We start from the raw sequence: 288358 nt of genomic DNA, 5'->3' as shown, positions 1-288358 counted from the left end.
CTGAAAAAAATAATACCTCTTCAAAAACAGAAAATGATAAAACTTCATAGATTATAAAGTAAGATTTCAATAACATCCTACTCTTTTTGTACTAACTATTGAGCCCAGGGCCTTGTTTCTGATGGGCAGGAATTGTACCACTGAGCTACAGCTCTCCAGTAGCATAATTCCATGTTCTCTTCATCTGGACTATTTTACTGTTAAAATCTCTAGTCTTTCTAACCCCTCTGAACTCATCTGTCACCTCTGCACCTACCATAAACTCCCCCATGTTTTTACTTGTTCTATGTTTGTGATCTACAAAAATATACCTCTGTATATCTTTTTGTATTTAAAAGGTTGATTTTTCAATGTTTTCAAGTTTCAAAAACTCAATAAATGCCTGATACACATGCAAGAACTCTTCCTGCTTCTGCAATCGACCTGCACGATGGGTTTCATTGAGTGTCTGAATAAAGTAGGAAACATGTCACCTTCTCACCACTGAGCTTAAGTGCTTACTCTTCATCCATTGCTCATGCACCTTCGCTAAAGGAATACATGCGCTCATTCCTTTGGGACATGCTAATTCAGAGACAGTTCTGTCACTACATAGAACAGCTACTTTATACCATTTTTTTCCCCCAGGATGTATGGTGCTTTGTGAACTGCAGCAATGTCTTTGCTAAACAAAAATCTTTGCTTCATGTGACACAGAATGTATTGATTTTAAAAAGTTGTCATTGAAACCTAAGTCTTCTCTTGGAACAATTAGAAACGGTTCACAAAGTAGTTTTCAAGTTGCAGCTAAATAAACATCACCAGAAGAGAATGTGCTCTCAGATCATTGCTGTGTGGTATAAAAGTCTCAGTGGATCCGGGAAACTGTAATTGGTCGAAGCAAAAAAAGATGGATGGTGTTGGCTACTCCTAGACCGGAGAGTTGAAGGAGAATTAATTTTCAACTCAGCAGAAGGCAAAGAAGTACCATTCAAATTAAATAAGGTGGTTATTTACATGTATATTTAGGGTAGGGTACCCTAAGTATACATTTATGCCCACATGGGTTACGGTCTAGACGAAGGTAGAGAAGCAGTTATAAGCAGGTTAGTACAGTAGTTACACACTGTAGACACGCAAGCCAGACGAGGTGGGCCACGCCTGTAAAGCCCTTGGGACTGTGACTTCTAAATCAGTGTGGGCCGCATGGTGACGTGTCATCTCAATAGAGGACGGAGAGCAAACCAAAGCAAGTTTAGTTTTTGCTTTCAGAGTGAAGCAGGCATTAACAAATAAGCAGCACATACCTTTGCTAATTAATCGCACGTAAATTGCAAAGAAGATGCTCTGCAACAGGATACTGGGGTAAGTAGTATTCATTCTCCAGATCATGTGAAGACTGCCTTCGACATACATAGGGAGACGTGCGGGTCCGCTTCAGGACATTTGTTTTCATTAGTAACCTAATGTAGGCCCTGATGAACCAAGATGTGACGCAGGAAGACCGGACTACTGACAGAACGGCAACGGAAAATAGGATGTCTGCATACAAATTACAGGAGTTCACAGAGGCCTTCAGGAAATTCACCAATCAGCTTTGCAACTGGACTGTCTCTGTTGTATTATTTCCTACTTTATTGGACTTAGGAAGTTTTTGTTGAGCATTTTTTTCTTTCCCTTCTCTTGAATGCAGTATGAAACAATGGAGAAATACAAACTGTAGTCCCCATCCTCATTGTGCCTGTGGGTAAACTGTGAAGACAAACCCGTATAGCAAACACACAAAACCACATTAAAAGAAAAGCTACACAAGCTAATGGTGACAGGAAGCAGATGAATGGGAAGGGCAGACGGAAGCAGCTGGTACAGTGGGGTCTGCAGGCAGACTGCAGCAACAGGAGGGGGGACTTCATTGGTGTCATCACTGAGAGCTTTTGCCGTGTGTTTACATTTTTGTATGCAAAATGGTTAAGAGGATGAATATGGTGATTTGAATGAGAATAGCTCCATGGGCTCATATGTTTGAAAGCTTTGTCCCCAGCTGGTGGAACTGTTTGGGAAGGATTAGGCATTGTTATCTTTTTTGGATGAGGTGTGTCGCTGGAGATGGGCTTTGGGGTTTCAAAAGCCCACACCAAGCCCAGGCTCAGTGGGCCTCTCTGTCTCTTTGTCTCTCTGTTCCTATCTTTCTGTCTCTCTTCCTCCTCTCCTGCCTGCAGATCAGAATGTAACGCCCTCAGGTCCTGCTCCTGTGTCATGCCTGTCTGCTTTCCACAATGGTGATCATGGACTAACCGTCTAAAACCATAAGCCTCCAAATGCTTTCCTTTGTAGACTTGCTTTGCTCATGATGTCTCTTCACGACAATAGAAAAGTAACCGAGACAAGCGCCACTACTCCAAAAGGTGAAATTACAGACAAGAAAGGAATTTGCCTAGAATATACGGATGCAGAATTTCACTAAGGGTTCTAGGAGTTTATCATTTCATTTAGAGTTGCACTGTTCTGACAGCTTCCGAGCCACCAATACCAACAACGTGGCCAAGCTAGCGAACTGTCTGCCCAGAGCGTGGACAGGTAATCATGTAGAACATTTCCTCCTGCTCACCACAGATCAAAGAATGGCACAGGTTTGCAAAAGGTGTATCAAATCTCCAGAGAGGAGAGGATTCCATGATGGTGGCACTGATCTCACACTGTGTCTGATGAACAGGAGAGCAGAGACTGCACAGAGACCAACAGTTCAAACTATAGGCCCTAAAACACTAGCATTTGTATTTCCCAGGTGAAAGGAGACCCCCCCCCCCCATGGTAAGAGAAACAAGTGGGTCCATCCTCAGGTCACCCAGCTAATCTCCAGAAAAGTTCCTGGGTACCTGCTGATGCGTGGTCTCGGCGTATAGCCACACACCTACTCACTGCTCTCCAGCCAGTGAATACCTTCTGAACAGACCAGGTATGCAGCTCTAACCTCAGGGCTCCCAACACCCAGCCATGGAAACAGCCCCAGTCACTGCTCCAAAGCTCAATCTGTCTCCCTAGGGAGAAGGAACAAACCTCTAGGCTACTCGATGGCTCTCCAAGTTGGCTGTACCCAGCAAGCACAGTGTTAGGGCAGCTGAAGCTCGTTAACCTTAGAGCAAGAAAGCCAGTAGTGGAGCAGCTGTCTCTGGGACTTCCACTGGTAAGAGGAGAGCCCCCAGGGCTCCTAAGGAGTACAGTTACTCCACAGACATACATCTGAGGAGGGCCTCGGTCAATCCCCTGAGAACTACCCACCAGTCTGAGACCATAACCAACAGTCTGAGGAGGGCTCCTTTGGGAACATCTAGTTCCCTGCCCAGGGCTCTTCTTAGACCCCACACCCCCAGATCTTCAACAGACACCAGAAACTGCCAACTAATGCCAACGACAACCAGATTGCTAAAGCCCAATATAAAACACCATCAACAAAAGCCAAAGCAATATGGCAACTCTGGAACACAGTCTCCCAAGGAAATCAGCCCTGGACACAATAACACAACTGAAACACAAGAAAATAACCATAAATCTATGCTTATGAAGATTATAACAAAGGAAACAAATAAAATCCATAAAGAAATAAAGGAAGATACAGTCAAAAGCAAGAGGTTTTATTGCTATCGCGATAAGGTTGCCCCTCCAAAGACAGGAGACAACCCCAAACATGCAAAGCACAGGGTTTTTATACCTGAAAATCAGATCACTTTGCTCTATAGTTTACAGCTGGTTGTAGATAGTTTACAGCTGCTTGTTTCTCAGAACAGTTCACCCCACCCTTCAAGAGCTCTCTGCACTTGGTTTCAATTCAAATAATCACAGTTGTTTTTTCTCATTCCCAGGTAGTCCCTCATGGTAAAATTTTATGCTAAGACCATCTGGCCCTAGGGTTTTTTTTGTTTGTTTGTTTTGGTTTGGTTTGGTTGAGAGACTTGTGATTATTCCTTCTCTTTCCTTTCCTTAGGGGAATATAGGAATTTGTTTAATTTGTTAATCTGATCTTGATTAAACTTTGGTAAGTGGAATCTATCAAGAAAATTGTCCATTTCATTTAGATTTTCAAATTTTGCGGGGTACAGGCTTTTGAGGTAAAACCTAATGATTCTTTGGATTTCCTCAGTGTCTGTTGTTATGTTTCCCTTTTCAATTCTGATTTTGTTGACTTGGATAGTGTCTCTTTGCCTTTTAGTTTGGCTAAGTGTTTGTCTATCTTGTTGATTTTCTCAAAGAACCAGGTCTTGGTTTCATTGATTCTTTGAATTGTTCTCTTTGTTTCTAATTTATTGATTTCAGCCCTGAGTTTGATTTTTTTCCACACACCTATGGATACTTGATTTTTGAAAAAGAAGCCAAAGCCATACAATAGAAAAAGATAGCATCTTCAACAAATAGTGCTGGTCTAACTGGATGTCTTCATGTAGAAAAATGCAAATAGACCCATATTTATCACTCTGCACTAAACTAAAGTAAAGTGGATCAAAGACCTCAACATAAAACTAGATACACTAAATCTGTTAGAAGGAAAAGTTAGAAGATCCTTGAGCTCACTTCCTTAGGAAACAACTTCCTGAACAGAACACCAACAGCTCAGTCTCTAAGATCAACAATCAATAAATGGGACCTCATGAAAATGAAAAGCTTCTGTAAAGCAATGACACAGTCAACAGAACAAAACAACAGCCTTCAGACTGGGAAAAGAACTTCACCAACCCTGCATCTGACAGAGGGCTAATATCCAAACTATATAAAGAACTCAAGACATTAAACACCAACAAACCAAATAATCCAATAAGAAATGGGGTACAGATCCAATCAAAGAATTCTCAACAGAGGAATAGTGAATGGCAGAGAAACATTTAAAGAAATGCTCAACGTTTTCAGTCTTCAGGGAGATGCAAACCAAATGACGCTAAGATTCCATCTTACACCCATCAGAATGGCTAAGATTGAAAACTCAAGTGACAGCACTTGCTGGTTGCGGATGGGGAGAAAGGAGGACCCTCCTCCATTGCTAGTGGGAATGCAAACTTGTACAACCACTTTGAAAATCAATCTGGCGCTTTCTCAGACAATTAGGAATAGAGTTACCTCAAGATCCAGCTATACCACTCCTGGGCATATATCTGAAAGATGCTCCATGATACAAGGACATTTGCTCAACTATGTTCATAGCAGCTTTATTCATAACAGGCAGAAAGTGGAAACAACCCAGATGTCCCTCAGTTGAGGAACAGATACAGAAACTGTGGTACATTTACACAACGGAATACTACTTAGCTATTAAAAACAAAGAAATTGTGAAATTTGCAAGTAAATGGATGAAACTAGAAAAGATCATCCTGAGTCAGGTAACCCAGAACCAGAAAAACACACACAGTATATACTCCTTAGCAGCTATTAGCCACATAATACAGGAAAACCATACTACAATCCACAGACCTAAAGAAGCTTAATAAGAAAGAGGACCCTCAGGAAGGTGCTTAATTCTCATTCAGAAGGGCAAATAGAATAGCTGCCGGAAGCAGTTGAAGAGAGGAGGCAGGGCTGGAGACTACCATAGATGTCCTCTGAAAGGCTCCACCCAGTAGGGGATTAAAGCAGATGCTGACTCACAAACTTTGGGCAAAGTACAGGGAGTCTTATGGAAGAGTCGGAGGACAGAAGGACCCGGAGGGGACCAAGTAGACCAACAAAACCAACAAATCTGGACCCATGGGTCCTGCAGAGACTGATGAAACCAACCAAGGACTATGCATGGAGAGGACTTAGACCCTCTGCTCAGATATAGCCAATAGGCATCTCAGTCTTCCTGTAGGTATCCTAGTAAGGGAAACAGGGGCTGTCTCTGACATGGACTCTGATGCTTGCTCTTTGATCACTTCCTCCTGGTGCAGCAGCCTTGCCAGGCCACGGAGGAAGAGGATGCAGGCAGTCCTGACGAGATTTGATAAGCTGGGGTCATATGGTAGGGGAGGAGAGCTTCCCCTTTATGACGACTAGGGGAGCAGGACACGGGGAAAAGGGAGGGAGGGTGGAACCGGAAGGAGAGGAAGGAGGGGGCTACAATCGGTACGTAAAGTGAATAAATTATAAAAATAAAAATAAAAAATTTCCAAATAAGTAAAATGCTGCCATCTAGTGGCTGATGTGCAAAACTGCTGCAAACACCACCTAAGAGCCTGCTATCCAAAAGCCACCAAAGGGGAGGGAAGCAGCTAAATCATGTTTCTACTATCTGCAAGTTGAGCACAGTTACATGATGCAAGCAAATATTTCAAGACTTGTTGTAGTTAATAAAAATGGGCTACATAATGTTATTTATTATTTACCCTATAATTATTGTGGCAGTATTCTTTAACCCCCTATCACAAATAATAAGACACAGACACCGGTTAGATTTGTAATTGCCTTATTACCTTGGGGCGGGCAGATATTTCTACCTGCTGACTCAATAAACCTCACCATCCAACTCCCAGCCCCTATCCAATGCCATCTGCCTTAACCATCCTTATCTGAGCTACTATTAATCCATAATCTTATGAATACTTGCTTTTATTCCTCATCTGGTCCTTTCCGAGCTATTATTGAAGTCCTTCTCCTGGCCCATGTGGTTCCTTCTCCACACTAATCCGTCTTGGTGTCCTCCTTCCTCCTCTCTTTCTGTCCTGTCCCATGACTCTCCTGCCCTCCAAATCTGGGGAATCTTAGCCACACCTACCACAGTCTTCCCTGTCCAGGTGGAGGCCATTTAATCAACCAATCAGGTATGTCTTAGGCAGGTTTATACAACAAGGACAGTATCCAGATCTTGAGGGCCAGCATCAGAACAACCCCCAACAAAGACTTCAAGTTCTAAATCACGCTAGATTGAGAGGTTTCTGTTGTTGGTTGATTTTTGAGATAGGGTTCTTTGTGTAGTCCTGGTTATCGTTTGCTATCTCTGATCAGCTAGGGCCAGCGAAGGTCTTGGGAATGCTCCTTCCCCCATGTATTTTAGATCTATTTCTCCAACCAACAGAACCGACAGAGCCGCAGGAGGAGACACACAGTCATGACAACCAGCAATGGCCATCACACAGACTAAAACAAGGGGAGCAGAAACCATCCTGCAGGAATCTCTGACTAGAGTTAGGGCCACATCCAGCCTTTCCAAAGCATTCTGTGCTGAAGTTTATGCACCACAAACTAACACACCTCTAGAAAGAACAGATCCAGCTGATTTTCTACAATTTCTCATTTAGGATGGAGGCTTTGGCAGCCTCTTATTTGTCTACAAGACAGAGGCAGAAGTTCCTGGGGCCCTGGAATATCTCAGGGCTCGCACTCTTTAGGAGCTAAAGTTTCTTAGTGCTGTTATCACAGAGGGGATCTGAGCCAGCCCCACCCTACCAACCCTCCCAGCCCTGTCCCCATTCCAGGATCCATGAATCTCATTCACTCAAATACCGCTGGTGCCTCCAAAACATTGCAAGGTGAGTCCACCACAGAACACACAGACACTCTTAAAGCAGAATCAAAAGTCTGCATTGCCAGCCAGGGGCGGCAGAGGCAACTTGACCAAATCGTGCAGCCCAGGGGGATTGTGGAGACTGAAACACTAACCAAAGACCATGAACCAGCTGGACTTAGGCCTCATACACAGATATACATGATGGACAGCTTGGTCTTCATGTGTCATGTGTGTTCCCTAGTAAGGGAAGTGGGGGCTGATTCTGACATGGACTCTCTTACATGCCTTTCAGTCACTTGCCCCTAGTGGGGCTGTGTTGCTAGGGCCACCATGGTAGAGCATGAGCTCAGTCCTGATTTGACTTGATGTGCTGGGATGGGTACGATGGCTCCCCTTTCTGTGGAAGAGGGAAGAAGGGTGGGATCAGGAGAGGAGAGAGGGGCTATGACTGGGATGTGAAGGGAATTAAATAGATAGGTAGATAGATAGATAGATAGATAGATAGATACATACATACATACATACATAGGTACATAGATACTAAAAAAAAAGACTTGATTCTACACTTGTGCTTGATTCTACGTCCATATAGATCTTTCTTTTTGCAAATAATCTATTTAATCCTTTCCATCGCTGTAAGAAGGGCATGGTACACAGACCAAGCTTAGTCCATGTGTGAATGTATGAATAAATGAGGGGAAATGAAACAAAAGAAATGGGTGGATATAGAAAGAAAGTGCCCCCCCCTTTTGAGTATCTGACCCAAGAACAGTGCCAGGCACAGAAACAGAAGTGAGGTACTCCAAAAATGCTGGGTGTGATCTAATGATCCTGTTGTTATTTGTGATATAACGATGTTGTTGTTGTTATTTTGTGTGTATGGATATTTTGTCTGTATGTATGGCTTTGCACCACCTCTGTTCTGCCTGCCTGATGTTCAGAGAGACCAGAAGAGGACATTAGCTCTTCTGGAACTGAAAATCCAGACAGCTCTGAGCCACAGTGTGGGTGCTGGGAGCCAGATCTGAGTTCTCTGGACTAACAGCCATTGCTCTCGATCTCTAAGATGTCTCTTTATCCCCGTAATGACAGTGTCTGATAGATGCCTGCTTCAGACATGACTCTGGTTTGCCGCTGCAGCACCCGGCTGGGACTGTCCTTCAGCAGCAGATATTTATGGCTCTAAGCTTTTTCCAGATAAGCTTACATTTGTTTCCCTCTTCTGCTGGTTGATTGGAGCTTCTGCTCCTCAGCCCCATTCCGACAAGTTCCGCATCTAGAAGGTTATTTTCTGAACAGCCCTTTTATGAGTGACTTGATTTCATCATAGTATGACAGACTGCGGGAGAATTCTCATGCATCTACCTCTCACTGTCAGCATTATGCTATAAATAAAAAGAGACTCCTGCTGTCTGCTTGGGCACAATGACAACTGGGGGACAAAGACTGTCTTTCAGCTAGAATTCCAATTCTCTGAAGATCGGTAGGTATGGGAAGAAGTAGGACACGGGAGGAAAAAGTACAGACTGGCATACACACACACACACACACACACACACACACACACACACACACACTGTTCTAATTTCCAAACTTCTCTAAAGGAAGAAGAAATGTTTGAACCCAGTCCCCTAATGCTGTCCTTTTCCTGCATCAGAATGCTCATTTCTGCATTTTACAATGTTCTTGTCATCTTTCTGCTGACTATCTTTTTTTTTTTATATATATTTTTACTGTTGGCCTTTTTATACATCTGACATTTCCGGTCTCTTCCATTGCCCACTTCTAAAACAATAACTTTTCTCCCCAAAGCTAAACACTGGTTGTTAAGGAGCCAGGAAATGTCTACTTTGGGCAGAGTGTATGGGTTCCATTAAACAACAGCTCATATTGGTAAAAGTATCTCTTGCCAAGAAAACTATCTTGTAATGTTAAAATATCTATTGTTTTCCTGTGAGCTTTATGAAATGGAGGGCTTGCACAATCGGTGCTCAAACCAGACACTATGGCTGGCTGTGCTCCCTTGCCACCTGCTATCTGCATTTGCCAATATCTTGTGCTGCAAGATGCAGTCTGTAGACTTAGCATCTCCACTTCTTTCCCCTTCGTCTATTGCTCTTGCTATCTACACCCAGTTTCAATTGTATACTGTCAACTACACAACTGATGACGAAAAGTTTAACTCTCATCTCTGATTATCAGTTTTCTGCTTTCGGCTATCCAACTGATTTCTGAAATTTTTGCTTTTGTTTTGTTTTGTTTGTTTTTCTCTTTCATTAGCTACAGAATATGCAAGCTCGAGCTTGTCATTTACAGACAAAGTACCTAACTCCCCCTCTGGGTACCTTACTTTGGAAGAACCTATGGAGTACATTTTAGGGATCTTAAAACTAGAAAGTTAAGTATTACCTTTGTTGTGAATAATTTTACCCTCTCTCTTCTCAGTCATTATTTCCTTTTTTTTTTTTTTTGTCTGTTTGTTTTTTCAAGGCAGGCTTGTGTGTGTGTGTGTGTGTGTGTGTGTGTGTGTATCTATGTGTGAAATTATCAAGTGTTCTCTAAAATTAACTACAGAAATGTTTTTATTCTGTAGAATGCAAACTCCAAAGAATGTGTCCTAGATGATTCTATCCTAAATCAAATCTTACAAATAGTTTGTAAGTTAAGGAGATCAGCAATATCTTTTGGAAGATCACTTTTATGGTTTAAGCATCTAATAACCTTTTCCTGAAGGGCTTCAAAATGAAGAAAAGGAGGAGGAAAATAAGCACATTAGTGTAACAGGCCCCCAGACCTTGGCACATCTGGAATTCATGATGGAAATACCTTTCAGGCCTTGAAACCCAGCACATAGGCCTCCCCAACGGCCAAAATGAGAGCAAAGACCTAATCCATCAAAGTCCATGGTTATGGAAATTTCCCCAAATACACTAATCTTGTTCATTGGTTTCTGTAATTCTGCTTCTGGCAAACTGTTCTTGCCAACCGAGGCATGTCAACCCACGATGTGGTGTGTGTGTGTGTGTGTGTGTGTGTGTGTGTGTGTGTGTGTGCTTAAAAAAAAGCTCACCCTTGGGTCTGTATTGGAATCCAGAACACCCAGTATAGTCACCAGCAGGCTAACAAAGATTTTCTATTGGCTGAAACCCATGCCCAAGTGGTCTTTTCCGGTGGATACCTCACAATATAAGGGCATTATTCTAATGCCAGAACTCAGAAGGCAAGAGAATCATGAGTGAGTGCTAGGCCAGCCTGAATACGTAAGACTCTGTCTCAAAAAAAATGAAATAAAATAAAATAAACAAATCAATAAAAGAAAGGCATAGTCAACTATATAAATGTCATGCCAAAGTTTCCTCATCATGAAAAGAGAAAAATTATAGAATAATTCATTTTAAAAAAGAAACAGCCAAACAGCCAAAGGGTCACTGAAGAGGCGTGGCCTGCTTCTGAGACTGGCTTTCCCCAAAGTGAACTCCGAGACAGAAAATAAAAAATGCACAGCCGTCACATCTTCCAACTGTTCCCTGGGGAAACGGGCCTGGAAAAGCCAGCCAGGCTAAGGTTCATTTGGGGAGACCGCAGAGCACCGCCTCAGTCCCCAGGGCCGATGGAGGGTGAGCTGTTGCTGGGGAACGACGGTTTCAGCCAATGGCATACTTCCTGTAGTCTGTGAGTCCAGCGCGCACAGCAGGCTCTGGCAGATGACATAATTCCCCGGTAGCGTGGAGCAGACCTGTGCTCCCCGAGGAGGGATAATCTCCACAAACGGAACACAAGGCTGCGTGTTTGATTGCATTAAGGACAGGAGAAGGGCAGCACTGAAGAAAGGGATTGGCAGGACAATGGAAATATTTAGATGAGCCGGACACTAAGTTAAACGTTGTCACGCTTACCTTTGGAATGTTGCAGTTTTGCTCATTCGGAGCATGTTCCTGTGCCTTATAAAATACTGATTAAAGAATTTAACCTTCAATTAAAATGTGATGTGTGATGAAATCTAAACTTTCTCACAATTTAGTCACGAAGATAATATTAGTGTACATGTGGTCTCATAAACACATACATGTCAGCTTGTAAACATATATGCCCATGGGATATGATTTTGTACATGTATATGTGTGTATAGAGAGAAAGAGAGGGAACTGCAGAGAAATGTAAACAAGTGATGACATTAAGTAGAAAGGTAATTGTGTATTCATCACACTATTTTTACTCCCATCCTGCACTTTAGAAATGTTTGTGTTGAGGAGGGGGTTGTCTCATGTAGCCGAGGATGACTTTGAACTCCAGATTCTCAACTAGCATTATTGGCATATCTGCCCAATTTCGAAGTTTTACAAAATCAAAACGTGGGGTTTAAAAAATGATATTTAAGGTAACTGTTTTCAAACAACAACAACAAAATTTCTAGTGTTATCACATTGCTGAAGTGACTTTTGGGGGGGGCAGGGGAGAGGGAACTAGTAAGATTTTGAAAGAAAGTAAAACAAGACAGTGAAAAGAGAGGTCTTTATTACCGATATTAAGAAAGAGCAGTGTGGCAGGAGGTATTCATTGCTTTCTGCCTTCCTGACAGGGAGCCCCCTGCTCCTCCAGGTACTTACTGCTTGTTCATCGGTCCTCATCCCTTTTAATCAACTCCTTCTTTACCTTTGTGATTCTCAGCCCTTCCACTTCCAATAACACAGAATGCTCTAAAGAAGTAAAGACAACCAATAAGAATTTTTTTTTTTAAATAAAGTATATCACTACATAATCCTGGCTGTCCTGGAGCTAACTATGTAGACCAGGCTGGCCTCAGCTCAAAGAGATATGCCTGCCACTGGCTTCCTAGAACTGGGATTAAAGGCATGCAGCACTATGTCTGGAAGAAAAAAAGACATTTTTAACTGATCAGAAATCACACTTCAAGTAAATTGACCATTTTCTCATGTGCTCAGAGTTGTTTGTACTCTATGGAATAGAAATATTAATAGTATTTAAAATGAAGTATTATCTTTTGATTCTAGCTTCCCTTTTGGTTACTCTGGTATTGTGGATACCATGAATATTATCTCAGGAGGACCTTCTCCCTTACTGTCTGACCCTAGTCTATCAGGTTCCATCAGGGCTGTCTGGATCCTCTTCCTCTGTGGGCTGGCTAGGCTGTCCCACCAAGAGAAAGTGATCAAGGAGCAGGCAACTGAGTTCACATCAGAGGAGACTGTCTCTTCTCTTACTAGGGAACCTACATGGAGACTGAGCTGTCTATGGACTACATCTGAGCAGGGAGTCTAGGTCCTCTCTATTCATGGTCTTTGGTTGATGTAACAGTCTGTGCAGTTCCCCCTGGACCCAGCATTTTTTTTTTTTTTGTCTTTGTTGATCTCCTTGTGGTTATAACTATTGTGTGTGTAAATGATGTATGGGTAGGTGAGTGAATGCTTTGGTGCACATGTGTGGATCAGAGGATTTTTGTTTCCTCCTACTTTTCAAAAAAGACTATTTTTTAATGTGTATGAGTGCTTTGCTTGCATGTATGTTTTCGTACCACGTGTGTGCTTGATGCCATCAAAAGACAGAAGAGGGCATTGGATTGCCCAGAACTAAAGGCGGGATGATTGTGAGCCATGACATGGTGTTGGAGTTGGTCTGGTGCTGTGTATTCAAATGCTGATTTCAGTGCCTTGAGATCTGGTTACCCCTCTACCATGGCCATTATTATTAATGTTGAACTATCTCCTAAACCCGGGTGATAAGAGGCCATGTTCCCCAATTATCCCTGTGGGCTGATTAAAAGGCCTACACTTGGGCAGGGTAGAAGGTGGTAGGTATGACTAAGGTTCAAGGGCTTTGGGGACAGAAGGACCTTGAGAAGGGAGCAAGTAGAGAAGGAGGAATGAGGAAGAAGCATGCCATAATGGGTTAACTCAGGGAGAAGCGTGTGGCCGATTGGCATAAGTGAAAGAAACTGGCCCAAATGAAGAACATTAGCAAGTGCTTTGGGATTATGAAAGCAAGGTAGTCCAGATACAAATGATAAAAGCAGATGTCCTGGATTGGGGGCTTAGCAATGATAAGGATAGTTTAGAGGGTTAAGATCTGCCCTGCCCCAGGTAAGATCAGGCTATTCTAAAATCTATCATGTGTCTGTGTCTTTTATTGATTATAATAGTGAGTTAGATAATACTGCTGTAATAATTATAGAGCTAATAAGAAACATTATTAGCCCGATACCTTTTATTTTATGCAACAATGTGGCCTCTGGGATGGAACTCAGTCCTCTGTTTGAGCTGTAGATGCTCTTAATTGCTGAGCCATTCAACCAGACCCTCTTCTCCTAATTTTATGTGGGTTTAGGGGATTGAGTTCAGGTTCTTAGGCTTGGGTAGTAAGCCCTTGACCTGCTGAGCCATCGATCAGCCCAGAATAATCCTTTTTAATAGAGTTTTTTCCAGTATTATGATGGTAGATATTTGTCAAGTGAAGGTTTTACCCAATAAGAAACATAAGCTTAGCACTGGGAAAAATATGATTGCCAAGGATTAGTGGCTTTTTCACCCATCTTCTCTTCTTTTGTGAATCTTCTCTTTTTGTGCCTGTTACACTTGGGGCTGTGGTCCTGAGACTGAGAACCAGATCTCCAATAAAGCTGAGAGAGGGATTTCCATCGATATGAAGGAGAGATAGAAACTTGATTGGAAACTGCCACACAATCTGACCATGAAGACCGTATTTAGAAGATTCAGGAGCAGAGGCTGAAAGAGATGATAATTATGTCCAACCAAATGTTAATGTAGCACTACTAAAAAAAAAGGTCATTCAGTAATGTGCCCACCACGGGGATGATCCTCCTCCTCCTCCTGGGGAAGATGAGAACAAAGAGATGCTATTCCTGCTTGGGACCAAGAGCTAACCTGAAAGTTAAGCTTAAAAAACAAACAAACAAAAAAAGAAACAAACAAACAAACAAACAAAAACCTTTCTGAGGTTCTGGCTGCAAACTACTTGGACATCAAAGGTTTGCTTGATACCATATGCAATTTTCTTGCCACTGTGACCAAGAAGGAAAGCTCTGAAGAGATTTCAAATCTTTTAATGTCAAAAACGACTTTACCAAAGAGGAGGAAGCCCCGGTACCACAGATCCAGTGGTGTGAAGAAAAGTGCAATGGGAGCCATTATTATTCAAAAGCACCAGATTACACTCCCTATTCCCCACAGGCTTATGCCCACACCACACTGCAAAATGTATTTATTACTACTTCACAAGTCCCTGCTTTTTCTATCGCAGCAATGCTGTTTTAAAGTCTAAAGTCCAAATTCTCTCTGAGACTCAAAGCAACCTCTTACTTCCAACCCTCTATAAAATTTAAAAAAAAAAAGCAGATTACATACTTCCATCTGAGAGGATGACATAAACTCCATTTTGTCTCCATTTTAGGAGCAGACCAGGCCAGAGGTTACCAATTCCAGGAATAAGACCATAATATCCCCCACCCAAGAAACAGCCTGGAAATAACCACAAGAATGGGAAGGTATCATATCTCAGACTGCAGCATCTATGCTGGGCAGCCTACCAACCTTGGAGTAAAGCATTGTCAAAATTTAATTTTATTTATATATTTATTTATTACAATTTATTCACTTTGTATTCCTGCTGCAGTCCCTCCCTCATCTCCTCCCAGTCCCACCCACCCTCCCTCTTCTCCCACTATGCCCTTTCCCTAGTCCCCTGATAGGCGAGGACCTCCTCCCCTTCTATCTGACCCTAGCCTATCAGGTCTCATCAAGGCTGGCTGCAACATCTTCCTCGGTAGCCCAGCAAGGCTGCACCCCCTGCCCAGGGGGAGGTGATCAAAGAGCCAGACACTGAGTTCATGTCCGAGACAGCCCTTGTCCCCTTTACTAGGGAACCCACTTGGAGACTGATGGTATTCCTTTGAAGAGGGGGTCTAGGTCCTCTCTATGCATCTCAATTATAGAACTTTAGTTTCACCCATGCCATCTTTCTTTAAATCTTAATTTTGTCAAATTTTTACAATATACGTTAACCTTCATCTATCTATCTCCATTTTTAGCAATACCTTTAGGATAAAATCTCATTTATCATTAAAAAAAATATTTTCTCATCTAAAATCATGAAAAAAATTACATCTCTTTTTCTTACTTTTTTTTAAAGGCATAATCAAAAAACTTATTTCTCCCCAACTATATCAGAAACGTTTAAACTCAGAAACTAAGTACACAGTACAGTTGAAGCTCTATAAACAATTTAAATTTTGGCACAGTACTTTTAAAACAGTAATACAAAAGAGGAAAAATTCTAACCATCATGTTGATAAAGGTCATTATTTTTTTATTTTGTTTTGTTTTTTTAATAATTAATTCAATTTACATATAAGTCATAGGTCCCTCCCTCCTCTCTTCCCAATACTACCCTCCCTCCCACATTCCCCCTCTCCTATTTCTCAGAATAGGGCAGTCCCCCTACCCACACACCATAGCTCATCTATTCACATGAGGACTGAGTTCATCTTCTTCCCCTGTGTAAGGAAGTCCCATCAGGAGGAAGTAATCAGAAAGCAGGCAACACAGTCTATGTCAGAGATATCCCCCACTCCCCTATTTAGCGGGCCAACATGAAGCCTAAGATGCCCGTCAGACTTTTCTTCTTGGGGTCTGTGCATTGTTGTATCTCTTTCCTGTATTATGACTAAAATCCGCTTATAAGTGAGTACATATCATGTGTGTCTTTCTGGGTCTGTGTTACCTCACTCAGGATGGTCTTTTCTAGTTCCATCCATTTGCCTATAAATTTCATGATTTCCTTGTTTTTAATGGCTGAGTAGTATTCCACTGTGTAAATGTACCACAGTTTCTGTATCCATTCTTCTTTAGGTTGTTTCCAGTTTCTGGCTATTACAAATAAGCTGCTCTGAACATGGTTGAGCAAATGACCTTGTTGTATAGTGGAGCATCTTTCGGGTGTATGCCCAGGAGTGGTATAGGTAGATCTTGAAGTAGTGCTATTCCCAATTTTCTAAGAATCTTTTTTTTTAATTGATGGTTCCTTTTTTTTTTCTTTGTAAATTTTAGAAAATGCTTCTTTCTTTATAAAGTATCTCTGTCCTAAATGAAAATCCAGAAAATTCTCTGAGACACTAAGCATGAAGAGAAGCTTAAATATCTAACAGTTACAGCAAAATGTGCTGCAGGCGTCTCTGTTTTATTAACAAAATTTAAATAGACCATTTGCTAATATTCACGTTCTTCGACAGCAGGCATTTGATGCTTTTTCTAAGGACCACCCTCTTGTTTCGGTGACAATGCTACTAAAAAGCCAGGCCAAAGATTGGCATTTCTGCCTTTGTTTTTATCTCTTTTACTTTTTGTTCATCTGTTTACTTATGTAGTAAGGATGTGAATCATTTACCTAGAATGTCCCTAAATTGTTTCGTACCATTTTAAAGCTAACAGCACAGATACACTGCAAAGGAGAGTGGAGCATAGATGACAGGAAATAATGAAATACGCTTGGATGATTCACTCATATAAACAAACTTTGAGATGCTTCTACAAAGCACTAATCAGACAGCAACAGTTTGGCTTTTGAAATGAGCATTTTCCTTCTCTAGTCCCAGTTTTGTTTTGTTTTGTTTTTTTGTTTTGTTTTTGTTTTTTTTTCAGATTTCTTTTATACCAGAGTTTGGCCAAGGCAAGGACCAATATGTTGAAAAATATGTTTTTGTAAAAAAAAAAAAAAAATTAAAGCAGCAATAGAGGAATAGACGAAGAGAGCACAGGTAGACAGGAGATAGCTTCTATATCAAACATTGTGATTATAAGTTTAAAAGACATAGTACAGCCTGGCAGTGGTGACACACAAAACTTTAATCCCAGTACTCAGGAGGCAGAGGCAGATGGATCTCTGTAAATTCTAGGCCAGACTGGTCTACAAAGTGAGTTCCAGGACAGCCAGAGCTATAACAGAAAAACCCTGTATTGAAATACAAGAGAAAGAGAGAGAGTGAGAGAGATCATATTAGAAACTGAATCACACACACACACCTACCTTAAATTGGGTTTACTCCTGCATGTGACATGGAAGAAAGGCCCATTGAAAGCAAACGGACCACAAGGTGAAGCTTGGCCTGTAGGCCATGGATGAGATCTCTCTCTGTTTAAATGTGAGCCAGCCGAGGAAGACACCTGCACTTTGTTTCTCCATCAGAGAGGCTGGACCACTGATCTCAGCCTTTTTTGTGTCCTGTGTCCATCATTTCTTCATCCTCTCACTGCCCCACTCAGGTTAATCCCAGGAGTAGCACAAGGATGCAGCCAAGAGGTCCCAGGCAGTGGGTTAGGCGTTTGCACTGAACAAGTAGGAAAAGCTCCTGGGAGAAGCACACAAATAAAAGTTCATGAGGGGCCTGGAGAGATGGCTCAGAGGTTAAGAGCAGTGGCTGTTATTCCAAGGGTCCTGAGTTCAAATCCCAGCAACCACTTGGTGGCTCACAACCATCTATAAATGCAATCCTGTGCCCTCTTCTGGCATGCAGACACACATGCAGGCAGAATAATGTAAAATTTTTAAATAATAAATCTTAAAAAGAAAGTTAAATAATCAGTAAAGCTAAAGGAAGGGAGGGAAATTCTAAGTACCAGGTGAAACTTATGGACAAGCAGAATCTTGTCCATGGGACAGTTACATGTTACTGCTTAGGAGAGATTTGGGAAAACCACAAATGTGTGATTGAGGCCTTGCTTCCTGAGTTCTTGGGCTGTGTTCTGGAGGCATGCCCTTGATTTTTCAGGGAGGGAGTGAATTCGTTGTGAACTATGCAAAAAACCGAAAATAGTAAATAAATCAAGGGGTGAGGAATCCTAACATGCTTGCAGCTTTACTTTCGACTTAATTGCTTTCATGTTAAATATGACTGAAAACAAGGGGTGCCTCGGAGATGATGGTGGAGCTGGGCAGGTGGCACGCCTGCCTAACAGGCCAGCTTTGTGGCCTCCTGGAGAGTTCGCTTTGTCCAGCAGTCTGCACTGGTAGCCGGCCCCACCAGGGCTTGCACTGTTCTCAGCATCACTGTGGCTGTCCCTGGGTGCCTCCAGCAGCCAGCGGAGAGAAAGTGGCCAATAGCAGCTGAAGTGGGATCTATCTGATAGAGGAGAGATGTAGCCAAAGGGGGAAAAAAAGCCTCTTACCTGCATTAAATACAGGTTGTTTTTAACAACCTGAATGAAATAACCCAGAGGCTACATTTCTGGCACGTCTGGTAATTGTATTCATACAGATAAGCCCTGTCAGGGAGGATGCCTCGTGAGTGGGCCTGTGATTTTCATCCAGCAGCTTGGCCACATCCTCCCATACATGTTTGTACTAATGACTCCCTCTGTTTTGGGGGTTCTGCTCGAACTACCTGGAGTCCCAGTGAGCCCCATTCAACTCTTTGGGATGGGCTACAGCCCTGCAATTCAGACAGGATTGATATGTCCCAAGGACAAGCACCACATTTGTGAGACAGCAGCTCCTTACAATGTCAGATATATTTGAGAAGAATCAGAGCTGCCTTCTGTGGGCTTGGACCCACAATTCCTAATGACATGGATATGGCCCGATTACTTTGGCTTACCCTTGAAATTCGAAAGGTTTGCAATCAGATTGGTCTCCTGCCAATGCAACGGAAACAATCCTTGCTGCACTGTGAGGTTTCAACTGCTTAAACCTGCTAAACATTGCCTCTGTCTCTGTTTGGCACAGCGGCTGCAAGGACCTTCCCTCTTATCCTTACAGTTCCCAGCATTGAAGAGAGCCACCCCCGGTCTAAGCGTGAGAATTCACCCTGAACATCTAAGAAATGAGAAAGGTGGAGATGTAGGGAGCCGGTGAAGTCCTGAGTGAATGCATCATTTTGATATGATATAGGTGTAGCCATGCCAAAGACTCTAATGCCACGGCCCTGTGGGAGATCGGCAAAGCCTTCTAACACAGGGTGAGGCTCAGAGAGACGGCAACGCTTTCCTCTGATCTGAGTGCAAGTGTTGACAGCTCATGAAGAAAATGTGGATCATTGCTCCCTTTCTCCTAATATATACCACTTGCAGGCTGCTCCCCCACAAAAGCTGCTCCTGCTGAGATTAGCTAAACTTGTCTTCTTGATGCAGCCATGTATCATAAATCCTTGATCGGTTGTATGTGATAAGCACACTGAGCTTCTAGGGTACCAAGGTTTCCCCAGTCATAGAGCCCAAATTACCTCATCCCAGCATTTCTGTGCAGCCATGTGTCTGACCTGTCTTCATTCTCTCATGACCCGAAATAATGGTTCTGGGACCCAAAGCATAAAAGGGTATGACACCCCTATAAATGGAAGTGTCTAATGATCTATGCAGTCCCTTCTCCCTAAGCTGTTTCCCTAAAGCAGACCATAATAATTGGTGTATAATTGTGTTGTGCCCAGAAACAAAACGAACAAAAGTGGGAAGGCCAGGGATGAATAGGTGAGAGGAAGAGTTAGATTCCTCAGGTTCGATTTTTTCATTCTGACAAAAATCTATGAAATTTTATTTACTTCCTATTCATTAACATCTGTTTCAAGTATAGCCCAGTTCTAAAACTCAGTATTTAAATCAGTAATTCCATCATTTCTTTTCTTTAGATGCTTGTAAATCCAACTTAAAGTTGGGCCCTACACATTATTGCCAATCCCAATGCCTAGAATTTTCAGTTAACACACAGAAAAGAATGCTCCCCCAATGACAGAGTATGTGCCAAGTTATCTTGAGTTAGATTTTCCCATCCATGTCCCAAATATTTGTTGAATTAGCATAATTACCAGAAATAAAAACTGCCAGAATTCCAAACTGTGATTTATTTCCAAATATGTCCTCCTTCCTTAAATCTGTTTCCCAGTTTTCTCCTAAAACTTGGACGATTCTTCACACTAGCCATAGGGATATAGGAGTATTGGACCACATTGGAATGTTGCTTCTGGAAGCAGCTCCCATAGCTCTCATCCTGAGGTTGGTTCCTCCCACTGGGTCTTTGGCTTGGCCTGAACATTGACAAGAGCGTGAGCATGCTCAAGACACTGGGTGATCAACTGTTTTGTCTGTGTGTGCCAATAACATTCCTTCAAACTCAGGAGTACAGTATGGGGGATGGGGATGGTCTATAAAGTGATTATCCAGTGTGGGATATTCTCCTTGAAACCTCAGCCCTTTTGGGGTAAAAGGGAAAGACCCCTCATTTTCAGTATTTTTATTGTATTAGGGCACTCAAACTTAAGGTGCCAAGGTTGCAGAAAGCAGGAGAGGTCTCAGAAAAATGCAGAAGTAGGTACTGGAGGGGTATCAGGATAAAAAGCTGAGTGTTAGAAATAAATGATCTCTGAAAAAAAAAAAACAATCAAACAAAAAAAGGTTTCGGATGCTCTGAAGCCAAAGGCTCAGGGTTGTACTCTGCTTAAACTCTATAGTCCTTCTTTTAGATCTTAAACTATAGCCCCTTTGAAACCTGCTTTAGTTCTTAGCATAAGTATCATTTCTCTGTTAACACCTGCTGTACCCTTTTGCATATCAGAAGCCATTTTGCCTCCAACTCTCCATTTTGATTACAGCTCTATTTCATTTCTCAAACTTTGTATACTTTGTTACCTGGATACTGTGCAACTGCAGAACAATCAAATTAAAGGTCAGTTAGAAATGCTTTGTCTAGCTAGTCAAAATAATGTAATGTTGCTTCCTACATCTGGATACCTGGTTGCATTTTTGTTACCTGGTTGTTACCTAATTGAGGCTTGTTTCCTACACCTGAATACAGTTTTTTTACCTAGTTGTCACCTGGTTATGGTTTTTTGTATTTAAAAAAAACTTGCCTTAGGAACAGACCAACATTATAGTCTGGCCCTCACTGGTCAGTTTCTGTTTAGCATTCAATAAGCCTCTGTTGAGTTGAGTCTGGTGTCTGAGTGGTTAGTGAGTGGCTATTCCTGAATGTCAGAATACAAACAAAATGAGATAAATAACCAAAATAATAATATCAAAATAGTAGGCTCAGTGTGAAACAATGGACTGCAGAGCAAACCAGTCTTCAGAAAGAATTCACCAACATCCAGCGAAGATGCAGGTACCAGAAACTGAGGACAAGGGGCCAGTGCCTGGACCTAGCACCCATCTGGATGACTCCTCTGGTCACTGTGGTTTGCCACAGGAGCCCCACAATGGGCAGCCAAAACTGCCACCATCAAAGCACAGCACTCATCTCAAGGAGAATAGAGTTTCTTCTGGAGCCAAAGATCAGTGGCCATGGATCAGGTAACCTCAAAGACCATGTTTGAGTGTGGTAACAGTTTTCACAGTTTTCAAGTCAACGATGTTTTCATAGTTACAAGATAAAAGAAAATCATACATCGAGGTACTTTTCAAATCTATTGGTAGAAACATCGGGGTTACAACAAAGTAGGGAGGCGTCTGCCACCAGCTTCAGAGGCTGTGGGTGCTATCTGATAACATCATCAGTCTGAGGATTGGTGGGAACTAATGGCTTAGTAATATGCTACAAAAGGATTTGAGAGTCACAAGGCTGTTAGAACAAACACATAGGTGGACAATGAATGGCTACTAAGGCGCTAATGATAGCACAAGCTGCCACTCACAGATATGTCTTATATACAAGCATTTATATACAAGCAAAAACATTAAAGTATCATCAATAATAATTATATGTAAGTACAAGGTCATTGACTCAAGTCAAATACATTTTTTTTTCAAATACAGTTTTTTTTAACCTCAAATATATTTTAACAGCCTAACCTGAGCTACTCAAAATGGGACAAATACTTGAAAACTGTTTAAATCTTTTGGAAAACACAGGAGAACTAAAAATCTACCCTGCTTGTTGAATTTGAGAAGTTACATAAAAATCTAATCGTTAAGTTTTTGTTCATCGTTCAAATATTAACATCTCTTGAGACATACAGGAAAGAAATGCATGCTATTGGGAGGAGTGTGAATTTCAGAATGGCCCAGTGCTGAGCTTAAGTGGGCCTGTACTATCATACCAGTATTAAAACTAAAGGGCTTCACCTTCAGCGCTTAATGGTAAGCTTTGCAGGACCATAGTGAAGCGTAAATGAGGCCATTCAATAACTCACAGTGTGAACTGTGTCCGTCATGAACAGCGCATGACAGACACTGCACTGTAGACACACTGTCAGGCATAGCACCAACCAGCTATCAAGTTTCCAGTGGGTTAATCCTCACTTCCCGCTTCCCTCCATCGTGCTGCTCATAAAGGAGAAAAAACACGAACATTTTCAGACATTTTCTTCAACTAATATAAAACAGTCTCTTTGGCCACGCCCATCCATCTTTCTCAATAATAGTTTGTTCCTCGGCTATTTTGGGGACTGGGATACCACATTTAGGCATTACTTTTATCTCTTAATTTCAAGACCGTGGTCAAGAACTATGATTAAACTACCAAAATACGCTATTTGGAGGAATAATGAACATGGAGTACAAACTAAAGTGATTTTCACATGTTCTACCCAGTGATTGAAGAGGCCAGGGCTTGTCACACACACTGTAATTCAAAGAAAAACAGCTTACACATGGGAGAGTCCAAACTTTCAAGTACATCGCTGATGCAATGTACTCCATTACCCTGTTAGAAATGCATAATGATTGAAACATGCATGCAGGTTTAAAAGGACAATTGCTTTCTTTTTTACCCCATCTAAATAAGAATGGGAAAAGGTGTTTATGTTTTGTTTTATTTTTGTTTATTAAGAAGTTAATGAAAATCACCAGATGGAAGAATGTTTACAGACGTTTCCCATTTCTAACATCTGAACCACAATATAATGCCTGGTTCCTGTATTTCTTTGTCTAAAGAGAATTTTTGCTGCAAGGAAATCCTTACTGAACTCTGAAAATTTAGGAACCAGGGGCCTTCAAAAAAGTGTGTTTCACTAGCTCCTTGACTCAACTTTTTACATGGCGCAGATGCGTTGGTCCGGCCTATGGCGTGTTGCAGCCGATCAATAGGTGACACAGCTCATTTGAGTCACAGCTAAATGCAATAACAGGACTCAGAGCTGATTCGACTTGTACTTTTTAAAAAGGCAACTCACCTCTGAATTGGTTAACCTCTTGCTGATTATCAAATAATACTAACGTAAGCAGCAAAATATGATACCCAATCTGTAGTTCTTCTGAAGTGAGTAAGATTCACTTGTCAATCAGATATCAAGAGACTGCAATATGTTTTCATGAAGTGAAGTAAATTTTAGAGAATGGGTTAGATTGTTGTCACAGGCCTAAGTTTGTTCTGCTGAACTGGAAGGGATAATTGAGTCAAAATGTAATCAAATAAAACACAAATTCAATAAAATGACATCAAGAAATCAATGTTTTAAATTTACCTTGAGTTAAGCAGGAGAATTCAATTGAAAAGGAGGATGTGTGCTTTCTCATCATGTCCCACCACCTACCTATATTCCCTTGGGCAAATTGCCTAACGTGTATTTGTTAGGCAGAAGAGAGAACACACACTGTTCTCTTAAATTCCGAAAATTGTCTTTAATCCTGCCCTTGGATTACTTGCTCTGTACCTTTTAAGTTCCAGAGAATAAGTTAACCCTAACTCTATAAACTAACCACACCTTCTGTGTTTAATTTAGATCAGTCTAACAAGTATTTGTTGAGAGTCTTCTGTATGCTGGGTACTGTGTCTAAAAGATACCTTTCTAACAGTGGACGTAAAATCAAAATTCCACATCACAGTATATCCCTTAGATTTCCTGATATTTTACATCTGTTAACAACCAATACTGGGAAGTTCATACAGTAGATAGGACCCCTTGTAAGTTGGGAAAATCGTGTAGTGCTTTATGGGGCTAAACATGCATCTATTCTGTTACTCAGTGGCACCGTTAGGAGAAAATTGTCTACATTAGGACTGAAACATAAATATTCACAGAGGCTTTTTACATTGTGACTGAAAAGTGGAAGCAGCTCAAGCATATGAGTGTATTAATAAGTAATTAAGACATATTAATTATGGTATATTACTTAACACTTGAGATAAATAATAAAAATTCAGGGATATGAGTGAATTGTAAAATAATTGGTGAAGCAAAACATGAATGATCGTTGACCAACGGATTTCATCAACATGAAAGTTTATAGCAGGACAAACTGATCTCCAGTGGCAGGTGGCTGATTAGTGGTAGCTCAGAGGTGGAGGAAGACTGCCAGGCGCTAGCAGTAGGAAAGTCTTGCTCTGGTGAGCCAGAGGATGACAAGCAGGTGTACCATTTCCAGAAGCAAAATCAAAGATACAGGAAGATGTGCACTAGCACATTTCCAGGCTCTTCTAAGAGATTGCCCATCCTTGGTAAAATGAGAGGAATTTGACTTTCTTACCTAGGTCAGTGTCTATACTCTCTTCTGTGAAGTGTGTGTGTGTGTGTGTGTGTGTGTGATAGAGGCACATGTTAACATTTTAAATAGTGTCATAAACATACCATGTCAGAAAGAGAGATGGACAAATTGGTGTCTTTTAACAACATATTTTATTCAATGACAACCAACCCATAAGCTATGTTGTCTTTTTTCTGGCTGGAAGTTTCCAAGAAATCCTGACTTGACAGTGGAATACAAGCTGTTTCATTCTACTCTCAACTACCAATAATAACTTTCACGCAAAACTTTTCACAGAAAGAGAATAACACAGAGAAAAAGAAAAACATCCGCCTACATATGCTTATCTAGGTTACAGAGTAGCTGCAAAGGGCTTAAAAGGCCAAAGCAGAGCTCCAGACCATCCAAAGAGACCTGACTGATAATTGTGTAAAGGAGATGTTATGGGAATTAGATAGTGCAGCCTGTTAGGGGCCTGCTTGAGACAGCGGCACAGTCCAGTTGCAGATTCAGAATTGACCATAGCCTCAGAGTGTCAAGATACAGAAGTGGAGCACGGAGGCCATGGAGACAGCGAGCCACACTTGGTTCAGCTAGAAAAACGGGCAAGTGGACAAATAGCAGGTCCCAACAGACAAATGTATACATAGAGGGAAAGGTCACAGGTCCAGATAGGCATCTGGGTGGGCCACACCAACAATGGGGACCAAGCTAAAATGAAGCTTCTAGGGCAATTGGTACTTCTCTGCCCATGGGTCCCTTCATGCACACACTGTGTGTTCTTATGGCAGGTTTTGGGGGACTGCTGCCACCCCAGTGTCCGTGTCTGCTTCTCTATGGGATCCAAATGAAAGTTCTGCGTGCTTTCACTGTCAGGATTGTTCAGTATGTTCTAGGGCCTAGTGTTCTTATATGGTTTTAAATATGCTAACATTTTCATACGGTCTAATCCCGATTTACTTTGATAAATTGATAGGGTGGCACAAATTTTACTTTTAGAATTAAGTGGTCAGCCTATGGGTCCTGGATTGTACTGAACAGATGGTGCCATTTGTGTGTCCGACAATGGACAGAATCCTCTAGTCTCAGTGTTGGCATTACAAATGTGGACAAATGTTGCTCATAGCACAGCTCTCGGGTCAAGGACAGCCTGGACAAATAACTGTTTTGCACAGTATTAAATAGCTCAGAGCAAGGTGCAACCTGAAAAAGTCTTAAGAAGGGCAATTAAAATCCGCGTGTGTGTGTGTGTGTGTGTGTGTGTGTGTGTGTGTGTGGTGTGTCTGAGTGTTGCCTGAAGAAACAGTTAACGGACTGTGTGGTGCCACTCAGTAGGGAGAAGAAGGTGGGTCTCTGTGAGTTCTACGCCATCCTGGACTCTAACCAGGGATACAAAGTGAGACCCTGTTCTCATAAAATAAAAGGAATTAAAAAGAAAAAAAGAAGAGGCAGCCTGTTCTTCCACACAACAGTGAGAATTCTCCCGAGAGAAAAGGAATTAGATACTGCCCCACCCAAAATGAGCATTAGGCATCTGGGAAGAAAAAGAAATAAGGACAAGGTTAAGAAAATTAGTGAGGGGAAGGGTATAAAAGGAGAAGTAGAATTCTTAGGTTCCTGTCTAAGATAAGCAGTATTGGGCTGGCTGAGAATAAAGCAAAACAAAAGAACAAAAAAAAAAAAAAAAACAACCAAATCCCACTGTCCAGGGATGCTGTGTAGTCAATGGCCTAGGCATGGGGTTTAATTCCATCACAAAACTGGTCCCAGGGTCTGGACTTGCCAGTGTTTGGGTGACCAGATCATGAGTAGTTGAAAATGTGTTAGGAACTTCACCATTAAAAGAGACCAGATTCCTGACTCTGCAAGTTTATTACTACAAACTCCCTGAAGGACATAAGTTGCTTTGCTTAAATTTTGCCAGGTGACATGTTAGACAAAAGTTACCTGTCTTAGTTCATTAGAAAAGTGAACACAGACAAAGTAGACTTCTCATGGATGGATGGTGGGGAAACAATTTCAGAGCTCGTTGTGAAATAGAAAATTCATTGCAGAAGAAATGTCTAAGAGCGAATTCCTTCTTCTAAGCAGGGAACATCAGAAAGGGCAAATGTGAAAACCATGTAATTGTTTGTCCTTCTGACTGGGCCAATGGGGAGTTAAATATCTAATAGCCACTGGCGAACTACATTAAAAGGGGAACAGAAACCTAATTTGTTTTCATTGCCTACGGAAACGTGCTATGTGAGAGGGGAGGCATAAAGGCATTGACTTTATCAGATACCTCTTATGTTACTCCAAAAGCTATCCAAAAATAAAATACATACACTCTTTAGTATAACACCCTTTGTGCCCCCAAATTCACAGAACTTCATACTTACACTTTAAAACGTCTATTTTCTTGGGTTTGGTTTTGTTTTCCTTTTAGTATTCCACGTGTCCAATCCTTAGGTTCATAACATCTCTGAAAATTTGCATCTTATTTCAATAGGCTTTATATAGTTCATGATAATAAAAGGTAGCATTTTCTTCCTTTGTAGTAGGGATGTTTAAAGCCAGGCCAGCATCAAGCATGAAGAGATTTTTTTTCCCCACTCTGTACTTCCCACCACATCTGGACAGGCCCCTGGGAAGAGAGGTCATGGGAACGCAGCTGAAGTCTGGAATGTTCCTTCTCTAGCCTGTAGGGAATTGCAAATCCTTTTAATGGAGTCAAGTGCTGCTTATGCAACAAGATGGGGATTAAAGAAGGTAGCAGTGTTTATTACAAACCTTAGTGGAGTCCTGCCCTGGTCATATGATTTTGGTTTTTTTTGGTGTTACTTCCTCAGATCAGGCTTAGCACCTGGCTGCCTGTGTGGCAAGTGACAGCTGTGATGCTGTCTTAGAACCATCTTGGAGTTTTTGGCTAGCAGGAAATAGTTTGTAGCAACTGTGAGACAAGAACCAGATAAGGGGAAACAATAAGATAAAATGGAAAATCAATGCCGAAAAGAAACAATTTCACGAAGAAAAAAAAAAAAAAAAGAATGATTTTTTTCCCCTAGGTTTCACTCTTTTTTCTTGTTCCTTCATTTACATTTATTTGTGGGGTGTGTGTATTCACAATCTTGCCACAATATATATGTGGAGGTCAGAGGACGACTTGCTGGAAACTGTTCTCCCCTTCTACCATGTGGGGAGCAAACTTAGGTCTTTAGGCTTAGCAGTAAGTGCCTTTACTCTCTGAATCATCTCATTGGCCCTTTTCCTGTATGGCTCTCCGTGCGGAGGAATTAGTCCCAAATAACTACGAAGCCACTTAGTATAGCATGTTAATGTTACCTCACCAAATCAGTGTTTCACATTTTCAAAGGTTCTATTTTTGCAAATTGGGAACCCACACTATTGTTTTTCTCTAGACACATGCCCATTGGACCACATCAGTTAGTAAAAGCATATGGCAAAAAGCAATATTGCAAAGTGAAAATAATAGCAATAATTAAAACTGACTAGGACCCACATTTATATGGCTCTCGCTGCCTCATCCTGTTCATTGCTTTGCTTGCTGCAACAATGCATAGATTTGCCTTATCCTCAGGAATGGCCAACAATATTTCCCACTCTTGCTCTTAGTCATTCCATGCCTATCCTAATCCTCGCCTAGAACTGGGGAGTTACAAGATGCAGAGGAAATTTCAAGCTGTCCAGAATATCTATTGACTGCTCATGATACAGCCCTGATCCCTCCCACTACTAGTAAAGAGGTTCTCCTCTTCCGCTCTTCCCCCCTAATCAGACAGCAGCCTCGGAAGCTTCATTAACCCAGTGTTCCAGTCAGCCATCTCTTGCATGATGCTGAGCTCAAGCAGTGATCCCCCTTGACTACTTCATGAATCCCTCTCCTTTTCTTCTAGCCTAGCTCTCCAATAGACCAAAACGTAGGAGGGGAAGGAGGTAGAGTGAAGCTGGCAGCTGCCACTGAAATCCCAAAGGAGCAGGAGGCCAAGGAACTGGTAATTGCCTTGCTTTAGAAAAATCCTGAGGCTTTTGGTACTTTCATGATATCTGCTTCTTAAAGGACCTTATCTGCTTCAGACTCCACTACATCCAGCAAGCCATGGAAAGGAGCTGCCCTCCACAGCACTGAGAGTTCCTCCTGCAACTGCCCAGTTCACCAGGCCTTGAATCAACAGCTACCCATTGACTTAGGATAGCCCAGAGCTATGAATCAAGGGGGATAAGAGCAAAAGCAAGACTTGGCTGTTGGGACTGCACAGGTGTGAATCCCAACAAGTGGCTGGTTTCCTTCCTTTCTTGTGTCTTTTGGGATTCCCAACAGCATTTTCAGACATGGGCCCTGGTGGCAGTACAAGCCAGGACTCTACCACGGTCCTAGATGGCATCACCAGGTACTCACATCAGGCAGTTCCTTGCTACCCTTGACTCTACAGTTCTGCCTTTCTTCATTGTGCCCACATCATTCTGTTTCTCTTTCATTGCCATTTCTCCACCACCCACTTGCTCCTCTTAGTGGTGTCTTAGTGGGGTTGACTCAGGAGTGGCCTCAGGAGTGCTATGTCCTGCTTGTGCATTGTGGTGCCTAGCAGGGGTCATTTTGAAGATGGTCTGCCCCTCTCCTGCACCCAAGACCTGTATAGCGCAAGAAAGGTGGTCATCACAGGCTAGCTCCCTGGCTGGGCCCCTGGTGCTGGACTGGTTGTAGTTGCAGGCTCACCTGCAATGTTTCACTACTAATCATAGGTTGTTCATAGGTCAGAGCATAGACATAGCCTCTCCTCTGTACCACCTACTGATGCAAGTGTGCCACAGCTTGCTTCTAGGGGCAGAGTGAAAAGCAGAACTTGTTTGCCTACCTGCCTGCCTGCCCTGTTCCTTCCTGCTGAGAGCATCCATTGCAGGGTATTTGATCCCATTGTGATCCCCCAAATAGTGAACTGTAAATCCCTGTTTATTTGGCCTGGTTGATCTCTATCACACACCTTTAATCTGTTAACTTTGTTTATTGTAAATAGGTAATTAATGGGGTACTTCATCTAGCCCTAGGACACATCTTTAATACAAGAGCTCTCCATACATGGGACATAATAAAGTTAACCCTAGGTCAAGAGGTGGAGCTAGAAACCAGTCTACAGAGATTAAAGAGTAGGAGGGACTTTGAGTTGAGGGGTATTTAAGACAACATGGAGAAGAATAAGAAAGGGCTATTAGCTTAAGCTCTGGCTTTAGCTTAGGCTTCAGTTCCTCAGCTCCTTGGCTTTGGGGGCTTTGAGCTAGCAAGCCTTTGACCTGTGGTTTTTTTGTTTTGTTTTGTTTTTTGTTGTTGCTATGTTGGTTTTTGTTTTGTTTTATTTTGGGGGGGTTGTTTGTTTGTTTTTTGGCCTTTTGCTTCTGGGCTGTCAGCTGAGCTAGTGTGCCTTTGGTGTTTTTTTTGTTTTGTTTTGTTTTATTCCATCCAGACCTGAACTGAAAAGGGAGATTAGCTGGTTAATTTCTCTGCCTCTCTGAGCTAGCAGGTTTTCACCCCAGCATCTGGCTCCTGAGTCAGATTAGAAATTCGAACGGTTGGGATTTTCTTTCATTAAAAGAATAGGCATTAGCTTTGTGCAGTGGCAGTATCGTAGTCAATGAGATTTATCCAAGGCATGATTATTGCTGGTTGAAAACAACAAGCATCAGTGCTGCTGCGACTTTCCTTTACTGTCATCAGAACCCAGTTTCTTCAGCCTTTCAGCATGGGCTGAAGACAGCCAGCTCTTCAGAAATCCCTTGGACCTTCTGCACCGTGTCGGGATTACTGCGGATCCTAGCATGGTAGACTGAGCAGCTCTTGCATATGCAACTCTACAACACGCAGACTGCCATTGCTGTACCACTCAGCCCATATCATCTAAGATATTCATATCCCTCTCTTGGTTATGTTCCTCTACTGAACTCCCAGTGATTCAACTGTTAGCTAACAATCATTTTTTTTTTTTTAGTGATTTGTATACTTTTTTCTTTTGTTTATTATTATTTTTTTTATCAGTTACATTTTATTAACCGTGTCCCAATCCCTCATTCCCTCCCAGTCCCTCCCTCCCTCCCTCATCTCCACCGTGCCCCTTTCCAAGTCCACTGATAGGGGGGACCTCCTCCCCATTCATCTGATCCTGTTTTATCAGGTATCTTCAGGACTGGCTGCAAAGCCCTCCTCTGTGGCCTAACAGGACTGCTCCTCCCTTCGGGGGTGGGAGACCAAAGAGCCAGTCATTGAGTTCCTGTTAGAAATAGTCCTTGTTCCCCTCACTTTGGGAAACCAATTGGTTACTGAGCTACCACAGGCTACATCTGAGTGGAGGTTCTAGGTTATATCCATACATGGTCCTTGGTTGAATGTCAGTCTCAGAAAAGACCCTGTACCCAGATATGTTTGGTCCTTGTGGAGCTCCTATCCTTTCCCCATCATACTAACCCCCTTCTTTCTTATGATTCCCTGTACTCTGCCAAAGGTTTGGTCATGAGTCTTTGCTTTGGAAACACTGCTAGTTAGAGTCTTTCAGATGCGCTCAGTAGACTCCTGTCATACGTTCAATGCACATCCCATCTGTCTTTCTAAATGAGGATTGATCATCTTACCCCATGTCCTCTCAATTGATTATCTTTTTTAGGTGTATAGATTTCATTATGTTTATCATATCTTATAGGTCTATATAAGTGAGTATATCCCATGTTTGTCTTTCTCCTTCTGGGATATTTCACTCAGAATGATCTTTTCTAGATCCCACCATTTGCCTGCAAATTTCATGATTTCCTCCTTTTTGATTGCTGAGTAGTATTCCATTGTGTAAAAATACCACAATTTCTGTACCCATTCCTCCGTTGATGGACATCTGGGTTGTTTCCAGGTTCTGGCTATTACAAATAGAGCTGCTATAAACATGGTTGAGCAAGTGTCCCTTTTGTGTACTTGAACGAACTTTGGGTATATACCTAGCAGTGGTATAGCTGGGTCTTGAGGAAGCACTATTCCTAATTGTCTTAGAAAGCGCCAGATAGCTTTCCAGAGTGGTTGTACCAGTTTACATTCCCACCAGCAGTGGAGGAGGGTTCCCCTTTCTCCACAACCTCTCCAGCATGTGTTATCGCTTGAGTTTTTCATCTTGACCATTCTGATGGGTGTAAGGTGATATCTCAGGGTCGTTTTGATTTGCATTTCCCTGATGGCTAATGAGGATGAGCATTTCTTTAAGTGTTTTTCTGCCATTAGATATTCCTCTGTCGAGAATTCTCTGTTTAGCTCTGTTCCCCATTTCTTAATTGGATTACTTGGTTTGCTGCTTTTCAGCTTCTTTAGTTCTTTGTATATACTGGATATTAGTCCTCTGTCAGATAAAGGGTTAGTGAAGATTCTTTCCCAATCTGTAGGCAGTCGTTTTGTTTTAATGACGGTATCCTTTGCTTTACAGAAACTTTTCAGTTTCATGAGGTCCCATTTATTGATTGTTGCTCTTAGAGCCTGTGCTGTTGGTGTTTTGTTCAGGAAGTTGTCTCCTGTGCCAATGAGTTCTAGGCTGTTCCCCACTTTTTTTTCCAATGCTAACAATCATTTTTAAACCATCAATTTTAAACTCATTTAGGGAATCTTATGGTGTTTCCTTGTCAATATTTTTTATTTTTCTAAACCTGTGACTACAGTGGGCTGATCAAGAGGAACTACTACATTTTTCTACCTCTTTATCCAGAAAACAAGTGGAAAAGCCCATGGACTTGTGGACAGATGGTGTATAACTTCAGTTCTAAGTCTTTTGGCATCATTAGTTCTTTTAAAGTACGTTTCTACTAAGCAGAACTTTAAGATAGATGTAATGGGAAACACAGAAGGTTGAAGACCATTGACTTCAGCCTTCAATGCTTGAAAAGTTTATATGTACAGCTACATGGATTAAAATTAAAATATGTATTCATAGGTGCCTCTAAACCCATGCCCCATCATAACTCACTCCATTCTCTTGCATTTGACCATATCCTGTAGAGAACAAGTGAAGTCCAAAGTCCTAGTGAATGTATATTTCTTGATAGCAACATGGGCACATCAAAGAGCAAAACCTCAGGCCCATGACAATGACAAAGCCTTCTTCAAGTGAGGCTCAGAGGGATGGCAAGGACTTCCTTGGTCCAACTGGGAGTTTTGATAGTATACACAGGAAATGTCCACCATAGTTTTCTCCTTTTGTCTGAAGACTGCTCTCCTACAGGCTGCTCCTACCAAGGTGAGTTAAACATGCCTTTGTGTTCGGATGTATATAATAAACCTACTTTCATGCTCAACTGTATATAATAAATGCACTTTGTTTCTGGCATGCTCTCCATCAGAGAGCACAGTCTACCCAATCCTTACTTTTCTGTGTCCATGTGTTCAAATAGCTCATTTCCTCATTTCCTGGACACCCCAGTTAGGTCCATCTCCAGAGATGTGGAGATGCAGCAATATCTTCCATCTCAGTAACAATGATATTCTGTTATTTTTGAGGGTCAAGAGAAAAAAACATTAACCAATTAAATGGAAACATTTTAAATTTTATGATTTTGTTGCCCACTCCCTTTTTAAGTGTTTTGAGACAAAGACTCTCTCCATAGCTATGGTGATTTGAATAAAAATCCCTCTCCCATAGTATCATATATTTGAATGCTTAGTCACCAGGAAGTAGAACTGTTTGAGATGATTAGAAGGATTAGGAAGTGTGGCCTTGTTGGAAGAAGTATGTCAGTAGGGATGGGCTTTGTTTCAAAGTCCGAGCCATGCCCTATCTCCCTGTGTATCCTCTGTTCTCTCTCTCTTCCCCCCATCTCTCTGCCTGAAGATCGAGAATGTAAAGCTTTCAGATACTTCTCTGTTATCGTGTGTGCCACCACTCACCCCACTGTGATACTGGATTAACATCTGAATTATGAGCAGGCCCTCAATTAAATGCTCTTGTTATTGTTGTTCTTACTGTTGTTGCTTTAATAAGAGTTGCCTTGGTCATGGTGTCTTCTCACAGCAAAAGAACAGTGACTAAGAGAGTAGCATAGGCTCACCTCAAATTCAGCAATCATCCTACCCGAGTCTCCCAAGTGCTGGGATTAAAGACATACTGTGCATGGCCCTGGGTTATTTGTTTCTAAAACTTATCTTTTGCCAGATATGGTGGCACATACCTTTTATCACAGTACCTATGAGGCGGAGGTAAGCAGATTTCATAAATTCTAGATGGCTCTGGTATACACAGGGAGTTCCAAGCCAGTGAAGGCTATATAGTAAGTCCCTGTTCATCACCACCCCAACAGAGAGAGAGAGAGAGAGAGAGAGAGAGAGAGAGAGAGAGAGAGAGAACATAAACAGAAATAACAGTTATCTTTTACTACTTTGGCTGTATCAATAAACAGAAATAAAATGTGTATTTCTCAGCCCCTCAGAGAACCTAGAGGCATATGAATGTCCCAATTCTGCAACTTAGATGTTCTCCTGGTGCTCGTTATTGCTGTCTACACTAAAATTACTGCCACTTACTGCCCAAGGTTTTCTCCTAGACAATTCCTCTAAGAACATTCCTTCTATTTGATACATTTTTTAAAAGTCAGCTTTTAAATTTTATTGTTCCTAAAAGGAAATGCACAAATCCAACTAAGTCTGAGCAAGAAAGTTTACTACAAATAAAATTGCATTACTTTTAGGTGGAGCATAATGGCACATGCCCTTTTTAAAAATAATTTTTATTTTTTGAGATTATGCTATAATTATGTCATTTCTCCCTTTCCTTTTCTCTCATGTACCCTCTTGTTCTCTTCAAATTCATGGTCTCTATTCTTTAATTGTTACTATTCATATAAATATATATGTCATGTTTACATGACATATATCTCACAGCTTGCTCAGCCTGTGTAACACTATGGGTATGTATATTTTCAGAGATAACTATTTGGTATTGAATAACCGATTGGTGTGCTCTTTCTTGGAAAAGGCTATTTCTTCCACTCTCAGTATTCCTTACTTTCTTACAGTTATATGTGTAGTATTGAGGCCTCATGGTCTTTTTCCAGTTCACATTGACATGTCTATTTTTGTCCACGTTTGGTTCATTTTAAGCAATCATGTTGATGAGACTTTATGAGCATTCCTTTCCTGATTTCAAGGAGACAAAATCTCATTGCAAGCTCTGCGTTCCTCCGGCTTTTAGAGTCTTTCTGGTAGCCCTTCAATAATGCTCTCTGAGCCTTATGTGCTCAGAATTTGTCTTGTAGATGTATCAATTGGGACCGGGCTCCACAGCTTTGCATTTTAATCAGTTGTAGTTTTTCCGTAACGATCTCCATCTGTTGCAGGGAGAAGCTTCCTTAATTACTGGTGAAAACTGCACCTTTCTGTGGTTATAATAATAAATATTTAGACTATAGTCAGAGATTGTGCTGGTTTAGTAAAGTAGCAGCTGAAGGTTCTCTTCCAAGATCCATGACCACACTAGCCCTAGGTTGGCTAGTTTTCCAGTACCAGGCATGGTGTCCTCTTGTTGAAAGCACCTAATTCCAATCACATGCCACTACTGCATTCTTCTGGTGGTCATGCCGTGCTTGTCCTTGTGGGTTTATAGGTATCCTAGCTGCATAGGACTCTTGGTTGCTTCCTTGTTTTGGAAGCTTAAATGGCACCTTCTGGTTCCCTGAAAGGTAGCCTCAGTGAGTAGGTTTTTAGTTCAGATAGAACTTGGGTCTTCTGTGTCTGAAGTGCATGGCATCTTCAGCACTACGGACTTACCTTCTACCTCTAAAAGGCAACATGGCAACAGCAATTGTCTATAATATTTTGGGCAGTTTTAGATAGATAGTTAATAGTATGCTTCCTTACGACTTTTCCAGATATCCTTTCTGTTAGTTGTTCCTCCTTTATCCTTCTGTATTAATCACCCTCTCCCCTCCAAAATTAGAACCCTCCTGTTTTACCCATTTCCTTCAGATTTTTAGCACACTGCTATTCCTTCTCTTGGCTCTTTTCAACCTGTTGCCCTGCATTGAGCATCAGTCCCTTTTATTTTTCTGTTTCTTTAGTTAGTTTATATTATACATTCATATCTAAAGATTTGGAGCTAGGAAATTTAGATGAAAGTAACATTTATCATTCTGGATCTGGTTTACTCACTTAACATCATCTTTTCTAGTTATATCCATTTACTTAAAATTTCATGATTTCGCTTTTCTTTATAGCTGAAAAGTGTTTCCATTTGGTACATTTTTAATGAGAAAAAAACAATGATACAAATCACCACTGCATGGATTGATGAAAACAATTATAATCTACATTATAAATGTGATTCTTGCCTCAAAAGAATTACTATTCCCACAGACATGAACACACATACCTTTAGCATGAAGTAAAAAAAAAAATATAGTTCAGGAGTAAACAAAATTAGTCAAATTCAGAATAAAAGGAGATTGTTTTGAATTTTGTTCCTGTGATAAAACACAGGCCAAAAGTAACTTGAAGTTTAAAGGACTCAGTTCATTTTATACCTCCAGATAACAATCCATGGCTGAAAAAATCCAAGCAGGAACTCCAGTCAGGAACTTGGGGGCAAGAACTAAGGCAGAAGCCGTGATGGAGCTGTGCCTACCAGCTTGCTCCTCGTGGCTTGCTCAGCTGCCTTCCCGATGAAAGCCAGTACCACCTGTCCAAGGGTGGCAACATCCACAGTGGTCTGGGCACTCCCACATCAATCACTAATCAATAAACTGATCCACAGGCATGCCCACAGGCCAACCTGATGGAGGCAATTCCCCAGTTGAGCAATTCCTCCCAGGTTCTGTCAAGTTGTCGAGTTACCTAAAACTAACCAGTACAGGGATGTAAATAGGATTTGGAGATACAAAGATAGCTTGCCCCATATGTCTACCTTAGGGAATACTTGGGATTATAGTCACAAGGTTCCTTGGCCTCTTTACTTACATCCTATTTTTAGCCCCACTTGCCATTCTTTATGACAAATGTGTTCTGGCAATCATCCTGTATGAGAACACAATGCTCTACAGGGAAGAGGGAGCCACAGGTGCCTCTAACCTTCTATTGCCAGGGTGCTGTGCTGTTCTCTACTTCCCTTTTAATACTTTGGGTCATATCATCACGACTACTCTCTTGTAAATCCTAGTATCTTTACCAGCCCACCCTAGAGGTAATAACACCCTTTCTTCTAGCCTCATATGACTAACATAAGACTAAAATGTGGTGAATTAAACTTTATTAAATCAGAAGGAAAAGTGAGGTTATAAGGTAAATATATGAGCTCTTAATTATTCCAGTTTAACATTTATAGAGCTATTTAACTAAGAGACGTTCAAGGGCACCCAGCATCTAGCTTCATCTCTTCAATCCCGTCACTTTGTGAATATGTTGAAAAAAGTATCGAGGAAGAATAAAAGTTAAAAATTCATTATTTTTATTATTTAAAAATAATGTTATTTTCCATTGTATCAAAGAACATCAAAGAACAGGTGGTCACCTCAACTTCTATAGCCTAAGAAATGTTTCATCACTTTTTGAAGAAGAAAAAATTACAAACTACAGCAAGGATTAAATTATTCCAGATCCACAGTAGAAATACTCTCCATAAAGCTTTCAAACAGTAAGCTTCATCTCTACAACAACACAGCAATGGACACTGAGAACCCACTTGTCAAATCAGAGTGAAGTTTCTCCAACTCAGACCTCATATCTACTATTGAGTAGGATTTCTCAGCACATCCCAACTGGCAAGACCTGGCCAGTCACACCAACCACATACCCACGTTTCTCATAAAACGCACATAATGACCTGCAGAGGGGGAATCCATGTAGACCCTGCAGAGAGAATTCTCCTGCTTTGCAGGCCAGGAATTTTACCAGTTTGCTGGAAAAGCAAAGCTACACATCCCAGAACTCCATGGTGTATAGTTTACTACCGATGCATGTTCCAGCAAGCCATTTGTCTTTTTTATTAATGTAGACTTTAATAAAAACAAAATAACCTCTCCTGTGACTTCCAAAATTTCTTTTTATTAATGAACCTTTCCTGGTACTACCATGTAGAAACATCTAAATTGGATGCATCCTATTTGACTGTTAAAATTATAGTATAAATATCCCATGAAGGTATATTGATAAATTAATATATGAAAATGATGGAAGACCTCAAGTTAACTCTGGTTAAGACAATATTAAATTTATGTCTTCCAAATATCACATATCTACTGACTATCCAGATATTTATCTTGTTATTTTATTATCTGCTTCAGAATAACATGCCCACTTTCGACATCAGTCATGTCTCTGAACTTCAGTTAAAATAAGCAAAGGAGAGGGACAGGTGTGAGCCTCCTTCCCTTTTGGGAATGTCCTTCCACCTGCGTCTTCCCATGCCCATAGACAAATTCAGGTGAAGATAGAAATTTTGAATTTCCTAAATAATGTTTGATAGCATCTCAGAGGCTCTCTCATGGTGGAAGATGAGGAATCCGATTAGGCTGACAGTTTGTAGTCAACTTGATACAAACATAGACTTGTCTAGGTAGAAAAACTCTTAACTGAGAAAATACCTCCATAAGCTTGGTAGGAAAGTCTTTAGGGTATTTTCTTGATTGAGAATTGATATGGAAGGGCCCCACTCACTATGTCATTGCTAGACAGATGGTCTTAGATGGTACCAGACTAAGAAACCAGGCTACGGAAGTCATGAGAGAAAGGCAGAAAACAACTTTCCTCCTTGGCTTCTGATTCAGTTCTTGTGTCCAGTTCTCATCTTGAATCCCTGCCCTGGCTTCCTCCAGTTTGTTACCTGGAAGTATAGGATGAAATAAATCTTTTCTTCCCCAAGTTTCTGTTGAACATGATGTTTTATCACAACAATAGAAGCCCTAAGTTAAGATATAGATGCTTAGAGCTAAAAAGCAGTTGGAAATTTTTGACCAAGAACGTGGCCTATTGTTGTTGTTTAGATACCACAGCTGTAAACATTTATGGAGACTTTATTACAGACCATTTCACAATTCTTTAGTTTCATCCCAACTCAATTGTCAGATAAGGGTCAGATTTAACCATTAGGAAGGGCTTTCTATATTCAGATGTTTACCTGGATGGACCTTTGTCGGTTAATTGTCAGAAAGCCGGGTGTTTTAGGAAGTTAGCTAGCCTGGATTATAAAGAGACAAATGAGAAAAAACAATATCCTACATGAGCAAAGTATATGCTTTAGAAAATTGTGTGTTTCTATAAAAAGCTCAAATTAAGGCTCTCTCTATTCCTGAAAGTCTGGTTTTCCAGCCTCAGTCTGGTGCTGTAACAGACAGATTGAATGATATCTGTGGTTGCTTTTTCTTTTGCCTGTGAATATGCACTTATCCTATCAAGACAGCACTATCTAACCTGCCTAAACTGAAGGGTTCCTGCATATTCGTGCTGTTTACCTCTACAGGGGAGGACTGCCAGTTATTCTATGTTGGCTTTTCTTTCTTCAGATTTTCTCACTGAAAATATAGTGCTTTTGAAGTTAAATAACAATAATTTTAAAATCATGGAAAGGTCCAGTCAAGAAATATCATCAAAATATGTATAGAGAGACCATTCAATAATTATTTATACATATATAAACCCATCCAATACATACATACACACATAGATGCATGAATACATACATACATCCTATTGAAGTTAATCTATTTCTATGTAACAGACTACTATAAAATTAGTGGCCAGCCTAGAAAACCAAAAACACTTGTTATCTGACATTTCCCATATATCAGGAATTTAGGAGCAATTTGGTTGGACAGCCTGGGTCTCTCATGTAGTTACAGTTAGGTTGCTCTGAGGAGCTGCAGCTAAAGACTGAGGCTGAAGGACCTGTATGTCTCAGTCACCTGACATTGTAGAGATTGCTTACCTCATGAGCCTCTCCATACACAATTAGAATTCCTAACATGACCAGAGTAACAGCAATTCAGTGTCCACCAACACATCTCTGACTTGGTATCTGAAATAATGCACATCACTTTTATCAAAACCTAGTCATTAGTGGGGGACTACTGTCCTGCTCCCTCCTGCCCCCTCTTGCTATTTTCCTCTTAGTAATGCCCATTTAAAGTAAAATTTTACAATTTTTTTCAGTTTACAGTCTCAAATATTTGTGGTGCATATGGTAAAACTAATTGTAAGCTAAATTTAGAATTGACAATCTTAGTACATCTAGCCTTTCTGTTAATGAGTACAAGATATCTGTCCACTTATGCCTTATTTAATGCCCCTTGAGTGTCATGATTTTCTCTGAAGAGATTGTATTTTTGCTGCATTTATTACTAAGAATTCGTATACTTATTATTATACTATATTACTACTCACTGACAGTATGATATCCTTTCAAATTATATCAGGTTGTTTATTACCATGGTACAGAAATTAGGACATACTTAAGCTAATCTATATTTTGTCATCTCTATATTCTTTAATTCAACCAAATATTTTCTCTTATTCTGTAAATCTTGAAAAGAGATTACAGTGTTGAATGTGGCTTACAACACTATAGACCATTCATGATGCACACACACATACAAACATACACATATCACTTATGGTTACAATTAAATACTTATGAATGACAGATGGAAAAAGTATCGGTAACTTCATGAGTTGGGTGACGCTAAAGCTGTGAGGAAGAAGGAATGGGAAGTCAATGGGGTTTTTGCTGTAACACTAAGTGTTCACTTTTACAAAATACAAAGCTAGGACAAATGTTAAAAACTTCTTCAATCCATGGCAGAGGGTAGTGGAGAACTTTTATAGATCTTTGGTTTTTCAAAACCCTTATCTTTCTTTTGCACATTGTGTTGCTGTGTGTGGATGTCTGTCTATGCAAGTATGGAGGCCCAGAACTGAGATGGCGTTTTCCTCCATTAGTCTCCATTTCATTCACTGTGGGAGCATCTCTCAGTTCAGCCCAAAGTCTGCCCACCAGCGAGCTTGCTCTGGGAATCCTGTCTCCACCACACTTGCTTGGCAGCCAAGAGGTTCTGAGAAGCCAAACAATGGTTTCCATGCTTTCATGCCAGCTTGCCACGAAGCTGCCTCCCCAGGCCCCAGCTAAAGTACATTAATTTTTTTTTCATAATTTTAAATGTTCATGAGTTAAAAAAAAATCGTCTCTGTTTGTTTAGGAGCTATGTATTGGTGTTCGTATTACCCAAGAGGACGTTCTCCATCCGTGTAGCGAAATACCCTTCCAGGCTCCTTCATTCTGTTTAACACAGAAAGATAAATAGAAGTTCATTTAAGGTTTTTCCTGGTCCAGATATTCTAGGTTCCTTCCCTTTTTGTTACCTGTCTGTCCCTTTCCCCTTTTTTAAGATACATTACCTGGATCCAGTATCAATCTGTCTTGCCTTTCTCTTTATGTGTCTTTTCCCAAAGCTATCAGGGTACCTTTGACTGATGCACGCACAGCAAACAAGCTTGCTAAGATCCCAGGAAGAGTGTTCTAGGTTGTGTTTTGCTTTCTGTTTATTTCTTTGTGAAGCTTCAACTTTCCACTTAATATAAAAGTCATAAAATTTCAGTCCAAGAAGAGGTGTAGGGGATGGAGCCCCCGGTAGAAAGCCACTCTTGTGGGGAAGGGTACTTGCTGGGTTGCTGATTTCTTAGCTGCCTTCAGACTCCAGGATAGGAACCAACAGCTGAGCTAGGAACAAACAGAAGCAAGCGAAAACGTTGGGGGAGGAACAGGTGTTTCGCAGTTTGAGGGAGAGACATCAGTGAGTGAGGTGGAGATGGGCTGCTGGTAGGAAACATCCCACAGCACCCCAGCAGCAGCAGACAGCAGGAAGAACCCGCCCACTGAAGGCGGAGACATCTGAGCTGCCGTCTGGCTCCTAGGGTACCCAGGGACCCGCGGAACCGGCTCCCTCCGTTTCTCTGGAGACCTTGACTGAAGGCAAAAAAAAAAGAAAAAAAAAAAAAAAAAAAAAAAAAAAACAAAAAACGGCAGGAGAGCTTAGCCAGGTGGGAGCAGGCTTCCCAGCCCCAGAACCTTTCCTTGTGCAGACATGAGCTACCAGCAGCCAGAGCTGAGGGAGCAGCTGCAGGTAACACTGGCAACAGGGGTAGGAGCTGAAGAGTTCCTGTAAAGTTTCAGGCTGGGGTCTTGGTTTAGCAAAAAGGGATAGATGTGACTTTATCTGACCTACACCTACTTGCCAGACAGTTTTCAGTAACTTCAACCACCTATTTGATTTCATGAAATCATGACAAACTCTGGAGTTGGGTCAAAGCAATGGAGACGAAGGATAGACTTTAAGTTCTTTGGGATTACTAGCCATTTCTGTTTTCCTCTTCATTGTCACATTATTAACATTATAGGCATTGTTTGATGTCACTACTGTGTTTGGATCCTGCATTGCTCACCGGTCTGACATTTTTTTTTTCCATTTTCAAACTAGTAAATATTTTTTATCATTATTTTATCTATTAAAATAGAGAGAGACAGACCCGAGTGACAGAGAAAGCCTGGTCTCTAGACGTGAACACCAAGGGACATCGACTCAGTATGCAGCTGTTTTCAACATAGTCAATTCTGTTATAGGATCCGGAATAATAGGTAAGCCACCTGTGTCTCCTTGGTTCTTGTTTGTGAAGTTAAAAAAGACAAGCCCCTCAAACCGTTCTTATTAGGCTAGCATTCGCTGGTTATTGTTAAAGAAAAAAAAAAACACTTATATGAGGAAATTGCTGGTTTTCTTTCATAAAAGTCTTTCTTTTTTATCTTCTCCAGTATGGTAATGTTCGGTCCTCTTTATACTGAAGATACACTGTCTCCCGCCACAGCAGACAGCATCCTCTCGTGGGGGAGGGGGACTGAGTAGGGTGCCAGGAAAATGGGCTTTTTCACAGACTGCCTGCTCAATTGATGATTTCATCTAACTCTTCCCTTCTGAAGCAGAATTACTTAAATCCTCCTAGTATCACTGCGAAACTACCAGATTCTTGCATACATTATGTGTAAAAAAAAGTTTAAATGTGAGACTTTTAACAATCCTATGAAAATTAAGCTAGACAAAATTTCCTTACCTGCCTATATGATGTTAAAATTGAAATTTGAACTTTTGAAATCTTAGGTTCGCATATGTAGTCATTAATATAGTTCCTTTACAACAGTTCTTACGATTGATGAGAATACTCCACCTTATTCCAATAAATGAGAGGTAACGACGGAAAGCTTCTAAAAAAGTCAACACTTTAAAACAGTATTGCATTACATTAATAGATACATTCCAGCATTTATTATTCTTTTTTTGTACCTGAAAAATTTCCATTTGTTTTTAGCAGAAAACGCAGGGGAAAGAAAAACCTGCCTACTGCAATGTCGGCCAAATATGTAACTTTTCAACTATAAAATTTTTTGTATTTTAATTTACTTAAAAACATAAGGTTATCAAATGGGTTGTTTTTCTAAATTTATATTTATTTATTATTTTATTTTATGTGCATGTATAAGTGTTTTGCCTGTATGTATGTATACCACATGTATGTCTGGTACCCAAAGAGGTCAGAAGAGGGTATCAGATCCCCTGGAATTAGAGTTCAGGATGGTTGTGAGCCACCATGTGGGTGCTAGGAAATGGGTGTTTGTCAAGAGCAAAAAGTGCTCTTAACTGCTGAGCCATTTCTCTAGCCCCTGTGGTAATTTTCTTATTTCTTTCACAAGTTGATGCAAATTCTGGCTTTATGTTAATCTATATATACATTTTTTGGATGAACAATAAGTTGGAGGTTCCTGAGGTGAGGCAGAGGTGAGCAGAAACACAGGCTTATTTAAAAGTCTGTCTCTGTGTATCATGGAGTGTGGACAGTTCAATCCGACAGAATCCTAGAACTTATTCCTGGCGTGAAGCCTTGTCCAAGTTAACCCAGCGATGTGAAAATGTCCCACTTCACTGCACTCAGGAGTGTTGTTTTTAAAAGAAACATTTTCCAAAAAAAGAAATAGCCTGGATGAAAACGCTTGAATTATTTTATTTTGAATATTTTATAGTCTATAATCTAAAATTATCCATATCCGCAAAGCAGTAAAAAATAATTTTATGAACCTCATTGTAGGATGTTTTTGCACTTTTATGTCTTTTTAATGTGAGGGTTGGGCATTTTATGATTTTCCAGGGTTGCCTTACTCAATGAAGCAAGCCGGATTTCCCCTGGGCATACTTCTTTTATTCTGGGTCTCATACATTACAGGTAAATAGCATATAACTGCGTGTCCCTACAATTTAAATTGTGCAATGACTTCTTTGCTTACACAAATGTACCCTGCAATTGGATTTCCTAGTTAATTAAGAAGTGCATCAAAGCGTCCTAAAGAATTTAAGCACCACTTCTGAGGAGATTTGCTTTTCTTCCTAATCCTTTAACCAGATTAGGAAAAGCGGCATGTTATATCATCAAACCTAAAAGCTGGTCATGTGCTTTTTTTCACTCCGAGCAGAAAGGGGTAGATGAGAAAGTCGTTTCCAAGGTTCCACAGTGCACGCGGATGCGCGGCCATTGTCAGTATTTGTGTATTGTGGTACAGGCCCTGACTCTTCTCTCCAGCACTGCCTCTGTGTGCTCTGTCCGCCGCTGCCTTCCTGTGCAACAGAAAGCTGCTTCTATATCGCTTTCTCCGCGCCTGCCCACTCACAAAATATCCACTCACACCCACGCGTTGCCACCCGTCATGCAAATACAGGCCCAGCCTCCAGGACCACCTCTCCTTGCTAATTCAGGTAGCGCCAACTCCTACCAGCTCACTTCCTGCAACAGCCCCTTTCCTCTGACTTGGGATCACCGTGAAAGGGGCATCAACTGTTAACCGAAGATTGGTTTTATTTGAGTTTTTATTTTTATTTTGCTGTGGTGACAACTATGAGTGGTTCTACAGGCAGATGTCCCGTACCAATGAGTACCCAATACCTCAGCCCCATACCAACCAGCACACATCCCCTCAGCTGTCCTGAGGGATACAGGCGATTAACCTGGATAAGCCAAAAACCACTCCATCTCTTTGCCGCCAAGGGAAGAGGTAGGGCAAGGTGAGGTACCTTTGGGGTGTACCACAGACACACCACCAAGCCCTAGGGTGTTAGTGGTCTCCACGCAAGAGCTGTTTCCTCTGCCTTCTCCATTCATTCCTGGAAGTGTAAGTGTGTGTGTGTGTGTGTGTGTGTGTGTGTGTGTGTATGTGTGTGTCCCACTGAGTTTAACTACAGTTACTTGTGTGAGAAGAGGCAGGGATTATTAATAGAACATATGCAATTTATCAGTGTCCCAGTGTCTGTACTCCTGGAGAAAATGATACCTCCCTCACCCAGCCACCACTAACTGTCCCTAGCTCTACGAGGTAGCGTGAGGTCTCATGAGCCTCTCCCCAGTAGGCACGATGATATGCGTACGAATACAGTACCTTTAGAAGCCTTGTCATCTTTTAATTTCCTGCTTTCCAGTTAGTGCTGACAAATATTTAATTTCCACCCAGGTGTATTACTGAAGCTTTAGTGCATTGTAAGCACATAATTATAAATCAGCAGACAGAGAAAATGAAACCTCTCGCCTGTGAATTGGGATTGGAAGAAATCATTTAGTGAGCCCACATCATATTACATGTAAATAAGTCAGACTGGAAATAGGGTGTTCAGTTTCTGGTGTACCTGTGACATACAATGTCACCAAAGCCATGCACTACAAGCTTACTACCAGTAGGAATGATTGGCCCACGTATGTGCCAACAACATCATAATCACTGAACAATTTTCATAAATAAAAGATTCCCCTCACAAAAGCCAAACAATGTGTATCTCAAGATACATTTTTTCTTAATTTTTAAATTCATTTCCTTTCTTTTGTCTTAAGAGCAAAATATACAAATACAGTGTATTAATTTTTTTCCTTAAATTAACACTAAAATTATTATTTTTAATGGAATCAGTCTTTGTTTTAATTTTTACAAGTGCTACAGCTCTATGGTACAAGTAATTAAAACCTTAAGTTCTGGAGCGAGGCTGGAATTTAAATCCTGTGTCCTTAACCCGGTGGTCCTTATTAGCCATTTGACCCTATGCAAATTACTCAGTAACAGAACAATTAAATGGCGACTTATCTCTAGATTTCTTTGAGACAAAAAAAAAAAAAAAAAAAAAAACCAAAAAACAAAAAACAACACTTTATTTCCAGGCAGGCATACACACTTGCTGTGGGATAGCAGATAACCTTGACCTTCCTGTTGCCTCCACCTCCTGGGTGCTGAGATTATAGGCCTCTATAGTTCTTTTGTTTTTTGTTTTTTTTCTTTTTTTTGCCTGTGTGTGGATTACTGGGTCTCACTGCATAGTTCTGGCTGGCACAGAACTTGCTATGTAGACCAGACTGGCGACTGGCCTCAAACTCACAGAGGAATACCTGCTTCTGCCTTGCAAGTGCTAGTGCTAAAGGCATACGCTATCACACCCAGCCTCCTTTGCCTTCTTAGATTCTCTGATGAAGAGGTAGTAAATGTCGTTTTACTGCAAGCAGGTTGGTGACTCCCAAACTCACTCCTATCTGCTACACCCAGGAGGGGCGTGAAAGCAAATTCTAATAGTAATTTTGTGTTTTTGAAGAAACTGAGGTCAAGAGACCTTTGTCTTGTTTTCTTGGAGTTTTCTCACCGACACTCAGAAGTCTCCTCCCACAACTCTATTCTAGGACCATGTTCCAACACCCCAGCATGATGACACTTGCCTATAATCTCAGCACTCAGGAGGTTGAGGCAGGGAGATCAGAAGTTCAAAGTCATCCTTGGGTACACAGCAAATTTGAGGTTAACCTTGGTTACATGAAACTTATTTACATGTAATATGATGTGGGCTCACTAAACTATTTCTTCCAATCCCAATTCACAGGTGAGAGGTTTCATTTTCTCTCTCTGCTGATTTATAATTATGTGCTTACAATGCACTAAAGCTACGGTAATACACCTGGGTGGAAATTAAATATTTGTCAGCACTAACTGGAACATGAAACATGCTTCAAAAACAACTCATTTTTTTCCTAAACACATTTCAGTTGAAGCATGCAAATCCTTTGTATCAAATGCTTTCTGAAATGATTTGTGTTTTGTTTTGTTTTGTTTTACTACAGACTTTTCCTTAGTTTTACTGATAAAAGGAGCAGCCCTCTCTGGAACAGACTCCTACCAGTCTTTAGTTAACAAGACCTTCGGCTTTCCGGGGTACCTGCTGCTCTCTGTCCTTCAGTTTCTGTACCCTTTCATAGGTAAGATGGTTGTGAAGAGAGATGTGACAATAGTTGGTACCAACATGGTTCCTTTCTGAATAATAGCAGTCTTAGTAGGCATTTGAGAGTTATCACAGACAATTAGTAGTTGAAGTGTTTTCCAAATTGTGTTTGCATCTTAGCTACTTTCTTTTTTATTATTTGGTACTTTTGACCTATTCTGTAAGCATTTTTCTAAAATAAATTGGTTAATGTTTCAGCTTTCCTTACCTGTCCTGTTCTCTCTCTCTCTCCCTCCCTCTTTCTGATCAGTGTATATATATATATATACACACACTGATATGATATATAACATATATACACAAATATCACACACATATATATACATACACATGCACACATACACACACATATATACACATATACATGCACAAATACACAGATACACACACAGTGAGTTGGGATTTAAAGTGAGTGAGCTAACTAATAATTCTCTCTGAGGGCGGCTCAATACAGTTGAATTTGTTTTGTTTTGGAGACAAAGATTTGGGGGAGCTGTGTACCAATATTTGTACTACATGGTGAAAGTGTTGTCCACTTTTTATTTATTTTAATTAATTAGCTTACTTTACATCCTGATTGTAGCCCCTCCCTCCTCTCTTCCTGGTCCCACCCTCCTTTTCTTTTCCCACCTCCCCTCCTGTACTCCTCAGAGAAGGGAGCTGCCTAGCCCTGATAAAAGGAAGTGATCAAAATAAAAAAAAAATGCAGGCAATAGAGTCCATGTGAGAGACACCCCTTGCTCCCCTTACTAGGGAACACACGTGAAGCCCAACCTGTCCATTGGCTACATTTGTGTAGGAGGCCTGGATCCAGTCTATGCATGGTCCTTGGTTGGTGTTTCAGGCTTTTGTTATTTCTGTTGTTGTTGAAACCCAGATTTAATCCATGGTGATCTGATAAAGTACAATGGGTTAAATCAATTTTCTTGTATTGGTTGAGGTTTGCTTTGTGGCCAACTATACAGTCAATTTTTGAGAAGGTTTCATGTGGAGCCGAGAAGACAGTACATTCTTTTGTGTTTTGGTGAAAAGTTCTGTAAATATCAATTAGGCCCATTTGATTTGTGACATCTGTTAGTTTTCATTTTTCTCTGTTTAGTTTCTGTCTCCATGATCTGCCCTTTGGTAAGAATGGAGTTGTTGAAGGCTTTCATTATTAGTGTGTGTGTGGGTGTGGACTGAGGGTTGTTTAAGATTTAATAATGTTCCTTTTACAAATGTGAGTGCCTTGTATTTGGGGCATAGATGTTCAGGATTGAGATGACCTCTTGATGGATTTTTTGTTGTTGTTGAGTCTGAAATGTCCTTCCCCATCTCTTTTGATTAATTTTGGCTAAAAGTCTATTTTATTAGATATTAGGATGGCTACTCCAGCTTGCTTCTTGGGTCTCTTTGCTTGGAAAAACCTTTTCCAGCCCTTTACTCTCAGGTAATGTCTATCTTTGTGGCTGAGGTGTGTTTCTTGTATGCAGCAGAATATTAAGTATGTTTATGCATCCTTTCTGTTAGCCTATGACTTTTTACTGGAGAGTTGAGTCCATTGATGTTGAGAGATATTAATGACCAATGATTGTGAGTTCCTTTTATGATGATGTTATTGGTGGTAATATGTTTGTGTGCTTGTCTTCTTTTGGTTTTTCTGTAGTGAAACTATTTATATCCTGTGTTTTTTTGGGTGTAGTTAACTTCCTTGGGTTGGAGTTTTCCTTCTTCTATCTTCTGTAGACTGGGTTTGTGCATAGATATTGTTTAAATTTTTTTTTGTCATGTAATATCTTGTTTTCTCCATCTATGATGACTGAAAGGTTTGCTGGGTATAGTAGTCTGGGTGATGTCTGTGATCTCTTAGGGTCTGCAACACATCTGCTCAGGCCCTTCTGGCTTTTAGTGTCTCTGTTGAGGAGTCAGATGTGATTCTGATAGGTCTGCCTTTATATATTACTTGGTCTTTTTCCCTTGCAGTTTTAAATATTTTTTCTTCTGTACATTTAGTGTTTTGATTATTATGTGGTGGGAGGCATTTCTTTTCTGGGCTAATCTATTTGGTGTTCTGTAAGCCTTTTGTATGTTTAAAGACATCTCTTTCTTTAGGTTAGGGAAATTATTTTCTATGATTTTCTTGAAAATATTTTCTGGTTTTTGGAGCTGGGAATTTTATCTTTCTTCTACTCCTATTATTCTTAGGTTTCATCTTTTCATGTGTCCTTGATTTCTTGGATGTTTTGTGTCAGGGTTTTTTTTTTTTATTTAATATTTTCTTTGACAGATGTATCGATTTCTTCAACTGTATCTTCTCACCTGAGATTCTTTCCTCCAAGTCTTGTATTCTGTTGCTGATGCTTACCTCTGTGGTTCCTGTTCTCTTCCCTAAGTTTTCCAGTTCCAGGATTTCCTCAGTTTGTATTTTCTTTACAGATTCTATTTACATTTTTAGGTCTGGAACCATTGTATTCATTTCCTTCACCTGTTTGATTGTATTTTCCTGTATTTCTTTAAGTGGCTTATTTTTTTCCTCTTTAAAGGCCTCTATCAACTTTATAAGCATCATTTAAGGTCCTGTGTTTCAGCTGTGTTAGGATATCCAGAGCTTATTGTATTAGGATAGTTGGGTCTTTTGTTGCCATATTGCCCTGGTTGTTGTTGATAGTGTTCTTATGCTGGCCTTACTTAGCCATCTGGCTATCCATGACGTTGCTTGGTTATTCCTGGAGCCCACTGGGCTTCTCAGGCATGAAGGAGCCCAAGATTGTGGGCTTGGTGTTGGATCTTCTCTGGTATCCTACAGCTGTCCTCTGCTGGTTGTGCCCCAGTTGGACCTACGGTCCTGCATGTCTCCTCAAGACAGGTAGTAGAGCCATGCATCCTAGGCAGTATCTGCACATCTCTGGAATCCCAAGTAGTCCTCAGGATAACAAGAATATCCAGGAGTTCTGAGGGTGGTACCATGCGTATCTGGTAGTAAGGTTCCTCTCTTCTCTCTGGGGAAATATGGACACCGGCATTTTGGAGTAAGGAGCACGATGGCTTGCTTATCCCACAGACACTGCGCTCCTGGTATTCAGACTCCACTGGGCAAAGCCATCTTGGATCAGGATCCTGTATGCTCCTATTGTCCAGCCCATCTCCACTGGGAGAGGAATAGAACCATGGACTGGAGGCCAGGACCTGTGTCCCTGGTGTCCAGGAGTTGTCCTCAGGGAGGCAGAAGGAGTTGGGGGTATGGATGCTGAATTGTACATTTTTGGAACTTGAGAGTCATGTTTAGGTAAACAGAAGGTTGCTGCGTGTCAAAGCTCGCATGATGATCTATGTCATCCCCAAAGTCTTCTATCAAGAAATTATTGTCATTAGGAGGGACATATAACTCTTCTGGAGGAGCTGATGGTTTAACCTCATTTTGTCTTGAAGCCTCCCATCTTTCTTTCCTCTTTCTCTCTAACCCCAAAAGTTTCACTTTCTCAGTCCTGTGCTGCATATACAGACTATTTCTAATCAAATTCCATACAAAAAAACATGAGGCTACTGCCTTGTCCCATTTCTACTCTCGAATTTTACTCACCACGCCCTTTTCTCTTAACTTTATGGTCCGAGCTCACCAACACCCATGGTGTCCTTCACTGCTTCCCTGTATCTTAAGTCCCTGTTCTGGTGCCAAACTGCTGGAGCCCGCCTACAGAGTTGAACAGGTTTTGAGTGGGGGGTGAGGGCTGAAAGAAAAATTAATAAACCAGCACACTACACCTCTGTTCAAGAGGGCAGCCAGTACAACTGTCACACACCAGTTTATTCTAATAATCCCTTTTTATAGAGCAAAGCACCTTGATACAATGAAGGGTGAGTTCATGCAGAAGTCAAACTTGTTTACCTCAACCACCTGTCTGTGTGATCCTCACACAAACAAAAGGAAATGAACTTGGCAACAAACATCCTGTCTATCTCTGTCTCCAGGAGAAGGCCATGAAAGCATATTTTTAAGCAGCATGACAAACAAGTGGCTCTTAGGACTATGTGTGTTTCTTAGACCCAAGAGCTGTCTGAAGGGGCCTGGAACTGAGCGTCCTTAGATCTAAGGATGCCTCCTTTCATCCAGGAAACACAGATATTAGCATTTTGGAGTCAGCATCCAGACACTCACTTGTTCTACAGTATCTAATCTTCTGCTACTCAAATACCCTGTGCACTGGGAACCACCATCTTGGAGTCCCCACACTTTTTCTTAAATAGATAAAAGTATTCACACGAATGAATGACCAAATACGCTTCATTTATAAAACATCCTACTAATTCTTTGAAAATTTCAAACAATGTTGACTTTATATCTTATATTAAAAAGAAGCTAAAGTTGAAGTTAAGTTCATACTTATCCACAAAAATATACAAATATACTTCCTTCAAAAGCCTTGCCTTTTCAACTGAGGGTATCTTGGGGGGGGTGTCTTAAATTTTTCGTATGGTTATTTTTTTTTTCACTTTAAGCAGCACACATGTATGTGTTCCTGAAAAAGTATTTGGAAACTAACCCTCAACAACAAAATAAATCATATTTTAAATGAGTGTCAAAACTCAATATTGAGAGCATTCTGGGATAAACCAATTTGTAAGTTGAAAATCTTCCTGAAGCTCAAGTTCACTCTCTAGCATAAATCTATCATGTTATCGTTAATCTGTACATAGTAGAAATTATATGTAATACACATTAAAAATTATGTAGGTATTTAGCTAGTAACAACTGCTAGTGTTTGGAACATGCAAGATAAAATATGTGCAGGCTTAATAATGGCTATTCTTTCATTGTGTTTTCAGCTATGATAAGTTATAACATAATAACTGGAGATACTTTGAGCAAAGTTTTTCAAAGGATCCCAGGAGGTAGGTGAAAATGAGAAATGTGATGAATAAGTTTTTTTTGCATAGCTATCACGTAATTCAAACATTTATAAATAAAATATTTAAATGTGGGGTTGAACCACCTCATAGACTTTGCAGTTCCCATGATCTGTGTGCATCTTAGACTACAGATCTAAATTAACTTTTAACTAATTTTTAAAAGTTGCTATTTTTTAGCTGGGTGTAGTCACAAGGACTATAATCCCTGTACTTCTGGAAGCAGAGGCAGGCAAATCCCTGTGAGCTTGAGGCTAGCCTAGTATACAAAGCAGACAGCCAAGGCTTTACAAAGAAATGCTGTCTCAAAAAAAAAAAAAGTTTCTCATTTTTCTCCGGACATGGTGGTGCATGCATGGCTTTATTAATTCCAACACTCCAGAAGCAGAGGCCAATGGATCTCTAAGTTTCAGGCTAGAATATGTCCCAGGACAGTCATGGCAACACAGAGAAACCCTGACTCAAAAAAAAAATACTAGATTTCATAAACTTCCATCAGATTTCTTCACAGTTTTTGCTTTTTTTCAGATTACCATGTAAATGCCACCAAAAAGCACATAGTTTTCTAAGTCTGGATTCTCAAGCTCAGCAGATTGTAGATAGCTGAGACATGTCACTTCCTGTGGCTTTATCAGGAGTCTGTTTATATTTCCACTGTTAGTATTTCATACTGTGGAAATACAAAAATCCAGTGTGTCGTGCATCTGAGGAACATTTATATCTTTTTCCATTGTGGGTCAATCATACATGTATTGAAAACCCATTTCCTATTTGGCATATCACCTCATGGCTATGAGAGTAATTCAGAAAGTATGAGCAAGGCTGCTTGTGGTATAGGAGCAGAGAAACTGACTTCAAGGCTGTTGGGGCTGAAGAGATGGTTCCCTGGTTAAGAGAATTGGCTGATCTTGCAGAGGACTAGAGTTCAACTCCTAGCAGCTACAGAGTGGCTCACAACCATCTGTAACTCCAGTTCCAGGGGATTCCACACCATCTTCTGACCTCCAGGGGCCCTACTCATGCACATGACACACAGACATACATGCAACAAAACATGTATGCACATTTGAATAAATAATTATTAAAGAGGCTAGTCATAGGAATGTAAAAGTCTGTGACATCATATGAAGTATAGGGTCATTCTTGGATTATTCTTTATTTACATTTCTGTGGTGTATTTCTATTTTAACATGATTCTTTTGGTTGTTAACCTCAAACCATCGTTATATAGGATTTATGATTTTTTTAACTCATTGTTCATAAAGATATGTTTAGGTAGTTAATATGTTACCAATGTGTCATTTATACCTGTAAACTAAAGAATATTTACTATATTTTAGTTGATCCTGGAAGTTTCTTTATTAGTCGACACTTCATTATTGTGGCTTCAACAGTTACATTTACTCTGCCTTTGTCATTGTACCGAGATATAGCAAGGCTTGGAAAGGTAATTTTTACATTTTAACGGTTTATTTATTTATGTGTTTATGTAAATGAGTATTTTGCTTGCATGTATGTATGTGCACCATCGGCTTTCAGGAGCTAGAAAAGAGCAAGAGATCCCCTGGAATTGGGGTGTTTACAGAGACTTGTGAGCTGTCATATGGGTGCTGGGAATTCACCCCAGGTTCTCTATAGGAGCAGCCAGTACTCTTAACCACTGAACCATCTCTCCAGTCCTGCTTTTACATTTTAAGTAGCCTTAACTTTGAGAACTGACCGTCTGTACAGCTATTGTTACAAGTATGCTTGAGCAAACTGTGATCAGCTCGTTTCAGGAAACTGGTGGTTAAATGTGAACAAAATATGTTCTTTCTTTTTCTTCTCTAAAGAAAACAACATATCAGACAATGGATTTAAAATTTACAAAATACAAAAAGCTATATCTAAAGCAAGTCTACTTTATTAGGAAGTATATAACTTAAACTTTTTGTTGGTAATTTAAACAGTTAACCTAAGCTTGACAAAGAAATGATAAGTGTTTGGAGAGATAAAAGTTTAATCTTATTTAAGCATTATAATATATATATGTAACAAAATTTGTGTGATACTCCTAATCTATATTGTTATGCTTTGTGTATCAGCTAAAGGCAAATCAAATTATATGTAAGGATTAATTACTTAAAAGATCTACACTCTTTTCATTTATAAATTACAACGTCTATTATGTACATTTTCCACTCAGTGGATTTAAATAACAATTTGTTGATTGATCAGTTGTTGAAAATTTGGCCAGTGACACTAAATTCTTTCTAATAAAATTAACTAAATAATTATTTGACATATCACACAAACTTATTTATATAGACTACCCTTTATTTCCCTGCATTTTATTCTCTTACTGCCAAGTTTTGTTCCTATTTCACTCAGAGTATAATTGGTACTATATCTACATAGCCAAGCATTCATATAATAAGTTATTTTAAAGGGTTAATCACATGATCCTTTTAAGGTCTGTATTGAAAATTACAGCTATCAATCACATTTCACTCCTGCCTTTATGTTTGACTTAGTGTGTCCAATGTTGAGGTTCCTTCTTCCAGGCAAAGTCGCACACAGAGCCAGCATTTCAGAGTGTTCTCACCACCTGGCCTTCCATCTCTAACATCCATCCAGAGACGCGCAAGGATGGACTGAAAGGGACACCAGACATGGTGGTGCATACTTGTAAGCCCAGCATTTAGGAGCTGGAGGGAGAGGCAGGAAAATACCTATGACTTTGAAGCCAACCTTACATATACATAATTCTAGGCCAGCCAGGACTACATAGTGAAACCTTGTCTCAAAGAATTAATAATAATAATGTATTAAAAGAAAAACTTTTATATGTCCATTATCTGGTTATCTGGATGATTTAGCAATTTTTTTTTTCACTTCACAAGTTCAATATAGATACATAAATGTTATTTTCTTAGCAAAGAAAGCTAAACCTTCATGGGAAATGGTAATATTTAACATATTAATTCCCTACATGTCCCTTGAAGGTATCATACTGAAACCCCAGTGAACGAAGCACAGTACAGGCGTTCTCTGGAGTATGAGCTTGCATTTGAATCCCACCCCTGTTACCTTCTAACGACATGGGCTTCAATTTGATATTTTCTCTCTCTCTTCTCACAAGACCAGGAACTCATCACAGACATTTATCTCAAAATATAGATTAAAAACTTAAAACCCAATGTTAATGATAATCACATGAAATTAAAGCAATCTGAGACTTCTTTTTCTAACTTGTCGTAGAAGCTGTCTCAAATGTGCTTATCCATTTTAAGTGAAGAATTGAAACACAAACCTAATGTAGTAAGTACCCAGAGCACAAGCATGTGCACAGCAGCTTATGTTTTAGCCAGATGAAACAAACTCATCACTGAGAGGAAGACAGAGGACAGATTCAGAAATACAAGGCAAAGGGCAAACTGCATCAGAAAAATAGACTAACAGAGCTAGAGAGCAGAGAGGGAAAAGGCAGACATTAACAAAAGAATGTCATCCAAGATGAGTACATGCATGTTATGTTGAAAGAAGATGGGGGAGATATAAATAGAAGAAGCAATTATAGATAGAAAGAAGCTTAATTCAATACTAAAATGGAGCCTGAAGGGAGAAAGAGATAATTTCACTTTTACTTTCATAAATTAAAAGTCCTCACTCTGTATCTTGTGCAGGAAGTAAATAAAAGCCCTTAAAGTTTTCTTCCAAAATCACAGTGAACAATTGATCTTCTGCTCATCGCTCAGGGACAATGATTATGATCTGATAAGTAGTTACATACCCATAAGTATGTAGACTGACCTAAAAGTTTATAAACCACTCAGGGAACTGGATAAAACAATCCATGGCTAAATTCATGTAAGTTTTAAGAATAATTCACTATTTTGAATAAATTATCTGCATCTTGTCCTGACAATGTCTTCACATTTCCTTTTGCAGATCTCTTTCATTTCTACAATTTTAACAACTCTAATTCTTGGAATAGTAATGACAAGAGCAGTTTCCTTGGGGCCAATCATGTAAGTGTTGTTGTATCTTTGACTTTCTATCAATATTAGCTGAAATATAACATACTCAGAAACATAAGAAAAATGCAGAAATGAAACAATATAGCCAGATGTGGTTTCTCATGCCTATATGCCCAGGAGGAGGAGGAGGCAGCCAGATCAAGAGTTCAAAGTCATTTTCAGCTAGGTAGCAAGGTCAAGGCCAAACTGAAATACTGGGGACTCAGTCTCAAAATAGAAAATAAGAAAGAAGGAAGAGGTTATATACATATAGCAATAAGAAACCCCATGCAGTTAGTACCTGGAAGAAACAGAAAACGGCTTACAGTAAGTAAATACAATAAGGGGCCTGAAATGTACTAAACAATATAAAAATTAGTCTAAGCCATGTCTTAGGGAATGTAAAAAATACTGTGCTTTCTATGAAAGGTCTCCAAGAAAAGAAGGGGGAGGGGAGACACGGGGACTAGATGTGATTGCAAGTGAAGTGCATAGATAATTTGTTTCCCTCCTAATTAATTGCTGCTCTGGAAAGTTGGCTCCTAGTGCCTATGCTTATGAAAAGCTTCGTAGCTTGCCAGGAAAAAAAAATGACAAAATACATGACTCAAGTAGACAGAAAATCTGAGACCAGGGTGCCAACATGATTTGATTCAGTAGAGTCTCTTGTCCCCTTGCCACAGGTCATCATATTGCAACCAGCTTTACTGTTGTTGCCCTCCTGACCTCATCTGGGCCTTGTTACCTCCGGAAGTTCTTTTTGTCCAACACCATCACACTGAAAGATCAGGGCTTTACCATAAGAACTGGCACAGATAGCTGGGGAAGTTCAGCTCCTTGGAAGAGTGCTTGAGTAGAATGTAAGATATCCCTAAAGTCAATTCTCAAGAGTAACAAGAATAAAAGAAGGAAAGCGAGAGGAAAGAAAGAAAGAGAGAGAGAGAGAGAGAGAGAGAAAGAAAGAAAGAAAGAAAGAAAGAAAGAAAGAAAGAAAGAAAGGGAAGGAGGAAAGAGGGAAGGAAGGGAGGGAGGGAGGGAGGAAAGGAAGGAAGGAGGGAGGGAGGGGAGGGAGGGAAGGAGGAAAAAGGGAGTCATTAATCCAGCCCTTACACACCCTCAGCAGCTTTGAAATTTATTTGATTTGGCCTCCCAGTTTATCGGGGAAAATGACTAGATAACTATCAGGGTAAAGAGGAAGTGATATTCACTTCCTGTCAGGTTAAATGAGCTTATTTTGTGCTGAAAGAGCTTAAAGAGCTATTTGTTTCATTTCTAAAAAAAAAAAATGTAGCCTTAATTTCCTCCACCGCCAATGTAATATTTTATCTGGGACTGAATATTTACAATGATGGGGATTATTTATTTAACTCTTCCAATATTTAGATGTCTAAGAAGTATGTTTTTTCATATGCTGCCACATTTTATTTCTGTTTGAATAGTTCTGCAAACAACTTCTGCTTGCCCTGTTTACACTCAGGCTAATCTGTGTAGGGGTTGGCACAGTAGCTAGTCAAGCAGGCTTCTTTCTGAAAATAAGACAGGCACGGGTGCCCATCATCCATAAAACATGAGAAACCCAATACACCATGTGTGCTTTTCTTCATTTTCAGTTCAGACGAATGATCAGAAAAGCTGTGGATTTCTCTCCCTCCAGGTCTTCTAAAATGGTATTGAAAAAAGATCTTTAAACCCACTATCAGAAGAGAGGCAGGCCTGTAACGGCTGCTGATATTGACCTTGTTACCATGGAAACACCTTTTTAGTGGTTGTGTTTTAAAAATAAAACACAATTCAATTTCCTTTTCCATAACTCATAGGGCCATAAATTCTGCTTTCTGAAATGACTTCATATAGCCACAGTTCTTCTTGGAAATTATGTTCAGTTTTATTATATTTTCTAGGTCTTTGCTTTATAAAAATTGGGGTAGCAAGGCAACTTAAGTGCTTTTCAGAAAGTGCACAAGTATAAAAATGCAGTTACATTTGTTTTTTTTTTCCTATTTTTTTTAACTTAAATAAGAGTCACTTTTTAAAAAAAAATCTTTATTTTGGATGTCATTAATATATGTATCTTATAATCAATGCGGAAATAACAATCAAATTTAAAACTATTTTCTTTATATGACATTTTTAGCATTTTAATAATAGCAGTATTTAAAACATACCTTAGTAAGTAAATCTGTACTTTTTACAGTTATTTAGATACACAAAGTGTACCCTAGGACCCAGCAAGCATTAATTTCCTTACTCTGTCCATTCTAGAACTAAAATTTTACAATTTAATAAACTAGATTGGATTCAAGATAAGATCAGGAAAAAATGGGTAAAAATATGGAAAAAGTACATATTAGGGGAAGAGAAGGATAAGTTTTGACAAACGTCAATCACTGAACTTTTATGATGTATGAATTGTTGCTGTTTCTGTTGTAAATGACAATCTGACAATCACCAAACTCTAATCCTGAAGCAAAAAAACAATCTACTAAGGTAACTTTAAGGTTCAGGGTCACATGTTGGGTATGGTTGTATCCCGGAACTCAATTAATGAGGTCACACATGGCTTCTCTTTTCATCCATCTCTTTTTTTCTGCTTCTTGTTTGAACTCTAGTTTCTGAAATGCCTTCTCACTGTCATAAGAGCAGGTAGTCTCAGCTTCTATCTATTCGTTCCTAAGTCCCCAGAAAGAGAGAAAAAAAAAAGTTTTCTCTTTCAGTTGCTTCCAGTCCACTGCAAGGATTATTTCCAATTGGCTCCGTTGAGGATCTGTAAGGATTTCTATTCCTGGATCTGTGCTCGTGATCTTGTCACAGGTGCCTACCCTTGGAGCTAAGAAAGCTAAGAATAGGGTCATACCTAGTCTGAATAGACTGAATAGGAAAATGAGTGTCCCCAAAAGATATCAAAACAGTAGTGATTAGAAATGTGGAGGAGCCACTGTGCCCTGAAAATTACAGTACCCGTTTTGTTTCAATTAAATGGCATGGGTAGAACACACTTTAACATGTAAGTTAAAGTGACCAAAAAAAAAAAAATGCCAATATCCTCGCGGGGAAAAAATTCCCCTGATAATTCTAACAAATTATTTTATGCCGTCGGTGTATTTACAAACCATACGATATAACAATGTTCCATAAGTTACTTCAGTGGCATCTAGAATACCCCCTTTCCTTATTGTTGGGCATGTAAACATCAGATAGCCACAGAACACTCATAATTCTAACAAATATTCATAACATTGGAGAATTATTAGGCTGGAGAGATGGCTCAGCCATAATGTGCATATAGCACAAGGATGTGGATCTGAATTCGAATCTCTAGCACACACACACACACACACACACACACACGGCTTAAAAAGCTGAATCATTGGTGGATGCCTGTGATCTCAGAACTGGGAAGGTAGAAACAAGAAGGTGGACACAGGTAGGTCTCTGAGTTTGCTGGCCAGCCAGTCTGAACCAAACAATGAGCTCCAGGTCCATTGAAAGAACTCCCTCTCCATCCTCCCAACCCCCAAAAGAAATAGGTAGTAACAGCCTAAACAGGAAGCCTTTGCAGAGAACCCTTAAGAACTGATAGAATGCTTCCAGCGGGAGGGGAAGGGCTTAGCCCTATTTAAGGGGCAGGCCACTGAGAGTTTGACCAAGCTCCAGCGAGTTTATTGATACCAAAATCTTGGACTTCCATTTTTGCTGGCGGGCTGGTGTATGACTCAAGGTGGGGGGTGGCCAGGATAGGACTGGAAAGCGAATGTGATAGGGGTGTATGATGTGAAATCCTCAAAGAATCAATAAAAATCTTATGTTGGGGGAAAAATAAGATGGAGAAGTGACTGAGGTTGAGATGAGTGTTGACCTCTGACCTTTGCATGCACACGTTCTCACACACCCCCATAATTTATGTTCCTTAGCAATTGCATATGCAAAAACATATAGTAATAACCATAATAATTAATAATGATGATAATAATTTTTTGAAGTAAATTCTACTCTACCCTCTCTTGCCTGCTTGATTGTGCCAAATCAGCCAAGCAACAACCCTTTGTGAAGAGTCTGCAAGGGAATCAAAGAATAGATGGTATTAAGAATCAAAGGAAGTTGATGTCTCAAGTGACAAAACATGTTCATGATTACAATTTTTCACATGGATCATTTTTGCAAGAAGCAAACCTAAATTTTGACCAAAAATAAATAAATAAATAAAAATCAGCATTTAGTCAGTAATCACAAGGAACGGTTTTTCCGGGCAGCTCATGGTAAACACAGATCTCTATCACGGAGTCAGGCGCAAACGAGCTAGGAGGAAGCAGAAGCTGAGGAGCCAGCTGATGCTGAGCTGGGGGAAGTGGTCATTTAAAGCTTGTGGTGTGACGGAAAACACTGTGCCTAGGCATAGCCAGAGCATTTAACGCTCAGCCGTGTCTTATTTCAGCAGTTAACTTACATCACTCTCGATAGAAATCAGGCTCTGCCCACAATATGGAGTATTTGGGAGCCTCCTCTGCTCAGCTTAAGGATTTGAGTGTGTGCTACCAGAAGGCACAGGTGCTCTCAAGCCTCCTGTTGCAGTCCTCCTGCAGTGTCCTTCCACCCAGTAGCAATACCTTGAAGCTCAGCTGTTGTTTTGTTGTTATATGTTTGAAACAAGGACTTTAACATAACCCAGGCTAGCCTGAAATTTGCTATGTAGATCAGGCCAATTCCAAGCATAGAGACATCCACTTGCCTCTTCTTCCTGAGTGCTGAGATTTAGGTTTCCAATAAAGAAAAGATGTGTGAATCCAAGAATCCAAACCCTCACCCACATCTGGCAGCTCACAGCCAGCTGTAACTCCAGCTCCAGAGGATCTGATGTCTTCTTCAGGCCTCTACAGGCATGCCCACACAGGGCATATACTCCTATTGACATACGTATAAATAAAAATGCTTTAAAAGAAATCTTTTCTTAAAAAGCATATAGGACTATGTTTAGCTTTGTTATTAGCTTGCAGGAAACCCTCACTTTGATCCCCAGCACCTCCCCCCCATCAAAAAGAGTAAACAAAAATGATATAATTAACATCTGTGCAGATTTTTTTTTTTTTTTTTTTTTTTTTGCATGTAAAGAAAGCTATCATTCATTTTGAAGTGCTGGCCATGCTTAAGGCTGCAGACCCTAAATACCAGGCCCTAAATGATCTTTTCTCTCTTCACACATTGTAATTCATAGACACTAAAGCTCTTAAAGTTAAGTAATTTCCCCTTTTTACACTTCCTTCCAACCCCTTCTAAGGTTATTGTCTCTCAAATGCTCAGAGAGTAAAGATGATGGATCAACCTGCCAGGCAGGGCATCCTTTCCTGCTGTGCCTTCTAGAAGGATCAGCCTCTTAGTTCGTTCCTGCACCACCACCCAGCACCCCAGGATTCTCCATCACCTCTTCCCTGTTTCAGACAGTCTCTCAAGTGCCTACTTTTATTTGCTTTTCCCTTTTACTGGCACACATTCAGTAGCTCACTGGTATCCGAGCCACACTCCCAGATGGCACGAGGCAAGCCACCCTGGCCCTCCATACAGTTCTCCACAGTTGTGACATAAATACCCACTTTCCTTCTCACAAAGCATTGTCTCCACTGATGTCTTCCATCCTGTCCCTCGGGAACCATTTACATTCCTTTAGTGATATTTTAGTGGGATCTTAGGACAGAAGAAAAGTCCGTGTGGTCTATCTACTCTTGTTTAATTGGATAGTGTGTGTGTGTGTTCGTGCACATACCTGGGGAGGTCAGAAGAGGTCCAATATGGGTACTGGGAAGAAAACTACAATCCTCTGGAAGAGCTAGAAGTACTTTCAACTCCCAAACCATCCTTCCAGGCCCAGGTTAAAATGTTTCATTGATTTCCATGGAAGTCTCAGAGCAAATTTAATCATTTATTTAAAAGACATTTTATGCCTTAAAAAAACTGTTTCTTTTTATGTGTAGTCTATACTCTTTTGTGATCTAATGGATAAGGATGGTATTTTAGTCAGAGTTCTCTAAAGAAGCAATATATATATATGATGTATTAGAATGACATACAGGCTGTGGCCCATCTAATCAAACAATGGCTGCCTATGAGCAGGAGCTCCAAGAATCCAGTTAGTTTCTTACTCTATGAGGACACATGTCCCAGCTGGTCTTCAGTATATGCTGGGATCCCAAAGAGTTGGGTTCTAATGCCAATGAAAGAATGGACTTGCTAGCAAGATGAAAGCAAACAGGTAAAAAGCAAAAACTTCCTTCTTCTATGCCCTTCTATAGGCTTCCAGCAGAAAGCATGGCCCAGATTACAGGGAGGTCTTCTCACCTCAAAAGATCTGGATTAAAGCTATGTCTTCCCACCTCAAACATCCAGATTAGATCTTCCCACAAATCAAGAAGAAAAAAAAATCTCCCACAGGTGTACCCCATGTTGGGGTTAGTCAAGTTGACATCCAAGAACAGCCATCACAGATAGGTAATTCTTTCTCAGAAATTATCCAATTACTTATGACAACATTATTTACAATAATGAAGATATAGAAACAACCTAAGTGTCTACCCACTGATCAACAAAGAAAATACAACACACAACACATACAACTTAATACTATTACACCATAAAAAATAAAATCATGTAATTTCTGGAAATCATTACATAAAATAAGTCACAAACAGAAAGACAAATATCCTATGATCTCACTCACTTGTGAAATATTTTAAAAGTTCATCTCAGGCAGGGCTTGATGATGCATTTCTTTACTCCCAGCACTTGGGAGGTAGAAATAAGCAGATCTTTAAGAATCCCAGGCCAGCCAGGGCTATCTAATGTTCTGGAATATTAAATATTAGACTTAGAGGGCTTCTCCACCCCAGTCAGTTCCCAAACATTGGAGACATGGAGCCTTTAGATTAATACAAGCTTTCAGGCACCCTAACCGGGCAGATATCAATCCTCTAAGCTATTTTGCTATTTCCTAGCTCCACACCCCAAATTACCTGCCATAATTGTTCCTGTGTGGGTTGTTTCTGTTCCGTCAGGCCAGCCCTCATGGCCATGTGCTCATGGTCCATATATCCCCGTGGCCACTTCCTTCTCTCTGGCTTCCTCTTCTCCTTCTGCTTTCTCTCTTCTCACAAGCATGGGAACCTTAGCTTTGCTTACTTCTCTTCTGCCCGGCTATAGGCCGTCAGAGAGTATTAGTGGGCAAAGATTACACAGCGTCACTTGGTGTACATGAGGCTGTACACAGCAACCAGATCTTGGAGGTCAGTATTTAGCACTAGAATACATGGCACCAGACCAAACCCCAAGGATATAGTGAGACCCTATCCCTGAACAGCAAATAAAAAAAAAAGTTGCTCTCCCCGAAGTTAAAGAGTTGAATGGTTGTCACTAGAGGCTGGGGAGGAGATGTAGAAGGACACAGTTAAGTAACACCCCTTAAAATATTCCTCCACATAAACTTCAAATTGGGTATTAAGTGCCTGTTTAAACACCCAACAAAAATTTGATTCAATAAAATCATGGAGAACTAACAGCTTGCTTCAAATGTTTATGAAAATAAATACTGAATCATATACTTTTGTGTATGTGGTAAAATCCACATGCTTTCCCTCACTAATCTGTTAATATGGTAAATGTATTAACAGATATTTCTGTGATATTGCCCTGGCATTAGGCAGGCCATTTTTGGTGATGGATTAATCATAAACATTGCTTAGATATATTGCTAGTATTTTTGTATATGACATTCATAGTCTTAAGGCAGAAAAACCATAACTTCATTTGTTTCATTTGTTTTCAGCCAGGTTCGATATCAAAGAGGTAGCCATTCTTTCTTCCCCCATCCCCCAACTCTCTCTTTTCTTCCCTTTTCTTTCCTTCCCTTCCTCTTTCCTTCCTTTCCTCCTTCCCTACCTCTCTGTGGAACTGTTTCTGAACTGAGTCCTAGGCTGCTACAAATCATTGAAAACTCACATGCCATTACATCTTTCCTTTTCCTAGATTTGGAGCACATTACTCGGTCAGAGCATATCAGAAAGTTAGACAGTCTTCCGTTAGTACTGCCCCGTATGGACCATTTTGTAAGTATGTTAAATAAGTGTGCACATTGCACATTAAGTAAGGCTAGAGTTTGCCAGGCTGACTAGAGAGCAGTTGAGGCAGCAGGTGGCGGTAGTTCCCGCTCAAAGAGCAAAGATTCCCAGCAGGAGAAAACAGTGGGAGGCCTCCATCTCAGGCTAGCTTTTCTATAAGGTTTTTTTGTTGTTGTTTTTTTACGCCTGAGAGCTGTTCCTTTCATTTATACTGCACAAATTCCACAAACTTTGACAAAACAAATAGAATTTATTTGTGTCCCCTTTATACAGACGATGAATAACAAACATGAAAGTCGAGTTTTCATCTTGAGAATTCCTCTTTTTATTTAACCCTCAATGCCTGCATGCTATTCAGTGGGCATATCCCTGTCTATCTCCACACACTCTTTTGGGTCTCATTCCTGTCTATAAAAGTGTGTCATTCCCGTGGACCCTATCTACCTTTGAATACTTAAAGGATACTAATCAAGTATTAATAAATAGTACTGATAAAACTGACTATACATTGACCATATACTGTCTTACAGTCTTCTTTTAGAAGATTTACATGTCTTACCTCGTTTAATCTGGAAATGAGATACTATGGTTACTCCCACTTTATAGATGCAGAAATTGAAACATAGATCAACTTGGTTAAAGGAACACCTTAGCCAATAAATAGAGGAGCCAGAACAGAATCAAAACCAGTAATATTCATTATTACTGGAGGTAGAGGGAAGAATATTTGTTTGATAGGCCAATCCAAGCTGCTTCTAGATATTTTAATTCCATTAGAATATATGCTGCTTGAGAATTTAAAGTGACTAAGTAGACATTAAGCCCAGAACTATAAAGGTGGGGAGAGGCGGTGACACAAGTGTGAGGCCAGCCTAGCCTAGATAGTGAGACTCTGTCTCAAAACAAATAGCTGCATAAAAATAATTATGGAAACATAAATGTTTAAAACTCCTCTTGGGAAGTACACCAACAGGTGGAAAGTTGAGGCTAATGCAGGGAAAGATTTTGAACATTACACACCAGAAAACAAAGCAAACTAGATCATGATGCAAACTACCTTAATGTTAAGCAAAAACGATTCTTTTGGTTTAGGTTTGGGCTTGGGTGTATCACTGTGTGGCCTTAGCTGGCCTGGAACTCAGTTTGTAAACCAGGCTGGCCTTGAGTTTGTAGAGATCCACCTGCCTCTGCCTCCTGGGTGCTAAGTTTGAAGGTGTGCACCACTATGCCTGGCCTAAAGGATGCCAATTGTTGAATGAGATAACAAGGTTATATCTCCCCCAGAAATAGACAGTATACCCTCAGTTGGCATCAATTCACATGTAAATTTCTTAATGAACTACAGTGCCCATTATATTTCTCTCAGGTCGATCAAGCCTGAAAAACTAAAGTGAATAAAGAGTAGTTAGAGGATACTGGTAATTTTATATCTCACCTAGGATCTTGTGTGATGACTCCATAAAAGCTTTTTGTGTTAAATTGACTGAGCAAATCAGTTCCCCAAATCACATAGTCACTGACTATTTTACATGTGTAAACACAGAAGCTATCCAAATATTCAACAGGCGTTTTAGAGTACTGGGTTTGAGGAAATGCTGGCTCCCTCAGGAAATATGTTTTTGAGATGAATAGAAGCTCCTTACTAATTGTTTTATCGTTCTTTTTGGTAACTTATTTATTTTATATGTATGCGTATTTTGTCCACATGTTCTCTCTCCTCTTTCTTTCTCTCTTTCTCTCTCTCAATGTCTCTTTTTCTGTGTGACTATGTGTGTATGTGTGTGTCATAGATATCTGGTGCCCAAGGAGTTCATAAGAAGGCATTTGATCCTCTAAAATTGGAGTTTCAGGTGGCTGTGAGCCCCCATGTGGGTACTAGGCATCATATCTGGGCCCTCTACAAGAGCAACAAGTGCTTTTAAACTCTGAGCTGTCTCTCCAGACCCCTTTATTAAGTTCTTTCTGAAAGAGTCTCAATTTTTATGTATGACACTATTTCTTATTCTTCAATAAGCTTATTACTATACTCGCTTAATAATGTATCTAATTGACTGATTTTCTTCTAGACCAAAGACAGATGATGCCTGGATATTTGCAAAGCCCAATGCCATCCAGGCTATTGGGGTGATGTCTTTTGGTGAGTACCTGGCTTCAAAATCCTTCTTCAATGTGACTCTATCTGCTCCTTGAGGAGGTACTGTCTATGGCAGGTCTTCTAATTTTAGATTCCTCTTTAGCACCAATACAATCTAGTTTGTGTTAATATAAAATTAGATGCAAGCTGTTCTTGTCCATTCCTAACTTTTCCTATTCATTACTAAAATCTGCTTCTAATTGGAGAGCAGTGTTGTTTCCACGCTGGGCTTTGATTATGGTTAGCGTTTCCTAACTTGGAAGTCCAGCAAACATCACGAACTTCTTCAACGTCTTTGCAGAAAGGATCACGATTTGGCCAGATATGTATAATTCCCTTATATCCTGAGGTCAAGGAAGTTCAGGTACAAATTTTCCTTAAGATAAGAAGGTCCATTAGGAAGATGAGAAAACAGGAGGGAAGTTGGACAGGCCTGGCTTATGATGAGAGCAACACAAGGCTACTAGGCAAGCCTTCTGGGAAGTTTCTTGTTTGTAGGCCTATTAGAAAACTTACTTTCTGGCTTATTTGGTGTCATAAATATTTATTATACTTTCTTTCCCGTTAGATACTTGAAATTCAAAGGCAGTACGCGTGTCTCTAGTTTTGAGAGCAGAAAGCACAGCCCTGCTGTTTCCTGAGTAATGACTTTTTCCTTTGTGTTGCAGCATTCATTTGCCACCATAACTGCTTTCTGGTCTATGGTTCTCTGGAAGAGCCCACAGTAGCTACGTGGTGCCGGATCATTCACACGTCCATCTTAGTTTCCGTATTTATCTGTGTGGTCTTCGCTACGTGCGGGTACCTGACTTTCACCGACTTCACTCAAGGTAAAAAACGAGAGACTAAACCATGTCCTGTTGGGGCACATGTGGACAGAAACCAGCATATCAGTGCGCTGCTCACTCTGGAACATCCCACGGCTCTAGCCCATGCCATCTCCCTTCCACCTGCCCTGTGCTCTGTTTTCCTGCCTGTCTACCGGCTGCTCCACAACTTCTCTCTTCTTAACCTCTGAGACTTAGCTCTGTGATCTAAACTCTCTGCTTCCAGGCGTGTTTGTTTGCTTGTTTCCAGACATGAACTCTGGCTTCCCTCTCCACTGCCACTCTGTACTTTTCCTTTCCTGGGTACTAACAGCCTCCCAGTGCCAAAGCTGATAACCTTTCTGGTTCTGGCCTTTTTGAACCTTTCTGAGGCAGTTAGCTGTACTACTGAACCGCCTTCCATTTCAGGAAAGAATAACTGTACTACAATGGCTTCCCTTTTTCTGTACTAATAATATATATATTTTAGGTTTTCATATATATATATATATATATATATATTTCTTCCTCAGGCCTTCCTAATCCTCTACCCCACCCAGATATTTGGGTCTTACATTTCTGTTGATAAATACTCTGGGTGATTTCCCTACTGTCCTCCTAGCTCAAGCATTCATTTGCATCTCCAGTCAGTAGGATATTTCTGCTTAATTGTCTCATTCTGGACTAAATCACAAATATCATTTTTTCCTATAAAATGAACTCTTTCCTGGTGTTCAAAGTGACACCTCTTTTCTTCTGTCTCTCAGGCCCAATAACTAAATGGTCTTCTTTTTACTGCTTTTGACCCTTTCATCCAATCACTAAGGGTTTAATACTCCGGGTAGGTCGACAGCAGACCAAATGGCATGATTCATATATTCCGCAGCTTTTGCTGGCCTAGTATCTCACTTGACCTTACCACAACCCTTTGAAGGTAAGTGGAATAACTAGTTCTGCTTCCTGCTTACAGAGAAAGAGAAGTAACTTGCCCCAGCTGGCTGGTAACAACCAGAAGGCATGCCTTCTGATGCTCAAGTTCAGATATTTTCCCCTGTTCTCTGTCTGCCTCCCAAGTTTTGATCAGCACAAAGCCTCCAACAAGTCTCTCAGTGTCTAGGTCCTCTTGACTTAGTTTTCTGTGACACTTTGGTACTCTTGGGATGCCTTGATCTGAATAGATATCATAGGTCACTGTCATTTTATATATATATATATATATATATATATATATATATATATCAGAAAATAAAGTTTTTTAAATGGAAAAATTAATGAGATACTAAAGCAATAATCTATACTATATATACACACACATATATACATATATATGTGTTTATACATACGTATATGTATGTGTATTTGTATATAGAAAATATATATATATATATATATTCTACCTGCACCAGGATGGTGCGGTTAAAACCAACCTTGAAAGTGTCGAGAAGAAATGTTTCAAACCTTGCCACGAGGCTAAGGCAGGGGATGACTAGCCTGTGCTATATAGAAATCCTCTGTCTCTAAAACAGAAGTGTGACAGAGGCTCTTTAAGCTGAGTGTGGCCACATGTGCCTGTGCCTGTTCTGGGACATGAGGAAGACACAGAAAGATCACTTGGGCTTCCTGGCTGCCAGCCTAGCTTCAGTGAGAAATTCTACCTCAAAAATAATATGGCGGAATGTAATAGAGCCTCCTACACACATGTTCTAATACCTACACACATATGTGCATACACTACATACATTCACACACAAAAACATACACACACACACACACAGAGATTTTTGTCTCTTACACATACCTTCACATAACAAAGCCGACAGGTATTTGATGTCATTGTTCTTGGTTTGGGTATTGGTTTGCTTTTCCTTAGCTATAATTCCCTGAAACACACTTAGATTTCACCTGGAATCAGCTGGCATTGCTTCTTTAGCTCATTTCTCTTTGGGTCAATCTGGTCTTGTTTGCACAAACTACATGCTCCTGTGTTCATCAGGTAAATTTATGCCAGTAAGGCAGTTGGGAGTCTGGAGTCTTGTTGCTATCCTCTGTGACATCAGAGAAGATGCAGGGCCCAGTTATTAGTGGAGGTCAGCAATAGGAACCTCCTGCCTTGATTTTCTCATAGCGCCGACCACGCAATCAGTGTTGAAGCTGTTCTGTGCTTCGTGCTGTCATCTTCTTTGCCCAGAAGGGGCATCAGAAAAGTAGCACACATATTGTCCTTAGTGCAGGGAAAGGACATGGTCACTTACTGTGTCGTGGAAAGTGACAGCGCAAGTAGATCACCTCCTCACTCTTTAATAAAGAAACAAGCTCGTCTGAAGCCGAGTCTTACTATATGTGACTTTCATCTAATGTTCTAATTGGCTTAATTGAAAACAGGCAGCTGCAGTGTGCACGTGTTACCATGTTATGTTCAGGAAATAAAGAGGCTCATGGGTTCAGCAAGTATGTGCTAAAATGTGTTATGTGAGCTGGTCAGAGCCCTGCATTTCTGCCCAGACTTCTGAAAACACACAGAGTCTCAGAAAGAACTAGCCTAAGATAGATGTGGCTTATTATTTGCTTTGGAAATAATTAAAGTTAATGGCCTTTTCTGGATCCGCCCCTATTTTCAGTTTTGAACCAGAGGAATATGCATTCACTTTTGGGTACATCAAATGTTGTGAGACAGTATCTCTCTGGAGTTCTTTGCTGTGGTCCTGGCTTTGTGATCAGGACCTGTATACTTCAGGAGCAGGAAACCCAGCTCCCAACATGCCCTCCTCCTACTCTTCCTTGTGGGATTGTCCTCCATTTAAAAATAGCATTTCAAAGAGAAATCTGTTTATTTTAATAGACATTTGTTAAAAATAATATAATCGCTAGAAACAAAGACCAGAAGCCATTTATAAAGGCAACGCATAAGAATTTAGGGAGTTGATTCTGTTATTAAAAGAAAAAAAAACAATGGACAAATTTTTTTTTTTCAAAAATTGGCACAACTTTAAGGGAAGCCTATCAAAAACAATTGAGAACTCTGCCAGTGATGAGTTTACTTTCAAGAGGAACATGCACTACTTTTAACATCAGTGAATACACCCAGGGCTACAAAAGGCAGTATATTATATTTAGACCTGGTCACCTATGTTTTTAAGTATATGAAATGAAGTATACAGACTATCACTCTTATGCAAAAGAATATCTCATTTGTTAGTTATGCCCAACACCTTGCAAATAAATATATTTTCTCTTGTTCTCCAGGAGACTTATTTGAAAATTACTGCAGAGGTGATGACCTGGTGACCTTTGGAAGGTTCTGTTATGGCATCACTGTCATTTTGACATACCCGATTGAATGCTTTGTGACCAGAGAGGTAAGCATTGGTATCACTACATTTATTTAGGAAGACAGATAATTCAATGCCCACATGCCAAACACATGACGACAGGTGACACATTCATACAACTTCTCTTTAGGCTATAAAGTATCAGAGTCTACAGGTGACTAATGTTATGTCCCAAAGAAACCTGGGACAAATGACTGTGGCTATTAACATATCAAAGCAGACACTGGCTGCCAGGCTAGCTCAGTAGTTCAAACAGCACTTCCTACCCCAAGCCCCTACCCGAAAGCTCTCTAGCCCCTGAGCTTCCCTCCCTGCAGCTTTTGATTCCTATGTAGTCCTGCCATTCTTATTTTCATTCTAATAAATATTCAAATATTTACAAAATACTTTTTTAAATGTTGTGCCTGTAAATTATGCCCCAGAGTTAAGTCTGTATTATCATAAACACAAATATGCCACTTCTTTCCCAAGGGAATAGCAGCCTTTAGAACAGCCAAATCAAAGCGAATGCTTTTACTTTTAAAGGAATGTTAAAAAATAAATTAAGGGTGAAAGTTTAAAGAAACCATTTCCAAAATTATGCTTTGCTGCTTCATAAGTCAGTGTTTATTTCCCAGAGGCCAGATTAATTGGTTATATTTTTTAAATAATATGTTATAGTCCATGAGCAATCAAACATCAAGTTAAACCTGTAGGTCTACAGATATATTTGGATGTATATAGTTACATAAATGTTTTACATAAATTTTCTGCAGCTACAAATACAGGTAGTTACGTAGATGGAAGAGAATCTACTCTTGTGTAAAACAGGGTAACATGGCTTGTCAGGGATCTCTTAAGTCGTTGGCTTGATATCCACTGTGCTGACTAGCTGCAGCTACCATCGTGCCTCACAGAGCTTCTTTCAGAGTCACTGTGAAAAGGGCTTAGTCAGGATCCATCCCTACAAGCTGTTTACACAATGCCCTGTGTGAATGTGTGTTATGTGTGAAGTAAACCACCGACAGAGCCTTAAATCTCCTGTGTAATTCGCAGGCTTCCCAAGGCTGCTAGTTTCTCACTGTAGGCCACCTCTGGCAATAAGAAGCAGTGCTCGGTCAGGGAGGGACATGTTCGGTACTGTGCATTCTTTCCAGTAACGCTCAGGTTCACGAGCAGCATGACCCAAGGCTATGCTCTTTCCTCACAGAAGAGAGGAGTGAGCTAAGGGTTGCTTTCTGCAGGTTTTGAAACTCCAGGAATTTTGCAAAGCTTTGCCAGCTATTGTCAGCATCTACCGGGTACTCCAGGTTCTGATCGAATCAACAGGAGCAGACGGTGCAGGCTTAGAGGCCTGTTGGTCAAGGGTATGCAGATGGCTTGAGACACTTCATCTGCAGCTTCTGTCTTTCCTACATGGAAATGAGTTTCTATTCTAGCTGCTATGCAGGCCAAAACCAAGATCTTCGCCCTGGTAACATATACATGCAGACAGATGCTGTATGGAGCTCGCTAGCTGCTGGTGCTTATCTGCAAACATATACACACAAACAGAACCAACACAATCATTTCTCTTCGTAGATAAAATAGCCAGGCGCATATAAAGAGGGAACAGAGACTGTTTGCTCTGATAGATACCTTTCTCTATGCTTCCTAAGTGGCTATTTCATCCTCATAAGGCCATCTTATAGATGTATGGAAGTGTTGTATTTAAAAAAGATAAATTTGGGCAAAGGTCAAATTTATAACATCTAAAGTTGTTAGGATCACCCTTAGGTCTCTGGCAGTGCTGCAGCAGCAGATCTGTGTGGACAACATCTGTCTAGCTCACTTTTCAACAGTTTTCATCTTCGCAGGACCTGGCATCTGGCCGTCCCCCTCCATTGACAATTCTTGTTTCCCTGGTATTCTATACATGGTTACCACTCTGTTCAGATTCTTCTTTCTGTCCTCCATTTTTTCTTTCCTCTGCTCTTCTGTACATTGCAGCCTCAGCTTGTACTTCTGCTCTAAATTTATCCCAACCCCAAGCTCAGACAGGCCACTCACATTTCAGAAACGGCAAGAAGAAGATTTCTGCAAGGGACAGTGCTGTGTTCTGGGTGCCATGCTCCTAAAAACCTGACCGGCATGATATGGGACTAAAGAAGCACAGACACTCATGGAGACAGGCTGGGGTGAGGCAGGGAATGCTTACTCTGTTGGAGGGCACCTATGCTGAAAGCCTGGAAACTCACGTGTTTATTATATACAGGGTAAGGAGACGGGGTTAGCTAGTCGTGGAAGGTCTTAGGCTGTCAACATCTGGGAGGAGGAACTTGAGGCAGAGTATACTTTCTGTCAACAATTGCCCATGGGCCCTGGGGAAGGGTCTGCCAATCACATTATTCTGAGGCCCTAGGGTCCTTGACATGGCTGTGCTTGTGTCCACATTACACATTCACTTGGGTCTTCATCTGTTTCTTACACATTAATTTAGGACCTTCTCTACTCCCCACGGTAAAGCATTCTAGACAACTGAAGAGCCCTCTAAACTCTGTTTGGTCTTTTTCATCTGGCCACAAACCATTCCCTATTTTGTTTCTTCATAGGAGTTGTAGGTCTTCTTTTGGGATGTTAATTCTTGAGAATGGAATCATCCCTTAGGCATCTTACTATAAATTTATCAGAGCAGGGCACGTCTACTAGGTGGCTATAGATTAGCTTCCCGACCTGTGTATTCATGAAAGATAGTGATGAACCCATCTTAATTTGCCTTTCCTCTTTGTGGATTTCATTTTTATAGCATTTATTTTTCAAAATCTTTCTTATCCTTAAAAAAATGTGTGTATTATAACACTGGTGTGCCATGCTCTGGGTCTACAGCATACGACACTGAGTGACAAAGACCACAGCAAAGAATACTCATGATTGCTATGCGTGTGAATGTGTCAATACTTTGAAAAGATAGAAACGTTCCTAGTGACCTAAGATTTGATGGCTTGCCTTCCTGGTGGTGTTTTATAGTGTCAGAGTGCTACTGGGAAAGACTATCAATATTCTGGGTAAGCCTCAAGTGAACCTCTCAGTCTCCTTTGCTTATTCACCAGGTAATCGCCAATGTGTTTTTTGGTGCAAACCTTTCGTCAGTGTTCCATGTCATCTTAACAGTGGTTATCATCACTTTAGCCACCCTGGCATCATTGCTGATTGATTGCCTTGGAATAGTTTTAGAACTCAATGTAAGTACATTGAAAAATTTGCTCCATCCTTTCTGAAAATCTATTTTAAAATGTTTCTGTTTAATGCGAAATATTCTTTCCCATTTTTTAGCGTTGTTTTTTTTAAGTATTACCTTCTGAAGAATAATGGAAACCTGTTTGCAACATAATAATAATTATTTAATAATGACGATACTCTGCTTTTCATGGAAGCATATATAGTTTGTGGCAGTGCTTCTCAAAAGGGAGAAGGGATTTTGCTCCCTTACACAGGCATGGAGACCTTAATAATGACAGAGACATCTTTGGGTGCCTAACAATGTTATGGGTATATAGTGAAAAGAAGCCAGGGATGCCAATAATAGCTCATAATGTGCAAGAAAATCGCTCACAATAAAAATGTTTCTGATTCAAGCTGTCAAAGTTCCATGGTTGCAGCTTTTGTCCCTATTCTATAAAGGTAGGTTTCAAGCTGACTAAACCCTTCACTGTATATGGAACTGAAATATCTAGCAGACTTGTTAAAGTTGTAGAAGGAATAAAGTTTTATCCCAATCACATAATCACTTTGGATGACCCACATTTCTTTTCCTTTAAATATTTTTTCTGTCCCCAGACTTTTCTTTTGTCATGTCTCACACCACTCAGATGTAAGTCTCTATTGTGTCATGTCTGAACTGATCCTTTTCTTTCAAAGCAATCGGAAATGCTGTTCCCCTGTAACCTAGCCCTTGCCTTTATGGGATCATATTTCCAATGTACTTCTCCAAAGCCTCCCTTATCTGCCAGATTTATTTTCAGCCTGTGACCATGCCATATCAAAATTTTTGCTCTTGTCCTTTGCCTTCTCTTTTTCCATTCATTCCTTTTCCTACAATGATTATTTTTCTATGTCTGTCTAAACCCTACAGACTGTTGCCAACTGCAACAAATTTGAACTCACTTATTTATTGACCATATAAAGTAATTGAGCAACATTCTGTACACAGTAGAAATACAGTGATGGGAGGAAATTAGAGAAATCTAAACCTTTATCACCAACATGAAAGATTATCTGGTGTGTAGATGATGAAGAACAAACACACACAAAAATTAACAAGCTTTGGTGACAAATTCCAATGGGGACATAGCGGGACAGAGAAGCACACCAAGAATGATTCCATTTCTATTTTGTGCAGCTAGGATAATGGTGCCATTTGATGAGATAGCAATGGAATGAAAGCCACCACTACAGGGTCATTATTCTTCCCTCTCCAAAGGCCTTACAGAATTTCTAATCAGAGTGAGAGGAGTTTGCATTCTCCAGTCATGTGCCACAGATATGGCAGAGTTTACAGGAGAGACTCCAGCTCCTCATGCACCCCTGGGCATTAGAATTGCAGCACAAGTGAAGGTTTATCCATCACACTCACATCACTATGCTGTCCCAGTGCCAATGTGACTTCCCCAAGGCCTGGACAGTAGGGACACTACAGGATTTTCCATGACATCTACGATAGAAAAAAGCCTTCTTTTTGGGTGTCAATGTAGTCCTTTAGTCCCATCTAGTTAGTTTTCAGGAGACGAAGCAAGGGGATAACTTGAACCCAGTTTGAGCAGTGTAACAAGACCTTTCCTCTAAAACAAAGAGAGTGGAGAGCGGAAAAAAACAGCATTCAAATCGTACAGTAGTCTTGGTAAGTAGTACTTGGTTTCTGTGGATGGTTTCCATTTAATTTCATGAAATAACTTTTATAAAATATCTTAGAACACACGATATTTGAACTGTACATGAATTATCTTTACTTACCAAACTGTAAACTCTTTGAAGGCAAGCATATTTAATGACTTTCTCCATGGTCCACCACACTGGGCACTGTGCTGAGAACACTGAGCTCAAATTATTACACGACTGATTATGTCTTAGGACCGCAGTTTAGGACTGGACATAAGAGCACCTATTGTAACAGAAGAAATATATTATATTTCCAGTAGCCCATTAAATACTTGCTCGTGTTTCTCATCTGGGCTGTTTCTCTCCATCATCGATCCTCAGAGCAGGCTCCTCCCAGCCACGTGCTGTTTGTTCACGCTAACCCATGGTGGTGATGCCTCCTCTTCTCCTCTCCTGTCCCTCGCCTGTCTCCCCTTCCTGTCATCCTCCTGTCCTCCAAATCCTTGAAACTTAGCTCTGCCTACCTCAGATCTGCCCTGCCCAGGTATGTAGGCATCTTTTTTCAACCAATCAGGGATAATTTGGAGGTCAGAGTTCACAAACTTCATTTTGGGGAGGTGATAGCCTGCTCTAAGAACAGGAAGGCTCTTGGGGGAGGGGCCAACAGTTAACCTCCGACTACAAAGCACCAGACCATGCTGTAACAAAACCCCAAGGCCGCCTCCAATGACATAGTTCCTCCACCCTCCAATGACGTACTTCCTCTAGCAAGGCCGCATCTCTGAAAAGATTTACGACTTTCCCAAACAGCACCACTAACTAGGGACCAAGTGTTCAAATACAAGGGCCTGTTCCTCATTCAAGCCACAACCTCCCTCCAGGTTTTTATTGTTGTTGTTTGGTTTTCCTGACTTTATGACTTATCTCATTTGAGTTCTAAAAGTTTACTGAGTTGATATATTTTTAACCTTTCCAGTTATTTATTCACTATGCATGCATGGTGTGTGTGTGTGTGTGTGAGAGAGAGAGAGAGAGAGAGAGACTGAGAGAGAGAGAGAGGAGAGCAAGCAGGCATATGTATGCCACTATATACATACGTAAGGGTCATTGAACAGTGTGCTAAGAGTTGGTTATCTCCTGCCACCATGGGTTTTGGGGACTGAACAGACTGAACACAAGCTTATGCTGCAAGTGCTTTTACCCACTGAACCATTTTGCCAGCCAGATCATTTTGTTTTTTTAAATGTATGTGTTTTCCATGTATGAACACTTTCGCTGCATTGCATTTATGTGCGTATACTAGATGCATGCCTGATACCCACAGAGGCAAGATGATGAGCACCAAATCTCCTGGAACTGGAACTAGGGACTGATGTAAGCTGCCATGTGGGTGCTGAAAACTGGACATGAGCCCTCTGTAAGAGCAGCAAGTGCTTTTCTCACTGAACCATCTTGCCAGCCCCAATAGCTAGTCAATCTGAAACTGCAAGTTTCAGGTGTAATGAGAGTCCCTGTCTTAAGGGAATAAGTTAGAGATTGAAGTATCAGGAGACCAAAAGTCTTCGCCTAGCCTCCATGTGCAAGAACACACCGACATACAGATGAATATATCTTGTCTGTCCTGCACACAAAATCCGAGGATATAGCTCAATGATAGATGGCTTGTCTAACTTACTCAAGTGTCTGGGTCCTATTCACAGCACAGAAAAAAAATGGTGGGTGACCGGAGTAAGAAAGAGAGATTAAGTTTATCTTTAAGTTTTAAGAATAATCCGTGCTACTTATGAAACTATTTTTAATGGACTAAAGTAAATACCAGACTGTCAGTAAATTGGAACTCAAGATTTTTATGTTCATTTTTTTTGTTCATATTTCACATTAAATAATAAGATTTCTGTATGGGGATATAAACAATCAGAACCTCATCAAGTCACTCAGCAGAGTGTTTGAGAAACCCTTGTCTCTTGTGGCTTTTTTAGATATCACAATCACCCACGCATATGAGATGTGTGTTCGAATCAGATTGTGCATAATTTAAAAATACTGTTATTGGTAAAGCTAAATAAAGTTAGGGTAAGTTATTTGGTTTGTCTGGTCAAAAATCAAAGCCTGTTTAGAAATCCCCCTTTGTTTCATTGTTTTCATAGCAGAGGACAGCAATGAAATCTTCTTAAAGCTGAGACGGTCTCAATTTTAAAGAATCCGTTTTAGAAGCAAAGAAAAAGTCCTTGACCTGTTCTGTTGCAAGACTCCAGAATCTTGGCTGGAGGTTGCTGTTAGGGAAGAGAATGTATCTGCAGTAATTGGGCCCTATGGGTTTCTACTTGCAGTACAAAGAAAAGGAGAAAAAAAAAAAAAAAGAAGAAAAGAAAAAAAAAAAAAGCTGGTGCTGTGGCCACAGGAACCAGCCCCACCTCCCCCAAAGCACTGTGTGCTGCTTGCTTGACAGGAAGAGAGCAGGCCACTGAGAACCCAGAGAGAGAAGCATAGTCAGCAAGTGAACAAACCAGAACCCAAGTCGGCATACTTCCTAGGCTGGAGACTTTTTATTTCTTCCCAAGCTGTAGAAAGAAATTTCATGAGTATCCATTGAATATAAAGAAGAAATTTAAAAGACAGATAATTTTCTGTCTTTTTTTTTTTTTTTGTTACTGCTTTGAAGTATTTGCAGTGATAGAAGAGGAGGAAGACAGAGGAAGGGGTAAAAGGAGCCCGAGGAATCCAGGGACACCCAGAAGTGCTCCTCAGCAGAGCCAAAGAACCAGGAACAACCCAAAACTGGCTGCCACAGGAGGGTAGAAGATGGTGGGCGTGGCCCTGCACTGCAGGGAGTTGAGCTTCATCAGCAATTGTCCCAAGAAAGGGTGTCATTGGGTATACTCTGGACGCTGAAGGGAAGGCTTTCAAGGGAGGCAAGGACAATAGCAAGGAGAAAGGGACTTCAGAGAAAGTCCTACCTTTCAAGTACCAGCTATCACTGCCCAGCCTGATTTTTCTCTCCAAGGAGCGAGGATCCTGTTTACCTGTCCTGTGGACCCTTCTGGCTACTAGGGTGGAGCAGCTGGCAGGCTGGTACTGCAGGGTCTTTGGTGATCCCAGAAGCTGTACCCTTATACCCAGGGAAACCACATACCTCACTTGAGAGGTAAAAGTAGGGACAGAGGCAGGGACTATCAGAAGTGGGTCACACTGTCACCCTCACCACTCCCAAGAGTCTGGGGGCTCCTCCTCACTGCAGTCACCCCGATAGGACTGATGCAAACGACTAAGGATGACCTGTCAGAGAATCCTGGCACCTGAGGCCTATTCCAGTGGAGCACTGATTCTCCTACCTGGAGGGCAGCAGCAAGGGGCCCACCCAGGGAGATCCTGCCCTCATTCTCATCAGGAGCTCCTGACATTTCCATAATATTTTCCACTGCTTAATTCAAAGTACCGTTGACAGTTCACAGTCCATTTACTTTCAGCCATTTGGTAATATAATTTTTTTTATTTGCTATGTGCCTTTATAAATACTTATGTCTATCCAGGTGCTATATGGCAAAACAAGCTATCTATCTTTTTTTTTTCTCATAGATTTACTTAGTTAGTTTTTAATTATTTGTATGTATCTGGAGGTGGAGAGACACGTATATGCACATTAGTGTAGGTGTTTAAGAATTCCAAAAGTGTCAGATTCCCTGAAGATGGAGTTACAGGTGGTTGTGAGCCACCTGCCATGGGAATCAAACTCAGATCCTCTGGAAGAGCAGTGCATGATCTTAACAACTGAACCATCTCTCCAGCCCCCTTGTTTTTATTTTTCTATCTCTCTGTGTGTGAGATACATGTGTATATATTCATGTTTGCACATATGTCACACATATGTGTCTGAGTGTGTATGCCCAAGGCTGATGTAGGGAATCATCCCCAACTGCTCCTCTGCCTTCTTCATTGAGGCTGGATCTTTCAGTTGAACACAGAGCTTGGCAGTACAGCAAGTCTCTAATTGGCTTGCTCTGGGGTCCTGTCTCCATCTTTGAAGGCTAGGACACCACGCCCAGCTGGTATTTATATGGGTTTGGGGGATCAGAACTCTGGTCCTCAAACTCCCGTGGTGAGAATCTTAATGACTGAGCCTTCTTTTCCGCCCTATATTTTTTAAACTAGAATGCAATATTGGTCTTGGTATCTTCTTATTCTTGTATTTTTTACCAAGGAAATATTTTCTAGGCAGTGTGATCTATACCATTCTCCCTCAAGTTTTTAGATACTACCTTGGATAGTCTGATCCCACAAAGCCATTTATCTGTAACTATTTGTGTGTGTGTGTGTGTGTGTGTGTAAAAACTAATATAAGAAGTATACTATTGAAAACTTCTAGCATGGAGGTAGAATTTAGTATAAAACACATAATTTTATTGAACAGTATAAAGAAACCTGTTCTTTTAAAGATGCTTAAGGTATAATATGTAATTTTATATCACCTAATTTCAAACTCAATTTGCATTGATTGATTCTGGAGGATACCTTTAAAAGTACCGTGCAACTCATGAGACCCTGCCTCATAAATAAAATAAATAAATACACAAATAATATATAAATGCCAGGTGGAGTGGCACATCTTTAATCCAAGCACTCATTCAGAAAGAAAATGCAAACAGATCTCTATGAGTTAGAGGCCAGTCCAATCTACATAGTGAGTATAGGCCAGCCAGGGCTACATAGTGAGAACTTGTCCTTAAAAAGTGAATAAATAAATAAATAAATAAATAAATAAATAAAAGGCAAGTAAGCTGAACATTCTCCAAGAAAACACAAAAAAAGGATGTCAGGTATAATCAACTATAATACAGTCCTCAGAAGACTGCAGGTTAAAACCACTATTGACAAATCATTGCACACTTATTAAGATAGTACTATCAAAAGACAAGAGGAAACAGATGATAGCAAAGGTACACCCTTGGTAGGAAGGCATTTTGTCAGCTATTATGGGAAAACTTATGGAGGTTCTTGAAGCAGTTCAGCAATGTGACTGCCACAGAGCCAGCAGTCTCTCTCTCTCTCTCTCTCTCTCTCTCTCTTCATGGTTTACTGACTGCCCATCTCATAGGTACATCTACACATCATATTCACGAAGCACTATCTGCCTTAGGTAAATAGGGAGACAACACACATGCCTATCAACAGTGAATGAGAAAAGAAAACAGAGCTTGTGTACCCAAGGGAACATACCTCTAAAAAGAAGTAAACCGTGCCTTTGCCACTGCGTGAAAGAGCATCATGCTAAGTGAAAAAAGCTAGACTCAGAATTGAAAAAAAAAAAAAAAGAAAGCATGATCTTGCTAATTATGTGGAATTTAATTTTCAAAGGGAAATGCAAATAGAGTCAGAAACTAGACACGTGGTTTGGGGTCGGGGGGTAGGAAAAGCAGAGGTGTACAGCAGAACATGCAGACCAGCAGACGGTCTAAACAAGTCTAGAGGCTGAATGCGCAACAATAAAGACAAGCAGCTGTGTACTGCATTCATGAATTGGGTTAAATGATAGGTATCCAGTTGTCCTTTTCACGTGTGCAAAAGTAATTGACTTTTATTCTAAATTTGTCCCGTCATAGTAACATGCAGTCCACATGTGTCCCATAGTGCCATGTTGTCAACCTCCAATCTATACAATGGGATTTACTTACCCCCCCCCAAAAAAAACCTTTACGAAGTAAGAAGAATATTTTTCAGAAAATTTTAATGTTTTAGTTAACACATAACACCTGATGTGAAGAAAACAAAATGTGTTACCTAAAACACTTTTTTAACATTTACAACATTTGCAAAGTTTCTCATAAGAATTAGTTCTGTTGAAAGGGAAAAATCTCTTTCCCTTTGAAGTGAGTGCATGTCCTCAATTTTACAATAAACAACTCTGCTGCCCTTAGTTTTCAGTGTGACAGCCTGCCTTAGGTTGGATTTATTGGCAACTGGTTGTGTGGGAGGGTAGCTAGTTACAGCCATTTAGTTCCACTGTCAGTTTTCTGGTGTAATTAGTGCATTTAGCTTTACTTGAAAGAAGACTTAGAAATGGGATTTCATGCTAAGCCTGGGAGTTAATTTTTTTCTTTCTACACAGACTACTTTCAAACAGAAAAGACAAATGCCCATCCAATTTCCCAATGTCTCTCTGTACACAGATGGCAAATACACCACTGAGATTTGAAAGGCACTGTAGATATGCAGGAATTTCTAGATAGTATTAGGAAAGATGATGCGACTGAAAAAGTGGGTTTTAAGTTTGCTAGAAGTCCGCCTTGTCATCTGCTTTATTTTCTTGCCATTTGCCCTTAGGCTTGTTGTACATTATTCTGTTTTTCTTTTTTACATTTGTAGCTATTCCGTTGGAAAGGAAAAGCCTACATCTAAGTCTTACCTTGACATTTTGTTTCTTTTCTTTGTTTGCCTCAACTGAACCTACCAAACTTTAAATATGTGTAACAAAAAATATTTTAAAACTTTGGACTATTTTATAATTTTTATTTTTTACCAATTTGTCTATGAGGCAGGAGAATTACTGCCAGTTTGATGCCAACCTTGAATACATAGTGAAACCCTGCCTCAGAAAAACAAAACAATGTAAATGACGACCCAAACTAAGTGTCCCTCTAACATTAACTTGTGTCCTGTCTTCAACACACAGGGTGTGCTCTGTGCGGCTCCTTTGATTTTTATCATCCCCTCAGCATGTTATCTGAAATTATCCGAAGGGCCATGGACACAGTCAGATAAGATAATGGCCTGTGTCATGCTTCCGGTTGGCGCAGTGGTGATGGTCGTGGGCTTCGTCATGGCTATCACCAATCCTCAGGACTGCACCCACGGGCAGGAAATGTTCTACTGTTTTCCTGACAACATCTCCCCCACAAACATCTCCCAGCCTCACGTGCAACCGACAATACAACCTTCCCTTTGGAACCTCAGCGTCTTCCAGTGAGCCGGCTACTTTAAAGAAAATGCGTGTTCTCTGAGATGCCGACGCCTCGTCCTATTATCTGCCTATGTTAGTCTCTGTCACAAAATGATCCCTGACATGCATTGGGACTTGCTCGCCTACACTCTTTATCGGAATACAAAAAAATAAAGAAAACTGAATATATGTATTATCCGTATTTCAACCAGTTTTGGCCATCCCACTCCTAAATTATGAGGTAATATCACAAGCAGAGTTAATACGGACATATTTTTAAAATATAATACACAAGTCAGAGAGCCCCCAGAATCTCTATAAAGCTGTTTCACGGTTGTTTCAATCATGTGGTAAGCGTAAGAAAGCACAGTAAGAAAGGCCTAAGGCAGCGGTTCTCAACCTTCCTAGTGCTATGACCCTAAAGACAGATTCTCATGTTACAGTCACCCTGAAACATACAATTATTTTCATTGATTTTGCCACTGTTATAAATTGCAATGTAAATGTCTGATATGTGGGATATTGGATATGTGATTTCTGGGAAAGGGTCCTTTGACGCCTGCAGGGGTCAGGAACCACGGGTTGAGAACTGCTGGCCTAAAAAAAGAGCTGGATAGATGGCTCAGCATTTGGAACACTCTCTGCTCTTCCAGAGGACCAGGGTCAATTCCCAACACCCACATCAGACTTCTTATACCTGTCCATAACTACAGTTGCAAGGGATCCAAAATCCTCTGGCCTCTTGCTCATAAGCACATACCCACACCTACACATAATTAAAAATGATACAAATAAATTTAAATAAACAATGGCCCCAGGAACATACCTTAACAGGACCAGGGGCTGGTGGCAAATTTTGCTGCACTAAAATATCATCCACATTACCGAGTATACAAGCCCATTTGGCTGTATAGTTTTCCAATATTTAATTTACACATTTTTTTTCACATACCCACTCAGAGTCATACATTTAAACCCTTGTGCATTTTTAAAAATAAGTACATGCTTTTAGAATGGTATGTGTGAAAATAGTTTTGAGAATTCTTTCATCCCACACAAATGAAGTATAAGAGACATTTACAGCAGTTTATTCACAGACCACTGAAGACTGAGAAACACTGGCCTACCGACGCACTTATTAGAAAACGTCGTCAGAGGTGAAGGAGATCACCAAGAGGGAACAAAGTGCATCAAGGGTAATGCAACTTAATACTTGACAATCTATCATTTTGTACTCTGGGTATTGCTTCAGACATGTTAACCTTGAATCTGCTGCTAGACCAAAAAAAACAAAAAATCCCCTGGTAGGAACCAAATGCATCTTTAATATCCAATAAATATGTTTGTTCGTTATAAAACAAATGAAAAACAAAATCACCTTTGACCCAGTTATCGGGAGTGTGTATTGCCAACATATCTCATGTTGCGATAGGATAAAGTTTAGGGACTCACAGCTATTTTGTTGGAGTGCATGGAAGTGGGGTGGCAAAATACAGCCTAACCTTCCATCCTGCCTTCATTTAGTAAGGTATCTCCACCAAAGCCCACTCCTCCCATGATGCTCACAAAGCAACTCCCAGGCTGCCCTCCAATTTATTAAACTGCCATACCGCTAAACTACTAAAGTATTTCTAACCTTCTAAAGTTTAAACGGGTTGATGGGAACGGTATTGAACACACTAAAATACGTATCTAGCAGTACATTTCCATGAAGCGTAGATACATCAGACAGCACCTGTGTCACTTAAGAATTGGGTTCTTATCCAGTTGGCTTAGAATCTTTCATTTCAGTCCTGCCTAGAATCATATTCAAAACTCAGAGCAGGTAACCTTCCTCATGTTTAGACCATTTCCAGTACCAGCAGCACAGGGGACAAGCAGCACTCATCACCTTTTTTGATTCCCCATGAGGAGTCTGAGTCTAGGTGAGCCAAGAAAATCCCAAGGATTCCTCTGCTGAAGTCATACATTCACTTCAAGACAAAAGCAAGCTCCAGGTTTATGGGCTGAAGCCTGACGTAGAAAGTAACCCGTGAACCAGATGTGTGGTGCATGCCTCTAACCCCAGCACTGAGAAGGCATGGGCTGATGTTTCCCAGTGTAGTTAACTACCACAAGCAGATGGCCTCCTCTGAGAACGTGTGTGTATATATATTACGGCCAGGCCAAAGTACATGCATATCTAATCCTACCTACTCAGGAGCTGAGACAAGGAGGTTACAGAAAAAGTAAGAACAGGGCCTAGCAATATACAGCCACTAGTTCCCCTAGAGCTGAGCACGTGTGAAGCCCAATACCCAGGACAGAAGAGACAAAGAGTTCTTATACTCTAGACGGTACATGCAGACTTTATCAGAATAACAGAGCAAACAATCCAAATGGAGCAGAGAACACATTGACCAGAAGAGAGTGAGAGTTACCTATTAAATTAAATCAAACTTCAGGATCTGCCAGAGAATCATTTGGAAGACTTAGCTCAACATTCAGACCTCTCCCCAAAGATTGCTTCTCTCTAGTGGGGCCTAAAAATTCAAAGTGGCCAGGTGATGCCCTGTTTTGTTGGTAAAGGACCACATTTTTATAAGCTTAGGGTTTGGGCAAAGAAAGTCCTAGATGAAGAAAACATCTGCTTACAGGCTGAGAGTGCCAGATAGAGACATCTGTTTAGGGGTCAGGACAAAACACCAGCAAAGATGTAGGGAGGGGCAGGGGAATTAAGAACAAAGGGGAAAGAGAGACTGTAGCCTAAAGTCAACACAGCTGTGGTAGAGGAGCTGAAAGCCTGAGTCTTAGCCTGCAAGTTTCCAGGAAGTCTGAGCTTCACGGTCCTCAGTGGGAGACAGAAGAAAATACACCAGTTTCATAGAAGTATAGAAAGTTTTCAAGGGACTTAAATTCCCAGTCGGGTGTCCTGCTTCAAATATTGCATGAACTGTGTAAGTCAAACATACAGTGAATTCATGCTGCTCTCATAACTATTTTTCCATGAATGTTTCCTGGTCTACCATGAAGATTATCGATAAGCCTTTTCATTGTACTGTTATTCATTTATAGCAATGTGTAAGTGTGCCATTAAAGCAAAACTACATTGGCCAACAAGCACTGGGTTTGGCCTGTCCTTCATTCTCAATTCTACCCTAATCTCTACCAAATTATATCCAGACACAAGCAAGACCCCTAAGCCTTTGCTTTCAGACTCTTTGTTCTCCAAAATAATTTGTCTCACCTCAAGAACCACCTCATTAAACCCGTATTTTGGCAGCATCACTTGCTTGCTCAAAATCTTTCCTTGAAACTCTCCTGGGATTAAGTACAATCTCCACGGGAACTATTCAAAATTTGCACTACATGTCCAGAATATTCGTGACCGGCCACATAAGCCATGACTACAAGAAAAGGACTTGTTTGTCCTAACATCACTAGCCATTTCTTCACACTGAAGCTGCTCTCAGTCTAACTACCTTTCAGACTTGCCCTTGAATTCTTACACTTTTCCCATCTGAAAAGCCTACCCACCCCTACCAGAAGTCCATCAGCCTATCAGTTCCCTCCAAATGCCATCCTCAACAGCCCTAACTGGTTCCTTTCTCCTCTGTAATTCTGTGATTTTTATCATTATCATAATACGAAGGAACCTTGTTTAGCCAATCAAATGAAAACACATTGTGTTTTTTTTTTTTTTTTTCAATGCAGTTTATTCAGGAACATTGAACAATCCTCGGACCCCGGGGAAAGCCAGCCCACAGCTTAAATAGCCTCTGGGTAGCCAACCCAGGCGTGCCACGGGGGCAATGCAGATAGGTCCACATACATAGAAGCAAGCCAGATCCTCGGCCTTAGCCAAATGTGGAGTTGTTCGTGACGGAGAGCACTCACCATCGGGAAGGTGGAAGGCGGAAACCAGCTCCATCTTTAAGGCATAGCATTCCGCAGCTCTCTACAGTTCCCCCTTTTTGTTTTAGACGCATCAGGCAAGAGTAGAGGTCTGATCTCTGATATTAGAAATAAATTGGGACTTTGTACAGATGTTCATTTAGGTGTCATCCACCCAAAGAGCATCAGACCCGTCCGATACCTTTTTCTCAGAGGCGGGACCTGGGGCATCAACCCGCATGCAATCAGACATGCTCTTCTCTGGGTCCAAAGCGGCTGACCCTGAGTGCAGTACTTAGCCTCGCATCCTGAGCATAACATTTTGGCTTTTTATGGTAGCCAACCATGCTTGGGGAGACTGTCCTGCTTCAATGGCTGTAAAGGCCTGAATGATCATGGCTGCATCACACTGTTGTGAGACTCTAATCTTGCATATATACCACAGGCAAACCAAGGAGACCAACACCAGAAGGCCTGCTAACGCTCCCATGCCCACCCATTCCTTCAGATGATTCATGGCTGCAGCAATCCATGTTGATAATCCTGTGGCTAGTCCTGCGTCCACTCCGGTAGAATTTACTGTGACAATGGCCACTCTCAGCTGCTCCATCGTAGTATCGAATTCTCCAGTCCAATTACCTAAAATATAGCTCAACAATTGTTTAGACAGATTTGCAGCGCAGGAGAAATTCTCATGTTGTATGCTAGTGACACAAAGTCCAGCATACTTTCTTCTCATATTCTCTGTAACCTATAGCACTTTGCCTTATAATATAAGTAATTATTTGGCATGGGTTTTATAGTATAAAAGAGAAACAGGTTAAAAGTATCAATACCAATCAAAATATTTTATTGTTTTTTTTTTTCCTAACTGAATGGTTGTCATTCAGTAAACTTTGTGTAAAATATGCATTTATCCAAAGACCTGGTTGAAATAAAGCAGCTCCTTGGGTTGCCTTACAATGTATGGAACTGTTAGAAAAATTACATATATTATTCTTCAAATGACTCAAGCACATACATACTTACCTGAGCTGATCTTTTCAGCTGTTTCAATTGCTAAATGAACACTTCATGCAGCTTTCTTAATTATAAGCTCCTTAAGAACAAAATCACATCATATTTATTTTTTGCCAGTGAAGGCCTACCTATCTTATTCCACACAATCACTCAGTAAACATTTTCTGGCTGGCTAGGTTAAGACTAGGATGGGCAACTTAAAACAATCAACGTTTGCTTGGCTCAGCTAAACTTCATAGATCATGCTCTTCAAACCTAAATTCTACCCTTAAACTATGGTTCTTTCTTCAGTGTACACTAAAAGTTGAGTTTTATGTCCTTGGGTTCAGTGTTTTCTGCTGCCTTGAAACATTGCAAAATGAGTTCAATGACATCCCATTCATTTTTGTTTCGTTTTGCCTTTGATTTCTTTTGAGACACAGTCTTACTTAGACCAATCTGGCTTCAAACCTGCTACGCGGCTGATGACCTCAAACCTTTCTGACCTTCCTGCCTCCACCACTTGGGTGATGATGGGATTATAGGCATGTTCCACTGTCTTGGGAACACTAGCCCAGAAACATTAGTGAACGCATATGTAACTTTCCATAAGGTTGGAATTTATTGAATAACAATAAATGTGTAAGGCTTAGCAGTTTCAATGATGGTGATTTGTTCTAGAATATCTAGCTTTGCCAAGGCAAATGCAAGCTCTTTTATTTCAGTCTTAATTACTAACGACTCTCATGTCACACAGCAAATTATATGTGAGTATGTCTATATGCATATTATGGCTTAAAAGATGAATCCAGGTTAAAGAGCCTTCAGCAGAATTCAAGAGGTTTCAGAAGTGAGAAAGAGCCTGCAGTTCTAAGACAGCAGGCAAGCCAGGGCCATGAGGGAGCTGCCTGAGTCAGATTTAAGAAGGAAGCTGCAGAGTACAGCTTTGAGGTGAAAAGCAGGAACTATAGCAGCAACAGAAAACTGCAGAGCAGGTCCAGATTTAGGTGGGCAAACAGCAAGCCTGTGGCTGGACAGGCAGCTGGGTAAGCTACATTAACAACAGGAGACAGAGCTATGCCAAAGTTCTAGGAACAGTGGGACATCCCTAGTACATGTCACATACCAGGTAGCAGATGATGGGTTAGTGTGAAGCTATATTATCACGGTTAGGTGGCTGCCACTTTTTGAGGTCTAGGTGGTATAGACCTTTATTTGGTCTAGCGTGTCTGATACGTTCTTGGGCCCGGTTTCCCTGCTACGATTTCAATATACTCATGTGTCCCAAAACATCTCAGCTCATCGCTTTATACTGACAGGGTAGCACCTTTCTATTTCCAGGAATGAGTCATTTATCGTTCTATGCTGGGTAGGTGATGAGTCATCCTTCTCCCTCAAAATGGAGTCAAAACTACTTGTAAACGTAGTCATCTAGGGCAAAGCACAGCCTGCAAAACCACTGTTTTATACAACATGGAGTAAATGAGAATGGGGCATGGCATGGTTTCCACAGTTACTGTGTCGGGAAGTTTTTTAATTTTATTTTTTCAAGGTTTAAAAATAGACAAGAGAAGAAGAGTAGATCCAAACGTTGAAGGAAATTGGAGGAGGAACCCCCACCCCCAGGGTTTGTTGGAGGGGCTGTTCGACTTGCAGAAACACAGCAAGAGATGTTCTGTCAGAGACTATATGACCTTTTGGGGGACACTGTAAAAAAAAAGAAAAAGAAAGAAAGCCGTTAAAAGTGTTAGAGTCATGTAAAAAGTTTCTTAGGAATAAATACTTTGCTGTGTGTGCCTTAAATGTCCTCTGATGGAGCCTGGTCCCAGATGATTTATTCAAGTTTCATCTTTAACCCCATCCTACAGTTTGGAAAGGCCTGCACTCTAATTTCCACAGAGTTTCTGGTTTGCTTCTTCACGCCCTCTTTGCTGCCGGAGAGAGACTGTAGCTGCTCTTCCTCTTACATGAAGCTCCACAAGATGCTCCTAACCCCGCAACCCTTTAACACAGTTCCTTATATTGTAGAGACCCACACATGTGATATTATTTATGTTGCTACTTCATAAGAGTAATTTTGTTGCTGTTATGAATCATAGAGTAAATATATGTAGGTCACCTGATATGTGACCCCTGTGAAAGGGATCATGATGCACAGGTTGAAAGCTGCTACTCTAGATATGGAACACACAGCCTCTCATCATTTCCGTAAGAATGTACTCACTTCAAAAAGTGCATACGTCTGTACCTCTTGCTGCCTCTTTTTTTGAAGCCTGAGTCCCTCCAAAAGTCCTTCCACCAATATTCAGGCTTTGCCCTCCACACTCCACCTCTACTCTTTCTGTTTTTCAGTTTTTAAAATGAACGGGATATATTTCCTCTGTCTTCCTTAGGGAGTGCCCAGTGCTTCCGGCCTCTAGAAGATCCCTGACCCTCAACACACCCATCCTTTACTCCACACCTTATCGTTTCACTTTCCAACACAAAAGGTCTCCTCTTATGAATGATTCAGATATAAGCTTTCGACATATATTTACTTGGTCACTTACATTCTGAATTGCATTCTGAGAAATGAGAAACCCATGAGGCTTCCAATGTGCACGAAAGCAAAGCTTGGGCTCATAGCTTTAAGTGGGAGCTGCTCCCGTTAGGTAGGAATGGGGCTGAATAGCTCCCATGACGGTGACTTATGCATTGACCCACATAGTTTAATCCATGCTCTCTCAGGCCTCAATAGCTTTTCTTCAGCTATTGGATTATTTCACCTAACACTGTCTCCTCTTTAAACACCAGCTGTGTGTCTGCACGCTCTGCCCCTGGATAAAAATAGCCTCTCAGAGTTAGCTCAGTACATAGTCAGCTGTAATGGATCATCATCTGTTATATAGACGACTGCGCTCATCTATTTTTTCAAAATTATTTTCTGTGAAATGCTATTATGGTATCTGATATATTGTTGATTTCCTTGTTTAGGGCAGACACATCTGGGGGTTTGGATGTTGTTCATTGATACAGCAGCTGTCTAGCAACAGCAAGGCCCAGGGTTCAATCCCTGACTGTTACTCCTTGTTGCATGACCTTTTAAAAGTACATGGCAAAACAAAAAGTACATGGTGATTAAATATCTAAGAGCAGGAACTGTGGCCATCCACTTCTTTCCTTCCTTTTATATACAAAATAAACTGAAAAATTTAAGGAAAGCATGAAATATGTACCTTCATTAACATTGGAGAAAAAGTCAGAGGATCAAAATTAATCCTTAGCAAATCTGATTCTAAGAAAGTGATGATGGTACCATCCCCTCCCCATCACTCTAGAGTCCAACAGAATCTTAAGCTGCTGCCCATAACTCCTCCTCTTTGAACATTCCCTAGCATTTGCAGCAGATTGTAGCTTTTCTTCCTCTCTAGTCTGGATATTGGTGCAAATGACAGGAAAAGGAACAACAGTGTGAATAAACATTCCAAGGCATTATCACAGACCAAGGTTAGCAAGGGATACTCCTTTAATTTCGTGAAACTTCTCCTGTCCTGGATAACTTAAATGGAGGTTTGACAGGTGTGATATACACATAATGAGTGTAATTCCCTCAAGGGTCTCTCCCTTGCAGAGCTTCTGGCTTCTGCCTAGTGTGTCTGTTCAGATAAAACACAGCTGTTATTCCTTGTTGCATGACCTTTTAAGAGTGTGCGGATAAACAAAAAAGTATGTGGTGATTAAATACCTAAGAGCATGAGCCTAGGCCATCTACTTCTTCTTTTCTTTCTTTTATATACATATGTCTGTGTGCATGTTGGTCACTTACAAGCAGCTGCACACGTGTGTGCATGCATGTGCAGGTCAGGGGCGAACTTTGGGTATTTTTTCTTTGGACAACTATCAAACTCTCTCAAGAATACATTTCTTGAGAAATTTTTATTTCGTTTTGTTTCAGAGACAAAGTCTTTCGTCGGAAGCTGGAGTTTTCAGGATTAGATGAAGCTGGCTGGCTAGTGAACCCTAGCTTTTTTCCTACCTCTCCAGCACTAGGATTGTAAGCATATGCCACTCTTTCTGGCCTTACCCCTCCCCTGCCTGTTTGTATGTGACTCTCCTCTGTGTGTGTGTGTATCTGTCTGTCTGTCTCTCCTTCCCCATTGTCTTCCTTTCTTTCCCTTTCTTTCAACAGCATCTTATTCAGTAGCTGGCTGAAATCCCGACCCTCCTGCCTCAGCCTCCAAAGCACTGGCATTTCAGTCATATGCAGCCAGAACCCAGCCCAATTCATTCCTGTGTAGAACTTAGATGACCTCATACAAAATAAGAATTAAGAATATATGGATTAGCCCATGACACACAATTTTAAATGGGGATAGGGTAGGAAAGAAAAGAGGATAATCCATGGAGTGGATTTGAACAGATCACGAACAACTAGATTTCTGTAGTTCAGGTCTGAAGGAAGATGAAGGGAACTCTTGGACAACTTCCTCTACCACTGATTCAACGTACAGGAATTGTTGAGAGTCCTGTGTGCAAAACCAGCTCTGACTCTTTTATTAAACCAAGATCTGGAAGGTAGGGCTGAAGAGATGGCTTGGTTTTAGGTGGCAGGGTCTAAGAACAAAGTTACAAGGTGTGGTGGTTTGCATGAGAAACCCCTCATGGATTCATGTGTTTTCACACTTTATCTTCAGTTGCCATTTGGGGAGGTTATACAACCCTTAGGAGGTGGAACCTTGCTGGAAGAAGTATGTCACAGAAGGCAGGGTTTGACGGTTCGTAGTCTCACCCACTTCCTGTTCTCTCTCCTTGCGTCCTGTGTATGAATGGAAATATTATTCATAGCTTTTTTCTCTTGTCTCCACTCTATGCCTTCGGGGCTGTAAGGGCTCTATTCCTCTGGAACCATAAAGTAAAATAAGCCCTTGGTTCTTTAAGTTGCTTTTAGTTATGAGATAAAATACCATGACAAAACATAGAAAAATAACTAATACATAAGGGTAAATCTCAACTTTGTCATTAGTTATTTGATTTGAACTTTCAAAAAAAATTGTTTGTCTCTGTCTCTCTCTCTGCCTATCTGCCTGTCTGTCTCTGTCTCTGCCTCTCTCTCTGCCTCTCTCTCTCTCTCTCTCTCTCTCTCTGTGTGTGTGCATGTGTGTGTGTGTGCGTGTGTGTGTGCAGGCATGGATGCATATGGAGGTCAAAGGACAACGCTGTAGAGTTGCTTCTTCCCTTTGCTCTTGATGTGGATTCCAGGGATCAAACTCAGGCCATTTGGCCTATCAGCGGGTGCTGGGCCATTCTCTTAGCCAGATTTGAACATTCTCATGCTTGCTGTCATCCCAAAAAATTAAGAAATAATTAAATAATAGGTAATAGGAGAGATTTTCTATCTGCCTAATGGTCATTTTTAATTAGTTCCATGTACCATATTTCATTTACTTATTTTCTTTGCCCTGGGGATTTGTGTTTTGTTTCTTTTTGTCTTGTGACAGGGTCTCACTATGGAGCCCAAACTTGCCTTCAACTTGCATCAGTCTTCTTGCTCCTGTTTCTAAAAAGCTCAGATTTACAGGCATGTACCATCATAGTCAGCATTTCCCCTCCATGTGTCATCGATAGCTCAGTGGTTGAAAGCACCTGTTCTTGCAAAGAACCCAGGTTCAATTCCAAGAACCAACATAGTAGCTCACAACTATTGGTAACTCCAGTTACAGGAATCCAATGCCTTCTTTTGACCGATGCTGGAACCAGGTATTAACACAGTACACAGACATACATGCAGATAAAACATTCATACACATAAAATAAAATAAATCTAAAAAATTAATAGCTTAGACATGGAATAAAAGAAATATAATAAATTTGTATAGTTCTAAAATTGAATTGGAAATACCTGCATAAATTTAAAACTATTCATCATCAAAAAATTTAAAAATATATTTTCTAGTTATGTCTATTGTGATGACCTAGAAACTATAATAAATGCATAGCTCATTGAACATATCACCAACAAACACTTTAGGCTACAGATATCTTTCTGTGGTATGCTTTGGAGAAATTTCAGACATGGAGCAAAAAAGTATGATGTGAGAATTTATCATCATTTAATGAAATAAAAAAAAAGATGCATGACTGCTTATGAATCTGTCAACCAGAAGGAGCTTCCTTTCGCTGGTCAAAGACGGGGTAACAGGAGCATCAGCCAGAATAATAAGTGTTTTAAAACATAACCAGTGCGGTTTTCAAAATCAAAACTCAATATCTTTTGAAGGCTGGATGAAGCCCAGGTGGTGATGGAAAACTGTTTTTATGGGACTCAAGCACAGCTTCAGCCTTTCCTCTACAAATTGTTCTAAGTAGTTACTCAAACAATTGAGAGAAAAAAAAATCTCTCTATTCAAATAATCAGATTATAAGTGAAAAGAAAGAATAAAAAATATCACCATTTTATGGTTCTTTGATTAATACACCTAAAGATAGATCATCACTAGCTGCTAATATCAAAAGAAGACAAAAGCCTGATATCATTGCTAATAGGAAATACTAACTCCACTTATACAGTAGTCTAGAAAAAAATGTAATTTAATTTAGCCTTTAAATATAACATCCAGTGTGAGTGTGTGTGATACAGTGATAGAGAAAGTGGAAGTGAAAGTGAAAAGGCAAAAGACTGTGAGTATGCTGAGTAAGCACAACATACTATTAATTTTATCTAGAACCTAATTAAAACAAACAATCGGAAAAGGGATGAGAGCCTATGAAGATCTCAAAACTTATCAAATATTCAGTGCTGTTGAAGGCGTGTTTCAGTTTTTGTGTACAAAAGTCATCTTGTGTTTCTGTTTGACGAAGGAACTGTCTTTCTATACACACAACGGCCTATTTGTGGGTACAACAATACCTGAGATTTTATCTTAAATAATCCAATAATGAAGTAGATGAGGGCATAAATGTAACAAAAGTTTCCATAAGCTGATGAGTTGTGAAGCTGAGTGACAATGACATAGGGGTTCGTAGAGGAATTTTAATTTAGAACATGGCTGCTCTGGCAAGAAAGCACATCCAAAGACTTTCTAGGTCTGTGTGATCTGGCTAGAAGACAAACACACCTTAAATCCAAGAGACAGAGGGAAGCAGATCTAAATTCAAGGCCAGCCTGGTATAGAGCAACTTTCAGGTAAAGAAAAGCTAAGTTTTGGGGTGGTGGTACATGCCTTTAATCCCAAACAATGAAGTTAAAATTAGTTTGTAGGAAAAAAAGCACCCTTACTTGGAAGGGGTGTTTTAATTGAGTGGCAGAAAAAGTGACGAACAGGGAAAGATTTTACAGAATAGGATACGTCCAACTCTCATGAGAGGAAAGAGGAAAGGGAAGCTACTTGAGGAGCAACACAGAGAGAGAAAGAGGGAGGGGGCAGTTTTACTGGGACAGTAATAGACAGATTGCAGAGAGAGAACTCAGGTGAAGACTGAATGAGCCTAAGAATGAGAAGGAGCCAGAAGATTAAAGCTGATTGTTGGACTTAGTTTGAGGCCAAGCAGAGCAATTCAGAGGCACAGACAGAACCAGACTGAATAACTTAGCTGGACGAGGAATTTGAACCAGGACAGCTGAGATGAATCAACTGGCTATGAGCACAGTAAGACAAGAAAGGGTGAGCTTATTAAGCAGTAAGTCTCAGGACTGAAAGCATCCTAGGCCTAGGTCAGATTGTACGGAGGCTAGAAGCTTCCAGGACTAGGCCTAGGTTAGCAGACAGAGGCAGTAAGATTCCTAGAAAACAACTGAACCAGGCAAATAAAAGTTCTTTTTACAGGGGTTTATTACATAATGCTCTTTTGTAGAGGTCTGACAATTTTCAACAATACTTAAAAAAAAAAAATCAAGACACTTGTGACCATCACTCAGAATGGTGTGATTGTAATCATAGCAACATTTTTGAGGTCGTTGAGGAAGAAGTTGCATTAATGCACGGGGGGGGAATGTGATTCTTTTGCAGACATTGAAAATATGTTAGCTCATAATACTTGGTCACTGTACAAGTAATGTTTTCACTCATGGAGTATCTACTTAATAAAGAATAGAATATTATGATTGGATAGTCATGACTTCTAGAATGTATGTGGTACTTTCTTGGCTGCAAAAGTGAAATAATGAAAATTTTATTAAGTTTCTATTAGCACGAAAGGAATTTGGGTTTCACTGCAACATTTTCATGCATAATATATAATTATGCTTTGTTTTTCCTTGCTCACCTCCTCTTCTCCTTTGCCTCCCTCTTCTTGCCAATTGTCATCCTCCTCAGAAATAGTTGCCTCCTCTGCTTTCATGACAAATTATTACCCTCTCATGTTCATCCTTTCCTCTCTCTGTAGACTTTTTATCCCTGTGGTTTCACTTGTTACCCTCATTTGCACGCATAAACTCAACACAAATCTAGATGTAACATAAGAGAAACATGTTATTTGTCTTTCTAAGCCAGGCATATTTTCCTTAAAACTCACTGAAAACGACTCTTTCCCATAGTCTGTGTCAAGATGAAGCTGAGTATCCTGCTCCCTGCCACGGGTTGTCAGAAACTCACTGAAATGAACAATGAAGCCAAGGTTTGTACTTTGTGGTGCGTGGCCACAGAAGTAGCTGACGATGCTGCGAGTGAAGAATGGAAGGGTTATATGGTCTGGTTAAGTGGCAGGAAGGACAAACAAGCTTTTCCCAAGAAGTAAGGTACCTTGACCCATGGCAGAGTGCAGGGGTTTCTGGGACCACTAAGGCCAGCAGAATGGTCTTGCCTCCACTCCACAGGAGGCAAGAAGGAGTTGGGGTCAACACGACTAAGTAGTCAATGTTGGTTCAGACGTTGAGAGCCTGGTCCTGAGTAGTTTATTTCAGGCATAGTTAATCACAGCACAATTTGGTATAAGCTTTCCTGGTGATAATTAACTCAATCCTGTGCACAAAGTTAAAGAAAGTTGAAGACATGACTAAATCGAAACTCTTTGTAAAGTACAAGTGAAACCTTCTATAAAGATAGGTTCTATAGATTGACCAGCTCTTGATAAAGGCCTGTGGGAGGATCTGCTGTGGTCTCTATTCCTTACCACACAGAAAGCACAAAGGTCACCAGGCTGTTAACCGTGTCTGCTCCCAGCCTTCTGGGATGGAAAAACAGGTTAAATTCCTCCCTTTGAAGAGACAATGCTGGTGTGTTTAACATTCCTGGTTCCCTAGTGCTTATCTGTGAGCTCAAGAACCTCTGGGCCTCTAACAGCAGAGTGTGCCTGCTGTTGAGTAAGCAGCATATTTGTTACAGATCAGGAACTAGAGAAAGGAATCCCAAATCTGAAGATGCATAGTAGAACACCAATCTTAGTGTTGTCAATTTGGTTATTGTGGAAAAAAAAAAGGAGAGAAGGATATTCCTGGACTGACAGATATGACTGTGATTCAGTGGTTGGGCCCCCAAAATTCTGAAGCTTTTTAGTCTCTCTAAAGAACATAATCTCCACCAAAATATTGTCAGAAAACCTTTAAAAAAGACAGACAGAAGCCCATGGCCAAAGCACCCAAGATTCAGTGTCTTATTACCCCATGCATTTTGCAACACAAATACTGCTGTATTACATTGAAGAGACAACCAGAAAAACAAACAAACAAACAAACAAACAAAAACAAGGAGAATGCTGCAGAATATGCTAAACTTTTGGCAAAGAGAAAGAAGGTAGCCAAAGAGAAAAACCAGGAACAGATTGCCAAGAGATGTAAGTTGTCCTAAGTGAGAGCTTCTGCCTCTAAGTCCGACTTCAGTCAAATAAGAGTCGTTAAGAGTAACAGATAAGGGCTGGAGAGATGGGTCCCAGGTTAAGAGCACTGACTGCTCTTCCAAAGGTCCTGAGTTGAATTCCCAGCAACCACACAGTGGCTCACAACCATCTATAATGTGATCTAATGCCCTCTTCTGGCATGTGCAGATGTACATGCTGGCAGAGCACTGTATACATTTTTTAAAAAAAAGTAACGAATGATCAAACCTTCAGAAAAAAGAAAACACAATAAAAATGACCTATTAAAGATGGCCACCAAAATGGATACCTCACAAGTAGAGAGGCATATAGATCATACAGAAGTGATGAAATAGTCTCCTGGTTTTCTGTCATCAGAGAAAAACAAAGTAAAGTGAGATACCATTCCACATTTACCAGGAAAGCCAAAACTTACGACAGTGCCAAATGTTGATAAAGATGGAGAGCCACAGGACTCGCCTTCATTGCTGGTGTGAACTCTGATGATCCTTTTGGGAGACGGTTTGGCAGGCTCCTAACAGGAAAAACATACACTTAGCACAGCATCCAACAACTGTGCGCTCCCTGGTAATTATTCAAAAAAGTTGAAAAGCTCACACAAAACCCACTCACAGATCTTTATAGCATCCTTATTTGTAGCTGTCAAAGTAGGGAACCGATGAGCAAATAGACAGATAAGCAAATAAGCTGTGATGCACATGATTTTACTGGAAAATGGGATGTTTCATTTGGTATTTGGAATATTATTCAATGATTAGAAGAGATCAGCTATCAAGCAATGAATATACACGGAAGTAACAAGTTCATGCTATGAAGTAAAAGAAGCATCCTGGGAAAAGCCACATACTACATGGCTTCAGCCGCATGGCATTGTCAGAACTGTAGAACTAGTTAGCAGATAGTGGTAATAAAGAATTACTGAATTATTACAAAGGAGAAGGAATGACCTTGTGAAGTTTAGCGTACCCCTCTGTCTTTATGACACTTTATGGCATACAATAATAGATATGTATCACTCTATATTGCTCCAATAACACCGAGTAATCCCCAGTGCAAACCGACAGATGGGTGATGCTGGCGTGGGTCATCAGCTCTAACTGCACTACTCCAGCGTAGAAGGCCAACTATAGAGAATTGTGCATGTATATGGAGATGTGAATGGAGAAATCTCTATGCCTTGTTATGGGCCTAAAATTGCTATAAGAATGTAAAACCTAAAAAGCAAAATAGATATGAAAACTGCCACCACTGAGTATTCTTTCTTAGCTCTCTCTGCTCTCTCTAAAATGAAAAATGAAGTTTTACAGAATACAGCCAAAGAAAGATTAGCATCTACCCCTGGGAAGACATAATTATTACCTGCTTTGAGCTCTTATATAAATGTAGTTCACAAACACGCAAGCATGTCTAAGTCCTACAGTGTCCAACGGCACAGCCTGAATGGAACTTTGTCTCTATGATGCCTCCTCTAATTCTTAGTTTGAAAAGGTTTCTTCATACTCACAATGGTCAGGGAATTCCCACCGAGACCACACAAGGACACCTCTTGTCTTTGACTCTTCCCACTTTTCTTCCCAGGCACACCCAGACACACTCTTGGCAACAACATAGCATCCTTAGGACACAGTAACATACACCACTCATTGAGGACCCGCTGAAAGAGTCATAAAGGCTCCGAGTTTCTATTAAAGTGTGAGATAATTTCAGAAGACAAATTTTACAGGGTTGAGGTAATTTGCACGACAGGAGTCAACATTCCTCAGTAATTCTGGCCCAGGCTTAAAGCCTTGCATGGTCTGTTCTTGGACAGCTTCACTTTCCTTTCCCTTGGAGGCAGCCTGCCTCTCCTTTGGACTTCACCCAAGGTCGTTGTCCTTAGTGCTAAGTTTACCATCATGCCAGGCCTCTGTGGAGGTTTACTTCCTTGGTCCCTGGGGCGCTCCTTTCTAGACTGTGGGCAACTCAAACGCACTGCACTCACACAGGCTCCTTTCCAGTCTGCAGCCTACACAAGTGCACTGCACTTGCACAGGCCATTTCCCAGCCTTGTGCCTACTCCACTGCACTGGACTCTTCCCATGGAGACTGTTCTAGCAACTCCCATCCATGCTGAGGATTCTCTGACCAGCCCTACTCCAGAGCAGGGGCACTACACCGTTTACATGAGCTAAGAATCCTTATCCTTTCACAAATACCGTGCCCTGGGTCTTTCTTAGTTATTTCATGTTGTGTTGGTGGCGACAGGTTTTTATTTCCTTTCCTTTCTCCTTCCTCACGCTGCACTTTTACAGAACTCATATGTATCAGTTAACGTTCTCTAGAGGAAAAGCACCAATGAGATGAATAGAGATGATGTAGTTCTAGGGAGAAATATTTGTGTGAATTCATTGAACACAGCTTACGTAAAAATAGTAAGGTTACCCCTGAGAGCCTGAGAACCAGGTAGTTGCTCCATCCTGGTAGAGAGCCAGGTGTCTCAGTGCTGCCAGTCTGATGAGAGCTTCTTATCCTTCGTTCACGATGGAGCCTGGCAAGGAAGGAATCAGCAGCAACAGTTAAGTCAATCAACTCAGCAGCCAGCTTACAGGCCGAGGGAGCAAAAAGGTGAGCTGGCTTCCTTCAGACACACCCTTTTATCTGGAGTATTGCCAGAAGGTGCCACTAAAGTCAGGGTGGGCCTTCCCTCATCCAGTTAAGTCAACCAATCAAGACAGTTCTTCAGGTGAGGCTCCCTCTTCAGGTAATTCTAATTTATGGTTGACGCCGAGCCAACCATAATATGTATGATTTTTGGTAAAGCCTCTGAATCACCTATGGAATGATGTCCTCTCTGCAACCAGTTTCTTTGAAAATGCTCAAGTCTGAAGACACCCTTGGACTGGTAAACCCCACCTCAAAGTAGGTTGAACCCCTACTACAAACTGTTCAGCTCAGTACAACATGGAAGACCATATATCCAAACTTAAATGCAGTTTTCTGATAGCCAAGTATATATATATGCATGCCTCTTTTGCGGACTCACTGGAGTAACCAGGATTTTTTTTCTGACCCTCATCTCTGGACAGAGGTGCCTGGGAAGGACCTCAGTCCTGGGAAAACTCATATTATATCCTCACTTGTGTTGGGATGTAACAGCTGAGCCTCTGCTTCCAAGTGAATCAAACCTACAATAGACTTTGATCTTTCTATGGAAATGTGGGATGCTATTAATTCATCTGAAATGACTTTTGCTTCCTGCCTCCATCCTCTCCTGTCACCTCTTCTACTCCCTTCTCTGCTTCTCAAAGGAGTGTGTGTCTAACAACCCGAGAATGATTATATATATAATTTGTTTAATTTTGTTTTTTGTGCATTAGTGTGAAGGTGTCAGATCCCTTGGAATTGGCATTACAGACAGTGAGCTGCCATGTGGGTGCTGGGGATTGAACCTGAGTCTTTGGAAGAGCAGACAGTGCTCCAAACCACTGAGCCATCTCTCCAGCCCAAAACCCAGGAATGTTAACCTAGGAATACCTACCTCAGAGCCAGTGTCAGAAGATATCCACCTACAGAGTGCATGATACGAATACTTTTGCATTAATTACAGCCAATCTCTGGATTCTGCAAAATGAGTGGCTCCAGATTTACCTAAACTTGAGAGAAGTTTACATCTCCATAAAATTAGCCTCAGCAAAATTTTTTTATGTTGTGCTAATTTCCTTTGGTGACACCTTTTAAAATTTGAATTGTAGGAGCTGGCAAGATGGCTTGGAAGGTAAGAGCACTTGCCCAAATGATGACTTGAGTCCCGTCCTCAGAACCCATATGGTGGAAAAGAACCAACAGAATGCCTGCAAACTGCCCTCTGGCTTCCACAGGTATGCCATATCTATGCGTATCTATGCCATCAACACGCTAACAAATACACATAAAAAATAAACTCTTAAAAATTCATACCTTTAAAGAATTTAAGCTTCTCTGTGTGTTTTCCTTATAAATTTTTCAGGCAGGAAAACCACTGAATTCATCTATAGAGCAGCCTGTGTTGCTAGCTCTCGGCTTCCACCTTTGCTCGTATGGGGCCTAGACTTCTTTGTCTGCATAGAACCCCCCCCACACACACACACACACACTGCGCCTTCAGATCATTGGCTTTGATTTATGTGTCAAACTCTTGGCAAAGTTCTAAGCTTTCCTTATTGCATGTTAGTATAAAACATATGTAACATTTCATGATTTGAACTTTATGCATCATGTTTTTGTTACGTTGTATTTATTTATGGGGTGGCATGTTCATGCAGTGGTATCCAAGTGAAGTCAGGGGGCAACTTGAAACACTCTGCTACCTCCTTTCACCATGTGGGCTCTGGGGATGGAACCCAAAGCACCTTTACCTGCAGAGATATCTCGCTAGCCCTCACACTGTATACTTGGTTTTTCATATCAAATTCAGTCATAGACACATTTCATCCTAGGTAAATTTACTTTGACTTTATTTTTCCAGTTTTGCCAATTAAGAATATATTATAAACAATTTAAATCTATGTATCTGGGAAGAAATCCATCAAAATATTATATTTATAAAGCTATGTTTTCTTTTATTTTATTGTCTATCTGAATTTTGAAGGTTATCACTATGAAAAGTTTCGTGGCCTTTTAACACGATAATAGAAAGCAAATTAGAAAAAAGTAGATACTATAACGTTTGTCAATTTTATTAGAAATTACAGTAACATTACCACTATAAGTATTCCAAAGGCTTTCACAGGGGAGCATCACATGGTCTTGTCTCTAGCTTGCTTCATAATAAGTCATGAAACAGATAACTTTTATTGTGCATTAATGTGTATATGGAAAAGAACTTTAGCAAAATAAATTTTGAATGGATTATGGACAATAGAAATCAAAGTGCTAAGATTATAGGTATGTACTGCCATATTTGCTTACAAATCCTAATTCTTTCTCTCTTCCCCTCACTTCCCACCCCCACCTCTCTCTCTTTCTTTCTTTCTGGTGTCCACATTTGTACTACATACATGTAAAAGTGTGTGTATGTGTATGTATGGGTACAAATATGGACATACCTGTGCACACATGGGGTCAGAGAGAACATTGGGTGGGCTGCTTTATAACTCTCCGAATTATCCTTTTGAGGCAGGGAACATCACTGAACCTGGAGCTCACCGTTGACAAGACTGGTAGCCAGTGAGTCCCCACGATCCACCAATTCCCACTTCCAGCCCCCCCCCAGCATTGGGGTTACAGCTGCAAAGGCAGTCACACCCAGCTTTTTAGGCAAATGCTGAGGCTAGAACTCCACTGAGGATACGCCAAACCATCTTCCCAGCTGTGAGGGCTAAACTGGTTGTAAATTTGACTATGTCTGCAATCAACCAAAGCCCAAGCAGCTGAGTACGCTTATGAGGGCACCTTCTTGGTTAGATCATTTAAGATAGGAAGATCCGCCTGACTCTGGACCACGTCTTCTGGTGACAGTCCACATAAAAGGACACGGAAGAAGAAAGGCTTTGCTTTTTGCCTGCTTGCCCTCACTCTCACTGGCCAGTTCATTTACCTCATTGCTGAGGCATTCCTGCACTGGTGTTTGAACGTACTCTTCAAGATTCCAATGTAGACTGAAGACCAGTGGCTCTCTAAAAACTCCGAGTTTTCAGTACGGAAGTGGGACACGGACTAAACGATTACTGGATAATTGGTCTTTCCATCAGGTGATAGACATTATTGGACTACTTGAACCTATAAGCCACTCCAGTCCGTATCCATATCCATCACATACAACCACATATATGTCATATACATGTACATCATATACATGTACATATTTATATACAAGTATTCATTCTATGAATCATGTTCTTTTAGAGAATCCTGCCTAATTCACCAGCCCAGATTCTGTTTCTTTGTTTTGAAAAACCAGGATTCATGATTCCTCTACTTGATGGATGGATTCTGAAACATGATTGACATTTACTTAGTAAATGATATTTGTGTTTAAAAAGTATGAAGTTAAGTTTCCTCTAGCTTTGTGCTCATAACCTATCAAGTAAGTCCTCTCACATTAAGTATTACTAGAGTATAAGCAGGCTTGTAGTCTTAGAGTACAGGTAGAAATGTAGAATTCAAGTCTACTTACTTATAAAATCTCCCGAGAAAAAGAAATCACACACTTTACTCAGAAGACTCAAGAGACATGCAGAGATTTAGCATTTGTTTACAAAGGTCTGGACATCAGTGCACCATTTGTTTTGTCAGAGATTTGCATTTATTGTCCTAAGTTGGCTCTCATCCTGGGCATTGGTCACTCACGTTATGACAGCTCTCATGAGAGCTTTAGTAGAAGGAGCTTGTGGTGGTTTGAATGAAAATGGCCAGCATAAGCCCACCAGGCTTTGCACTATTAGGAGGTGTGGCCTTGTTTGGGAAAGTATGTCACTGGGAGTGGGCTTTGAGGAGTCAGATGCCCAAACCAGGCCCAGTGTCAATCTGTCTTCCTGCTGACTGCTGATGCAGATGTAGAACCCTCAGCTACCTCTCCAGCGCCATGTCTGCCTGCATGTTGTCATGCTTCCTGCCATCGTGATAATGGAATGAACCTCTGAACTATAAGCCAGTCCCAACTAAATGTTTTCCTTCATAAGAATTGCAACATCGGAAGCAGGAGTAGACAGCAAACAGGACAGGAGTTTACCACAGAGAACCTCTGAAGAACTCTACTGACTGAGGTATCAAAGCAGAGGCTGAGACTCATAGCCAAACTCTGGGTAGAATGTATGGAATTTTATGAAAAGAGAACCTGGAGGGGAAAGGAGCTCCAAAAGGAGACCAACAGAACCCCCACCCCCCAAAAAAACCCTGAGCCCTGGGGGCCCTGAAGAGAAAAATACCCCAACCAATTGTTGTTACACATGGAGAGGACCTAAAACCCCAGCTCAGATATAGCCCATAGATTTAGTCTCCAAGTGGGGGTAGCTAGTAAGGGGAACAGGGGCTGTCTCTGGCATGAACACAGTGGCAGGCTCTCTGAACACCTTCCCCTGGGGGATGCAGCCTTGCCAGTCCACAGAGGAAGACAACGCAACCAGTCCTGATAAGACCTGGTAGGCTAGGATCAGATTGTAGGAGAGGGGGACCTCCGTTATCAGCGGACTAGGGGAGGAGCATAGGAGGAGAAGAGGGAGGGCAGGTATTGGAAGGAAATGAGGGAGGGGCCATAGCTGGGATATAAATTGAATAAATGGTAATAAAATGATATTAACAAAACAAAGGGAAAAAAAGAATTGCCATGGTCATGGTGTCTCTTTACAGCAATAGAATTTTAAGACAGAGGGTGTACAGAACCCTGAGGTCATTTTACTTCGATTTCTGCCTCCTCATACTTCCAAGTGCAAGTTGTCTTGACTTATTGGAAAGAGCGTGGGATTTAAGGAGCACTTTAAGAAACAGGACTCTGAGAAAAGAATTGCATTTTCATATCAACACTGGCAAAAAGGAGCTCCATGTTCTGAGATGTTCACTCATTCGTGGGAAAATGTTCTACTATTTCCTTTAATTTGTTTCAGATACATTAAATACATGGCATCTCTCTATCAATTACTCAAAAACCCCAAGCCATCGCGAATAGCAAAATACCATGAAATATATCCTTCCTCCCACATAGATCTTTCCCCCCACACACTTTGTGCTGTGCTGTAGCATTTCCTCTGGCTGGCTCTGTCATCTAGGAAAAAAAAAAAACATATTAAGAATGGACATAAAAAAAAGAATGGACATTTTTAATAAGAAAGTAGAGAGCAGGTACATTGTCATGGGACAGGAGAGGCTTCTGAGGAGTCTCGGAAGCTCTGGCCACACAGAGCTTTGTTATGAACCCATCTGAATTCAGGCTGATTGTGTGATTGCTTGCAGATATTTCCAGGTGTACGAATGTGTGATGGTTCATGGAGGAAAGTCTTTCGGGTCATCCGTAAAAACTGACCTCCGCAATTTTAGCTTCAGAAAAAGTTAGGCAGCTACATTTTCCCCAGGCAATGACTGCAGAAGACAAAGTATTTATGAAGGAGTAGGTGATAGTACTCTGGACTACAAAGCATGGTAAAATAAATGGAGCTTTTTCTTGATCTCTGAGGCATTTTTCATTGATTCAGAGGAAAAAAATACATAGCTAACTTCACACGTATATAATGAGGTATTTGAAGGGAGAATTAGCATCTTAATAACATGCATAATTAATGATGTCTTGCATGAAGTCAAAGCAAAAAGAAGCAGCGTGATAACCTTTGAAGTTAAAACAGAAAGATTGAAATGCCTTCAGTAATTATTTGGCTATATAAGCTCAAAGCAATGAAGGAGGTTTCAGAGTTTTGGTTTTTTCTTTTTCTTTTCTTTTCTTTTCTTTTTTTTTTTTTTTGTAGGTTCATAGGACTGAAAATAATTCAGATTCAATAGTCTTGGAAGAATCATTTCTTTAGATTAAAATATGAGAACTTCTGATATTGTGCCCATCATCTTGTGTGTGGCTCTTCTTAGCCAACCTTGTGGAACAGTTAAAAATGTGCATTCAGGGCTGGACATATGATTCAGTGGCTGAGAAAACCTAACTGCTCTTTCAGGGAACTGGCGTTTTGAGCCCAGCACTGTTAGGCTGTTGACAACTGCTTGCTACCTTCGTCTCTAAGGAATCTGAGGCCCTCTCCTGACCTCCATGGGCATAAACGTATAGACACATACACAGAGATAAATCTTTTTAAAAGCGGATCAACATGTTTTTCCCTGAGTTCTCATCACTTAGACGAGGCACATCTAGTCTCAGAGGACATACAACTATTTCTACAGAATTTTACTGTTGTGCTTACTTATCAGCCTGTAAATATGCTCGTGTTTTCATTCCAATTAATCCTGCCTTTCTCATTTCTCAGAAATATGAGCCTACCTACCCCCCAAACAGCGTCAAACTTCTCACTCCATCTGTAATTATGATCACACATATGAAATATGTAAGATAATTTTGCTAGTTGAGAAGAACGGCTAGGCTGCAGTCTGGGGTGATTCTTTGACACCGGGGTGCTATGAGGAGCCCTCCAGGGAGCAGGCATCTCTCTCAGCATGCTAAGGCCTGCTGTAGCCATTCTCCTGCTTCTGCTCATTATTCAAACATGAGCAGGTAAGTTATTAAGTCCTATTCTTGGGCGGCCTCGGCCAGCATCCTTTGCCCTGCTTCCTGTCCGCCACTTAAGAGATTCATGCAGCTGCTATGCCGAGCTCTGGTCTAAGGAATACCCCGTGTTGCCCTGGCTACCCACCAGATTTACTCAGGAAAGCCAAAACAAATAGCACCATTGACAGACATTACAAAACAGTTGTTGTTTTGCCAGCAGCCCCGGCGGAATCACCAACCCCCAAGGCCTCCACAGGCGAGGTGAGTCAGCATGTGAACCCTGGTCGGACTTAGAGCTGTGCTACCTGACTGGCAGCGCTGTTCTCCCAAGCCAAAAGTGCAGGATGTATTTCCTTTGGTGGTAATGGTGGTGGTAGTGGTGCTGTTGTTTGAAATAGCATATCATGTAACCCAAGCTATTTCTGACTTCCACATCCTCCTGTTTCTACTGCTGACATTCCAAGGTTGTGCCACCATGCCTAGCAAGAATGACTTTTCTGATTTGTTTCCAGAGCTGGCCTGTGTCCTCTGAGCATCAATGGGGAAAGAAAATGTCTTTATTTTTTTTAATTTTAGTTTAAAGATATTTGAAAATATGATTTACCTATGGGTAGGTAAATAAATGATTGTCCAGTCATATCAGGAAACCATCAGCGTTCCAAACACACTAGGCCATATTTGTTTAGTAAAACCCCAAGGTACCATCCTTTCTAATCATCCAGCCCTTTACTAAGACTGGGAAAGCATCAATCAGACAGCCTTAGCTGCTATGATGAAGAGGAAAGAACGTGAATAAAGTGGTTATAGTGCACCGGTGTAGAGAAAAGATAAGGGCTGACCAAGAGTGACGGCAGGTGGTTTCTGACTTCATTCTAAAGTGGCTCTCTGAAGACTATTTTAATAACCCCATGACAGAGCTCATTATTAAGGCTACTTCTAGTACTCAAAGCTACTATGTGAGCATCTGTGTATAAGCGGACTCGCCGGCCAGCTACTTATCCTGCGCCTCAGTGTTCTTCTCCAGAACAAAGCTCACCAGTGGCCGCACATGAGGATGTTCTGAGAATAAAAAGGCAACATGAAGCTCTAGGAGTTCTGTACAACATGAGTGCAGATACTCACCAGCTACAAGAAGCCACCTACTTGCTCTGTGAGAGAAGCACGTGTATCGTGGATCCTCAAAATGGACATGAAATCATTAAGGCTCAGTGTAATACAAAGTCAGCAGCCCGTTTTACCCCCATGGAAAGTCGTCACAGTGAGGAAGAGCCAGTCCTACTTGCTGACTCAAGTTTTGCAGAACTATGAATATGTCCATTCAGCTACCTCCAGTTGCATTCATGCTGATTTCTGCCCACAGCTCCAAAGACACAGAAGTCCTCAAAGGAAACAAATACAATTTTGTTACCCTAACAGATTCCTTACATGGAGAAGTTGAGATTTTTTTTTAATTATTTTTTACTTAAATTTTTCATACAGTATATTTTGATCATTATTATTTATCTTTCCCCAGCTTCTCCCGGATAGTCACCGCTTCTCCATCCACCCAACATCATGTTCTTTCCTCTTCTTTATTACTCTCTCTAAAAAACAAACGGGAAATTCAAATCAGACAAAAAAAAAAAAAAAAGAAAAAATAAAAAGAAAGACAAGAAATAGGAAAACAAAACAAAATACTCATTTAAAAACCCATGGGACCTTTTTTGTGTTGACCAGGTACTCTTGGGCATGAGTCCTACTGTGGAATATGGTTGAGATACGCAGTGTCACACCATTAGAGAAAACTGATTTTCCTTTGCTAGCAGGTATCAGTCGAAAATAGCTTCTTGGTTAGGGATGGGACTGTATGTCCACTCCCCCTTCTCCGTGCTGGGATGTTGTCTGGTTTGAACAGTGCAGGTCTTGTGTACACTGTCACAATCTACCTTAGGTCATATGTGTGTCAGTCCTGTTGTGTCTGGATGACGCTTCCTTTTTTGGAGTGAGCTCTCACAGTCTTTCTGTTTCCTCCTGAACTTGCAGAAGTTAGAATTATGCTACCTTCCTCCTCTGGGTCTCCTGCTAGCCCTTGCCCTCTACAATCAGTCCCCATTACCAGGATTTCCAACAGAATCTACCTTCAAGTTCCAGAAACCACACACAGGATGTCTTTCCATTCCAAGAGGAACTGGAGTTTCCTGATGTGGATCCCTGGTCACCTGTCTCCTGGCTTCCCTGTCATCTGAGTGACTATGCCTTCCTCCCCCGCCCCGTATCTAATTATTCCCAGCATCAGAAAGATTGAGAGTGACAGCCACTCCCCAGTCTTCCCACTGGATGACATTCGTGGTTACATTTGTTGACACTTAGGAAACACAGGGAGCACGTTGGTGAAGGTCTGGCCCAGCTGCTCTCAGCACCACAGGAACATCTGGAGACTAAAAAATTAAAATTAAAACAAATGTGGTCAGGGGGTAACAGCGTCTACTGTACAAGCCCAGCAACAATGGCTGAAGGGAGGAACAGACCCTGGAAGCTGTCCTCTGACCTCCGTGAGCATGCCAACACCCTCACTCGGGTATTAAATGTGCACGCAAGGAAAACAAAATATGTGACCCTCTGTTATAAAGATAATGACTGATTATTTTATCAAAAGAGAGATGTGTCGAATGCAAAACGTTTCCTAGTGATTACATTAACAATGGCTCTCCTGGGACTGGAGAGATGGCTCAGCAGTAAAAAGTATTTGTTGCTCTTGCAGAAGAGCCAGGTTCAGTTCCCACCACCCACAGGACAGCTCATAACCATTGATAACTCCAGTTCCAGAAGCTCTGATACCCTCTTCTGATCTCTGTGGGTAAACCAGGCATACATATGATATACACATATGTATGTAGGCAAAATAATACCAATAAAAAATAAAATAAATTAATCTAAAGATATTTTAGAATACGTCACTTTTGTGCTTTCTGTTCACTTCATGGGGCCAGGGGTAGGTGCTGGGAGGAGGAGGAGTCATCTATATTTAAATTATGTATGCTTCAGCTATTAAAGTTGAGCCAAACACATTCATGTAGACACTACCTTAGTGTTCATTCATTCTATGATAGCAGAGTTTGAGAGAGGTGGGAGCAGGAAGCCAGTATTAATCAACTGACAAGGACAGTTACTGAAGAGAAAAGCAGGCTCTCTAATCTTCTGTGAGTGTGTAACAAGAAAAGAACATGGGAGAGAGAAAGGGGATCCTTTCAGAGGTAGAATAACACGTTCTTATGAAACACACTGGAACACTCAACTTCCTGATTTCATCTTTGTTTAAAAAAAAAATTGATCTCCAAAGATATGGCTGCCAGGCACTAATGATACACTATGACAATGCTCAGATGTCATTTCAAACTAATTGACTCATACAAAACCACTCTCCATAGTAACTGATGCATTACAAGATCCTCAGAACTGTAAATAATCCACAATCATTCAAGTTGAACTGATAAACTTGATAACATCTAAACCTTCTTGTAAAGACTATAGACAGTTTCTCATTTATCCAACCCTAAAAGTTCAGATCTCAGCCAGCAACTCTTACGCACTTACCTTTGAAAACCTGCATTGAAATACACACCAGGCTGGGCACAGTGTCACAAATGAAAAGTTCCAGTTACTATTGAGGATGAGGCAAGAGGATTGCTTGAGGCCTAGAGTTTGAGCCTAATCTGAGCAACATAGTAAAACTACCAATGAATAAATAATTCTGAAATGGGTTTGTCCCTTTGTTTTCATTACTTGCGGTATGCTACATTACTGTTGGTGGTTGTATCATCCCCTTGCAGTTCCAGGAAGGGATCAAATGAAGGTCTGACCCCACAAAGAACCATCTTTACTGTCAAGGACAATAGACAGCCTTGTCTTCTATATGAGATGCCAAACCAGGGCGATGCTTACTCATAGAGGGACAGTCTCTCCTCAGAGACTGGAATCCAAGGGCAAACAGCCCTGTAGCTCCCAGTTGATCAGCTTCAGTCCCATAAACATGTGGAGACACTTACTTCTTAAAATATTAAGTTAATAATATATAACTACATAGTTCTGGATAAGTTGTAGAAAATAGAATGTTGTTAAAGGCTCTCTTAGTCTGGCACACAATAATAAAGCATAAAATGTTATAAAATTATAGTCCAGTTAATTGTCAAGAAGTTAGCAAAATACTTGTAAAATCTAGAATATCTTCTGTACCCCAAAGAACCTGGTTTGGTTATATTCATGTGTGTGAAACATTGATTTTTAGTGCTTTTTAATTCATAAACATTTTCTTTGATTACATACTTTTTATGTCTTCTGACCATGGTACCGATCATTCTTTATACACTATATATGAAAATGTCTGTCTCTCACATGACTTTAATTAAATCTCATTAAAATAACCAATACCAGGCCTACTGATGCGACTCATACCTAAAATTCCAGTACTTTGGAGGCTGAGGCATGAGGATTGCTGCAAGTCTAAGCCAGCCTGGGCTACAGGGAGGCAGCCCCCAGAACCACCAACTTCTCATTCACTCCTCATCTTTCTGCTGTCCTTTGCTCATGGTTTGTCTGAGGACCTGACAGTCCTATGGTGGATTTTGCTTCATGGGCATTGAGTACTGCCTCTAAGTCAAAGAAAGAAGGGAGAGATGAGAGAAAAGTGTAGCTCGGAGATCAAAATAACCAAACGTTGCTCAAATCCCCAAAAGATCACCATGGAAGTCTCCTTAGCCATAGCTATCTGAAGGCCACATTTTTCTCGTCAGAAAGAAGGCTGGGATAATAAGGGATTTTTGTTGTTTGTTTGTTTGTTTTTTGTTTTTGGAGACAGGGTTTCTCTGTGTAGCCTTGGCTATCCTAGAACAACTCACTCTGTAGACCAGGCTGGCCTCCTGAACTCACAAAGCAAGTCCAGGACAGCCAAGGCTACACAGAGAAACCCTGTCTCAAGCAAAACAAAACAAACAAACAAAAGAATGTTGTTTAGTTTACCAAGACCATTATGTATGTGATAGTTTGAAAGCGGGTAGTGAGAGGCATATTGGCCTTGGAAGGAGAAAATTGTGAGGGCAACACGTTAAGTATTTTGAATGCCATGTGCAGGTGTTATGGAATCTCAAGGGTCTGGCTTGGATTTCATTCTGCTTTGAGTCTTTTGCTTTGGTTTTTGCTTTTATTGAGACATGATCTTGCTGGGTATACAGAGTAATCTCAAAATCACAAGCCCCCTGCCTCAGCCTGCTGAGAACTGTGATTACAGATGCTCACAACCATGGTTAAGCCCATCAGGTCTTGGGTGCACGGTGAAGTCCAACCTGTGCCGTAGTTGCAGTTCATCCCGGGGCTTGGGAGATAGCTCAGGGAGTAAGAGCGCTACTTGTAGTAGAAGGCTGAACACATGAGTTAAAATGCCCAGGCCTCCACGTAAAAAGAGGCAGGCCTGGCGACTCCCCTGGAGCTCCAGATGTCTAGGGAAGCAGAGATGGTAGAGTCTCCGGAGCTTCCCAGCAGCCAGCCTCCTAATATGCTCAGTGAGAGACACTGTTTCAAAGGAATAGGCAAAAACCAAGCAGGACATCCGATATCTTCCTCGTGTCATCATGGCTGTGCGCACTGGCACTTACGTACGTGTAACACCACACATGCATGGGCCAGTCACACATACGCCCGCGAAAATGAAATAAACTAAAACAGGAGAGACGAGGTTAACCCTGGAAGCAGACGGAGGGTATTCTGGGAGCTGGAGAGAAACCAAAGCAAGACACCGTATGGGTTGATTTATAAGGAAGTACAACAGAACCAGATTGCGGTACCACGGTAGCGCCAGAACTAGAAACAGATTGACTTGGGGGGTCATGCTTGAAACATCAGTTACAGAATCTGGTGTCCAGTGAAAGGTCAGGGAACAGAGAGTACTCTGGCCCACTGTAATGAGCTGAACTTCGAGCTTCTTGTGTCTTTGCCCGGGGTGGAAGGCACAGAACGGGGCCGGGAAGGAAAAGGACCGCCTCAAAACAGTGAAGGGATAGAGAAAAAAAAAACACTGCAGGGTGAGGAGGAAGGAGCAGAGACTGAGAAAAGAAACATTTACTACTGCCCTAGAATAAGACACAAAATTCCTCTATTGTGGGTAATTGTTTACCCATGAGAAGAATTTTCTCAGTCAAATTAACAAACCCGTAATGTCAAGATGCCTAATACCATCTGTTTCCTAATTGTGTCCACTCAGAACATTTATTTGCTGTTGCAACTGCATTAGCATAGAAATAGCCAGAAAGTATGCAAATGGGTTTTTGAAGGAAATTCTCACTTCTTAGTTTTGTTTCGTTACGGTTTCTCTGACTAGAAAGCACATTTCTTCTTTGGGAAATATTTGCTACTTTCCCCTTTCTAGAGGCGGAGGCACGGGGTTAAAGGCCCCCTGGTTTCTCTTGCAGTGTTTGGGATTGTGCGGCCAAGGGATCTGAACTGGATTTCCACCATCACCAATCACAGCAGAAACACGGCACAAAGGCAGACGGGGGAATCAAGACTCTGCAATCAAGACACTGATGCTTGATAAGGACAGAGTGAGGAATATAAATGGGCCATCGGCAACGCTGTTTGCTTATCAGCTCTGGCACCAGACATTCAAAACTGAGCAGAAAACAGCTTTGGAAAATTGCCATCTCAAACAGCCCAGAATTAATAGCGTTGCTTTCATCTCCATTTTTACCAAGTTGGGTCTTAGGTCGTGGCATTTTACACATTATCTAAATGCATTCTCAAGGTAGCAGAGCTGAGCAATTACAAACCAGCTTTTTCTTTGTGAAAAATAATTCTAAAAACGATTTTACTGACAGCTCCTCTACAGATACAACTGTCCTTAGGAATTATTTTCTATTATTTTAAGTAAATAACATTTAAGCCTTAGATGCCTGTTTAAAAAAATACATGTTTTTTTTTTTTTTCTTCTAGTAGTTTTCTTTATAGGTGATCAATTTGTCCCTTAAGAAAAGTCACCAAAAGAGTGTTTGGTTTGGTACCTCTTGGGCCTTAGGCCAATCATAAAAAAGGACACAATTTTAGGTTTCTACATTTTCTCCATGTTAGAACAGGAATGCTGACTCTGTGCCCTTGTTTACTGCTTGACTTTCCAGGTGCTCACAGATACGGGCTTGCCTTGTGTCTGTCTCAGAAGAGACTTCAGACTTTTGAATCCTGGTGGGATGTTTTGAAGTTGGACTGAATGCATTTTTTTTTTCATTAGAAGCTGGCCATTAGCCTGTGGGGGCTAAGACTAGAATGTTTCAATTATATTCGAAGAAGTACCCAACAAGAGCTTGTGTGTGCAAACATTCGGTGCCCAGGTTGTGGGTGGCACTTTCTTCCCAAAGGAAGCTGTGGAATCTGGAGAAGGTGGGTTTTAGGTAGAGGAGGTAGCTTATAACTGCGGAAGGGCTTTAGCCCGCTCTGGAGTCTGGCTCAAGCTCTTCGCTCCTCAGTTTCATTGGGGTGTAACTACCCTCATGTTGCTGCTCTGGAACCCCACTATCATGCTTGCTCTACCAAAACTGTCTGTGTCCATATTAGTCAGGGTTCTGTAAAAATAAAATGAATAAATGATAAGAGAGGATTTCTTGTATAAATTGAATTTATTTGGGTTGACCACGTGGCATATGATCTGGTAGCTCAAAAATGGCTGCCTTCATCCACAAGGCTAGATGTCTCTGTGGTCCCTGAAAAATTCCCAGAGAGCTTGCTGGTTCTCAGTCTACATTGAGATCCTGAAGAAGGTGGTCCTAATGCCAGCAAAGGAATGCTGCAGCCACAGGATAAATTAACTTGCCAGTCCGAGTGAAGTCCAAGAGCTAAAAAGCAAAGTTTTCTTCTTCCATGTCCGTTTGTCTACCTCCAGCAGGTATTGTCCGTAGTTAGGGTGGATCTTTCCACTTCAAGTAATCTCATCAAGAAAACCCCTCACAGAACTCTTAAACCAAAAGCCACAAGGAGCCTCTTCTCCCATTTGTTGTCTCCATCACTTAGTCTGTTGTGGTGACTAGGGAAGTCACTACTATTACACGTGCCAGGGGAGAAAACAGACAGTGCCATCTTAATCTTCTATATTCCCACAACCACACAGTCCACAAAGTTAAAAGTAAAGGTTAAATCAAGGTTACCCAGTTAGAGATTAATTTCTTAACGCTAAATCTTGTGTTCCCTTCATTACTCTATCTTTATTAGCTTAGGAGGCATGCCTGGCATGTAGTGTAAGTTCAGAATTTGTGGAACACAGATTAGTGTCTAAGCCAAGGTATCATGACTTCCAAGCAGCCTGTTTAATAAGCCATTTGCTCAGCACATAAGGCAGGGAAAAGAATTTGAAGAACTTGGATTAAGTTGCTCTTAGTCGCTCTCATTACGACCTCCTAAATTAAATTACAAATTCAAATGCAGCTGGAATAACTCGGCCCCGCTGCTGCTTCGGCTGGTGAAAAGCTTTCAATTCCTAACGCCATCTCTGGCACATTTCTTTTCAGAAAAGTGGGTTTTGTTTGCCAAATACTAGCGAGACATTCGGAATTCTCAAACTTGATGTTTGGAGTCTTAAGGGAATCCCAACACCGAGCTCAGAGAAGCCTGGGAGATAGCTAGGGTGCCAATTAGCACTAATTTCAATTAGTGCTCCAAATTAGGGCCTGTTCTTGGCCCTCTCATGAAACTCATAACATTTAACCTCACCTCACTTCAACCCCAGTCCAGACTCCAGTGAGGCAATCTCACTGTTACATGTGATGAAATGGCAGTACCTTGATTAGTGACCCTTGATTACTGTGGCATCCCTAAGTAGTAACAACGAAGAGCGTGAAATCCGTGTGCTTTTGGAGGGCCCAAGGATAAAACAGCATGATCAAATTTTAGCACTTCTTACAGGTTAGCTAATGAATTTTCAACTAAACTAGAATTATTAGCAAGCAGGCAAACGTATGCTTAAGGGAAATAAAGTTTTGGCTTGGAAGTGACAATTGGGCTTCATATGTTTCTATACTGTTTAACAATCTATGAGAACAAATGTTGATAGGATCAACGATTTTAGTTTGATGCTAGGTTTCTATCATGGTCTAGTGGAAACTGATGAGATATTAATTACAGCAAATATCTATACTGAATTTACTATACCCACATATGCCCACATATATATATTACATATATATTAACTTATTTAATCCTCACATAATCCTTTAAATTACAGAGTATTATTACCACTTCATGTTTAAAATGACAAAATTGCAGCACAGAGAGGTCACAAATCTTCTAATTTACACACCTCATATAACACATATGCAGGCAGTCCATCTTCTGAATGCAGGCTCTTCAACCCTACACTCTATGGCCATGAACTCTGGTCTCTCTAGAGTCTCATTCATAGTGTAGGAGGTAAACTGTTGTTTTGCTAGCAATGCCTCAACACTAGGACTCCGAAGCTTCTAATCTTTCACTTATTAATTAAAAGAAAATGCATTCCACAGAAGTGTGTCATGACAGAGACGATGTTCTGGATACTTGGTGTAGAAGAACTTAACTTCTTGCCTTGGAGGTTGCTGAAAAGTAGAAACAGTATTCTTACTCACCAGGGTTCTCCATGAACCGGAGCCTCTGATGATGTCTTACTAAAGTAACAGTGTTATTTAGGAGCATGAGCTCTGTGGGTAGGAAACAGAACTGGGGACCTGCAAGATGAACCACGGAAGAATCGAGGAAGTGTGAAAGAGGCCAGCCTGAACTCAGGTGCATGCTATTCAGCGGGGCACTGGGAAAGGCCTTCCGCCTTACGTGAGGCTCTCACCTCTTGCTCTATTCAGACATGTTTGCTGCTCTTGAACTCTGAAATGCTTATTTTCTCCTCCTTTTTTTTTTTTTTTATCTTGGATGTTGGATGGAAAACTGTTTCACTTCCTTTCTTAGGGTTACTGTAGCTGCAATGAAACACCACCGAAAAAGCAAGCTGGAGAGGAAAGGGTTTATTCAGGTTTGCCATACACTGCCATATCACTGTTCATCATCAGAGGAAGTCAGGACAGGAACTCAACTAGGCCAGGAACCTGGAGGTAGCAGCTGATGTAGAGGCCACGGAGGGGTGCTGCTTACTGATTTGCTCCCCATGGATTGCTAAGCCTACTCTCATAGAACCCAGGACCGCCAGCCAGGGATGGCACTACCCACATGGGCTGGGTCCTCCTTTATCAACAACAAATTAATAAAATGCCCTACAGACATAGCTGGATCTTATAGAAGCTTTTTCTCAATTGAGGTTACCTCTTCTCAGGTGACTATAGTTTGTGCCAGCTTTACATAAAACTAGCCAGCAGACTTATGTTTTTTGATATATACATATACATGTACTTTTCATCCTGGTTGTAGCCCCACCCTCCATACCTCCTAGTCCTACTGTCCCTTAGCCCTCCCCCTTCCCTTGTTCCTCAGAAAAGGGGAGCCACCCTTCCTATCCACCCCAGCTCATCAAGTTGTATCAGGGTTAAACATGTCCTCTTTCCCTGTGGCTTGGTAAGGCAAGTCTTGCCACGGGGAAGTGACCAAAAGCTAGCAAGTGAGTCCTTGTCTGATGCAGTCCCCACTTCCCTTATTTGAGGACCCACTTGAAGCCTGAGCTGTCCATCGGCTACATCTTTGTAGGGGGTCTAAGTCCAGTTCCTGCATGGTCCTTGGTTAATGCTTCAGCTTCAGCAAGCCCCCCTGGGCCCTGGTTAGTTGGCTCTGTTGGTCTTGTGGAGCTCCTGTCATCTCCTTTTCTCTTTCCTCCCACTTTTTCACAAGACTGCCTACCTATCCCCCAACATTTGGCGGTGAGTCTCGGCATCTGTTTTGAGGTGTTGCTGGGTAAAACCTCTCAGAGGACAACACTGATAAGGTCAGGGTTGACACTCTTCAATTCTTCAATATGATGGATTTTTGGTTGGGCCAGTCATTGGTTGGGCATTGCCTCACTCTCTGCTCTATCTCTATCCCTGCACATCTTGTATATAGGGTAAATTTTGAGTGGAAGTTTTTGTGTGGGGGGGGTGGTGTTCCCTTCCTTTTGACAGGAGACTTGTCTAGTGAGAGAGTATCCTCTTCAGTCCTCCTCATATCATTCCAGGAGCCTGACTTAGACTTAGGTCTTCAGATTGCCACAGAGATGCCCCACCCTCAGTTTCTTTTTTCTGTACTGCCTTCTGTCCTCTCACCTGTGCTGTCCCCAGGTTTGATCACCACCCTCATATTTCTCTGTGTCCCCTCTCCTACCTTGTTCCCTCTCTGTAACCACTACCTCTCTCTATCCTATCTCCCCTTCCAAGTGCTATTTATGCATCCTCCCTTGTATCCTCTTTGTCACTTATCTTCTTTGGGTCTGTGCCATGTTGTCTGTTTATCCTGTACTATACGGCTAAAACCCACTTATAAATGAGTACATACCATGTGAGTCTTTCTGGGTCTTGGTTACCTCACTCAGGATGATCTTTTTTAGTTCCATCCATTTGCCTGAAATTTTCATGATTTCTTTGTTTTTAATAGCTGCATAGTACTCCATTGTGTAAATGTTCCACAGTTTCTTCATCCATTCTTCCATGGAGGGACATCTAGGTTGTTTCCAGATTCTTGGTATTATGAATAAAGCTGCTTTGAACATAGGTAAGCAAGTATCTTTAGTGTATATTGGAGCATCTTTTGGATGTGGTATCGGTGGGTCTTGAGGAAGAGCTATTCCCAGTTTTTTTGAGAAAGCTGTAGATCAATTTCCAAAGTGGATGTACAAGTTTGCACTTCCACTAGCAATGGAGGAGTGTTCCACTTTCTCCACATCATCTTCAGCATGAGCTGTCACTTGAGATTTTGATCTTAGCCATTCTGACTGGTGTGAAATGGAATCTCAGAGTTGTTTTAATTTGCATTTGCCTCCAGTGGACAAATCATTAAGACAGAAACTAAACGGGGGAATAAAGAAACTACCTTTAAGATGTTTCTTAACAGACAGACACATCCTCACTAAAACATTCTTCTCAGCAAGACCACACAACTCACTGTAGCATTTCCAACTGTATTGACATTTCTCATTTTCTAACGGTTCTCTTTTGGTAAGAACCTAAAACCATGCCAAGTACCTACAATTTGCTCAACAAATCTGTCTTAAATAAAATAACAGTAAAGTGGTTTCAGAGGTATCCAATTGTCTCCAGGGTTGTTATGATCATAGGAGATGTAAACACCAACAAAATAAGTGGGAGCTGGAGAGATGGCTCAGTGGTTAAGAACATCTTGTGGAGAACATTGATTTCTTATTAAGAGCCCTTGCAGTGATTCACAACCGTCTGTAACCACAGGTCCAGGGAACCACCACTTCCTCTGGTCAGCAAAACAGTCCTAACCGTCAAAGAAAATATGTAAAATTCCTTTAAAAATAATACTAACCAGGAGAAAACTTGTAGTGTTTGAAGCCAAACGTTAATTTTGAAGTGTGCAGTAACCAGTAGGTTTCAATATCAAGACTTACAGCGCAACCAAAAAAAAAAAATTCTAAGTTATATTTAGCTCTCATAAGTACATTAACAACTGTGTTGGTAAATCAGACAGCAGGGTTTTTTGTTTTTTTTTTTTTTTTTTTAACTGAACATGAAGAGAGAACACTTCATCTGGCCAAAAAAAAAAAAAAAAAAAAAAAAGTCTGACAAAATTAAAATGCAAACAGAACAATATCAGTTGATTTAGAAAAATACAATCTTTTTTCTCTCATGTAACACTATTGAAATGGCCATGAACAACAAGGTACTCATTAGATTTCAAACGTATTCTTTGAGATTTCTGAATATAAACATTTAGATAGCAAAGTTGAAGTCTCAGTACACGAAAGAGAAATTCCAAAGCAAGTGAATTCCCGCGGCATCAGAAAGTTTGGTGTAACCTAACATGTATGTCATTATAATTTGAATACAATACAATTTTCAAACGCTTGAGAACATGATCAATACTAAGTGTAAACAAACTTGTGTAACATTTATTTAGCTCATTGGTGAAGGAACTGGGGAGTCTAAACCCAGTTCCAAAGGCAGTAAGATGCACCAATATAAATTCCAAAAGTGTTCTCTTCAGTACGTGTAAACTACCTTCCAATTCACTTAAGCTCATAAATAAGCAATGAAAACAACAGAGTGGCCAATGATTTTCTTTTTTTAAAACAAAGGAAGTCTTGTCTCATTGTGTCTGTGAGTTCTCAGTCTTACAGAAGGTGTTAATTAACTCTGTAAATCTCCTTGAGAAGATCAACACAGTGAGAGCCATGCAGTACTGAAAACCAACCCACGTCAGAAATTACCCTAATGAAAATTTCATAAATAATCTCAAATAGTACCTTCTACTCTAGACTTTTAAAAATTGTTACTCTGAGGCTGAGGGACTAAAGCCAAGAGATTCATCTCAATAAAGTTCCTTGTGCTATCTACAAGTTATGGTAAATTCTTTTCTCTTCAAGGTCCCAAAAACATAATGAGGTTTCTGGCCTGCCAAGCAAGAAACGATTTACTTATAACCCAAAAGCTCTCAGAAACACATCAGAACAAATTTCTAAGACTGCTTTATAAGCATAGAGTTCACTATGCAGTAACCCTTTGTTTTGTTACACTGGACTAGGCAGAACTAATAAAATGAAAATTATTATGTCATGTGGCACTCACAGAAATGATTTTGGTCACACAGTTCATTTGTGTAATTGTGTCCTGATAAAAATAGCAACAGATTCTCTTGTGCCTGTGCACTGAAACGTATTTATCACTTTTTTGAAAAACAGAAAAACTCAGTAATGTGGCTGGTCCTGAATTCTGAGGTCTCCGGAAAAGTGGGTTTCTATTTAGGTACATCTTTTTTCAGTTTGCAAAGGTACAGTCCATCCAACTGAGCTGGGGGAGATCTGGAAGAAATAAAAGAGGCTACCTCTGTATTCATCCAAAAGAAAGGATATGAAAAATAATATTAACAGTTAGATTTCCCCTCATATTTGAGTCTTAGATGCTAGGTTAGCAGCTCATTTTCATTGTTTCTATGGAAGCATTGGACTAATAAATATGAAGTAGTTGTGTGGCTCTCCAAAAGAAGCTTTTGTTTTCTAGTTTGACATGGTCAGATATCATAACAAAATAACCAGAAAAAAAAAATCACCCATATCATTCATTTGTGGTTTTTGTTTATCTCTAGTCATTGTGTAATTCCTGTAAATTACAGTAAATAGAAAAGTACTGAAGTCTTGTGAGAGGGACTGGGTAGTAGGCAGAACCATAAGGAGACACTGAATCACCTCAAGATTTGCTGTAGGGGCTTCAGAGATGGCTCAAGGGGTCTGGGTGCTTATCATCATGCCTGGTGATCTGTATTTGGTAATACAGAACCCATATGGTGGGAACAGAACACCAAATCCCACAAGTCTTTTCTCACCTCTCCTGATCTCCATGTTCATGGTGTATGATTATCCATGGCCCACAGACAAAATAAATAAATTCATGTAATAAGATGTTTTTTAAAAGTCAGTGTTAAAAAAACTAAAAATTACATTATATCCACAGAACTGTGGTTGTGATCAGATACCAGTCCTGAAGTGAAAATGTTATAATCCCATGTAATTAAATATCTAATTGGTATTTTCTTAAATTTTAAGCATTTCATGAAATATCTTAGTTTATGTCATCAATAAGTAGTAAAAACCATAGTGAATTTAGGTCTGATCTCTTTATGAGAAACTAAACTCAAACCCTAACTAATAAATAGTCCAACAAACATACTTTTTATTTTCTCCTTAAGAAAAATATACTGTGCTTTTAAATCTGAGGGTTTTTTTCTAAAGACTCACTTATTTCTATATGTGTTGGTGTTTTGCCCGCATGTATGTCTGTGTGAGAATGACAGATCCCCTAGAACTGTAATTACAGACAGTTGTGAGCTTCCATTTGGGTGTTAGGAATTGAACCTGAGTCCTCTAGAAGAACAGCAGCCGGTTCTCTTAACCACTGAGGAACCTCTCCAGCATCATATACCTGAGTTTTTATTTTTTATTTATTTTATTTATTATTATTATTATTATTATTTTAGTTGAAATCATCAAACTTTATTTTCTCTGGACAGTGCTATCCCCTGAGATCAGGGGTATAGCCCTGACATAGGAGACAGTGTGGTTTATATAGTCCCCAAACTGCAAAATGAGGAGGTCTTCAAGGAATGGGGGTTTCCAAGAAAAAAATCTTGGTAATGTAGGAACTTGTCTGAACATTTCAAAATTATTTTGCAGAACATCTTATCAAGGCGAAGGTCAGCGTATTTAGATGGTGAAACATGTCAAATTCCAGGAGATGGGTCAAGACCTGGTCAAATTCACGCTTTACAGAAAACAGGAGGGGACTTATTCGACCTTTTAATAAGATGGCTTCTGTACTTAAAATGGAGTCGCAATGGCCCATGGATGTGGGACAAGAAGATACTTACATGCACTTGTTAGAGATAGTTAGCTGCCCACATCAACATTCTCTCCATGCCTCCCCTTTTGAGTAATCACTGTACTTTTCTAATAAAAATAACTCACCTCCTCAAAAGGAATTCTAGCAAATAACACCTTCCCCTATCATTTTAAAATCACCTAAGTGTAAATATCAATACAAGATAAATTACAATATCAATATTATTATTCTTATTCATTAGCACACATACATTATTTCTCATATTATACAACACATACAGTATTTCTCATCATTACCACTGTGATGAATACTTGATCTTAAAAGACTTAGAAATAATCTTATCCTAGCAAAGAGCACCAAGGAAGCATCTCATAGCAGCAAAAGAGCAAAAATAATGCCTGCTGCTCCAAGGGTTCCCCTTGCTTCCTCTTCTACTCCAACAGGCCACCAGAAGTCTACCTGAGTTTTTAAAACTAGTATAATTTGTTCTCAGATTCACCTTGATCCTACCTATACATTTGGTTCTTATACACAAAGCCTCCCAATGTGTTGGTTTCTGTAAGAAGCATTTTTTTCAAAGTTTTACGACTAGTTTATTTTCTGAGAATTCTCAGAATTTGTATTTATCTAACTGTTCATCCTCCATAAAGTGACAAACACAAAACCCTGTCACTATAAGAAATATAATACCAAACACTTCAATGCCTTCCAGAGCTATGAAAATCTTCCATAAACAAGAGGCAGGGATTTCCACTATTAAAGGGACAGAGAGCTTCATCTCTGGTACTCTGTCTTCTGTCAAAGCATGGAAACACCAAAGTTCTCCAGCCTTAATCTTAAGGTGGTATTCTTTACCAGAGGAAACAAAACGCTTTTCGTTTTGATTTGAGCTTGCAAATAGACAAACACAAAAAAAAAAACAAGAGAGAGAGAGAGAGAGAGAGAGAGAGAGACTTTCTACCACCTCTTACTTGAGAGATAATAACTCGCCGGCTGTTGCAATAGCCACATACAGAGAAGAGCTGTGGTTCTCAACCTTCTTAAGGCTATGACCTTTTAATACAGTTGTGGTCCTCTTGTTATGGTCACCCCCAAACATAAAATCATTTTTCTTGTTACTTCATAACTGTTATGAATCGTAATGTAAATATCTGATATTCAGGATATCTGATATATGACCCCATGAAAGGATCATTTAACTAGCTGCAAAGGTATTGAATCCCACAGTTGAGAACCACTGATATAAAGGACACTCTCTCAATGAGCTGAAAGCAGCTTTGTAGGTTGATGCCAGTATGGTTGAATGTATCCCCTAAAGCCTCATGGGAAAAAGACTCTTTACAGACTCTGATGTTATTGGGAGGGGGGAGGGGAGAGTGACAGGAATTTTAAGAGGTTCGGCCTAGTGGATGGAAGCTAAATACTGGAGTATTCTCTTCAAGAAGAGGTTCCCCTAAGAGGTGTTTCAGAGAGGAGCCAGAAGGATTGAAGACATCAGAAGAACATGGCCTACAGAATAAACTAAGCAGGAACGGTAGGGTCTGAGCTAGGTCTGCTGCCTACATGCTATGGTTGTGTAGCTTGGTATTCTTGTGGGAGTCCCAACAGTGGGAGTAGGAGTATCTCTGACTCTTTTGTTTGTGCTTAGGACTCTTTTGATCCTACTAGGTTGCCTCATCCAGCCTTGATACGAGGGTTTGTGCCAAGTCTTATTGTACCTTGTTATGCTGTGTTTGGTGGATATCCCTGGGAGGCCTGCTCCTTTTTGAAGGGAAACTGAGTGAGAATATGGGGTACAGGGGATGTGGTAGGGGACTGGGAGGAGTAGAGAGAGGGGAAACTTCAGAGAGAGAAAAATAATAAAGATTTCTAAAAAGAAGAAGAAAAAGAGGAGGAGGTATTTCAGATATTAGCTGGGTGTCCATCCAAGGTGGTTCAATGAGGAAGTCAAAGTCATTTTATAGCCATGAACTACAAGCTGGGCACACGGGGAGCAAGTGGGATACTCACTCAGAACAAAAGCCCTTTCTACACTTGGGACCATCCTTGTTCCTTGGCTTGCTTGGTGCTCCCTATAAGGTGAACAACTTTGCTCAACAGGTGCTCCCTTCATGATGCTTTTATTGTCAAAGGCCCAAAGCCTCAGGTCTAAACAACTCTTCTCTGAAAACATGAGCCAAAATAAGATTTCCTCCTTGTAAGTTGATGTTCTTTGACAAACTTGTCAGAGTGGTGGAAATGCGACTAACACAGACAGCTAGTCAATTCTGCATCTGTCTGGGACAGAGGGTGACCCAAATCATAATTAAGAAAAGGCAGGGATGGACTGGTAGACTGCCAAGAACTGAAAACAAGCAAAAAGGACACATGAGAAAACATCCAAACCTAAGAGGAGGCTTAGCTGTAGTGAAGTTCTAGTGTAGCTTGGGAAACCCACAGGTCAGAGCCTGGTTTAAGCAATTTATGGGTTGCTTTTCTTGCAATCTTCCACCATTGGTCTTGACTGGAGAGTCCCTTTGGTCAGTTTACTGTGACAACTTATAAAAATGGTAAGGAATTCTAAAAAATAAGTATTGCTACTGAAGAAAGTAACCAATAAATAAGTTTTTAAAGTCATCGTCATCATCATGTTTTCTCATGTGTGTGATTTACGTATGGGCATGCTAATGTGTGGATGTGTGTGCACAGCATGGAGAAAAGATGACAGCCTTGTGAAATCAATTCTACCACCTTTATGTGGATTCTGGGGACACAGCTCAGGCCATCAGGCTTGCATTCTTACTTACTGAGCCATCTCCCTGGTCAAATTTGGTTTTAAGAGCACACAAGGAGGCACTCAATAAAGGATGTTGAAATAAGGTGGCTAAGGTGGATACAGAATTGGTTCATGGCTTTGGGGCTCATCCGTTCTAGCAGACAAACACTTTCCATCTCTGCCTAATAAAACCCCACAAGCTAAAGCCAAGCATGGTCACATACTCTCAACAGGAGCCTTGCCAGTAGGTGAGACCAGCTTGGGCTGCACAGTACCAGGCTACATAACATGTGGCTTCCTAGTGGGTGATTTTTTAGCTGGTTTCTTTGTTTGATTGGGGTGCATTCACCACACTCAGTACTAGAGTCTCACATCCGTTCACCTATGTCCAACAAAGGATACAGTGTTGCAGGAAATTATCATTCACTCATTCTGTTAGATAACGCTCCATTTGCTCCTGAAGGGGTACATAGTCCTTTATTGCTTTATTTCCAAGACATGAGAATCCTTCTTAACAATCTTACAAGTTTATAAATATAAGAATTCCAGTGTCTTCAACGAACTAGAATTTCTTTGACACAAACTTTACAAAAAAAGCTTCTCTTCAACATGAGTTTCAGCTGTCACCAACCAGGTGGTGCCAAAATGGAATTCTTTAGAGTCACTGAGATCAAGATTAGAAATCTAACTGTGGCATTAGAAAAGAATCAGATTAGAAAGGAATCAAACAGATGCATTATCAACTAAAGGTGAAAAGAGAGTGTTTGAACCCATACGCTTTTCCAGGGGAATAATGCAGACTACAACTTGAATACGGAGAAACTCAGGGAAGTCCAGACATGTTTGAAGAAGTAATTAAACAGGCCCTAGGAATTGGCTTCTGTGAGCCCTAGGGTGAGAAAAACTCTGAATAGAAGCTGAAAGAGTTTGAGAAACACCAAGATTAAAGAACTGCAGCCAATTAGTGTACACAGCCTCAGGGACTGACGACTCAGGAACAACCTTCTGTCTGGAATCCTGAGGACCCACAGCCTTGAGAATGCGATGACCAGCTTCTGTGACCCACACAGAGCTGTGTGTTTATGGTGCAGCCATGAGGCAAATGTAGTAAAAAGATCTTTACCCTCAAGTACCTTGGGGTGATGGAGTTTATGAGAGGACTAGAACCGAATAATATAAGACTATTCATGAGCTCAAATTGAGCAATTATATGTCTGAAGCCCGCTACTGCATTAGCAAGATGTATGAGTCAGCCAAATGTGGGCTGTTTAAACAGATCCAGGAGCATTCATATGGTTGGAGAAGTGATGAAACAGTAAGAGACTGAAAAAAAAAAAAATAGATGGAGCTCTTTTCCAGATTTCAGGCTTAACAAAAAGGAAGGTCTGCACTGGGATGTATTTTTTGAGACCTAAGGTTTTTTTCCATTTATGTATTACTTACCAAGATGTATCGATATATTAATGTTATTTGGGTTCAGTTTTAAAGGACATTTTTTTTAAAAAATTAAATAAACATAAACCAGCTGTGGTGGCGCATGCTTGTTAGAAACAAGACCCTCACTCTATGATAACAATTTTTAGACTAATGAAAGTAAAACACTTTTGAATATGCCATTTGCAAAAAAGAAACACCAACCCAGAAAAGGGGTAAAATTGCTGGTGTGTTGATTTGGCCTAAGACAGCGGTTCTTAAAGTCACCATTCTATTGGTTCAGACTTATCTAAAGAATATTCTGAGCTTCATAATGATACTTTTTGTTTCTTTTATTGTGGGCTCAGTACATAGCAGATGGCCTGCAACTTTCCAACACTCAGAATCCTGAGACAACCAGACACCAGACACCAGCTGGAGCAAAAGGGCCCTGTGCCTTCTGCTCATGTGTGACTCTGATGAGCTCTAAGTGCCCCTCATACTGAAAATGGACCACAAGGAATGCTTCTTAATTTCCATTCCAGAAATGGAAACAGGAGGAACAGAACTTCAGGATCAGCCTCTGTTACACAGAAAGATCAAGGCAAGCATGGCCTACATAAAACCCTAGTTCAAAATCAAACAAACAAACAAAGCAAATGTACATATATTTATCATTTATGAGTATAGCTCAGAAAAGGGACCAAAAGAGAAGATGCCCATAAACAAGAACAATGTGAGATGAAATAAGGTGAGCGAGTCTGGATAACAGGAAGGCAAGAACACACTCATCTGGCAATGTGTGTGGAGGGAAACTGCCTAAAGGCAGAGAGTTTTACCTGGGGTTAAACAGTAAAGAATCACTAATAAATGTTGAAAAGAAAAAGTTAATTACGCTTGGTTAATACCATAGCACAAACCCCTGAGCAACTGTCCAGACCCTCTCTTCATAGATGACTTGTGTCCACTAATACTCTGGAAACTTAACTTTCAAAAAATTCAAAGAGAAATACTCTAGAGCCACCCTCAAAGGTTCCCCCAAAATCTCTGTGTATTCACAAAAATGATCAGTGATTTGTAGCTGTCACACAGGGGAAATCCATGCCCTTCTCCATCCAATTTTGCAGTGTCTACATTATGTCGGCGCAATATGTCATCTTATTTACATTTCCATTCTGAGTTTGTGTAATACTTTCATAGGGCTTCAACTTGAGCTGGGAACCTAGTGTGCAAATAAATGCCAGCTGCCATGGGGTGCTTGTGACGAACAGTGACGGTCCGCCAGCTGTGCAGAAAGCTAAGGTTTTTCCTTCGTATTCTGTTTATTTGGCTTTAGGCCTTGCATGTTAATTCTTACCAAGAACAACTATCTGGATATAGCATCCCATGTTTTTCACTGACATAACACCAGAGATATTTAAATGCTAAAGAAAGTTAATCCTGAAGCGTGATGATTGCACATTAAACCCTGGCATTTAATAAGAGTCATGCTACAAATCTTGTATTCATTGTCAACTTCATCTGCATTCCAGTGACATTTTTTCTTTACATTAGAAAGAAAATTAGTAGTTTGGGAAGGTGGTTCAGTTGGAGAAGGACTTGATATGCAGTCACCAGGACCTGAGGTCTGATCACAAGCATGTAAAAATGAGGACAGTAGAGGCCTATAATCCCAGTGGTGAAAAAGGAGAGACAAGAGGTGGGCACTGGCCAACCAGTTTTTCTGACCTGGGGATTTCAAGGTACAGTGAGAGATCCTGTCTTAAAAAAAAAAAAAAAGTGAGGAGTTTGAGGAAGACACATAAGTTTGACCCCTGGCTTTCACACCCATCTGCACACACCATGTGCCCTCTCACACATGAATGCACAGAGAGAAGAAGAAAGAAAACCAGCTAATGTTTGACAATCAGATTAAAATCTGTAACACTCGGCAACACCTAATTTCCTGTAAGTAGAACATATTATTTCCCAAATATTTAATGTTTTTCTAAATAATCGCTAGAGACAATAACACATGATTTGAAGCCTCTTGGACATGCTAGGATTTGTTTACTAGTTCAGAATATGGCCTGTCTTCATGAATACGCTACGTGCACTTGAAAATGTGTTGGTGTGTTGCTCTATAAGTGTCATGGTGGGTTCTAGTGCTATATGGATCATTTATTTTAATTTTTTCCTTTTTCTGTTTGCTTTTGTCAGTTAGACCTAAAGAAAATCTCTCTCTCTCTCTCTCTCTCTCTCTCTCTCTCTCTCTGAATCAATAAAGTTCTTTTAGATGCTGTGTTCTAAAGAGAAAATGGAAAAAAAAAAGAAGGGAGGAATCAGAGGAAAGGGGGAAGGAATCCCCTGTAAATATCATCAGGAGTTCAGAATAAAGAGAAAAAGAAATGATTAATGCACTTGAAAAATGGCATTGTTTTTGTTTTTTGTTTTGGTAAGAAGCAGGTGCTGGAACATGTTTGCTTGATGACTGAAAGCAACAACCAAAAAAAAAAAAAAAGGAGGAAAAAGCTCTAATAAAGGCTATAAGCAGCCACTCCAAATTTTCAGAGTTCACTGGAGGGAATAGACAAGGATCCCCAGGTAAGGATAAGCAAGCCCTTTCCTCCCTCAGAGGACCAGGAACTTGAGCCTCAGCAATCACACTTTCCTTTCTTCCCTTCCCAAACCAAAAGAACAGAAACCCTGGGCCACTGTTCCTTGCTCTGCTCCATCAAGAAAAAACACATTCTGTTTGACTCTTCCCGTGGGCTTAATGCAAGGACAGCTGAATCAGTAACCCCCAGGAGCCCTCACCTGTGGGAGCCATGACATAAGTGTGGTGATGTCATCATGCTGTCCATCCTGTTAAATGACTCAAACTGCTTCTTTCCTTTCCTTTATTTATTTTTTAATTTTAGATTTCTATTGCTATTATGCCCCCTCTATCATGTTGTAAAGGAACATGAAACAAAGGGCAAAGGTGTTCAGAGGCCCACAGAGAGATATTTGGGTCCTGCTCAGCTGAGCTGGTTTTTGCCCTTGGAATATCAAGAAAAAGACTAAGCACTGAGTTCGTTTTTACTCTCTATAGGCTGTCCTGATCCCAGGCCAGCCTATGTATGCTCATTGGCGTTCAACTTCTGGGAACTTCTGGTCAAAGATTCTTCATGACGACAGGGATACGGATGTACTCATCTCACCAAGACCTCAGCTTTTCACCACACTGACATGCCTCCAAGAGGCCTTGTCCTGAAAGCCTCAGGACACAGAACATGTGCTTCTAAGGTCTTAGGCTATCCCATGTTTACCTGAGCACCTCTGACACATTTCTCCTGTTTGCAATCTCAGATTTGAAGAGGAAAGAAGAGGGCCCACATACCAAAGGTCATCCCATTGCTTCTGACAATTTTTCCTTATACTTTCCTTTCTCTTCCTCTCTGGCAAGCACTCAGATTCAGCCATGGCCTCTTTCGTGAAGTAAAACTTATCTTGTTGGCTTAGCCTTAAGGTATTGTTTTCTGCTCAATTGGGGGAAAATGTTATGATCTAAAGGGGCCAGGCCTGTGCTCAAAATGCAAGCTGCAGCAATACTGGGACCTGCAAATGACTAAGCATGAAGGCACACCTTAAGCTAAATACAGGATTTCTGTGACAGATGCTTCCGTTTCCAGCATCTGGGAACACACTTTTAAAAGCCAGGTTAAAGCATATGTGTGCGTGTGGGAGGGGGAGGGGGCACAGTTCCTTATTATCCTCTAAAATCATAAAGGAGGATACTTGTGTGAGTGAAAACTGCGTAAGTGAAGACATGCCAACATGCCTCAAATAGTTCTACCATAGGAATCCAAAAATTACACCCAAGAGTTAGCGTAACAGATCCAAGGTGCCAGAGACAGGACAATGTAAAGGGCTCTCTTTCCAGCTTTACTTTGATCTACAGACCACACAAACGCACAGGCATACATGAGTCACAATTAGGACTTCAGTAGACTAACCCAGGAACCAGGGAAAGCTGACTTCCAAAGTAACAGAATTCCATGCACCTTAAGACACAGTGACTCGGTAAAATTCTTCTCAAAAGTATTTTTTTTTTTGTGGGGCATGGGAAGTAGGTATAATTAATGCCTTTCCTGAGAACTGTAGGCATCAATCATTTCACTCCCAGTGTGGATGGACACTTTTATAATATGTTTGGTAAAAATGATTTTCTTTTTAATTTTTGTGGTATCCCCTACCACTGTGATAAGGAATACATGATAAATATTGGCTTCAATTATTTATTAGATGCCATCACCTATAATGTTGTGTGAAGCAAATATTAATAGGATCTGACTTGGAATATATATATATGTGTTTTTTGCTGTTTGTTTGATAAGACAGGTTTATTCTGTAGCCCAGGCTGCCCTTAAAGTCCTCATGTAGTCCAGGTTAACCTTAAGTTTATGAGTCTCTTGACATAAACTCCCAGATGCTGGGATTGTAAGCATGTGATCCATACCTGATCCCAACATTAAATAAATTTTAGGATTTAAAAGTTGAAGTATTAGTAAGAATAAGAAAGAATCAGCAAAAATGGACATATAACGAAAAAGAAAAATGACCTATATAGTTAAAAAGCTTGTGGTGGGCTGGGCACGTGGTTCACGGCTTTAACTCTAGCACTCAGGAGGCAGAGACAAGTGGATCTTTGTGAGTTCGAGGTCAGCCAAGTCTATATAAGGAGTTCCAGGACAGTAATGGCACTGCAGAGAGACCTTTTCTTGAAACAAAACCAAAACCAAACAAACATTAGAAAAACAAATCAAAAACAAACAATTTCTTGAAAGAGTACTAAGTTGGGGCAGGCAGATAAATAATGAGAGGCCAGCCTCCCATAGAGAGTGGAACCCTAACTCGACTTCTTTTTTCTTCTTGGTAATGGGAGAAAAAGGAAAACATTAATGAACACATATTTCAATGTGAACTTTCATAAACATTCAGCAAACATTTGTCTTGCTGTAGATAGAGACAAAGTCAGAAGAATAATAGAGTAGATTTGATAGTTAATTAGAAACTGAGGTCAACCCAGCCACGTGGTGGCAAATGCTTCTCATTCCAGCACTAGGGAGGCTGAGGCAGAAGGGTCCAGGCCTGCCTGGACCATGTAGGAAGACCCTGTTTTTGTTTGTTTGTTTTGCGTAAATCAAAACAGATACCAAGTGAAGCCTTGAAAAGTGAATGAGCTTCCTCAAATATCAAAATATTAAGATTAATCCCATGCTGGGGACAAATAAGCTCAGCAATCACAGTACATTCGCTTAGAAGCGATTCTCTAACAGCTGTCAATCAAATACACCATGGAAGCACCAAAAATAAAACCTAGCTGCATAAACAGTATACCAAATAATAATTATCATCATCACTATTTACAGTGCTGAGGGTGGATCCAGGACTCTCTGGCAAGCTCGCCAAGTCCTCTACCAGAGAGCTTTAGCCACCCTTATTAGTAAAAATAAACATGTCATTATCCGCCAAAGGAGCATCAGCAAAAGGAACATATATTTGTTTTTACCTTCATGGTCACAAGGATTTCTAGGCTGTTTGGTTCTCAGCTCTGGTATCCCTAAGGTCCCATACTCTGCTCTGGAAGGCCATGCCCCCCTGGGAGAATTAACTGGACATATACAAGAAAAATGTGTTTGTAGATACTGGTACATTGAGTTGAAGTGACCGAGGCCCTTTGGTCCCTAAAAAGGGAAAAAGGCTCAGATTGTGAAATGTATCTCAGTGGCAGAAGCCTGGGTGTTAAAAAGGAATAGCACACAAGGCTTGCCCACAGTGACAGTGGGAGGAACTGTGGGTCCATCCTGTGTTCATACAAAGAAACCACTGTCCTCTACAGCGGGATGAGCCTGCGCAGAAGGTGGTGTTCACCACAAGAAGCCAAGGGCTAGCCCTCTCCTATTTTCCTTCATGAGAAAGGCCGTGTGTTTTACTCTGGCTAGGGAGAGATGGTGTGGTGTATCATGGCTTTATGATTATACTCCTGCAGCGTGGCTCAGGGAAGGAAAGACAGATTCAGGTTGATTCAGAAAAGTGAAAAAATAAAAACAATTCACCCTTTTTGGGGGGCAGTTTATATGAGCTATACAAAGTGACTTAAGATGCAGTGCAATCAGTGAAGCACAGCGTCCACATGAAAGTGTCTGTGTGGACAGGCATGGTGTGATAAACTGTACAGGGCACTAAAGTCCGGGGATGCCCTTGCTCTGGATTAGAGCATCCAACAGCAGAAACAGCGGCTGACGTGTGGATATAGTTACAGTTTACTCGTCCTCTGGTCCTCCAGCCATCTTGCCAACAGTGATGTTAAGAGACGACAGACAGAAAATGGCGATTCTGAGCGTACATGTTCCTTGTCATTTTGAAACATGTGTTGACTAAAAGCACGAACAAGAAGACACCGCCTGTCCTAAACTGCACCATGCTCCATGAGCTACTTCGGATTTGGGTAAAAAGTTTAGTTCCTTAAAGGAGACTCTAAACTTTGACCAGAATCTCATGTGGATCTGTCCATGCAGAAATGATAAGTCTGTCAGGCAGTCCCTGAAGCAAGAGGATAAAATGAAGGAAAAACTGAAAGAAACTCACCAAAGGCTCTTGCCCAGTGCCCCTGAAATAAAGGATCATGCTGACTGAGCTGTTTTTATTTTTCTTTTCCCTTTTTTTAATCTTCTTCTTCCTCCTCCTTCTTCCTTCTTCTTTTAGGATTGAGACCTACTCACACACACTATCTAAGTGTTGTGCAGATGGTTAACATCTCAATCGCAGTTGAATATGTGCATTCAAAGCCACCATTTGGGCCAGTAAGATGGCGGAGAGGGTAGAGGGATTAGCCACCAAGTTTGAAGACATCAGCTCCATCTCCAAATGGAGATGGTGGAAAGTGAAAAATGATTCCCAAAAGTTGTCCTCTGATATGATGGCATGTGTATCCCTACCCCATACATATCATATACACACTTACCCAAACACAAATAAAAGTCACTGTAATTTAAACATTACTAAATACCATAAATAGTACTGACAATATATTCTCCCTTAGAGGATAATATCTAATACAGAATAAATTCTCTCACTCCTACTCACAACTCATGGCTGCACTGGAGTTGTTTTGGGGAACCAAAGAGAAATGTGCTGGAACAGCTGATATCTCAAGCTCACTGAGACGATCTGTTCTGTCTTAGGATATGGATATTTCTCTCTTACCAATTACCTGACATGCAATTAAAGAAAAGCCACAGAGACCTAGGGGTGACTTCATGAATGAGAGAATGCTTAGCTCCTATCACTTTTAAGATTGTTCTTATACCTGCTTCTATAAAATTGTTGAGTGATTGACATTTAAAAAGCCAAGGCATACGAGGATTTTCAAGTCATCCGGTCTGATTCCCAGTACCATCCGCTGATTCCATCTCACAGAGATGCTGGGTTATACATCTATATACACACAGCATAATTACATGGTCAAGGGGAAGAGACAGAAAAGACATTCGATAGGCAGGCCTACCCCTCATCTCACTCCTGTTTCAAGAGAAGGCTTAAAAAAAAAGAGCTTAGAATGAGGTAGAAGATCTGGAAGGGGTCAGGGTGCATACATACCATCTGTATCTAAGAAATAAAAAAAGCTGGGTACCTGTTTTTGGCTGAATGGAATTCCAGCTTTATTCCTGTAAGACATTAGTTAATAACTAAGCAATGTGGGTAATTATTGTGGAGGAGATTATCATCATGAACCACAGCCCACATTACACCACGGATGGGCTTGGTTGAATTAGAATCACTTCTGGATAAACATTTACACAACTCAGGTAAACAAAAGACTAGTTGTCTTGGTTACCTCTACCACGTATCAAAACCATTCTGTTTCACTCATGTGCTCTCCTAGCTCTGAATTGTGATTATTCATAATTATGTTAAATACTAGTAATTATAAATTGGCAGGTACAGATCAGAGGTGGTATGACTATGATTCACCTTAGAGTGTGCCTGTCAGCAAGAATCCAGTGGTGGAAGGAAACACTGAAGTTGGAAAAAGTAGAGAATTATTAAGCATAGGGGTCTCGATGCTCCAGTGAACGGCCACATGCTCGTGAGTATACGGGCAGCCAAGCTGGACCTGGTGGATTACAAAGTTTTCATCCTTTCTCCCAAGGAAGTGCCACTCATATGTGCTTGCCATGTATGCTGTACAATCATTTTATGCTTTCACTGCTTTGAGGGGTGCTAAGGGTTGAATCCAGGTCCTTGAGCATGCGAGGCAAGGATTCTACCATTAAGCTGTATCGCTAGTCCTCATTTTAAAACTTTTGAGTTTTTAGTCCACGCTGTCCTGGAACTCACCATGTTCCCCAGGCTGGCCTTGCTGAATATTTTCTGATCAGTAAGCAAAAACTCTGATGAGTTTTCTCATCCGTAAAATTAAGGTAATAATGTTCTTTTTAGTATGTTCTTGTGTTGATTAAGTAAGATCATCTATGAAGTACTTAGCATCCTGCCTGAATTTAGTACCTCTGAAATAAATGATAATGACTGTTATTTTCTGCTGCTACTTGCAGCGCTCTCAAGTGCTAAATCCCAAACCAGACACATGCACACACACACACACACACACACACACACACACACGCACACACCACAGTTTTCAGGGCAGCTACTTCCTACCAGCACACAGCCTGTGGCCCAAGGTAAATCGGCATTCTTACGGATAGCATGGCTTGGGAAGTCAACCAAACTTAAATGGAATTCTCTTAAATGGAAATTCTTTATTATTTTCCCAAGTTTCCAACCATAACAGTGATATAAAAAAAAAGCCTCTTTGATGAAAATTCACATGCTTCCCTCAGAAACATCCACTTTTCCTCAGGAATCTTTTAGCCATTGCATTAAGCAAGATTTCATTACTATAACCAATGACTAATGATCAATTAGAACAGGCTGAATGTGATTGTGTTTGAACATGACATACAACTAAAGGCTGGTATACAGCTGTGTTAGATCAGGTGTCTAAAATGCAGAACGCCTCAGGTTCATCCCCAGGACCACAAAAAAAAAAAAAAAAAAAAAAGGAGGAGGCAGAGAAACAGAGAAGGAAGAGTGGGGGAGGAGACAAGGTAAAGGATTCTCTAGTTACCAGACATTTTAATTCATAAAAGTAGTTGGGGGCTGGAGTGGTGACTTGTTCGTCAAGAGGACTGGCTGCTCTTCCAGAGCACTTGAGTTCAGTTCCTAGCACCCACGTAGTGGCTCACACCCATCTTTAACCCCAGTTCCAGGAGATTTGATTCCTTAACCTAGCCTCTTTGAGGAGCCAGGCAGGCAAAACGCCTATACACATAAAATTAAACATCAAAATATTGGTGTTAAAGTAAGCTACCGGCCCATGTTCTTTGCTAGAAAGGCATAAAGACTTAAGTATGCTTCTCCATTAATTTGACTGGCCTTGAGGTAACTAATACATTTATATCTTCTCATTATCTTCTATGCATATAGTGAGAATTAATTACAGTCACAAGAAATATGGAATGCTTTAGCATCTTATAAGAGCTCAGGAGCTCGCTCAGAAGGTAAATGTATTTGCTGTGTGGAACTGATCGTCTAAGTTCAGATTCTCAGAATCCATGTTAAAGCGGAAGGCAAGGATCTGTACCTACATGTTCTAGCCATACCCACATGCCATTACACACACACACCATACCCACACACGTAGAAATAAACATTTAATAAAAAAAGGAAATACACGAATAAGTAAGGAACAGCAAAGGTCTTATCTCCTCAACCCTGGTCTAGTCTCTCTGCCTGGCTTACTGCGAGGCTCTGTGGGCCGCGCTCTATTGTCCTCACCAGTGTTCTTCTCCCAGATTTTAAGATCTTCCATATTTTATCTTATGTCATTTTCCTAAAGGGATTATCTTTTAAGAGAAAATTATGGGTTAGCTAGCTCTGAAGCTTCTGCTAAGTAACACGTCACCCAGAAGAAAAATTTCAGATTGGAGGGTAGCCTCTGCGACTCAGGGCAGGTGACAGATCTCCCTCACGGTCTTCTGAATCCCTCTTGCCTCCCTAGGGCTACTGGGAAAAGCAATCTGAACGAATGAATGTATTTCAGGAATTTTAAAATACACATGCAGCGGGGACGAACAAACCCAAAAGCCTTACAAAACTCATCATGCCTGGTAAGCCTTGGGAAAGCACATGGACTACAGGTTCCCCTGTGCTCACAGCCCTTTACTGCATTTAAACTAACTTCAATTATTGTCTAGAAATGTCAGTCAACCTGCGTCCTGAAGCGATGGCAACTCAGTTCTGGTTAATAAGGATTGCCAACCACGCTATCTATGTTAGCAAAGCAAACAAACAGGCAACACAAAACAGAAAACCCATTGTGATTTGTGTGTGGCAGTGCCCTTCAGATAGAGAATGAAGCCATTCAGGGAGTGCCAGCTCAAGGCAATGGATCCAGAGATGCATTTGAAACAATTCAATTATTCCCGCTTATGCTTAGGCTTAGTTTTCTTTCCCATTACAGGCCACCATGTAATTTAATGGACTGTGTTATATCAATACAGATCAGCAAGGGAAATGAGCAGGGATGTTCCACAGAAGACATGTAAATAGCCAACAGGTTATGAAAATCCTGAGTCCCTTTCCCTTGGTATGAGGGACTGAGCTACTTTTCCAGTACCTGCCTCCATCTTGCCACAGTGATAGTGAACTAAACCCTTGAAATCACAAGCCAGCTCCAATTAAACGCCTTCTTTTATAAGAGTTGTGGCCATGGTGTCTCTTCACAGCACTGGAACAGTGACTAAGACAGTAAGAAAAGGCAGATGTTCACTTGAATTGTTCTTTCTGCTGAACTATAAGTGACACTGAGAATTTGTATTTTCCTATTCAACTAAAAGGCTGAATGTAGTGGCACTCTAGGAAGCTAAGACGCATCACAAAGCTGACTGTCACAACTCTGAGGCCACTTTATGCTATATAATGAGTTCATGGCCAACCTGGGCTGCATAGCAAGACACTACCTTAAATATATCCATAGAGAAAAATTAAATTGAAAAATCACACTTCAGAGGTGGTTAGTATCTTTCTATACAGCTCACGCTTGCATAGTATAACCTAAAGGAAGTGCATGTTTTATAACTTCCTGGAATGAATATGTGTGCCATTTTATATCTCAAGATCAGGGCTATCACATAATTTTGTCTAATTGTGACAAAAATTTTACCTTAGACTTTGTATTTCATCCAAACTCCTTAACCTTAGGGAAACATATGAAGTCATTAAGAATAAGAAAACAAGAAGCTGAGCACCAATTTGAGGAGTGTATACATAAGTTTTTATCATTTTTACCTTTATATGATACTTTAATAAGTTACAGGAATTAGAATTCAGTGTACACTGTATGAGACCTCCACAGAGGCCATAGGGCTGTGGCCATAGGAACCATCAGCTGGGCTTTTCTCTTGGTCATACTTTGTTTTCTCTCCTTTGGCACATCTACTTTTTCCTTCCCCCTGTCTTTCTATTTTTATATATGGTGATGTGTTGGAATATGATCCAGGAATGGACTCCTGTGAGGAGAATTCTGCGTGTTTATGAGAACATTCCACGAAAACAAGAGTCTTACACTGGGCAGTGGTGGTGCACGCCTTTAATCCCAGCACTCAGGAGGCAGAAGCAGGTGGATTTCTGTGAGGCCAGCCTATTCTACAGAGTGAGTTCTGGGACAGCAAAGGCTACCCAGAGAAAATGTGTGTTGAAAATCAAAAACAGAAAGGAAGGAAGGAAGGACGGAAGGAAGGAAGGAAGGAAGGAAGGAAGGAAGGAAGGAAGGAAGGAAGGAGAAAAAAGGGAAAGAAAAGAAAAGAAAAAAAAAGAAAAGATCCTTTTAGGTGTAGCAAGCAGGAGTGAGTTTACTTCAGATTACTCATTATTGCTTGCTGTTGTCATTCGGGTAAATCATTAAACTATCCTTTATATGAATCTATGGAAAAGCATTGTTTTGCAGCTTGTTGTTGTAATTGTATACAGCTTAACTCATGAGAACTTTACTCAGAGCATAAATTGTCCAGGACTCAGAATAAAGCTGGCCATTGCACGATTTTTTAGTCTGCCACATTTATTGACTCCATTCTCCAGCGCCCTACTATCTTTAGAGTGGTGACAATGGTTCATGCTTTTCATCCCAGCACTCAGGAGAGAGAGGCAGATGGATCTCCATGAGTTCAAAGCCAGCCAGGGCTACACACTGAGACCTTGTCTCAATAAAGCAACTGAACACTGCATTGTTTATGCACTTTTCAAAAGCTATGATAATCTCAGCCATTTCTACTCTCGTAAGAACTATTAAAGTTGTGAGGCAAATGGCATGCTCAAACCAAATACTAATATTCATATTTACCTAGCGCTTAATGGCTGACTTCTCTGTGTATTGCCAATGATAGGTATGTTTTGGGAGACAACGGAGTATGCAGAATGCTTTACTGTGTATTTTCAACTATTTAATGGAAGAAAGGAAAGTCATATTTGGCTATTGCATTTATTCCTAAAATGTAAAAACTCAGTGGTTTCCGATAAGAAGCTTGAAAATTACTTACAATAAAGTTTGAAGAAAAGGGACAGGGGATGCCATTCCATGAAACAGTGCTTTCCTGTCATGCAGAGGCCTGCCTTTAATCCTTAGTGCTGAAGGAAACAGAGTTTCTTTTCTTTTTCTTTTTTTTTTTTTTTTGGTGGTGGGGGAGTGCGGGGAGTGGGGGAAGGGTTCAAGACAGGGTTTCTCTGTGTAGCATTGGCAGTCCTAGACTCACTTTGTAGATTAGGCTATCCTGGCTCTGCCTCCCTGAGTGCTGGGATTACTGGCTTGCACCACCGTGCCCAAATGGAAAACCAAGCTTCATGAAAAGAACAATACTATGTTTTTGTTTGTTAGTCTTGGTTCCAGAAACAGGCTCTTATTCTTAAACCCAGGAAAGTCTAGAATTGACTGTTTAGCCATTGTTTGTCTCAAACTAGAAATCCCCCTGACTCAGCTTCCCAAAGTGATTTAATTTACAAACACAGACCACCACTTCTGACTAGAATAACACTATTTTCAAAAAGAAGATATAAATTGTGCCTTTCCTTATCATCCCATGTTTGGAAGTATACATGCCTCACGATGTTCTACCTTACTTCATTTGGTAGGTGTCACGAACTTTTCCTGGGGAGATGTGAGGAAATATCTAATCACCTCAGATTGTACATCAATAACAGAACAAATAAGGTATTCATTCCACCAAGTCAATCTTATTTTAAAGCTAAGCTAGTGTATTTTTTTATTTTATTTTTATTATTAGTTACATTTTATTAACTCTGTATCCCAGCTGTCTCCCGCTCCTTCATTCCCTCCCAATCCTCATCTCCTTCATTCCCTCTCTCCCTCATCTCCTCCCTGCCCCTTTCCAAGTCCACTGATAGAGGGGGACCTCCTCCCCTTTCATCTGACCCTGTTTTATCAGGTATCTTCAGGACTGGCTGCAAATTCCTCCTCTGTGGCCTAGCAGGGCTGCTCCTTCCTTGGCGGGTAGGGAGGTCAAAGAGCCTGCCATTGAGTTCAGGTCAGAAATAGTCCCTGTTCTCCTTACTAGGGAAATCCACTTGGTTACTGAGCTATCACGGGCTACATCTGAGCAGAGGTTCTAGGTTATATCCACACATGGAGTATTAGTCACAGAAAAGACCCCTGTGCCCAGATACATTTGGTCCTTGTGGAGCTCCTATCCTCTCCACGTCATACTAACTCCCCCTTCTTTCTTATGATTCCCTGCACTCTGCCCAAAGTTTGGTTATGAGTCTTAATATCTGCTTTGATAGACTGCTAGGTAAAGTCTTTCAGAGGCCCTCTGTGGTAGGCTTCTGTCCTGTTACTTGTTTTCTCCTATGTCCAATACCCATCCCATTTGTCTTTCTAAGTGAGGATTGATCATCTTACCCCGGGTCTTTCTTGTTTACCTTCTTTAGATGTAAACTAGTACAACCACTTTGGAAATCAATTTGGCACTTTCTCAGACAATTAGGAATAGTGCTTCCTCAAGACTCAGCTATACCACTCCTAGGCATATATCCAAAATTTGCTCAAATAGACAACAAGGACATTTGCTCAACCATGTTTGTAGCAGCTTTATTTGTAATAGCCTGGAAACAACCCAGATGTCCATCAATGGAGGAATAGATACAGAAATTGTGGTATTTTTACATAATGGAATACTATGCAGCAATCAAAAAGGAGGAAATCATAAAATTTGCAGGCAAATGGTGGGATCTAGAAAAGATCATTCTGAGTTGAGGCATCCCAGAAGGAGAAAGACACACATGGCATATACTTATTTATATAGACCTATAACATATGATAAACATAATGAAATTTATCCACCAAGTCAATCTTGGTGAATCAGTAAGTTTGTTGAAATTCCTATCTGAAGCACAGATGACTTAAAGGCAGCTGTCTCACTAAAAAGCTCACCCCAACATGGGAAAGAATTCATGGAAACTACAAATTTGAAGCTCCCTGCACAACTTGCAGGCAGCTGAGTAGGTCAGGTAGGAGAGTTATTCTCCACCTAGTAATTATTTCTGCTTGTATAACTTGGAGAACTTTGTGAGTTTTCTAAGTTTCTTAGACTTCCTGAGATGTATAAGTTGTTTACTTCCTGAGTTTTGTAGGTTTTGTTTACGTCTTAGTTCATGACAAAACTTCTAGGATGAAAACTTTCACTTTGACAGCAACTGCTGCATAGTAGTTTATCACTTTAGCTCAATTTTGCAAATTTTCAAGATAGAAAATCACTATGTATTTTCCTAGAATAGAATTTTCAGGAATAGTTGGTAGTCATTAATTAATTTTTTTCTCAGTATGGCTAATAATCACTGTAGGGTCTTTATGTTTCCATCATAAAAGAAACTTTAATATTTAAGGATCCTGGATATCAAAAGAAGAAATGATTGATTTTAGTGTCAATCATTTAGTGCCTTATTTATGTAGCCATACATAATCTAGGAAGCATTCACACATTCTAGGATAGACATAAGGCTTGGGGAAAATATAAACTGGTCTTCAGACATGTGAAATATTTAGTACTGTTGTGCAAGGTTTTCATTGCTCACCCAAGTTTCAAGTCCAGATTCTGATACAGCAACACTAACTCACTTAAAAAGTATTGTATATGCTCTACCCTTCTAAAGATGTCTTCTTACCAAAATGAATTCATTCTCTGGATTCAATTATTCTGATACCGGTTGGTAGTTATATTCTTACTCATTGAAAGTGAATAAATCCCTATATTAGAGATCCAGTTCTATTCAAAGTACCCTGGTATTCATATTTAAATCCCATTCAAATATAGATTTTTTTTCTTTTTCTTAAAAACAAACAAACCTAAGGACCAAAAGACGGAGTCAAATTTCACTTACTTTATTTGATATAATTCACTAAGTGATAGGACTTTTTGAGGAAGAGTAGTAAGTATTAAGCTTTTGTTCTGGAAACTTTTATGGAAATAACCTTTCGCATATACAGGATATAGTAAACCCCATTTATCAACCAATGTGGGGACCTTTAAAACGATATTTTATCTATTGTTTCCACTGCCTCCCTTTCTAAGTCTTAGCTTTGCAAACTGCTTGTCAGTCTCCACCTACCACAAAACATACCTGAGCCAAGCTGCCACTGTTCTAGGCATTCCACCCAACAAGTCCCAGCACATTTCCTTCTGGCCGGGCTCCCCAGGCTCCTCCTCTGCCATTTCTCCTGGGAGGCCGAGCCTGTGTGGCCAATTCACTACTTCGGCGGTTAAAAGCTCAAATACTGGAGCCAGACAGATTTGGGTGAAGATCCCTGACTTTGCCACCTACTTTCTGTGTGGCTTTGAGAAGGAAACTGTTTTTACCTAAGAGCAGATGTCTCCTGTAAGTAGACTGCATTCAATAGGAGCAGTAGGCTCCTTTAACAGAAATATCGCAAATATGAACATGTTGCAAATGAGAAACAAGCCTTGGTTAAGACTTGGACTTTAAAACCATATTCCTCCTCCAAGCTCAGGGCTCTGGCTTCTTGCAGGATGGTGACCTTGGGCAAATCACTCAGCTGTGGGATATTTAATTTCCTTATCTCTGTAATGAGTGTAGAAATATTCCATGATCTCTGAGTGTTTTCTTTCCCATCTATGTTAGGTATCCAAGCTCACTGTATTAAAGACTATGAACTGGGGGTTGGAGAGATGCCTCGTTGGTCAAGAACACTTGTTGCTCTTATAGAGGACCCAATTCTGGTTCCTACCACTTAGATGGTGGCCCATAGTTTTCCATAACTTCAAGCTTAGGGGCTCCAACGCCTTCTTCTTATGCTTCCATGGACAGCAGACATGCTCGGGGTATACTTACTTGTATGTGGGCAAAACACTCAAACACATAAGCTAAGTCTTACCCAGTTTGAACTGTGAGTTGACATAGAGAGTCTGCTAATGGCATGATGTACTTTCATATAGTACAGTGAGTCTAGTCTGAGCCATTGATCAGCCCACAGAGATAAATTCCCCTAGCCTCATTTTACTCTGCTGAAATTTTAACCAAACAACTTGTCCTGAGGCTCGTTCTTAGTAAACAAAACAGGAATTAAAAATGAATTTATTATTGTTTCATTTTACTAACATTACAGTCCTTGCCCCCAAACTGTGAAGCATTTGAAAGGCTCACTCATAAAAAGTACTATCATATAAGATATTCATGCTGAATATCTTTCCCCATCTCTGGGTCGGCGTCAAAGGCACCTGGCTCTCTGACTCTGCCTTGTCACAAAGGATCTACTTTAGTCTTAGGCTGTGCTCTGGAGTGAATCGTCAGGACCACAGGAGCTGCTCCTTATCAGGAACAAAGGCACTATAAAATGCCAAGGCTTGTTATCAACAGTGCCTGTTCTTCTGTGGGGTTGCAGAACTACGTAGGTGAGTCACTCAGGACACTGAGCTGAGCAGGGCTGAGCTAAGTCAGATCCCTCTGTATGTCAAGGCCCACCCTCTGAGGCGTTGGATAGAAGTTAATTACACTGTGTCATTTCTATCCACTAACAAGGGCAGAGCCCATCTACCCACAGAAGGGCAGAGCCCATCTACCCACAAGGAAAATGGCTCACAAAATGCACACTGGGAATACTGCTAGCATGAAAGAGGACTCCAGGGCCCCAAAGCTCCAAGTCTTGACTAGTAGCTTTTTTTTTTTTAAAGCATGTATCAAACACGAGTTAAACACTTATCAAGATTTAGTATTACCTTTCTTTTTTTGTTTTGTTTTGTTTTTTGTTTCTTTACTGCTTTGCCCCAATAACTGTGGTAGAGGTGGGAAAACGTGATGGAAAAGATGGCTTTGCAAGCACTAGGTGTGTGTGTGTGTGTGTGTGTGTGTGTGTGTGACCTCATAATGAGAGAAATTAAATGAGATAATATCCTTGACACAATCTGTGGATGTTCAGCCCATAGAAGTCTGGCTTAAAGCTCGAAGTGTGAAAATAGCCATGTAGGTAACTGCTGACTGGAGTATTTTCTCGTCAGCTAAGAGGATTTATCAGCAATCATAAGACAAGTAGCAAGACGATGTTACCTACACACTTTATTTTTGCTTTATTATTTGTATATTACTGAATACTTACGGGAGTTTCTGCGTATGTTTTAGGGATCATAATACATTTTTCTGGAATGATCTGTGTGATTTTTTTTCTCCCTGTCATCATAAATAAAATGGACAATTTTGGCCAGCTAGGGATAAATATTATCAAAGCCCTGGCACTGTATGAAGTATAAATAAATAATTCCAAAATGAAACCATTAAGATGTTCTTTCTCAGAACGCTAATGGAGGTACTGCAGAGCTCTGTTGACTTCAAACTCTGGATTGGGCGGCTCCTCAGGGACACCAGGACTGTCACCTCCTCCTAGAAATACAAGTAGGGCCTTGTATTTGCACGTAGAAAGCCAGACTCCTTGCTCTAGATTTGGATGTGCAGTAAGTATTGCTACCCACCTCAGGTGTGATTCTTACGCATGGTGTAAATGTCACACTGCTGAGGCCATGGAACACACTGACTGTAACTATAACATTCCTTTAGCACCCGAGACTTCCCTGCCAATTCCTTCTGCAACATCTCACTTTTTAAAAAGTCAGAGGAGTTTTAGAAACCACAGGGATTTGCTGACACTGCCTTTGAAACACAATCCATCTCTTTGTGGATTCCGACCTTCAGATGCCAGTGGTCACAGGCACAGGTAGAGCTGGTACATTAACTGTCGTTTTATTATTTTCATATACTTCTATTTCTAAGCCAAGTCAGTTGATGAAGCTTGGGATTCTGCAAATATGCTATTTTATTGATGGGCGTTCATAATTTTTTAGCTGAAAAAATTTTAATGACTTTTCCCCCTCCTCAATTTTTGGTGTCTTTGTCACATGATAGGGACACTCACCTACAATAAGAGCTTACCCTTGATTAGGATTCCCAACAACCGTGCCTGTAAAAATCAGGCCTCTTGACCAGAGATCACAAAACACTGAAGATTTGTTTGTTGCTTTGTGCTTGTTTCATTTGAGACGGTGTGGTGGTTTAAATGAGACATGTTCTCCCCCCAACTCCCACCCCTGCCATAGTTTCTGTCATTTAAACATGGTAGTGCTGTTTAAATTCTCAAGTCACATTCAGTTTGTTCTTCTGCTTCCTGCTTCCTGTGAAGGATGTGAAATTCAGCTTCCTGCTCCAGCCATCATGCATGACACTTGCCACCATGCTGTGCTGACCACTGTAAACTATGGAACCATAAGCTGAGCATTATATACTCTCACGCTCCGTTGGCTTGGTCCTGGTATTCTATCACAGCAACAGAAAAGTAAATAAGAGCCATGGTTGACTTTGAACCCAATCCTCTTGGCTTCACCAGCCAACTGATGGTATTGAGTGTAAATTGTGCCACCACAGCCTGATAAACCTGGAAAAGACAACAGAGATAACATACTAATCAACCGTCAAACTGATAAGAAAACTGAGCCTTACAAATGCAACTTCCAGATTTTAATATACAAGAAACATGATAGCAATATTTCAAATTTCAGAGAAATAACAATTGTTCACTGTATGTAGATATTGTATGGAACATACTTATAACAGAAATAAAAAAAATATTCATCCATGTTTGAAATTTAACTGGGCATCTTGTATTTTGTCTGCCAAGACTGCCTACAGCTATATCACATTTCTTTAAAAAATTATATATATATGTGTGTATATACATGTATTTATACATATTTGTTGTGTGTTGTGTGTGTGTGTGTGTGTGTGTGTGTATGTCAGAGGACAACTCGCAGTAGTCAGTTCTTTCCTTCTGTTATGTGGGTTCCAGGGATAGAACACAGGTAATTAGCTTTTTGGGACAAGTTCCTACATACATTGAGTCATCCTATCAGCCCATCTTTTTTTTTAAAGACTGGTATATGTTTGATTGTGCACAGTGACGGGTTTCATAAAGACACTGTCATTCGAGTGTTTTGTGTGTGCTTTTCTTTTCCCACTTCCTCTTTACCTATTCTTAGAGCTCATGCTGTACACCAGGTGTCTAGACTTAGCCCTCTCGCTTCACTATAACTGTCTTCTTTGACCAACTCCCAATGCTGTTTTCCAACCTACTACTTGCTTGTGGTGGTCGCCATTCTATTAGCCTCTCCTGTGTATTTGATTTCTGTTCCTAGAAGAGCATGCAAAGTTTGTAAACACCTAACACATAGAGCTTTAGACTCCATAGTTTGCTTTATTTATGAGAGTACATTTAGAAACATGTCTGGCCTTTTCATTTTACTCATGTTTTGTTTTGTTTTGTTTTTTTACAGGCCTATGTTTTGTTTTGTTTTGTTTTTTTACCAGTGGCAGGATATTTATTTAATTTTCTTTTTTAAGGCTGAACAGTGTTCCTTTATGTAGCTTCTTCTTTCCATTTGTCTGTTGACATTTAGGTTATTTCCATGTTTTGCCTGTTGTGAATGGTGCTGCAATAAGTCCAGGAATATAGGTGTCTTCACACAGTGGCAACATCATCTCTTTGGGGGGGGGTATTGCTGAAAGAGGGGTTGAAGGTTGTCTGGCAGTCTTATTTTTTAAATTCTTTTAGGAATTATTCTATATAATGGCAACAGTGATCTCCATATAAAACAGGTCACATACTTCCAACACACACCAGCACAGAATACACATCACCTTTCCAAAAAGAAGAAAACGAGTCTAGTGAAGAACTCCTGGGTCAAAGCAATACCAAAAGGGAACATTCCAAATTCTGCATCACCATGTCTAATGCCAAAATGCTCTTCAGATCTCCTTCTCCTTTTTGCTTTGTTGAGTGAACATACTTCTGTCACTTGGGTGGGTTTCACATCCAGTCTTCAGCTCTGTTTGACCGGTATCCCATGACTCTGGCATCTCTAACATCTGGAGGTCTCCAACACAATCTAGGCTTCTGCACAGCCTCACAAAATGGCCTCTATGAAGGAATACCACTAATGGATGTCTGGCCTCAGTGGCTTCTCTCAGCAAAAGAGGGAGATTGTATAACCCATTTCTTGTATCCATCTGCCTATGAGTGATCACTAATGACAGAGTCAGTACTAGGGGGTCTTGAAATCTCTTCTGCTAAACCATTAATTCAAAATTCTAATTTAGCCTCAGGCAGATTTTTAGGGCAAGGAGCCACAGTCTTTGCTAAAATATCACAAGAATGCTCTCTAGGTCATTTATTAAAATTCCTCCTTTCTGAAACTTCTTTGCTGGGCACCTGGCACCCTCTGTCCATATCAGTCTCACTACTTCTGTCTTCCAGGCTCCTACTCGTATGGTACATTAAAGCCCACATATGTTATTCAACTACTTTTTCTAACCCAAAGTCCACATTTTGCTCATAAGTAGCATGGTCAGGCCTGCCACAGTAATACCCCACTCCCTGGAACCAATTTCTTTCTTAGTCACTGTTCTGTTGCAATGAAGAGACACCGTGAACAAGGAAACCCTTATCAAAGAAAGCCTTTAATTGGGGGCTTGCTTTCAGGTTCAGAGGGTTAGTCCTCTATCATCCTGGGTGAAGAGCATGGCAACAGGCAGGCAGGTGCTGGAGAAGTAGCGGAGAGCTATACCCTGATCAGCAGGCAAAGAGAGGTGAAGAGGAGGGAGAGGGGAAGGGAGGGGGAGCAAAAGAGGCAGGAAGGGAGAGAGAGGGAGAGAGAGACCCCTTTGGCTTGGCCTGGACTTTTGAAATGCTAAGGCCCACCCCCAGTGACACACTTTTTCCCCAAAGGCCACACCTCCTAATCCATCTAATCCTTTCAAATAATGCCACTCCCTGGTGACTAAGCATTCAAATAAATGAGCTTATGGGGGCCATTCTCATTTCAAACTACCACACTTACTCTCCCAAAGATTTACAAAATATTTAGAAAAGCCCTAATTCTATTTTTCAAAAATGTTCACCTGACCTGCTAATTTTTTCTGTTTCTTTTTATATAATTCCACATTATATAAAAATGTATATGTATATGTCTTAGTTAAGGTTTCTATTGCTATGAAGAGACTTGAGGACCACAGCAACTCTTATAAAGCTAAGTATTTCATTGGGCCTGGCTTCCAGTTTAGAGGTTTGGTCCATTATTACCATGGCAGGAAGCATGGCAGCACACAGGCAGACATGAGGCTGGAGAGGTAGCTGAGAGTTCTACATCTGGATCTGCAGGCATCAGGAAGAGTGACACTGACTGGGCCTGACTTGAGCTTCTGAAACCTCAAAGCCCACCCACGGTGACACACTTCATCCAACAAGGCCAAACATACTCCAGTAAGGCCACGCCTCCAATAATGACACTCCTTATGAGTCTATGGGGCCCATTTTCATCCAAACCACCACAATCCAATCTCTGGCCCCATAGGCTTGTGGCCATAACATAATGCAGAACTGCAGTCAGCCCAACTTCAAAAGTCCCATAGTATATAATAGTCTCAAACCTATTTAGAAGTCCAAAGTCCAAAATCTCTTCTAAGACTCATGGCAATCTTTTAATTGTAATGTCTTATAAAATCAAAATCAAAAAACAAATTACATACTTCCAACCTATAATGACACAGTATTACAGTGGTTCCAAATGGGAGAAAAGGGAGCACAATGAGGAAATACTGGACCAAAGCAAGACCCAAAAAGAGCTGAGCAAACTCCAAACTCTGCATCTCCATGTCTGAGGTCAAAACCCTCTCAGATCTCCAACTCCTTCCAGCTTTGTTTACTGCAACACACTTCTTTCTCTTGGGTTCCTTCTACTCTCTATTAGCTGCTCTCCTCAGCAGGTATCCCATGGCTCTGACACTTCCAACATCTTGGGGTCCCCAAGGCAATCCAGGCTTCACCTTCACAGCTTCACATAAAGGCCTCTCTGGAAGGACATCCTTGACAACATGGCCTGGCCTCAATGGCTTTCGTTAGCTGCAGAGGAGGAGATCCCATAACCCCCTTTCTTCTCTCCCCGACCTTAAAGCCAGAACCATTTGGCTGAAGCTATGAAGTTCTGCTGTTTGCTGGGGCTGGAACATGGCCCCTCATCAAAGAATTTTCACCAGCTTTCTCTTTGTGATGGCTTCCTTTACTGCTTAAACTTAGCTGTCATGGAACTCCGGGACCAGGCTACAAACCAGGCTGGCCTTAAACTTGAGATCTGCTTCTGTACATTCTGTATTTTCTCCTTGCTCAGCCTGCTCCGTTTCATTGTGATTCTGCATAAGCATGGCCATTAATAACCAAGCAGCAGACCCAATACTAGGCTCTTTGCAAATCTCCTCTGCCAAAGCTGTTAATCCATAACTTCTCAATTTAGTTTCAGGCAGATTGTTTTTGGACAATGGCAGAAAGCTGACCCACTCTTCACCAAAATACCACAAGAACCATCTCTATGCCATGCTCTAATATTCTCCTCAGAAACCTCTTGAGCCAAGTTCCCACAGTTCAACTCACCCTCAGTACCACTGTCTTCCATGTTCCTATCGGTTGGCCCATTAAGCCCATTTAAATTATCCAATCACTCTTCTAGTCCCAAGTCCCAAAGGGTTCCTCCAAAGAAAAGCATGGTTGGTTAGGCCTATCACAGCCATTTCCCAGCCCCTGGTACCAACTTCTGTTTTTCTTATTGTGAAGGCCATGACCAGGGCAACTCTAATTAAAAACACAAAAGCATTTAATTGGGACATGTTTATATGTCAGAGAGCTGGTCCATTATCATCATGCAGGGAAGCATTGCAACACTCAGGCAGACAGGATGCTCCAGAGGTAGCTGAGCTGAGAGTTCTCCACCTGGATAGGCAGGCAGCAGAAGGAGAGAGTGACACTGGGTGCAGCTTGAGCTTGAGCCCACCCCCAGTAATAGACTTCTTCCAACAGGGCCAAACCTACTACTCCAAGGCCACGCCTTCAATAATGCTATCCCCTACAAGCCTATGGGGGCCATTTTCATTCAAACTGCCATAGCATATGTTCCCTTTCCTTTCATGACTCTACAGTGAGAATTTTTCAAGCTTGGTTGTCAACTTGACTACGTCTGGATTAAATGAGACCTAAGCACCTGGGTTTACCTGTGCGGATTTTTTTCTTAAATAAATCATTCAAGTTTCAAGATCCACTTTCATTTAATCTGTATCTTTTGAGTTGGCAAGATCTACGTTCAATCTGGGCTCTACCTTCTGGTGGCGGCTCATATAAACAACAGCGAGGAAGAAAGCTCTTCCTCTTTGTCTGTTTGCCCTCACTTTTGCTGGTAAGTCCATTCCTTCACTGGCATTAGATCATACCTTGGGATTCTGGCATTTACTAAAGATCAACTGAGACACCTAGCCTCATGGATTGAAAAACTACTGTATTCTTGGATCTTTCATTTGTAAACAGCCATTGTTGGACTAGCTGGACTATGGCCTGTTAGAAATTTTAATAAATTTCCTCTGTGTGTGTGTGTGTGGAAATACATTATATAAGTTCTGTTCTTGTAGAGAATTCTGTGTAATACACTAAGTTATAACTCAGAGATATTCATAGGGAAATTGAGACAGTCTCATGTAGCTCAGATTGGCTTTAAACTCATTATGTAGCTAAGGCTGAGCTTTTAACTTCTGATCCTCCCAAGTGAGGAGAACCAATGTCATCCTCCTTATGAGGGATAACTTACCTTCCATCTATTGTTTTCAGTCGTCAGCCAGGGCTTTTGATCTTAAAAAAAAAAAAAAAAAAAAAAAAACAACAAAACTTCTCACAGGCCTTCCCTTCAAGAATGTTTTCTAACAGTTTCCTCTGAGATTGAAACATTCCATCTTGTGGGAAAGCTTCTTAAGCAGGAAAGTAAACAACTCAAGACAGCTTCAGGAGGTCCCTGAAACTGACCAGATTCCCTCTGTCCTTCCCTGTCAGACAAAGCAATAAAAGCAGAGAGTTCCTCTCAGTTCAAGTGAAGCCAAGTTGCTCCAAAAGACTCAGTCAAGCTGACCCGCAGAGAAGATGGTTAGAGGGAAAAAAGCTGCAAAGGAGACTGAGACTAGCCTGGCCGCCTAGTGGAAGCAGAAGCTAGCTCTTCTAAGCTACCTAGAAGAGGCATAGGCCAACTGAGGCACCTAAAAGGCCACTCTCTAACCTGTCGAGCTGCCTCTAGGCTGTGCAGTCCACGTTGCCAGCTTTGTGAGGTATCACCCATCACCCATGCTTGCGGTGGGCTTTGATGATGCAGCTTTTGGAGTCATTTCTGCTCCTCTCAGTCACCCCGATAGAACTCCACTGGTTCACCATATTGAACTTGGGTGGTGTCTGTTGTGGCTTCCCTAATTGGGGGGTCAACAGATGTGTGATGCCACTCCCCGGGGAAAAGTTTGGTCACACAACAAATTTCTTAAGTGAAATCTTTAAGGTTTCTTTCATTTCCCTGTTCCACAAACATCTGCAGACTGCCTTCTGTGGTCTGAGGTATACCTTCAGAAGCCCTCTTGGTCTGTGCAACCTGTTAATCACCACTGTCAGTTTTCTGGGCTTAGATTGCCTATTAGTAAAGCAGCCTGTGAATGTGTCAACAAGGACAGTTCTAGAAGGATTAATTGACGTGGAATGACCACCCCAAGGGTGACCAGCACCCGGCTGAAGGCTCATATGAAATAAAAGTGGAAGAAAGCAGAAGCCCCGCCCAGTGCCCGCACACGCCTTTTCTCATTTTCCTGGCCAATGGCATGAACTGCTGTTTCCCATTAGACCTTCCATGAGATGATGCACACCTAAAACTGTGACCTGAAATGCACCCCAACAACCCCCCCCCCCCCGTTTTTGTCAAGTATGTTGATCGAAGCAATGAAAAGCTAACTGAAACAGGTTTGCCAGCCTTTGTCCACCCAACAATCTACTGGGGCCAAGAAGAAAGGCCCCAGTACCTATCTGTGCTGTCTGCAAAGCCTTCTTAAAGTGATAATACCTGAGAACATGTACTGAAAAATTATTGGATGGAGTAAGAGGCAAGATTTCCAAACAGGGAAATTGAGCAACATGGGCAGACTTGAAAACTTTTCAGAGGGATTGGGTAGGAGCCATTTTCCACCATTATGAAAAAAAGCTTCTATTTTGCTGATAAATTGTGCGGTTACAAGACTGTAACATGGACAATAATAAATAACATTAAGTATAGTCTTGGTTCTGAAAGGTGCTGAACATATTTTTAGTGACTTAACCCCAGAATAGATTATTAGTGCTTTGGGGGATTCTGTCGTTAAATTCTGAGCCTCTCCAAGGAGCTGCGCTCAGGAGATGCGCTTTTAGCATCCTTCAACTTTGTTTCACGTCCATCTTAGGACATCTCTGTAGGGTTACAACAGCAGGCTACACTGTGGAGACTCGGGCACTCTGTGACGGGAGTCAACCAGGAAATGAAACATTTCACTTGTTCAAGTAAGTCATTTGGATAGGCTCAATTCCAGTGTGCCGAAATTCTGACCCTGCCCTATGCCCAAGAACAAAAGGATGACACGGAAACCTGCTGTCATGAAAATTGCTCTCAGCAGTTACGAAATGTTGTGAAAATGTCTTACGTTTCAGATCAGCCTAACTGGGATTCAGAATATTACTAGTGTGCCATAAATCAAGGTTGAAACTAATTAAGTGCTTGAACTTGTGATTCAAACTTATAAACTTTAAGTAGTTTCAATGTTACTCTTTACAGCCTGTCTATGCAACAGCTGTAAATCTATTCATTTACAATAAGAAAGGATTCATAAACTTGTCGAACCTGTGTTATTAAATTCTAAAATCCAGATCCATTCCAATCAATTGCCTCACTATTAGTCAAAATTCTTAAAAGCAACTTTTAATTACTAATACGGTAATTGCAGAAGCCGCCACAATCTCCGCCTCCGCTTCATGGTCAAAGCTGTACTGGAACTATATTCTGTGCCACGAGGGAGAGTAAAGACTGCCCATAACAAACAACATGTTAACTACTGGTAGTTAGTACTTTTTGTTTCGGAAGTCCTTGGTGGCGGGGTTGCAATGACTAGGCAACTGAAGAACCATTAATTAAGCACGGGTTATAAACACCAGCTTAACTTTAATGTGTACCAATAATCTGAATCCCTTCTGTATCCTATACCGTGCTGTTATCGATGCTACCACAGATTCGTCACCCGAGGTATGCAGTTATTATTATTTTGTAATTTAACATTATTTACTGACCTAAGCTTTTGGACTCATCAATATGACTGACTTTAAATAACTGGCAAGCGTCTAAGAATGAAAAGAGATCTCGCAAACGCACCTGTTTGTCAGGTGGGAAGCCGAGTACCAACCTTGCAGGAACCGAAAGTACAAACAAACTAGCACTGTCTGCGATTCCTTTATTCCCGTGAAACTCCCAGAAGGCGACTAAATCTACGCTGTTCTTTCTTAGCCATATAGACTGTCATCTTGAGAACGTCCAGTCCTCAAATCGCAGCTGTTGGGTGTTTACATCAAGAGAAGCATGCCTGGGAAGACAGGACGAGCTTAAACCTGCCACCGTTTAGAAAGATCACAACGTCAGAGGTGCCATTTACAGGCTAAGCAACCGCAGGGGTCAGTAAGATTAAAAAAAAAAAAAATCCTGCACTTGGAAGGTCAAACTGCAGGTGGTCAATCAGCAGGAGCTGGTCCGAGAGCTCTTTGCACTTCCGCGCCGGCCAGGTATCCTCCCTGTCCGCCCCCTGTCCCTTAAGGGTTCGCGGGGTTTCCCAAAGCTGGCTGTGGGGACTACAAAGAGCCGCCTAGAGGTTTCCTCTCCTCCGGCCTCCCCAGCGGTACCCAACGCCCCGTGTCCCAGCGGGGGAGGGAGGGGGAAAGGAAATTCCTCCTCGCTCGGCGTCCCCTCTCCGGCTCGCTGCCCCGCTCGCTCCGATGCCGACCTCGTCACCCTCAGTTGTGCTGGGAGAGGTGGCCAAGGAGGCTGTGAGCTCGGGGCTCCCGGCAGGGCCATGGGACAGGGTGAGTGGGGGCGCTCGCCAACGGTGCGGGGGGCGGGGAGGAACGGAGCTCAGGGCGGAGTGCGCGGGGACAGGACGGCCAGGGTCCCCCTAGAGCCTGCAGTGGCTTGGGAAAGCGGGGGGCGCTGTGGCCCGCCGCTGCTCGGGAAAAGTTTGCCCAGGCTTCCGTTGGTGCGCAGCGGGGCCGCGGGAGCCCGAGCACCGCGGGCGTGGCGACCGTCCCGCGCTCGCTCGCTCGCTCGCCCCGCTCCGCTCCTCCTCCTCCGCAGCCGGGGCCCGGAGCGCGCCGCCCCTTGGCCGCCGACTGGCTGCGGGCTGCGACCGGGGCGGGGACCTGTGGCCGTCGTCGCGGCGGCGCCCTCGGGGCGGGGGACCGGCCCGCAGGTGGAAGCGCCCCGGGGAGGTGGGTCCGCCCCCCGGCTGCCGTGGGTCGAGGCGGGCCCTCGGCCGGCCCGTTCCCGCCCCGACCCGCCGGCCTCTCCCTCCTCAGCAGTGACGCGCCGCCTCCGAGCCCGAGCCCGCGCCGCGGCCAGCAGCGCGATGGACCGCAGCGCCCCGGATCCCGGACCCCGCAGCGCGCCCCGCACCCCCGCCACGCAGCCCGCGGGCTCCGCAGGGTAAGCACGGTGGCCGCCCCCCACTCCCGGCCGCCGAGGCCTCTCCCTCGCACGGGTCACCTGCCCGCAGCGCGCTCCCCGCGGGCCGCCTGGCTCCCCGTGGGGCAAGCCCCACGCGGCGGGAGACTGTGTCCTCCACGGCGCCCCGGGAGTAGGGTTGATGGGTGTTTGGGGGGCAGGTTTTCCGACCCGGGTTGCGGAAGGCCAGGCGAATGCCAGGCGTTGGGTGAGGAGTCCCGGAGCAAGTGTGCTAACAAAGGGCCCCTTGTTGGGGCTCTGGAGCGACAGGGGACACCTGTAAGTGCGCTCCGGGGAAAGGAAGGAAAAGTTTCCTCGGCCAAGCGCTCGGGCCCAGGCGGACCGGTACTGTCAAGGTGACTGCAAGGAAGGGGCTTTCGGAAAGCTCACGGAGGGCGCCGCAAGGTGTGCCAGCTGTCAGCCTGGCTTGACAGTTCCGGGAGCAGGCGGGGTGCTCGCCTCTGGCTGGGGGTGTGTGTATGTGTGCGTGCCTCTGGCCAATTGGTGATGCCAAAACCGAGCATGAAGTCGCTTGGCAAACAGCTGTACTTTTTTTTTTTTTTTACCATCACGTGTTTGGGGAGCGATTGGAGAGGAAGGGGCCGTCACATGGTGAGTTAATATTTAATGAAGCATGCCTTCCTGCCAAATACGCTGAAAAAATCGTATTGTTAAACTTGTGGGTAAACAGTAGTGAGAACAGGTAGTCCTGCAAGGGCTGAGGAGAAGTTGAGAATATAACCTTCGTCGTGGTAAACCCTGTCCTAGTTGAGAACGCCCTATTGCTGTCCTGTAGCCTCTATCCCATAAGGCACCCCCCCAAATTCTTTTTTCTTTGTTAATCAGAACCCAGAAATGCCCTAAACAGAGCATGAACATTCCGGAAATAGGAACGTTAGGGAACAGTTGACTTTGTAAGCAATGAATGAAAGTCGTTCAGTTTTTTTTTTTTTTTTTCCTGGTTTAAAAGTGAAGAAGTCATTTTCCCCTGGAACATGACAGGCGTTTCCTTAGGAGCAAGTCACAGCATGTTTATTCATCAGAGGCCATCGGAGCCTTGGCAGTTGTCTAGAGGAAACATGGAAGAGTCTCAAGGCAATATGACTAATCTAGCAGATATTTAGTGTAATGCTTACGTAGAGGAAACATGCAGCGTATGAATTCGTCCTTTTTTTTCCCTCTAAATTTCAACCTTCTTCTATTGCTGTAGAGCTACACTTTCTTTTGCTCCAGTTTTCCACAGTTTCGATACTGATGTTCATCCTTCCATATATTCTTGCATTAGGCTGTACAAAATAGTAACTGTATTGGTGGGATGAACATGAAACAAGGCCTGGAAACAGCGGCAGATTTATGTAAGTTAATGATGAACCAAGTTTCACAAGACTGACTTTGACTCTGACAAAGTAGCAGGGAATTACATTGGAGCATTTGGTAACAGATTATTTCTCCATAAATACCAATTTATACAGAATACACTCACAGATCTCATGAATCAGTCTTTTAAATAAAATGGGTGAGTTCAGATAGCCCTTGGATAAAGAAATACAAAGAGCTTTCTAGTGGCAAGCTTAGACTAACTACCCCGGGTTAGGGTTGTATGCTTGAGAACTCCGAAGGCTAGTGAAATATTTTGCTGTTTCTATTTCTTTTTCCTTCCTTCCCCCTCCCTCCTTTCTTTCTGCCTTCCCACCTTCCTTCCTCCTTTCCTTCCTTCAGGCATATTTTGCCCTGGCTGTTCTGGAACTCCCTTTATAGTTGAGGGTGCCCTCCTGCCTCTGCCTCCCAAATACTGAGATTGCGGGCATACACTACCATACCCCACAGAAGAAAATACTTTGAAGAACCTTTGCCCTTACCTTCCAAACTTAAGGAAAGACATCTGGAAAACTGCACCACCACAGGAGCAACAATAAAACCTAACAGTATCCTGTAAAGAATGAGTTCTAATGGCCTGCCTCCTCCCAAGTGCTTGTTATCTCCTTTGAGTATTCAGGATTAAACTTTGCTTTTTCAAAAAGAAAAAAAAAAAATACGGACTTTAAAGAGGTTTAAATTGTGGGAAAATAAGAGTATTTAGTAGGTGGCAGGGTGCAATCTTAGTATGATATAATTACTGGTTTTGAAGGAAGGCTCCTTACTATAGAACTAATTATATCATGACTCAATAGCCTAATAGCTGGTGAGGCCTACTTTAGTTCTTATCCTTGGGTATTGTTGTTCAAAAGAAGCCCTCTGTTGTCTGTAATTTTCCAAAGGTTTCACTGTTGTAACAGGTTATTTGAAAGACAAATCAATGCTGCAACATTTTACAAAGGGTACCAGAGGAATCCCTCTGCTCACCTTCCTGAGCCAATTAGTAAAACCTGAGGTTTGACAGGCCTGTTCACTGTGTTCATTGATTTGAATAGTCTCCGGAGTATGGTAAGATAGAAAAATCTACATTTTAACAAATCGTTGGTGTTGAATCTTTAACCCAGAGCTAGAGTTTATAAGCTGGTTTTCTTATGGAGGTTTCTAGTTTGGAAACTTGGGCCCTACTTAACGGAATTGGAGGGGGTGCCTTTAAGAGGTGGCGAGGTCATTAAGGGGGATTAACGGGAGTGGGTTGGCTGTGGGTAAATACTGTTGTAAAGTGAGCCTGGCTTTCTTGGCTTGCCTTCTGCACCATTTCTTATGGTCTCCTGCTGTGCTACCTGTACTGTGTAGGGGCAGCTAGCAAGCCCTCACCTGATGCACACAGGACTGAGTTCAGGCTTTTAGCCTCTACAGCTGGAGCTAAACACGCCTCTTTTCTTCCTGAAGTGCCTACTCCCAGATATTATTTTATTGTAACATAACACGGACTTACAGTACAGTAACGGTAAAATTGGTTAGCTTCCTCTTCCAGTTGGCATTGTCTTTATTATTAATCAGCACACTCAGGGAACAACATTATTTTAGGAAAACATTGTTTTTTTGGCTTCTTGGCTACTACTTTTGCTTTGAAACATTGTAAATAATTGTGATATTGAATATCTAAATAAAAACTGATGGTTTAAAATTTTCCTCCACTGTCTTCATATATTTAACTCACATGCAGCAAGAGATGGAACTATCTGCATAGGAGTTGCTGCTGCTTTATGGACACCTGCTCAAAGAACCCTGGCCCTCCAGGGGTCTCTGCTCCTTTGACCACACCCAATGGATTTTACCCTGGGGTCTGGGTCACTGCCTCAATTCCTCATCATTGTATTAGTTTCTCCTTCTCAATGTTGTGTCTAAGTATCCACTGGCCATTTGTTGGATGTCTTGTAGGCTTGGCATTTGACTTTAAAAATGCTGCTGAGTTTAGACTTCAAAGCCACTGAATTTCAACAGCTTTGCTTTTACTTTGAGATTAAATGTTTGTTTGTTTATTTTTCTCATGAGTTGGTTTGTTTTGAGAGAGCCCTACAAAGTGGAGGCCAACATTGAGCTCTGGATTTTCCTGCTTCAACCTCTTAAAAATGCTGCCTTTATGTGCACTATGATACCAGGCCGGATTAAAGTTTGCATGTTATGTATATGTCACACACACACGTACACACACATACACACAGTGCAATTGATTTGAACAGGTTGGCATTTGTTCCAGCTGGCCAACCTAATACAGAATGAAATTATAATAATTGAACCTTCAGGCTAATTAATGGTTTAAGCTGTAAATAACTAACTAGTTAGACCTTAACCAGTTGCCTGCTGATTGACTAAGCTGTGGCCAATAGAGTTGTTTTCTGTTAAGTGATGTGTACTCATCTGGTGGTGAGTACTTTCAGAACCTGCTCCAATTGTGGTAACTGTCCAGTTTGCAAATCTCTGCTCAAATTAACTATAGTATTTTGAACTCATCTAAATAATTTTCCATCTGAATATTCATCGATATCACATAATATGTATCCACATGTATGCATGTTACCTGACGTCTGTTATCTATCGGTATCTACCATATAGGCTTTCATCTAGAGGAAAGGCAGCTGGTTTAAATTGTGTTGTAGCATGTGAAGATTATAATCACTTACTAGTTTCCTTGGTTGAAAATACTGGGTTGGTTGGTGTGTCTTTGAAGAGAAGAGCACTGTTGGGACACTAGTTGAAGAGCTAAAGGTTTTAGAGGCGAGAGTAGTAACCAAACATGATTTTGCTTTCTACTGTTGATATCCAGTTTTAGTAGTCAGAGTTTCTTGTGGTCAGTGATGGCCCCAAAATATTACTTAGACTATTCCAGAAGGGAATCGTTTGAGAATGTTGTCACATCTCTTTCTCAGTAACATGATGACGTATTACAGTCCATCTTATCCAACCCAAGTGATGACGTCATTTAGTCTGAGGTGCTGTGTCGACCCATACGGTGTCAGCTGCCTACTGTTCAGTCAGTCACCTGGTTGCCATCTTGAATATCACGTCAGCCAACTCAAACCACAATGTTTTAGTGTCAAGAAACCATTATTTGCTGGGTATCTCATGCCTGTAATCCCAGGATTTGGGAATTTGAGGTAGGACCATTGTCATGAGTTCCAGCCATCCAGGGCTACAGAGTGAGACCTGGCCTCAAATATAATAAATAATGAAACCAGAAAGAAGCCCTCATCTTACTTAATAATGGTCCCAATGTCCCAAGGTTTGTGATTCTGGAAATTCAAATATGCCCGAAAGAAATTAAGTGCTTCTTTGAATTGAAAGTACAAAATGATTTGAAAGAGACACATTCACTTCACATAATCTTCTAGTTGTTGTTTCTAGCATCTCAGTGTTCCTAGTTTATAAATTAAACTATTTGAGGTAGGAGGGTATATAGGGAAACATGGTATGGATAAGGTTCATTACCAGCCGTGGTTTCAGGCATGTGTGGGAGACTTGGAAAATGATCCCCACGAAGAAGAGTATGCCTATTCTCTTGGAGTAAAGTCATCCAAGTTTTGCATCTTAGTCCTTCAGACCATGACATTAATCACTGAGAGAGAGAGCAACGTGATGCTGACCTCAGCTTGAGACTTTATCTTTGAAATCATGTGCTTATGCTGGCACTCCTTACTTACCCAGATAAGCTTCTTTCTTGACTTTTCAAAATGTAAATGTCAGAGTCTTCGTTGACCTCGCTTTGAAGGATTGTCCAGTTTTGATTATGAAACAAACGTGGAATAGACTGGATGTTAACCAGCTCACTTCCTGCTTCATGCGGCTTGGGAACAGTGGGGTTAATTGGAGGGTTAGGGACAGTTAAGGAAGGCCAAGGAAGGGCTCAGCCACTGCTTTCTTCTGCCTCTATTTGGATGCATTGTTGGTTTGACTCATGGATATTTAGCAAAAGTTTCAACGTGAGAATCCCCCAGGAAACTTTAGAAACAGTGCCCATCCTCTCTGACACACCGACCTGCTTGATTGGCTTTATCTGGGCCAACGGCATGGCTGGGTTCACAGTGCAACCAGGTTTTGAGAGTGACTGTTGCTAAAGATGCTATTTGAACTCAGTATAAAATTTTTAAAAATTATTTTGAAAATAGTTGCCTTTTTGGAGAAAGTTTATTAACTTCATCTTACACTTGCTGAATTAATATAGCTATGATCACACAACTCCAGTGGATGCAGGAGTTTTGGAAGCAAGACGCTGCTTCCAAACCTTTGTCTTTCATTGGTAGGCTTAGTATCACATGCAGACTTAACAATTGTGTCATGTTTTACATTTTGTGCTATGCTTTATACCTAATGGTTCAAGCTGATTTTTATTTCAAGTGGCCTGAAAAGTTCATTATCTCTGCCTTTTTCAAAACAATGTCTATATTGTGTATATTTTTAAAAACTGTACATTTCAATGATTATAAAAGTGTTTAACATTGAAAAGAAGATTAAACTGTATGTTGAAACTCATAGTAAATTATTTGTAGTAAATTGTTTTCAGACTCACAGTAAGACTTGTACTTACAGTAAATGACAATCTTTTGTTGTATGACAAGTATTTATTGTCTATCTATCATTTATTGGTTTCAAGACAGGGTTTGTCTGTGTAACCTTGGCTGTCCTCGACTTATTTTATTGACTAGGCTGGCTTTGAACTCAGAAATGTGCCTACATCTGCCTCCCCCAAGTGGATTAAAGGCCTGTGCCACCACACCCAGCAAAGGTGTTTATTTTTGTTATGATGTGGCTGTGAATTTATTTACTGTAAATTTTCAGAAGTAGGAGAGCTTACCAGATGAGAAACATGAAATTGTTTAGTAAAACAATGCTCAATTTCTTCTTCAAAGCCTTAATTTTCTCCAGGTGAGATAGAAGGAAACGAAGTAACAATCCTGTATGGTGTATTTATGTAGAGTGCCAAGCATCTTAACAAGACCTCTTTTCATTTTCATTTTCATGTAAGACATTTTTCAAATAGTCTTAGCTCTTTTCTGTAAGGTGACTTGGGACAGGGGACACCGGGAAGTTTGTTCCTGACCATGTGTGCTTTGTATCTGTACCCTGTAGGCAAAACACCTCAGAACCAAAACCCATGATACTAGATACAATCAGTGCCAACTTAAAGTCCTGTTTATGCTTAGAACTTAAGATACTATACCCTACCTCATGGGTTTGCAGACTGTGGCCTGACAAATTATGACCTTCAGGTAAAGACGAGACTCAATCTGTGTTTTTCTTTCTTTTTTCATTTTTTAAAACTGTAGCAAATAACACTGACAATGTAAAATTTACTATCTTAAGACATTCGCAAGTGTACATTCAGTTATGTTAAGCGTTTTCATGTTGCACCCCCAGCTCCACACCCATTGTTCTGTTAAAACTAAAAGTTTATTTTCAGTCAGTAGAGGTCTGCTTCCCCTTTTGCTGCTCCTCACAGCCATGCTACAGAGTTGCCCGTGATGCTGATGGTACCAATCAATCTCATCTCTCACAAGCGAGAGCCTGTCTTTTGCCTTCAACGTTCACATGCTTGTATGAACACCTAATGCCTTTGGTTTGGTTAATATATGATGTTTGTATGGAAAGATCCAGTCATCCATCTGTGGATGCTTGGTTTCTTCCAGATTTTAGTTACTGTGAGAAGCGGTGTTACACAAAAGAGTTTGAAGATAGCTCTTAAGAGATCCAGCTTTCAACCCTTAGGTGTGTGGTGAGAAGAGGAACTGGTGTCTCCTATGGTCGTCCTTCCCTCCTTCCTTCTTTCTTTCTCTCCCTCCCTTCCTTCTGGTTAGGGTCTCACTGTGTATTTCAGATTGGCCTTGAACTCAAGATTTATGTCATTTTCCTGATACTGAGACCATAGGTGTGCGCTCTCATGGCCATAGTTTTAAAACATATTTTAATTGTTTGGAGACACAGGGTCTTGCTTTGTAGTTCTGGCTTCCTGAAACTCAGTATGTAGCCAAAGCTGTCCTCTGTCTGTGGAACACTGGGATTCCAAGCTTGTACTTCCATGCCTGGCTCTTTTTAATTTTTTTTTTTTTTTTTTTTTTTTTTGTGGAAGTTCTGTAGGGTTTTCTGTGTTAGTTATATAATATTACATTTCTATTAACAGTAGATAAAGCTTCTAATTTCTTCACTGTCTCAACATCTATAAATTTCTGGTCACCCCTCATGGCAATAATAGCTATCCTAGTGGTGTGCAGAGTATCTTACCCTGGCTTTGATTTATTTTATTTTATTTTGGTTTAAAGACAGGGTTTCTCTGTGTAGCCCCTGGATGTCCTGGACTTGCTTTGTAGACCAGCTGGCCTCAGACTCACAGAGATTTGCCTGCCTCTGCCTCCCCAGTGCTAGGATTACAGGCATGTGCCATCATGCTCTGCCTTGGACTTAATTTGTATTTCCCAAATGGTCAGTGACTTCAGGTAGCTTTTCAGTTGTTATCTCCTTTGGGCTACCTCTGTATCTTCTTGGGAGAATTATTTGTTCAGGTACTTTGAATGCTTTTGAAAAAAATTTCTTTCTTGGTTTTGCTTTCTGATTGTAGGTGTTCTCTGGATTAATTTCTTGTTCTCCACCTGTGTTTCGAGGAGCTGAATTAGCTGACACTATGCATTTGGATACTGCATTCACAGTGTAGCTGAATGGAACAGATTATTATCTTGTAGCCTACAAAGCTAAAAACATTTACACATTCAGATGCTTTCTATGGAAAAGTTGGCTGACACCCAGCTTATCGTGGGAAGTGAAAACATGTATTGATTCTTTTAAAAATCAAAACATGTATTTACTTTTAAATATTGAAACAGATGTCACTTGGCTCTAAATGATTTATACATTCAGAAAATAAAATGTATCTTATATCAGAGGCTTTACAGAATAGTAAATTTTTTTTTCTGTTTTTTCAAATGAAGGCTAGGCTTGACCCTTGGCAAATGGATTTGAATTTTATTTTTATTTTTTGGTTTTTTGAGATAGGATTTCTCTGTGTAGCCTTGGCTGTCCTAGACTCACTTTGTAGATCAGGTTGGCCTCGAACTAACAGAGACCCACCTGCCTCTGTGTCCCTGAGTGCTGGGATTATAACCACACCCAGCTTGCATTTGAATTTTAACATTTAGAAAATATAGGATTCATTTCTCATTGTCTTATATTGGCTGGACTTTTTACTACAGAAACCTTTACAAACAGTGACAGATGTGATTAGGGCTTTTAGCAAAAAATGACCAGGAAGAAATGGACCCAAGGTAGACAGAATTTCTAAAAATTTTATTTCATATTTGTATGTGTATGTACACATGTGTATGGAAGAGGTTCTCCCCAGCTACTGTGTGTGTTTTAGAGGTTGAACTCAGGGTCAGCCTTGGTAGCAGTCCTCTCTACAGCTGAGCCATCTCACAAGCTCATATCTGGTGTTTTCCTCCGAACATATCTTAAGAGTTAAGTCAAACTGTCTTTATAATTTGCAGGGTTTTTTATTTTATTTTATTTTATTTTTGGTCCTTTATAAATATGTCTCATAGTCTTGGGTCTTTTAGTGTTCTAACATTAGCATGATAGTTATGAGACTTTTTTTTTCATGACTCTGCTTTGCTAAATTTTCTCCCCCATCTGTTACAATAAAAACAAACTCAAAGTATGGGAGAATAAAATTTCCCATGACTATTTATAAAGGGCCAAGGGGCTCTGCTTTCTGCTTCTTCCTACAGGCTCCCTATCTGAGGAATGCCTGCCTTGGAAAAGGCTTTTCAAGGACTAACTGGCTGGTCCTTTGGAAATGTGGAGTGAGCTGGAGCTCCCCAGTTTTCAGAGACTGAATCTGCCCTGCTGTCCATCAATTTAAATATTTATGTGTAGATTTCAAACATCTGTAAACTGTGGAAGTGAATTTTGAAGTACTTTTGGGCTGCAATAAGGGAGCGGTAGTCTCAGTTTTTGACACAATAAAGAATATAAAGGTAGTTAGATCACCTTGTATTATTGAAGTGATGTTCGGCAGTTAATACCTCTTTGCAAAAATCAGAGTTACCATGGCTTCCAGACAATAACTTTTGCCTCAGACTCTTTGGTGTCATGTAGTGGGTGACAGTTTGATGATTTCTGTGTCTTTACGTGTTAATATGCTTCCTCTGGGAGCAAGCTCAGAGGTGTGCTGCAGGGATTTGGTAGGGGACATGATCTGGACTACACATTTGGGTCAGTTTCTCAACTTTTGTCAGTTTTTAGAGAACGTGTAGCCCCATGAACATTTTTAAGGGTGAGGCCATGAGGTTGTGAGAATGAAGGTACTGGCTATGACCTGAGTCCCTCAATTGAATTTCCTACCATTATCTTTCTTCTGTATTTGGTTGTCAGTTTAAATCAGATCATAATATTGTACTTTTATTTTTCAAAGTATGGGATAAAACGACATGCTTATCTTTTATAATTTCTCCAGACTTGTAGAATATATGTCATTTGGACATACTTAAAAGAGTGAGTTTTTAAAAGAATTTTAAAAAGAATTTAAAAAATTCCATATTTGGGAAAATTAGATTTTTTCTTTTGGAAAAATGATTAAAATGGTCTAGAGACAAGATTTTGAAATATTATTGAACATGAACTTTATAGTAGTTTGGGTTCATAATATGGGTGTGCATACGGTTTTGATTTTGTGTGGAGGTTGACTTTTAAATAGGATTAAATGTCAACATCATAGTGGGAACATCATCGTTGTGGGAACACTATATCCTCAGAGTGGTCAGTTTGAAAGCTTAACACCGTCCATGTTTCTTTTTGCTGTTGCTGTGATAAAAATGTTCTGACAAAAGCAACTTAGGGAAGAAAGGATTTTTTTTTTCTTTTCTTTTTTTTTTTTTTTTCTGGCTCATGGTTCCTAGGCGCAGCCTGTCGTGGTTGGAAATGACTTTTCAAGGCAAGAGGAGTTTACATTTACGGCTCAGGAGCTGGCAGTGAGGGATGCACCCTCAGCCTGCTTTCCCCCTCTTATGTAGTGCAGGATGTCAGTCTAGGGATGGCGCCCTGGGAGGGGGGTCAGTTAATCGAGACTATCCCTCAGGCATGCCCGGAGGCTCCTCTTCCCGCTGATTCTATAGTGACAGTTGAGAGTCACCGTCACAGACACCAAGTAATTGGCGGCCTCTTGCTTAGATCGCGTCATTTCCGTGCTTATGGCCTAATAACCACCGCTTCTGTGAACGCAAATCTCTGTTTCTAAGGAAGTAGTTGGGACACTCAACCCTAGGTGAGGAATTTATGGCCAGGAAGGTTTCCATGTGTCTGCTTGGTCTTCACGCACGCGCACATAGGCTATTATTTCTGCAGAAACAGAAGCCAGCAAGCAATAGATGAGCCCAGGGGGAGCAACGGTGGCTGGAGCCAGTGTTTCAACAGCTGTTGCAGTTGTGTGTCAGTTCAGATATTCTAGAAAAACAGGAAATTGAGATGCTAATGGGAAAATGAACAGGCCCCTTCCATTCTGGGCTCACTGGATATAATGTCATGTGTGCCTTTTAGACCAGTCAACTCAAGAGTGATCAGGATAATCTTGGTGATCATTGAGTGTACTTTCTGACTTGTGGAAAAGAGTTATAACAAGTAGAGTGTCAAGGAAGTAGCCTGGTTTGTTGTTGTTGTTGTTGTTTTGTTTTGTTTTGTTTTTTTTCTTTTACACTGGATTGCCACCTGCAGTATCATTAATAGTGGCAATGGTAGGAAACCTGTCATCTCAGGAAAGAGGTTGCTGCCTAAGAGTTTCCTGTCCTTTGGCCACTGTGTGCCTCTGCTGTCTGTGACTCTGGAGCATGAGCGCACGCTTGTGTGTGTGCCCATGTGTTTCTGTGGAGGCTAGAGACTGATCGTGGCTGTATTCCTCTAGTGCTCTCCTCTCTCCCTGAGCACAAAGCTCACCAGTTGGCCAGAGTGCTGATGGTGGAGCTCCGGGGCTCTGCCTGTCTCCAGTCCCAGCAGTAGGGTTACCTATGGTGCAGCCTGCCCCCCACGCCCAGCGGGGTATGTGGCGCTGGAAGTCTGAACTTAGCTCTTCGTGTTTGTGTGGAACACACATTACTCCCTGACCCATCTCCCCAGCCCCCATGCTTCTCTCTGTTTTCGCTCTCTTTCTTAGGTTAATTTTTATTGGGATGATTTATTCCCTGGGAACTGTTTTCCCATCTAAAAGGAAGCATGAGCTATGTCATCACTTCAAGAAAAATGTTCAACACCAGTGATCTGAAAGAGGAAATGGAGCCATTTTCCCTGTGACATTGTAACTGGGGCAGGTTTTCCCTCTGCAGTGGATTTCTACCTCTCCTCCACTCTCCTCTGCCATATTTTCTCTTGGAAATGTAGTCTGCTTTGGAAGGTGCTTTCAAGGAGGAATTCTCGCCTTCCAAGTATGATGTGATGCATTTATAGAACTGTACGAGGCCTCGACTCACACCGAGTACTAAGGAAATGTAACCCCGGGCTTTGTGAAGACCGAGACCACATTTCCAGCATTCACTTAGGCCCGTGGTCCTGTGACACACTGCTTTGAATTTATTTAGAGAACTTTTTTTAGCATTTTCAAATTTATGGTTTTATGTACATATTTGAAATGCTTCTTTTTGGGACTTGTGTTTTTTTAGATGCAGAACAGACTTTTCAAGCTCGAATTGATTGTAATGCTAAAAGCTATTGGGAACAATATTATTGAATATTAGTAATAAATCTGATAACTCAAATCCGTTCCTTTCTTTCTTTCTTTCTTTCTTTCTTTCTTTCTTTCTTTCTTTCTCTTTTTAATGTGTTAAGCACATCCCTGTTAAGCACATCAAAAGTTAAAATTGGCCTGCTACGGTGGCTCAGGGCTGTAACCCCAGCAGTGAGGAAGGTTGGGCAGGAAGAGTTCTGTAAGCTCTAAGGGAGCCAGAGCTATGTATGTCGTTTGAGGTCTACTTGTTGCTCAGAGTAAGATCTTGTCTCCAAAATTACAGAAAGAGAGAACAACAAAGACAGAGAGAAAGGGCAGGAGAGGCCAGTCATCAACAGTGGGTCATTTGAAAATTGGATTTTGGTCATTCATTGCTTTATAGTTACTTTGAAAACTAAATGGCAAGGAGATGAATCCCGAGGGTGTTTGGGATGGCTGGGGCACAAAGGCGGTGAAGTAAGTCAGTGGTACAGACAACAGATGTTGCCATGGGGACCAAGTAGTGAGCACCATAACTTCTGATGTTGGTCTTCACTGTGTCCTTCTGGAGACTTCCTATCAGGAAGCGGTTTGTAAAAGTTCTGGCACTTTTCCATTTCACTCTAATCGTTAAAGACATCCAAGGTGATTTAGGCGTTGGACCAAAGGACCAAGCCCGCTGCTGACTGTGCTGTTACTCATCACAGTGGGATTTGGGTGGTGGGTGAGGGACTTGTCCCAGTTTAGTCACCACGGAGCTGCTGAGCCATTGTGCCTCCAGGGCATCTTCTGGGAACGAGGCACAGCCATGCAGGCTCTACCAGATCCTCTCAGGGAAGTATCAGGAGGACAGAGGTAGTGCTGCCTGGGAATGCAGAAGGGAGGCCTTTCCCTTGGTTTTAGAGACCACAAGCAGTTTAACATTGCCGAGGAAAGGCTGTCACACGCGTTTAAAGCGTAAAAGTTTAAAGATGTAAAATCGTATTTATATTCAGCATCAAATGGTGAACTTTTTGGAGTTTGGGTTAACAACTATTCATATACAATTTGATTTTTTAAAAATTTGTTTATATCAGTTATATATATCAGTGTCTTTCCTTTAGCTGTTTGTACTCGGCTAACATTTATATGCTGTTTATATGAGAAACCAGTTACAGGGAGTTTGAAAGGGAGAGTTGTCTTTTCATTCTGCTTCATATATTGGAGTAATGTGTCATTTGCTAAATGGAAATGTCTGGATGATCTGGTTGGTACTTGGGATGAAGATACAAAAAAAAAAAAAAAGAACAAAAGTCGAGAACATATGTTCAGAGAGCTGATAAATGAAAGAACAACAATTTTTGATGGTAGAAAAACATATGTTTGTGCCATTAAAGCTGTTCTGAGGGCTTTGATCTATGGCACTGCTGTGAATCACTCGGAAGCGTTCTTAGATTGTTTAGACTGTTTTAAGCACAAGATTATACGCAGTCTCTTCAAGAGTGACAGGCATCTGTAACTTTGGGGATGTGACATTGTTCACATCCGAAATGTCTGTCACAGGCTCATGTTTGGGGCACTTGGTCCCCAGTTGGTAGCATGGTTTCAGAGGGATGGGACTAGGCTTGCTGAGATTCGGGTCTCCGGGACTGACCTTTGAAGGCTATAGCCTGGTGCTGCTGCTTCAGGCTCTTGTTCTGTTTCCAAAATTGGAGCCTCAGCCAGGGTCTGGCTATCCTGAAAACCCCCTCGGCTGGCTTCCCTGCCCCCCCCCCCCTCAGGGATGAAAACTGAACCTGTGAGCCACAGTAAGGCCCTCCTTCACAAATTGCTTCTGTCAGTATTTTGTCACCATGACAAGCAAAGAAATTTGGGAGTGGGAAGTTCTAATCTGTGGTCAAACTGTGACTGTGTCAATGAAGTCACTCCTTAGTGTGTAGGAGTTGTATCCTTAGTTGTTGTTTTTCCAGTAGGTGGCCAATTTAAGTGACAGGGGATGGCCTCATGCTGAGGAAGCTCATTTTAGTCCCTCCCTACTGCCGTATGTAGACCACTTCCCCAAGGTGACTGGGGTTAACATTAACATTCCTGTAATCCCAGCACATGGGAGGCCATGGTAGGAGGATTACAAGTGCGTTCAAGCAGGCGTGAAACTTTTGGCTCACAAATACAAAACAAAACAACAAAAACTATAACCAACGAAAAGCAGAACAAATCAGACCACACTACAAAATGAGTATTCCTTGTTCTCTCTGTGCTGGGAATCATACCCAGGGCCTCATCCCTTACTGGGCCTAGCTCTGGTCTTACATTATTTCTCTGGAATGCTGTTAGGATACTGTGATTTGAAATATTTCTCAGATCCACATGACAAACATAATATAAATAGTAAGCGCTAGATTTTAGTGCTAGCACACCAGTCAAGGTACATAGCTGTGTGGTACTTTTGAAACACTTATTCTTGGGAGATCAGATGAAACATAGTCTTTACAGTACAAGTGAAAATTCTTAGTGCTGTTGTTTCTGTCTTACATTTGTGGGGCAAAATTAACAGGACATACAGACAATGTTGTTGATTTACAGGTTTAATATTCCTATTTGAACTGAGATGGGAAAGAGCATTTGATTTATAAGTCAGGTTAGGGGTTTTAAAAGTGAAGTAATTGCACAAGCAGGCCAGTAGGATCCAATCATTCTTGTGTCAAGGCTGGAGAGTCTGACTTGTCAATGGCCTTGGCATTATGGTGTAGGATCCCTGTTAGAGGAATTGGCCTGTTGACATAAATAACAGTAGATTGAAACATAAGACACAATTATGAGTGGTCTGTTTGTTGTAGCTCTAGAAAGAAGGGATTGAGAATTCGGAGGTAGTATGAAGGCAAGAAATTAAATTGTGTCAGGCATGACGGGACAGGCCTGTCATTCCAGTACTCTGGAGGCCGAGGCAGGAGGAACTAACTGCAGGTCCAGGCTGTCCTGGACTACATAATCAGATCCTGTCTCAAATAATGAAACCTGTAACAACTTCCATTTCCCAAATTGCTAATGAAAAATCACCTAAAGGACATAACCCTTTTCTCTGATGGCTTTGAGTGTTTATTTCTCCCCCTAGATTTAAATGTTGCTGAGTTTTCTTTTTTTCTTTTTTTTTTCTTCTCCAAAATGAGTGTAAAACTGCATACTATGTATAGTTCACAAAAACACCTTCATCTGTGGGTTTTTTTTTTTCCCCTTAAGAATATTTTGGCAATGTATTGACATTTTATAGGCACCTAAAGTTAGATGAACTCCTAAGCTAGACTTTTATCTTTAAAAATCAACAACAACAAAACAATAGAACCTTTGACAGGAATGTGGAGAGGAAAGGAAGGTGTTGAGAGATATGGGAACAGGGGTGGACGTGGGGGAGGTGAGAGTAATCGGAATGCATTAGATACATGTATGGAATTGTCAGTGAATAAATTCAATAATAAAAACAAAAAACAGAAAGCCCTTTGTGAAGTGATAACGTATGGGCAGGTGACCCCACCATCCTTGGGGCGTTTAAAAGTGAGTCTCTTCATTCAGTGCTGCAGCCTACTTAACAGTTGTCTGATGGAATGATGCAGCGGGCTGGACTCTCTGGGCACTTAATAGCATTGGTTTTGGTTTCAGACAAAACTGGTCCATCCAGAAGTCAGATGGCTCTTGGCAGGCTGCTGACGTAGGCAGGGTAAGCTCGGACAGAAGATCTGGCGCTGGGTCTGCCTGCACCGCTTGCTGGCTTGGGCACAGTGATGGTAGTAGCGCCACAGAAGCAGACTGGAAATAAGACTGGCACGTATGTACTTGGCGTGTTATGTGTTTGATAAATTTCAAACAACCGTCTACGTTATTAGAAAGCATCTGATTATAAGTTGACATCAGTGCTGCAGGGAGCAGGAGCCCTGAGGTAGACAAAAATACCCACTTCTCATTTGGCTTCCATAGGAAGTAGAGTTTGGGACTTGGTGAAGCTTCGTAAATCCACTGTGAGAAATCCGTTCCAAGTACATGGCTCTTGCTTTTTTCACAAAGAGAAAAGAAAGTCGTTCCCCCTCCCCCATTAGATGAGGAATGTGCTACCAAGGTGATTCCAGACTGCACTTCTAATCATTCCCCCAGGCCATTCTGGGAGCTTGTAGCAAGACTGGACAATTTAGTGCAACCCTCTCTGAGGGGGGAAAGTGCTGGATGACAGATTGTTTGACTAGTATCCTGGGTTGAGTGACTGGGTTGGGGTGCCTTTATTTGGACAAGTATGGTTAAATGGGTCCCCTAGTTTCCTTTCCATTGCTGTGAAAAAACATTCTGTCCAAAAGCATCTTAGGGAGGAAACGGTTTATTTGGCTTATACTTCCAGGTCACAGTTCATTACTGAGGTGGTTAGGGCAGGAACGGAAGTAGAACTGGTGGAGGGATGCTGCTTCCTGGCGCGTGTCTAGGACTGTAACCTGCTAGCTCTGTTACATGGTTGGGACAAGCAGTGTGCAGATGCTGCTGTCACAGTGGGCTGGACCTTTTCACCGCAACTGAGACAGTCCCCTGCAGACATGTCCATAGACCAATCTGATCTAGGCAAATTCTGGGAAAGTCCCCCTTCCCACGTGACCCGAGGTTGTGCCAAGCTAACAGGAGAAGGCACCTAGGGTAGTGGATTTATATAATTAACTTGCTTTATTTAAATTGTTTTTTTGTTTTAACAGGAATATATGTCAGGAATTGAACCTTCGACTTTGTGCATGCTAGGCAAGAATTGCCTACCACTGAGTTGTAGTCCTGGACATTTTTAAGTTGTTTGAGATTGGCTTCCATATCCTTAAGAAAGTTTCATTCAGAATTTCTTAACACCATATCAGCTTTTTTTCATCATAGATATTACGGTTGTATTCTGGTTATACCCAGGGATATACTCAATGCTTAAGAGTTTTCAAAGAAATAGGCAGCTTCTGGAAAATTGACATTAATCAGTGTGTTTCACAGGGCACTTTTGCAAATGGCATAGACTTTTTGACAGCATCAGAGGTCAAACAAATATTTGTAAGATATTTTTTAAATAGATAGATAATGATCCCAAATGAGTATTTGGGGAATTGGGATTCTACTTTTAAAATGTATAAGGTCTCAGTAATTTTGGTGATATTGGGCCTGGTGACACACACTTTTAATCCCAACACTTGAAAGACAGAGGCAGGTAGATCTCTGTGAGTTCCATAGAGTGAGTTTTGGGCCAGCCAGGGCTACATAGTACCCATCAGAACCCCTACCCCACCCCCAAACCGAACCAAACCACCACCATCAAGAAAGGTAATGGTGTTAAATTGCCCGATACTGGTCACAGGAATGATGCCAGATTACCAGGTGGCATGTTAGCCAGCTGCTTGGCATGTACTGTTGTGCTTAGTGGCAGGATCCAGTTGACACCCAGTGCTTGTTCTAAAGACAAGCCTGTATCTTAAAGTGTTAGTGTGTAGAGTCACATGACGGTGCAGTGGCATGTCTTGGAAACCAAGGCTGAATGATACAGGAAACTATCCGTGCCTTGGAATTGGCACACGGTCATTCTGGCTTGGAGAACTACAATGTGGCAAGGCCAGACTGTAGCAGAGGTAACCCTAAATGGGACAGAACATTTTGCTTGTTTATCTTATTTTCCTTAAGTAATTTTTATTGTAAAACTAACATTCTTAATGCAAAGTATTAAGAGAACTAGTGACTTTAAAAAGGAAAATATTTATGTTTTGCCTTGTGGAGATAATGCAAACAATTGACATTTCAACATTTCCCTCTTCATTATGATCTTAGGAGTTTTCATGTTTTCTGCATAAAGTTCCAGTGGTCAAATATTCCAGAGAACTTTGGGTTAAGTGGTTTTCTATTCTCAGTGGATCCTGGGGATAGAGTCATGTCTGTTAAACAGGATCTGATGGGAGCTCAGTAAGCAGCATTTTACGGATTCACTTATCAGAGCACTGGTTTACACCTTAAAGACCATTTGGATTCTTTCCAAAGCAGTGCTCATAACTTTATAGATAGAATGCATGTTTCTAGATTTTTTCGTGAGCATTTAGGTTTTTGACTACATGTACTGTATTCCTGTTCTCTGTAAGTTTATATTCTAAGTTGTTCAGTTACTTAAAATTCATTTAAAAATTCTCCTTGAAATGTCTGCATAGCAAGTCCTGTGGGTATCCCTGTGTGGTTTGGTGTTATTTTTTAACCTTTTGCCTCTTGAGCCTTTGAACCGTTCCCAGTGAAATCATTAACTGAAAGGGATAGAAGCTTTAGTGTCGGGAGAGGGCCATTTTCCAAGCCTGATGCTATGAAGGAACCACCCACAGGTTTAATTCCTCAGCTAGAAACCGAAAACCATTGCAGCCCTTAGAGGAATCGGTGAGTGTCGTCTGGGATGAGATGCGAGAGAAGGAACATCCTTTGGGGGAAATAGAGGCAGTTAGCAATTGGAGGGAGTTGAACTAAGGTCTGACTGCATGTAATTGCCTGCTGGGTCAGAGGCATCATTTCTTCTGTGGTGATTTGGTTGGTTTAGGGTTCCCGCTGGGTAGTTCAGGTGGGCCTTGAACTTACCCTCCTGAGTGCAGGGATTTCAGGTTTGGGCTGCTAGCCCTTGTTCGTGCACACAGCTTAGGTTGTGTAAGTACAGCCCAGGTCAGGTTTGGGCTCTTCAGTAGTCCTGCGGAAGCGCGGGCACCCGAGGAGTTGTTGGTATAGGAGGATGAAAGGGTTGTGGCTCCTCCGGCTCCTTTAAAGGAAGAAGAAACGGTCTGTGACAAGGAATGGGTTTGAGAAGGAAAGGGTCAGTTGGAAAAGATTGCTTAGAAAAGATGGGGATTCAGCCTGTTTAGCAGATAACTCATTTTGAGGATAAGAAATCTTTCTATTCTAATCATCAGTTTACTGTGTTTTTTTTTTTTTTTTTTTTTTCAGTTAACATGTATTTACTGAAAACCAATTTTATCAGATACTGAGTTGGTCATTAGCAGGAAGCACATTTATGGTATTACCACAACAAATGGAAGTTATCTCTGTAGAGCAAGAAGGAAAGGTCATTCTGTTTTAATGCTGTACACCTCTGGCTGGCAGATGTTCCAGGGGCTACAGCCACTTGCCCGTGGGCCTGACAATCAGAGTTTCATTCCTGGATCTCACAAGGTGGCAGGAGAGAATCCGCTCCTGACAGTTGTCTTCTGACCTCCTCTTAGGCTGTGCATGCACATACGCCTGCACTCAGACATACTTATATATGTGTGTGTGTGTGTGTGTGTGTATGTGTATGTATACATAAAACCAGTCCACTTACATATGAATGTATATATGTACATGTATCTTGAAACAACCTCTGAGAGCATGTAATGCCTGTTAATATAAGGAACATGAGGAACATCCAAATCTTTGAAATGCCAGGCAATCAAATAGTTTTGTGTTTTCCTCCGTTGAATTGTGTCGTGTCTGGTTCTTAAAGTACCTGGCCCTTTTGAGAAAGTGTACAGGAATGTAGATGACGTGAAGATGCATACTCTCTTCCTCACTGGTCAGGATTTTCCAAAGCGTGGCCGTCAGCGGACTCTGGGAAGTTAGCACTGGTTTCTCCTGGCTGTAATCCAGCATCAAATCTGGCTTTCTCAGCCTGGATGTGTAAAGGCAAGTGGGGAGAAAGTTGCCCTCACCAAGGAGCACAGATTGCAAGGGCCACTGAGGTGCCAAAGGGAAAATTCCTGAAGGCGGTAGTTGGTAACCCAGGAGGAGTGAGGTTCATTGCTATGGCAGTGGGAGGCAGTTAACTTTGGCTCCTTCCTTCCGCTCCAGGCTGGTTGGCTCAGCGGATGCGGGTCAAGCTGCCAGTTTGCCAGGCAGCAGTGGAGGTTATTCTTCATCTGAGGACACTGGCAAGTCATCTTTATTGCCCTAAGCTCGGAATGATCTTTGTAGAGTGACAAGACACACTGGAAGTAGTTATAGGAACTTTATATAAAGAGAAGAATTGCTCACAGTAAGAACTCCTTGAGCACAAGTTCATGTCACACATGTCTGTAGCTCAGTGGTTGAAGTGTTTGAGTATGTACCATATCATATGACGAATGCAAGATTGACCTAACCTGCCCACTCCCCTCACCCCCCTCCCATTTTGTTTTGGAACAGGATCTCCATTACTGGCTGGGGCAGTCCCCTCATATGCTAGGCTGGTCGGCCGCAGAACCCCAGGCATTACCTGTCTCCACCTCTCCCATCACTGGGATGGCAAGACTCCTTGCCACTGTGCCTGGCTGTTCACATGGTGTCTGAGGATCAAACTAAGGTTCATAGGTGGACCCTCTGTGGACACGGCCAGACCAGGACTGAGCGCTCTCCCAAGCCCCAGCTCTCAGTTTCTGCTCAGTAATTCAGTAGTTGATATTTGGCTTGGCCTTGTGGTTTCCCAAGTATAAGCCAGGGTGTTTTGTAACTCATTAATTCATGGAATGTGATTCTCTGTAAGCACTTTTTTTTTCTAGCCTGTAGCAATCATTAGAAAAGGCTGTACCTGGTAAAGATGTAGAGATAGTAAAAGTACACTGTGTCTATATTAAAAGACTTTATTGCCTTTTCCTCTAGGAAAGAAAACAAGCAGCTACACAAGCGAGTTTCCTTGTTTGGTTATGGTTTCTCACCAGAAGTCTTTGTCTCTGAGCCTATGGCTGTCTTGTCTTGCATAGGGAGCTCTTTTTTTTTTTTTTTTTTTTGGTGATTTTTATATTTTCCCTATGTACACAGGCTGGAGTCTACTTACTTACGGAGGTCTTCAGCCAGTCAATTTTCACATCTGTAATTAGAAATAGCCCGCCTTTACATATGCGGGAGATGAGGACATTGCTGATTACTGAGAACACATGTCAAGATAAGTGATCCCATTTGGACAGGAGATGTGTTTCCTCTTTAACTTCTTTTGAAAAATTATCTACTTGTTTGTTTAGGTTTTGTCTACATGTGCATTTGCACACTAGAAGAAGGTGTTAGAGCCCACAGGACTACAGTTACAGACAGTTTTGCGCTGCCGTGTGGGTGCCGAGACTTGAACTCGGATCTCCTGGATGAGTAGCCAGTGCTCTTAGCAATGGCGCCATCTTAGCAATGGCCTGTGAATGGGAGAGAGTGGGTGTAACCAGAATCGAGTCTGGGCAGCAGACCAGAATGTGTTCATGTGATGACCGGTGGTTTTTATTTCAGTAAACTTGCCGAAATTTAAACAGCTGGAAAGCACAGCACACATTAGTATTTGTGGATACTAATTTTACTAATACAAATCTATGTGAATAGATTTTTCTTTTAGAAGAGACCTAGGTAATTTTAAGTATCTGTCAAAACCCCTTTAGTCTCTAGTCAGTGTTTGTGTGTTTTCTGAAAATAATAGCGTTTTGCTCTGTGTACTGAAGTGTTGGGAGTAGAAAGACTTGGAACTTAAAAAAGAAAAAAAAAAAAAAAAGACAAGCTGTTCTTTATTGATTCTCTTCTGAGAGAACCTTTAAAAACCACCCAGCTTTTAAAATCAAGGATGCGCTTTACATGAACGTCATTGAACAGCCCACCTGGCTTTATAGTAGTGAATCAGCAGCATCAACCTAGTGAAGAGCTGTTTCCTTCTCAGCTTTATATTCACCCTGGGCTGGATGTGGGTGCCTTTCCGGCCTCCACCAGGCTTTGCTTGGAAGTTTCCATTGTTTTGTTTAACATGTGAAGCCACCACAATTTTTAATGAAGGGGAAATTATTATTTTTATTTTTATTTTGTTTTTCTTCAGTGGTTCATGGTATTTGGGAAGCCCTTAAAATGTTTTAATAGAAAAGATGTCTTAATAGTCATTTATTTTTTTTCTCATACACATTCACAGGGTAGACAGAGATCTTTGTTTGCATATTCATCATTTTATTTGACTTTTCTACCCCCACAGCATGGTTTTTACTATGTAGTGCTGGATGACTATGTAGACCAGGCTAGCTTCGAACTAAGAGAGATCTGCCTAAGGAATGAGCCACCAGGCCCAGCTAGCTGAGTGTTAGAAAAACTGTTACAATGAAACCCATTGATTGTATATGTCCTGGTTCCAACCTTTTCCTGGCTTAGTGGAGATCATGCTTTGTTTATTGAAGCATCTCAGTTTATTATTATTTTAGATATCTTTTTTCTCTGCTTTACTTAAAAATACTTGTATTTTATAATAAAGTATTTTCTTATCTCAGAATATTATTAAATATCTGCCAAAAATAAAATGAAGGTTACTCTTTTCTGTTCTTTCTTGAATAAACGATCTTTTGAAATTGATTTGAAATGATGCCTTATCATATTTTGAACTTACTTTTCTTTGTATGCTTGTTGTTGGGCCTTATTTAGATTTTCTCCCCCTTTTCTTGTGCCAGAGATGTTTTGCTTTAGGTGCCATAATATTTTTCTTTATTTAAAAGTTATTTGTACTATTGTGTGCATGATGTGTGTGGGAGCATGTGTGCCACAGTGCACAGTGGAAGTCAGAGGACAGCTTTCCTGGAGTTGATCTTCACCTTCCGCCTTTATGTGGGTTCCTGAGATTGAACTCAGGTCATCAGGCTTATAGGGGAAGCACCTTTGCTGACTGAGCCATCTCGCTGGCCTCTTAAAGTATGATGTAATTAATGCAGGATACGCTATGTTGAAATGATTAACATTCCTTTGTCAAGTTCCCTTGGCTGTCTTCAGGCTTTTGTTATCCCAACACAGATTTAGATGTGGAAATGAGGTTTGTTGGGCTGAGTTCCGCTTCCATGTTATTCCCGTTGTCTGATCTGTTTCCTTCCTGGGAAGCCTCACCTCTGTCCCACACTCTCCATTTGGCTCCTCATGGGTGTCTTCTTGTCCTTGTTCCCTGTTGGAAGCAGAAGTCTAAGCAGGTGTCTTCCACAGCTTTACCTTTGCGGTGTTGTGGTGGTGCTTCCAGCAGAGCCCACCATGTTAGCTGGGAACTTCGTGAAATTGCAGTTACTCAGACCCACTCCAAATGTATGCAGTCAGAAAGCTGAGGGGGCTCCTGGCAGACCTCCTAGGATTCTACGAGATTCTGGGTGTCAAAAGGGTGCGGACTACTGGTTACCCTCTAGGGCGGCGGGCCTTATAAAATCGTCTTCTGCTGTAGGGGCAGGTGTAGGAATCACCTGTGTCTTAAGCAGCTGTTAATGTTATCGGAGTGCTGGTAAGTGAAAGGTGAAGTAATGTCAGCATCTGTACTAAAGGGATGATACCTAGGAGTGGAGGACAAATGTGGGATGAGTCCCACTTAAAGGATCAAGTCATTAGGTTGCACTATTACACTGGATGACACGGCTACCTCTGCAGTCCTTCTAGTTAAAAATCTGTCTTTGTAAATAGAGTATTTGAGTGGAATTAGGATTCAGGTCTTCATTCAAGAAGAAAGTAGTAACAGTAAAGGATGCACAATAAGTAACTACCTAAAATCTGATCAGTACTAGGAAATTAGAAAAATGCTCATTTATTCAACATGCCATTAAATTGTTTTATGCCAGAAACTGGAGGCAAGTAGTAGGTGTAAAAAGGTGACAGTTCTTTAATCCCAGGAATATAATTATTGTTTTGAACTGTCTGGAACAAAATTGGGATTTCTCTGAATAAAATATATTGTGATGGGTTCATAGAAAAAAAAAAGGTAATATTCCCTTACGACTGGACGTTTATAATTGTTTAGGGGAAATAGCCGAGGGTTGTGGAACTCATTATGGTGATTGAAAGGCTGGACGCTTTCAGGGACAGGGAACTTTTGAGCTGACTTTCCTCCTCCTCATTTTCCCCCTCTTTTTTCCTTTTTCTCTTCTTCTTTTTCTTCTTCTTTTCCTCCTCCTTTTCCTCATCTTTTAAGACAATAGCTTGGGCTGACCTGAATCGAGTGATCCTCCTTCCTCAGGAGGATCCTCAGGAGGTCCCTGCTCTGGACCTGGTCTGCAAGAGGTGTAGATCCTGCAGCTGAGGTATGTAGGAAATGTGGTAGGAATTCAGTGAGATTAGTTCTGTCCCAGGGCACACGGGGTCTTAAGGTGGAGGTCTGAGGGAGTATGAGGAATTGCCAGGTTCGTATGTTCTCTGAAGACAACAGTGGACTGACTTTGTTTTACTTAGTATTTTTCTTGCTTGTAGAGAAGTAGGATTTTTTTCTTTAAATCTCAGTTATGCAGCACCTACACCACACACCCATACATACAAACACACACACACACACACACACACACACACACAGATGTGCAAGCATCATTATACTCGTATCAGATTAAGGAATCTTGCTTAGGAGTTTAGTATATTTGTTCTTACATCAGTGGCTCTCAACCTTCTAATGCTGCAACCCTTTAATATAGTTCCTCATGTTCTGGTGACCCCAACCATAAAATTATTTTGTTGCTACCATTACCAATCAGAATGTAATCTGATAAGCTACCCCTATGAAAGGGTCCACCAAACCACAAAGGGGTTGTGACCCATAGGTTGAGAACCTGTTGTACCTATGCTTTCACATTTCTTTTAGTGGGTGGTTTTCTGAGTAGATTTTTTTTTTCCAAATTTAATTGCTTTACAACCTAATCCAAGCCCCCCTCCTAGCTCTCCTCCCAGTTCCACCCTACAGCCCCCTCCTCCTTCAGTTCCATCCTCTCCTTCTCAGAGAAGGGGAGGCCCCCAAGGGGTATCAGCCCACCCTGGCACTTCAAGTCGCAGCTGGACTAAGCACATCCTCTCCCACTGGGGCCTGACACGGCAGCCCAGCTAGGGGAAAGGGATCCAGTGGCAGGCGACAACTGAGTCGGAGACAGCCCCCACTCCCACTGTTAGGGGCCCCATGCCACTACTTGTGTGTAGGGGGTGTAGGCTTAGCCTAAGCATGCACTTTGGTTGGTGGTTGTCTCACTATGTAGTTTTTATTATGTCCTTGACCCTTCCAGGGACCTCTGTCCTTCCTCCCATTCTTACCCAGAACCCTGTGACTTGGCCTATTCTTTGGTCAGCTGCTGGGTGAAGCTGCACAGAAGACAGTTATGCTAATTTTGAATGTGGATAATTAGAGAGTTTTTGATACCACTGGGAACGGCCGCCTAAAGCTCTGATGATGCTTTGTCATCCCTTTGCTCAGGGTCTCCCATCTTCCCAGCAGAGGCCTGGAGGCTTCTCTATGCTTCAGTGGAGCACACTTCACCGGCTCTGCTTCCTGACTTTCATTAACCGCTTTGTCTTTCTGTTTGGATTTCTGTGGCGGCCTCTAGTATGCTGTTCACCCACTACCAATCAGAAATACACAAAGTGTGACTCCACTGCAGCCTTAATTCTGCCTCTGCTGCTTCCATCAGATCCTTGGTGTATGTAGTGGACACGCCTAACATTTAACCTACAATTAGCGACTCTTTGAGGTTGACCTACCCATGGGTCACACATGCTGGTCAGTCTCTCTTATCACACCCCTCCTCAGCTAACCACTTGATTTTTACCCCAAATTAAAAAAAAAAATTATTTTTTTTTGTATCACAAAGATGATGTGTTGCTAAGCGTTTTAAAGTCTTAGAATCTAATAAACTTAAATTTTTTACTTCAGTTTATTTATTTTATATCCCAAGGATGTCCCCTTCCTCCTTTCTTCCCAGTCTCCCCTTTCCTTCCCCCACCACCCTCTTCTTCCCCTTTGCTTTTCCCCCAGGAAAGGCTAATAAACTTTTAAACTTCAGTTTCCCACTGTCCTCAGCTGCTGTATTTGGTTCCATTTTAGTCTTTCTTATAATATTTGTAACACCTACAGGGAAACCTTCAAACTTGGGGTCAGCTCATATGGAGCGCCTCTCACTCCCTTCCAACAGCCCTGTCAAGGATTGCATGGATTCCCGTTCCTAACTTTCCTTTCTGGGTTCACCTTGCACAGGCTCTTTCTACCCACATTCCTTTCACACCTGGGAAGTCACCTGTAGCCTGTCTAGAAATCTAGAGAGTTTTCTTCATCTCTGCCCTCGCCCATCCCTCTTCCTGTGGAATTCTACTAGCCCAGCTCGCTGTCCAGAGCCATCACGCGATGCTCAGTGGATGCTGCGTGCATTCTACACTCCACATTCTTGAAGCTTTCCCAGATCCTTGAACCAACACATTTCTTCTTCCTGATTTGCCGTCAGGGGCTTTTACACAAAATGGTAAACATAAGAACTAGATGTCTTCAGCCTTTTCTCCATACTAGGTCTTGATTGCATTTTTTTTTTTTTTTCATGAAAGGCTGTAAGCAGTTGCTTTGTCCATACCGAGGACTCTGGTCAATGAACAAATTATATTTCACAAAGGATGATGCTGTAAAAGAATTTGTAGTTTTTAAATAACTGCCTGTTCTAGTCCTACCCCACCTTTCCTCCTGCTTTTCCATGTGAGATAAAAGAGTCTGGATATGTTCTTTAAGGTATGTTTAAAAATGGTTTGGGGAGGGATGATCCTGTTACATGACAGACTTCTTCCTGGGGGGATGCAACGCACATTTCTTCTCACCTTAGATAGGGACAGTCCAAAGTATGGATACCATAAGTCCAACTTGGTGAACAAGTGAGTTCTGTTGTGGTTACTTAAAGGAGTATGGGTGAGGGGTTAAGGAGCAGAAATGACTCAAAGACAGCTGCATCATAAAACCCACCTCAGCACAGACGGCAGCTTAAAAAAGCAAGAGCCTGGAGCACACAGCATAAAGCAGCTCAACAGGTTGATGAGTGTCCTTTCCAAGTGACTCAGTGGCCTAAACCTCTAACAGGCAGCTGGCCTGGTGTCACAGCCTTCTCTGCAGCTCAGTACCACTCCTCGGAGAAGGTATTCTCAGCTTTTCTTCACTTACTCTGGCAGATAGTGAATCTGGTCCATTTCAGGGACTTCCTGAAGCTGTTTGGCGTCATCTCCCTTCCTGTTAAGAGGTTTCCTGTGGGATGGAATGTTGTACTCTCAGAGGAAGCTGTTAAGGTAACAGATCCATAGCCCGTCAACCAATTATGTTATTTGTGATGCTTGTTTAAAAAGTGTCATTAATCCTCTTTTGATGTTGTAAGAACCAGGTCCCATGGCAGTGCCTTGAGATGCTTTAATAGTTTTCTTATGTGAGGTTAAGTAAGGGATAGAGCCATGTTTTCATGTTGGAACTGCCTTATTTCAGTGAACATGCCCTTCACCACTATATTCCCCCACTTTATTTATTCAAGAATTCGTTATGTATACATTTCTGACCCCACCTTTTTGGTACAAGATCTCCTCAGAGCAGAAGTGATTTTAGTTAGCCCTTCTTCAAACTAGTTTATTATCTTGCAGGTTTCTTAAGTCAACAAAGTTAGGCTAATTAATCAAGTTAATAATAAAAGAGGGTAAAAGATAAATATTGATTCAGAGTTATTTACAGAAACTATAGCCCGTCAGTCAACCCATGGAGAATTGATTTTTGTCTCTGCCATCTTTGTTTTAGAAAGGACAGATGATGAAGGTGCTTGGTAGGAAGCAATAGGAACTTATTGAGTTTTCTAGAGTTGGGGTAGTTTGCTTTTAAATGGGAGGAAAAAAAAACCCCTATTTTTAAAAAACATATTCTTGCCTGGTTTTTCTTCTTTTCTTTTTTTTAAGGTATCAACTGTTTTTGGTGTTTGGTATGCTTTTGTTTGTTTGTTTGATTGGTTTGTTTGATTTTGTTCTCAGACTAAAATTGAGGTGGCATTGTGGAGAAAAAAATGGTAGAACGGGATGTCTTGATATCTCAGAATTTTCTTCCTCATTAATATGCAAACACTGAGATAAATGCCATTGGAAATTCTTAGACAATTTAATTATTTAGTGTTTGAGCACTGTGAGCCAGACTGAGTTTGGCCAGTATTTAAGTCTTGTTTGTTTGTGTTTTGTTTTGTTTTTGGAGACAGGGTTTCTCTGTGTAGCCCTGGCTGTCCTGGAATTCACTCTGTAGACTAGGCTGGCCTCACAGAGATCTGCCCCCCTCTCTCCCAAGTGCTTGGATTAAAGGCATGAGCCACCAATCCCGGCTAGATGTAAAATATTATGTGGACTCTATTAACCATATCCTAGCGTTTGGTCCCCTGTGAGAGCTACTGTTATATTCGATCCTGTTTACTTTAGTGAGATGAACCCAAGACAAATAAATGAAGCACCTTATCCATTGTAACTCAGTTCTTACCTACTGGTTTATCCATCTTATTCAAGTGAAGGATTCTTTTCTTGTATTCAGGAGAGACTTTCCATGGGGAATTTTCCAAAGCTTTGTAAAAAGTAGGCTTGGGCTGGGACTAGTCTTTTGATGATAATGCTTGTCTGTGTGCACAAGGCCCTGCATTCTGTTCTCTGTCCTTGGTAGTCAGATGGAAGAGGTGAAGGAATTTAAAAAGCAAAGTTCTTGCTACGTGTTCTAACATCGTCATACAGATAGGTATCTGAAACAAAACATTTTTTTTTCTTCATTGGGTGACCTTGGGCAAATGACTTAAATCCTTATAGCCACTGTACTCGTGCTTACAAAATGAGATTAGAACTAACTTTGTGTACATTTGTGTGTGAAAGCCCATGAAGTAGGACCCTAAGATTTTTTTTCTATTCTTATTTTCCTTTTCCCTATAGAACATGTGACCATATTAAAAATCACAGAAAACGTCATCATTTAGTTTTCATGTAAATTTCTTAAGAGGTTCCAATAGCCCAAGAAATGTTTTAGGTATGGAGAGCAATGGCTGGAGTTGAAACTGGCAGCCTTGTGTTTGCCGTTGTTACACTCTTGTGTAGCCTGTGTATTAGGAGTGAGGGGATGCTGTTAAGAGATTAAATGGCTCATCACTTTTTACTGCTTGGCAATTCCTGAAAGGGAGTAGCCAAATCTACACTAGGCAGAAAAGAAATAAGGAGGGACATCCTTAGGATGGCAGGAATCCCCTACATGATGGGATAAGGCTATCCTGATTTAGCTATCCTAGCTAAATCAAGTGGCCATGGTTTGTGGTAAGAATATTCCTCATGGACAAGTTCTACGCTGTGACTTTGTGCCCTCCTTATTCCCACGAGACCTCTTGAACGGTATGTTGTTTATCCAGTAAACTGCAGACAAAACCATGAAATTGTCACTGTTGATGAAACAAAGACCTGTTTTGAATCTCTCTCTGTGTGTGTGAGCCTCTTGTACTGTTTGGCTGTGGTTTAAAAAGCAGTTGACTTCCAGGCAGCATCCGAGTGTAGTGAAGATGGAAAATGCTATGACAGTGTCAGCCTCTCGACCTCTCAGACCATTGATGACATACAGCTGAATCACAAATGTCACTTTCTGAGATCTAATTCTGGAAAAGTTGAAGGTCCAGTTTTGTTTTTCCTTTAGATTTGGAAGTTTAGTATTATGTTCTCAAGTCCTTAAGGAAATCATTATTTACTGGAATAAATGCTGAAATCTTTGAAGTGAATCCACTTTCCCGAATTGATTTGAGCTTAGTTAAATGGATCTTATTCGGCTGTGGCACATCATGGGAAAAATATAAAAATAATTTTTTTATTGTGTTGTTATGTGTTCAAGTTCCATACAATAATGCTTTTGCAGTGCTTTTCCTCGCCCATACTATATTAACAGGATGTTGTGGCTGTGGCTTTAACAGTGAAATCAGCTAGCAGACCTCAAGGGCTTACTGTATACCAGGTGCTATATGAGAAGATTAACTTGTGTTTGTTTTTATAAAGCTTCAATGTGTTTGCTTTACAACTTGAAAAATTAAGTGGGAAGAGTGAGCTCTTGACAGTCGCAGGCCTGTAGGGTGGAAGTGCCGTTCTGAAGCCACTCTCTGTCATCTTGCCCCGTTTGTACCTCAGTTGTACCACACACGCATCTGTTCACACATTTATAGAAAGTACTTGTGTGTGAATTGAAGTTGAGTGATTGACTTCAGTGTTGGAGCTTGGAACTGGGTAGGTAGGTGCTGAGCACTGAACTGCACTGCCGTTATATTTGCGTGTTCCATTCTAGATTGTGAGTTGTTGAAAATATAACAGATATCAGCTAAGTGGATTACGGAATCTCAGAGACACAATAGGACCTGCCCACCACACTGTATAAATCACAAATACGAGGGCACTGCCCAGCAGCTATCTCACTCTTGAATGTGGTGGATTCCAGATGTATTATTGTAGAAGAGTGGTGTTAAACAGATATTTACAATCAAAAGGCATTCAAATGGTGTTGGTTGACCTAGTTTCTCACATAAGAGAAATAAAATAATTTCGTTGTCTCATTTGTGGTGCTAGGTATTGATTAAAAAAAAATAGTATGAGTCTCAAAATACCTTCACCTACGTGTGATATCCAGCTTCAGTTTGTAGTGTGTGGTTCTGCCTACCGAAAATGTGGATTTAACCAAGTGGCTTCACAGAAGGAGGACCAAGAACATGCTAGGGATATTCCGTTTTAGAATGAAAACAAATGTATGTAGACATCTCAGGACATCTGAACGGTTGAATCCCCGAAAAGAAAATGCCATTCCAGAGGATTCTGAGTATTAGATATGTCTAGACTTTACCTTGGAGAATAAAAGTGAAAACTTATTTTATTTTTTGCCTTTGAATTTGTGCTGGCTGCCGCCTCTGTTCTTGATTTATTGCTAGTCTTAAAGTAACAATATTACCTGCATGTGAATTTAGGGAACACCTTTCCTTCGCTGTGTATTGTCGATTCCGTTGTAGGGTCTTTCAGATGGGAACTTTGTCAGTGATGCTCCTGGGAGTTAGAACCAATAGTCTTTGCTGGGCATGGTGGCACAAGCCTTTAGCCCCAGCACTGGGCAGGCATTGGCAGGCAGATGTTTGTGAGTTGGAGGCTAGCCTGGTGAGTTTCAGGACAGCCAGGGCTACACAGAAAAACCTTGTTGAAACACAAAACAAAACATAAAATCCCCGACAAACAAACAAACAAATCCCAGTAGTCTTAATACCAAGAGCAAAGGGAGAAAACTGTTGGGTCCACTTGCATTTTGGTTGGGAGAGTTGAACCACACCTATAAAACTGTTCCCATATGATGAGATTTCAGTCCTCCCATTGGGTTCAGTCTTTAGATATACCATTCTGGATTTTATTGAATCTAGGACTGTAGCAGTCATTAGAGTCAGCATTATCTTTCTAGTACCTAACTTTTAACATACTGTTCTGCAGGTTTTTAAGCAACGCTATTACTGTGTATGTATATGGGGTGTGTGTGTGTGTGTGTGTGTGTGTGTGTGTGTGTGTGTTCGTGCATGGTTGCATGGAGGCCTTCTTCATGAGCTTGACAAGCATTTTTACCCACTGAACCATCTTTCCAGTTCAGGTTTTGTTTGCCTTTGAGACAGGGTTTTTCCCCGTGGCCCTGACTGGCCTCAAACTTTCGGTACTCCTGTCATTCCATCCCTTTGTGTCAAACACCTGTAGTCAATGGACCCCGTCACAACTGGGATTGGATCGTGATTTCATACGCACTGTGTTACCACTTAGTGCTCTTACCAGTTTTCTTGTCATGACCTCCCCACTGCTCGTATTTCAGAATGCACCAGTCTATCTCTGTTTATATTAATTTAATGAAATAGAAAGATTTAAAAGATGATGGAGATGGATATGGGAGTACTGGAGACGGAAGGGTTTAAATGGGATGGGGGCAGAGAAATGGGGAGAGGAAAGAGTTGGGAAAGGGCCAGTCAACATCCAGTATGTAGGAACATGCCATAGGGAAACCTGCTACTTTGCATGGTAATAGTTTTTGAAAGCAAGAATCTTAATTTGTCACATTACATCATTCTTGACCCATGTCAAGTGGGGTATATAAATGCAGCGACTGAGCTGAGGGATAACTCCTTCTTGCTCCGAGTCGGACTCTGGCCGCTAACTCAGTTGGCAGAGACTGACTTGGCTGGTTCTGTGCATTGTGCTCAGGAGCATGACGCGGCACTTTGGGAGCCTGACATGCCCTGCTGTCGCCCCTGGGATTTTCTTTTAAGTAGATTGTATCTATTGTGCAAGTCTTGGCTGCCATTTTCTATTTTGACTAATTCTAGATTTTTTCCCCTTCTCATCCATTGAGAAACATGCCCCTGCAAGTTAACTAGCCTCTATTCAAAGTCAAAAGAGCTCGCAGACGAATTTATGCTTGAAGCAAGGCACCTGTTTTTCATATGTCTTCATTTTCTGTTTTATTTCTTAAAAAATATCTCTTGGTCGGGACAGAATTTTTATTTGAGACTCACTGTGAAACCATGTCATTGATGTCTGAATTTGAATTAGGGAAGTTACATAAAATTAAACATGAATTTAGGACTTTGGCGACTTGCGGAATTATGAAGTTACAGGTATGCTTGAGAAGAGATTCTATGGTCACTTCAATTGGGTGACTTGTTCAGATGCCTTGAAAACTTATTTGTGCTTAACATAAGAGTGTATTTATTTAATTGTCTGCGGCTGCTATGGTTCCAGTGCACTTTAGGAACATGAATGCAGTTGGGGCTTAAGTTGATCAATGGCGTTTATAAATGGATCAGTTACAAGTATGTTAGAGTTTTTGTTCTTTAGTGTAACATGTACAAAGGGATAAAATCAAATGCTTAGTGTTAGTTATCATCCTGTTACTTTTTTTTCCATACCGAGTGACACTAGGAGACCTCACTAATAGCTTATTAAAGGCCAATCTGAGTTTTGAACTATTTTCATTCAGCTGAGGCAACTAATCTTAACAGATATTTTGATCACAAAACTCTTTTTATATCCTTCTCCTTTTTTCTTCTTTTTCTCAGACTCCTGATTTCATGGGTGAAATGACAACGCCCTGAATGACCCCAGATACAGAGATTGTGCTGTTTCTTTCTTTTATTTATTTTTTTGATTGTGCTGTTTCGACACAGCATTCAGACATAAAAATTTATCAGACCAGAGGTTCATGACGAATGAATTTACATTGAATTAGGTACTTTAAAAATAGCTCAGCTGAGTGTTATCAGATACCACAATACTGAAATGTATAAGCTTTATTTTCCTCTTTTCTACTCTGATTCTACAGATATATGGAAACATATTTCTGAAGGGTAATTTTTTTTCCTTAAAATTCAAAAATATATTTTATAGTTAACTTAATGGAAATAATTTCACACATATGAAGATGATGAGAATGAGTCGGCTGTTTCGTGTGTTGGCATCTTTTGGGGATGACATTCTGTACTAACATGTTTTTGGGTGGTGCAGAGCGGATGGCCAGTGAGACCGTTTTGTGGATGTTGTAGTAAGTGCCACATTGTTTAGCTATAAAAAGAAACATTGTTCGTACTTTTTAAGAATATTTGAGTGGGGCAAAAACCAGCTATTTCTGGTTCAAACTATTTCAGTTACTCGTCAGTTTTACAAATGGGGCGATACAGAAAGTATTACATAATACTGTGCAGGTTTTGTTTTATGTGTTAAAAAACTAAATTTTAAGATTTTTTTTTTTAAGTAGTAGTTTGCTGTGGGAGCCTTAGCTTTTTACATGTGTTTAAGTGTTTTAAAAGTCCAGTAAACTTTACCCTAGACAGCTGGACTCAATAGAAAGAAGTAAATAATACAGCCAGTAGCTGAAGGACATTTTGTAACGTTCACATCGTTCTTTCCCCCACTTCGTGCTAACGGATTCCTTGCTTAAATATCATCGGTTTTATTGAACATTTATTCTAACGTGCAGACGCTTGACTTCAGTGTCAAAGGCAGGTGCTCTAGAACAGTGCAGAGAGACTGTTGGCAGCAAGCAGTAATGGTTGGAAGAAGGAGATAGGAAGACTGTGAGTCCTAAAGTCAGAAACCACACAGACCTTACTCTGAGGGCCTGTACCAATGAGCAAGTCCCCAACCTGGTATATTACCTAGTGTGCACAGAGCATTGGAATGCTGTTTACTTAATTAGGAGATAGTGTAAGGCATCCGACTAAAGTAAAATGTGCTTAGTGTACTTAGGAAGCATGTCAGAAACAATTGTAGGCCATTCTGGAAGGAAAACTCAGTTTATTTGCAGATAGGAATTCTTCAGTCCAATAATGTTAGTGAAAACAAAGTTAAAATAAATGAACTGCTTGGAAAAAAATGATCGTTTCTCTAAACATTTAGAATAGCAATGAGGAAATCAAAATGAATAGGCATGAGGACAGAGTCCTAATATTACCAGCAGCCCATACTTAGAAGCCAGTAGATTAGATGTGTGATTTTCATTATCAATGTTAAAGATGAGAGTACATGAACTAAGAAATTTCAGCTCATTTTGCTAACTGACAATGCTGACAAGAAGAAGCCAGTGGTATCCATGAAGAGGGAAGGTATAGGCTAGGAGCATTTCCTCTTTGGGGAAGACAGAGAACTCTTAAAAATTCAGAGAAAAGTAAAATAGATGGTTAGGTGGGTGCTGGGATGAGAAGTTGTGAGAAAGCATAGAGTCCAAGCTCCAGCCCAAGGCAAAGAGATGGTGAGCTCCTGGTTAGCTGAGCTGTATAAAATGTTTCACAATCAAAACAAAACAAACTCCACTAGATCTGGGAATAAAAAAAATAGAAATTTCAGAAAAAAATGGAAGATTTTCAAGAGAAAAGGAAAAAAAAGAAAGAAAAAGAAAGAAAAAGAACATTGACTGATACACTAGCTGTTGAATCAGCCATAGATAATTGAATGTTGAAAACAGTCCATTCATGAGTCCACACTACCTCTGAAAGGCCCTGGAGGAAGAGCACATTTTCCCTGGTATTTTACAAGGAAGTTGCACAAACTTCCCTCCTTTCATGAGGATAGTGTGAAAACCTTAGATTAAGTTACTGTGTGGATGGGACAGGAGCTCCAAGAGGAGACCAACAACGCCAAAAAATTCTGGGCTCAGGGAGACCTGCAGAGACCGATGCTCCAACCAAGGACCATGCATAGAGAGGATGTAGACCCCCTGCACAGATGTAGCTCATGGCTCAGTGTCCAAGTGGGTTCCCTAGTAAGGGGAGCAGGGGCTGTCTCTGGCATGAACTCAGTGGCTGGCTCTTTGATCACATCTCACTAGGGGTGCAGCCTTGCCAAGCCATAGAGGAAGACAATGCAGCCAGACCTGATGACACCTGATAGGCTAAGATCAGATAGAAAGGGAGGAGGACCTCCCTTATCAGTTGACTGGTTAGGGAGGGGCATTGGAGGAAAAGAGGGAGGGAAGAAAGGAGGGAGGGGTGTACAAAGTAAATAAATTGTAATAAATAATAAATAAAAATTTGAAAAGTTCCTGTATGGAAAGTAAAATCATTGCAGGAATTCATTAATTGCTGAGCAAACCATTGCTTAAATCCCATGCTAAAGGAAAGACGGGGTCCACGGTTATGTAGAACCAGGTTTCGTGAGCCCCTGTCCATGATGGGACCTTCCTTTTATTTACCCCTTAGGTATTAAAGCACATAACCTAGACTCCTCCGAAATTCATCTGTCCTGCTGTTTTCCCCATTTTCACTAAATGCTGAAGTCATTCAACACCCAAGCTTATGTTCTGAGTCAGTTTAGGCTTGCGGCGAGAGGGTTATCCTGAGTCTGCACCTTCATTAATCTCTACTCCTCAGGTCCACAAGACTGCATTCTTTCACCTATGCCTAAGAGGACTTTCTTTTGCCTAGGGCTGTCTATTTTTCATGCACTGGGAATGTTGAGCTGTCTGCAGACCTTTCTTGCCTGTAGCTCTCTGAGGTCTGCTCTTTTGTGGCCTGCTGTCACATCTGCTGGGGCTAAGCCATCGCTCTCTGGTTTTAATTGGGACAGAGTTCAGGAGTGTCTGGGGCTTTCACACCCGAATGTCCTCATGTGTGTCATTTTATGATTAGATTAATTAACGCCATGTTTTATAAAAGTGACTGGAGATATGTGCCGTGCTTGTAAGCCTGTTTACAGTAGGTGATGGCAGCAGCGTTAGTTTGTTTGCTAACTTAAAAATGAAAACAAAAACAAGAATCCCCAAACTCTGTGATTGCTGGCATGCTTTAAAAACATCTCAGGTACTGTTAAACTGAGAGTGCATCCATTGAGAGGCATACAGTAACAACACGCTTAATAGAAGCACTACTCTGTAATTTTCTCCAGAAGTTTTTGGTACCTTACTTTTTGTTTTTTTGGCCTGAGGTAGGGAGACTGTTTGCTGTAACAAGATTGCAAGACTTCAGGTCTTTATTTCATGTGTATAAGGGAGCATGTTTGTTATGAAACTGAATTAAAAACCTGTGTTTTAGTTTGGTCTACAGAGTGAGTTCCAGGGTAGCCAGAGCTTCACAGAGAAGCCCTGCCTCAAAAACAAACAAATAAAGTTTAAAAAAGTAGAAAACAAAGTGATTTTAGAAAAGGGGGCTGGCAAAATGACACGCCAGCAGGATGTCCTGAGTTTGATCCTCAGGATCCACAGAGCAGAAGGAGGGAACCAGTTCCCGAAGGTTGTCCTTGGCGCCGCATACAACCATGTACCCATACACCACACCAAAATTGAAATGTAATTAAACTTTTTACAACTCACACGACGAGACATAAAAGAACTTTTATAGAGGCAATGGTCCTCTAATTTATGTAAAACCTTTGACTTATAATTCACAGCTTTAAAAGAAAACCATTGATCTGGCTCTCCAGAAGCCCTGTAGTGAGGGCATTAAAGGCTTTTGTATTGAAATGGGGTGAAAACATTTTATTTTACTATCGTTGGCCACTCCTGTGTCTCAGGTTTGCTTAGGTATGCCACCTAAGAGCCAGTATGGAGTTCTGATTCACTCTGCAATAACTGATAATTTCAGTGTGTGTTTTAAATCATCTGTAGCCTTGCATGGAGGTGTAGGTAGAGTTATACTGTTTGAGTTCCACTCAGGGTAACTCTGAGACTGAACATCTGTAGTAATATCTATAAAGGCTATTCCATGTTCTTAGAGGGTGAAACAAAAGCTAAGGGTAATTGGGCTTTTGAGATAAAGGAGGAAAGGGGCTGACCAGTTTTTATAGAAGTGAGTCAACATGTTCTGTGTCTTTTCGTAAAAGAAAATACATCACAGCCCCCAAATATGTAATCAGAACTTTTTGAAAGACTGACTGATGTATCTTTTTGTTTTGCCTCATCTTGATTAAGGGTCACAGTTATGGGAATCATGTGGACATGATAAAGTGATAGCAGAGACATTGATGTTAGAAAGATGTATTTGAATCTGAGAGCTTTGTCAATAACATGTGCTTAAGACATTTTCTGTTATCTTTAGGGATCAGTTGGCTTAATTGATTCATAGGAATATTTGGTGATTCCAGTTGGAACATTTGTAAAGTAACCCCAAACTATGCCTGGCACACAGTTGTATAGTTATTTGGAATTAACACCATCACAAGAAGTGTCCACTGGTGCAATAGTAGTGGCAGATCTGTTTACAGGTGACCAACCTCTCTGTAATTGGCTTTGAAGCTTCCTTTACGTGACGGATTGAGGGATTACAGTGTTGGAAGCTGTAAACTTGGTTCAGCCTGTGGCTGGGGAGGTCACAGGACCTAGGAAGGAATACATTACTGATGTTTTGCTAAATGGACATATAACCGAGCTGCCTCTTAAGTGTTTATGTTTATAACAATAAGACCAGTGTTGCTCTCAGCTTGAATCAAGGAAGCTTCTTTTTGACATGGATAGTGGTTAAAGCAGAGACTCAGATGATCAGAGGGCTCAGAATATGTGATTGTTTGAGTGCTCAATTCTTAGTGGGGCATTTTTATCACTTCCTTTCAAGATGCAGGAAGCATCACAGAAAGGAGGGTGGAAAGATTTTAAGATCCAGAGGGTGGGTAGGATCACAGTGATAGACTGTTTTCTGGACATAACATTGCTGTGGCTGCTATAAACACACAACAGTTAATAGGAAAAGTTAGAAGAGAGGGGTTAGTGTTGAAGAAAAAGAAGTGAAAATGGAGTAAGTAAGGATAATGGGAGTGAATGTGATCACAGCACATTATATACAGCATGTCAATATAAAATAATGTTAAATAAAAATACAAATAAAAGAAATTGTGCCTTCATGGTATGTTTGAGCTGAGAGGAAGTCCCTAAATCACTCACTCAGTCTGTCCATCTATCTATCTATCTATCTATCCATCCACCCATCCATCTACTAATTATCTATATTCTCAGCATCTTGCAATGTAGGCTCAGGTTGGTCTGGAACTTAGATCTTCCTGCCTTGGCTTTCTGAGTTGTGGAAGTATAGATGTGTGCCTGCAAACCTGACCAGCTCAGTGCTTTCTGAAAGGTCACTTGTTATTGCTCATTCTTGATTAAAGAACATGCTTAGCTTAGTTAATATGGTGTACAGTTTAGGGCCTTCTGGCTCCTGTTTTATGTTCCTTCAAAGTTGAGATGCCAAGTAGTACTAGGTTTACTTATGGTTTTGTCTGGCAGGAACCTTGCAACTATGGGTTCATAGGCTTTTCATTTCTTAAACTTTTTCAGTGTACTTGCATGCCATTTCAGAATGAGGTCCCATCTTTATCATGTGATACTGAGTCTGGAAAAGCATAGAGAGCATACTTGGACATTCTGAACTCTAGGGTGATGAAGGTGATACACAGATTTAGTACTGATACCTGGATTTTTCAGCATGCGCATAGGAGAAAACTGCTATTTGTCACCTGTAGCAGTATGATTTTGATAAGGATTCACGCTGGTATGTTGAACAGGAAATTCACACGTGGAGTCACTTACTATGTAAAAGCAAGTTACCATAGGGTGAGACCATGGAGGAGCAAACTCGCAGAGAAGTCACACTTCCTTGGATAAAGTACAACACTCATCCATTGGAAGCTTTGGTGGCTTGGAGTTGTCTGGCAAGCAGACAGCTCTCCAGAGGCAGCCAGTCAGCAACCAGTGGTGTGGACAGTGGTGACAGCCCAAGAGCTAAAGGCAGATATTTCTCCCAGGGTGCTGGGTAATGGGGATGGCCAGGTCTGAGTGTGAGGACACGAAGGGAGTGCTGTTCTGTGTGTGACCTTCCAGTCTGCAGGCAGCAAGGCCTCAGCATACTCTTGATACACAGACAGGAGGCCTTTAGGATATGCAAGCCTGCGAGGGTTGTGATCTCAAATATCAAGGTAAAGCAGAAAGGTTACCTTTTTGTGCCTGCTGGTGACCGGGACAGGGTCCATCCATGTACAGTGCTGGCTCTGCTGGAGGTCCCCATACACACATCCTTTATGCCCCACCCAGCACGAGCAGCTCAGTACGCCTTCCTTTTGTGTCCTCGGCATGCTGATGTGATTGGAGCGGTGTTAAAATCATGTGGTTGTTTATCACAAGGTATTCACTAAAGGGTATATCTGGAGCTAGCCGCAGCACACAGCGTCTTTCATTTGGAAACAGTGAAGGGATTGTGTCAGCCTATTGAATGTAGAAGTGATGCAGAATATGAATGTGACTCAGTTCGCAACCTTGCCTTTTGAAGGACTGATGTGTAAATCTTGGGATTTAGATAATGTAAATCTTACTGGCTGTACATGAAGGACGTGCTGAACTTTGATTATCATGTCCCTGCGGTCTGTGGGAAGCTGCTTGGGTGTTAAGTAGTTGGTTGCATATTTGATAGTTGTCATGGTGACACTATTTGGGGGTTTTTGTTTAGAGGAATACCTCCATTCTTTTCCTCTCTTCGCTGACCACCTCCTCCCTTATCTAGCGTTAGGTTTATTTTTATCGAAACTAAAGTTTTGTTCATTTTGGTCATCAAATGACTTTTTGTGTATTAATATTCTTCAGTTTTCCAAGTTGATTTATTTATGCCTTAAGTGAGTTGATTTCTCAGGCTGCCTTACTGGACTCCCAAACATTCTTGGTATCTGGTTATGTGCTGGCAGTTTCCTCAAAGGATGTCTACCATGACTGATTTTCATTTTCATGACACTTAATGGTTTTATTTTCACAAATCCCAGCAGATGCACACCACCACCTCTACCTGGAGAGGTGGTGCCTGGACTTGGCACTAAAAAACAAGTGCCTCTGCCAAAGGGCTTGTACTTCCTGACAGACAGGAGCCCATGAACTCTGAAGTACAGAAGGCAGGCGGAGGCTTAGGCCAGAGCTGCAGTGTGTGCTGTCCCTGAGCACTTCCAGCTTGGTTTTAGGAATCTGCCAGGTGCAGCGTGCATGCCCTTAAGGGGCTTCTTCCTGAATGAGCCATAGGCAGTCCCTGTTACACACCCCTGGTTTTCCTGCTTTCTGCTCAGGTATTTGTCTGCATTGTCTCCTGTAACACTGTGTTCCTCTGGCTCCCTACTCATGCTTTTCAGCTCATAAAAGAAATCAAAGAGTTGTTGGTGCTAGATCCTAAGTGTGGGCTACAGAGACCCCCCTTTTCTCTAGGCATCATGAATAAAGCTCATCTTCTGACCTGGTTCATTCAGCATTGGCTCTGTTTGCCCTCCTTAGCCATCTCCTGGCCTCTATTGAGAGTAGGCACTGTTTCTCCTCACAAGGTAATTGGCAAAGATCTTAAAATTTGTTTCCCAAGAGAATAATAAAGAGGCAGTGGGCCCAGTGGGTCATTCTGTGGGTTGAAAGACTGCCTTCCTCCTGCGGTTGAGGTCTTTTCCTAAACTCTAGTCTCTGCGGCCTACTTGCTCTGGTGCTGGCTTCCTCCTCAGGTAGGCTCCTCAGGGAGAGGCTCAACCCTGACTGACTTTCTGATGAGACTGTCAGTTGCTTTACAAAATATGGTACTTTTGGGTCATTCCAGCTGTCCCCCTTGAGGCGTTGTCACTATCCTCTTATAAACTGTCATTGAAAACGTAGATGTAGGCCAAACAGTGTCAAGTCAATTTTGAGAAGGCACCTAACAGCTGGTGCCTTCAGTGAATGCTGCAGCCTGTTCCATGAGGAGAGCCGGTGTCCAGGGGCCTCTATTCTTGTGGTGTCCTCTTGGAGTGCTTAATGCCACTCGCCAAGGCAACTGAACGTCTGCTCCTCATACTTGGAGTCCATACATATTGAGAAATCCTGTGTTTTCATCCTGATAAGCTTCCCTTAGAGGCTGGTTTCAGGTGTGGCTTTGAAGTGACACACGTGCATTTTAACTTGCCATTTTACCAACTCTAAATACTAAAGGGTTTCTGTAACTCCAGTCACCTCCTTTCAACATTTAAGCACCTTGGGTACTGTAGATGTGTGTTCTTAGGAGTTTTAAAATAAGACAGCAGTGAAGATACTGTTTATTGTCCTGGGCAGAATTTTGTTTTTGTTCTTTATTTATTCATTTATTTTTTAGTGTGTGTGCTGGGTGGTGGATGTTGTGATCAATCTAGTAACCCGGGTGAGAAAGGATTAGAGGCTGTATGCAATAATATGTCCAATAAAAAATAATGAATGAATACATATAGACAATAGCAATGCTGTGAAAAAATTTAACTTAAATATTTTAACTCACTTAATTAAAATTGCAGAAAACTGTGTATTTTTCTCAGTATACACTTTGCCATGTTATATCTCTTCTTTCATGCTCTTCTGTATGCATAATAGTCTCTTGTTGGAGAATTTTATTTGTAGCCTCTAAGCATTTTGATAACTTCAAAATATTATGGTATTTACACACATTATAAAGAACTACCTTTTAGAACCTTATTGTAAAGGAGCAGTTTTTAAAGGAACGTTTTAAAAAAGTAGTTTCCCTTTCAAAACAAACATATTTGATTACTTGATATATGGAACCTGCTTTCCCTAGAGACAGAGATGAGAAGAGTCCTAGAAGGAAGTGGGTTTAGTAAAGACTGGTCACTGTGATAAGTATTTCTCACAATTCACTTTTGTTTTTATTGGCTCCTGCTGTTGGCATTGACTTAAAGGGCTTTAAGATTCATATTCTTCTCTTAAACAATACTAAATCTCGAAACACTAGTACTTGCTGGGTGGGGAAAGATTTGTGAGTCTGACAAAGGCTCTGCCTCTGAGTTCTAGGGCTGATCCGGGAAGATGCTGTGGTCCGAGGAATCTGTGAGGTACAGGATGGCCCTGTGTCCTGCTTAGTCCTGTTCTCTCTCTTTCCTTCTCTGCTCTTGGCATCGTTTAGCAGTGTACACCTGGCTGAATGGTGGAACGTGCCAAGCGGTACGAAATCTTACGGGCCATCGCTGTGCCTAGCAAAGGGTCACTGAAGAGTCAGAATTCTAAATATGGTCCTGGGACATTCTTCAGGAGCATTGTCCTGATTTTTGCCTGCCCTCATGCCACGCTCCTGCACTACAACGAAAGGAAGTATCTGTAAGTGCGTGCAGGGTTCTTTTTGCTCAGGATCTGCCCTTAGTATAGGGATGACTCTGAAACTTAAGGTTATTCTCTTTACGTGGGAAACACAGTCTTTAGACAAATGCTGTCTGCTCTTAAATCTGCTGTGCCAGTAATGGCACACATCACTGAAGGATTATCACCACAGCGTAAGGACAGGTATTACTGGCACCTGGATGCAGATGAGAAGGCTGGGCTCAATTTTTGCCTTTCAGCTGAGGTTTGGGTTGCTCACCTGACAGGGACTGGTACATTATGAAGTCAGAGGGTTCTTTTGTTTAGCGAAGAAAGCCTGCCTTTGGCCTCTTTATGTCTCTTCTGTCATTTCTAAGTATGGGTTACCTTGTCCTCATAAGCTGGAAATCACATGAATTGGGAGAGGCTGTTATGAATTATGAGTAAATAAGCAAATAGTTTATGTACAAGCTGTTTCAGAGCTGCTCATTAAAACTTCATAGTATTAACACGTGCACACACACCCCTGTCATCTAACTGAGAACTGCTTTCCTAGAGGTGATACTAATTACCTCCACGCTTCATAGCAGTTTAAAAAGCAACGTTCTGCTGGGAGTGATTGTGCCTTCCTGTAAACCCAGCTGCTCAGAAAGTTGGAGGCAGGAGACGGGACCAGCATGGGCAACCTAGTGAGACCCTGTCTCAAAATCAAATTCCAAAAAGGGGATGAGGGTATCGTTCGGTGATAGAGCAGTTGTTCAGCATGTGTGAGGCCCTGCCGACAGAGAGAACAGGTTTATATTTACAGTCTCACCAGCTTTCAGGAAATAGATACTAACTGGTCTGGATCGTTGAAAGTCTTTTCCATTCTGTGATATACATTGTTTTTCATACATAAATTGTTTTTCATGTTATTCCTATTCCCCATAGGCCTGTTAGTGTTGAAAAGGAACTCACATACAGCTTAATGTAGAAAATAGGACTGTTAAAGTTTATTCAAGTATACTGTGTTTTTAGATCACTAGTGACTTACCTTGTCAGGATTTAACTTACGAGCCCTGATAGAGATGAAGTGTAACAGTAACAGTTTATTACAAAATTTTATTTCAAAATAATGTGAAAATGTTTGAAATTTAAGTTTTCTTAAAAATGTAATTTGCCAAGTTTGTAAAATAGCAAAAGAAAAAAATTGCAGGAGCTTTTTTGATTGTACTGAGCATCTAAGACTGTTTAATTCCTCCTTCTGAAAACTGTCTTAAAACCTGAAACCTGCCTTTGAGAAGGATTTCAAAGCACTGTCACGTAGCAGAGTTTCTTCTGGGTGAAAAGACGTTCCATTCATTCTTACACTGTGGTGTGGAGGTAGCCCCAGAAGGAATAAGGTGCCTCTCTGGCTGAGTCATTTTCTTGGCCTGCTGGTCCCTATGGATACATCACAGAGCCTCTATGTCTTGGTGGATCCTGGAGGCTGATTATCTCCAGCAGGAGATAAGGTTGTTCTTTTCTTTCCCCAGCAGAATGGGGATCCCTGATTAGGGGTAGAATGGAATCTGGGGGTAGGAATGTGTATGGGTGGGAGCCTTGGGTGTGTCTTCCAGAGGAATGTCTACTCTGAGGAATGAATCCAGGATCTGGTGGGCCTGGGAAGGGAGTCAGACCTGGCCTGGAGCAGAATAGGTCACTTAATCTTTTCCCTAAATATTTATTTTAGTGCAGGAACATCTGAAGGGCAGTGTCTGCAGGCAGTTTATGCTCAAAAGTATTCTCTCTAGATGCGAAGCATAAGCAGAAAATTGTGAATATTTAATGCTAGACATTTTATTCAGCCCCAAAACATTTATTAATGGTTTTGTTTTTTTTTTGTAAAGGGGAAAATCTTTTCTCCCCTTAGTACATGCAATGCTTATGATTCTTTCTATATGCAATTTACATAAATACTGTAATTGGTACTGCTCAATCTGAATTTGAAGAAATCCAGACTTAAAGATAGTTGGCTCAGGGTTACTTATTGATGGAGTCTACTTATTTGGATGCCAGTCTTTTGAACTTGGGTTGTTTCTTTCTTAATCTTCATCCTATTGAAGCAATAGCTATTTCTAATTATGTGATAGTTGGAGCCCCAGCTTTGTTGTCTCAGGAGCCAGTAGGGATCGGTTCTAGACAAGCTTCTCCTTTCTTAAAGCCTCAGTTGCTGTGCGTCTTATCAGGCTGTGGTTTCCTGAATCCAGGCAGGGTGACTTTAAAACTTATTAGCATGAAGGAGCCCAGAACATCACCCTCAACATTGGCAGAGTGATAATGCTGTTTCATTCTTATTTTTGTTCTTTTATTTTTATATTTTTGAGTTTTTAAATATTTTAAAATATTTTTTTTACAGTTTATTCATTTATATACAGATTGTAGCCCCCAACCTCATCTCTTCCAGTCCCACCCTCTCTCCCTCTTCTCCCCTGTCCCCTTCCTCTCATCAACTGAAAGAGGGAGAACTTCTCCCTGCTGTCTGACCCTGGCTTATCACATCTCATTAGGATTGCCTGGATCCTCTTCCTCTATGACCTGGCAAGGCTGCTTCACCAGGGGGAAGTGGAGACAGCATCTGACTATGTCACTGAAGTTAGTCTTGAACTCCTGGATGCTAGGAATCTCTCTGCCTGAGGCTCCTGTGTAGCTAGAAATAGAGCATGTGCTGCTATACTGGGCAATATGCTGACTTTTTGAAGGAGACTTTCTGTCTCTTGTCTACTTCTTGGTATTCCAACCAGAAGTACATAAGAGAAATTCCATTTCATTCCTGGCAAATCATCTCAAAGCAGACTGAGAAACTCAGTTTAGCACATGGACTTTTCTTACCAGTAATCTATCCATTGGCTGATTCTAACTTTCACCTTGGAGGTAGACTAAGCCATTGGGCATTGACTACAAATCATCTTCTAGATGGTATGATTATATTATATATATATATATATATATATATATATATATATATATATAGTGGTTGATTATTGCTAGGGTTGTAGCTCAGGCATGGAGAATATGTATTTAGGATGTTGGAGGGCCTGACTTTAATTCTTACCAACATACAACAGCTGCACACACATGTGGGAGCATGTACATACACACATAGAGCACGTGTGCAAAATACCTTAAACCCATAAGCATGGGGAAAATAAAGCAATTGAACATTCAGCTGATCTGTTTTGTATTATAATATGAATGTGTGATCTCAGCTTTCAGTTTCAGGAAATAAAGGGATGACCTACTTTTAATTTATCTATCTATCTATCTATCTATCTATCTATCTATCTATCTATCTGGTTTGTTTTTTAGAGACATGGACTCAGTATGTACTTTTAGGGTCTCAGTGTGTAACCAGGGTGCAAGGCATGAGCCACTACTCTGTGCTGACTGTCACATATTTTTAAACAGAAAACAATTTCACGAAGAATTGTAAAAAGGCTGGTGTCTTAGGGAGCAGGTACAGTGAAACCAGGGCCACCATGACTTGCAGTGATGCCATTCATGTAGCCATCCGGAAACATGCCATGTTTGCTACCGTCAGCAGGTGGGAAAGCTGCTTCTCAAATACAGTTATGATTCTGGAATCACAGAGGACCAGCAACGGGGCTCGCAGCATCTCAGTTCCTGTTTCTAATGTATAAAAGCGTCTCCTGCTTTGCTCTCTTACGCTCAGTGGCAGACTGTACAGTGGCATCGAGCAAAGTGGGCCCTGCTGAGCTCACTTCCTTCCTGGTCTCCAGCCTGCCTTTCTGGTCAGCAGAGCCCTGGTGGAAGGGAACCTGGGAAAGGGAATGCGCTGAGTTTTGGGTCTGTCATTCAGGAAGGTGCATGGGAAGGAAGCTGATGCTGGGGTTTACCCCATTCACTGAAAAAGAGATGTTGCTGGTTTCCATAGTCCCATTTCCTGGCCCATCTCCCCCCCAGCAATCATGAAAATGTCACCTTTGTTCCTTTTAGTCCTTTCATACAGAATCAGTTTCTGCTCTTCAGTGTACTTAGGTGACAAGATGTTTTATCCATGCCATAGGTGTGTTCTCAGTGAAAATACATTAAATTATAACAATTAACTTAAAGGTTTTTGAGTATCTGAGTTTTATAACAAGTGGCACAAGGTCCTGAGAGATTTTAATACCAAATGCCAGGAAAATTATATGCAGTGTATAAAATTTCACGTTATATAACTATATTATGATTATATAATAACAGAATTTAGACACACATATACATATGTATGTAAATTAGGAAAGTATTTGGGTTCATGTGTTTCCAGGAAGATTTTTGGCAGCAGTCTTCTATAAGGACGGACTATATAGAATTATGTATATACATTTATATAATTTATCTGAATGGAATGAAATCTAGATGTAAATTTTGTTGGTGACTTTTGGTGGAGTTATTCTTGAAGGAGACAGTGACAGGCTGATATTTTCATGTTCTGCAGAAACATGAGAAGGAAATAGGTTGTTTTCAGGCTGGAGTTGGGTCTGTTGGTGTGAGTTTTAGATCAAGTGCCTTCATAACTCAGCTCAGTCTCACTGGCTTCTAAAGAGAGAGGTAGAGAATCCTCTAGAACATTTTCTTTCAGTGGCCAGTGATGTCCTGTACAAGTTCTGATTGCACTTCTGAAGTCCCTTGTGTAGTCTATTTTCTTATCTTCCTAGCAGCAGCTTTTCTATTTATTGCACAAGTGTTAGATCCCAGCGCATAACTTAAGGGGCACAGATGAATGAAACCCTTTGTTCTCGATTAATTACAAAGAGTATTTGTATTTAATTTTTTTCTTTATGTTTTTATCTTCTTCATCTGTTTCTCTTACTCCTTTCGAACATAGAAGGAAAAAAGAAGAATGTTAAGCTTAAAGGAAAACAAAAGAGGAAAATGGGGGATGGGGGAGAAAAAAGACCAGCTGCCTGTTTTAGAAGCATTCAGGGTTGCACAGTTAGCCCAGTGAGTATAAATGCCCAGGAGGTCAAGGGTGGAGAAGGAGCTGAGAGTCTCCCAGTTGCACGTGTTTCTTCTGAATTATGTCCTTATAAAAAGATCAAATTGCAGCACTATGCAGGCTTTGAGAAGAATTAGACTTGTTTCTTGGGGATAGTTAAGTAGTAACTAACTCGTATTCTCACCTGGTTGGAAATCTGAAGAGAAAAAAATAAAATGCTATAAGTCAGTTCCTTTGAGAATCAATGTTTATCTAGAGATTAGACTGCTCTTGAGCTCCCTTGTAAGTATTTTGTTGTTCTTGCTTTTCAAAAACACTGTTTCTCAGACAATACTCACTGTCCTGAGCCCAGAGGAAATGCTGGGTTTTCTGTGTGTGTGCCATTTTGCTTTCTGTCCCTTCACTCTTGTGAAGTAGGTATGAAGATCCCTGAATTCTGACTGCCTTGGAGGGTGTTACCATTTGCATTTGGCCAAACATTGTTGGCCATCTTCTTGCTAGCTACATGCACCTAGCTTGATCATTTTCCATCAACCCCACCCCCACACCTGTTTCCTTACACCCACCTCACCCAGATATTTGAGTCCTTTCTAACCTCTACACTTACCTTCTCTATTAAAATGGGGTTTGCGATACTCCAGTACTCTATCATAGTGTGTCTGTGTTAATATCTCCTGGAAACCACCTCTCTTGTTATTGTCTAGAATTACCAGAACTTTGAAAAGAAAAACTGATAAATTCAACCCCTATTCTCCTGGCTTCCACAGGAGCTTCTTTTTATTTCCTGTATACCTTATGCATTTGTTTTTCTGTAGTGATCGTCTATCTATCATCTATTTATTTTGTGTCTGTCACATGTACATGTGGAGAGCAGAGTATAACTTGAAGGAGTTTTGGAGACTGAACTAAAATCTCCAGGCTGAGAGGCAAGTGCCCTTTACCTGCTGAGGCATCTCACTGGCTACTATACTTATTGATTTCTGTGGCTGATCATTTAACTTCTTGCAAATGGTTGGATAAACTTCAGGCTTTTCTTACTTTTTTGATTAATATTTGCCCAACATGCAACCAACTGTAAAACTGAGAAATCCTATATTAAAGTATCTCCTGTTCTGTCTTTCAGCTAGTAGGTGATACTAGAGGAGAAAGTGAGCCTGCATGTGTGTCATGGAATTTTCATTACCTGTACAGAAGCTAGCTTCTAGTTATCAGCATTCAGATCCACGTTTGATTCCCACGTTTGTGAGCACGCACATGGCAGCTCACAACTATCTGTAACTCCAGTTCCAAGGAATCCATTTGGACTTCTGGAGAGCACGTGTGCACATGAGCACACACACACACACACACACGCATACACACTACATGCAGGCAAAGCACACATATACCCATAAAATTAAAAAGTAAGCAAAACACCAAAATACCCATGCAAACAAGAAAGTTAGAAAGCGATAACAACGGGAAGCACATCTCACTGGTAATGCTCCTGGGTAGCACACACTGGCCACTAGGTTTGCTCTTCTGCACCTCACCCATCCTAAAAGGGCACATCTGCATAACAGTCTCACTTACATTTTAGATTTCTTAGAGAAAAGTCATCTTTCCTGATTGTCAGGTAGGATTTCCAGCATACCCTGGACAAGTTTTCAGCCAGCCCCAAGCAGTTCTGTACCTAGAGTTGTGTCAGCCTCCAGTTGGTTTGGAATTGGGTTACTATAAATCGCAGTGGTACTCCTGTAAAGTCTTGCTCCCTGGTTTGGGCCAGTCAGAATCAGTAGTATGGTAGGTCTTAGACTCAATCCCATCTAACCACCAAGTCTAGTAACCTGTTCAAGAAGTGTGGAGTAGATGGAATTGAAACCACCAACAAGTTCTGCTATAGTGGCTGCTTTTTTTTTTTTTTTTTTTTTTTTTTAGTCAGTATAGAAACACTATTAACACTATTAAACACTTTTTTAATACTTTAATTCTGCCTTGGTTATAGAAAATAAAGTCATAAGAGAAATAGATTTGCAATCAATAATGGAACACTTCCACAGGGTTTATTTTATCCCAAAGCCATGGGTAAAAGTGGAGAAGGCATTTTGATAATAATACAGTCATAAAAGTTGGGGATTATTTATGCCCAAATCTGCTGCTAAGACCTTGAATACTCCTCAAAGGCTTTGTCTCCTGTGGTGTTGCTGGGAGATGGAGGAACACTTGGGATGGGAAGACTATCAGAAGGAAGTTAGGTCATTGGGGACATGCCCTTGAAGGAGCTATTTGGATTTTTGTCCCTTCTTTCTCTCTGTGTTCCATCTGCCATTCGTAAACATGATTTTTCTCTTCTTTTTCCCTACCACTATGAATTTTGCCCCACGTGGACCCACAGCAACAAGGCCAATGGACTGTGGCCTGAAATTTCTGAAACACAAGCCCAAAATAAATCTTTCCTTATAAGGTTTTCCTTGTCAGAACTGGGAGTATTTTGAATTTACACAAATCTGAAAAAAAAAATGTAGTCTGAAACACTTGTGCTCCAAAGTATCATGGATAAGAAACACTGACCCTAAGTTTATTATAAACTGTCAAGTTGATTTGTCAGTCATCTCAGTTATCGTTTAATGCATGTGCCGTAACAACATTTACAATTATTGTACTTCAGAACACAGTGCAACATTAACCCTAATCACATGTGGTGCATCAGTCTTCCAGAGCCTAGACTTGATATTTGCTAAATCATAGTGTTGCTGGTAACGCATGTGTTTTCTGATGTAGGGATATGCTCCAGTTTGCTTTTCTGTTTCTGTGATAAACACCATGACCAGAAGCAACTTAGAGAAGGAAAGGGTTTATGTGGCTTGTTCTTCTAGGTCACAGTCCATCATTGAGGAAAATCAGGATGGCAGGAACCATGTAGGAACCCTGCTTTTTCTTCTCTTCACTGGCTCACATTCAGCTAGCTTTCTTACAGGGCTCAGGAGCACTTGCCCAAGGATGATAATGCTCACATTTGCTTGAGCCCTTCTTTATCAGTTAGCAATCAAGACTTTCACAGCCATGCCAACAGGACAGTCTGACCTAGGCAGTTCTTCAGCTGAGGTTTGCTTTTCAAAGGGGTCTCTAGGCTGTATCAAGTTGAAAGTAAAAATTGACTATCACAAGGTATTTCGGGGAATTGCAAAATCTTTGAGGTAACAACAGAACAAAGGCATGAAGAAGCCAGTGAACTAGTTAAGGGTTTAGAAGACCATCAGCGTAGGCTCTGACATTTGTAGAGTAATGACAGCAATAAGGAAGAATAATTTTCTGTGAAGTAGGAATCAGACTCCTTGGTGTTTGTTTGGAGCTAAATGATTATCATGAATGACACACACACCTTTAACCTGGATGGTGAGACTCTTGAAGGGATGAGTGATGGGTAATGATCAAGTTATACATTAGTATTAAAGGAGCTCAAGAGGATCAGGAAATACCAGCACTGTTCTGCTAGAGGGATGAGAAGAGAATAAATAAACTCCACCTGAGAAGTATGTGATTGATACAGAGCAGAGGAAAAGGACAACATGTGTTAAGGAAAGGAAATAGGAGGAGGAATCTTTTAGAGAATGTGCCAGGCCCCTTGAATTTGTGGTTTATGGAGTAAAACAGAAACCTTTGGGAAACTGTCTTAGATTGGGGCTAGTGAGAAAGAACCCAAGAAATTAATTTACTGTAATGATAGATCTTAGATCTGAAGAAAATGAAACTATAAAATAATTACTCAGATTTAGACTCTGTGGTGTGATTTGAGAGTCTCTTTTCTCTTTTTTCCCCCCTCCTTCCTTTTCTCCCTCTTTCCATCCTTTTCCCTCTTCTTTCCTGCGTGTGTATGTGGTCACTCTTTCATGAGTTTCTGCAGTCCCACCTTGAAATTGAACGTCATGATTCTCTCCAAGACAATCCCAATGCTAGCTCTCTCTGCTCATGCATCTCATCCATTTTCTAGAAATGTCAAAGTCTTCTCAGTAGCAGAATCTATATTCTATAAGACCATGTCGATCCTTCCCTCTAGGACAAGTGCCTTCTCTTTTGTTCTCTTCCCTTCTTTCTCTGTATTTGGCGTTGCTGTTAAGATTGCCAGTGCCCATGTTATTTTGTGTTTGTGACAAGACTGCATATTTTGGTACATTCTCTTTGTGATCTAGTAAGATATGTAGTGTTGTGAGTAAAGATAACTTGCAGAAAGAATGTGGACACCCAAAGGACATGAGGGCAGGGTAGACAGCTAACTCGGTGAACCGCACACTGTACAGTTAATGAGGGCCTCAGTTAATGCCAGAACCCATGTAAAAAGTTGGGTATAGCAGCATGCGTATAATCCCTGTATAATCCCTACATTTGGGGAAGTAGAGAGGACCAGATCCCTGGGCTTGATAGCCAGTCGAACATATTCAGTCAGTTCCAGGCCAAGGGAGAGACCCTATCTAAAAGTTAAGGTGGACAACAAGCAACTAATGGTACCTTAGGTCAACCTTTGACTTCCGTATGTATGTGTACATATGTGATCATATATGCACAGAACACACAGCCTAGTTAAAAGGATTCTATCCTAAGGCATGTCCTCTGGATTTTGACCCAAGTAAAGAAAGAATTCTTGATTGATGTCTTTATGTAGTAGTGATCTTGTTAGTGGAATTATGCTCATAGTTAAATCTTATCAGTTGACTTTAGCACATTATATCTTACTAAAAATCCTAGATTTATTATTATTATTATTTACTGTGTTCCCACTTCACAAACATTTCCTCATCATCTTAGCTGCAAGTTTTATTACTGTCTCTGCTAAAAGTCTCCTTCTGGGGAGACAAGAGGATTTTCTCGTGCTGTTTACTTGATATCAAAGAGGATGTCTGATCCTTGCTCCTAAGTCAGCTTCCTATTTTTTTTTTCCTTCAGGAGATAGTCTCAACTGTCCTTTGTTAATTGTCTTTTTTTTTTCTTCCTTTCTTGGACTTGCCCACCACCGAAAACCCCCAGCAAATAAGTAGGTGATGATCTCTAGAATGTCTGTACAGAGTTTGTTTGTTACCATAGCAACCCAGAGGTGCTATTGTCTCTTATTTTTTGACCTCTTAGCTCATATGAAAATGTTTGCTGCGGCTTCCTGCAGTAACCCCTGCTGAGAGTTACCACTATGACCTCCTGACTCATCATGAAGGGCTTTGACCATTGTTTTTCTTAAAGAGGGGGCAGGGACAAAGGGAAACCTTAATTAATATCTGAGTAATTCATTCATGGGGTTTTCCAAAAGTTTCCCACGTCTACCTCAAGTGCCTGTGTGGTCTTGTGCTTTAACACCATCCCATAAACCTGGTGATTTATAAAGAACAGAAAGTTATGTCCTCTCTCAGTGTTCTGGAGGCCGGCCTGTCCAGGATCAAGCACTAGCCCTTGCTGAGGTGGTGCATCCTAATATGGCAGAGGGCAAGAGAAAGAATGCACAGCCTTGAGCCCTTTGTGAGGACACCAGTTCTAACCGCAGAGCATTAAGCTTCCTCCCAACACTGCGCCATCGAGTGTTACATTTCCAACACGTGAACTTGAGAAGGGTTCAGTCAGATCACAGCTCTCCGTCTTAGAGCCACATCTGTCATTTTAGGATCCTTTTGTTGACACACCTGGTGGCTTCCTACAATGAAAGCAGCACATTTATTCCCACAGTGGAGTGTATTGTAAGAGGGCAAGTAGGAAAATGCATCTATCAGTATATCCTGTGAGGGAATCTCACTTTCACAGCTTATGAATATGGCTTCATCGTGCTTAGCAAATTGACCTTAGGAATCTAGAGCATGAGGACGGGGAGGGAGAGAGGAGGGCTGTCTTCTCAGAGGAAATTACATCAGAACTGGCTCTTCCAGAGAGAGGGAAAGTGAATAGATAATGACCTACCACGATGGATGTCACAGAAGCAGGTACACGGAGTAATACCCGTGAGTCTGGTATCTCTATATACCAGCATGATTCATGTGTCAGGAACTTAGATTCAAGAAATATCTGTGCATTATACTCCAAAGATTTTTATGTTTAGGTAGAAGTACAGAATACAAAAAGAAGGTCCACAACAAGGTTTATTAAGGGACTCCCATATACTAAAACTGTAATGGTTGGACTCCATTTAAAGATCTCGGGGTCTTTTTGAGAATATAAAGCATGCATAAATGAAAACAACTTTGTAGTTTGTGTATTCACGTGAATTCAGTAAGAGCATAGTAAGTGCTGTGAGGACTACGAAACAAGAGAAATTACTGTGAGGTGAGGCGAGGAACCAAGTCTTGTTACCAGTAAGCTGGTAGAGCCTTTTTGCCCCACCCAACTAGGAATTATGGGTAGGGGAGGAGAAACTTTTCCACTACTGACAAAGTGCCCAATACCTAGGAGCCTGGACTGGAAAAGAGCCAGAGGCATCTCCCCCTGAACCCTTTAGAAGCTAGATGCTCCAGGCTGTCAGGTTAGAGGCTTGTTGCTTTGAGATTTAATCAGTGTCCCCATTCCCCCTACTACATAGACAGCTTATATAATCCTTGATAGCCACAAGCAGCACATGTGCCACCTGCTTGTATTAGAGTGTTCAGACAGGCTTTGTGTTCTGGGACTCCCGGCTCCACGGTGTTGTAGCCTCTGTGCCCAGGGTTTTGTGACATCTCTGGCTGAGAGTTTAAACTGTTGGCCTGGATGTCTGGCAGCTCTCTGGAATTCTGAGACCCAGTCCACAGTCTCTTTAGCTGTTTGCAGCCTTCTCTCTGAAAGGTCGGTTTCCTGCCTTCTTCTGACTTCCTTCCTACACTAAGCCCCCTCTGTCCGCACTGCCTCTCTTTTTTGTTATTTTTTTCCCTGTTAGCTTTCTACTCCTCGGCTCCTCATCACTGATGTTCATGCTCACTGCTGCTGCTGCCTTTGCCACTGTGTTCTTACATTTCCCTCCTTTTACCACTTCAGCCTGCTTTGCTAACGATAATCATGACCATCAAAGCTGTTAAGTAAAGAGCGCTCTGAAAGATCCTTGATACTGCGTTATGTTGCAACACTAGAGAGCAGCATAGGATGCCTTTGCCCTGACTCATAAAGGAAGGAGAAGAGTGTCTTGGTGTTTCTATTGTGATGAAAAACAAAACAAAACAAAACAAAAACAAAAACCGGTTACCAAAAGCAGCTTGGAGAAGAAAGGGTGTATTTCATCTTACAACCTGTAAGTCCATCCTTGAGGGAAGCCAGGGCAGGAAACTGGAGGGAGGAATTGTAAAGTCTAAACCTCAGGACACATGACTAACTGAGGTGGCTATTTAACATATTGAAGCAGACCTGGCTTCTCTGGTTTTCCAATCCTACCTGCTAAACCCTATGGTGGCAAAGGATGCCCAGTACTCTAAACTTCCACAGCCCAGGAGATGGGCTGCCCTTCTCTATATAATTCAGCCATTTGACTATGCCAGTCTCTTGGCCAAGGCCATCCTTCTTGGTCAGAAGTTCTTCTCTTGTTCTCTGTCCCACTCTCTTCTCACACGTCCTAGCTTAGGGTCATGCTCACTGTGGACTCTGGAGATGCTTTCCCTTTAGTGTATGTTAAATCTTCTCCTGCACCATACCTAGGAGCAGTCATGTCATTCCTTTTTTTTTCTTTTTTCCTTCCTTCCTTCCTTCCTTCCTTCCTTCCTTCCTTCCTTCCTTCCTTCCTTCCTCTTTCTCTCTCTCTCCCTCCCTCCCAGAGCTCCTGAAGGATCACGGTTTACTGACTCACTCCTTCCTCATTACTCGCTGAGCTTACCTTCTTAAAGCACTCAGGACCATTCCAGGGTTCACACTTACTGCAGTGAACTGGGCCCTTCCACATTAATTATGAATCAAGAGAATGTCCTATAGACTTGCCAGTTCTGTAGAGGTCTTTTAACTATCAAGATTCCTTCTTCCTAGATGACCCTAGCTTGTGTCAAGTTGACATAAAACTGGCCAGCACCAACAGCCTGATGCTAACATCCGGAAGAAATGTTAGGCGAGGGTGTTTTTACCAGTCATGGCACCGTCCATCATGCAAATGAAAACTATCTTTGACCAACTATAGCAGTATCCGTTGCAAGTAAAGGACAATATTAGGATGTGTGGCAGGGTCACCAGAGAAAGCAGTCCTTCTCTGCTCTGGGTGGAAAGAGTTCACTGAGGTTCAAAACAGCAAAAGTCTAGAGTAGGTTATCTGAAACAGTCACGGTTGCAGCCTGGCTTTAGGAGGTAAGTTGTGCTTTGGTAATTAGCAGCTGTGGTTGACATGTGGTTTACTCAGGGCACCCATAGAGTGTTCTGAGTGTCTGGTGTTGGCATGGCGGTAGTCCGCCTGCCTGCTGCGTAACTAATAATTGTTAACTCAGGCCAACCAGAAAAAGAAAAGAGTCCAAGAACTGTTAATGGTGGTTTCAGCCTCCTCTGTCTCCAGTGTCTTTGCTTATTGAAAGGAGTGCTTATTATTTACATCAACAATGATTTAACAGTACTTTAGAGCGCTTTAATAGTGTTTAACTCCTGTTCCAGAGCCCCAGGAAAGGTAGGTCCTTTTGATTTCAGTCTATTTCACCTTCCTGGACGTAGGTCTAGGGCCACCTTCTGATGGATGCACCTCTAGGAAGAGCTATGAACTGTCCCCTGCTCATGAGAAGGGCTTCATGGGTTAAACTTCATTCTTAACTCCATGTTTATGCTAGTAAAACCTTGGTGAGTGATTTAATGTTAGGGATAAAGAAAGTGCTGTTACCCCCTTGGTTCTGGCCAACCATGGCAGATCTTGTACTGTCTGTACTCAAGATTCCCTGGACTGCTTTGTCAGTGTCCACCCACTACTAGAGACACATGCATCTTGCCTTTCTTTGAGGCCAGTGGGATTTGGCAATTTGGCCAGTGGGATTCGATGGAATCACGTAAGAAATATGGTCATTATCTCATACTTAATGGCTGATCTCTCATTTATGTATCATGTGAAAAATATTACAAAGCTATGCATATTAATGAACTATTGATAAAGTGTTTTCAATGTAACCATTTAAATACCTTGGTGATAATTTTCTAGGAGATGAAATTGTACCTTGAGTAGATTTCATTAGTATTTCAACCTAGCTTTTTTTAAAATGTCATTTAATAGCTTAGCATTTTTCTGTATCCCAATTTTCATTATTATGAAGTATAAATCTTTGAATAGATATATCAACAGTAATCATAAATTACCTGTTTTATTTCTCAAACTGTGTTAAAACAGGGTTTACCAAAAAGTAACTCTCTTAGTTTTGAAGGTATACACAGTAAGCAGCATTTAGTGATGTGTAGTGTTGTGTAACCAACTCCACTACCCAGTTATGGATTATTTTATCATCCTAAAAAAGTCCAAATGTTAACCAGTCCATCTCTGTCTCTGCTGTTTGACTTTTCCTGGGGAGTTGCAACAGCCACATCTACATACAAGGAGCCCATGACAGACCCTGAAGTCCAGCTTGTGAACCAATCTGTTTTATTGCCGTTATTTACAGGAATACGTGTGAGGGGTTATTATAGGAACAGAAATAACCTGAAGACAGCTGCATTACCATGAGTGACAGCTCACAAAATCTGGGAACCTTTAGCGTGCTACATAGTCGGAAGGCAGCCCAAAAGGCTGGAGAGTCCTTTCTAGGTTACACCTTTGGTCTAAATTTCTTCCAGTTAGCTTGACTAGTTTCTGCTTCTATCACGCAACTGGTAAGGTCTCAGAGTCTTTTTTTCAACTTGACTTCTCTGAGACTGACTTTCAGCAATCTTTCTGGCTTACTCTAGGGAGGAAAAGGATGGTGAATCTTATCAGTTTCAGGGACTTCCTGAAGCTGTTTCAAGTTGTTCACCTTCTGTCTTGAAGAGCTTTTCTGATGGATGGAATTTTTCAGTTTGGGAGGAAACTGCTGTGCAATGCTTTCTTTTCCAAACTATAGCAAGTACTAATGCATTTTCTATTTTGTGTTTTTAATTTTTTTTAATATAGTAGGTCATAAAATATTGGAAATCAGCTGGTTTGATTTTTTTTATTGTTCAGTTTCTGAAATTAAATATTGACCCATTTATCAGTAATACTAAACTTGTTAAACTTTCTAGTCATCTGAATGTTTTTAAGTTTGTTGTAAGAGTTAATTTAGAAATAATATGTCTAGGAAGTTTTATTTATCATCAAAACATTAGTAAGTAATAGAGCAAATGAAAAACTTATCAAAGTAAATCTAAGCAATGATAGAATTCAGGCCTTCCCACATATATTTCTAATACCAACAGTTAACTGACAGTAAAAGCTAGCTCTCAAGATATTTCATTTTGTAATCTGAAAATCTAAAGTGACAAGTTATATAGGTAAAAGGTACAAATCAAAATAACTGGGAAATTAGAAGTGTTGTCAACATTTTAGAAGTGTTCCAAGATTAAAAGCTCTTGTCTTCTTTATATTTGGTTATATGGGGAAAGAATGTAGGATAAACTACAATGAAAGTCTTTGTTGAGTTGAAAATAAAGCGGTGATGTTTTTAATTTGTGTTTGTAAATTCTCTAACAAGAGGTGGATGAACACCCAGCTGAGCCCTTAAGATTCCTCAACCTCAGTCGCTTTCCTGTTTTTCTCTTTCTATGTGGCTTTCTTAGGCAGGTTTTGTTTTGATTTGCTTTGAGCTTGGTCACATCTATATCTTTGAAACAATATCAGAATGGATTATTCAATCTGGAGCACTTTCAGCACTGACTTTTTCTTTATGGCAGTGAATAAGAGCGAAGGCTATAAAGTCAGATAGCCGTGGTGTAACTCTTATCATCCAGGAACACTGCCTTCTTGATTGATAATGAAGTTCTTATCCTTGACTTATCCTGAAGCATGTCTCCAGGGATCAAAATGCCTCTCTGTGGAGTTGCAGAAAATAGCAAAAACAATGCTTAGGAAGTCCTGTACGAAGTCCCTGTGTTCAGGGAGTGCAGCAGCTCTGGGTAAGATGATGACACCAAGGTGTTCTATAGCTGAGGCCTTCAGTGTTATCATAAGGCGTCTACAGCTTGTTAGGATTCATTTTATTTTCAATAGCCTTTGCAAAGTTTTTCCATCCTCCCTCAGGAAGTAACTAAATACACATTGTAAAATTCAGAATATTAGCGAGGGAAACACATTACTCACTGTTAGAGAAACCCTGAAGGGGGATGTGTGTGTGTATTGAAAATTCTCCAGTTGGGAAACGCCCCTGGGGAAATGTGCACAACACAGGCAAGGTCTTAAGGAGTGTCTGTTCTAGACAGACTAGGTGGAAGAGCAAATTATGGGCCGGGATGATATTTACTGCATGCCCAGGGACCTCACAAGGTGACAGCAGGTCTCCACGGAAACACAGCATCTCTCTTCTGCTGCCTACCATAGCTGCCTTCTGAATTTCCACTTTGCCCGGCAAATAGACTGTGAGCACCACCCAGGGTAAACATCAGTTGACTTCTAAATTAGGCACAAAGGTGAAATTGCACAAAAGTGGAGTTGGTGTTGGGTAAGTGAGAGAGTACTGTGCTTGTCTGTGCTTTGTGGTGGTGATGATGTGTGTCTCTTCATGGAGCTCAAAATCCTCTGTCCTGAGTGCCAAGGAAAATAGCAATCAGGTCTTCAATTAATGTGTACTTATTTTTTGAGACAGTTCTTTCCATGTATCTTAGCTTGGTCTGGAATTCATAGCCTTCCTGAGTCTCCCCCACCCCTACCCCATTTGCTGGGATTACAGGCTTTTGTACCACCACACCCATCTTAATTATTCATTATTTTTCCAAGGGGGAAAACCACATTTGAGTTGATTTGGAGGAAAGCTTTCATGAGAAGTTCCAAACTTTTCCCTGTAGTTGATCCAGAAGCACTAAATAAGTAAATTTTCATCTTTTAGTTGACCAACAAGTATTATAAATTCAAAGAGAAGATTTGCATGGGATTACTTTAATTTTCCAAATGGCTATTTCCGAAATGGAAATTACGAAGACCTGTTTGTGTTCTCTTTGTGATGTCAGAAAACACAGTGTTAGCTCTGTCTGTGCTATGAACACAGTTCTAAGGACTTTATAGGAACTCTTAAGTTTTCTCTATAATCCCTTGAGTGGCTATTATTCCTACTCCTTTGCACAGATGAAGATCAAAGATAAAGCAGAGAGAAGCAATAGCTCAAGTCCACAACAAGCCAATGACCATTCAAAAATCAGGTTCAGGGCAGATGGCATTCTGCTTCTTTCTTATTGTACTCCCCCAGTAGCCATCCGTTCTCAACATAGCGATATTTCTGGGTACAAATATGATATATTACAACTCTTATTAACTGCAAGTCACCATAAGATCTAAGTTTATACTACTCAGTATTGTGCCTGGCCTTCCTTGGAAAGCCCGTATCTTTAGATGCTAAGATTTTTCTACTGTGTTCTTTCCTGTCTTCTTCCTGACCATTGCTTCAGGAAAGAAGTAGAGCAGTCTCCTCATCCTCTAGGCTGTTATGCTTGGCACTCCCAAATAATGCTGAATGCACCTTGGAGCAGGTCTGAGGAGACTCTTCTTGTAGGTCTCAGAATTTTTTCTTTTTCTAGTAGTTCTTGTTGAAAGCAAAGCAAAACAAAACCAGACACACAGTGACCTGGATTCTCATTTCCTCTTAGCTAAGATGTCAGATACACTACCACAGCTCTCTGTCTCCTTCTTTTACATTTGCCCCCTTTGATTTTGCTGCACATCAGTGACCCCTATGTATGCTACAGACCTTGTTTTACAGTTTTTAAAAATTGCTTTAGGATCCCATGTTGCATGGTACTCATTTAGCCATGAGCCTCGTGCATCTTGGTTTAGAAGAGTGTTCTCCCATTTCTTAGGAAGGACCATTGTGAGCCTTCTTAAGGCTCGTTAAGTTCAGGCTTATAGCAGGTTCCCCATCTTCCTCTTACGTGATGCTGTCTGGGCATATGTCTAGGTGCATGTATGGAATATCCCAGGAAAATCGTAGGCAGGGTCCTTAGCAGAAAAGAACGACAGCAACAAATAGTAATCCCACTGTCCTTTTTTTGTTTGTCAATTTAAGAGTCACCGGGAAAGAGAGAGAGAGTCTCAGCTGAGAAGGTGGTTGTATCAGGTTGGCCTGTAGGCTACCCTGTAGGGTATTTTCATGGTTAATAGTTGATGTGGAGGACCCAGCTCATGGTGGTGGCATCACCTCTAGGCAGGCCGTCCTGAGTTGTGTAGGAAAGTATTCCGATAAGTTCAATAAACCTCCTTTTTACATGATTTCTGCCTCAGTTCTGGCCTTCCTTCATGGTGGACTCTGAAGCTGTAAAGTGAAGTAAACCCTTTCCTCCCCAAGTTACTTCTGGTTACAGATTTTTATCACAGCCACATAAAGCAAGCCAAGTCATCCATAAAACTTGAAAGTGATTATGAGTGAGAGTGACCTTTCAGGTGGGTCTTTCATCTGTGACGGAACAGCATCTTGGGTCTTTTCTGGTGTAAGACCACTAGAAAAAAATAATTTATTTTATTTATTTATTCAGGAATAAAGCTGAAAACTCATTTTTAAAATAAAATGTTAACATGCCAGGCATGGTGGATCACATCTGTGATTGGAGAAACTGAGGCAAGAGGATTGCCACAAATTCAAGGTATCCTGGCCCATACAGTGACATCCAGGCCATCCTGGTCTTCAGAGTGAGTTACTATCTCATAAAACCAGCAAAACAAAACAAAATTTAAATTTAAAATTAAATTTATACTGAATTGCATGTGGTATTTGAACTACTAGTGCATTGCTATATAAAACGCTAATAGTAGGAAGATGAAATGTAAATAGAATTATCTTTATAAACTTATTTTTCTGTAAATCCAAATTATTTTAATATTTATTTCTAAAATTAAAATATATATTACTAATTCATTTTGTTATTTGAGGGACTCATAATAGTGTTCCTTAGATAGTGTGTATACATACACACATACCTAAATTGATCACAAATTTTTTCAAAGAACAGTTAGTTGTAGTTTATATAAATACTTAAGACTTGGTAAAATGCCATAACTGATTCAAAAAAGATTGTGTTGATTCTCAAATCTGCAGGCATTGAATAAAGACTAAATAGTCTTTGAACCTACATAATGATAATTACGTCATTGTTTTACAGGGACAGCTTCATAAAATAAACGCAAAGTATCACCAGTGATCAATGATTTGAAGAGAGTAGTGGTACTATAACATGTTTCCTGCAAGTTTTTATGAGGAGGGAATGTTTGAACAGAGCCCCGAGTGGCAGGAGCTCTTAAGAAGGGACCCGAAAGCAGACAGACAAGCTGGAGGGCTGTAGCCCACAGACCTGACAGCAGCCAGTCCTTGCTAGAGCACAGTGGATAGAGGGGTGAGAGAACCAGAAGCTGTTCTATCTGGGGGCCTCATTCACTGAGATAAGCCTGGGATTCATCAGAGCACCAGGGAGGCTTTGAAGGATTTAGGACAGAAGTGTAAGAGAACAGAGGTACTGAGGTTGATGATTGTGTGTGGGGAGGTGGTGGGGTAACCTGGTGTGTTGTGGAAATGATTTATGTGGTTTGCATTTAGGTGGGTTGAATATGGGAAGCAAGGGAAAGAGAAATAAAATATTAGCTATGGTATACCAGTGGATCTCTTTTTTATAATAGCAGGGTCTAAACTAAGCAGTAAAGAGGTCACGTATTTGAGATGTCTGCTTAGCTACAAAGAGAGGCCAAAATATTATAAGGGAAAGAGTCATCAGTGATAACCATCTGGAGATTGGGGAATGAATGTAACAGGGGCAGACTGCCCCTCAGAACTATCAAGGGACAGCAGAGTCATACCGGCACTCACTTGTCCAAAGATCGTCTTGCATGTAGGAATCTGATTCCAGACCGGTAGTTGAAGACTGACAACTTGAAAAGTAGTCTGTAGGACCAGAACAGAGCCCAGTTCTTGAGAACACCAGGGGCTATTTTTATCACTGGAGATAGGATGATAAGGAACCTCCTCACAGATACACAGGGACAGCCAGTTGTATTGGGCTAAGAGGAATTAGGGCAGGGTAGTTGCAAAGTAGAACCAGAAAGCATGAACACCTTTGTAAAGGATGTATGTATTTAGTTTTTAACATGATGTGTTATATACATATGTAGAGATGGATTGTTACATGAAAGTATATTACAGTACCCACTGCAGTCCTGCTTGCCGTTTTTTTTCTTTCCTTTTATTTTATTTTTTAATGATAAGAGCATTTGAAATGCCTTCAGCTAATTTCCAGTGTTGTTAACTGCCATCATTACGCTGGGAGTATATCTTTTGTCTTGCACCCAGGATCATCTTGTAAAAGAAGTTTTGCTCTGCAGAGGAGTATAGGTACCTATCAGAGAGAGCTATAGAAGAACCTAGTGTATCTTGTCAGAGTGAGAAAGGGGCTGCAGGATGACTTGGGGTGAAGGTGGTTCCTGCATAAGTATCGTGGCCTGAGGTTTGTTCCAGGCTTTATGTGCACCCTGCTGCACGCCCCCCACCCGGCCGATAATAAATTAAAAACATTTAAAAGCTGCACGGGACATTGCCGAGGGAGTTCGTGATTGGTTTTGTGTTTGCCTGTGTCAGAGTCACAGGTACAGAAGTAGAATTAGAAATAGTGCTCCCGTTAGTGAGAGTAGCGGAAGGCACGCTTTTGTGTTGTCTCTACCACTATAGCTTCCTCTTGAACTTTTGAGGGGCCGGGGAAAAGTCTAAACTGTCCAAGAGAGATATTTGCACTGTCAAAGGACTGACCATGAAGTTCAGCCTTTCGGATTCCAGTCCACCTTACAGCGTGGTGTTTGTGGTAGGGTGACATCCTTACACGCCAGCAGCAGCTTCCGTTAACTTCCGCAGTGCACAGTTGTGTTCGTCTCTGCACCAACAGAAGAGCTCTTGGACCATCGGCTGGGTTTGCTGTCCTTTCGACACGTTCCAAACCTGACTTCCGTGTTTGCATGAAGAGCTTTCTTCCAACTACTCTATAAATAATATCTAGGTTTTTCTTTAATACTATGCAGATGGGCTTGGGTTTTTTTTTGGTTCTGTTGCTCTCCTTGTGTGGAGTTCCTGTCCCCTCCAGGTTTTCCTATCTCCCTTTTCTTCCATAAGGTTTCTGGCATTCTGCCCAAAGTTTGGCTAGAGTCAGATAGAAGGGGAGGAGGTCCTCCTCAGTCAGGGGACTAGGGAAAGGGTGTAGGGGAAGAAGAGAGAGGGTGGGTGGGACTAGGAGGAGACAAGGGAGGGGGCTACATCATTGGGCATATAAAGTGAGTAAATTTTAATAAATAAATAAATTAATTAAAAATACTATTCACAATGTACCTTTTAGTACTAAAGTTTAAACAATTTAATGGGGTGATGCTTAAAAAAACTGAATTATTATCTGTGTATATTGAGATCTGCAAGCGTTTATGGATTTATAAAGGAGAAAAAACATCAACTTTTATAATTTCCATATTTCTATAAAAAGCTATTAAAATTTGGAGTGAAACACATTCTCTCTCTCTCTCTGAAAAAAGGCTTATGAAAGTGTTACATGATCATTCCCAGAATGATTTTGTAAGAATCAACAATAGCAAATTCCTGCCTTTACATTTTTGTCAGAGGTAAGAAGTGCCTGGTGCAAGTGCTCTTTCTCTAGTCTCTCTCTCTCTCTCTCTCCCTCTCCATCGCTGCCCCTCCCTCCCTCTCACCAATCCTCCTCCTTCCCCCAAGGATAAACAGTGGGGTTGAAACACAGCCAGAGGCCAGTCGACATTCTCCAAAAGTAAATTGCTAACGCAGGCTGCATTGTAGAGATGCTCCGGAAGAGTTGTAAGTGTAATTTGTTTTTAAAACTTTAAACATAATTTCTTTTTTCCCCTCTAATCAATTGCCTTAAAGATAGTTAATACTCCTCTTGGAACTATTACTCTTAAATATTTTATATAAAAGGACTCATTTTTCTAGGTCAGCATCTTACAGAAAAAGCGGAGGGACTTGGAGTTTTGTGAATTGATGTTGTTTTCCCCGACAACATTAAATATATGCAGTTATGTAATCCGTTCTTGTTGAAGAAGTTTTAGGTTAACAATTCCTTAAGCTCTTGTGTGGCTGACTGTTGCTGTCTCTTTTGCTCTTGAAACACATCAGACGTAGGAAAATTCTTCCGATTCTGCGGAGCATTTCAGTAAGATAATTCTTACCTGGGCGTTAATTGTTTTACCAAGTCTAATCATAGATGCTCAGTATTCACAAGAATCCTATGACGTTTTTGCTGTTTTCCTTTTGATATCACTAAATAACAGACACAGAGTCCTTCAGTTATTCAGCAGAGGAATTGAAAGTGGAGTGATGGCATTCGCTTCTCAGTGGGCTCATGTCCCTGTAGTAGGCTGGTTCGAACCTTTCTATCTTAAGCTACCAGGTAGTGAGTAAAAGCTGTATGTAGTCAGACTTGAATTAAAATTTAAAAGGCCTGGGACTCATAACTGCTGAAGCAGGCATTGGATCAAACATTAACGCTGCTTTTGTGGACTTTGAGTAAGAGCGGTTCCAGAAATTCTGACTAGGTTCCTGCCCAGTGATTTACAGCTTTGTTTAATGTAAGGGCACAAGCTGATTCACCGCTTTGCTGCAATGCTGCTTTTTTTTTCATTATTTGAGTGTGAAAGGCTTACAAAAAAGGACAGTGTCAGCCATGGTACTCAGGGTCTTGTATATACTAAGCCATATCCTCAGATCCCTACCAAGGGTTTTAACTACTACCCTGTCACTTAGATAGCTGCCTGGTATCATGTAATGTTAGTTCAGTATGTGCCAAATGTTTGAAGTAGAGTATCTGCTAATCGTAAAAACACTTGTTTCAGTGGAAACTCCAAATGGCTTGAATTGAAAATTTGGTGACTTAAAAGGTGGCTTAGGTTAAGAGCACTTCTTATCCTTTCCTGTCCATTTTTTAAATTTTGTATATGATATTCTGTCTGCATGTACATCTGCACACCGGAAGAGGGCACCAGATCTCATTATTCATGCTGTGAGCCACCATGGGGTTTCCCACATGGCTTCTGGGAATTGAACTCCAGACCTCTGGAAGAGTAGCCAGTGCTCTTAGCTTCTGGGCCATCTTTCCAGACCCATCTCATTTTAAACTTTTCTTTTTTAAAAAAAATGTATGTTTGTTTGTATGTATGTATGTATGTATGTATGTATGCATGCATGTATGTATGCATGCCAGAAGAGGGCATCATATCCCAGTAAAGACTCACATAAGGTTTCATGTAAATGAACAGAAAATGCAAGTTCATCATATTGTTTTAAAAATATGGTGTTGTTACTATCTGTCACTGGTTAATTAGTTCACACTGTGAGGATTTGTGAAACAAATCCATTTGTTCATGTAGATGTTGTTCAGAAAGCAAATTACAGAACCATGCAGAACCAGGCAGAGAAACTGAGCCACAGAACAACTCAACACATACTCATTGCATATTAAGTCCTGAGTAATTAAAGTCTCTGTTAATATCTGAAGTAAGTACACATTAATCTTCAGAATTAAGTGTAGATGTGTTTCTATAGTATTTTGAAGCTTACCTTTAAATAAGGGTGTGAATACTCCTGTGACTACTAACCTTGTCAGAAGAAAATGGAGAGTAATTTATATGAAGATACAGTAGGGTTGTGGGTCCTTATTAAGCCCTGTGGAGTGCACAGTTGAGAGCGTATTTTCCCCAAACCAGCAGTTTCCTTTTCACAATGTGTGCTGGTACTGAGCCATTTTCATTTGTTAATTTCAGCTGCCTGTCAGAACTTCCGGTCTCCTCTGCCTGGTTTGGTTCTGATTCTTGGAGTAACTTGCCTTTTGTTTTTCACCAGATCTAAACCAGGGCAGTATGTAAGCTAGAGACCTGCTTTGCCACTGAGCTGTACCCATGACCTGGTCAACTCGTGTATTAGGACTTTTAACTTCTTGAAAAAGTATCTCTTAAGGTCAAATTTCTAGTTTGTCTTTTAGGAATGCTCTAACCATGTGCTCCTGCCTCAAAATGTGTAAATATGTTCCTGAGAATGAAACTCTAGAAAATAGTTTCCCCTCTTGTTTAAACAACAGATTACATGGCCTATAAAGTGCATGACCTGTGAGTGTGGTTTGTTTAGAATTATTACTAAAGATGATTTTGTTTTCCATATGGTGTTAAGTGTTAGGTTGTTGGTCAAAGTTAGCTGTAATTCATGAAAGTTATATTTACAGACACAAATTCTGTAGCAATTCTGTATGAAGAAATACTATAAAAGCACAGAAATTTTGGTTAACTATGACAGTCATAAATTTTCTTACCATGGTAAAATAAACCGTATGGGGAGATTATTTCTAGTTTGCGTATACAAGTCTTCTGAATTTAGTCCCAGTTCTGCCTTTTGTTGTTTTGATTTTTTGAGTTGGGTTTTTTTCTGTGTTGTCCTGGCTGCCCTGGGACTTTTTCTATAGATCAGGTTTGCCTCAAACTCAGAGTCCCCCTACCTTTGCCTCCCGTATGCTGTGATTAAAGGCATGCATCAAATTCTGTTTTAATGTCTTATCCTATGAAAACTTATTTTTATAATATTTTAATAATACTGAATCTACTGAATACTATAAACATGCAATTCATAAAAGATGTTTTTATAACAGCAAAGTAAAATATTTTGGAGATGTATTCTAGTGGGTCACCCCAAAATAATGCTACTGAATTAGAGATAAGTGAGACAATGAAGAATGAGTCAAAACTATCAGTAAAAATCAAAACATTTCTTAGGTTAGTTTGAGTGCACACAAAGACTTGTATACGAATGTTTTTACCAGCAGCATTTAGCTGAAATGGAGGAAAAGGCAAATGCCTGTCTCTTGGTGATGGCTAAATCAAACAGAGCTTCCTACAGTGACTGGTAGTAGGCAATAGATAACAAAACTCTGCTACAACACAGATGAGCCTTAAAAGCACAGAGCACCATGGAAGAAGCCAGATCAACAAAATCACGTTGCATGATCGAATTTACGTAAAGTGGCCTCAACAACAAACACGTAGAGACATAAAATACACCAGTGTTCCCGGGAACTGTGTGGGGTTCGGTTTACAGCAAAGCTACGAGAAACAAACAAGAACGGTCATTTAGAAATTATTCATATGTGTGCTCAGAGGCCAGAAATGGGCTTGGATCTCTTGAGTCTGGAGGCACAGGCATTTATGCCACCAAATATGGGTTCTAGGGTACAAAGTCCTGTAGTCCTTCAATAGCCAGTAAACACTTTTAAGCACTGAGCTGTGTTTTCAACCAAAAAGTGACCTTATAGAAAGAACCATACAAATGCCAGAGGAGGAATGTTGAACATCTAGTGCAGCCTTGATTTTTATGGCCGGAGCCACCATTTATGGGATAGTTTTATTGCAACGTGTAGTACTATTATCTGTGCCTCAAGTTTTATTTTCTTATTGGATGGCATTGAACGTCACTTTGGGTATCTAGTTGCTAATTTTAAACCTTTGCAGTTTTAAATTCAATTTTGTTACCCCTCCGTGTATTTGTGTATGTGTGTCTGTGTGTACATTTATATGATACTACACTTGTGTGAAGGCCAGAGTCATTGCTCTCCTTCCACTTGAGGTTCTGTGGATGGAACTCAGGTGGTCAGACTTGTGATGACCTTCCTCACAGCTAAAAGGTTCAAACCTTTTCCCTCTTGTTTTTTTTTTGTTTTTTTTGTTTTGTTTTTCTTTTTTTCTTTTTTTATATTGTTTTGTTGCCTGAGACAGGGTTTCTCTGCATAGTCCTGGTTTTTCTGGAACTCACTCTGTAGCCCAGGCTGGTCTTGAACTCAGAGATCTGTCTGCCTCTGCCTCCTGAGTGCTGTAATTAAAGACATAGACCACCACTGCCCAGCCTCCCCTATTTTATAGTTGGAATACATACTTTTTACTATTTGGAGGGGTCTCTGTTGTTGGGTTCAGAGTATTGATGTGTCTTTTGTTGGTTACAGATGGGGAAATTTTTTTTCTTTGTGAGTTATTTATTATTTTATCTTCCTAACAGGGTCTTGACATACTGAGTTTTAAATTTTAATTTAAACAATTTATCAAAACTTTAAAGTCGTTACTTAGTTTTAAATCTTTGAAGAATTATCCCTGAGAACCTTTTGTCCAAACTTTGGTTCCAAATACTTTACCTCGTATGTTTTCATGTAAACGCTTAGAAGTTCATGTTCAGGTAGTTCTCCTAACTAGTCATTGTCAGAACTTTTAGATAGAATAATTATTCTGGAAATTTGTTTCAAGGGCTTTGCTTTCTCCTTCTGATGCAATTGGTTTGACTTATCCTGACTTCTTGCACTCTTCTTCTAAATACAATGTTAGAAGAATGACTGAATGATGCTGAATATTTACCTAAGTCCATTGTTGATTTTGAGATTGTGACTTCAAAGTTGTATTTTTTTTTCTTTCACTCTTTGTGTGCTTCTTTCCTGTGTGCTTGGAAAATAGTTCATTCTTATTATTTATCACACACAAATCTCATGTTTAAGTTTTAGAATTTCTTACCTATTAGGCTTATGAAAACTAACAAAATACTCAGACTATCCTTTTAGTACCTTTGGATAAATATTTATTTGTATCTGTTATGTCAGAATATAATAAAAATTATGCATGGGTACTTTTTGTTTTTGATTAGTAACTTTTTTTGCATCTTTCTGCATAAAATATTTACCCTCTTGAAGAAGTGAAAGTAGATGCTGCATATTTAAAATATGCTTTTATACTTAAATTTTAGTGTGCTGATATATAAAACATATTCTAACTTTTGCTGAGTTATCTCTCCTGTGTCTTTATTAATAGAAATAAACTTTTGTAGCAACCAGATGTTGCTTTTAATGAATTATTTTTAAACTCCTCTTTTATTTTTTTAAAAACTATTTACTTCTTAAGTGTTTTGCCTGCATAAATATCTGTACACCATACGTATGAATTATAGATGGTCGTGGGCTGCCATGTGAGTGCTGGGAATTGAACCCAAGTTCTCTGGAAGGGGAGTCAGTACTCCTACCCACTAAGCTATCCTTCTGGCCATGATTTTTATTGTTTTTAAAATATGTTTTTATTTTGTTTCTGTCTGTGTGCATGTATGCACTTCCATTGTGTGGCTGTCAGAGGATGTTTTTGTGGCTTTGGTTCTCACCTTCCCTCTTCACGTGTGTCCTGGGGATTAAATCCATTTGTTAAGATCACACAGCAAATGCTTTTACCTACTGATCCACCACACCTCATGCAAGGGAGCAAGCACTAGATACAAAGGAAGCTTATAAGAGAGGATATGAGATCAAGCTGCCACTGACATTTATTTCTCAGGGGCAGAAACATGTAAATGGAACTTCATGATTGGGATATAGTTTAGGGCTTTAGTTTATTATAGAGAGCAGTCATTAGTAATTTTTGTACATAAGGGGTGAAGGATGGCTTGAGGTAGAGCCTGATATACCAGGTGCTAAAATGTAAAGCAATTACCCGTGGGAAACAGAACCCAGAAGATGCCTAAAATTTCTTATTTTTATTTTGTCAGAAGCTCATTTATTTTCTAGTGTGTTTGCCAAGTGAGAGAAAGGTACCTGGCAGGAGAACCTTTTCCATGTTTCTGATTCCTGGGAGTCTCAGAAAAGACACTTAAGTGTCTGAGGACAGGAAGAATTCCCTCAGTAGGAGTGAGTTCTGTTCATGGGACACTTCACACCAAACATTGCCTGCAGATTAGCTCAGCCACTGTGCTCTGACAAGGTTCTACAGAGCTCAATTCTGAGTGTGGTATAACCTGTGATCCTCTTTTTAGAAATGCTAAAAGATAACACAGTGGCCATGTACAGTGCAGCCAGGACCCCCACCCCCACCCCCACCCCAGGAGGGTGTATGCTGTTTCACCAGCCTGCCAGGGAGAAAGCAGCCGCTGTTGGGGAGGCAGGGGTTGCTGCACATCTGGAGACCTGCTTTGCTGCATGCACAGCAGGCCTTATTTAGGTTACCCGTGTTGGGCTTAGGAGTTTGGCATTCATTTGTGGTCATACCGCATTCTGTGTGCCTTGGGACACATATTCTTCACTTCTACAAACCATACTTAACGTGTAATGACAACTGCCTCATGAGATGAAGTGTAAAATTATAAAAAAGTGTCTTACAAGGCTTAGTGGGGCATATTCAGTTGTATTCTCTTCTCCTCTGCTGCTTGGCCTTTGCTTATTTATGGTTTGTTTTTACTTTGTATGACTCTTTGAGCTCCCAAAGGAATGCTGTGATAGAGCTGTTGAGAGCCGTAGCATTAGAACCAGCAACCTTGGGGTTAGAATCCTGTTGCCGTCTGACTAGCCAGGTGACCGCAGGCGACCTTGCTCACCTTCCCAAGCAGAAGCTCCTTCAGCGGTACTTACCTCATGGTGTTATGAAGATGTGCTAACACATCTGGAAATGTTGAAAGACAAGTCTTCTTTGTGCTGGCTAGTTTTATGTCACAAGCTAGAGTCTCTGGGAACTTCAGTTGAAAAAATGCCTATAGGGCATTTTCTTAATTAGTGATTGATATGGGAGGGCCCAGCCTGTTGTGGGTGGGGCCACCCCTGAGCAGATTGTCCTGGGTTCTGTAAGAAATCAGGCTGAGCAAGACGTGAGAAGCAAGTCAGTAAAAAGCACTTCACTGTGCCCTCAGCATTACCTTCTGACTCCAGGTTCCTGTCCTGTTCCGAGTTCCTGTCCTGCCTTCCTTTGATGATGAACAGTGATATAGAAGCCTAAGCCAAATAAACCCTTTCCTCCCCAACATGTTTTTATATGGTGTTTCATCACAACAATAGAAACCTTAACTAAGATTGGCTCTTCCTCCTTCTGCTCCTCCTTTTCCTCCTCCTCTAACTCTGTTGTTGCCAGAGTCCTCCCCCTCCTTCTCCTCTTTCTTTTTAAATTGAGACAAGGTCTTGCTATGCTTTCTGGACCATTGCCAAACTTCTGCCTCAGCCTCCTGGAACACCATATCTGGCTAAGATAATTTCTGACACATTCACAGGTTTCCTTGGATATTGGATAACACTATTTTGTTTTTTACTCCGTCCTTTATTGGAATTTGTTCTTGGGACTTAGATGCTAGTTGGGTAGGTGCTTGCCTTGGTGTAGAGAATACTCATTGTGCCAAGTATCAGGAATGGAGAACACAGAATTAGCTTATCCCTTTCTGATACCAATCATGATTCTCATTGGTTGGTCAGGGGACACTATAGCTGAGACATGGGGCTTTCATCCAAACACTGAATGCTAAATTCGTGAGCACAGTAACTTGTAGTAGTGATAGACAGTGACTTGCAGTAGTGATATGTGCTGGACAGACTGTCCTGTTCTGAAGGGATATGATAGGTAGGGCTAGGGTTGGCATCTCTTTTGAGAGGTCTGGGAATAAATCAATAAGGGCTTTAAAATTTTTTTATTATATTGATTATATATAATGAAGGCCTCACTGTGATGTTTTATACATATGTATAAGGTGCTTTATCACCCTCCAAAGATATCCCATTAAGGGTAGACTCCCTGAGGGTTTTAAAGCTAACAAAAGGACTGCGGATGCATTGTCAGCGCAAGGAAAGCAAGTGGAGGACCAGAGATCTGAAGCAGACTGACTGACATATTAGGAAGTGGTTCTGACTGCTGGGAGGAGAATGCATTTCAGGGGAGAGGAGGGACAGCAGAAGACAGTCAGGAGGTCATGGGAGCTGCATCAGCACTGATGGCTGAATTATCCAGATGGTAACAGAGCATCTGGAATAAGGGAACACAGGCTCCCTGCTTTTAGATGAACTAGCCCGTGGGGTTTGGTAATGGATTGCAAGTAGGTATAAGAGGCTAAGAGAAATCAAAATGGGCTTAGGATTTTTTTCTTGAGTTAACTGGAAGGTTAGTTGGAGTCACTCACAGATGTAGGGAGAAGGTTATATAAAAATGGAGGTGGGAGAAGAAAATAAAAGTTTGGGTTATATAAAACTGGAGGAGATACACATGGAAAATCCAGGTGAGATGACTGTGAGATCTGGGGACAAAAAGTGGTATTTCAGTAGACAGTTGTGGGCTGCAGGTGTGAATTTGAGAGCCATCCATATGTAGATGACATTTAAACTATGGGGATTGATGAAATCACTTGGGAGTACAGATGTGAGCAGAGATTAGGAAAGGACAGATAATGGACAGCAGGATCTCTGGCTTGAGAATACAGCAGTTGAGAGGATGGTGGTACAGACAGGAGGGACAGTGAAGAAGGAAGGACGCATGGACTGTGCTCTCACCAAAAAGCCCATGAAGGAACCCAGGAGGAGAGCATGGGCAGCCATGAAACAGTGCTCAGGGTGAGATGGCAAAAAACTCATTGCATGACTTTGATCTGAGAATGCCCTTAGTGGCGCTGACAAGAGGATGCTCAGCTGAGCCAGGCTGCTGGGTCTCTTTGTGCTGCCTTTCCTTCTTGCTTGCAAAGCCACCTTGGCAGTCACTCAGATGTGAAGTTAGTCTTGGTCTCCACTGTTCACGATTCTCCACAGAGCACTGTGTTGTAGCCACTGTGGTCTCTTCCCTTGTTACACCCTGGTGGAGAAATGTAAACCTCCAGGGGTCATCCCCCATTGTATTGTGAAGAGGCACAGTTTAGAGGTTGCCTGTTATTTGGAAGGAGGGCCTCACCACCCACCCTGGGAGACTCCTGCTTCTTAGCAGTTTGTTCTGGGAGGGCTGGAGCGTGGCTGCCTTTGTTTTTGATCTTGGGCTGCAGTAATTCAAAGGCTTTTGTCTTAAGTCATATTTCCATGACTTTGCTTTAATAGTGAAGCCTAATCTGTAAGAACATCACACAGCACAGTGAAGCAGAGGTGCTATCCCGTTGAGCTGAGAAGCTCACAAAGGAGCGACTTGTATCTCAGATGACATTTTCATGTTTTCTTTGAAATGAAGAAGAAACATTAGATTTTTAATTCTATCATTTTGCTAAATTTCTGTTTCTTCTCCATCTTTTATGGATCTCAGTTCTGACCATAATGGAGTTGTGATCATACTAGACACAGGATTTGAAGTGCTCTCGATTAAAAAACAAACCACGAGAAGACTGATGTTAGTTGTGGGATACCAGTGGAAATCAGAGTCAACTGCAGAGTCATTGGGTGTGATGGTTGGTTAGACTAGATTTAGAAGCACATGAGGAAAAGACTTCTGGGTGTGTCTGTGCTGGTGTTTCCAGAGAAGTTTAACTGAGGGAGGGAGGCCCTACCCTGATTGTGGACTGTGCCATGCCAGAGGCTGGGGACCCAGACTAATAAATAAGGAAAAAGGAGAACGGTAAGCTAAATACCAGTGTTATCTCGCTCTTTGACCGTGGGCAGGTCTGGTGTGACCATGGCCTCTGCTGCTCCAGCTGGTGCCACTTTCATGACTGTGCCTTCACCATGACGGACCCTCAGACTTTGAGACAAAATAAGCCCTTTTTCCCCTTAAGTTGATTCTGTTGGGTGTTTTTCCACAGAAAAGCAATACATTGCGTGTTTGAAAGTACAGATTTTTTTTTTCCTCATGAAAATCATTAAGGAATACAATCATTTGGGCCAGCAGGATGACTCAGCTGGTGAAAACACTTGCTGCCAAGCTGATACGAGTTCAGTCTGCAGGACTCGCATGTTGCAAGGAGCCAGCCAACCCCGGCAAGTTGACCTCTGTGGCTTGTTTTTGCCTTTCCATGTTTTTATAAGTAAATTCGTACTGTTTTTTTTTCTTTTTTCAAATGGGAGATAAATGATACCATAGTGATTTGCTGTGGCATGCTAATTTTAAGGATTGATTAATTTTTCTTTTGATCTGAGGATTTGTGTGTGTGTGTGTCAAATATGTTTTAACATCTCTTCTCTTTTGTAGCTTCTCTAATTCTGATTATTTGCCAGGGTTAGCAGCCCATGATGAGTAGGCAGGGCTAACCATGTGACTGGTGAAGAAGAGATGCTACGAAATGCTGAGAATCAGCTCAGTGATAGAGCACATTCCTGATGGCTCAGGGCCATCCATTTGATCCTGAGTGTCAAAATTGATCAGCCAGTGGGGTATAGGGCTTTAATGACAATAAGTATTATCTTACGATAATTTGAGAGCCATCCATATGTAGATGACATATGGATAAATGTATGTTTATTCAATTGTGTGTATGTGTTCACACAGGGCCCGGGAGAGGAGGCTGTTCCGTGTCCTGGAACTGCAGTTAATATGGTTGTGAGCAGCCAGATATGTGTGGAACCCCACGTCAGGCTCTCCTCAAGAGCAGCGTTTGCTGCTACACCATCAGCTACGAAACTGTAGTTTTAATACACGGATGGAAACTAGGGCCTGGAGACATGCTCATCAGTTAAAGGCCTGCTGGGTGTACTTAAAGGTTGGGGTGTAAGACCTGGGGTCTCACAGCTCAGGAGTTCAAGATCACGCCCTTCCCAGAAACTCGTTGTAAAAGCAAGAGGTTTATTAACCATTGTACAACGGGGTCACCCCTGCTGGTCAGCAAAGAGTGGCACCGGGAGACAAAGGCCTTTAGGTTTTTAAAAGAAAAATTGTGGGAAATTTGAAGTTGCAGTTTTGACAATTTAGGATTGGATGAGGAAGCTATAAAGTAAGATAATTGGTTAGTCTTAGGTGCTCGAGCTTGGCCAGTCCTGCCAAGTGTGGATGCAGCTGCAATTTAAGGTGGGGGTGGTTAGCTCATCCTTGAAGATTAGGGACTGCGAACTTTTGGCTGGAGGTCAAAAGCTACTCAGAAGAAGTCTAGGTTCATTGCTAAGAAACGCTATCTCAAAGACAAGGGTCTGGTCCTTCTTTTGCTGAGTGAAGGTCATTCCTTGCTTGCTTTTTTTTTATATCTGTCCTCACAAATAGGGTCACATTCCTTCACTCTCTGGAAAGGTACTAAGAGGCTTTAGCTTAACCTGGACCTAAAACTCAAAACTATAGGCTTTAGAAGACATATAGGTTACAAAGTTAGCCTAACCCTTTCAGGGGTTCAGATACCGAGAACTGGATAGGAAATGTTAGGCGGGTGTGGTGGCCTGTCTGTAATTCCAGCCCTGGAAAGCAGAGAGGCAGGGGATCGGAAGAGCAAGTGGGTTATAAAGACTAGCTCTGTCTGTGAACTCTGCATTTGATTGAGAGGTTCTGCCTCAACAATAAGATGGAAGAGCAATGAGGGATGATTCCTGCCATTAACCTTCAGTCTCTGCATAGAGGCTGCATATATGCCACACACGATAAATGGTAATAAAGGCTTTTATTTGTAGATAATAGTTATTATGGGATACTTGTGTCCGGTTACCTTCTCTCTCCACTTCCTCCCACTTTCCTTCTTCTCCCTCTTCATTACCAGAATCTTCTGCCTTTAGATAACCTATAATCTATATTCAACTATTTTCACTCGCCTTGGGTGACATTCAGTTCCTTTGCTGCTTCATGTCATGTAATCATAACATGAACTGCAGGAGAAGTCAGTATGTTAAGCAAAAAGTATTTGAGTTTTTGTTCCGATAAACGAAAGGTCATATAAGTTAATGTATTAGAACTATTTGGGATTCTGGCCGCAATCCCAGCCTCCTCCTGGTATTCTTTATGCTGGATTTGCCAATGGAGGATGGAGTAAGTGAACCAGAGAGACACACCCACAGTTTGTGAATGGCTCACACTTGGAGCCAACACTAGCTGGCAGGACATGCTCTACCCAGGAAGTCCTGCTTTGCCTTCAGGAGTTGAGTCACTTTGTCACTCTCCTAAGCTCACTCTGAGCCTTCTCCCCACTCCCACACAGCTACTTTCAGGTGCTGCCCTACCTAGGTCCCCTTCTCAGGGTTACTCATCTGCCTGGTGACACTTCTTTCTGCTGTGTGTCTCCATACCTTCCCCTCTGGGTTATTTGCCGTTGTTGAGAGAATCTTAGTCTCATAGCCTGGTCCCCCAGGTGCTACCATGAGACAAATGCTTTGTTATTTAAAACCACAAAAACGAGACGTGAAGCTGTTCTTGAGAGCATAACGTAGTACTTCCCATCAGCCCGTGGGTTGTTGTGTAATTGGCTTATGCTAGTCACTAGCCATGGAGTTTCCTCTAGATTGGGAGTACCTTAGCATGCATGACAGCAGCTCTCACCCAGTGTGTCAAGCGTGACACTTTGTGAGACTATTAAACAGGCTAGAGACTGAGGGAAGCTTTCCTTCTCTGGACTTGGAAGGGTTGTAGCTAGATGAAGATGCAGAAGCTGAAGGGAGAGTCAAAGGGGCTTTAAGGATTGGACTTACATTATTAAGAAAGGGGATTTTGAGTTCCAGAGAACGGAAGGAAATGTGATTCACAAAAGTAGGGAAACTTGGAGTCTTTTAAATTCATTTTTTCTGTTATTTTAAAAGGAATTTTCCGATCACTGTGCTGTCTGATTAGTTTTTGCTTGTGTGTAAGTAGGCTATTGACCTAAGCATATTACCTTCATACTAAGCCACTTTACTGAATCCTCTTACGTTTTCAGCTGATTCACTGACTTTTTATCTCCTCTTCTCCATAGAGTTTTATCATAGCGTTCAATTCTAAGAAGTACCACATTCCTTTATGGCTTCATTTGCTCTTTCTCTGCCAGAAATATGAGTTCTTTCTAGTCATTTTACATACATTTAAATTTCTTTACCTAAATCCAGTGCATTAATATTTTTCATATTTAGAAGTTATTGCTCCCCAGGAGAGTAAGATTCTCTAGTCGTGACAGCAGTATTTTACACAGCTAGCTTTGACCCATCATCAGACTTCATGCTAATTTTGTATGTCTGTCAGCCCTGTGGGCCATGCTTTTGAAAGTCACATTTGAATCATTCATCTTCAAGTTTCTTGTGCTTACTTGAATCAGGTACAGAAATTATCTATTACAGGAAAAATGCTTGTGATATATGAATAGTCAGTTTCTACAGATTAAACATTTTATTTTTGTTGCAAATTATGAAAGAAGCCTTTCCTAGATACAAATCTGATTATGTGACTAAAAATTAAAGACTAGTTATTTTAACAACCTGGTACACAAAGGACTACTTCTGCCTTTTTACTGTAGTGCTCAAAGATGCTTGGGTTTCTAAGGTGTGAATTTAAAAAATACTGAGTAGGGGAATGGCATATTTATCTTATGTGCTTTTTATATTTTTTCAGAAAATGCAGAATTAAAATTTATATCTTTAGTGGAAGGAAATGAATAGAATTCTTCCAAAGCAATTAGTTTTTTTTTGTTTTTTTTTTTAATCATGTGCAAAAGTGTCTCGCTATGGGCATGTTTGTGTACTTCATGTATGCCTTCTGTTCATACACACCATAGGAGGGTATCAGATCAGGAACTAGAGTAACAGATGATTGTGAACTACCATGTGGATGCTGGGAATCAGTCCTGGGTCCTCTGGAAGAGCAGCCAGTGCTCTTAATCTCTGAGCTATTTCTCTGCACCTACAATTATTATTTTTTGAGGTAACATTGTCAAACTTTTAAAATTATTTTTTAAGGATTAACTAATACATATCATTAGTTATAGCTGTGTTTTTTCACATTTCATTTTTTTAAGGACCAGCATACCATTTAATTGTGTGTGTAAGAATTGTTTTTGGGATGTCCATTATTTCTATTTCCACGCGGGCTCCTTTCCTCTTGACACTGAAAGTATTTATTAGTATAATTATTTGTGAAATTTTTATTGCAGTCAGTATATAATTTATGAAATAATGGTATTTGTTGCTCTTCCTGTCATGACAAAATACCTAGGAAAAGCAACTTTTGAAAGTAAGTATAGTCAGTCAGCCCATCATGGTAAGGGAGGCTGGTGGTACCTTTGGTCAGTAAGGAGAAGCGCATAATTGTGCTTTCTTTCTTGGATTTGGATTAAGACGGCACCACTGTATAAGGGTGGGTCTTCCTCCCTCAGTTAAACCTTTCCAGGTACGTTTTTACAGGCTTATCCCTAGGCCTGCCTCTTAGGTGATTCTATACTTGATCGTATTTTTCTCCAAACACCAGGAAGTGATCCCTCCTAGGTGATTTTAAATCTGTGGTAACTGTGAATACTAGCCAATTACAAGGCTACCACTCGTGAGCCTGACAATCAAACAGTTTTTAAGCCATAGATCCACACTTAACGATCCTCAAAGCCTCATGGCCATCTTATAGCACAAAAGGCATTTGATTCATCTCTAAGAATTCCAAAATATTAACAGTTCTAGCACTGTTAAAAAGTCCAACGTACCTTATGAGACCCAAGGTAAATTGTTAACTGTGAGACCTTATAAAATGTCTTCCAGTATACAAGGGGAAAGGGAAGGTTGTACAAAAGCGTCAGGAAGCCAAGCAGGGAAAACATCGGATCCCCTGCTTCATGCCCAGATATGGCGCTTGTGATGGTGGCCCTCCAGGAGACTTGGCTAGACCAAGTCCTTCAGTTCTGCCATTGACAGCATCCATAGCTTCGAATATTTTACTGGTTCCACTCCATGCTCGCAGCTCTCCTCAATGAACATCCAGTGGTACTGACATTTCTACCATCCCAAGCTATTCACTGCAGCTCAGATACGCTCTTCCCAGTTTCATACAGCAGAATTTCAAAGCAGGCAGCCTGACTTTGCTTGGCCTTAGTGGCTTTTAAAGCCAGCGCCTCATGCATGATGTTCATAGAATGTCCTAGAAGATGCCCACTCAAAATGGACTCTGGACTCTGCTTCCATAGCTGCACTGGCCTTTGCATTCTGTGGCAGTCTAACCTAGGAAAGTAACTTTTCCTGAGTAATTCTTCATAAGCAGGGAGTCCATAGGGGAGGCTGTCAATGGCATCTTCAGTTCAGGAGCTCTCTTTCCAAATCAATTTTTATTTCTAAAAGTTGGTGCTTTTCACTGATGGGGTCTTGTCCTCAGGACATCTTTCCAGCTACCCAGTGAAGAGCACCAGATTTCTTTTTAATGGCACTAATTAATCTCGTTACTGCTATTTTTAAGTGCCTCAATCTTGTCTTCATTTTTCACCATACTCAATTTCCTTTCCTTGCTAAATTTACACACTTTCAAATTTCTGCTATGGATCTCACATAAACCTCAATAAATAGAGTGAGCGAATACTAGGCCACAGTCTGAACGTTTTTGCCTTGAAATTTGTTCTGCTGCATAACTCAGTCCATTGCTTTCAGCCTTACTCAAGTTTGTAGAATGCAGTCAGACTCATTGCCAGAACATACCATGAATGGCCTCTAACCCAGTTCCTGACAGAGTCCTGTTCATCTCAGAACCGTCTTGAGAGCCTGACCTTTACTGCCTGTATTTCTGAAGGCATTCTGGTCTTCTGAAGTTTTGAACGGCCCGTTCAGTTCTGCTCCTAGCATTTTTGGGCTCTCTAGCCCTGTAGCTTTAACGTCTTTCATATTCCTTCTACAGAGCAGCTTTACAGATCTGCAAGCCACAGGGTTAGGAAAGTTCGTGTTTGTTTGTTTGTTTGTTTGTTTTGCTTTGTTTGTTTTTTTGTGTGTGTGTTTTGTTGTTGTTGTTTTCCATTACAACAAGGGGTCTGACAAAGGCTAAGAAGAACCTATTTTGGCTCCCAATTTGCCAGTGTCTTCTGTCATGGTGAGGAAGTCATGATATGAGGATTCTAAGGCAGTAGTGAATGCTAGTGTTACTGGCCTTTATCCTTTCCATGAAGCCTAGGCCCCAGCCTTCCGGAAAGTGGCGCCTGCATTCAGGGTGGATCATTCCTGCCTCAGTTAAACTAGCCCAAAAATGCCCACTGGTAACAGTCATGCCCAGATGTGTGTCTTACAGACAGCGAGGGAGTTCATTATTCAATGCTAGCAGCAGTACAAAAGACAGCCACTTATAGCTTTCTTCTTCTCTGGCATTATAAATTCCGAGTGATGATCTGGTGATTAGGTAAAAGCAAGAAAAGAATGCTAGGTTGAGAGATTCAGTTGCAAAAGTTGCATCAATTCAAAGAAGAAAGAAGTTCTGTGTGCATGTTTGGGACCAAAGGGTATAAAGTTAGCTAGACTGTAAAGGATAGATAAGGTTTATCTGGATAGAGAAGTAGGGCACACTAGTCTGGAAAGAAAGAATGAAAGACTCAGAGGAGCCATTGTGAGGTATAGAGTACTGCAGTCCATCCTGAGACCTTAATAAGTTATCTCATCAAAGAAGAGAAATGACATTCTTAGTCTGAACACATTTACTGAACACATTTACTGAGCTGGATGAAGGCCAATATAGATTTTCTTTACCATCTCTCTTTTGTCTTAAGTGTATGTTCATTATACTTCGATAGCTCATAGACAGGTTTTTGTTTCTACTTTTAGGTCATGCACACAGAAATGATTTTGTGTATCTAAATAAAATCTAGGGTGCATAAATGGGTGAAAATGTGTATTATTTGTCTTTCTGAATCAAAATTCACATATTACTATAATTTTCAGTTGCGTCAGTTTTATTGCAAGTGAGGTAATTCCATCCTAGAGTGGAATCTAAAGCTGTGGTGTGTGCATATACCTGTTTTCTGAGGATGGATCCCTGAGGTGATTCCACAGTGTGGCTGTTGTGAATCATGGTGCGACAAACGTTCTTGAATGAGAATCTCTATGATATGTTGACTTCAGAGCCCTTTGAGTGAGTGACGGGAAGTGGCATATCGCTTATTGGTTGTGTTTTTTTTCCTCAGAACCTTCACATAGATTTCCAAGGGGGTTTGACTACTTTGCAGTATGTACTATTTGGAAGGGCCCCTTTTCTGTAGATTTTAACAGCATTTCTTGTTATTTTTTTTTTCTTAATGTCCATCATTCTGAATAGGATGAGATTGGATCTCAGTGTTCTTTTAGATTGTTCCCCTGATATCTAGTGATGAACATTTTTCATATATTGATTGGCCATTTATATTTCATATCTTTTAGTTAATACATTTGTAATTTTCCTGGATGTGAAAATAATCTAAGCTGAGGGTTTTTTGTTGTTGTTGTTGTGTGTGTGTGTGTGTGCATGTGTGTAATTAGGAAACACTGGAAAGCACTTTCTGCGGTATTTATTTTCTGAATAATCGCTTTCTTCTAGGAGGAGAACAAAAGCGAAGGCGCCACTTCCTCCTGCTGAGATGAAGGGCATAGACGTCTCCTCTGCTGAGGACCCTGCGGAATCTACAGCCACCATCACCGAGCAAAATGAAAACATGCTAGATAAAGACATCGAACTCTTGGTGGTCCTGCCTGGAGATATTGTCAAGTCTGCTACCGTTCACGGCAGGTACGCAGCAGTGACTTACATACCAGGGCCCCACTTTCTTCCACCACTGTCGAAATCACCGGGATCTTGTTTTTTTTTTTTTCCTTTCAGAAAATACACCTGTTATCATTCAGTTGTTATCTATCTTTTAAAGCAAGGGCTGGAAGAGTAGTGAATCTCTAGCATTGTTTTAATAACAGGCCTGGTTATTCAACCAACTCAATTATGATTTGGAATTTTTACGTATCTCATTAGTTATTGGTAGGTATAAAAAGTAAGCCTGTCCTGATATTTTATTTGTAAGCCAAATTTCCAAAGCCAGTGCCTATAGCAGAGTCCTTCCTAAATTGTTCTTTCATTCAGTTTCAGGCTGCTGCTATGATGTAGGAGTTATTTGTATTAAAATGTAGCATTTTTTTTTCTTATTTACCCAAACAAATAGATCTATATGCAACATTAGGGATTTTTTTTTTTTTTTTTTTTTTTTTTTAGATTCACTGACTTAGTTCCATAGAATAAAAACATGGATGCATTAGGTAGAAATAGAAAGTCAAACTTGAACAAGCAGGGAATCAAAGTGTGATTTGGGAGACTGACAGCTTTAAATACACAAAAGTTGAGGAAATGGAACAAAGCCAGTTGTAATTTTCCATTCCATCCTGAGGCAGGAAGTTACATGAACTATATATTTGATCTCTTTGCACACCTTCTCATCTTCCCTCGTGTTGTTACCCAGTCGTAGCGTGTATTAGAAGTGGTCTGCTTGACCTTGGTAATGCATGTGTAAAGAAAGAAGTGTGTTCGTTACCGCATTCTAATACTGTGGCTTTCTGTAAAACTTTCATTGAGAGTGACCATAATTTTAGATTAATTAAAATGGCATGTAACTCCGAGCCTTATAAAAATTGATGAAAATGAATTTTTAGAATTATGTCTTCTATTCTCCTTACGTCGTAGTAAGTTACATTTTTCTGCTCTCGTAATGAAAATCGTTTTGGGATTTCTTCATTGAACCCTATTTGTGAGGTGGTTGTACTTGTCACTGTCCGTAATGGTATCCTACCTGTGCCTGTACTCTGCCTCCTCTGGGGGAGGACGTAGTGACAGAGACCATCGAATCGGTACTCTAGCATCACAGCATTGATGTAAAATAGTATATCAAATCAGTACCTAACATCATAGCACTGATGTGAAACAGCGATTGGGAAATGATATAGCAGAGGCAGCAAAGCCTGCTCTCAGCAATTCAGGGTTTCTGGCTTTTCTCTGAGGCTTGCAGGTAAGGCTGCCTCATCACTGGCATCCCTTGCTTCTTGGAGGCCCCAGGAAGTGCACAGGACTGTGGTCTTTTCTGTTTGAGATCTGCTGTTATCCCAGCTCCTTAGACTTAGTTTTGATTCATGATTTTCCTCCGAGTTATGCCCACTCTTAACAATTTCCGTGTGCCATCTTCACTCCAGACGGCTACATCCTGAGTCCTCTGTCCTGAGAGCTGAGGTGGAATCTAATTACATTTAAATTGCCCCATTGCTGAGATCTAGGCCCCCATTAGTAGTCTTTTAAATATTCAGGCTTTCCACTTTCTGTTTTTTGTTCCTCCTTTCCTTGTTAGTCTAATTTATCACTGGTTTTTATGATGCCTTGTCTCCCTTGTGTTCACATTTTCCTTGGATCCAGCTTTTCTTCATATAACTTAAAGGTTCTGAATCATTTTGCTACATATGTTCTTACTTGGACCATAGAACTTTTCACACCTCCCTCCCACCCCAGCTCTTTGGCTTCTCCATTTCTAAAACCTGAGTAATTTTCCATCAATCAACTTTTGTGAGTGTCGGAGCCAAGCTATTGTTGAATTGCAGCATTTGCTTATCTATGAAAATGTTTTGTGCCTAAACTGTTCAGATTAAATAACACATTGCATATTGCTAGAATTACATGAAATACTATATCACAGCTTGGCACATACCGGCACTATTTTTTAGGGATGGGGGATGATTCTGGGGGTTCACAGCTGGCGACTTCTGTATCACAGAGCCAGACCCCAAGCTCTTTTCTATAGGAAGCCGATCGCCCTCACCTGGCCCCTCTCCCTTTGTTGCTGTACGCACAGGTTGTCCGACTGAAGAACCTCTCAGTTTGTACAGCTGTGGCAGTTCAACACTGAATTAGGGAAGTCCACACTATCAAGCGTGGAGACTGGGATACTTTAACTTTTCCTGACATTAAGTCTGCTTTTCCTTCCCTCCCCTCCTCTATTAATGGTCAGCTTTGCCACATGACTCATCGTTCTTTTATACATACATTTGTTGTTGTTGTTGTTTTAAAAACTCAATACTTTATTAACACCATCCCTGACTCTCTGCAGGACTAGGACTTCCATCTGCATTTTCTCCAGTTAGCTTCTGCAGGCTCAAGTGACACTTTACACAAAAGCCTCCTGATATTCTCAGCATCACCTGCTTCGTCTCACCGCTACACTCTCGATTCTTGATTCTTAATGCAGTGGCACAGTATTCCATGCTGTGCTTTCTATATATTTATTGTCTTAAAAAAAAAACCCAAAGTTGTATTTTTGTCCTTAAACTGTGGGTGCATACATTTGTGAGTGTGTATGTGCGTGTGTGCGTGCACACATGTAAGTGCAGGTGTTACATGGAACCTAGAGGAAGTTCTCAGATCCTTGGCACTGGGGTTACAGACAGTTGTGAGCCACCTGATGTGGGTTTTATGAATCAAACTTGGGTCCTCTGGAAAAAACAGTCTTAACTGCTGAGCCATTCTTTCCATGTAGAAATCAAGGTAGAAATGTCTAATTTAATTTTAAAAAATCATTTGGGGCTCAAGTTCTGTGAGATGGCAATTATTTGCCAGCAGGTTTGAATGTGGCAGCTTACTTCTAATAAGAGCCTTAGCACCCGGGGGCTAACAGTGTGTGGTCATTTTTTTTATGAGCCTTTCAGTCAGAGGACTAACCTAACAGTTACTCTATATGCGATGGTATGGAGTTGCTGTGTGATTTTGAGTACCTTAGAATGACTCTGATGCTTTTGAAACACTTTTCTAGGTATTTCAGAGTGGAGTGTGGGCTTTTCCAGGTGTAATTTGGAGTACCATAGAAATGTGATATAAGGAGAGTGTGATTAAAGCTGTCTTAACAGTTCCAGGTACTGATGAACCATTACTTAAAAAGGTGTTAATAAGCACATATTAGCATGGATACTTGAAGGGAGAAGGCATTAAAATATTTGTATATAGCATACAGTATTGTGTGTGCACACGCGCATGCGTGGGTGTATGTCAGTGAACTGCTCTTTTCTCCATTGCTGCCCTTGCCTGCCCAGGTGAGCATCGGACCCTGTTGCTGTTACAGATGAGCTGCCCAGAAGCAGCCAGCACGTCTTAGAAAGTCCTCCTACTGCTTGGGCGAAAGTTCCGTTTGTTTTTGTTTCCCAGACAGTGTTTCACTGTGCAACACAAACTGACCTCTGCTCACCATCCTCCCGCAACTGCCTCCCAGGAAAAAGTACTGTATCTTTAACAAACATTTCCAGTTTTGGAGATTGATGAAAGCTTGGCGTGTATCTTCCTTGAGAATGTGTAGCGAGGGCATTCCATGCGGTGCTAGCAACACTCTTTTACAACAGGGGGAAGGAAAGGTCACTGTTTATAACAAATGAGGAGGAGACATACACCCCCACCTTTTTTTTTTTAATTACAAGTAGGCATTTGTTTTGATAGGAGCAGCTCTTAGGATGTCATGAATATAACCAAAGGTAGCACTGAACTTCAAAGTAGAAACCCCAGTGAGAAATTACACTTTGGTTCATAGCTTACGGTGTGACCTCAAGGATTTTTGTGTTAAATAACCAGAGGTATTTTACGTGAAACCTGTGGCCTTATTCCTTTGTCTGACTGGTCAGGGCAGATCAGCCGCCGACTCAGAGCGTTTGCATGGAGTGGAGCGCCACCTATTGGGAATCAGTAGACTAATAAAAAGACAGGCTATGTCATGGTGAATAATTTTTGTTGTTGTTGTTGTTGTTGTTAAAACTGTGGATACCAGAATTCCAAACTTGACGTAATAGTTGTGTTTATTGAAAACTGTTCAATAAAGACAGGTCTGTATCCAATACTTGGGAACTAGACGCAGGAGGATCACAAGTTCAAAGTCATTTTCAAAAAAGTCATCTTCAACTAAGTTTGTGGCCAGCCTGGGCTATCTGAGACTCTGTCTCAAAACAATAAGCAAAACAGCAGCAGCAGCAGCAGCAGCAGCAGCAGCAGCAGCAGCAGCAGCAGCAGCAGCAGCAGCAGCAGCAGCAGCAGCAGCAGCAGCAGCTACAGCAACAAACAACACCGCCCAGAATTCTTCCAGGCTGGTTTGGGCAGTATCTGAGTTAGGGTTTTTGTTGTTACCATGAAACACCATGACCAAAAAGCAACTTAGGGAGGAAAGGGTCTATTTGGCTTACACTTCCATATTGCTGTTCATCATCAAAGGAGATTAGGGCAAGAACCCAAGCTGGGCAGGAACCTGGAGGCAGGAGCTGGTGCAGAGGCCACGGAGGGTGCTGCCTACTGGCTTGCTTCTTAAGGCGTGCTCAGCCTGCTTGTTTACAGAATTTAGGCCTACCTTCTTAGGGATGGCACCACCCAAAATGGCCTGGGCGCGCCCCCCCATTCCATCACTAATTAAGAACATATCCTACAGGCTTGCCTACCTTTTTTTTTTAACTTTTTGATTCTTTGTGAGTTTCACATCATACACCCCTAATTCTACTCATCTCGCCCTGCCCTGCCTTTGTATCTTCTTAACCTTAACCTTCCCCTGTAGCTTAATATGTAAATGTGAGTGAATAGTGACTATTTTGTGACCTTTGTACCCCATCTTTGAAAAAAAAAAAAGGCATAAAATTTTCTCTGAGAACCAATGTATAGTTACAGGACTTTTACTAGGAGAAAAGCTCTCAAAGATATTCTCTGGTATGTTTCTTTGTGACTGTAAATTCAGACAGGTTGATAACAAAAACAAACCACACAACACTGTGTGTCGGTGTGAGTGTGGGTGTGGTATAGTTAGTGGGTATATTATTTTTCTTTGGTTTGCTTATCTTTGTGTTTGGGTGTGACTGTTTGTTTGTGTGTATGTGTGTTGTTGTTGCTACAGGACCTTTGTCTATAGCCCAGGTGGGCTTTGAATTCCTGATCCCCGGCCTCAGCTTCTCTGAGTTTGGAATGCACCTGGCAGCTACAGTGGGTTTCTTCTTAATTGACAGGGTTTTTCTTTTCTGAAATAAAGATAATTATTTATAATTTATTCTGTAAGTATCATTAAAGGTAAATGATCAGGTAGACCACAGTATAGAATGGTGGTTTTCAAGGACAAAACATTTCTTACTCTTCTGTTTTTAGTATTTGATATGAAGTCGTTTTACAATTTAGCGATGGCCTGTTCAAATGCTAGCTGTCTTCAGCTCTTGCTGCTTTGTGTTAGTCTCCTAGTTTCTTGTAGCATAGCTGAGCCTTCCCGAAGCCACATCGCAATGTTTTCCATGTTGGATACACAATAGTTAGCACTGTTTCCTCTCTGAATTCATTTGGATCAGGGAAGGTTACTCAGTTGTTGTCGTGCATTTGTAAGGCACAGGAGTAATTCAGCTCCACAGAGTTTTGAGGATTTGTTGAAATTGCATATGATATATTGTTAGAGACTGGAGCAGATTTAAAAAAAAATCACAGGAAGACTCCTACTTATTTCTGTGTTGCCTGAAATGAATCTGTTCACCTATTGTCATGTGTTCCCATTTCCTAGGGTGTTTCTGTCAGTGCCCTTTATCCCTGAGCCATTACTTTTGCTCTCAGCTGTCCCAGATTGAAGGAAAAATTACCTAGGCACCCTGTTGGCAAGTGGCCTTGTTTAAACATGGGGAGGCTTGGAAATCCACCTATGTTGTTTTTGCCTGTCTAGCTGTACTTGGAGCCCTTTATTGCATCGTGACCTGTATCTTTTGATATCCAGTTGGATCTTTAAAACACAGAAATAGAAGCTTTCACCATCCATTATCAAAAACCAGGTTAAGATTACTACTACTCTGTGTTCCAGATACAGAAAGGGTCCCAGAGGACTTAGAAAGGATTTGATGAAGTCTTTAATCTGCACAGTGAAAGCATAGAGCAGAGCAGGTAGCCTGTTCTACACCACCCATTTCACCACCACGAACACTCGCTTGCATCATGAGGATGCTAAACATAGCTGGGAACCCTTGATTGGAGAGTCAGGACATTCTAATCCAAATGATTATTATAGGCGGTGTCTGTAATATGATTTCTTAAACCTCATTTGTTTCATTTATAAAGTAGGATAGCTTTCATGGTAGATGTGAGTTCAAATGAAATAATAGACTGGAATTAAATACAAAAGGTGATTGTTTATGACAAGTTGGAAATCTCACAGGGATTTCTATATGTCAGAGTTTTTAAAGACTTCTGTTTTTATTTTTTGTTTTGTTTTGTTTTCTTTAAATATGCCTTCCAGGAAATCATTATATAAATGGTCTGTAACAATTAATAATAATTTTAAGATAATAATAATATTAATGTTGCCACTAGGTAATGTGATAAATGAGAACTCAGTGCTGGGGCAATAAGCTTTGGAGGAGGCAATATACACGCCAGTGAGGCGGTGGCAGTTCAGCGCATAGCTCCCTAAAACTTCAGTAATTTGCCTTGGGTGTCAAATGTTGACCACCTTGGGCTATAGAAAATAGCACTTTTTTTTCTGTGGTAATTCATGGCCAAACCTGCTAGCTACCTGCTGTCAGCCACATCAGTTGCCATCTTTGGCAAAAGTGCTTTGGCACTCAGGTGGATAATCCTCACGTATATTTAACGTCTGACTTTGCTTTGTGTGGGAGCATTATGTGACTAGTAAGCTGTAGCGGTGGCCGCTGGCTGTAGCCCCTGCTTCGGAGTTGAAGTCCTACCTTACAGTGTGTGAGCTGCATTGTGAATCCTAGCCTTCTGTTTGAGAGAAACACTGAAGTAGGTTGGTGTCAACTGCTGAGGCTTCTCATATATTTTACCCATTCAAATAAATGGTCTGAAAAAACAAATGGTCTGAAGCTACGATTGGAAAGGATACTAGCTCTTTACCGTTGATGGTGCAGCTTTACATAAAACAAGGCCGCTATGCGAATTTGTTAAGAAGAATTTCAATATATTTTTTCCCTGAAACTATGTGACTCTCCCTTCAACAACTGTTTCCCCTTGTGACAGTCAGTACACACAGACCTCAGTGTGTGTGTGTGTGTGTGTGTGTGTTGACATTGCTATTCAAGTCGTATTGCCCAGGAGGAACAGCCATTGGCTGGCTCCTCTGAAGTCCTCATGCAGCAGCACTGCCTTCATTCTGTGCCTCCACTCGTGTCTGGGAGTAAAGCTGGGGCAGCGGGTGGAGGCCGCCTGCCAGACCGTGTTCACACCTGTGTTCACACGGTTCCTGAGTCAAATTGGCCAGAGCCCCTGTCACAATTGCCAAGAGATAGTCCTCTTAGTGACTTTTGGTAAATTCTCAAGTGTTTTATTCCCACTCTCCTCACCCTTTCTCTCTCTCTCGCCCCTCAGTATTTAGTCCAGGCCTCCAGACTGCCAACATTATAGGTATGTGCTAAGCTTCCAACACGAACTTTCGTTATAGTGTTCCGCCTGTTCTCACAGGCTTTTAAATCTCACTCTGTAAAACCTCAGGTCTTTCCCTGAAAGGCTTTTAGAAACACTGTACGATTACTGTTTTCAAATACTGCATGCGCAGCCTTGAGCCTTGGCGTCACAGGGAGATCTGACACATGAACTTTCCTTGGATAACTGGTTCTCTCCAAATCTGGTCTCATGCCCTTTTCCAGTTAAGGCATTCCCTCACACCCTCCCTACCCCAGCACTTATGGATGAGATTCTGTGTGTGTGTGTGTGTGTGTGTGTGTGTGTGTATACATATATATGTATGTGTATATATATATATATATGCATTTGTTTTGTTTATTATCTGTCTTTATCCAGGCTTTGCAAACTGCAGCGTGCAGTCACTCGTTGATTTAGTCATTTATTGTGAGATGGAATCCGGCTTGCACTTGGAGGAGAGGAGCAATGCCATTAAAAATATCAACATCTCTTGTGAGATGGGTGTAGTATAAGGCCCTGGGTTCAGTCCACAGATTGGGTGTCAGGGAGAGAGGTGTACCTCTTCATTGCATGGAGGTTGGAATGGCCTGGGCATGATGCCAAGCTGATTAGAGAGGGTGGTTTGAAAGTCTAGGTAAAGTGGCAGGTCACCTCAGGTTCACATGGTGACAAACTGGCCCTTCTGCTCTCCTACAGGAGACTGATTCTCTCGGAAAACTAAATCAAAGCAGTCATAGACTTGGTGCTGCTGTGAGGACAGACAGTGGGGTGGGGCCCTGTATGAAGCAGTATGTACTGAATTTGATATGGAAAACGGCATGGTGGGTCTCCTAGCCTTATTTCTCTGTCAAGCTCCTGAAATCTAGGAGCTACGTTCAAGTTGAATAAGTAGAACATCATTTGGGCATTTACATTCCCCAAAAAAGAGGAGGGAGGCTGGTCACAGATTTCCCTAAAGAGAAGTCCCTGAAGCTCCACCTTTGCCTATGAAATGAGAAACAAGACTTCCACATATTGTTCTAATGCCTTTGTCTTAAGTGTGAATGGTTTAGGATCACTAGGCATTGGAGAAAAACAATGCGATACAAAAGAGTTTGTAATTTGCTTTTCTAAGTGCTTGACCGTTAAGAAAGACATGACTGGGGTATTCTGTTGATGTGAATGAAAACTTAACTGTGTATTGGCATTTGGTGTCCGTGGAAAGGGAAGTTCCAAACTGACTGCCAAGCTGGCTGTGCAAGAATCCTGTCCAAGTTTTTCTGGTATAGACATCAATTCTGTGTTCTCCTCTCCATTATTTGATGCGATCTCAAACATTTCCTTCTATTGCTTTACACAAGGGCCCATAAACTTTTTATATGAAGGGGGAGATAGTAAAAGTATTAGACATTAGTGAGGCCATGCTTACCTCACTCTTCCCCTATAATGAAAAGCAGCCGGGATGTTATACTAACAAGTAGGCAGGATATGCCCTAAAATCCTCAGTTTGAAAAGCAGAAACATAAAGCAGGCATTGCGTTACACATCTGCAATCCTAGCATTAGGGAGACTGAGGCAGGAGAACCACAAGTCTGAGGCCTGGATGGGGTTACGTAGTGAGTTGAGTTCAGACTAGGCATGGAGCAGGTGGACTTACAGCAAAGTATATTTGCTGACATGTAGCTCAGTCCGTCAAACAGAATATTTGATCTCTCAGGACAGGCATGTCATAATACTTGTATAATGACGGTAGAACCTAGGAAATACTGAATAAGTATTCTGTGAATAATTTAAGAATTCACAGGATTTGTTAGAAGTTTGATGTCCTTATATATTTGTTCATTAACATATATGCACACAGACACACTTTCTCTCCCTCTTTTTCTTTCCTTCCTTCCTACCTATGTTCCTACCTCCATGCCCACCTCCTTTCTGTCTAAACCCCCAAAGGTTGTACTTCGTTCTATGAGACTTTGGAATGTAGTCCATTCATGAGCTAAGGACAGTAAGTTGTAATATTGAGGCTTGGTTGCTAAGCCAAGTGACTATTCTTGGGTTAGGAAGGACGCGTATAATTTATAACATAAAAAAACAACTTAGCAAATAAAAGTATGTAGAAAATTGTTGAAGCAGTGCTAGCATCTGAGATCTCAAATATTCCAACCCCCGCCTTTAATCTGTAGAGATCTGCTCTTCCTAATTACCAGATTTTTGAGTTACTTTTACAGTTCTTTGTAGCCTTGCTTTGTGTTTTGAAGACAAACAGGAGCAGAGTAGAACTCGCAAACCATTAAGTTTCACTGTCTGTTGAGTTGGACCTAAAAACACCATTTTTCCTGTTTTACAGCAAGCCGATGATGGACTTGCTCGTGTTCCTCTGCGCACAGTATCACTTGAATCCATCAAGTCACACAATTGATTTACTGTCTGCTGAAGAGACCCTCATCAAATTTAAGCCAAACACACCCGTAGGAATGCTGGAGGTAGAGAAGGTGATTTTAAAGCCAAAATCTCTGGATAAGAAAAAGCCTACACCTATAATCCCAGAGGTAAGGATTCTGTTGCAGATTTTGATGTCCTTATGGCTGAGATTCTTAAGTTTTTAGCCAATGTTTATGGTTCATCATAAATAAAAATTAGATTTCTGGTCTGGCTTTTATGGAATATGGTTATCATGTTTTCCTAAAACACTTTGTCATCAGCTGATTCTTCATTCTAGGGTCAACTAGAATTGGGGGAACAATTTAGATATCTGATGCTCTAAAAATGAATGGTTTGACTACATCAGGATCCTACAATAATCCACGTGCTATATAAGTTATGCTTTAAAAATTCTATATTTAAATGATATTTTAAAAAATTAATGAATATTTAATATCATATTTGACTTCTGCATATTTTGTAAGTCACTAATGCAACATACACCTAGATCGTGGTTTATTATTCTATATAGTAGTTCATTTTCTCTTTTCATATATATTTTTTTGTGTGTGTGGTTTATGTTTAGAGGTGAAGAGAGACATAGCATTTCCTTCTTTATCCGACTTACTCCTTTGAGGTGGGATCTTTCCCTGAACCAGGGCAGCAAGCACCAATCTCTACTTGTCTCTGGTCCCCACAATTCTGGGGTTGTAGGCATTTGTGAAACCATACCTGGCTTGTTAGATGGATCATGGTTATACAACAAGTTATGTTAACCACTGAGCCATCTGTTCAGATCCTTATGTTTTTACTGTATGAATTTTAAGCAGAAACTGAGCCACAATGATGGTAATTTATTCAGTTGATATTCTTACCATTATTTACTTATGTATTTGACCAAACCCAGGACCTCATTCTTTCTAGGCAAACGTTCTTCAAGTGAGCTGATGTCCATAGCACTTTCTTTTCTCTTAAAATTATTCTCATAAAGTTATTGCCATAAACAGAAGCATAGGCGTTTACGACTTCAAAAAAAATTCTCCTGAGTTATGAGCATCAACCATTTTTCACTTTGTAAAATATATAAAACTTTGTGCCCTGAATTGGTAGTTCACATCCTTTGGCTTGAATGTGCACATTCACAGTGTCTTCATACTATTTACGTGCATTTAATAAAAATGTTGACAGGGATTTCATGATAAAACTTTGGCTTTAATATTTGATTAAGTGTTAAATATCAATGGTACTAGTTCTAATTGAGGGTGATTTTGATACCTTCCTATTGTATAAAGTTAGCTGGGATGATAATAGCACATAGAGTAACATCAATGACATTATGTAGTAATCACTTACTGATAACGGAGTATGTGCCAGGCATGACACTCAGCTCTTAGTATATTTGATCCCACTGATTATGTTATAAGAATAGTAGTCTTCGAAAATTTTTTTTATTGGAGCTATTGACAGGCTCTTAACAAACATTCTTTAAATAAAGGACAATGTAAAGCATATATTATTATTGTGTGTGTTTGATGATTTGAAAATAAATGTTTTAATACACAATGTAGAAATATTAGTAATACTGCATATGAGCCTTTGTTTTGTTGACTTTAAATCTGCTTAGTATTTTATTATCAAGAATTTTAGCTGGAGCCAGGTGTGGTGGCACACGCCTGCAATCCTGGCCACTCAGGGAGGCAGAGGCAGGAGGGTCTGTGAGTTTTCGACAAGCCTGGTCTAGAGAGCAAGTTGTAGGACAGTCAGGGATACACAGAAAAACTCTGTCTCAACACCCACTACCAACTCTTTTTTTTTTTTAACTAAATAAATAAACAGATAAAAATAAAAGCAGTCTTAATGGAATTTTAAATTTACATATTTTAAGAAACAGATTGAGCTAGAACCTGTACAACAGGATCACAAGTCCACAAGACCTACCTTGTCTATAGATTGAGTTCAAGTCCAGCCAGGAGAACTTAGTGTTACCCTGTATCAATATGAAAATTAGAAAGAGGATCAGGGACACAGCATAGTAATTGAGTAGTTGTTTAACATGAATAAAACCTTAGGTTCAATCCTCAGGACCATTAAAAATAGTAAAACAAAACAAAAAAAAAACCTGATTTTTGTTTTCTTTGAGTTAGTTTCTTTTAATTAATTACATTTTATTCATTTTGTATCCCCCCATAAGCCCCTCTCTCCTCCCCTCCCAAGTCCACCCTCCTACCCCCTTCTTCACACATGCCCCTCCCCAAGTCCACTGATAGGGGAGGTCCTCCTCTCCTTCCTTCTGATCTTAGTCTATCAGATCACATCAGGAGTGGCTGCATTGTCATCTTCTGTGGCCTGGTAAGGCTGCTCCCCCTCAGAGGGAGGTGATCAAAGAGCAGGCCATCAGTTCATGTCAGAGGCAGTCCCTCTTCCCATTAGTATGTAACCCACTTGGACACTAAATGGCCATGGACTACATCTGTGCAGGGGTTCTGGGTTATCTCCATGCCTGGTACTTGGTTGGAGTATGAGTTTCTGGGAAAACCCCTGTGTTCAAATTTCTAGTTCTGTTGCTCTCCTTGTGGAGTTCCTGTCCTCTCCAAATTTTACTATTTCACACTTCTCACATAAGATTCCATGTGCATTGCCCAACAGTTGGCCATAAGTCTCAGCATCTGCTTTGATAGTCTGCAGGGCAGAGCCTTTCAGAGGTCCTCTGTGGCGGGTTTCTAGCTTGTTTCCTGTTTTCTTCTTCTTCTGATGTCCTTCCTCTTTGCCTTTCGGGATGGGGATTGAGTATTATAGTCAGGGTCCTCTCTCTTGATTAGTGAGATTTCAACTTAAACCCATTGGAATGGCCAAGATGAAAAACTCAAGTGACAACACATGCTGGAGAGGATGTGGAGAAAGGGGAACCCTCCACCACTGCTGGTGGGAATGTAAACTTGTACAACCACTCTGGAAATCAATCTGGCGCTTTCTCAGACAACTAGGAATAGCGCTTCCTCAAGATCCAGCCATACCACTCCTAGGCATATATCCAAAAGAGGCTCAAGTACACAATAAGGACATTTGCTCAACCATGTTTGTAGCAGCTTTATTTGTAATAGCCAGAAGCTGGAAACAGTCCAGATGCCCCTCAACTGAAGAATGGATGCAGAAATTGTGGTACATCTACACAATGGAATATTACTCAGCAATGAAAAATAAGGAAATCATGAAATTTGCAGGTAAATGGTGGGACCTGGAAAGGATCATCCTGAGTGAGCTGTCCCAGAAGCAGAAAGACACACGGTATATACTCACTCATATAGTCATGTAATATAGGATAAACCTACTAAAATCTGTACATCTAATGAATTAGTTTTAAAATTAGGAAATAGCATTAATATAAAAGATAATTTTACACCAGAAGAAGAAAAGAATAGAAAGTACTGTTTGCTGAAGAAGCATAAAGCCTTGAGTAATACTCAGGTAGCGTTGCGCAGTTTGTTTTAATTAGTGACCTGTGGGGTGACCATGGCTTTAATTCATGGTACAGAGAGCTGAGAGTCAGTTATTCCAGGTGTCATTCCAGGTGCCACTGTGGAAATGCTATTTTAGGAACTAAATTATGTTGTAACTGTGGGTCTAATTCTAATTCACGTTTCAGAAAACTGTGAGAGTAGTGATCAACTTTAAGAAAACACAGAAGACCATAGTGAGAGTGAGTCCGCACGCACCGCTGCAAGATCTTGCTCCGATCATATGCAGTAAATGTGAGTTTGATCCTCTGCACACAGTGTTGTTGAAGGATTACCAGGCTCAGGAGCCCCTCGACTTGACAAAATCTCTTAATGACTTGGGACTAAGGGAGTTATATGCCATGGATATCAGCAGAGGTAAGTGTACTTCCCCCTTCGTGTGTGTGTGTGTGTGTGTGTGTGTATGTGTGTGTGTGTGTGTGTGTAGATAGGTGCTTCCATCTTCATAATGCCAAGGATACAATGGATCAACCATATTGATAGAAGTAAATACAACCTATTGGGGATAAGGAGAAAAAATTGAATAGAAAGAAATAATTAAAAAAAAAGTGAAACCAAGTATGTAATTTAACTTGTTAAGGGTTACTGAAATAAGAAAAGCCAGTCTTTTTTTTTTGGCTGCCATCATATTTTTTTATTTTTCTGTCAACCTAGGAATTTTATTTAATTTTTTGTAGCTGTGCATTTCTTTTCTTCTTTGTTTTTTTGTTTGTTTGTTTGTTTGTTTTTGTGTATGTGATCAGGATCAGGTCTCATCAGGGTGCCTGAGCTCAAGGAATCCTCCTGTGTCAGCACTTTTGGATGATAGGCTTGGGCTACTTTGTTTAGCTTTTGGTGTGGAATTTATCTTAATTTCTTGTGCCCTTTAGATTTAAATAAACCAAGTATTTCTGTGCAGGTCCATCACTGTTCTAATGAAGTCGTAGTTAGTTTATGAAGACTCCGTGTAATTTTGTATGAGGCTTAGTTGTCACTCAATTTTTTTTTTCCAAATGCTTTTCTTAGGTCAGCATCCAAAATAAGCCTGAATCAGAAATACCTCCCCAAATTTTCCAGATAGTAGAATTCATAAAAAGAGGTGATATATTAACATATTGAGGTTTTATATGTGGTTGTTTTTTTTTTGTTTGTTTGTTTGTTTTTTGTTTTTTTAAATTTCCTTGTGCAGGCACGTTTAGATACTCAAGTTTGGATCTCTTTCCCTGGGGGAAGATCAGGGCTTAGTGGAGGAGAGAGTTGATGCCTACTGCACAGGGAATTTCAGACATTATCCTGAGGTGGTTGTGTAGTGTTGTCCACAGACTGCTGCTTGACTCAGTGATATTTAATAGTTAACGGGCATCGTCATCATAGTTATTTACCCTTTTTTACTCCCTCTTGCTGTAGCCCCCTCTGTTACTGCCTTCAGTAAGCCATCTTTCCAAGGTAAGATACTTGAATCGGTAGAAACTGTAAACTATAACATGAAACTGGGAGGATTAAAACTGAGATTCAAATCTTATTATTTTTTAACATTACTAACACATTCTGTAAGAAATTTTAACTTAGGAAAATCTTGGGGGTTTATTTCCTTAAATAGTAATATGGGTTTCTGTCTTTGATTTCTGGTTCTAATTGCAATGATTTCATTTCAACAGTACTCTGATAAACGATGTTGTTCTAGGGCTGGGAGTAACGGTATAAATCTGCAGTTCCAGCATCCGTGGGGGCAGGCAGGAGGATTCCAAGTGTGAGGCCAGTGTGAGCTACATAGGGAAAAAATTCTCAGGCACTAAAAAACGATACAGAAAGAAATGTCATGGTAAAAGTGTGGGGAAATGGATCTGTTACTCTCATATAAGAAAAAAATAGATTTTGGTAGGAGCATGCTTGGACCTGAGTGTAAATGAATACTTTGGTGGTACTATGGGGCGGGGGGTGATGAGCTTAATTCTCACCGAGCAGCAACTGGGAGAGGTGGCACTTAAGTTTTATCAGAGTGCTTTTTTTTTTCTACCATTTAGTTTTTGTGAGAATTTGGTAATAACATGAAAAAATTTGTTAAAATTAGCTTTAACAGCTTAAAAAGGCATTTGATACTGTATGTAAAAAAAAAAAGCTTTTACATGAAATTTCTGAAAGGAAATACATAAAATGTTTAATAAGGATTAGCTTTGAGTGGTAGGGCTGTGCACAAGTTTTCATTTTTCCTTATATTATAGTATTTATGATGGATATGTTGCTTTCATAGGGAAGATTTGATTAGAATTATTCAGTAATAGAATCTGGGAGCCTTTTTTTTTTTTTTTTTTTTTTTTTTTTTCTGCATTGAGAAAGGATAGGCTCCGGTCACGGATGTGTATAATTGTTACTACCGTACCTAAAAGTAAAACCTGGTTAAAGTGTGTATTAGATCCTGCCAGGCTCTTCTGATTAAGCCCTTGAGAGCAATTATATGCTGCTTTATTCTCAGTGGCTATTACAGGCTAGCCTAATCAAAGCAGTTAAAAGCTTCTATCGTTCAGCCAGGCACTGTGGCACACGCCTGTCATCCCAGCATTCAGGGAGGCTGAGGCAGGTGGATCTCCATGAGTTCAAAGCCAGTGTGGTCTGCAAAGTGAGTCCAGGACAGCCAAGGCTACGCAGAGAAACCGTGTCTTGAAAACAACCAAAACCAAACCAAAATAAAACCCCCAAAATAAAATTCCTACCTTTAACATATATCCTGGCAGAGGACCAGAAAATAGGCTCTTTTATTCTGAGGCTACATCGGTCATTAAGCTAAAGTGGCAAGCTTCTAGAGAACATAGCTTTATATGTCTGGATTCTACCCCTGTAATGACAAGAAATGGGAACAAGTGTTCCCTGCTTCCTTCCAGAAACAATTCTTGTACTTGACTGGCTCCTAACCACATCCCATAATCTTCTTAGCTCAACTTCAGGGTGTTTAGTACATTGATTTCTAATGTCTGTTTGGAGACTTAATTGCTATGAATGGAACCTGCAGGGACTAAGGTCGTGTAGTCAGGACAGCTAACGCCACAGTGTCTGAGTCCAGCAGGTCTTTCCAAACCATACATACGTTTTTACCGCTTGATTTGGTGGGATGTCGTCAGCAGCCTTCAGACTTTGTGTGCTGTGACTTTGAGCCTCTCTCCTAGAATGAGGAAGCGTAGGCCCTCACTTGTCTTAGTGTTCACCCTGATAATCTGCCATCTGCATGTACAGTTTTCATTGAGGTCAGAGGACTGACCTAGTCAGGAATGTGACTACATGTCAGAAGGCATCATTTGTCATAGTCTGGTTATACCTTCTGAGTGGATCCATGAACTTGCACATTATGTCAGTCTCAGGACACTTGATTCCGTAAATGGGATGGAATGCTGATTTTTTTTTTCTTTGCTTTTGTCACACCACCAACTGACATGTTCCAATGATAGGAAAATCATTGAGAATGAAACCTTCGTCTCTTCCTTCACAGGGGTGTTCTCAGAAATAAAGCATTTGGAAACCCTTTAGCCTTGAAGCTCTACATCCTCATTGTTACTTGTCAATCTTAGCAAGGTCCTTGTGCAGTGTGTACTGCCTCTTTAATGTTTGAGGTACTGAAGATTTAATATGTGGAATGTGGTTTTCTTTTAGTGTATTACCATCCCAGATGGCACGAATGCATGTTTTGGTATTAAGTGTCTGCCCTACTTTTCTCTCTATTGCTGTGATGAACCATGACCAAAAGCGAGTTGAGAAAGAGAAGGTTTATTTGGCTTACACATCCTGGTCACAGTCTATCATTAAGGGAGGCAGAGGCAGGAACTCAAGCCAAGGAGAAACCTGGAGACAGGAATCTAAGCAGAGGCCATGGCTTCCCTAGCCTGCCTTCTCATACAACCCAAGATCACCTGCCCCAGGGCTGCCCCCCACACAGGAGGCTGGGCCCTCCCATGTCAATTATTAACCAGAAGGCCCCACAGACCTGCCTAAAGGCAATCTGATGAACCTTTTCTAAACCGAGGTACCCTCTTTCCAGATGATTGTCTTTTATGTAGAATTGACTAAAAAGCAAATAAGAACAAACAACAAAATCCAAACAGAAAAAAACAAAACAAAACCAGAGCACTCTTTGTTTCCCTGTAGTAGTCTCTACATTGATACCATGTTTATTTTCAAATACCTGTTTTAAATAAAAGCATTTAAGATTGTAGCTTTACTTCTAAGTCCCAGTTAAATTTTCTCTCAAAAATTTTTTAGGTGAAGTACTTGGTTTCCAATGTCATTGAAACTGCGCTATGATTTGTATTTTCATAGTTTACCCTTGTTTCTCTTTTTTTGTGAACTGATAATTCTTTTCCTGAAGACACCAGGCCCTTTGTCTCATGGTTCACCCTATTGTCTGATTCAGAACAGTCCTGTCCACCCTGTGGGTATAACTTCACCTGCTTATCTGTTCCCTGTCAACTGACTGTCAGTCTAGAGACTTGACAGGTTTGGGTGAGATAGTCTGTGGCAAGAAAACTTCCTAGGAGCCAAATTAATGTTTGTTGTCCCAGCTCCTTGGGAGGTGAAGGAAGAAGACTGCATAAGCCCAGGGCTGTAAGGCCACCTTGAGCTACACAGAGAAATTCCTGATTCAGGAAAACAAAACAAAGCACCCTTCATAAATAGTGATTTGTACTTTTTCTTACAGCCGCATCAGTAACATCTCCAATCATCAGCATTTGCTGTGTGCATCTTACTAAGGACCTGGAAAAGGGTTCTAGTCACATGATGTAAATCCTCCTTTCAACTACCAAACTACCAGCACCGTCATTTATTTATTTATCTATCTGTTTGATTATTTATTTATTTGTTTGTTTGTTTATTATGTGCATGAATGTGGAGGACAGGGTGGGATGCCAGTCCAGGACCGTGTGTGCTGTGATGTGCCTGCACCAGACGGAGGATGTTGGTCATTGTACTCTGCATCATTCCAAAAGAGATAAGGTCTCTTACTGTTGTGCAGGCCAAGCTAGAGGGCCCCCAGGCCTCCAGTGATTCTCCTGTCTGCTTCCCACCACAGGTTAGGAGCAGTAGGATTGCAGGTGTAAGTGCTCATGTCCAGCTTTCTGTGGGTTCAGAGAATCTGAGCTCAGTTCCTTAAGCTCATGTGACAGGTTTCAATAGATAATTACTTTTACGATATCAAAATGGTCTTGATTTCTGCCATTAGAAACCATTGTAGGATGATTCCTAAGTCCTTTGGTATGACTCCCAGAGGACTTTGCTTGTCTATGTGCATGCCCAAACCCCATATTCAGTAAGTCATTTCAGGAGTACTTGTGACACCCAGTACCTTGTAAATGCTTTGTAAATGGTCATTGTGGTGACTTTTCCATCAGAAATGACGGCAAGGAAAAAAAAATCTGTACATGCTCAGTACAGAGCTAATTTTCCTTGGAGCACTTTCCATATGGGATTTGTTTGGATGCATTGAAGCATGCTCGCAGATAGGGTGGCAGCTATAATTATAAGGGCTCATGTTTTTGAGAGTGAAATGCTTCATGGTTGTTTAGCTCTGCCAAAATTATAGCTGAAGTAAACAAAAGGACAAGCCTCATGGGAGAAGCGTCATGTGTCTCTGTGATGTGGAGACTTCTTACTTTGCGTTTGAAACGCTGGTAATTATACAGTGCCTAAGATACTGAGTTCTCTGTCTAGCTGTGTCTTCTGGCCCTGGCCGTGTGTCTCGTTTTCCTGAAGCTTCACTTGCTTCTCTTCTAAAGTGGTAGCTGTATCCACTTGTTGCTTTGAGACTTGGGTAAGGCACATGCAGCATAGCACAGTGGCTGTGACTGCTGGTGTTCATCACCAGAAAGTCTTTTAAAAGGGAGGTTAGAAAAGGAACACTGGAAATGAATGTTCCACCCATGAACAAAAAGTAAATTGTTTTTCATCTTTTTCAGAGTCCTGCCAGATATCACACAACCCAGACATTGTGAAGGAGAAAGAAAACAAAGGGATTTTCAGCTTTTTCCAGCGCAGTAAGAAAAAGCGGGAGCAAGTAAGCATTTTCATGCAGCATTTTAAGATGCTTACTTAACAAGTATTTTTAGAGTGGTTTTTATTTTGATCATAAACAGGCATTGCCTTTTGCTTTTCGATTAGACTGCCAGTGCGCCTGCGACCCCGCTGGTAAGCAAGCACCGTCCATCTTTTACGAGATCCAACACCATTTCCAAACCTTACATCTCCAACACACTGCCCTCGGACGCACCCAAGAAGAGGCGTGCCCCGCTGCCCCCTATGCCCACAGCCCAGGGCACTGCTCAAGGCCAGGAAAGACGCGCTTCGTGTGTGGTGAGATCCACCAGTGTGGACGACACTGATAAGGTGTGCCGAGTTTGTTGTGTTTTTCAGGTTTCTCTGGGGAGGCATCTGTTTTCCCTGTGTTTAACTGGTCTTTTTCCACATAGACTATTGAGAGAGAAACAGTTATTAGTACACACTCAGAATAGTTACTGACAAGGTTGATAGAAAAAGGTCAGGGATCCTTCTGCCATGCCTTGAATGAATGTCAGTTTTAAGATGTTTTCATCCTCAAGCTAATACGTGATATATGATTTTTTTTTTCTTGCTTTACTTCATCCCAGCCAGGATCTCTATAGTGGTTACATGTATGAGGAATTAAATGCATATTTTCAATAGATATATTTTAAATAGTTGCGTTGGTCCATATGTTCCATTCTTGAGTTTCCTTTGGTATTTTTCTGAGATTCCCTAGGGAAAATCCTGGTGTCTACTTGATCTCTCAATGCTGTTTTTTGTTGTTGTTGTTTGTTTGTTTTAAACAAGCCTTTAAACAGAATATATTTTTCTTATATTGTCTATTCAGGGGGGATGCTCTACATAAATCTTTATTTCCATAAACCTCAATTTAGAAAAAGAAACAAACGTGTGTGTGTGTGTGTGTGTGTGTGTGTGTTTGTATGTGTGATGTACAGGTTAGAGAATAATATGTGTATGTTCTGGCCCTCCAGCATGTCAGTTCCAGGGAGTGAACCTAGGTCATCAGTCTTGGAGGAAGGCTCTGGCCTCTTTACCAGCTAGGCCACCGCACCAGCCTGCCTTAGCTTAAAATAAAATTATTTAATTCTAGAGTTTCCCCTGACTGCACCTTTTTGTGAAGATCCGTTTATCCAACACTATCTGTACATTCATAGCTTTATTCATGTGGGGCATAAGTGAGATTTAGATAAATGCGATTGAGCATACCATGACCTATTCTATTTCTTATAGTTACATGGAGTAATTTGAATACACATTGAAGGTAAAATGTATTTTGAGATATTTAGACATTGTGTGATGTTTCTGTATTGAAGTTGAATGATTTTTATTTTCTTTTTGGATAGTTAGCAAACTCAGACAAAGAAACGAGCTCCTTAAAAACAATTTTCAGCTATGCCATGAAAACCTCATTTTACAAAACAGAAGGGTGATTGCTTTTTCCACTGAAAGACTCCCTTGCTGAAAAACTTCCAAGGTATTGTCCATCCCGTAGCCGGATGACGCTTCACAGAACAGGCAAGGTTTGTGTTCATTTATAAATGTGTGTGGGAGACAATAGCTGGGTGGAAAACTCTGTTCAGATTCCAGAATGTCAAGGATACAGCATGCTTGGGCCTGAGCAAGAACCAGGCTGAAGCTAAGCAAGGAAGATCTGAAGGAAGGCTAGTCCCAAAGACTTCCTTCTGTGTCTGTAGCGCCTTTCTACTTCTTCATGGAAACGGTAGCCTTGGGAAGATTATTTTCTATTTTAATTATTCTAAAACTGTAAGAATGTAAAGTAATAAGCTCTCATAAAGCTTCCACAGTATTCTTTCCTTTGTATAGAAATTATTTTCTATTTGGCTGTCCTCATTGAAGCCCTCCCAGGAGCTTTCTGTGTGCTTCGATTCCCAAGCAGTCTTTCCAACCTCTGCCTCCCCAAGTCTGAGGCAGCCCAGCAGCGCCCTCACGGAAAGCCGGTTCTCTTGATTCTGACCCTCGGCTCTGTGACCACTTGGTGCCCTGTGTTAAGTAATTCCTTTTTATATTGCCTTTGGCAAATTACACATCTTTATGCAATTTTCTGATTATTTTGTCTTTTGATGTGGACATCTGGGTAGTTCTTTGATGTATTGTTCAACAGGAACCAGAATTATTTGTTTTTCCCTAGAGAAGCTAAAGAACCATTTTGTTGTTGTTGCTGTTGCTGTTGTATATTCTTACCAGAGTCCTTACTGATTAAGCTTAGGGCTATGTCTGTCTGCATGTGTCGACTGAGGTCCACGCATGAGCTCAAGCCTTCCTAGGCATCTCAGTACTTATTACTTATGCTCATGGGCAGCTTTTACGTGATTAGTCACTCTTCATTTTTAACTCTTCCTTCATTTTGAGAGTCTCCTTATAACTTACAAGATAGCTAGCTAGCTTCCTTCCTTCTTCCATCCATCTCTCCTTCCCTCCCTCCATCTTTCATCTTGGTTGTGAAGTCTTGCTTCTCATCCTTTCGGAATGGAATTATGCCACTTCTGTCGTCTTCTGGTGTTCCGACTAACCCACTAACTCACAGAGTTAATTCCTCTGAACTGCCTAATGAGGAATGATCCAAAGAGAATAATCATTTCTTTGTCTCAATGTGTCTTGTGTTTTTTAATTTTATGTACCTATAGGTAGTATTTTTTATAAATTGCAGTTACCTCTTGATTTGGTATTGTTTATACTCAAATATTCATGAAGTTCAGCAGAACGTATTTATGAATGAATGTTACTTATTTTGTTTTAAAATTTAAATAAAATATTAATTGTAATTAAAACAAGTTTATAACAATTAGAACTCTCATAGCTTCATAAATCTTTTAATTTATGCACATCACTGAAAGTGGAAGTTCCTGCTACTATTTCTTTAAAAACTTAGCAAAGTTGCATCCATGAACTGGCTTATGTTTTTGCTTTTGTTTTCTGCTAAATAAAGATTTATTAGAACTTCCCCCCCAAAAAAAACATACATTTACTCTAACAGTTTAGTTGAAATTTTAACAAACGTTTTCTTTTCTTTTTTTTTTTTTTTTTTTTTTTTTTTAGTCATTGAAAGTAATAGTAACAAAATGTGAAAACGTTAACTGAAAGGAAAAATAAGCATGACCAAAGCTGCTACTGCTTGTGATGTGCCATGAACCACAAGGGTGCGCCATTTCACAGAAGTACAGCATGCTAATCTTTCCATTTTTTTTTTTAACCCCAAAGCATTAAAAAAGAAAATGTTTAAATGGTCATACGTTCTTATTTAATAACCATTATAAAATAATGAAATACTATAATAAGAGAAAAGATAGCAAAGTAGAGTAGAATGATAACTATTAGTAATGCACGTAAAATGTTTATAATGAACAATGGATTCATTTTAACCTCAGCTCATTTTGGTCCCCTGTTAAGTAGCCACTGGTCTTGTGATCACTTTAGTCAATGCTTGCTCTAAATATATTTGTTTTTGAAAAATGCATTGACCACCTCTCTTCTCTATATTTAATAATTTGTCCCATTTCTTCTGGGATGTTTCTCAACATTGGCAAATTGAGGTATTTGGATAGTGCTTTTGGAACATACACTGGAATTATTCACACAACTGGCTGTTGATTTTCAACCTAATCTTGGCAGTTGCTGTGCTCTTTCTAAAAGTGGTCCATTAAGGATTCAAGTTAGCAAAATAAGCTATCTTGACGTGTGCAGAATTTCTTCATCTAACACTCCATCTAAAGAATAAGTTTTTACTGAAGCTCATTTCATTCTGTGCTGTAATGTCTTTTTCATTTTTCTGTGTTTTTTTTTAATTTATGTACACTGTGGTATGATTTTTCAGCCCCATATCTTTTTCTCTATAAAGGTGGATATATTATACTCCATGAAAATGTTGGAAATGTTCTAGCAATTTTTCCTGGAACTTTTTTTTAACATTGTCAAGCAGGATTTTCCCCCCTAGTGATTTGAAATGTCATTTACGTTATAAGGTATTCAGCCATTGTTGTTTCATGAACAGTTAACACTAGTATTCCTGTATAAAATGGAAGATTGTCAGACACATGACATTGACAAATTTGGGGATTAAACTAAGCATAGAAATCTGAGCCCTACACCCCTATGTGCTGTCTGGTCAGAACACATTTAGCAAAACCATTACATTAGGCAGAGGATCGCCTACTCATCAGTTAGCCCCTTAAGCTTATGTGTGTTTCAAATGGAGGTAGAAGAATTTGAAAAGAAATTGTTGGAAATCTGGACCCACAGAATTCTCAAAACCTTTGGAGAGTTTTTTCCCTTGTATATTTGGTCTAATGTTATTGCTTAGAATCCAAGGCATGCAACAGTGAACAGCTTTTCCCCTGGCCACCAGTGTGGTGTTTGACCTCCTTTGGGATAGGTCTGTGGCTCGAAGCACAGTAAAGGGATAATCTCTACTGGGCATTTCGCTTGGTCTTCGTTTGCACGCTGCTAACAGAAAGCATTCAAATATTGAGAAACTGAGATGTCTTGCCATCTAATATTATGCAAGTGAAATTTAATACCGAGAGTATTAGTTTTTAAATGGCTGACTCAATTTTTTAGGAATGTTTCACATTCCTCTTTTACAGAATTTTTATCTTTTTCCTACAGAGTGTGGTTTAAAAAATGAAGTAAACATCTGTTTTTATTTTACTTGGTGAAATATTTTTCTAGTTATTTCACGCAAAGTAATTAAGGTTGTAGTCCTCTGTTGTAATAGATTATGTTTTGTATTTATTAAGAAATATCCTTCTTCCTGCCATTATTATTATTATTATTATTATTATTATTATTATTATTATTTGATCCAGGTTATCTTGTAATACTTTATTTTCCCTTCTGCTCTCCTCTTCTCTTGTATTATTGTATGGAACGTGGACCCCACACATAGTTCTACAGTTGCCTAGGAACAGTGGTTGCCATGGCATTTGCAGCTTGAGTACATCTGGCTATACTTCTAAAGCTATGAGTGGATTAATTCATCTGAAAAATATACCAGTGCAGTATAATATTGAATCTTTGTCATGTATAATGCTCATTATTTCATCATAACTTCCCTGAGATTTATTAACAAGTCATGGTCACTAAAAGTAAAGCCATAATGCCCGCTTATGAGTTTAGTTTTCATACTCCAGGCAAAGTCCTAAGATCAGCACTCAGTCCTACACAGAAGCGCTCTATCAGTACTGTTTCAAACCTAGAAGTGAAGGGGTCTGCTAGTTATAATGCTTTAAACTTTAAAGGGAAAAGAACATTCAAAGAACAAGGGATTGACCACTTGTAGTTTGAAATACACATTTCTCTTCCTTGTCTGTCAACAAGCAAAAAGCCGACCTTACCTTAAACGTCACACTAAGGTCATACCAGAACACTGAAGCCAGAAGGGCCAAGGCTTGCTTAGCCTCTCCCCTACTGTGGCGTTGAAGTTGAGTGAGCAGACTTGCCCTGCTTTAGAAGAACAGCATGCGTTAACAGAAGCCAGGACGGATGAAGAGAGCCATGGGTGTAAGTCTGTAGGGAAGACACATGGACAAATCGTGCTTGACAGCTTTGGCTTTCTATCTGGAATGAACTGAAGTGCCAGTTTATTCCTTTGGCTGTTGCTTCCCATTTGCCTGGGTTCTAAGCTCCGCTAATCTCTAAGGTGTTCTCGTCACCTGTCCCTAGAAACATGTCTGTCCAGGTTGTTTTGATTACAGGGAACCAAGATAACCATCATCCCTTCCTTTTTACTTGGGATCCTAGTTTCTGCTTTCTCCTTGTTCATCTAAGATGTACTGCTGAGCTCCGTTTTGATCTTTGGGCTTAAAAATGTTAAAGCCAAGTTGTCGCTAATAATTAGCTTTGATTACATGAATCTATTTCAGTGAATCATGAGTGTACAGGACTGATGAAAACACCGATTTGTCTCAGGAAGAGGAATTTACAAGTCTGTCAGGGGCATAACATAGGCTTTAAAATTTGTGCTTGTTTCTTCGCACAGAAAAGGGCCATTGTGGATGTCAGTGGGCGGCGGCTAAACCTCCACGTGCCTTGTGTTATGGTGGGCTCTTCTGGTTGTTCTGTCATATTTTTATCTCCATCAGCTTTTTCACAGTCACTGAACCTCCCCATTGCTGCATTTTCTCCTCTGAGGAATGAGATTTTGTAACCAGATCTTCCAGAGGCTTCTAGCTCTTACATTACAAAGTTACACAAGTCTGGCTTTTACCTGATCAAAGTGCCCTGTGGTGTGGACCTTTGGCCCGTGGTAAGCTGGTCATGATGCCCACTCCTGTTGAAAGATTTCTGAGACTCAAAGAACAATAGTAACGTGGAAGACCTCACACCTGGCACCTGTCCCTCTGCTCTGACTGGAACACAGGAATCCACGTAGGCACCTTGTGTCACTAAGAGAAGCAGAGGGCTTAAAGTGTGAGAAAGACGTGTTCGTTTCCTGAACCTATTAACTAGAGGGTCTAAATGTCAGTATTAACTAATAATGCATTTTATACCAGATGTGTCTGGTACAAATCTTGTGACCAGCTGAGCCACTTGGAATTCCCTGGAGGCATTAACTTTAATTTAGCAACAGAAGGCCCCAAGCTATTGGAGACAATGCCACCTGGAACACCTGTGCGATGATTTTACCTTATTGGCCTCTGTCATAGTGCTTATTTCAGAAGAATGATGGGTATGGTGTTGAAATTGGCAGAGAGGATGACTGCCACATAGTGTGGGTTGAAGAGCTGCAGGCCCTGTACCTGGTGTCTCCTCCTGCTCAGCATGGTTGTCTGACACTTGACATGTCACTTCTGTAATCTGACTTGATCCTGACAAGGTCAGACTTTCCGTGCTATCAGTGAGGACTCTTAATATGGGCTTAACTAGATAATAAGAAAATAGACTCTATAAACCGTGACTTATAGTTTTAAGATATTCCCTTTTCCAGAGTAGATGTTAATAGAGCAGAGATTCCGGTCTTTGGAAGAAGATTTTCCGTATTTTACCCAGAAATGACAGTTTATTCTCAGACTGCTTCCATACAGATAAACAAGTTGCATTTATGTTTCCAACCCATGTAAGGCCAATTCTTTATGCATGTGAGTATACAGATGTAAAAATTACACATGAGTAAAGAAAGAGCAAAATCTCAAAGGAATGACCAGTACTTTTTAGGATTTATAATTGTTCTTTTTAAAAATTCCTTCTCAAGTTAAGCACTGTTTATATTTCACATGCAATTTTACCGATTTTGTTGTTACAGGTCAGAAACTTAACCAAGCTTACCCACTTGCAAAGTCAGTTCCTCACATTTCTGTATTCCATTAATGATGGCCTAATAATTATCTTTAAAATAATGACATTTAAATCCAAATTTTCTGTATAAGTTGTAAAATTATGTTCAGGATATCCCACCAAGAGTTAAAACTCTACCCTCAATCATATATGAAATTGAGACATTTGGGACATATTCATGGTATATTTGAATAAGCCGAATGTCAATCATAAGATACTTAATGCATTTTATGCTGCTGAAAAGGTTAGCTGAGCATAATGTGATTCTATCCTATAAGAAGAAAATGAATTTTAAGATTAAAGATCCTTTCAAGGGGTTGCTTAGGTCCCTCCTAAACCCACCTCTCCCAGAATGTAAAAATATTCTTAAAAGCAGATCAAATCCAAGATCCCATACTAGAACATTTAGCCGCATCATTGCAGTTGGGTTTCTCTGTTTCTGTTTTGAGGACTTTTTTTTTTCCCCTTTGTGTTATTTCTGTTTTATGCAGGGTACACTGATCTTCCTGCTCCATGTTACGGTGCCCCCGTGACTAATATGTAAGCTAGTCATGTCTCCAGCGCCAGCACTCAGCACTGCTGGGCAACACTTAGTTCTGCTTTCTGTTAGGCCTCATTCCACCCGAGTGAGCTCATTCTGATCCAGGTGTGGGTTCAGGTGGAGTACCTGCCTTGGTTTTCTATCTGACCTTACCACCTTTCACCTGCATGTTCCAGTTTTCCTTGTAATATTTCTTTTTTTCACAGGTCATAAAGTTTGGGGGGGGGGGGGTGTGGTCCCGTTTGAGGAGCAGGACTCACTAACATTGCCCAGCTTTATCAGTGGCTTTACCTAGAGCAAATAATTGAGTAGCTAATGATTAACCAAGGCAGGTTCTCTTAGGGAGTTTAGAAACCTGTTTTCTCATGTTTTGAAACCTTCAGACTTAAAAATGATTTAATCTCAGCCCTTCTTTTAAAGGTTGTCATAATTTGACTGAAGGGATTGAAATTTGATAGCAAATCTGAAGAATTGTAAGCAGATAATTCTAATTAATAATGCTTATGAAATTCTTCAAATGTGTATCCCACAGTACACATTTAACTACTTATTGCCAAGATGTAACAAACCGGTGTTAAACCTTAATTTTTATTAAAGTCTTTAATGGTATGGAGAAATGACTTAACAGTGGAGATTTTCAGGCAGTAAGCTTGGCATATGCAATAAGCCAAGCACGGATGCAGAACATAAGCAGTGTTGGTTTTAGAGTTGATTCTAGGACAGATTCCAGAAGTAGTCCACTTCCAGTATCTATAAATATAGATGATTTTATTAATTTTTTGATAGATTGTTTTATTTATTTTCATTTTAAATTTATATATTCACTTTACATCGCAATCATAGCCCCCTCCTTTTTTAGTCCCCCTCCCACCCTCATCCTCCTATTCCCCCTCCTCTTTTCCTCAGAACAGGGAGCCCCTACCACCACCAACCCACCCCAGCACCTCAAGTCAGGTTAAGCCTGAGCTCATCCTCATCTACTGAGTCCAGGCAAGGCAGCCGGGCCAGTGGGGAAGGAGATCTGGTTACGACAGCAGTCATCCCATTGATTGCCAGGGTTGACCTGGCTGTCTAGGCGAGTGTCTCCTCCCCCTCTTCTCCGTGTGTGTCCCTGCAGAAGCTGAGAGCTCAGTGGAAAAGGAGGAGCCTTCACTCAAGGGTATAGGAGGAGCTGAGCTCCCCTTCTAGACCTTCCAAACAAGCTCAGGACAGAGGGTGTTAAATGACTGCATTTTATATCCGTAATTCTTCCCCACCTCATTTTATTCTTTACAAAATAACATTCACGGCCTGAAAAATGGACAAATGTTGCAGTAGTGCCAGCGAATGTCTATATAGCATGTACTGTGCACTAGGCATTACTCTTATAGGACATGCATGATGTCCTTTGGGTAACGCAGTCCCTTTTTGACATAGATAGTTTTCATAGTTAATGTGATTACTATCTATACTTGACAAGGCAGGAGTTCCCGAGACAAAAACATTTCCTCCCTTGCTGAACCCCTAATCCTTGCTCCAGATTCTGTTAGTCACCATTAGAGTATACCATCTTCCATCCTGGGAACACTTGGTAAGCCTCTCTCCAGCTAGACAAGTTCACCTTTAACGGTACTGAATAAATTGGCTGGTCACTTTGGAAGCTTATAATGTGTTTCTTTGTAACTGTAGTCATTGTGCAAGTCTCCGTTCTAGTGTTTGATCTTCTTGACTTTGGAGCCTCTCCAGCCTTATGTGTCACATACTCGACCTAAATGTGTAATAGTTTACTTGGCTATAAGTTAGTTAAGAAACACTGAAGCCTTCTAACTTGCATGTACGTACCTTCTATTCATAAAGACCTTGACCAAAAGATATATTAAGTATAGTAAAGATGACTTCACAGTATAGAGGTCTAGGGTTTCACCCTGTATTGTAAAAAGTGGTGCCATGGTCAACATAAAGGATCTTCACATTTGACTCTGCCCTTAGTTTTCATTCGCTTATCTTATCTTAGTCAGCTTGTCTTAGCTGACTGTAGTTTTTCTCCTGAGAAAACTCTTCATGGTAACCAGTCACCTCTTGTCTTCCCATCTTACAAGATGATAAAGCGTCTAAGCTGCTTTCTTAAAGGCTCTCGCATTCGTCTCATTCATAAATCAGAATGAAATATATGTATATCTGTCATCAGCTTATCGCTTATCATCTAAAGGCACCATTCTTACTTGTTCACTGTTCCTGCCTTTGGACCATTTGCACCAATCCTTACATTTGTATTTTGTTGTTAAAGTTTATTAAGTTCCCCCCACACTCACTGCATAGACTATGGCTATGATAGGACTTCAGGTCAAGCCTTGTGACAGTAACAGTCACATTCTCCCCTGGTGTTCACTTTCTTAGCACCTTTGATCCAAATTGCATCTGTAGAAATGTGCATTCCTGTCTCTACTCTGCAGGCTGAGGGGGTGGATCTCACAGGACAAGATTATAAAACCCATTCCTAGGATATCTGTGTTTCCCCTTTCAGCTGTCTTCATAAATAGTACTGAAAAAAATCAGACCATTTATGAAACTGCAGTTCATCTCATTTTGATATGTTTTAAATTCCTTATCCCTAGAAATGTAAATATCATGTAAAAAGTTTTTACTGGCTGGCTTCTAAGACCTCCAGACTGATAAATGAATCTGTGGGCATTCTGTGGGCCTTTGAGTTATAGATAGGTTCATAGAAATTTGTGAGCCTGTGTATAGAAATCTCTCCCCTTTCTATTTCTGTGTCTTCTGCTTGGTTATACTCCTCTATCCCACATTTAAGAGCTCTGACTCTAACCACATACTTTTGCCAGAGAAAATTCACGCCGTGGCTGCTTTTATCAGGTGAAAGAGTGGATGGTAGTAGCAGTGGTTGGGGATGCAGCCTAGAGGTGAGGGCATTCTATTACACCTCTCGGGGAAGCAATTGGCGAGAGCTCTAGCCGTTACTTCGTGATCACCTTACAGTGTTCTCACCCACCGGTGAGCCAGAAAAACAGTGGGAGTGGCATGCCACCCGGGCTTTATCAAAGGAAGTAAATCCATCCATCGAGAAATCACCTCTAATGCTTTCAATTTTTGAGGTGAACATTTTAAAAAGTGCTGTGACAGATCCTTTAGAACTTGAGGCTTCCCTGATGCTGTCTGCATTGGCTACCTGCTCCCTTATAGCACGGTGTATAGATCAGCATCAGGTCGCATGTGATTTTCATTATTTTCCTATGTTCATGTTTCTTCTTTACTAATTTGTCATTTCTCCTTCCAAATGTCACGTGACACTCGATATTTTAGGTCATGAAGTATTTTGAAACACTACAGCCAAAACCTTTTAATATGCACCTATGGATATGCTTGTTAGATACATTTACAGTCATAGGAGGTGTTTTTTTTTTTTTAAGTGTGTGTGTGTGTGTGTGTGTGTGTGTGTGTGTGTGTGTGTCCACAGGTGCACAGGTGTCTGTAGAGGCCAGAAATGGGCATCGGATTCCTTGGAGCTGAGATTCCACACGTGGCAGTAGCTACCAGACAGAGGTGATGGGAATCAAACTCCAGCCCTCTTCTAGATCAGCATGGGCTCTTAACTGATGAGCCATCTCTCTGTTCCTCCAGCAGTTTTTCATAATCATCTTCTATGATGGAATTTTTTAAAAAAATATTTTGTTAGGACAGTCTTCATGCATCTTCGAAGAACACAGGCTTTGTTATGCCTTGAATAGCCTGGTGACTTAGTGCAGGCTCTGCCTTCTGGCCAGTGTGGACAAACCTCCTGCCAAACCTCCGCTTGGCTGGTATGAGGAGAATTTGTTACTTTCAGAAGGTACTAAAGGAAAGTTTCAGAACACAGAGACAGTAGCAGGAAGCCTGTTTAACTTTATGTTCCATTGAATATGGCATTTAAACACTACCAGGTCCTGTGTTTCATTCTCAGCTGTTTGTCGCAAAGGTCCTTGAGTTATTTCATAAGTCCATTAAGGATGCATTTGCATGCCCTCCCAAGGGGTCTGATTGCAATATTTAATCAGGATTGACGTTAGTGACTCTGAATCCAAATGTGGGCTTGGCCACACATTGTAGCTTTTTCCTTACATGGTTATAGAGGGGTCTGAAGAGTTCCAGAGGAAGGAGAGGAGTTTGGTAAGGGCTGTAAAGCTTAGGTTTGTCTGTAGGTATTTTACCAAGTGCTATGGAAATTTAATTGTTGGCTACCACAGAGGTCATGGTGGAGCCCCTTTGTGAAGAGAGTGTGTGGGTAGAGAGATTTGTGTAGCTGAGTGAGTACTGCTGTGGGTCTCAGGGCTTGTTCCCATGAGATGTATACTTTAGAACCTGATGTAGGTGCTAAATCAAACTTTTTTTTTATCTTGCCTGGTGTTGGGAGGTTTCTTTGGAAAAGTATGTAAAAATCATGAAGTAGTAAATTTGTTAAAATTTTTCTTAATTCATAGTAAGGTATAAGGATTGAAAATTTCCTATGAAACTGGACAGAGTTCACCTTTAACCCCAGTATCTGGGAGGCAGAGGCAGGGGGATCTCTGAGTTTGAGGCTAGTGCCTGCTCCACAGAGCAAGTTTAGAACAGCCATGACTACACAGAGAAACCCTGTCTGGAAAACAGTAAAAACAAAACAAAACAAAACAAAAAAAAACAATAAAAAGCCAAAACAAGTAGAAAGAATGAAAAAAATTTTCCTATGAATTAGTTTACTACCCTTTAATGTACTTAATTTTCTTGTGAGATTAGATTAACCCAAGATATACATGTATTCCCAGTTCAAATTTACCTCAGCTTCTTATAATAATCAAGCCGGACATTGCTATTGAAATATAGGAGTGGGCAGAATAGGGAAAACAAAACTCTGCCCTTTTACTCTGTTGGGGAGGGAACCGACCAGACTGAATAGTTCATCCTTCTCTGTAGTAGCTAGAAAACCATGAAGTGCTTGTCTAAAAGCATCAAACTGGGAAGCAGGTGGGATTCATTGAGGAGGTGCAAAGAATGAGAAAGATGATGCTGTTATCACGAGAGAGTTCTAGACCCAGAGAACAGCCCTCCGTATCATTCTCCTCTCCATTTCCATGTCACATGTAAATTTTTTATGTTTTCCATGTTTATCTTCATACAGAAAAACATATATTCAGTCAGCGCTTTAAATTCACTACACACATTTATAAGTGTGTAGTGGGTGTGTGTGCGTCTCTGTATGCGTGCATGCATGACTACCTGTCTCACATGCATATATGTGTACTGCATTGCACATGAGGAGGCCAGAAGACAACTTTGGAAAAGTTAGTCTTTCTTCCATCATATAGGTCCCAGGAATCTACCAAGTCACTAGGCTTGTCAGTAAGATCTTTTACCCACTGAGCCATCTTGGGACCCTAAGTCATCCCTTAGTGTAAGGCAACCTTCCCTTCTATTTTCTATCCTGAGAGAGAGAGAGAGAGAGAGAGAGAGAGAGAGAGAGAGAGAGAGAGAGTGTGTGTGATCTCATGTACATGAGTGCCTTCTCACACATATCTGTGTGCTACATTGCACATGAGGGCGTCCTATCCATGCATGTGGGGGAGCCAGGAGTTAGTATTAGGTATCTCACTCTATTGTGCTCTGCCTTAATTTTTTTGATACAGGGTCTCTTCCTGAATCTTGTGCTTACGAGTGGGTTGACCGGTCTCCCGGTCTCCCAGAGGGACTATGGTCCACGTGTTTCCACTCCCGACCCTTGCACACACAGGGTTACAGATGTGGGGTACCATGTGTGGGTTTTAAGTTGGTGTCAGGACTCCCAACTTAGTACCTCACACTCATGGAACAAGTGCTACCCATTGACCCATCTCTCTACCTCCCTGTATACTGTCCTTTGCATCCAACAGATTGCCTAGAGGTTTTTTTTTTAGGCAAAAGTTAGCTTTTAATTGTGTCACTCCAAGTTCTCATTTCACTGTAGTTTGTTATTTGTGTGTCAGCCCCATCCTAGGCTAAATATTCTAGAAGGGTCACTTTTTTGTGTATTTGTTCATTGTTTCTTTGCCTGTCTGTGCTCTGATCTACCATCTGTATGTGGCAGATGCTAGTTTTGAACGAATGACTGCTGTGGTCTCTTTTGGTATTCGATACGTTTGCTCTGGCGGTCAGGGCTATCCTGGAGCTGGTGGTGGGTTGACATCTGAATATACAATTGTACGGCCATTTTGTTTTTTACAGAGTTCCTCTGAAGGGGTCATGGTGAGGACAGGGTCACTGCAGCTCAGTAGCACATCAGTGGGAACTTCGTCTCTGAAAAGAACAAAGCGAAAAGCACCTGCCCCACCTTCAAAAACACCCCTGCATCAGAATGATGAGAACGGCCCTGCAGCTGATAACGGTATTCTTCCTTGAACAGTCTATCGGCTTTGGTTTGTGTTTTCATAGTCAGTGACAACAGCGTGAGATATAACTTGTCTTTTTAAAATTTAATTTATTATATATTTTTTTTAATATTTTAGACAGGTTCTTGCTATACAGCCTTGGCCATCCTAGAACTCCCTAATCGGACCAGCCTGTCATCAGCCTCACAGAGATCTGTTTGCCTCTGCCCTAGTGCTGGGATTTAAGGAATGCCCTTGGAGATAATATACACACACTACATATATGCATACATACATACATATATTGCCAATGATACTAGATTTAAAAGAATCTATTTATATCTGCTTTTGAAAAAAACCCGTAACAAAAATGACGAAACGATACAGTTCCATTATTGCAAAGGGCATGTGAACAGTATGCAGATTTATTCAGAAAGAAACTGCCATCCGTGATTGACCACATAGGAATGGGGTTGGTGGTAGAACTTCTACTCATTTCACAACTGGATGGTAAAATGACCTAGTAAGTTTAGGCTCATCTTTCTTGGATTAAGTTAAAAGCAGAACATTCCGCAAGAGTTGTCATCAGTTGTTTGGCATCTTTCAGCCCCGATTTTGGAAGACGGGATGGCTCCGGACAGCGTTTTGGAAGTGAACTCTCCTGAGGGTGTGTCCAGCCCAGGTACGACCAATCACCCCACCCTGAAATCGTGAAGGGAAGTAATGTCTTGACGGTTGAGGATTTGAATTCTTTGGCCTCCTTTCCCCACATGTGCGTACTATGAAACAAATCCTTTGTTTTCTCCCCCGAGGATTAGACACTAGGATAGGAGGCTGGCAGAGGTCACAGTTTCAGTTCTGGAGTTGAACCCCAAGTGCTTTTCCTGTTTGCTCTCTTGTTTTTCCCTATGCATGCCTATAACTATTACACAGTTATCAGCCTCCTTCTAGGTAGGGGCGCACCCCAGTACGTCTCAACACCGTCTCAGATTTATCAGTAACGTTGCCAACATAAAATATATACGAATAGGAAGGTTTTAAAGTTTCAGCAAGATGGGCACGCTTTGTCCTGTATCTTTCTTGCTTTCCCTTTCAGGGCTCTTCTGTGGGTAAATGTGAGCTAGCAGCACTGATTTCTCACTGTATCTGGATGTCTGCTTGCTGTGTTTTAACTCTCTTGTCTAAGTGCCATTTCTACAGACTCTCCTTCTTTGGCAGAGGGCTCTCCTGGCCCTGGGTTCCTAAGCCAGGAACAGTGTACTATACCCAAACCGGCGGAGGAAACCTCGCTCTCTGAGGGCCCTGGAACTCCAGAGGCAGCTGTAGCATCCTTGACATGTAGGTGCTTGGGCTCTAACTGGCCGGGGCTTTGGTATGTGCCATCCAGTAGAGATCAGATTGCTTGCTACCCCCTGTAAAACACTTCACAAGTGAAGAAGCATTTGCCCCTTTTCTTTGAAATCTTATCCAGGTTTGAAATGTGCTGTTTTCCTGAACCGTTTAAATAAGCTGAGCAAAGTGGGAGAGGAGTCAAGCAGTGGCTCTGGGGATCACTTCCACTTGTGATTTGGTTTTCTACAGTTCCAAAGGCTTGCTTGCACTTTATTATTCTCAATGAGTACACAAGAGAATATTTACACATACTCATTACTGAAATCTCCCCCTCTACCAGCTGTGTGTGGCTTATTTTTTCTCATGTTATTCTCAGATGCTTTTCCTCTTTTAAAAGTAGAATTATTTTCTTATAAGATAACACAGTATTATAATTATATAAAACTTGAGTCTTCTTATAAATTTACTCTTTTTTTTAATGACTAAAAAAATAAGCTATTTATCATTTCAACCTTGGTAAAATTAGTTATACTGTCACATGCTCCTTGTGAGAATGCAAAATTGTTTGAGGACTTTGGCAAACAATTTGATGAGGAATTTTTTTGGAGGGGCTTCCCCTGTTGGAGATTAGCCTCAGGCCTTGATGCTATAGCCCAACCCTTGGCAGGGTATTTTAAAATGAAATATATAAACTCATTTCCTATATGACTCAACAAACCTTGCCCATGGATATTTTTTCCAAGAAAAATGAAAGCCTGAGTCTACACAAACCCTGCAGTGTTGTAGAATCCCTCAGGGTAATTGCCTCCAAAGGGGAAAATACCCAAATGTTTCCAAACTGTAAAATAGATAATGAAGTTGTAACTCATCCTTACATCACAGTACAGTGCTGACTTGAAAGAGTGATTAGGATTGATTTAATAGAATTGTGTTTTACCAGAGGCATAGTATCTGTCAAACAGCTTTTGCACTTTGGTGATAACCAGGAAAAATGTGGCATCTGGAAACACGTTTAAATGTTCGGTTTCATAGCTTCATAAGTCAAAGGCTGCAAACAAGCACAGCCTCTGAAACATTAGTTGCATTTCATCTTCATGTGTTTCAATTTTGTTTAAATTCAGTAACATTTTTTTTCTGAGTAACCTATTTTTTGTAAAGGGAGTAATCAATATTACTAAACACCCCCCCCCCCTTTTTTTGAGACAAGGTCCATGTAGCCAGGCTGGCTGCAACTTTCTCTATAAGCCAGGCTGATCAAAAACACATTGGAAGGTACCTGCCTCTGCCTGCTGAGCCCTGGGATTAAAGGCATGTGCACCGCACCTGGCATTGATTTTGTATTGTTTTTATGTTTCTATTGTTTTGTGGTTTTTTTCGGAATGGGTATTGCTCATGTTAGCCTAAAATACTTAGAGAAGGTGTTCTCCTGTGTCATGTTTGTATCTTCCTTCCTTTCTTCTTAGTTTTTTTTTTTTTTTGGTCTTTTTCCATACTTTATTTTTAGAGACAGGTTCTCTCTACATCACCCTGGCTGTCCGTTAGCTCACTGTAGACCAGGCTGGTACTGAACTCACCAGAGATCTGCCTGTCTTTGCCTCCCAAGTGCTCGGATTAAAGCTGTGCACTGCCACACCTGGCTCATATTTTTTTATTAAATGTCAGAAGTTAACACATGAACCTGTCTCAAACTAAAATTACACATCGGTTACAGTGTATGGTTGGTTTGGCCACTGTGGCAGTGATGTATGACCTTACTGCTTTCTCTCAAGGTAAAGTTAAACTTCATTCAGATGCTACGATGTGAATGGAGATGTTTAGTTTGTTTAAGCAGAAAATCCAGAGCCTTGTGTATACTTTAACTTCCACAGCTAATCTTGGCAAGAATTATGAGCACTTAGTTGCTGGAATCTCTCTCTCTCTCTCTATTCTACTGTCATTGTTGTGGGTAGTAAGAAATGAAAAAAAGAAATTGTTGTGGAATGAAGTATTATCTAAAACTGTTGAAAAAACCTGCACACACTTACTTTTTCGTATGGGATGAAACTTAAGTATAAGTAGAGGGAGGAAGGCTTAAAGCATTGAGGATAATATACTTGAGTTTAAATTAAGCTAACAAAAAGAGAAAAGGAAACGTGAGCGTGGGCATCTGCCTGTGTGTTTAAGTTATACTTTCTGGCATATAGGAAAAAGTGTCACCGGAAGCTGCTTTTGTTAGGCATGGGGACTTGTGACTATATTTGGAGCATTCAGAGTTTCAAGATTCTGAGGTCGGCCTTGGCCTTGGCAACACAACAAGACCTTAACAAGAAAGGAAAAGGGAAAAAAAAAATAAACGAACAAAAAACTTAAAACAACAGTAACTGGAACTGTGATTTGTAATCCCATTTTTGTAATTTCACATACTCAGGAAGTTGAGGCAGGAGGATTGCAAGGCTAAGTCTTCCTGAGCTCCAGAACATTATTCAAGACCAATTTGGGAAATTTCTTGGGAAAAATACTATAAAGTGGCTGTGAACATAGATCAGTAGTAAATTGTTTCCCTAGCATGCATAAAGTCATAGGGTTAAGTATCCCATCTAAGGAAAGAAAAAAAAATGAGTGAGAATGAAAATTGATTTGCATTGGTTAATATTTATTCTCTTTTATTTAAAAAATACATTAAGCAGTCAGATAAATAACTCCTAGTATAGATTGCACATTAGAAACACCTAAAGAATCTTTACAGTTCTTATCCCTGTCCATAGGATTCTAATTTCATACCAGAAGCTGTGAGCTTTAATATTTCTGAAGGAGACTCAGAAACCCTCAATTGTAGTAAGTGCTGGTGTCTACTGAGACAGTCTACATACATACCAGTAGACAGTACAAAAATCTCATGTACTATTAGTTTGAATTTAAAGTTGCTAATTTGTTTAGTTCATATTATTATTACTTGACTATAAAGCTACCCAGTCAAAGCCATTCATTCCTAAATGCAATTTTGTGAAGTTTATAAGATTCACCTTCACTGAGTAAAGCCCAGAGTGATAGAACATGGTTCTAGAATGGTAGGAGTGTGAGATGATCTGCTTATATATGCACAGGACCATTCACTGTTAGAACTGCATTTCACTATTAATTTGTAACCACATTTTAAGAGTCTAGATAATTATTATAAAAACCTCCTCCTTGCTTGATTGCTTAGGATGAACAGGACAGGTTAATATTTACGATTGTATCTGCATTTTTTTTAAAAGCTGGTGTAAGCTCTGATTATAGTCTTGAAGAGATAGATGAAAAGGAAGAACTGGGTGAGGCATCCAAAGATCAAGCTGAAAGTATTTCTGTGAAGTCGCCTGATGTTGCTTCAGTATCTACTGATATAAACACGGTGGAGAATGATCCTGATTCAGCCCTTGGCATCAGTGATGGAGAGGCCTCTCCAATCTCCAAGGGGAAAACTCAAGAAAGCAAAACCACAGAGGGACAGTAAGTAGTTTCTGTGATACACGTTGAGGTGGTGGCTTGTTTTTTAATGCTCTTGTTCTGAGAAACAACAGCTTAGCTTAGCTATAGTTGACTGTTTAGGTTCTGTCTTTCTTACTAAACTCGTGAAATGCTTGCTAATAACATATCAAGCTGCATGTAATTGTATTCTGATGAAACCCAATTCAAGAGTTTCGTTATGCTCATGTCAGGTCACCAGCACACATAGTTAATTTGTATGAGTCAAAAACAAAAGAGTGTGTTTGTTCATATATTTTGTCGATGATCTGTTTGACTCAAATAAATCATTAGGTTTTCACTTTGTACAGAATACATCTGAGGATTTCCATTACCTGCATACTGGGGCCACTCTATAAATTAGAAATAAATTAAGCCACCCACATTCTTATAGTCAGGTCTGAGAAGCAGGAAGGCCTGTCTAGCTGATGTAGGAATTTTGAAGGCTCCACTAGTCCACAAGCACTGTGTTTGAAATGCAATGCTGTGCTTAAAGTGAATGAAAACAAGCAAAATAAGCTTTCTTTGTAAGAGGTTTACCTCATTTGCATGGGATTGTCTCCGAATTAAACTCTTCTGTAACCAGAAAAAAAAAGTCTGTGAGGTCAATTCACATCCTGATTCATGTAGTTGACTCTGTCAGATTAAGACTAAGATGATCTGTTTCATTTCTTCTTCTCTTTAAGAGAAAAATAGCTCCTAATAACTAAGGAAGGACATTCATTCGGAAGACTGTCCATTTAACCAAGCCCCTTACTTCTCCTTTTGCAATAGAACCAGTATACTGAAGCTAATGTTTCATAGCAACATTTCCTCTGTTAAATTCTTCTTTGCTATCAAATTTCTAATACCTGGCCGAAAGGCTGATTATGTTAGACCATCTGTCTTTGAAAAAATATTGCCTGTGTTTTTTCATGATGTGTTTGAATACCCTCCACATATCACAGTGCCATGTCTTACAGAGGGCCACATAATCCTGTTGTATGTGACAGAAGCAATGAAGACATGGTATCTGACAGTATAAAAGACTTGAAGATACTGCATCCAGACCAAGAGAGTGGTGAGTGTTATAAACACTAATGTCTAGCTAGCCCTGTCACAGACTATGATGAACCAAGGACTGTTCTTAAAACATGTTTAGTCACTTTTTTAATATATTGACTCAGTGCATGCCTCTCATTTGAATATTGCAGGAACTGTTATTCTTAGCTTCACTTCACTGGTGAGTAAGCTATGAAGACACTATCTCACAGCTAGTAAGCGGTGAGCCAAAGATGTGAACATGGAAAAGTATAATCCCACAGTAGTCTTTTAGCTGTTGTGTCTGCTTCTATGGATGTTCTACTGTTTGAGTCTGCCTGACATAAGCCTCAGGTCTTATAGTTGGGTCCTGTGTGCATCTGTCTGTGACCTAAGTTCCTCTCAGTTCCCTAGTGCATGTTTTTACTTAATACTCAAAATTGCCACACTTCAGATGAAACTCGCCTGCTTGATTTTCAAGCCATCTAATTATGCAACACCATTTGCCACTATTTCCCCATTCTTACATCCAAATTAAGGCAGTTTCTTCTTTTGCTTATGATGTAATGGGTTCAGTTTTGCCAATTGGCGAAGGGTCATCCTGTCCTTGTAAAGCAAACTGCTTCCATCTACATTGGCCCCTCAGTTTTGAGCCACACACTTCACCTGTGTTAACTTTGTCAGTTGATGACTGCAAGCCATGCACTTCAGTGTTCCTGACTTAACAGCCAAGTCACACAGCGTTGGGTCAGGAAACTGAATCGGTGACTTCCTATGAAATCTTTATAGCACACAACAAAATATGAAGACACACAACATACCTACATAGGATTGAGCTTCAGAACAGAATAATGTTCAGTAGAGAATTCAAGAAATGCATGATAATACATCTTAAGGGACAGGGAAGGAAGGCCTATAAATTCTTATGTTCCAGTCTGTGTCAAGTGAAAATTCTAATAGTCATAGAAAATAGACACGGGGCTATAAAATTCATATTTGGAAAGGAAATGGATAGTTCCAATTCTGTTGTTGTTGATGGAAGTGATGGTGGTGGTGGTGGGTGTTTGCCCTGAATGTACTGCAGAATTTCAAACCTAATGGGACTGTGATCCTATCCATTCCATTTCTTTCCACTTTTAGTCCTCTTCTCTGATACTACATTAAAAGGTTCTACAACTCTTCTTGGGTCTGATTTTTGTTATATATACTGTTATGGCAATAGTGTTGCTGTTGAAAACCACGATTTTATAACTATTTCATTTGAGAGTTAATTTACTTATTTTTTTTAAGTGGTAGGTTTTGTATGCAGGGCCTTGCACATAGAGGGCAGGCCTCTACCACTCTTGTGGATCCCAGTCTCTAGAGCTCTTCCTTAAACTTGGCATGAAGACACACAGCTGTGATCTTAGTACTCAGAAGGCTGAGACACTAGCCCAGGTTAGATACTGAAACCATCTAAAAATCAGCAAGTCACTCCTTTTTTTTTTTAATTTAATAGTCATATAAGTAAGATTTTGACACCAGGTTAGTGCTAGGTTAGTTATAAGAATATCTCAGTAATGTTTTCTGTCATCTACATGTACTTTGTACCAACCCTTATTAACTTGTAGGTGATTTTAAAAATTAATTTTTGTCATTCTTAAGATATTTTATTCTGTTTTTTACAACGGCACCATCATTTTGTCCCATTATAGAAGTCAGTGTTAGTTTTGAATAGTGGGGAAAAAGAAAGCTAATGTAGTAACTACCTTCTCCCTATATTGTTTTTTTCTTTGAAGTGATTCGGCCATTCATAGACATTTGGTAAACATCATTGGGTATGAATGAATGTGGGAAGCTCATTCATATACCTGTACTCAGGGTTTAGTTGGTCTTTTTGACAGTCTTTGGGAATAATTGTGAAATGTTGATGAGAAACAGAGTGATAAATAGGTCAATTCACGGAAAATATGAGATTGAGACCTGAAATTCAGAGTTTTAACACTGATGACTTAGAGTTGCTTATCAAGGATTTATAAAAATGTTTTTACAGTTATTTTTCTCTTGGAAACAGCCTGCACTCTTTTTCTGTGCCTAGTACTTGCCTTTGTGTAATTAAGAAGCTGGAAATGGTATGTAGCACACTAATATAACTTAGTTATAAATAGGTGAGGCACATTGCATAATTGAATTCTCCATTTTAAAGTATATGCCTGACAGCATTTTTTCTTTGTCTCTCAGCAGTTCAAAACGAAATCGTGGTTGGTGCCACAAACACAGACTATGTGAAAAACAGACCGAGGAAAGCAGAAACCACCATAGAAAACAAAGCCCCAAAGACAGCCAAGGACATGGAAACTGATAGAGTGACAGTCTCTCCTGCATGTAGAATGGATAATGTTAAAAGTTCGAGGGAAAATCATATAACAGCATCAGCAGGACCAGATCAAAAATGGAATCAACCAAGTATAGAAAAGGCAAAAATGCAGGATGCAGCAATTCAGGCCACCCCTGCCTGCAGTGGTTCTGATGGGAATCACAGAGACCGTAATTCATCTGACCTCAGGGTTGATGAGTCTGTGCAGACTTCAAATAGCAATAGATCAGCTCAGCACTCGTCTGCAAGTCTCCCAGATTCTGTAAATGCCTCGAGAGAATTCAGGAGTCAGGGCACCCCAACATACGTACAAGATAGACTCCCCATGAAAGAGCTAGCGTGTACAAATGGGAATGATGACCCTTTGTCTCCTGTAGATGGAAGTGATAAGAATCCAACTGCTTCTCCCCTAAAGAATTTTCCACTTTACAGGCAGGACCACAATCCCAAGCCAAAGCCTTCAAATGAAATTACAAGAGAGTATATACCTAAAATTGGAATGACTACTTATAAAATAGTGCCTCCAAAGTCCCTGGAAGTGGTGAAAGACGGGGAATGGGAAACTGTGGGGAATAAAGAAGATCAAAAGATGCCTGCTGTAGGGCAGAAGCAGATGCTTGAGAATATGAAAGAAACAGCCAAGCAGACAGAAACCCTTGTGGCTTCTAGAGGCTCACAGGAGCCTCAGCCTGACCTTAGACCGAAGCCCAGCTTTGGAGCAGAGCATCTTTTGCACAGGACTGTGAGCTCACCCGCTGGTACTGAGATGAGCCCTCCCAAACCTCCCAGAATGACTACAGACACGGGCACCGTTCCTTTTGCACCAAATTTGGAAGATATAAACAATATTTTGGAGGCAAAATTTAGATCCCGTGCTTCAAATCCCCAGGCCAAGCCAAGTTCGTTCTTTCTTCAGATGCAGAAGAGAGCTTCAGGCCACTATGTGACATCCGCAGCTGCTAAGAGTGTTCACACGGCCCCCGGGGTGACCCCCAAAGAACCAGCAATCAAAGAGGTGCAAAGGGACCCACGGCTTCCTCCAGAACAGTGTGTCTCTCCCCTGAACGAAAGGACTCACTCTGCTCCACTGCCCAATATTTCAAAAACTGTTGATAACATAATCACCCAGAAGCCTGCTGGGACAGCTTCTCCTCCTGTAGCTCCCAAACCTATGGCTCTTCCTGCTGAGACATCTCCACCTCCTGTATCTCCCAAGCCTATGGCTCTTCTTGCTGAGACATTTCCCCCTCCTGTAGCTCCCAAGCCTATAGCTCTGTCTGTTGAGACATCTCCTCCACCTGTAGCTCCCAAGCCTATAGCTCTTCCTGCTGAGACATCTCCTCCTCCTGTAGCTCCCAAGCCTATAGCTCTTCCTGCTGAGACATCTCTTCCCCCTGTAGCTCCCAAGCCTGTAGCTCTTCCTGCTGAGACATCTCTTCCCCCTGTAGCTCCCAAGCCTGTGGCTCTTGCTGGTGGTCAGGGAACATCAGTAAACCTGAAGACCTTGAAAACGTTTGGGGCCCCACGACCGTATTCCAGTTCTGGCCCCTCTGCCTTTGCCCTTGCTGTGGTGAAGAGGTCACAGTCCTTTAGTAAGTCATGTCCAGAGTCATCCAGGGATGGCTCCTCTGCCCTGCCTCCAACTAACACAGAGGATGAAAAGACCCATGTAGTAAATAAGTCTGCAGAGGTCTGCCAGCCTGATGACGTTGATAAGGTATGCCTTAACTTTTCCAGTATAATCAGATTCTACTACAAATTGCTTAAAGTAAGGGACAGACCATTTCATTCTGATATTTTGGCATGGTTTGTGTATTGCTTAACTCTGAATTAGTATCTTTAGAAGAAAGACTGGTAATGTTTAAGAACTTGAGTTTATACTATGAGAATTATCTTTCCCATAACTCAGATAGTGTTATAATGCCATTGTTACATTGTATCACTAGCAAATATTTTCATGTTTATTCTTACACTTGTATAATTGCCACTGTAGAGTAGTGACTATTTTTCTGTGCTTTTCTAGTTTCATTAACTGTTCTGGATATTATGGTTTACTTTAGTTTCTCCTCCACTTAAATGGCACTATATAATTGCCAAATAAGTAGTTTTAATTATTGGAAACAAATGATAACACATATTAAAGGGGCCAAAAAGTGTCTCAGTTGTACATTTCTCAATTTGTGCATTCAATCTCGGTTTACCAAACATCTCACCTATAGCTTAATTTAAAATGTAAGTGGCTTTAATATAGTTTTTTTAATTATCCATTTTAAATGAATATTTTAAAATGTCCATTGTATGCTTGTAGACCAAAATATATCCAACTATAGTAATTTAGAAAAAATGCTATTGACCTGAATTGCCATCTAAGCAGCTTGCGTTCTGGATTTACATAAAATAGTCAAAGGAGATGAGGAAACTCACAGTCTCGTTTATGGCATTCCGCAGGCAGTCTTTCAAAAGCTACTTTGCGTATTTTACTCTGGTAGTGTTTAAAGAATACTTTGACATTTGTGTGACAGTTCCAGGAGTATTTTATACAGCTTTTTCAAACATTCCTAGACTAAGAGAACAGTGACTGTGGTGCCAAGTAAATTTTTTATATTGTTAAGGCAATATTTATCTTGAAGAATATTTCCTCATACATTTGACATTTATGTTTATTAGTTTAATCTAGTATCAAGAAGAGAGCTGTGCTGCAGAGATGAATTCTTAACTTGGAGGAAGAGCCTGCATTTTCCCTGAAATGGATCACCATTCCTAAATAATAGAAGCTTAGATACAGTTTTTGAGTCAGAACCTCAGCCTTATTTAGTTCATTTAGAAAGTAAAGATACATATTTGACAGTAAAAGACATTTTAAAGATTGCTTGATATAATACTTTTCAATTAAATCAATTACTAAAGTTTTGTTTTTAAGAGGTTTAATTAAATTTCTGATTAATTTGGAAGTTCTTACCATTTGTTTTAAGCCTTAAGGAAAAATAAAGAAAAACTGGTCAGCTCATAGTTCTCTCAGTTTCTAGAAACAAACAAAAAACCAAACTCAGACAATTAAGAGACATCAATAGTCCCTTGTTAACTCACATACTGGATTCAAAACTATGAAATTGTTAGCCTTACACATTTGCGTGAATACGTTAGAACCATGAAAATGAATTGGTTTTTTTTTTTTTGTTTGTTTGTTTGTTTGTTTGTTTTTCAGTTTGTGGAATATTTGATCATGATTTTTGGCTCTGGTAGCCAGTTCCATGTGTTCGAAATATTAATTGCACACAGTAAAATTGCCACTGTATGCATGAAGCAGAAAGAGCTAGCTAGCATTTTTCTTCTAGATTTACCTAAGCTGAGAAAGGAAGGGACATGTTTGATCTCCAAACGGGGCTCTACCAGCAGAGCTAACTAAGTACAGGGTGAAGGTACAGAGATGGGTCAAAACATTAGCATGGCAAACAGTGGTTTTTAAAGAGACTTAATAATAAAAATGTTTTTAAAATAGCCCTGTCTTCTCTTGGAATTCATAAAAGCTTCTTGCATTTATTTTTTATAGCAAAGTAAACCTGTACAGAATGACCAGAGTTCTCAAATGCTGACTTCAGCTGATGGCCTTTCGCTCACCCTTAAGAGACAGAGTTCTTTAACATTGCCAAGCCCTGACCCAGAGCTTGTCCGGCAGAGCTTGCTGACCGCAATCCGTTCTGGAGAGGCTGCTGCCAAGCTGAAGAGAGTAAGTTTTACCAAGCAGATGGGTGACCACAGATTTATTTTCAGCCTTGTAAAACTAATACTTGATCAGCGGATCTTTCTAACATTCAAATATGGACAGGAAAGATGCCGGACATTACTCTTTTCTTCCAGGGCTCATTTTTGAGGTATAAACTGAAGGATTTCAGTGTCTTACATGCATACAAATACATGTCAGGGTTTTGTTTTCCATTCTGCAGTCCAGGTGCAGAATATGACTGTATTCATTTTGCATATGTAGAAAGCCAGCCTGGACTCTGATTTTAAGAAATTATGTTAGCACGGTAAGAAAGACTTGAACATCCCCCACACATACCTTTTTCCAAAAAAGGGTGATTTTTACCAATGGGGCCATTTATGTTTTCAGTCATCTCTCAGTGGTCAAAGTAACTGTTGTATGTGGGTTTTAGGGACAGTTTTATAGCTTGAGTGAAACAAAGAATTGTAGAGAAGATGCTAGAGCGTGCAGAGGAGAACTCACCCAGAGCCCACTTTCATGGCGCCCACCACGTGATCTGGCTCATCCGTGCTGAGCCATAGGAGAGCAGCGGAATAGAAGTCCGATTCCTCTGGACAAAACATGGGTGTCACAGGAAAGTCCCTCCTCCTTCTCCACCTCCTTCTCCTGGGAGAGCATGGTCTGGTTGAGCAGCCGTCGCCTTGAGAAGTACCTCAGCATGGAAGTTCTTATTCTGCCGATGCCATGGGTAGTTCATGTCTTGAGCTCCTTTGATAATCACATTAGGAGCCTGTTGAAGAAAGGCCACAAGACTTGTTGAATAAAACGTAGAGTTCCACAGAAAGTACAGCTACTAGTGAATAGGAGTGATGGAAAATGGAAATACAGAGCCAGTATCTTAGGTGTTCCCACCACATAAACCTTTGTCATGCAGAACTGTCCAAGGCTTTTGCCTCTGTCTGTGTGCGTGTGTGTGCGTGTGTGTGCGCACATGTCAGAGACCACTGAGGCAAAGTTGATAAGTAGTTTCCAAAATTACAGAAACATATTTGAAGGAATAATTCAGAAGACAGACCTAAATTTGTAGGTTATACACAGGTACCAAGGCTGCAGAAAAAGTTCATGTGTACTTAAGTACTGAAATTAGTATTTTGCCAGTTCTCACAAATTTCTTTGTCAATGGGAGAATATACCACTATAAATAAATATCACATTCTTGTTTATGAAATGATTTTCTGTTCTTCACCAGGAAGTTAAAGATGTTTCACCCAATTGCCATCAATCTAATATTCCTCAATTCAATAAATTTGAGGCACAAATATTTTACTGGACACACAGGGCAGAGAGGTGACTAAGCCAACCGCGGCCGCCTCTGGAGCCTGGGCCTGAAAAGCAGCATTGCGTTTGGTCCACAGGAGAGCCCAGTGCTGACACAGGAATTGCGTGCAATGCCTTAGGAGCAGACAAGTGCACATACCAACCAGTTTCACTGTAGCTGCTGCACGGTACTGTACATTGAACTGCAAGTGTATTTACGGCCAGCAGCTGGGTACTGGTGGATTCCTGGGCCTGATTTGGCAGGGCTTTCACATGGGAAACTCTTCAGCTTCGAGATAGCTGGATCTGAACCAACTGAAAGGAGACCTAAATGATGTGCCTATAATTGTATCCTATTTAAAACTCATTACTTTAGATTCTATTGAGGATAAAACTTTATCTCATTGAGTAGGAGGTTATTAACAGCTCGGAGCCTGCAGAGTGCCAACTCCTAAGTTTCTTAATGAACATTTCAGACAGAATCTGTTTCATTTCGCTGAAAATGGTTAAAAGAAGTAGTGATACTCACAGTCTCTAAACTCGGCGACCAGCATTTCCGCTGTAGTGTGTACTCTTAAAAATTACTTTTGTAAACCAGTACTTACGTGTAACAGTGCTCATGCCATACCTGTTGTAAAGTTCCAAATAAATGTTAGGCTAATTCTAAAAATAACAAACAATAGTGTTGTTGAAGAATAAATTATCTTACTGGAACCTTTTTTTTAATGTTCTTTGATATTTCCATACATGTATACGATGTATGTTGATCTTGTTTATCCACAACTACTACCCTTTCACTCCTCTGACTGTTCCTCCATCTGCCTCCTTCCTTTAGAAAGCTTTTGCTTAGTTCTTTGAGACTTTCATTCAAGCTGTTTTAATCATATTCATCCCTTGCCCTCTATATGCTTCTCATTCTTTTCTCACCCTATTCTGTGTCTTGGGTTTTTATTGTTGTTGTTGTTGTTGTTGATAAGTCCAATATATGCTCCCCATGTATTCTTGGGAATTTGGCTACCTATATACAGAAGTGTGGTTAACCTACCAAAGAGCCACACCTTTACAACTGACTTTCTGTTTGCCAGAAGCCATCAGTTGTCCATAGCACTTCAGCTGAAGGTGGGGCCTCGTGCAACTGATCTGTTGTGTCCAGAAGGCATTGTTTTCTTGTAGTCATTCACTATTCTGGACACTTTCAGTCTCTCGGCGTCCTCTTCCCAAAAGTCACTGAGCCTTGGGAGGAGGAGTTGTGATATGGATGTCCCATTGGGAGATGAGCATCTTGAGGTCTTCCATCCTATCAGTCTTGACAAGTCCCAAGTCTCTGTGTTACTTGCCATCTACTTCAAAAAAGGAAGCTTTCTGATGTTCATGAGAGATGCAGTAATCTACGGGTATATTGATAAACCATCAGGGGTTGATTTAATACTATATGTTTGTTTAGCAGAAGAATAGTCTCAGGTCCCCCCCCCCCCCCAAGACTTATGACCTGTCTAGTTAAAGGTTTGGAGACTCCAATAACTGTTCCAGATATGAGTTTCACATTGTGGAACATGTCTTAAATCCAACCAGAAAGTGGTTGGTTCCTCCACAATCTCCATTCCACTCTTGCACTGTGACAGGTATGTCTTGCAGCACATACAAACTCCACAGTGGCTGTGACAGCATATGCAAATCCTGCCCAAGCTCAAGACAGACAAAATCTGAATACAGAAAGAGGCGGTGGTTCCATGTTTGCCTGTCTCTTTGAACTCAGATGTTCGGTTGAGCTCCAGATACCAGCTTGGCTTTGGCTGTGGCTCCTGCAGAGCGAGCAGCTAACCTACATACTAACCTACTCTACTAACCTAGAGTGTTCAGTTCATGTCTGTTGTGTGAATGTGGCTCTGAACATGCTGTGGTTTTTTGTTTTTTGTTTTTTTTTTTCACGATTCCCTGGGGTTTTTCCATACCTTGCTCCCATTCACCATCCAGGTAGCTATGGAGACTGGCTTGTCCTCAGAAAAAGCTTTAATTAGCTTAGCACAATGTTTTAAAATTGTGTTCAGTCTTCGAATTTATCCATGAATCATGAATCAACAAATTGTTCATAGAGAATGAAGTTAAATCACCCATTACTGATGGTCTATTCTGACAAAAGAACTTTGGGTGCTTTCTGTGCTTTCTGTGGCCCCTAAGTTACTCGAAATTAGGCTGTTGCATTGTTACAAATAGAGTATGCTTTAAAAATGGAGTCTAAAGTAAATTTATATACAGTTTTTACTTCATAGTGTAGATTGTCTCAGAATGTAAAATTTATCTTTGGCTAAATGGAAGTTGGAAGGAACAAAAAGCTCACGGATGCCTCCCAGATCTTACTGGCTTATGATATTTAATTAGTCTGTTCTTTATTTTTATTTATTTATTTTTTGGTTTGATTTTAAACAAAGAATCACAGGTTGTAAATGCATTAATTTTTTTTTTTTGTAAAATTGACTGGTGTCTCATAGCCACAGTTGAAAATTTGTGACTATTCATGGAAATTCTTTAAACATCAAGAGTAGATAATCAATAGGCACATCAGTAAGTTATTAAATATTAGTTTTTTTTTTAAAAATAACTTTAGTGGGGTCTGGAGAGAAGGTGCAGGTTAAGAGCACTGTTTGTTCTTGCAGAGGACTCAGGTTCAATTCCCATGATGCCAGTCACAATCAGACCTCTTCTCTGGCCTCTGTGGGTACTGGGAATGCACATAAAATAGATCATTTTAGAAATGAATTCTGTTGTAAGTTAATTATGTGCATTATGAGCGTAGTTCCAGCAACTCATTGTACACCAGGCTGGACTTGAACTCTTAGTTCCACCCACCTCTGCTTCTCAAGTGCTGGGATTAAAGGCGTGTGCCACCACAGCCTGGCCATTTGTTTCTTATAAAGAATTACGAGGGTCCCCTGTAATTAAGAGCTTTTGATGCTTTTCCTCAGAGGACCCATGCTCTTCAGTTCCCAGAGCCCATGCCTGGCAGCCCCTGAAGACTTATAACTACAGCTCCAGGGACCCTCATAACTTTATAAATCTGTGCTGGTCAAATCAGAACCTAGAGATTGTTTTTCTTATATTTTTATTGTATTTTATATTTGACATATATATTTATTCATGATTCATTTTTTAAAAAAATTCTATTCTTATAAAGCTTTTAGAAAATACTTGAGAATTCCAAGGCATTTAAAAAATTCTTCAGGTTTTTTTTTTTTTTTTTTTTTTGAGAGTGGGGTGGGGTATTTCACTCTGCATCCCAGACTGGTCTGGAACTCTTCTGCCTCATTGTCCCAAGTCCTGAGATGGCAGGTGTATTCCATCCTGCTCGAGTGTCCTAAATGTTTTTCTTTTTCCTCCAGTGGCTTGCAAATGGAATACTCAGCCATTGGGTTTTGAAGGCTGAGTGTTTTTATTGATTGAAACTTCCTGTAAAGCCCTTCCATCATTCGATAATTCTAGGCATAATAGTTAATAGACTTGACAGTTGGCTATAGCCCTTGCCATAGAAGAATTCTTAAAGACCCAATTTTGGTGGTTGATGCTTCTGTTTTGAACATATAGGTTGTCTTTAAGAGGAGGATTTCAAACTGCTATCTGACATTAAAGCAAAATTGAAGAATTTTGCAAAATTCACCTTATTTTTTTTTTTTGCATTTTCTTTCAAAGCACTTTGAAGAAGACAGGATTCATCTAGCTAACACTGTGCTCCAACAGTGTGGCCTGCAGTCTGTTTGTGCTTTTGTCTTTTAGGTTGGCTTGGTAATTCTATAAAAACTAAGATGTGTTGATGGGTTATTTAGCTTGTTTGCTGTAGAAATAGCAACTGTCATTTTTCCATTTCATGATAGAGAGAACATTTCTTCTTAATTATTTGTAAATCGTTGAATGATAAATACCGAAGGCCAACATTTACAGTTAAGCAGAAGTTATAATGTGATCACTGTTAAAAATTAGACAGCTGTCCCATTTTATAAAAACTGATGGGAACAAAATGTGTTTCTTCCTCCTCTTAGGTTACTGTTCCATCGAATACAATATCTGTGAACGGGAAGTCGGGACTCAGCCACCTGTCCTCTGATGCCCAGGACAGTGATAACACTACCCTGCTGTGACAGACATCGCAGACCAGCTTTCTGCCCGCAAAGGATACTGGCAAATATACATTCAGATGTACATTAATATACAAATCTGCTCAAGAATAAACATTTGTATTATGGATTTAATGCCAAAAGAAGAATGGCTAGAATTTATAATTTATAATAATTTTTGCCATTTTTTATGTCATAGCTAAATATTGCTGCTTTGGAAATGTTGAACAAGGTGTAAATGACTCGTTTTTTTCCAATGGTGAATAATCACTGCATTTTGATTTTTTTTTTTTTTTTACTTCTGGATACTGTATTGCCATGAAATGAAGATGTAAACTGAGATATATAGACATACTGTTGACACAGAAGCAGGCAAGCACAAGCTAACATTCACTGTCTCGGTGTTAGGTTATAACTAGAAGCATAAATTTTAATAGAGTCTTTTTTGCTGAAAGACATGGAAAACTATTAAATCCAACAAATAATGTTCGGTTATCTTTATTGAAGAATCACTGTGAGATTTATTTTGTGTATTCTCTAATTACAAGTGTCAGATTTATAGGATACAACACGTATTTTCAAATAGAACACTTTAACCTCTAGAAGTTGCACAAGGAGACTTTGAGATATTTTCTGTATATAATTATGACATTGTTTCACAGATATTACTTATTTTCTAATGCCAGAAGTCTTAAAATATTCCTGTGAAAATGTTGATATATTGTGACAGATATTTCACTTTTGGTATACAGGGAGGATTAGGGTTTAGTTTGTGCCCACATTCAGAACTTTGAAGTTAGAAGTTCTGAAAATCCTGGTTTTGATTAAAATAAAATGCAAAATATAGTCATTTATATAGCTCAGATGCTAATCATCTAAATAATAATATATATTTTCTGGAAAGCCAGAATGGTTGAAGAAAACAGTACTTGGGGTATTGCAGTGGTTCTTGGGTCTGGAACATGCAGGTGTCCTGAACTTCCTTAAGAATGTAATTGCCCTTTTATTCCAAAAACAGTCCAAACAGCCTGACACTGTTTTGACTCTTTCTAAAGCTACTGGGTTTTCTGCCATTTTGACAAAACGTGAATTTTTCCCCCATTTAATAAAAGCAAGTTATACATTTGAAGCCTGTTGTTTCCAGCGTGGTCTGTGTGAACTAGCACATTTGAATACCTTAACTGATGAACATGTTTATATGCATGTTTTATGAGTGTGTATGTTTTGCCTTCGTGTATGCCTGTGCACCCTGTGTGCTTAGAGGCTGTGAAGGCCAAAATAAAGCATCGGATCCAGTGGAACTGGTGTTACAGACGGTAGTGAGCTGGAAGGTAGGTTTTGGGGATGGAATCTGAGTCATCTGAAAGAGCAGCCATGGCTCTTAACTGCTGAACCATCTGCCCAGCCCTGATGAACATGTTTCTTCCAGCCACTAGCATGCATGCAATAGCAGTGCTTTCCAGTTACCGGGATTCCCAGTGAATAGTTTAGCTCTCATACTCTGATGCCATCACATAAAATACTTCAGCTGGTTCCGGATGGTGCTATTCTCTTGTTTCAAAGTTGGAGTGAGAACCTTCTGCACGGATAAATTTTATCTTTATAAATCAGCAGAGAGGGGGACAGGAGCCCCACAAGGAGACCAACAAAACTAAAGAATCTGA

At 40.8% G+C, this 288358-nt stretch overlaps 2 protein-coding genes, 1 long non-coding RNA gene and 2 pseudogenes across 11 annotated transcripts; 3 read left to right on the top strand and 2 right to left on the bottom strand.

Annotated features, from left to right (window-relative positions):
• Positions 1 to 29585: 29585 nt before the first annotated feature.
• On the bottom strand, positions 29586 to 29694 carry LOC132656149 (small nucleolar RNA SNORA17; annotated as a pseudogene).
• Positions 29695 to 30462: 768 nt separating this feature from the next.
• On the top strand, positions 30463 to 30542 carry LOC132656159 (U4 spliceosomal RNA; annotated as a pseudogene).
• A 10476-nt stretch (positions 30543 to 41018) lies between these two features.
• On the bottom strand, positions 41019 to 63194 carry LOC132656042 (uncharacterized). Its single transcript, XR_009593998.1, has 3 exons — positions 63077 to 63194; positions 41252 to 41573; positions 41019 to 41132 (listed from the first exon to the last, which is right to left on the bottom strand). It is a non-coding gene; the product is annotated as an uncharacterized LOC132656042 (long non-coding RNA).
• On the top strand, positions 41760 to 82350 carry Slc38a11 (solute carrier family 38 member 11). The gene is made up of 12 exons (XM_021627013.2): positions 41760 to 41976; positions 42368 to 42488; positions 44048 to 44122; positions 47039 to 47173; positions 52000 to 52065; positions 53421 to 53527; positions 56011 to 56090; positions 66244 to 66314; positions 66980 to 67141; positions 70361 to 70473; positions 73515 to 73646; positions 81947 to 82350. Exons 1-12 carry the CDS (start codon positions 41938 to 41940, stop codon positions 82238 to 82240), a joined length of 1395 nt encoding a protein of 464 aa, XP_021482688.1. The 5' UTR covers positions 41760 to 41937; the 3' UTR covers positions 82241 to 82350.
• Positions 82351 to 153122: 70772 nt separating this feature from the next.
• Positions 153123 to 287823, top strand: Cobll1 (cordon-bleu WH2 repeat protein like 1). Of its 9 annotated transcripts, none has more exons than XM_060390286.1 (16): positions 153123 to 153264; positions 153754 to 153880; positions 235413 to 235601; positions 245584 to 245785; positions 249301 to 249529; positions 250559 to 250597; positions 255091 to 255188; positions 255293 to 255517; positions 269235 to 269394; positions 269985 to 270059; positions 270596 to 270715; positions 273946 to 274177; positions 275155 to 275252; positions 277436 to 279285; positions 281119 to 281295; positions 286620 to 287823. In XM_060390286.1, exons 1-16 carry the CDS (start codon positions 153255 to 153257, stop codon positions 286716 to 286718), a joined length of 3930 nt encoding a protein of 1309 aa, XP_060246269.1. In that variant the 5' UTR covers positions 153123 to 153254; the 3' UTR covers positions 286719 to 287823. The 9 variants fall into 9 exon arrangements, with proteins under 9 accessions (XP_060246269.1, XP_060246267.1, XP_060246271.1 ...); XM_060390284.1 differs by having other exon boundaries at positions 277433 to 279285; XM_060390288.1 differs by lacking the exon at positions 250559 to 250597.
• Positions 287824 to 288358: the final 535 nt, after the last annotated feature.

This window comes from Meriones unguiculatus, chromosome 8 (assembly GCF_030254825.1).
Source record: "Meriones unguiculatus strain TT.TT164.6M chromosome 8, Bangor_MerUng_6.1, whole genome shotgun sequence".
Classification (NCBI taxonomy): Eukaryota; Metazoa; Chordata; class Mammalia; order Rodentia; family Muridae; genus Meriones; species Meriones unguiculatus.
Note: the sequence above shows the minus strand (reverse complement) of the source record. Positions and strands in the feature narration are given on the sequence as shown.

Coding starts and splice junctions, on each gene's coding strand:
- Cobll1 (XM_060390284.1), top strand. Junction 269,395..269,984: donor CGGCCCTGCAGCTGATAACG/GTATTCTTCCTT, acceptor GGCATCTTTCAG/CCCCGATTTTGGAAGACGGG. Junction 281,296..286,619: donor CTGCTGCCAAGCTGAAGAGA/GTAAGTTTTACC, acceptor TCCTCCTCTTAG/GTTACTGTTCCATCGAATAC.
- Slc38a11 (XM_021627013.2), top strand. CDS start 41,938: ATGAGCTACCAGCAGCCAGAGCTGAGGGAGCAGCTGCAG. Junction 56,091..66,243: donor GTTTCCTTGGGGCCAATCAT/GTAAGTGTTGTT, acceptor ATTTTCTTCTAG/ACCAAAGACAGATGATGCCT. Junction 70,474..73,514: donor AATGCTTTGTGACCAGAGAG/GTAAGCATTGGT, acceptor CTTATTCACCAG/GTAATCGCCAATGTGTTTTT.